This window comes from Rhamphochromis sp. 'chilingali' (genome assembly GCF_963969265.1).
Source record: "Rhamphochromis sp. 'chilingali' genome assembly, chromosome: 2".
Classification (NCBI taxonomy): domain Eukaryota; kingdom Metazoa; phylum Chordata; class Actinopteri; order Cichliformes; family Cichlidae; genus Rhamphochromis; species Rhamphochromis sp. 'chilingali'.
The window spans coordinates 67428942-67717299 of NC_137930.1; the positions used below are offsets into that span (position 1 = coordinate 67428942).

At 41.6% G+C, this 288358-nt stretch overlaps 6 protein-coding genes across 14 annotated transcripts; 2 read left to right on the forward strand and 4 right to left on the reverse strand.

The window, feature by feature from the left end:
- Positions 1 to 1663: 1663 nt before the first annotated feature.
- kcng4a (potassium voltage-gated channel, subfamily G, member 4a) lies at positions 1664 to 27719 on the reverse strand. 2 transcript variants are annotated; one of them, XM_080862389.1, is made up of 4 exons: positions 24762 to 27719; positions 22236 to 22838; positions 21490 to 22131; positions 1664 to 3212 (listed from the first exon to the last, which is right to left on the reverse strand). In XM_080862389.1, the coding sequence occupies exons 2-4, from the start codon at positions 22341 to 22343 to the stop codon at positions 2337 to 2339; spliced, it is 1626 nt and encodes a 541-aa protein (XP_080718515.1). In that variant the 5' UTR covers positions 22344 to 22838; positions 24762 to 27719; the 3' UTR covers positions 1664 to 2336. The 2 variants fall into 2 exon arrangements, with proteins under 2 accessions (XP_080718515.1, XP_080718516.1); XM_080862390.1 differs by having other exon boundaries at positions 24757 to 27719.
- Positions 27720 to 77993: 50274 nt separating this feature from the next.
- Positions 77994 to 140013, reverse strand: LOC308392363 (solute carrier family 66 member 2). 2 transcript variants are annotated; one of them, XM_080875352.1, is made up of 5 exons: positions 139755 to 140013; positions 137099 to 137380; positions 136763 to 136896; positions 105852 to 106068; positions 77994 to 81640 (listed from the first exon to the last, which is right to left on the reverse strand). In XM_080875352.1, the coding sequence occupies exons 2-5, from the start codon at positions 137305 to 137307 to the stop codon at positions 81466 to 81468; spliced, it is 735 nt and encodes a 244-aa protein (XP_080731478.1). In that variant the 5' UTR covers positions 137308 to 137380; positions 139755 to 140013; the 3' UTR covers positions 77994 to 81465. The 2 variants fall into 2 exon arrangements, with proteins under 2 accessions (XP_080731478.1, XP_080731479.1); XM_080875353.1 differs by lacking the exon at positions 77994 to 81640 and adding an exon at positions 103133 to 103420.
- Positions 140014 to 140177: 164 nt separating this feature from the next.
- Positions 140178 to 142149, forward strand: hsbp1b (heat shock factor binding protein 1b). The gene is made up of 4 exons (XM_080875354.1): positions 140178 to 140345; positions 141225 to 141291; positions 141427 to 141553; positions 141652 to 142149. Exons 1-3 carry the CDS (start codon positions 140301 to 140303, stop codon positions 141546 to 141548), a joined length of 234 nt encoding a protein of 77 aa, XP_080731480.1. The 5' UTR covers positions 140178 to 140300; the 3' UTR covers positions 141549 to 141553; positions 141652 to 142149.
- Positions 142150 to 144185: 2036 nt separating this feature from the next.
- On the reverse strand, positions 144186 to 197190 carry LOC308392359 (DNA topoisomerase I, mitochondrial). Of its 4 annotated transcripts, none has more exons than XM_080875338.1 (20): positions 197028 to 197147; positions 196730 to 196857; positions 195541 to 195595; positions 193860 to 193906; positions 190725 to 190844; positions 190480 to 190567; positions 190256 to 190383; positions 190024 to 190139; positions 188036 to 188157; positions 160556 to 160678; positions 160232 to 160419; positions 159784 to 159928; positions 155968 to 156111; positions 155225 to 155410; positions 150872 to 150940; positions 147176 to 147290; positions 146376 to 146503; positions 145521 to 145621; positions 144771 to 144920; positions 144188 to 144583 (listed from the first exon to the last, which is right to left on the reverse strand). In XM_080875338.1, exons 2-20 carry the CDS (start codon positions 196843 to 196845, stop codon positions 144481 to 144483), a joined length of 2244 nt encoding a protein of 747 aa, XP_080731464.1. In that variant the 5' UTR covers positions 196846 to 196857; positions 197028 to 197147; the 3' UTR covers positions 144188 to 144480. The 4 variants fall into 4 exon arrangements, with proteins under 4 accessions (XP_080731467.1, XP_080731464.1, XP_080731465.1 ...); XM_080875339.1 differs by having other exon boundaries at positions 197077 to 197091; XM_080875340.1 differs by having other exon boundaries at positions 144515 to 144649; positions 197028 to 197190.
- A 5718-nt stretch (positions 197191 to 202908) lies between these two features.
- On the forward strand, positions 202909 to 225749 carry mlycd (malonyl-CoA decarboxylase). Its single transcript, XM_080868633.1, has 5 exons — positions 202909 to 203857; positions 209943 to 210055; positions 212417 to 212573; positions 213019 to 213171; positions 224797 to 225749. The coding sequence occupies exons 1-5, from the start codon at positions 203312 to 203314 to the stop codon at positions 225340 to 225342; spliced, it is 1515 nt and encodes a 504-aa protein (XP_080724759.1). The 5' UTR covers positions 202909 to 203311; the 3' UTR covers positions 225343 to 225749.
- A 50223-nt stretch (positions 225750 to 275972) lies between these two features.
- LOC308392925 (histone H1-like) lies at positions 275973 to 283956 on the reverse strand. Of its 4 annotated transcripts, XM_080876293.1 has the most exons (3): positions 280501 to 283956; positions 278357 to 278437; positions 275973 to 277979 (listed from the first exon to the last, which is right to left on the reverse strand). In XM_080876293.1, exons 1-3 carry the CDS (start codon positions 281035 to 281037, stop codon positions 277941 to 277943), a joined length of 657 nt encoding a protein of 218 aa, XP_080732419.1. In that variant the 5' UTR covers positions 281038 to 283956; the 3' UTR covers positions 275973 to 277940. The 4 variants fall into 4 exon arrangements, 3 of the variants coding, with proteins under 3 accessions (XP_080732419.1, XP_080732420.1, XP_080732421.1); XR_013970880.1 differs by having other exon boundaries at positions 275973 to 278669; positions 278769 to 283956; XM_080876294.1 differs by lacking the exon at positions 278357 to 278437.
- Positions 283957 to 288358: the final 4402 nt, after the last annotated feature.

A 288358-nucleotide genomic window follows, 5' to 3' on the forward strand; every position in this document is an offset into this window, starting at 1 on the left:
GATTTCTTTATTTGAATAACTCGTAGCATTGCTTTGTCCAAAATTATATAATTGAGACATTTTTGTTATTGTTACCAATGCTAATCAAAACCTGTTAAGATTGATACATAAGAATGATACAGTGTGAGCAGATAATTGCGCTGAGCACTGTCCTTTTTGGAAAATGCACTGGATGCTCGTTCTTATTTTCTTATCTAACCATGTGAGTTAGGTAAGAGGATTATTGCTGCTGTTATGTTTGTATGGAGACAGAGCCAGGATGTAATTAGCTTAGCTTACCATGATGATTTGAAACTGCATTAAACACCTGCACGTGACCACCGGCTAGCTAAGTAACAGTCGTTTTTTGTTCTACACAGACTGTCTAAATATACTTTTTTTTTCATGGCCTTCTCGCCTCCGTGTCTGCGTGTCTTCTTCTACATATATTTGCCTTATTAATGCAAAAACGGTGATGTGTTGACTGGAAAGGTCAAATAAAAATGTAAAACACAAAGATATTTTTTGAGGGTTGACCCCACACAACCTTCATAAAACAATGGGCTGATTCCTGTACAAAAAATTAAAGGGCTTAGCTTTATTTAGCAAACACCCTGCTGGCTCCAACATCCTAAATGATATTACTTTTTTAATGCAACTTTCTGCAAAGAGAAAATATTAGAACATTTTCAAGTTAGAATAAAATGTTTTAGTCGTTTAAAAAGTGCCGCTCAAAAGCGAAAGTCCTTGAAAAGGTCTTTATCAAACATTCATCTTTCTTGTCTTTGACGTGTAAGTGACTTTTTGGACTGAACTTTACTTTTGAGCATCAGTAATGATTTGTGACGATGAGCTACACAGACATATGAGAATACTTGATCCCCCGTAGCTGCTTTTAGAATAATGGTCCATACGAGTTATGATCAGTGTTGCAAAACCCCATTATATACTGTTTATAATATCAATGTGTCTTTACCTACTGAGTATACAGATGGATAAAAAACTTTGTAAAATACATTATATTTCATCATGTGCATGTAAATCTTAATTCTAAGGCATGAAAACCACAATAAAGCAAAAGAAATTGCCACTGAATTAATAGAGAAAAAAAAAGATAAATCTTATTTGAAGCAACTGGATGAAGTTGAGTTTCAGGCAGTAACCCGTTTCCCTGTGGGGGTTTTAATCCCAACTTTAATCTAGATTACATCCACATCTGTCATGTCCCTGCGTGCCTCCACAACCTTCTTGGACCCCACGGTGCTGCAGGCAACTCTTCTCAGTAAAAGAACTCTGAGAGGTCCAAAGGCCACAGCGGGATTAAACAGAGTAGATGAGGACAGATTTGTTCCAGACACGAAGATCAACAATAACCAGAGACCGCTGTCTTAAAAACATTAGATTAGACATTAGAGAGACGCTCTTCCACAGTGCTGTAATTGTGCGCATGAAAACGAGAAGGTGATGTAAGAAGCGGATTGCCACAGAATTCACAGAATACTGCTCTGTCTGGCAGCGGCAGCTGTTTCTGTTTCTTCTTCTCAGAGTAAATGTTCAGCAGTAGGACTCTGATTGAGCATCCCAGATGAGCAGAGATTAGACCATCGCACCAAGGAAAAAAAATACAGACCAGAAAACGGATTTCTCTCAGATTACTAGGAGAGCTTTTATTTGGAGCGTTGCAAAGTACATTTCATGGTTTTAGTGCTCACTCTCTCTCACTCACGCTCGTCTTCATTCAAATAAAAACACCTTTTTTTCCTCCATGTCCGTTTCTTTTGTCACTGATTTAGAAACATTTGGAATAATTATGCAATTTCTTAATCGTTTACCTGGAGTTTATATTTGAGAATGGAGAAACCATTTCAGTCCAAGCATAGAAATATACACAAGAGAGATGAATCGTATCATATATGAGACAATCAATTTGCTATAGCATGGCTTCAAGCTAGTATACAGTACGAAACACACTGAGGTCATACTGTAGGCAACAGATTAAAAAGTAATGAGAATGAAACTAAAAGTTACAGTCAGTATTTTCACAGTGGGAGGAAAAGCAACTTTGGATTGAATATTGCATGTTTATGGACGCAGCCGTTTACTAATATTGCTGCAGAGGCTTTCTGGTCGGACAAAATCATCCGATTTAAAGGGTTGTGTGTCTCTCAGCGCGGACACTTTTACTCCTTATGAAATCCTTGAAGAGCAAAAGAAATGCGTAATGTTTGCTTAATCTCTTTTTATCCAAACAATGCAGATGCCCTCAGAGCTGTGTAGATAGTGAGGCCTTTTGGAAACAGTACTTTCATCGTATACTGCACAGTCACATCTTAGAGGTCAGTCTGTGCAAATGCAGCTCAGAAAGCTGCTGCCGGAAGGCTGTGATTATTATTTCCAGCAGCTTCGCCACCTTTCCCTAACAGAGCCAGAGATTCCAGCGAGTGCACATTATCATTGTCTAGATGCATTTTAGGTGGAGCCGAGTTCTCACCGCCTCCTTCACCTCCCGCCTCCTGTGGCTCCCCACTGGCAGCAGCAGCTGCAGCGGCAGCCACGCACTCCTCTTTGAACAATCGGTCATGCTCCATCTTGAGCTCTTGGTAGGAGCGGGAGAACATGTGGAAGATGGAAGTAGCAGGGAAGGCCATGATGAGAATGCCACTGAGGATGCTGCTCAGTGCTACCACCTGTCCCGGAATGGATCTGGGCACCATATCGCCATATCCCACTGTCGTCATGGAGATAATGGCCCACCAGTAGGAGGCGGGAATGCTGGTGAAGTCATGGGTACCTGTGAGCTCGCTCTCAGCCAAGTGTACCAGCGGGGAGAAGAGGGTGACAGCGACGCAGAGAAAAAGCAACAGAAGGCCAAACTCCCGGGTGCTGCGTCGCACCGTCAGCCCCAGCGTCTGCAGGCCGAGAGAGTGGCGAGCCAGCCTCATCACGTAGAGAATTCTCAGCGCTCGCAGGATCCTCAAAACCAGGCCTAGCTTGTCCAGGTAGCCCTTACCTCCTCCCGGCCTCTCGTGTTCCAGCTCTGGGTCTTTCTCTGTCACCACCAAGGAAACGTAGTAGGGCAGGATGGCCATAGCGTCAATGATGTTGAGCGGCCCGCGGAGAAAGTCCAGCTTGCTCTGAGCTTGAATGAACCGCAAGATGAACTCCAGGGAGAACCAGGCCACACACACCGTCTCTATGATGAACATGTTGTAGCACTTAGATGAACACTCGCCCTGAGGTGGAAGAGAAGGCAAAGCAGAGAAATCGAGGATAAGAGAAGCGAGAATTGACAGGGAGTAAGACAGATGGTGAGAAAAGCACAGGGAGAAGATTCAGAGGTCAGATAATCGTCTTTGGTATTCATTAATTAATCATAAGTTACATTCGGTCAGCATACTAAAGCTACTGCAGCTGCACTGGTGGGTTATAAAGTGACGTGATCGATCAATTATTGCATTTGGGAAGACCTCAAGGATTAATCCTCCATGGGAGTGGCGACAAAACGCAATCAAACTTGTGTGCCCTCCAACGACAGTGTCAACGAAGAGCAATGCAATAATAAAAAACTCCTCTAAAAGAATAGTGGGAGTGGGGTGTGTGTGTGTACATGACACTGCTGCTGACTGACCCTCGTTTTCACACACTTGTGCCATCACGCAGATATATTCCTCGCAGCCAGGACAGCTCTTTGTCATGTGACTTTGAATATATGTTGTTCTGAGTATTTGCTACAATGTTTCTCTTAGAAGCGCAGTTTCTTCAGGCAACACTTTGTTGTCGGTTTCTGACTGTAGTAAGTGAGAAATATGCTAAAGTATCCCCTCTGTGAAGAGGAGACTTTGCGCCCCGATGATGGGGAATCATCAGTTTTTCATAATGTTATGAGTTATTTGGTTTTTACACAGGCTGAATGTGAGACCGCATTATTAAGACAGACGCTGTTTATGTCTTCTCTGTGACACTCCTTTCATCAGCCTCCCCCCCATTTCTCCCCACGTTTCCCATTGCTCACTCTCTGCTTTTATCTGCACTGTCTCATTCATTTCCCTTCTATCTCACAACTTTTTTTATCCTCCTGCAAGCCTCTCCTTCATCCCTCTGCCTCCATCTCCACCTTCTCATCATTTATTCTTCTTTCCTCCTGTATCGCCCTCTTCGAACTCCCTCCCCTCTCATTCTTCATTCTGTGCTCGCCCCTCACACTGCTCTCCTTCTGCATTAAAGCCTGCATTCATTCATTCATTCATTCATTCATTCATTCAGCGTTCCACTAAGTGAAGTTTCTCTATGCGTTGTATCCGTCATACACACATACATCTGTTTACTTCGTGTTGCATTATCACTTGTGTCCTCTCTGCCTTTTTCACTCTTTTTAATCCCACTGTGATGTTTTGCCTTTTTGCTTCATTCCTGCAGAGTGGCTCTGCATATTTTGTAATGCTGGTGCAGGAATATGTGTGCTAAGATATTGTGACTTTCAAAGATGTTCCTTTGTGCAGGTTGCATCATGCAGTGATGCTAGCAGTGATAATAGCAGCGTTTATCCAGTCTATAAAGGAGGACAGTCTCTCAGCTCTCTGGCATGAATCTTAGTTCTTCAGAGTTCAGGACAAATTTGTCTTGGTGAGACACTTTTTAGGTTTTATGCTCTACAATCTACATTTGAACAGGTCTTAATATTAACTGTTTAAATGCTTTTGAAAAGGATTAATTTTATTTGATTGTATTGTGTTAATGTTTTATATATAAGGCCTTTCATGGCAGATGTAGTTCTTTTGATCATTATTTTTAATGGACAAATATTCATTAAGTAACTTCATGTTGCTTTAGATTTACATCCAGTACGACTTGCATACTGTAGCATAATGCAGCATCAGCTTCTTTCAAGGCTTCGCTGAGTTTTATGGTGTTTACACCCAGTAAAATATTCAAACCCAAGATTCCACATCTTTCACTTGCTGCATGGAAATAAAATTAAGCCTGACCTCTTTGCTATCTTATGGTAGGAACTGACCCCCACTGTGATGAAACTGTAAGCCTAAAACAATATGTATGAGGCTTCATGTCTCCCAGGTGGCTTAAAGTCTCTATGTGACTATAAGAAGTAAAAAAAAGCTCTCTGTTAACTGAAGACATCGATTAAAATCGATCAGTCTTTTGTTTTCCAATTTTAGACTAGTAATTAAAGATTTCAGTCACTGTCTCAGTTTAGCTTTTGATATTTGCTAATTGCACCAAACGGCTTTCTAAATGTGAGGATTTCTAGGAAAGAAATGATGTAAAAGTTGCTGAACATGATTCAAAAACAGATGAATAAACTTTAGTCCCGACAATCGTGATAAACATGAACCTTTAATGGTTCCTAGAAGGAGGAGCAGGGCAGAAACACATTTAGTGTATCATTAACATCAGTGTGGTTAATATGTTAGCCAAGACATCCTAGTTTCCACATGCAGCAGGCAACATGATGGCTTACAGCTTTCTTTTGGTTTCTCAGCAAAATCACAAAAACTCTTTGTTTTATTTTGGCCTTTGAGTCGACAGCGACATCGCTCTTAAGCTGGTCATTGCATCATAATGTTTCTGAGAATTTATGATGTATTTAACATCTCATGTTAAAATGTATTCAATAAAGCTGCAGCCCGCACAGTTAAAAGTAGAACCACGATGGCTATATATGATTTCTCCAGAGGTCTGAAGGACTCATTGCTTGATATTTTTGTTGAACTAAAGGAAAAGACACACCACAGCAAATCATTACCTAAATATTAACTGAATATAAACCTTTAAATTTCTCAGTTTCAGGACATTCATCGTGTTTTTTCTGTCTGATGTCTAACTCTGTGGTCTCCCTGCATGAATCTTTAAGGCACTTTCTGTCACAGTGTAGATGTTCTGTCTGACACAAGCACCATCCTCTCCTCGCGGCTCTTTCTTTCTCAGGCCTATCGCAGCTTTGTGCTCTCGCTCTCTGCAGAATAGACCATTTGTTAGAGCTCCAAGCCTTCTACTTCTGTTTCTCTGCCTTTCAACTACAGACACAATTGTGCACACAATAACCTCCCACAATACTAACTATCTCCCTGACCTTATCTCCTCCGAATGACTCTGTGGAACTAATGCCAGCAACAGCACATTTCAGCACAGACACCATTCACCCCACAGCTGTCTCATAGGGGGTCTCGTTTTATCATCTGCATTAACACATCCCAATGTCAAATTAAGACAAAGACTGCAGTGGGGGCAACGAACACTGAGGCATTCTCATGGCAAGGACATTTAAAATGAGCAAAGAGGAAAATACATTATTATTATTAGTATTATTGCAGCTTTCCTTATATTTCGGAGATAAAAATGGTATTTCTACAGAATCCCGCAGATATGTGGGGCATAAATCAACTCGAAGTAAATGAATAAAAAGAACTCAATGACAAAATGAACAATATGTATGACGCAAAAAAATTCTACCCAAAGGTCGAGCTGATCTGAACTGAGTTGCTATTTTGCACTAGATGTGTGTTTTACAAAATAAACACATGCATGACAATATTGATCATTATATTTTGGCTGAAGTGCCCTAAAAGCAGCCCTGCACTCAGCCAGAGCTCATTATATGTGATCACATCCACACCTTACAGTTTAAGTATTAACTAAAATGTTTAATACTTATGTATGATGACACTATTTTGAAAACGTAAAGTATGCATCTTAGGCAACTTGAGATACTACACTTGCTATGTAATACATTATTTTGGTATTACAATGTGAACACAGTGTGGAGAAAAAGGTTTCAGCTGAAAATGTCTGTGTGACCTTGACAATTGTCCTTGTTTTGAATACGGCAATAACAAGGAGAAGCCAGATGCTACAATATTAATATATATAAGCATAAAACTATCACAGCATTACAACCTATACAAGCTAAAGAGAGCAGCCCAGAACAGAGTCCGTTGGCATGGTGTTGTTGCAGACCTATGCTCCCCCAGGAGTCAACAGGAAAATTGATTGAACCTATACAAAGTGATCCAAGCTAATGTCTGCTGACCCTTCAGCATAGCTGCTTTTCTGCATGACGGTTTTTCTGTCGTCTCTCTAAATAAACATCTGGCTTTAACTGCGTAATTTTGACGACTTGCAATGTGCTACACGGTGTTTGTGTTCATGGTTAAGCAGACGGTCAGAAACATTCAATCAGCTCGTGATGGTGTTTTTCTCGTTCTGACCCCCGCACTGGTTCATCGCCATCATACTGTTACTGTTGTGTCAGCATCAGTTGAGCTTTATATTAATGTTGGCAGCTTAGCATCTACCCTGTGCAGTCAGACAGCTACTGGCTGTGGGGTCGCTCCGTGTACCGTGGGTTTGAGGTGTAAATGTGTGTCTCTATTGTTGGACAAGAGAAAGCTTCTATATCTCTGAATTATGAATGTTTTTTTTCACGTGTGGATCAAATAAAGCTGCACATTTTCACTGTGTTCAAAAGATAATTAGGACAACTCTTCGCAACTGTCATGCTGCTACAGCAACTCAGGAATGTTTGCTTTTCTAACCACTGCATGATTATAAACTGTGGTTCATTCTCTGACTCCTTCACAGTATGTCCGTATAACTCTTCATTCCTCTTTCTTCTACATCTCTTGGGGCTCCTTCTCCCACGATGATTCTGCAGTCCTGCATATCAAGAGGTACAGTTGGAAATGGGAGCAAAAGCAAAGATTCTGCCCATCAGTCAGCTTTACTGTGCAGCAGACCTTGAACAAACTTTGCACCACTAAACACTTTTCCTCTATGCTGCTTTACTGACCTTGCCCTCACTTTGAACGCTCTAAAGAAAAGCTGAATAAAGGAGTGTGTGGATGGACAGCGAGGACAACCACAAAAGACACGCAGCTGTCCTTAACCTGGAACTGCCAACATCGAGCAATGTGTTCACTAGTCATATGGACACGCACGCATGCACACTGGGTAGAATATGCCGTGTGGACTATATGCACCCATTGAATTACAAGAATCCTTGAGATATATTGTAATAAATAAGAGCCTCAAACAGCGAGCTATTCTCTATAGAGTACGACTCCTTACACTGAGCACCTTACCACGGACATTTGTGTCAGCATAGAGTTGCACGGTTTTATCTTCATATGAAGTAGCTGTAAAGCCTTCAGAGTTATCCATCACTGATAAAGACCAAGAGATTGTTCATGCATGAAAACCCCAATAGAGAAAAATGAAAGTGAGAAGGTGGCTCGGAGAGATACGGGAGAGAAAAAAGAAGAATAGATGAAAGGAAAGTGGGTGGCTAAGTGGTGCAGAGGGAGAGAGGAGAAAGGGATTACAAGCAAAGTTGATGAGGAAAAGAAGAGGTGACATCTGAACCATGGGGACCATTTGCAACTCTGCATCTCTATTCTCTCTCTGTCTGTCTGTCCGTGCAGCACATGGACACACAAACATCCACAAATGCAGAGATGACAAATTTTAACAAAGGTTTTTGCTTGTTAGACTCTCTCTTTCATGCCTGCATGCACACAAACAGACACACACTAGTAAAGTCTGTCTGTAGCCTCCAGTTTCAGTGCAAACTGCTATAAAAGCAATTTAATGTGATGTCAGTTCCTCATCCAGTATTTTAAATTGTTTAGTGTCCCATCAAACTATAGGCACATCGGGCGCACACAGACACACACACGCCTTCAGTAGACGAACATCAACTTTTATGATCACAAAAACATTTTGTGCAAGCGTTTTATTTTTTATCTGTAAGAAAATTATAAAAATGTCTCGTCAGAACGTGGAGCTGAAAAGAAAAAAGCAAACTATTGGCTGCAGTGTGCACCGGCTCACTCTGAGTGTGTGGGGGAATGCAGCGTGACACAAAGAGTGACTGCTGTTACGACACGACTGAGCTGTCTTGTGAAAAGGGAGTTGGCAAATGTCATGTATGTAACCTCAGGAAATTAAGCATCTGCTGCTTGTTTGTGTGTCACTGTCACAACTGGTTTTCTACCACATCCTACTCTGTCTACTTTTAATTGATCTTTTGGGCCGGCTGGTTTTTCTGGGGAGTTTTCCCTCACCGGTGTTATTCCACACCTGTCCACCAGGTGTCAGCTGTGTGGGCTCCTGTTACACAACCGCATAACTGTGCCAATGTGCTTCCTGCCTCCACAGCTGTCCCACATCACAAATTACTTTCTACATGCATAAGTAGAGCTGTTTTCTCAGTTACAAGGTTGTTTGCAGTGCATCTGTTAATTATGCTGAGCTTTCGTTCGTGGAATTAAGTCTTACCATTTGGCAGCCATCTTGGCATCGTAGACATGTGGGTAGTTTTTTTTTTCCTTGTATACCTTATTAATCCCCTGTGGGGAAATTACTCTCTGCATTTAACGCATTCACTCAGTGAAGCAGTGGGCAGCCACCGATCCAGCATCAGGGGAGCAGTGTGTAGGGACGGTACCTTGCTGAGGGTTTCCTCAGGGTAGTCGTTCGATGGATTTGAACCCCCGACCTTCCGATTATGGGGCAAACACTCTACCTGCTGATATGAGTTATGCACACATGTGCAGTTTCACAATATTGTGGCTTCATTAGCATGCGCAAATATGATCATCATATCTGTAGGTCTGGTAAATCCTATCAAACACTCACCAAAAATCATGTTCTAGATAAGGTCAAGCAAAAAGAACCTTTACCTACAGTTATGGGAAAAAAGAAAGAATTCAAAGGGCTCTGTGCAGTCCTGTGAAAGCTAAGGGGAAGTAGCAGCCAGGTGCTGCTGATCAAATGCCCTTGGTTAATTAATCATCAGTGCGTGTAAACACCTTTATGAAAACTACATGTTGGCAATAAATGTGTCTCAACAAAATGTCATTCAAGGTCAGAGTGTGCAAAAAAATAATAAAAACCCAAGAGCCACATCTCAGACTCTACAGGCCCAGTTAGCATGCTAAAAGTTAACATTCGTGACAGTGCAATTAGAAAAAGAATGAACAAGTACTGCTTGTTTGGAAGGGTTGTCAGGAGAAGGCTTCTCCTCTCTAAAGACAATATATAGAACTATAGCAGAGGTTCCATCTGATCAAACCACAGAGATGTTCTTTACACAGACGGGAACTAAGTGGAGATATTTGGCCATAAAGCACAGACACTGTGCTGCACGTTTAAGACCAACTTCCTTTTGCTTACAGTTGTAGGCTGTGCTATGTCCTGTTATTTACAAACCATTTAAAATACTGTTGTAAAGAAGGTGATACCAAGTTGCCAAATCACTTTAAAACCGAATTATTGAAAACTCAAATGAAGCAAAATCACTCAGGGGAAAGAAATTTGAAGCATTTAAGGTCATTATTCTGTTTTTGTATTTGGGAAAATAAGCTTCTATTCACAAGATTTAAAGTCATATTTGAGACTCTGCTAATAAATAGATTTTTAGCTTTTTATATTGAAATGATCTGTGAAAATTACTAAATATTTTCAGACTAATTTTCTAGCTCAATAGTTTGAAAGCTCAACACACTGCAGCTGAAGAAAAGCTGACAAATTCTTTTAAACAGACAAAACACAAGCAAATATTTTGCATTTTCATTAATCAGCTTTTGCTGCATTTAGACAAAAGCAGGCATATTCAGAAGAAAATGCACCGGACAAAAATTTAAAATAGAAAGCAAAGATGGAGGCGGGCTCATGGCAGATATTAGATATTTGGAACATATGAAACGGGGAAAATACTCTTTCTCTAATTACCACTTTAATCTTTGAATAGTCAGCTTATTTTTTTATGCAGCTTGCTCTTATATTTGTATTACCAGATCACACTCAGGGACTCTGTGCATCTTTACCTGTTGCTATAAGTATGTATACAGTTTACAGAGATTCATATGATGCAACTCTCAAATGCATTTTAACTTGTAGATGTCAAAATATTAATTTATAGGAGGAAGTTCATGTCCAGTATGTTCTATATTTGTTCTCATTCACCTTTTGAGCACAGCACGAATGTGAAGGCTACTTGACATTTATGGAAGTGTGTGTGATGCATCTTTGTTGCATGTCTTTCATTTCTTTTTAAAGGTCATCACAAAAGCATCAAGTGATTTTAAAATTCATAAACTGGCAACATCGGGTGAGACACTTTGAATTAAAAAGCAGAATTTGAATTTAAAATGTGTTACAGGAGACAAAGGTTGAGGAATGGCTCCCGTGCTTTGCTGTACTTATCTATGCTGTGCGATCCCACTCTGGCATGGACAGGATAAACACCTCATGCTTTGCTGTTCTCTCAATAATCCCACTTGGCAGCCATGCGGCACATCCGACGGAGGGAATGCAGCTCATAAGCAGATAGGCCGTAACAGGCGTGGAATCTGCTTGGAACTGATACGTTCAGAGTACATACATGCCCGGGGAAACAAACAAGGAAATGCATATGCATGCTAACTCAAAGTGTTGCTACAATTATTCCAGCTGCAGTGGAATCTGATTATTAGCATGTACTGTAACTGCAGACCTTCTTGTGGTCTGAAGGTCTGCAAGTTTAGAAAAGATCTAATGTCTGCCATTTTAAAAGGACAGTGCGTGTACACAAACCGCCGACTTAGCCACCTCTTTTTCCTACTTCTCCGGCCTCTATTTCATTCCCTCTAATCTGCAGCCACCTGCTTCTCTAAAGTCTTACTTAGTTACTTAAGTATAGTAACCCTGAGTAACTGGCAGACTCGCATCCTGCTGAGGCAACCAACTTTACACACCAGCACCTATTTATGCTCTCTTTGTGTGAATTTAATGAAGGGGGGGAATCATCACACACAAAGCACGCATGCTTAATTTTGTGCCTCTGTTGTTAAACACACAAACAAGCTTATGACTGATGACAGTGCTTTGTCTTCTGAATTTGGCCAATGACAGAGAGAGTACACACACACACACGTGTGCACACACATGCACACTAGCCTTCGTGTTAATTCTGTGCATCTATTACATTATGTTTCACATCTCAGGTGTGCAAGTAAATCATCTTAAGCTAAATTACATGCAGGGGGAGCCTTTAGTTACATTATGCTCACACAAAACTTATCAGATCGCTGTCACTGCTGCTCTGAGCTGCAGGGGGAATTCATTCATGCTTCCGAGTCCAGATAGTCAAAAATGTTGGTCTCCAAATCACAACTCCCCCCTCACAGACAAAAAATGTCTTTGTTGATTCACATAATGGAATTTAGCACAGAAGCAGGAGGCCAGTAATTCTTCTGAGATGTAATCACAGCCAATACTGGTTTTCAGTGAAGCTGGACATAAAATGCCAGATAAGGATCCAGACTCAGGCAAAAGCGTGTTTTTGGTTTCAGACGCTTGGATCTCTGACAACCAGTAAATGTTATACTCTTTCCTGGCCAATCGTTTCTTATTTCTATTGTTTTATTTACTATATTATATGTAAACCTGTCTCATAGATTACATAAGATGCTACCTGTTCCATAGCAGGTCAGCGCTACAATATGTACCCATTCATATCACAACACACCGGTCCACTGTGTCCATTTCACAGATGCAGACGTTGCAGTAAGTTTCGGTAATCTGCAGTATCAAGCCAACATGAAAATAATCATGCATTAAACAGACATTATACATATTAGCCACCTAGCTTACTCGATTCTAACGATTAAGGATCCTGGAATTAAAACACTAACTTTAAGTATATCATCTCCCCCTGCTGGTAATGCAATTTCTGCATGCGTGTCCATTTCAGATTTGGAGAGGCAAAGCGTGAAAAGGACACGGTGGACTCGCGTGTCTATTACACGTTTTGCTGTGATACTGGGTTGACCCATCACCTGTCAAACATGAGATGCCATTCTTAAAGGCAGCTATGTGATCGTATTATTAATGAATGATCTTCAGTGCTGCCCATAATTTAGATGTGGAAGGATTACTGACAGTAATTGCTTTTAGGTTATTATGCCATCACTGAGGCTCTGTTGAAGATGACATGAATAGAAGGTCATTTAATGGACTCCAAGAGTGATTACACACCATTACATAAACTAACTTTATCTTAATGACCTTAGAGTTCAGCATATCAAATGCAACATGCTACGCTATTAAGAATTGATGTCTAAAAATAGATTTTTGACTGTGCTGCAAATGCACAGTCAGTGTCAAGGACGTGTGCTTCGTATGACGCTCACCGGCGGGCGGGGAGGGGTGGGGGGGCTAAAAATGCTAGCAAAATAATATGAAATGAGTTAGGTTTGCTGTGCCGAGAATGTGTGCGCACACATGTGTGTCTCCTCTTTCTTATTTACCACTTTGTCTGAGACAGCCTCTAAATACTGAACAGCTCCTTTGAGAAAACAGAAATTGGAATGCAGATGTTTTAATATTTACCACTCGTCTCTTACTCCTCTATTACCTTCTTCTCTCAAATACATAAAGTGATACTTTATCTTCCTTCAGACATCACAAGACTCATTATGTCAGTTTTGTATCTCCTAATAAAATAAGAAATCCTTCTCGTCCGCAATCAACAGCCCAGCTCTGTAACTCAGTGGGACTATTGACCAGTCTCTGTTTGAGAAGATGTGGATGAATCAGAACGCTCAGTGTGGCGCTTGAGCCACGTAGTCTGTCCCTCAGTCTCAAGATATTTGTGATTGATGTCCTGGGACGTAACTATTGAACAGCAAATCCCACTCCAATTTATGGCATTAAGAACATAAAATGACTCCCCAGGCCAGAAAGCATCTGAATTAGGCAAAGGAGAGCAGATCTGTCGAGGCTGTCTGAAAATGCTCCATCAAACAGACTTAATTCCAAGCAACACTTAATGACAGGAACGTATTTCTGTGATAGACGGATGAAAATGAATACAGACAGGTTTTACTTTGAAAGCACAAATAAAGTGCGTCTTTGTTTCATTTGTGACATTTGAGCAATAACATGTAATTTCAAGAAGGTTATCGATATATACTGAGACCTGCTGCTCTTTCTGAGTGTTGCTACCATAGATTTGACTCAAGAAGATTACTGGTGTCTAAAAACGTTTTCATGAATAAGCAAGCGTCAAAAATAACGAGCGATTCACTGAGATCGTCGTGTCTTTTAGCTCAATATGTGACACTGATGGAAGAAAGTGCTTCCACTCCAGAGGGATTACATTTGTCACAGGCTGGGTCTCCGACCCAGCACTCTGAGTTTTCTTTGTATTTGTCTCATTTTGTTATGTGATCAGTTTTGTGTTATTTCCTATTTTTCTTTAGTTTAGGCAGTTATTATTCTTGGTTTTCTATGTTTTGGGGTTTTGTAATTATTCATCACGTATTAGGTCTGTTAAGTTGTGTTGTCATGTTTTAGTATTTCCTGTTTTATTCTGGCAATGTCATGTGTTCTTTGTTTATTGCTTTCCTCTCCTGGTCCTGTCATTAGGTTTATGTCTGTCAGCTGTTTTCCCCCATGTGTCGCCACTTCCCCTGATCACCTCATGTCTGTATTTAAGCCTTTTGTTTTCTCCACGCCATTGTCGGTTCGTCTGTTTACATCACCGCAGTCATGGTTATAGTTTTCGTCTGTTTAATCTCACCTCAGTCATAGTTATAGTTTTTTGGTCTTGGTACCTTTAGTGTTTTGTTTCTTAGTGTCTTGCCAGTTTAGTGTTTTTTTTGTTTCTTAGTGTTTTTGCCAGCTTGTTTCGGTCTCTTGGTTTATTTCCTGCCGGCATCGCAATAAAGCTTCACCTTCTGTTAAAACCTTACTACTCCTCATCGTCATCTGCTTTTGGGTCCTCTTTCCACACACACACCGGCGCACCCCGCCGTGACAACATTAGGGGGCCACAACCAGAACGTGAAGGTTAATCCAAAACAGTAAAAGTAAAGACACAAGCAAGAAGTAAAGGCAACATCACAGCATCCTGTAGCTGCGAGCCATAAGGTACAGATGAGTTTTGTTACTTTGTTATTTATTAGAATAAATAACACCAAAAATATCACCTAAAAAATAACGTGAATCGAGTTTTTTCTCAATCTACACTTGATTATAATCTCAAACAGGATTACCTGAGAGTGATAATCAGAGGAAATGATTATTTTGTCCTTTCAGCCTCTCGACAGCAGCGACAGATCTTTTGTGAATAGCTAGTTAGTGAGATGATGCTACAACTTTTTAGTTCTGTCAACGTTTGAGCAAGAGCACTGCATCAAACATCCCATGAACTTTATTTAACTAAATCTATACTATAGTTTGAAATACTTTCTGTAAATAAACACTGGTATCCATCTGTGCGTACAGTAAGTTCATTTGGAGAGCCATTAGCAGTTTGGTAGCCCAGTCTCACTTTAAAGAGTCACTGACAGTTCACTTCAACTCATTGCATTTATATTGCACTAAACCATTACAACAGTGACCTCTAGGTGCTTTACATCGTTAGGTAAAGACTCTACAACAATACAGAGAAAACCCAACCATCAGATGTCCCCTATGAGCAAACACCTGGTGACAGTGGGGAAGAAAAACACCGTTTTAACAGGAAGAAACCTCCAGCAGAACCAGGTGAGCCAGAGATTAACAGTAACAAATGATTAAATGCAAAAATACAAATAAATAAACATGAAGAGATCAAAAGTAGGTAAGTGCAGAAGAAATGCTCAGTGAATCTTGGGAACCCCCCAAACTTAGGCCTATAGCGGCATAACTAAGGGAGGGTTCAGAGTCACCTGCTTCAGCCCTAACTGTAACCTTTCTCAAAACGTTTTCAGTTTTAATAGTAAAAGTTTGGGGTCTGTCTCTCCAAGCCAAACTGAGAGCTGGTTCCACAGAAGAGGGGCCTGAAAACTCTGCCTCTCATTCTACTTTTAATATCCCAGGAACCACAGTTATGTTACTATAAGTGATCTCAGGAACACTATTACATGCTTAGTCTAATAACAGCCCTGAAATAGTATGGATCTTGGGTACTATTAGGTAGGTACAGGAGCCTTTGATGTATTAAACAAATCACTTTCATTTCAACTTACTATAAGGTATTTCACACACAAGCATCTTTAGACTTTAATGGGCCAAGAAAAGAAATGGGTCAAAGAAAATGTATTATAATCCAGGACCACTTACTAATATAGATATTAGGTGGCTGACTAATCACTAATCATATATTGATAGTAATTTTTTTAATCTTTGAATGATCATCTTCATATGAATCCTTTTGATTTTCTTTGTTAAAGACTTAAAAAAAACGTGTTAATTGTGTAATGTGCACAAGTTATATAACAGAGAAAGACCTAGTTTGGTATTAATGTTATAACACTTCTTGTTACTCCTTGGCAAAATATGCAAAATTATAAAATTCTGAAACTGACAAAAAGATATTTCATTTAAATTTGGATGATCTGCCCTTCAAAGAGTCTCCTTGGGGAAGGGCGATCGTGGCTCAAGAGTTGGGAGTTCGCCTTGTAGTCGGAAGGTTGCCGGTTCGAGCTCCGGCTTGGACAGTCTTGGTCGTTGTGTCCATGGGCAAGACACTTCACCTGTTGCCTACTGGTGGTGGTCAGAGGGCCCAGTGGCGCCAGTGTCCGGCAGCCTCACCTCTGTCAGTGCGCCCCAGAGCAGCTGTGGCTACAATGTAGCTGCCATCACCAGTGTGTGGGTGACTGGATGTGTAAAGCGCTTTGGGGTCCTTAGGGACTAGAAAAGCGCTATATAAATACAGGCCATTTACCATAACTGTGCAACTCTTATGGTGCAAATGCTATTTTTAGATCGCTCCATGTTCGGGTACAAGCACTTGTGCATTTATGACAGGCTTGGATCTCCTCTGATGTGTTACAGCACTGACCCTTTGGGAGAGGAGAAAGTCATAAGGACTCAGATCTGGTAATTAGGGTTTGAGGAGTGGCCACAAGAGCAGTCATCACAGTTCAGGCTGTTTCTCTGTCTCTCTGTGCAAGTTTAAGGTCCACGGTGACTTTGCGAACACACAAGAGCAAGCTCACAAGGTCGAAAGGAAGACCTCCACAGAGCAATCAAAAAATACCAGCTGCACGGGGAGCAGTGCTTCAAATCACACCTTGCCTTTATGTACCTACAATAAGTGTTGGGGAGTAACGGAGTACATGTACCGCCGTTACGTATTTAAAATACAAAATATGAGTAACTGTATTCCGTTACAGTTACCGTTTAAAAAGGTGGTATTCAGAATACAGTTACTTTGTTGATATAAATGGATTACACAGTGGTACTTTCCTGTTTCATATTGTCGCGGGTCAGGACTGTTTGGGTTTTGTTTATTCTGTTGTTCCAGGCGGCAGCGTTACGGTTGCCATGGTTACAGGGTAACGCTCTCTTTGTGTGTTTCCTGGTGAGCGAGCGCCTTTTTGTTGTTTTTGTTGTGCTAAGCTAATAGGCAGAATGCTACAGGCATAGCCCTAAAGCATGTAGCCTGATGGGCAGTGTAGTCCGTGCTGCAGGGGGAATGGACTGCCATACACGTTATGGGTCTGTGAGCGCGAGGAGGGAGAAGAAGGAGAGTGGAAAAGCTGTCACCGAGCAGAAACGGGAGCTGGAAGCATGTAAATATAATAATAACCACTTCAGCCAAGAAGAGTGCCTGACGAGCCCAGTTGTAAGTAAGCTATTAAGACTCGACTGTACACTGTGTTCATGTTTTCCTCCGAAACAATAAGTTCCATTGAAGCAGCCTTTCAACGCCTCTCTCTGTCTAAAACTTGACCCAGACAACAAAGTAAAGCTAGTTTTCGGCTACGAGCCCGACACGAACCCGACATATTAGCCAGAGGTCCCTTTACTACGGTTCGGCGCCGCGGACCTTCAGTAATCGTAATAAATCACACAGCAATAGTACATTCATGTAGTTGTAAACAGCATGATAATATATTAAGTAATCCAAAGTATTCAGAATACGTTACTCTCATTGAGTAACGTAACAGAATACGTTACAAAATAAATTTTGGGGCATGTAATCTGTAATCTGTAGTGGAATACATTTTAAAACTAATCTTCCCAACACTGCCTACAATATGTTCTTTGATAAAAGATCAATTTATTATCTTTAGTCCAAAAGCTGCTGTTGGCATCATTTGTATACGAGGCATGAAGCTCAACTCTTGTTCGGTGTTTTTCGACATGATCAAAGATGCATTGTTGAATCATATGAAGGTTTCTTGCATCCACTTGCGTTTTTGTGCTTTCTGTCAAAGTGTCACAATTACAAACATCCTGCAGAAATGACATTGATTTCAGAATCACATTGAAAGTTTTTACATAATACAAAGCAGAGATACATGCACACCCACAGCAGGAGACAGAAGGATGAAAGAGTGGTTATCAGTGGGACTGGAGCTGAGCTGTTAGCTCCTAGTGGTATACTGCTTGATAGACGAGATCAGCTGAGGACAGAGAGAAACACATTACACGGACAAAGGGGAGCAATCAGAGGAGAAAAATTAAGTAATGTTTCTTGCCGGGTTTTTTCTACCAGAAACTTCCTCTCTTATCTCCCTAAAGCACATTCTTTCTCTGTCTCTCCTTTTCTCCTTCACTCTATTCAGCCACCTAGTCCACAATCCATCTTTACTTTACGCTATCTCTCCTTCACATGCCTTAGCCAAACAGAAACAGGCAGAGAAGGTGGATGAATTATGAGTGGACGAGGGAATTTCAGCCCACTCCGGCACATAACAGAACAGAGAGACAAACGGCAGGACTACGTGAATTAAAGATGACAGGAACCCTGCCGCTGCTTGCTAGCTGGACGCTGCAGATGGAGTTCAATGCAGCTGAATAGTCTGAACCTCCGGAGCATGCAGAGGGAAAAACATGAAAGCGGCAGATGGATTTGTTTACTTGTAGATGGAACTGCCATCCTCTTTCTAGGAATGAGCGCAGACATGCAAACACATGCCTGAGTGAACGCATACACCTAAATGTCCTTACGTCCCACAACATCCTCCCAAAGGTGTGAGATGTCAGACACAATCATACAAATCTCAGATGACCTGATAACCCACACTGCTGCCTCAGGGCATCGAGACAAACACTCCTAGTTACACTAACTCCTAGAAAGAGTTTCACAAAACTTTGCACTGGCTGGAAACACTGTTACACCAGGAATCAATACGGCGTGGTAATTGCAAGTGCGTGTGTACGAGGGAAGGCTGCGTGCAGCCTTTCAATGTCTCCGTCAGTGCAGCTGTGCTTACCTGAGGTGAATATCAAGCAGGAAAACTTCATTTACCATTTACGTAAAAATGCTACTGTAATACTACACATCAGAAATGTTATGCTATTCAATCTCTGCTTGCTTTTAAATCCTGCTGCATTTCTCATTCGTTTCTGCTGGACCTTTCACTGTCATCACTGCATAGAAAATAAAGCTACAGCAGCAACTGAAGCCACTGCATATTTCCACTTAGGACAATAGTAATAGGTTTGATCTATCACATGCTCTAAAAGGTCCATATCGAATGCATAGCAGCAGACCAGGAGACTCGATCCACTCCCGAGCCAAAGCTCTTGTCCATCTGTGTTCCTATGACTCTCACTAACTACTGGACTCCTCTTGGCAGGACTCTCAAAATCCTCTCTTCAGCCTTTACAACTCATCAAGTATTCTGCTGTCGGCCTTCTCCAGTAACACCACCCCCTCCCTGCACTCGATCTTTTGGCTGCCTGTGACTGCTCGTATCAAAATCAATACAGAGATGCTGCTGTACACTTCTTGAGGAGTTTCCATTGAACAGGTGTGTCAACTTACATACATACGTACATATGTACTGTCTTGAGCCTGATACTCGGTTAAAGTTGCTTTATTGTACACCTGAACCTGATATGCAGGGATTATTTTGAACTGTAATTGGACTGGTACTCATGTAGTGCCATAGTGGAGCTTTCTATTACAAGTCTCATTCACCCAGTCACACATACATCCATGCAGAACTTTGCCTAAGAACTTTCTAACACAAGGGGCAACTCTGATTTCACCAACTTGCCCAAGGATACTTTGGATGTGGGCTGGAAGAGCCAGAGATCGATGCACTGTCCTTCTAATTGGTAGGCAACCTGCCCTACCACCTGAGCCACAGCTGCCCAGTTGTGAATTGTACTGAGCTGCTCTAGAATAAGAATGTGGAGCTGGGAACGAGCCTGACAGGTCTACTTCAAGGACACCCGGCGTATGAAAAATGATCAAGTCCTGAATGGGGGACATGCTGCTGTCAGACGTTAGTCATGAGCCAACATGAGACAAAAGAGTAAATGTGTGCATAATTCAGAGAGCGCTGTATCAGTTTCAGTGGATGGGCTATTCTGTGTGCAGTGGTAGTGCATATATGTGTTTTTTACAGCGTGTCTGTTGATGCACGCGTGTGTGAGTCCGTCTACGTTGTCACATACAGCACGCTCATTTCATTATTCAGATACTGGACAGGCCTCAGTGAGCAGCTCCGGCTTAATTATTCTGTGCTGCTACGGGTAGACAGATCACACACCGACACTGCAGCGTCCCCCCAGAATATTGAGGAGGATAAGATGACAGCGAGTTTTATAGTTTAGAATTTTCACTTTTGCAACATCAGCATTTGTCTAAGATGTTCTCGCTCTTGTTTTTTGTTGTCCTTCAATCCAGAGTGGAGTGATATAAAAACAGTTAAAAGCAATTATTCATAAACATGCAATTATGTGTGCACAGACCCCGACTTGCAAAGGGCCAGCGTATAGCCTGGGTTTGGGGATCATCTGGACTTTATAATGGAATCTATCACCACCACTAATCTCCACACCTGAGCTGCAGCAATGGCAAAATGTTTATTAACCAAATATCTCCATTAAACACATTTAATGTTAGTTTCCAGGAAATAAAGGAAGTGCTAGTGATTATGTCTTGATGAGCCTTCATTCTAAGCAGTCACGATCACTCACATGATAAATCGCTTTAGGACTCTCTCTACAAAATTGTCATTTATGGCTCTTTTGTACTAATCTGACTTGGTTTCTGAATCTTCTGCTGCTAATAGCTACGCTTGCAGCAGGCCAACACACGCTTGGTCACCAGTGTTGATTTCACTGGCCAGTCATTTTCCTCAACGACCAAAAATAACAGGCTGAAATGTACTGACCCTTTTGTGAGTGAATAAAAATGAGATGAAAATATTCTGGAGAGACGAGATCCAATCAGAACTAATTAAGTTCTGCAGGAGACAGGAACTAGCATCCATGCTCCCTGTCTCACGACAACGTGATAAAATATCAATGCATGGGAGGAAGAGTGGAAATATGGGCACATTTCACATTCAATGTCAAGGAAAAACACAAGAAACCTTTACACTTTCCATTTTTGTCAGCTGATTCAACTTTAGATCTGGTGTACTGTACTCTTACCATATTTAGTTGACTAAAACTACACTAAAACTAAAAGAATTTAGATGCCTACATCATGACTAAAACCCAAAGACTATGACTGAACCTAAATCAAAATGGTCACAATCAGCACTGTTGGCCACTCACCCTGTCCTCTTCCTCTCTGAGGTCTGGCATCGTGCTGATACATAAACTGACAACAGTCACGGCAACCATGATCACCGACAGGCAGGCAAAGATCTTCCCAGGTAAGCCTGACTGTGGGTTTTCTACCATATCTCTTAGCCAGTTCATCACTTTTCTGTATTGTGTTTCCTCCACTGTCTCCCGCTGCATGGCGTTTTTCTGCCTGCGCTCCTGCCGACGCCTCTCTTTCTCGTGCACTTCCTCGATGCGCGTGTACATCTTCCTCTTGCAGCAGCGCTCCATGTACGCCATCTCCACGCCCCAGTAGGTCAGCTCATCGTGCAGGGAGAGGATGCACATCTCTCGTAGCAGTCGGAGTTTCCCTGCAGCCAAGAAGTTGAGGATAACCCTAAAGGCGGATGGTGAGCGGTCGAAGAAGAACTCCTTGCGGGCTTCATCGTAGTCGTCACAGATGCTGGCGATGTCCTCAGGTGACCTGCAGCCACAGAGGCGGCCAAGTCGTGTGAGGGGAAATTGCTCCAGTGTGCTCCAGGGGAAGGTGTAGCGGTTTCCCCCGACATTGATCACTGCCAAGGAAGCATGGTCGATGGACAAGAGGTCCTCTGGCCGACGGATGAACTGAGCTCTTTGGTAGTACACACCCTATAGCACGAAGAATGAAACGGTGATCATTGTTATACGATTTGAGAACTTGTTTAATATAAATCTTCCCTAACCATTAAATTTACCAGCAATCGTGTTCATACCTTGATAGTCTCAGTCTCTGGGATCTCAGTGAATATGTGGTCGAGACTGCTGTCATCACTGACGGACAGATTGCTGAAGTCATGGTTGGCATTGCTGATGATGGGCATGGCAGCATTCACAGAGCACTGTGCTTCGATTGGAGAGTGGACAGCTCAGACCAGATAGCAAATACAGAGAGAGTCTGCAGACAGTGCCCTCTGAAACTTTTCAGTCTCAATAAACATCAGTTTTTCTGATTTACAGATCTGAAAAAGTTTTCCTGCTACCGTAGGAAAACAGAAGAAAGAAAAGGTGCAGTGCTGTTTTCCTTTTTTTGGTCCCCAACCAACAGAGCGTCATGAGGTAAGAGGTCCACAGCAGACTGAGTCTGTGTACCAGACTTCAACATCAAATCAGTGGGTAATCCTGTTCTGAAGCCAGTCTAGCAAAGGCAAGCCTGAATAAGAGGACTGATCACTGGCTGATAGCTGCAGAGAATGAGCTGCATGAGGTAAGGAGCCAAATTTGCAGTGCTGGGGTGTTTGGGGAACTGAGGAAGATCCTCTGTGTCACCACAACAGGATTAGGGAGGGTCTAAACCCGTGGTGGCATCATGCAGGCAACTGAAAGAGAGACAGAGAGAGAACTGTTAGAACGAAGCAAGGATGGACTGAGATTAAGGCATATACGACAACACAGAGCAAGAATAGGAAAGACTGAGAACAGACCCAAGACTGAGAAACCTAAAGGAGACTGCAGTGCTAGAAGCTCCTCCCTCCTCTTTCACTTCTTTTCAATGAGAAAGAAGACAGTCACACTTGCTGTACTGCTATAAATGGCCCGTTGCTGAATGCATAGGCGAGGAATTTTTTGCTCATGTTCACATTGAGAGAAAAATGATCTGTTAAAAATGAAAGACTAACAGAAGAAAAGAACGTTCAGGTTCACGGTATGATTCACACTCAGAGTACGTTACTGGCCGTGTGCTTCAGTGTCTGTTGCACAGCGCAAGGTCCAAAATGTTTGCCGTTGGCAAAACAACTTCCCTGAAACTTACTGGCACTGTTAGCTGTTAAAGTTGCCCAGAATGGTGAGTTGTGTCAGAGCTTTAAAGAGTTATAGTTAATACTCTGATTTCAATGTGAGCCCTCTTATTGTGTTATTTGACATTTAATTGAATTCAACAAACACTCAGATAATCCTCTGTAGTTTGTTTTTGTATCCTGTTACTAACAATACAGCTGCCTTATATTTGGCTGTCCTCCACTTTTCTCTTGGCAGCTTTTGGTGTGAATAAAATGCTACAGTGACATTTCTTCAAATGTCCCAACAGTTTGGATAATCCTAATTTAAATTTCACAGTTTTCTACCCAGGACCACCAACACTAACACTGCAGTATTGTCATTGTTCTGCTTAGTATTCATGTAAAGTACATACAGGCTTATTGAATGTGTGAATGACACTTGGACGAACTGGATCGTACCCAAGTGCTTCGGTGCTTCAGATGCAGGAGGATAAGATCCTGTTATTGAGGAACCAATAAATCAGTTCTGTCAAGGTGCTGGTATTTCATTTCCACCGCACAGGAAGAGGAGAGAATGATAAACTGTAGTTAACTGATCTGTAGTCCTAATGGAAGTTCCCTCTTTTTTCCTACTGTAAAGTTAATTGAAGGAAGCGCTTACACTGTTACTATCAGCTAATTTTGGTACAACAATAGACACAAATCCAATAGGTTAGATGGTCAGTCAGTTAAAATGAAATTCCTATTGTTGTGCATTTTCTTTAGAATTCAGTAAGCGGAGTTTTATTGAACATTGTGACATTTAGGAATCCTCCAATTAACTTATGAAACTGACTAAAAGTTAAAGTTGTATTAAAATGAGAATACGTACAATTCTGTTTTGTTTTTTAGATTCTTGACTCTGGGAGTTTTCTATTAAGTGGCTGTGCTGCATGCAGCATTCATTCAGGGAGCTTATGTTATATTCATAGTCAGTCAGCAGTGACTGCGTTTGTCAGGAGCTGCTGGAGAGGCAGGGATGCTTTATGTTCAGCAGGAAAATCTCTCTCTCCCCAACTTGCAAAAGCACACACTGGGAAACATTTTTACGCCCTTATCTCGAATAGATATCCAATTAAACTCGGTTAAATCTGTCGCGTAATTACGATCATATAACCAACTCTCGTTTGGAGGATTTTTGCAGAAAAGAAAATAATAATAATAATAATAATAATAATAATAATAATAATAATAATAATAATAATAATAATAATAATAATAATACGACCCCGAAAGTCAAATGTGGTTTGAAGGACATTTTAAAGACCGTAATCTTACAATTGATTCGAAACAACTTCATATTTTGGATACACTTAGTTCCAAATAAAACTCTCAAACACAAAGTGTGATCATTTGTCCTCCTCTGTGTTACAGTGTTGGCGAGATAAAAAGAGACTTGTATTTCATTACAACTTCAGACAAATATAAAAACTACAAACAAAACCCCTGCAGACGTCGATACAACTTATGAGCACACCTTACCGTCCTCAGCCCCGCGCTCATTTCAGACGGCCGGATCGATTTTGAGTAAAATCCCTCAATGTCCCCTCTCAATTCCTCCGATCATTCAACGCCACGTCAGGGAGTCAGCGGTCATCACCAGCCACCACATGTCACAATCACAGGGACGCCTTTCCGGCGTCATCCACTCCGATGGAAGGCGCGCAGACAGTCTGAACATACCGTTGATGGGAAGCGAGTAAAGGTTTGGAGCACTGAAAGTGTCCCGTTACAGCTCACGGAGCGGTGCTGCAGGAGGAGGAGGAGGAGGAGGAAGAGCACGGGAGGAGGGAGTCGGCGCTGTGGTGCGCAACAGAGAAGACCGTGGATAGCTTACCCAAGTTCAAGTGTGCGTAAAGGTGACAGCAGGTACACAAGTGACCGGGAAAAGGCGACTGTGTGCAAGTTCCAGAATACACAAAGGGGGCATTTCAGCAGAAATGCGGGCATCGGGTGGCTTTTGTTGTCCGCTACCTTTTACACAGTGTGTAATTCAAGGACACTGAGGAGATGCTATCCTCCATGTTTCCTACCCTGACCGCTTCACGCGCAACAGGGGGCGCGGTTCTCCCCGGAATTACCTTCACCAACACATCTGAACTCGAGCTCCAATTCAGACTCAAATTTTGCAGTCAGCTTGTGTTTTATGTGTAAATAAGACCAAACTAGTGGCTTTAAAGAAAACACAGCAAGACAGAATATTTCACGTTACCTGATTTATCAAAAAACACAAACATCTCTGTGCTGTTCTGATGAGGTGAGCCTGTTTGCGCTGCAAATTGGACGGTCGACGAAGAAGGTGCTGTCAGAATGAAATTGATTTTTTATAAATATTTTACTTGAACTAATCTTATAATTCAATAACTGATGGTCTTATTGCTTCCTATAGTTTACTGCTGTTTACTACTGGAAGATATGGGCTATGTAAAAAAGAAGAGTCATTGTAGGTTGAACCAGATGTTTGAATTACTATTTAAAGCCACACATAAAAGAGGAAAACTCGCCGGTGGGAAGGACAGTAATAAATCTTACACTGAACAGCTGGACAAACTTTGGACTGCGTCACAAGTACATAAATAGATGTGAGAGTTTAAAACTGCCTTTGAAAAGTGTAACTGTTCCAACAAAACTCATGCAGTATAATTCAGACAAGGTGAGAGTTCAGAGAATAAAATATCATCAGGCTTGTTTGCATCTCCAGCCTCAAAGTTTGTCCTTGAGAAGCAGCTCATTGGGTTGTGTGTGCCTGAGGGAGCTGCTAAAACAAGCAAACACTTTGGCCAGTCCTTTATGCCATCTAACAGAGCAGACAACACATTAGTGAGGCAAGAGATGGAAACTGACGAGGTAGGCAGGTGGTGCTCTGTGTGTGTGTGAGAGACATTCAGCTTATTTAATCCCTCCATCACTACTCATTAACCTACAGCACAGGAGGGCTGGTTAGTGTATGCAACATGACACTGATCACACATGCTGGGCTAATAGTTCTGTGTTTTCTGTTTTGGTTGTTTTTATTCCTGCACAGCTGAACAGATTAGGCACCGCACTGTGACTGTAATGCAATATAACCTTTTAATGCTGTGTGTCACTTTCTTTTGCTTTATCACACACGTGAAGACAGAGAGAGAGAATCACTCGCACACCCACATGGACATATGGAGTGTTTTCAGTCTCAATTTTAGCACAGGTGGTAGACAGGGAACACCCAAGCCTCTAACATTAAACCAGCTAACATCTTTATCTGCTGCACTACCCCCTTGTATCAACTCATTCTTCCCTCAGGTCACTGTTATTTTTTTAATCTCTCACACACACACACCTGCAGCTGTCCACCATCCGTCTCACAAACGCCGCAGTGCTAACACAGACATGCACACATGCATGAGAAAACACAATGAATACCACAGCCCTGCTGGTACTAATAGCAAGCTTCAGTCTGGCGGATTAAGACTTTAATCCTTCACAGGCAAGCAGGGTTGAGATGAGATCGCTGCAGCCAGCATCCAGGGGTCTGATCAGCAACGGCATGAGGTGCGTGCAGGAGAGAAGCAATGAGTCACTGGGCTATTTCAAAAATAAATAAATAAATGTTTGAACAGATGCTTTCACACTGATGGCTACCTGGAGGTCCCACACGATGGAGTTGTCAAACTTTTCCACCCTAAAAGCTGTCTCTGTTCTCTGTCTCTGCTCTGATTTTACAGTCTTTCTTCTCTTTCTTCTCTCGGTGATTCTCCAACCAACTTCCCCCGCTGATATTTGTTTGATCTCAGTTCTACCGAGTTTTGATCAGGTTAACTGAAGGTGGGAAAAGACAGAATGCCTCTATGCACACAGGATAAAGACCAGTGAGGGGGGGCTAAGAGAACTGAGAGTAAAAATAGTCTCAAAATGATTAAATAAAGGAGAAGCATGAAGGAAGCCATTTGGTGGAGATGTCATCTGAATTTCAGGAGCGGGACCACTCCTCCTCCACGCCCCCTCTGGCCTCAGCCTATAAATCGCAACCTCGCGTTACGATTTGGCGGCAGCGTATTCTGCCAGTACCTCATTCAGTTTGCTTCTCAGGCAGCTGCTCGCCTTCGGCAATTTAACCAAGACACCTTCCGGGGCAGTCCCGATCAGGAAATCTACTGCCATCTTCGCCGCCCGTCTTCTCTCTCCTGCAAGTTGTGTGGCGCCCTGTCATGTCCCACTTCCACCTGCATAGTCTCAGCCCAAAACGATTCAGCCCTCATGCCGTCCCTCTGTTCTCTCCCGCTTGACCCCAGCTCCCGTACCAGAACCTCTAAGCCCACAATCTCCACCCCAGCATGCCTTCGCCTCACGGTTCAGACAGGCGGGGCAGGCCCATCACGCACCTCGGAGGCCGCACCATTTGCCACGACTTCTACGAGTCCAGCTGTTCCTTGCCTCAATGCCGCTATATTCACTGCTGCTCCTTTTGTGGCGGCGGCCATTCCCGCCCCGAATGCCCCCTCAACCCCACCAGCCTCCCCCCCATCCACATTCCAGCACTAGAAGTTGCCTCATTTAAAAAATAAATAAATAGGTGCTTCACCCCTTGATGGCTCCCAGTCATACCCCCTCCCACGTCACCACCAGCTCACGGATTATCCTCTCCGAGGTCAGTCTTCTCCGAACTCAGCGCTCCTTAGTCGGAAGAGAAAACGCGGGACCTTTAACATCCCCGGAGTTCCTCGGGATAACCCTCGACACTGAACGTTTCCAGGCTGTCCTGCCCATCAAAAAGCTCAATCGCATCACCCTTGTCCTCCAAAACTTCCTCCTCGCTCTCTCTTGCTTCAAACAACGGCTGCTCTTCCCGTTGGGATGCTTAAACTTAACCCTCACTTGCTTTCACCCGCTACATCCAAACCAAAGCCACTCCTCGACTCCGCCATGCTGCATAGCTCTCCCAGGGCCGAATCGCGTCTCTGGCAACTTCTGCTCGTTAACTAGAACGGCATCGCCTTCTTCTCCAACGATCAGCTGCCCCACCCCGACGACGTCCTGCTCTTCACAGATGCCGCCCCTTCTGCCGGCTTTGGGGGCTACTACGGCCGAAGACATTCAGAGCCTTGGCGCCCTACGCAGAGGCAGCTCCGACCCCAGGTCCTCCATTTTCAGCCACGTCTTTCGAGATCTAAACCCCAGCATCGCAGAACTCATCAGCATCTCCCAGAGAGCGATCATAAAATAGCCTTGCAGCAAGCACATTGTTCTCCTATTGGACCGCTCGGAACACGTTCTATTCATCACATCACAACTTCAACCTGCCCTTTCCGTCACTTGACATCGCAACAGTATCCAGCTTCATATCTCATGAGCATCAAAATTCCCTCCATAAAGACGTACTTCAGCGGCATCAATCCCAACTTCAGATCTACAACATCGCTGCATCTCTACCCTCCAGCTGAAGCATAGCAATTACTTCCTGGCGTGCACACTGGAGGCCACGTTCCTACTCGCCTTCTTTGGCGTACGCTGTTCCGAATTTTAACTCCTCATCCTCAAAGTTCCATCCGACTCTTCACCCATGCATGAGTGTCATCCACCCAGCCTCCAAAGACCGCTTTATTTTCATCCTCAAACGAAGCAAACCAATCAATCGGGCAGCACCACGCCTACATACTACTTCAAAATAAGACCCTCCGAATCACTAACCCTTTACCTCGACCTCAGAAAATCTCAGGACACCTTACCTTCAGATCCTCTGTTCATCACCGAATCTGGCCACGCCCCAATCAGGACATGGCTCCTCTCAAACTTTCGCCAAGCGCCCTCGTCTTCCGGGATTCCTCCAAATCACTTCCCTGGCCTTCCCTTCCTCACCGGCGTTGCGACTTCTGCCTCCCGCAAAGGAATCCCTGACCACTTAATCGAGCTCCTGGGTCGATGGTCATCACAAGCCTACCTGGTATACATTCACAACATTCTCCAAAACCTCTGTTATGCCCAGTCTTTGCTCCTGCAGGGGATGCTGTCTTTGGGGGTTCTGCCCGGCCCGAGAGCCGTTTCCAGTCCCCTTCAAGGCCTTCCCCAAACCGCAGCACTAATCACACTTCCTCATCCCTCGTTGCTCATCGTTGCCAAGGGAGTGGTCCCTGCTAGTGAAATTCAGAAAACAGAGGTAAAGCACTGACAATGCAAAATATGTTTGCAAGAGGGCAAGGAAAGGACCGGCTGATGAAACCTATGGCTGATGTAGGTAGACAGCATTTACATAAGGTCCATTTCAATTAGTGTCTCTAACATCTGAGTTTGTGTGATACAAAGATAATCTTGTTGGTTTCTTTTCCTATGAATTAAACATATACGCAGCGTTTGATCCACCATGTTTTGCCTGAAACTGTCACTGTGGACCAAAAATTTAAGAGCAAAAACAAATCCTTTGGTTTGCACTTGTCTTGTACACTCTCAGGCAAAAAGAAAAAGAAACCACAACAAAGAAAAAATAACAAGCAGGCTCGTGTATATTTGAAGATGGAGACATGAGGAATCACAGCAACAGCAGAACACTCTTTAACAGCGTTTAGGCCCATTGACCTTATTAGCTCTGACATTGCACCACGCGTGGTTTGCAGCTTGTAAGACTATTGGTGTCCGACCCACAACAAGAAAACATGTGATTTTATTCTTATAGCCTTTTAACATTGTTGGTCTTTAATTGTAATATTTGAGAGCAGCAATAACATATTTATTTCACACAGTGTTTTATCAAAGAACCTCCAAACATCCCAGAGCACAACTGACAGATGACGTTATTTTTGGCATAAAAACCAAGGTGTATCAACAACATGCATGTTTGTTCGTGTAATTCTTGTTTATATATTAAACACACACACAGACACACACACACAGAGTGGGTGGAGAAGAGCTGTGTTTCATAGAGTCAGAGTGCTCGAAAGAAAAAAACATGACATTAGATGAAATCCCCGATTTCAGGGTCTGGTCATTGTTGTCTTTAGATTAGATTAAGCTGGACTCATCTTTTTTTTTTTTTTTTTTTTTTTTTGCCTGTCCCGTTTGGCTCTTTTGCCATCAGAATTGTTGTCTAAAGGCAAAGAAAGATGCCCAACGGATTTACTTTACCAAACTGACCATCCCAGCCTTGCCGTAATGGTCCATTTGATTCACCTTTTATTGTTTATTTTATTTTCACTTACTGAATACGGGACAGACTTGACTGGGGGAAAGAAGGGGAGAAAGAAAGAGGGAAAGAGAAACAGCTGAGAAGAGGGACGGGGGAGAAGGGCAAAAGACAAAAACCAACAGAACGGGCAGAGAAAAAAAATGCATATATCAATCACCTGGATCACCTGCTGAGAAAGAAAAAAGAAAGCAAGCAGAAGAGAACAAGAGTAATAGAATAAACAACATCACAATGATATATGGGAATATGACAGTAAATACTAAATGTTAAACATTATTGTGCAGCACATAAGATCAACAGAACACAGTGTGCTTTGAGGTAGGAGCCAAAAAGGGTGTAGTTTGTGGGTGTGATCACCCGTGTGTACACCTGTGAGCATGGACGCGCTTGTTTTTTAAAAGGTTCCTTCATGTAATGATCTGCTAGAGGGTGTGGGGGGGCCACAGCCCCGTCCTCCAGGGCGTGAAGCAGGTGGACTCATCATTAATACTGTAATCATTACTAACTTCAGCCTCGTTAATAATAAGTGAAGGCGGATTTGCAGAATTCAAATGCATATTCCTAATGTAAAAATATTCAGACCTGCACACCCTCCAGTGGGCGAAATCACTCGAAATGAGCCAGTGTTGTGTTCGCTTCTCGGGATCATTTATATTCAAAACAGGTTCATAGCTTATCAACAAGGCTCCCTACTGACTTCCAAATCCTATTCAGCATAAAAGAAAATCCTATACAGCGGACCGCGTGGTAGGCAAAGCTCACCGCTGTCTCTGTTTTCGCCGTGTGTCCATCCCTGACATTAATTTAAATTTCTTCTTTTCATCCCACTTCAATCACATCCAGTTAAAGATTCCAGTTTGGTCTGTCTTCTTCTGGATCCAGCCCACATCACTAATTTACTTTTAAGTAATTAAAGTCAGCATTGGAGGAATATTAAGGTAGGTCAAGTAGTTAATATTCAGGTTAACTGCAGGGCCCTCTGAGGGGCTTATTTCAATTACAATCACTAAGCAAAGTTGAAAGGGCACTTTGTTACTCTGCCAACTTTTGAATGAATTTTGGTAGTAGTAGTTTTTGCGTAATCAGCACTGACCTCGCCAAGGTGAGAGCCTGAGGATTTAAAATAAGCAACCCATCGGAAACCTCCACCCTCATCTTTTCTTCCCTTCTTTTCACAGGGAAGCTATCTTTAAAAAGACTGCTCCAAAACTATCAAGCAACCACTGGAAAAACACTCAACACTCAATTTGTGTCTCAGCTGCTGGCTGAAAGCTTTGCTTCTGCATATTGTAAGAGCCCAGAGATGCAAGAAGCTGCCATCACCCAAAAGAGGAGATGTAAAAATGCAGAGATGTTGCTGTTCTTGGCCCAGAGAGATGAATGATCTCATTCTGGAGCGATTTCTCAGCTAAAAAAGGCAAAGCTTTGAAATTACTTTTGACCTGTTCCTCAATCTTGGCTCATATATTCCCACTGCTACATTCCAGATTTTAGAGATGATAACAAATCAAGTAAAAGCACTCGGGGAGTCTAGTTTTTATGTCCTTAATGACGGTGTAACCTGCAAAATAAATAATTGCCACATAAAGTTTGCAAGAGTTATCTGAGAGAAGTTACTGAGGTGTAGCCTGTTTCATCAGAGCTTTGGTCAGAGGTCGCCAGCGGTGTTTTTCCACCCCCCATGAGTTCATCCCTGAAGTTTCCTTTCTAAAAGGTAACCAACGAAACAGTATCTGGATGGTTGGAAACACAGCGACTCTCATTACACTCTCAAGCTTTTACGTGGGTATTCTTCCCTCTTATATCTTGTTACAGGAAACACAATACACAGTAACCTGGGATCAAAACAGAGCTCTTAATACAGTGATAGCATCTCTGGCAAGAAGAAGAAGAACCTAATCTAGCCAGGTTATTACCTGGCTAGATTAGGTTAATTAAATAGATACTGATTCTTTGAGAGATGGAGTTAGTTGGTTTCACAACTCATGTCGTGCCTTTAACATTCCCACACATTAGATTCTTTCTGTGTTCATCAGTATTATGAAGTTGCTACTTGAGGAGTATGAAGAAGCAAGAAAGCTTCTCAATGTACGCATGCACACACACACACACACACACACACACACACACACACACACACACACACACACACACACACACACACACACACACACACAAAAAAAAAAAATAGTAGAAAACATGGGCTTCTTGCTAGTTTCTTGCTTCATTTCTGAGGTCAGCGCGACTCTTGAATGGATTTTCAAACTCTGGCAGTGGTGCACGGATTCACACATCCCTGAAAATAAATCCACACATGGCTGCAGGGATCGGATGCTCGTGCAAAAGTTACTTTTCATGTTCCTTGTTTCTTGCTTCAGCCTATAACACCATTACATATTACATATTCTGAGGACATCATACCCGACAGCGTGGGCATAATTGTCATGCACCAATCTGCATATCTCTGACGTCATTATGCAGCTACTATTTACATTCATGATTTAATAAAGTGGAAGAAAAAATATGGATGTCAAATGAATTCATATCAAGCTGAACTATACAGAATAGACTCAATAAACATAAAACTGTGCAAAAGTCTTGAGCCACCCCTTCCCTCTGTCAGGGAGTCAGACTTTAGTGGTCATCAGCAAAAGTTCTCACAGTTTTCTGAAGGTCTTCCATTGTTTTCATTTAGACACCTAAAGGCAACTAACTCAGAGAACAAACCAGTGTTGTGTCTACAAAAAGCAGACAACTTTTTAAACAACTACAGGAAATAAAGTGTTCATTTTAAAATATTGTATGTAAATAATTTTGTTTGACATTGTGACTCAAGCACCATGAACAGAGAGTCTAGTTAAACAACCTGAAGAAGAGGTTTCTTTGACAAACAGCTGCTGTCATGGTTCTGGGTCCTTTTGATGCAGCATTTTCAGTCTCTGGTGCTTTGGTGACATTTTTTATTATGTTTATTAACTCGCTGGGCCCACGCTCTCATTTTAGGTTTGGTTAGGTTTTTAGTGGTAAAGGTGAAGGGCTTGGTCATGCATTGAGCTGCGGTTTGGGGAAGGCCTCGAAGGGGACTGGTGGCGGCTCCCGGGCCTGGCAGGTCCTCGTGTACGAAATAGAAGTGAAGAAGTTAAAGAACTGAAAAGGGGAGGGAGAGTGGGGCACGTGAACGCAAATGAACGGCTTGTAGAACTGCGGGAACATGTATAGATGAGAACTGGAAGGAGTGCGTTTGGAGGCGTGGCCCCGCTCCTGAAACTGCGATAAACATACAATTCTTGGTTACAATCCTGTTACATTTAGTTTCCAATTAAATCATCTCCAATTATTTAAGGCTCATGTAGTTAGTCCTGAGTTTCTTCCATGTTAGTTTCTTATACATTTAGGTTCCCGTTGTGTCTTTGTCCTCTGTGTCCCCTCCGTGTGTCTGAGTTTGTGTGGGTCTTTGTGTCTTGTTTCCCTTCCATGTGTTCATTCCCATGTTTCCCCAGCCCATCATGTCTACCTCCTGCGCTCCCTTTTTTCCTTCTTTTTCTTGTTCTGTTGTATGTTCCTGTGCCATGTTGGGAGTTTGTGTCTTTATGTTCCTGTTTTATTTTGACAGTCTTGTGGTTCATGTTCAGTGTGTTTAGTTTTTCTTCCTCTGTCTCGTTTTGTTCATTTGTCTCAGCTGTGTTTCCCATGTGTTTCCTGTTCCCTCGTCATTGTATTGTGTATTTAAGCCTGTTTCCCTCAGCCCACTGTCGCGTTCTCTCTCATTCCTGCTGTGTATTGTTAAGAAATATATATATATTTTAATGCTTATTTTCTGATTATATTGTTTTATGTATTTTAATTAGAGATGGCACGATACCACTTTTTTATGTCCGATACCGATACCGATATCATAAATTTGGATATCTGCCGATACCGATATGAATCCGATATAGTGTTTTTTAATCAACAAAACTGTTTTTTAAATATCTTGCTGCATTTTGTATAAGTTCATACTCAAGTTTAAAACAACAACTACACTAAAGCTATTCTGTTATACCTGTATGCAAAAAAAAATATTTCATAGTTCAGCAATACTGATCAATCTAATAAACTTGAACCTACACCATCCTCCCTATTCTGGTATTTTAAAGAGTACTTAGCATAAATATTAAGCAACCTAACTAATAGGGTTCCAACTCCCAGCAACAACAAAAATAAATAAATAAAAATAGGGAACCACCCCTCACGCTCCACCTCATGATGCTTAATCAACGTAATCAACCTTAATTTGATGCAGTGTGAAAAAAAATGCACAGAAATCAATTATTTTTCAAGAAATATTAAATAGATTCAACATCTTTCTTCAACAAAATTGCAGACTGCACAGATGGTACCCTCCCAAAGGAAAAAGTACTATAGCTTACTAGGGTATATATATTAGACTTAATAGTCACTATATACAGTAAATGACTTCTATTCATTTTGCATCAAATTAAAACTTTGGGTGTCAGATAATTATTTATTAAAAGCTAGACATTTTAAATGAGAATAAGAAAGAAAAGTATGTCTTTGTGCCCCCTTTTCCCTGTTAATGCCCTATCGGCCCCCCTGGCTAAACTTTGCTAGATCCGCCCCTGCACAGTTACCAGCCGTCAGCTACGTAGAAAAAGATCCTGGTGTAGAAAGTAATATTAAATAAATTCTAACAACAGCTGATCAAGCTTAAACGTGCTGCTGTTGTTCAGCCGCTGGTTTCCTCTTTCTGGTGCAAAGTGGGCCAAAAACAAACCAGAGAGACGGACTCGCAACAGAAAAGCCGATCAGCTGATCGTTAAGCAGTTTCATGATTGAAGTAGCAGCAAGAAGACGCAGTCGCTTGTTAAGCTTAACGCAGGAATGCTTTACAAACATTCAGAGATGGACTTACACACTTGCTTTACTTCTCTCGGGGATAACTTTGTCGGAGATGAAATGCCGGGTTGCTAGCGAAGCTCCACATGCTATCCAGACCACCACAGGTCCCGCATGCCACAGCCGCTCTATCACGTGATGCATACTGCTCCGACGTGCTAACGTTCTGAGGTGAGTTACGGCGTGTTGCAAGTTTTGTGAGGTGCTTTCGTGATATTTAATGGATCGGATTACATTTTTTATTTTTCTCCGATATCCGATCCAGTAATTTAGGTCAGTATCGGACCGATACCGATACGTAATATCGGATCGGTCCATCTCTAATTTTAATATGAGAGGCCTTTAAAAACTGAGCTCAGAGGAGACAAGACTAGGTTAAGGGTGACAGGTTGCCCTGGCAACAGACCTCAGAAAGGGGAAGTTATTGCAAGCTGTACAGGAAGCTAAACAGAAAAAGAGGAAGCTACTGACATATAAAGAGCTGTTTGTATCGAAACTGAAACTGTGTGTGACGTCTGAAGTACAGAAATAACACCTATATGAGACTCATGTTGAGCTTCTAATGTTAGAGTTTCTGTAACAGGCTTTGGGCTGTGCAGGGCTCTCTCTCCCGGAAGATGATTGAATAAAGAATTATAAATGTTTTGACCACTCTGAGTCGGGTTTTCTCTGTTCTATCATGGGGATCAAAGAATCAGCGTTAATAGTTTCTCCCCGTGTGTTTGTTGTATGTTTAGGTTCCAGAATTCCAGTTTAGTTTAGTATCATTTTGAAACACCTGCACACCAGCAATAAAGCTGTATTTTTGAGTTTCAGTCGTGCCTGTGAGTCGGGCATACTGCACAGCCAGGATATGACATATGTGCAAACACCTGCTAAATCACATTTCTCTCTGGTTACCTATTAGCTTACTGGAGGTGTTGCTGCTGCTCTGTGAACAGGGTCTGCCTGAACACAACCCTAAAAGAGGCATGTCTAACTGACATAAAAAAAAGGCCAGAAGTTTTCCTCGAGAAGGTCATCTGATGATTTATGCCACTGCCACTAGAGACGGCTCCAGATACAGGGGATTATTTTGCCCTTTTAAAGTGGAAAAAACTTGAAGTGAGCTCTTAATTTTGGTTCAGCAACACAGTACCACCACCATAAAATAGCAGGCTCAGGATACCCAGGGAGCATATGGAGAGGGCTGCTTGCTGGTATTACGACAGCGACAGTAACTGATAACAGCGATTTAACAGGCTGATAACCTTTGAAACAGGGGTTGGCTTTGAGGGAGGTAGTAGGTTCCAGCTTTTACAATATATACTTTTCTTTGCAAACTAGGAGGCACTTACAAGTTGAAAAATCTAGCAAAGAATAGTTGCTTTTCTACTCAGTTCTTCTCCTTTGTAACAACAAAATCTTCAGTATATTGAAGAACTGGTTCGTGCACCAGTGAAGATCATATTTTCTGTTTGCTTGGTTACAATCCTGTTACATTTAGTTTGGGCTTTGCATGTAAGAATACCCACATGACTCATGTAACTTTGTTATCAGAAACACAGTTAGGTGAAGAACATTTTAATACTAATGAGGTTCACTGGAAGTTCAGCAACGTGATTGGGTATAATGTGGCACTGCATTACAAACAAGCATGATTCTCTTGTGGAAATCACTTCACGGGCTCAGGGACACGTTCAGGAGTCATGGTCTGTGTCACCATGCCATCCACAAATACAGGTTAAAGCTCCGTCATGCAAAGAAGAAGAAGCCATTTGTGAAAACGATCCAGATGCCACTGTCTCTTCTGGGCCAAAGCTCATTTAAATTGGACTGAGGCAAAGTGGAAACTGTTCTGCGGTCAGATAAATCACAATCTGAAATTAGTTTTGGAAAGCCTGGATCCACGTCCTCTGGATTAAAGAGGAGAGAGATCATCTGTTTAGTTATCAGGTCTCAGAAGCCTGTATGTCTGATGGTATGGAGGTGCCTACAGAACTGGCAGTTTGTACATCTGGAAATACTGGAAGGTATACGCAGGTTTTAGAGCAACACATACATCACCTGCTGGTATTATACAGTTCATGTACTGCTAATACTACAATTCCCAGAATGCTCTGTTGGTGTTTTGGCTGCAAATACAATTTTTATTTAAGAAATGAATTCCACTGATGTGTTATTTAATTGGAATTTCGATTTTGCATGTGTGCAATATTAAGTTATATATACACGTTTATATAAGTTATATATATTGTTTAGTATTAAGCTTTGCTTGTTCCATACTCAGTTTTTCAGCAAAACTTGAGTCCATAAGAAAAGATTCCTTGTTATATTTGGAGGAAGATTTTTTTCAATGAATATTAATGTTAGCCCGCGACTTTGATCCAGTTTTGAATTTTGGCCCACTGTGTATTTGAGTTTGACACCCCTGTTTTAGAGCAACACATACATCAGGTCTTTTTGCATGGCTCAGCAACACCATGCTAATCGTCATACTGCACTGAAGAGGCTTGACTCTGATCCTGACCTTTCACCTGCAGAAAATAATGAGACAAAAATACAACAAACTGTTAAACAGCTAGAATGTTGTATCAGATAAGAAAGTTCAAAATGACCTGTTTTTCTTAAAATGGCACATTTTCTTTGTTTAAATAAGTGATGTGTTTTCTATGTTGTTGTCATGGTCCTGAGTCTGAGGACTCAGTGTTTTGTGTTTCCTTATGCTTTTGTTCATTCCGAGTGTGTATTCTGTTGTGATTTTGCCATTTGTTAGGTTTCTGTTCTTTGCCTGCCTGCTCCCACTTCTCTGTGTTCCCTCTGTCTGTCCATGGTGTTATTGTGTCTGCTCATGAGTCTGCCTGTCATGTTCAGTGTCCTGTCTGATTCTCTGTGTCAGTTTCCTGTTTTATTCTGAAAGTTCATGTCTCATGTCAGTGTGTTCAGTTTTACCTCTCCCCTGTCTCGTTAGCCTTATTGCTCCCAGCTGTGTCTCCCTCCTGTGGCCCATTCCCTGATTACTCCCCGTGTACTTAAGCCCTGTGTTTTCCTGTGCTCTCTGTCGCGTCGTACCCTCAACTAGCTGTGTGTTCTGCTTCTATGTTCCCAGTGTTTGGTCTCCTGCTCCAGTTTAGTGTTTCTTTCCAGTGTTTCAGTCCTTGGTTCCTCTGTTCTGACTTTTGGTTTTCTTTTGGTGAGTTTAGTTTGTACGAGGTTTTTTCCAGCAATAAAGCTGCGCCTTAAGTTTCACTTCCGTGTCTGAGTTCTGCATTTTGGGTCCACCACTCCTGCTTGCCTGCCACACAGCGATTCATGACAGATGTATTATAAATAAAATACAGATTTATTTGCAATTCAATTTTATTCATACAGCGCCAAATAACAACAACAATCACCTCAAGGTGCTTTATATTGTAAGGTAGACCCTACAATAAAGCAAATGTTACGTTCCCCGGGGGGGGGCTAGGCAGGGAGGTAAAACAGTTAAATAAAACAGTTTTATTGAAGTAATTCAACTAAAAGAAACAAACAAAACTCAGGCGTCGGTCAGTAAGGCAAAAAGTCAAAAGGAAAGCGCAGCTCACTAGCTGGAAACACCACAAGACACTCAGCTCACTAGCTGGAAACACCACAAGACACTCAGCTCACTAGCTGGAAACACCACAAGACACTCAGCTCACTAGCTGGAAACCGCGTAGCAACGGTTAGGCATTGCCCGCGGAAGCTGCCAACCCCATCTCAATGGGTTCAAAATACTTACCGAGGGTGGCCGCAGACCCTCAAAACAATGTCTCATGTGATAGCCAGGGCTTTTTTGAGCCATCACATGTGGAGAACACAGCAGGAAGTCAGAAGACCTTACTGCAACAGTTTTCAGACGATTGCTCAGGTCACGGGTACAGGCATGTTTGTTAGTCAGGGGTGCAGGTCTGAGTGGTGGTGTTATACATGATCTGTCCACCTGCAGGTCATTTTGAGGAACTGGGACATTGTCAACCAGCAGCAGCTCAGGGTTAGGTGACCTCTCACACTGACTACATGACACGATTGAGCAATTATGCTCCAAGTGTAGCCTTTTACTAGGCCTGGCAACCTTGTCGGTTTGAGAACCACGACTAACTTTTCTCAAAGCAGGCCCTTTTTGCTTTGAGTCGGCGTTCCGTTTGAGTTTCAATTTCAAACAGTTAGCAATGAGGTGTCCAGGTTTCTGGCAGAAGAAACAAAGCTTCATTTTGGGTCTTGAAACCACAACTTTTTCAGCCTTGTTAGCTGGCTCCCTCCTAGCTCTCCAAGATGTGTTACCGTGAGAAGGGATGTCACATTCCACCGCGTTTGTTTTATGAGTTAGGGTAAACCCATCCGCCAGTATGGCAGCCTGCTGTAGAGTGGAAACCCTTTGCTCACTTAAATAACAAGAAATAGACTCAGGAACAGAGTTTTTAAAATCCTCCACAAGCATGAGCTCACGTAACGACCCCAAACTGTTAACCTGGCTTGCAGAGCACCACCTACCAAAAAGCTTTGCCTTCTCCCGAGCAAAGTCAAGGTAGGACTGACCCTGTGCCAACTCCAAACCTCGAAAGTTCTGCCTATAGGCCTCAGGCACAAGTTCATAGGCTTGGAGGACGGCACTTTTAATCTTTTCATAAACTAGGCTGTCCTGCCTAGACAGACCAGAGCAAGCTTCCTGAGCCTTACCTGTGAATTTACACAGCAACATCACCCCCCACACATCTTCAGGCCACTGTAATGCAGTTGCTATGCTTTCAAACACACTGAAGAAGCTCTCAACACTGGATTCACAGAAAACGGGAACCAGGTGGATGTTATTGCTTACAAACGAGCTTCTAGACACCTGTGCACTGATGGCTTCATCAGCCATTTTGGGGGCCGGAGAAGGGTTAGAAAACACCCTAATTAGGACACTACCACACCTGTCTGCCAACTCACACAGACTACCCAAAAATTAACCGATTAATGGAAAACTACACAACTTACTTTAACTGACCAACTTACCTCTTGCAGTATACACTAAACAAACACAACTACCCAGTTCCTAAGCACAACAACCTTTACCTACCTATCTTCTGGAGCGTGCTGGGCTCGAGGCGACTTGAAAGGCAGAACTTCAGCGACCGGGGCCCTGAATTGCCTACCCCCAACAGGGAACTAATCCCCGCCCAGGATTAGTCCGAAAATAAAAAAGGCAAAATAACAAAATAGTGCCCGAAGGAAGAACTTAATAAGCTCAGCTGGACACTCACCTAACTTAACTGGGAAGTTGAATGTCTAAAGGTGAAAAAAAGCAAGATAATCAAAAACCAATTCCAACTCAAAACTCCCTTTTCAACGATCCCGGACGAGCCCCCACTTGTTACGTTCCCCTGGGGGGGGGGGTCTAGGCGGGGAGGGGGAAGTAACAAAAGTGACCGGGTCAGAAAAAGGAGTCAGGGAGGCAAAACAGTTAAATAAAAACAGTTTTATTGAAGTAATTCAACTAAAAGAGACGGACAAGCCGTTATCACCATAAAAGAAACAAACAAAACTCAGGCGTCGGTCAGTAAGGCAAAAAGTCAAAAGGAAAGCTCAGCTCACCAGCTGGAAACACCACAAGACACTCAGCTCACCAGCTGGAAACACCACAAGACACTCAGCTCACCAGCTGGAAACACCACAAGACACTCAGCTCACCAGCTGGAAACACCACAAGACACTCAGCTCACCAGCTGGAAACACCACAAGACACTCAGCTCACCAGCTGGAAACACCACAAGACACTCAGCTCACCAGCTGGAAACACCACAAGACACTCAGCTCACCAGCTGGAAACACCACAAGACACTCAGCTCACTAGCTGGAAACACCACAAGACACTCAGCTCACTAGCTGGAAACACCACAAGACACTCAGCTCACTAGCTGGAAACACCACAAGACACTCAGCTCACTAGCTGGACCCACACAAAATGGCACTCTGGCCCAGAGCTCCCCCTGCTCTGGGCTTAAATACCCTTAATTGCTGATGGGAGTCAGCTGTACAGGAGGGAAAGGTGACATCTCAGGCAGGGCAGGTAGTGGGACACGCCCACACAGGCACCCTCAGGAGAGAGAGAGAGGCTAGGGCCGTAACACAAACAAAAAAGAGAGAAACCCAACAATCATATGACCCCCTATGAGCAGCACTTTGACAACAGTGGGAAGGAAAAACTCCCTTTTAACAGGAAGAAACCTCCGACACAACCAGGCTAGGGAGGGGCGGGACCATCTGCTGTGATTGGTTGGGGTGAGAGAAGGAAGACAAATCATTGCACTCTGATAAATTCTGATTATAATAGGGTTATTATTTTATTGTACTTGATTTATTGTGTGCATTTGTGCTTTAATGGTTCAGACAAAATTTTGGAGAAGCATGGATCAGGCCTGTCGTGAGAGCTTGCAGACTCAATGTTATCACAGACTCAGAATAGTAACTAACACCTTAATTTATTATGCAGCTTTTAAAGTTAATAGTAAGGTGAAAAGTACATGTTCAACCATAACTTTTCAGCTTTTGATTATCATTAAAATCATATCACCAACCATGCATTTCTTAACTGCTTATCCAACTGTGGTGGTGGAGGGGTTAGATCCTATCACATCTGGACAGGTTGCAAGTCCATGACACTGCAAGCTTATCTCTAATCTAATAAGCAGACATATGGTGTGAAATGTTACATAAACATTCTTCTGTCATGTTTGGCCATGTTTGCCTTTGGCTGCAGTGCGTGCCGCTGTCTTTCCAGTCATGTGTTTGCACTTTTCTCTGTTTATTCTGGGCAGCATGGTGTGTGAGCATTAGCTGCCCTCATTGTTAATCAGAGTGTCCCCTCTAAACATGTCAGCATTTTATAACACAGCTTGAGAAGTCATATTTTAAACTAACTGCACCTGGGTTTGGAAAGGTGAGGAAATACAGACAAGTGAAATCAGTCTCCGTGACAGAGAGGAGAAAAAGAGAAGACAGAGTGCCGAGAAGGTGCTGGTAGAAGGTGAGGACTCAGACGAGTTTGGGTTATTGAACACCTCCATCACAGCACAGCGTCCAACAGTACAGCATACGCTCATGTTGGGTTAATGTGCGACTTATCACAGGCCCCAGCTTCTTACTGTAGGTCTCACTCATTTGGATGGAAATGCATTAAGTGTAGCTGGCCTGCAGTCTGGCTCACTGTGACAACAGCGTGTGTGTTATTATTACAGCCTTATCAGTTTGGTACTCTGCTGCTGCCTTCTCTGTCCCGTTTGCTCTAATGGGATGCAAACGGGACGGGATGCAAAATTCAGTATTTTGCCGTGACTGAAAAGCCTGTTTCTAACACTTCTTGAGCATTTTGATTTGATAGTGTTAAACGCCTACATCATCTGTGGACACAACAAACATAAAGCGAGTGAGTCACCAGACAGACCATCAGCATCATCATGAAAGTGATGAGTCTCAGTTAGCGCTAGTGTCATTATCCTACGATTCGACTTTAGCTTTTGAGGTGTTTTTGAGCCTTTTGTGCAAATATACTTTGTGAAGATCTTCAAGGCTGTCCGACTCCTGTTTGAATCAGTGACCTTTATTGTCATTATACAAAGTAAAATGAAATTCAGTTCGGCTTTCTCTAAGGATAAAAGTAACAATAAATAGAATGAATAAATAAAAATAGGCGAGTTATTACAGATAAAAATAGACTTAGCTGGAAACTTAAGCCACACAAACAGAGAAAAACAGCAACATTGTAGAGTGTTTATTTGAACAGTGTAATGTGTCAATAACAAGGTCAAATGTCTACAGTGCCACATTGTGCGTTTGCATTGAAGTTTCTATCTGTGTCATATATACAGTCAATTGTGTAGCGTGATGAAAACTGGGGTGGTGAAAGTTTGAAGTTTGTATTATTTTTTGGATTCAGTCTTAGCTTCACACCAGCACACGGCTGCAGGGATCAGCACACAGTGCCGCTCCTCATTTCTTCATCTTTTGTTGGGAAAGCAAGACATTGGTGCAATGATTAGTTGGAAATGTGAGACGGTACATCGGAAAACAGTTTGTAAGGCAAAAGCACAGTTTGTACGCTTCTAACAAGCTTGAAAGTCAATGTCTGGCATGACCATCTTCCCCTTAAGTAAGAGTACTTGTCATTTATTTAAGAGTCTTCTAAAACAGTTCTCCAGGCTGCTTAAAGGACATTCGGTGTTTTTCGATGCTGGGACCATTCAGGTGTACATTTACTGCAGTGGCAGTGTGTCTGGGATCACTGTCATGCTGAGAAATTAAGCCATTGCTAATCAGACACTTTCCAGATGGCATTACATGATAGATTAACATCTGGCTGGTACTTTTCTGTCTTCACTAATTCCACCAATTCTGACAAGATCTCCAACACGTGACCTGTCGACATTGACTTTCACTCTAGTTCTGTATATTATAATGCAGCTTTTATTCAAAACACATTATAATTATACAACAACAACAGCCATTTTCACTGTTTTCCTTCCATCCTAAAAAAAAGACGATATCTAAATAAAAACTAATGCATGAGGATAAAAAACGATGCGCTGTATAGAAAAATAAGAAACTTTGCTATGTGGAGCAACTGTCACTGGTAAAAACATAACAGTCTTTTACACTTTATATTTAGTCAGTTTTAGGTTTCGTCTGCTACGACAATGATATTTGGTACATATGATCGACTAAAACTAAAATAATTTAGATGCCTTAATTATCGCCACGTTGAAGCGACTGTTGTTGTGATTTGGAGCTGTATAAATAAAACTGAATTGAATTGGAATATAAAGGTTAACAAGCAGTCAGTGTGTTTTGTCGCCATTATTATTTCACTTTGCTTTGTGGTATAACGTGCCCTGAGTTGTGAAAATATAGTTCCTCTGTTTTTATCCCTTGATAAGATCAACAGGAAATGTAATCTTAATGGCCTCTCTCTTTGACGAGATCCACTCTCCCAGTACGAGAGAGTGCTTCCCATAATGTTATCGACTGTTCAGGTTCCACATTATACCTGGGACAGTGCTGCTTATTAACCTGCTGATTATTACGCACCAGTATCAGCAAAACCCAGTAAGAAACAAGTTTCTAAAGTTATAAATTAAACTGAAATTTACGTAAAGATTTACAGTTTTAAAGCTAAGCTTTGTGCAAAGGTGCTAAGCCGAGCCCATCAAAAATGCAAAACACATACATGATGGAAGTCTGCCTCCTTTAAGCACTGACAGTCTGACTGTGGGGAATGTTGAAGGAATCAAGGACCTCGCTCTTGGTCGCATCCCATTACTTCTACGCTTTCCTGAGCCGTGAGGACATCAAGATTGATCTCTGTAAGGTTGGTGGTTTAACAGCAGACGTTCACATGAAAGTGGTGAAAAAGGCTTACAGAGGTAAAGGTGATCCAGAGGTGCACAAGATGACGACGTTAAGGGGGACAACTACCTTTGAATCAGGCCTCACAATATTTCCAAGCACACCTTGTGTTTGTGGATTTGAGATTTGTGGGACGCTTCAGTCAGCAGTCACTAAATTCCTGATGAAACCAGATCGCTTTGTGAGTTTCTGAGGCCTTGAGACTTCAGAGTGTGTTTGCGTGTGTTCACCAGTAAAAGGACATGCACACGTGTCCTCATCAATACATTCATGACTCTAGCTCTGAGCCGAAACTGAAACACTAGTTAATCTAAGAAGAGCAGAGTGGAACAGGCAGAGGCAGACACGTCAGCCGCAAACAGAATAACAACACAAGTCAAAGGTGGTGAAAAATAAAGACGTCTTCCTCTCAGTCGTCTCTCACCTTTCTTTGTGACTCTTTCAACCAAACAGTACGATCAACTGCAGCTTCAACACCAATTGGGACAACAATCAATATAATTCAAAAACTCATTCAGCTCAGTGGGTTTCTGCTTGAGTGAAATGTTTGTTTTGAGGCCCAGCCATCAATAATGTATCATACCTTACATATAGTCCTGTTTTAAAATTGATTGCGATTAATGGTCCAAACAGAAAGCCTTGACAGGAAACAGGAGAGTGGAAACGATTGATTCGAGTTTTGCCTTTCTTTTGGCTTTCTTTGAGTGCTTTTGTGAAGTGTTCGTTCTTTGTCCTAAGTTGACTCCAGCATCATAGATCAGGGTCCTGACCAAGAGTTCAGATGTGTAGACCTATCTTACTATTTGCATAACCTGATGCACAACACCTGTCACCATTTGACACCCTGGGAGTAAGAATGGGATCGTCCTCTTTTTGCATGCATGACAGCAGCTTTTGAGCGTGGGAACAATACGTGTAATTTTGCCTGTTTGAAGTTTGCTCTTTCAAACTCTGGCACTGGAACTCATCAAGGAAACAATGTTCAATGCCTGCAGAGTTTATGAGGAAAACAGCTGTGCATGCATGTGTGAGAAGAAGAGCTCGAGTGATAAAACAGTCCCCTCAAATGTACACGAGGTCGCTCACGCTCCTTTAATCAGTCTTTCCAGGTTTCCTTTTACTCACTGCTTTTGTTCTCATTTACTCAAATTACACTGTGCACACATCAAGCAAGGGCATATTTAATTAGTATTTAGTATTTAGTATTTATTTATTTATTGTCATTGTCAAGAACAATGAAATTGCGTTTGGGGCTTCCATACAACCCAAAAAAAAAAGAAGAAAATAATAAATACCCCTTAAAACCCAAGTGTACATATTTAACCCAGTGTGACTCCAATGCAATAAGACAATCCTTAGCAATAATGTTCGTAGAAATTCAGACAAAGACCTGAGAAACATGACAAAATACAACAATGCAACCCATTCAATATTATTGTACTGTGAGATATGATATGAGATATGAATTATAATTAACCTATGATTATTGTTCACTGTTGAATGGTACAAAAATGCTGCACAGTGCATCAACATATGGATGGGCAGAGCTATTCTAGGGAGGCAGCTGTTCTGCCACAAGACTCCAAAGAAGGAGCCACGGGCAAACTCGATGGTTCAGCAGAGAACCTACTGTTCACAACGAGAGTCAGAAAGCAAGAAAAGAAGAAGAGGAAAAAGAGAATTTTAACAACTTTTAATGATGTCCTGGTATTTTTTCAACAAATGTCTATAATTTCTATTCCTTTTATCCTTATTTACAAAACAAACGAGGTCTTGTTCCTTTTCCAAAGTAAACAATATCTTCAATTTTATAGGATGCAGTAATTGGCTCATTTGTAACCTTCTGGTTTACATCTGCAGTTTCTGATTGTTCGCATAGACAATCAAAAGATGCAAATGCAGAATAATGCATCATGTTGCTCTAGTTTAATCAGTGGACTTTTTATTTTTCTCTGTGGATATTATATGAAGAAATAAACAAGCTGGCTGAACGTCATGTTCAAATGCCAGCGGAGTTCCTTTCAGCGTGTGATTCACAACTTTTCACTTTGAAGAGGGAATTATATACATATATACATATTTATGTCTATACTATATATAATCCTGCCCTCCTCCCACTCAGAAGCTTCTGCCCCAACATTTGTCACTCATCATGATAAGCTGTCTACATTCAATAAATGTCTAAAATGAGGCAAAAATAACAAACTAAACCAAAAATACAGCGAAAGAACAAAAGTAAAAAGACCTGATCTCCTACATACTTATCAGCATATACAGTGCTGTGTCCCTGAGTTCCTATTTTTTGCATATTTGTCTTACATGTTTCAGATCATCCCCTTCAATGTTAGATATTGATAACCCAGGTAAAGAAAATGTTTTATTTCATTATGAAGGCAAAAAGGTGATCCAAACAGTCCCGACCTGCGTGACAACAAAAGAATCGTCAGTAATCAAAATAACAATAGGTGGAGCAGGTCATCTGCTCACTGACAGGTTGGTGGTTTGATTCCTGGCTGCTCCAGTCTGCATGGTAACACATCCTTGGACAAAGATACTGAACCTTACATTGCTTTCTGATGTTTTCATTGGACGGCGAATGTCAGATAGAAAACATCAACCTGTGAATGAGGCATGTTGAATAAAGCACTTTGAGTGACTGAGTACAAAAATGCTTTATGTGAATCAGTCTGTTTAAAACTGATAAGCTCAAATCAGTGTTTTGTGATAACAGGCAACAAGCTTTTCACGTTGCTGTGGAGGAATTTTGGCCAAATCGTCTTTGCAGAATTGCTTTAAGAGCACAAACGGCCTGTTTAACATCACACCAAAGAATTTCAATCAGTCTAGGCATTTAGTGGACCACTCCAAAACCATCATCTTGTTAGGGTGCCTGGGGCGTCGACCCAGTGTTTTGTGTTTTTGGTTCTTTGATTTAGTTTATTTCTTTAGATTCTAGCTTTCTTTGTTTTATAGGTTATTGGATTATTCTAAGTGGAGGTTCTTTGTGTGGGTTTTGTTACAGTTTTAGTCTTCTGGTTTTCTGTCTGTGATCCATAGTTGCTGTCTCCTCTCGTCAAGTCAGCGTCTCTGTGTTATGTTTCCTGTTTTGCTTCCCCTGTCTCGTTAGGCCTGATTTGTCCCTGCTGTGTTTCCCTCCTGTCTCGCATTCACTGATTGCTCCCTTTGTGTACTTAAGCCCTGTGTTTTCATCTGTCTGTGTTGCGATCTACCCTCATTCATGCTGTGTGTTCTGCTGCCTGAGTTTATTCATTGTATTTTGAGTTTGTTACTTTGAGTTCAGCATTAAAGCTGTTTTTGTCTCCGGAGTCTGCACTCTGGGTCCAGCGTTCCTGCCTGCACACAGCCTCAACATGACAGATTTTGGTTTTTAAAGACATTCAGAGGTGGACTTGCTGGTGAGTTACGGTCATTGTTCTGCTTCATATCTTGAGTGCAGTTGAGAGAGCAAATTTCATGGCCACCCGGGTTCTGAACCGGAAAGAAGCCCCAAACCATCACCCTACCACCGCCGTGTCTGACTGTTGGTGTGGTGTTCTGCATTAGTTTTATGCCAGATGAAAACATGAAACCAGCCTCCCTCCTTCATCTTTGGTCTTCTTAGTCCACAGAATATTTTCCCAAAAGTCTTGGGGATCATTAAGATGTTTTGGGTTTTGGTTTTTTTTGTTTGTTTTGCACATGTCAGATGAGTCTTTGTGCACTTTTTGGTCAGCAGTGGTTTTTGCCTTGGGACTCTCACATGGATGCCATTTTAGCCCACTGTTGTCCTTATTGATGAACACTGAGCTGAGGTAGATCCTAATAAATAAAATTATATTTCAACAACTCCATTTCATATTTACACGAGTTAGTTTTGATCTGAAACAGCGTGACAAATATGCAAAAAAGAAAAGAAAAATTCAAAATACGACTAAAAAAAAAATACTGAAAAAAGAAATCAGCAAGGAGGGAAAAGGTTTGTGACAGCGCTGTATACCAAACTGTGTGCACAAATGTAAAATATAGAAATACGTTCTTTTTTTATTGTGATAACTGAATTTAATATAATTTCTATTTTGTATTGATGTTAATAAATTTTTGAAAAGTTTAAAAACTTCACACAGCCTTTGAAGTCCGTCCAAATAGAGAAACAATAATTTTATCAATAAATTTAGTTAACAAGTGGTTCCAGTATGAGTCCTTTATATTAAGGGCAGAAAATCATTCAATCTATTACAGTTTCATAAACTCTGCCACTGCCAGATATTCATGTTTATATCTGAAATATGGCAAATAATGATAAATTCTTTTTGCCAATGGTGAAATTTCTATACAACGTTAACTAAGCGTGAAGGATAATTCTGGTTTATTTCACTTTCCTGTGGCTCAACCAGCTCAGATTGAAAGACCACTCAGCAGAGCAGTAGTTACTCCGTTTTCCCAGCTTTTGTAAAAACCCAGTATAATTTACCAGTAAAGATAAGTGTGCCTCTCTGTCCTTTGAGTCACATCTTGCTGCTACAGTGAAAAAGGCCCAACAAAGACTGTACTTTTTAAGGAGGTTGAGAGGTTTTAATGTTTCATCTGAAATGATGACTCTCTTTTATAAAAGTTTTATTGAATCTGTTTTAACTTTCTGTATCATTGCTTGGTACGGTAGTATGTCCATGGATCATAAGACCAGACTTAACAATCTGGTTAAAGTGGCGGGCAAGATTTCAGGGAGGTCTCAGGTCCAGCTTGTGGACTTTTATAACAGGCAGGTGCTGAGGAAGGCAACTTCTGTCCTGTTGTGCTCAGATCATCCTCTCTCTAACGATTTTCAACTGCTTCCATCAGGTCGTCGTTATAAAATGACTGCAGTGAAGACAAAGCGACACAAATTGTCGTTTGTACCTAGTGCTATTATCTTAATTAACAACACTAAATTGTAAGTGTTGTTGCCATCGCACATTGCACTTTTTTCGATGGAATATCTAGGTTGTTTTATCAGGCTTATATTATATTATAGAATTTTTTTAATGAGTGTACGTGATGTGTTGGTTGTATGTTTGTTGTTTGTTTTGACATACTGCGAATCAATTTCCCATCAGGGACAATAAAGTTACCATTGACCATTGATTGACCATTGGCCTCTGACAGTTCTGCATTGTAGTGAGTTCTTCACTTATTTTGGCTTCCCTGTGAAGGAATTCAGAAATAGTGGTTTCAGTTTTCTGCCAATGCAGGAGAGAGGGAGTTTAAAGAGAAGTATTAATTATTTCCACAATACCAATAGAGTCAAACACACTAATGAAAATTGTCACGGGGTCCCCTTCCAGACCTCTCCCGGACAAACACAGGCGTAGTCGGTAAGGTATTAGTGTGGATACTTTATTTGAAACGGCCTCCCCAGTGCATAAAAAGATGGTTACAAAGACATAAAACTGAGATCCGCGCTACACAGCCTGTATGTTACAACACACTCCCCTTCATATCCGGCTCGCCGTCTCTTATATCCCGTAACCCCTCCCCCTTGGCGTCACCACCAATTCTTTATTCTAACTTTAATCCCCGTCTCCCTCCCCCAGAATTTCTTTTTCATTATACACTCACAAAACATATACATTGATACAGGCTCTCAACTATTTCCCGGAAGTCTACCCGACTTCATATACACATTAACGGCCCACGTAATGAGGCCATTCTCATGACGGTCCAGACACACGTGAACTCATTATTTAAACCCCACACCCCCATACCATCGGCTTGCGTCACCCTGCACGATTGGCGATCCCCCGCACGTCTCCCCGACCGACGCCCTTAACAAGTAAGTGGGAACCAAAATCTAGCCACCCCCGATGCGGCTCACAACTTGCTCCTCACCCCTTTTATTCCTCTACTCGGTCGACAGGAAGATACGCCGCCCCTGGTGCCAAATCGAACTAATGGTGGCGATCTAATGGTGGCGGTGCAATACTCAGCGGACTCTGCCTTGAGACGGGTCACTCCGTCACATCATCCCCTTCCCCCCGGAGGTTGGCGATGTGCGGCAACCTAGAGAGGTAATCCGCCACCACATTGAGTGTACCTGGTCTGTGCCGGATGGCGAACCTGAAAGGTTGCAGTGAGAGGTACCAGCGTGTAAGTCGGCTATTATGATCCTTCATGGACTGGATCCAGGTAAGCGCCCGATGATCAGTCTCCAACACAAACTCTCTTCCCAGTAAGTAATACCGGAGTTTCTCCAGCGCCCACTTAATCGCCAGATCCTCCTTCTCCACCGTCGAGTAATTGGTCTCCCGCGGCAGCAGCTTGCGGCTCAGATATAGGATCGGGTGCTCCTCGCCCGGGACCCCTTGAACCAACACGGCTCCCAGGCCGCTCTTGGAGGCATCCACCTGGACCAAAAACTGCTTCTTAAAGTCCGGACTCCAGAGCACGGGGGTCGAACACAGGCAAGTTTTCAGTCCCTGGAACGCCTGTTCACATGCTGCGGTCCATATGACCGGATTTCGTTGGTTCTTCCCCAGTAATGTCGTCAGCGGCGCCGCCATTGTTGCAAACTGGGGCACAAACCTTCGGTACCAACCAACCAGTCCCAGGAAAGCCCGCACCTCCTTCTTGGTGCGAGGCCGAGGACAATTCTGGATAGCTTCCACCTTATCCAGCTGCGGTCGCACCTCTCCTCGTCCCACCTGGTAGCCCAAGTAGCGAGTCTCCTGCCGCGCCCATTCACACTTCGAGGGGTTCAGAGTCAGCCCGGCCTTATGAATTCTTCCCAAGACCTCCGACAGATGCTGCATATGCTCCTCCCACGTGTGGCTGAAGATGACGACATCATCCAGGTAGGCGGCGCTATAACCGTCACAGCCCTGTAACAACTTGTCCATCAGCCTTTGGAAGGTAGCCGGTGCCCCATGTAGGCCAAAGGGCATCACGGTAAACTGGAAGAGCCCGGCAGGGGTCCTGAAAGCAGTGTACGGCCTCGACGTCTCCTCCAGTGGCACCTGCCAGTAGCCTTTGCACAAGTCCAAAGTGGTGATATACAATCTTCTCCAGTAAATCCTCAATTCGCGGCATGGGGTACGCATCAAACTCGGAGATGGCATTTAGCTTTCGAAAGTCGATGCAGATGCGTAAAGAGCCATCCTTTTTGAAGATAATGACCACTGGGCTGCACCATTCGGAGCAGGACGGCTCGATCACTCCAAGCTCCAGCATCTTCTCCACCTCCTGTCGCAGCTTCTCCACCAAGTGTTGCGGAACCCGAAAGGGCCGTTGCCGGATGGGCTGTCCCTCTTTTAGCCGGATCACGTGTTCAACCAAGGTAGTCTGACCTGGGTTAACGGAACACAGCGAAGGCGTCTCCTGCAGAATTTTCAGTAGCTCCGCAGCCTGCTGTGAGGTCAGATGAGTCAATACCGGAGACCTTGGATCCGTAGCCTGCTCAGGTTCACTCTGTCCTCCTCCTTGCACCACCCTGGCCATCAGTGCCTCCCTCGGAGCCGGACGGGGCTGCTCCACCCATTCCTTCAGGAGGTTCACAAGGTAGGTTTGTTTCGGTTTCTTTTTTCCCGGATGATGGATCTCATACGTCACTGGTCCCATTCGGCGAAGCACGATATAGGGCCCTTGCCATTTCGCCAGCAGTTTACTGTTGGAAGAAGGGAGAAGTAACAGCACCTTTTGTCCGGGCTGAAACTCACGTTGCCGGGCCTGTTGGTCATACCAGATCTTCTGGCTTCGTTGAGCATCCCGCAGATTGGCTTCGGCCTCGGCCTGGTACCGCTCCAACCGCTCTCTCATCTCCAGCACAAACTGCACCACCCCTTTCTCATTTGGAGCCACGGTCGAAGACTCCCACCCCTTTCGAACGAGATCAAGCGGCCCCTGTACCTCCCACCCATAGAGTAACTCAAAGGGGGAGAACCCCGTGGACGCCTGTGGAACCTCTCTATACGCGAACAAAAGAAAGGGTAACCACTGGTCCCAATCTTTTCCCGTGTCTGACACAAACTTCTGTAACATCCGTTTGAGAGTCTGATTAAACCTCTCCACCAACCCATCTGTTTGTGGATGGTACGGTGACGTCTTGATGGCCGAAACGCCTAACTGAGTGTGGAAGAGCTGCATTAACTTCGACGTAAAGTTAGTCCCTTGGTCGGTCAAAATCTCATCAGGTATCCCCACCCGAGAAAACAACTGTATCAGTGCGCGCAGAACATTAGGGGCTGTGATCGCTCGCAACGGAAACGCCTCTGGGAAACGGGTCGCGTAATCACACACCACCAATATGTACTGATAACCCCGACCACTTTTTACTAACGGACCCACAATGTCCATAGCTACCCTACGGAAGGGGATAGAGATGACCGGCAAGGGTTGTAGCAGAGCCCGATCCGATTTGCGCGCTGGGCAAGTTTTCTGACACACAGGGCATGCACGACAGTACTTCTGTACATCCGTATACATTGACGGCCAAAAGAAACGCGTACTAACCCGTAAATAGGTTTTTTGGCGACCCAAATGGCCTGCCCAGGGGAGGGTATGAGCTAAATGCAGAATGAGAGGTCTACAACTAGCAGGGATCACAAGCCGCTGGTGGTCCCCATCAACTGCATACAACACATTTTTCTCAACCACAAACTTCTCTTTTCCTCCCCATTTCCCTGTTCCCCCTTCAGGCACATTAGCAAACAACACTTCCAACGTCTCATCCTCCCTTTGCAACACAGAAATATTTTCAGGTACATCCCATTTCATGTTCTTATTGCCCGGTCCCTGGGACCATAGCTGCTTCTCAAAGCGGCGTTGGCGAGGAGATTTTCTCGGCCCTTTCGTGCCACCCTCGCACAGACTACTGTCCAAGTCTGGCAGGGGTTGGCATCCCGCCTTCGCCTGGGCCCTAGTGACCACTGGGCCTAACACCTTCATTTGAACATTCTCCGTTTCCCTCCCTTTTGTCTCTGTGTCCCGCTCTTCTTTTTCTTGCAACAAATCCATAAGCACAGGCACATCCGTCCCCAGAATAACCTCTACCGGCAAATTCTGTACCACCCCAACAGACAATAAATATGGCTGGTCATTAATAGTCACTGTTATTTCCACCTTTGGGTAGGGATGTTTGTCACCATGCACACATAACACTTCTTCTTGTCGACTATAGTCCACACAGTTCACTGGTACCAAGCTTTGCTTAATTAATGACATAAAACTACCAGTGTCCAGCAAAGCAGTAACCCGCTGCCCATTTACCATTACAGTTTTATAGCGTTGCCCCTCAGCTGGCTGGACCTTTGTTGGTTCCGCCTCCAGCCGAGGTGCATAGCAGGCCCCAGTGACTTTGGCCTTCCGGATGGGGCACACCGAGGCTTTATGGCCTGGCTGCTGGCAGTAATAACAAAGAAAGTCCTTACCCGCTCCTCGTAGAGTGGATACCTTGGGGGCCCCGGATGGCTCGGGGTTACTCTCCCGCTTCGGCAGACCCGCGGATTGCGGGGACGATCGCTGTGGCGTCCCAGCTGAGCGGACCGGGGCCGCTCCTCTCCGCGCATTCAAATACTGCGTCACCAACTTGGCTGCGGCCAGTCCGTCCGCGGGCTCATGCTCCCTCACCCAGGTCCTCACCTCCCCTGGAAGAACTCGAATTAGCTGCTCCAAAATTAGCTGCCCCTGCTAAGACGGTACGGTGTTATCCTAATAACAAACCGTGGGTAACACAGGAAGTCAAAGCTGTCCTCAACATGAAGAAGAAGGCTTTCAGGAACAAAGTGAAGGAGGAGATGAAAGCAGCACAGCGGGAGGTGAAACGCTGCCTGAGGGAAGCAAAGGACACCTACAGGAGGAAGGTGGAGCAGAAGTTGGAGAGGAACAATATGAGGGAGGTCTGGAATGGTGTGAAAACCATCACAGGCCACAACACCAAGAAAAGCACAGTGGGGGGGACTGTGGAGAAGGCAAACGAACTCAACAACTTCTTCAACAGGTTTGACCAGCCCACAACCCCCCCACCCTCACCCTCACCTTCACTACAGAGTCCTCTCCCCACTCTCCTGCCTCCCTCGCTTCCCCCCCTTCCTGACACCATGACACCCCCCTCCTCCAATCCCTCTCTCAGCAGCAAGACATCTCCCCCCCTCCCCTCCTCCCAAACATCTCCCAGTGTCACAGTGGATCAGGTCAGGAGGCAACTGAGGAAGCTTCGCCCCAGAAAGGCAGCAGGCCCAGACAAGGTGTGTCCTAGGATGCTAAAGGCGTGTGCTGCTGAACTTGGGGAGCCGCTACAACGAGTCTTCAACCTCAGTCTGCGACTGGGGAGAGTGCCCGCCCTATGGAAGACATCCTGCATCGTCCCGGTCCCCAAAAAGAACCGGCCCAATGAGCTGAATGACTTCCGACCGGTGGCACTGACGTCACATCTTATGAAGACTCTAGAGCGGCTCTTCCTCAACTTCCTCCGACCACAGGCACAACATGCCCAGGACCCACTACAGTTTGCATACAAGGCGGGTGTCGGAGTGGAGGATGCCATCCTGTACCTCCTACACAGAGCCCACTCACACCTGGATGGGGGAAAAGGCACGGTCAGGATACTGTTTCTTGACTTTTCCAGTGCCTTTAATACCATCCGGCCCTGTATGCTTCAGGAAAAACTGAACAGGATGGAGGTGGACCTCTGCCTGGTGGCCTGGATCTCCGACTACCTCACCGACAGACCACAGTACGCCAGGCTGAAGGACATCACGTCTGACACTGTGGTCAGCAGCACAGGAGCACCACAGGGAACTGTGCTGTCCCCTCTTCTCTTCACCCTGTACACCTCTGACTTCTGCTACAACTCTGAATTATGCCATATTCAGAAGTTTGCAGATGACACGGCCATCATGGGGTGTATCTGGGATGATCAGGAAGAGGAGTACAGAAGTCTGGTGAGGAACTTTGTCGCATGGAGTCACACAAACCACCTGCAACTCAACACCTCAAAGACTAAGGAACTGGTTGTGGACTTCGGGAGGTCCAGAGAAGGTCCACTGCCGGTTCAGATAGAGGTGGAGGAGGTGGAGGTGGTCAACAAGTACAAGTACCTCGGGCTGTGGGTGGACAATAAACTGGACTGGTCATGCAACACAGAGCACCTGTATAAAAAAGCCCAAAGCCGACTGTACTTCCTCAGGAGGCTGAGGTCTTTTAACATCTGCAGGAAGCTCCTGAGGATGTTTTACCAGTCGGTGGTTGCTGGAGTACTTTTCTATGCTGTGGTGTGCTGGGGGAGCAGCACAGCAAAGAGGGACTCATCCAGGCTGGAGAAACTGATCAGGAAGGCTGGCTCTGTGGTCGGCATGAAGCTGGACACTCTGGTGACAGTGGCAGAGAAAAGGACATTAAAGAAACTGATGGACATTATGAACAATGCTGGGCATCCTCTGCACACGGCCATAAACAATCAGAAGAGTCTGTTCAGTGACAGGTTGCTTCTCCCCAAGACAAGAACTAACAGACTTAAAAACTCCTTTGTCCCACACGCCATCAGACTGTTTAACTCCTCTCTGGAGGGGAGAGGGAGGGGAAACAGGAGGACAAAGGAGGGGGGAACAACTAAGCTGTAGTGCCTCTTCACCTCACTGTACAATACCTTGTGCAATACTTTTTGGAAATAGTCAACAGTGCAATAGACTCAATACTTGAAATGTGCAATTCACTTGTATTTTTATTTTTTATTCCTATTTATTCTATTTATCCCCTTTGTATATTTTATTTATATTTGTCTCTGTATTTATATATGTGTGTGTGTGTGTGTGTGTGTGTGTGTGTGTGTGTGTGTGTGTGTGTGTATATATATATATATATATATATATATATATATATATATATATATATAACAATTCTGTAACTGTAACTTCGGTCGTTGCTGTGCTTTTTGGAAGTCGAATTTCCCAGAGGAACCCACCCGAGGGATTAATAAAGTTCTATCTTATCTTATCTTATCTTATCTTAAAATAATCGCTTCTCCCATCTCGTCCTTCGTATGCTGCTCTGGTCGAAGCCAGCGCCGGTACAGTCCTTTCAGCCGGTAGTAAGTCTCGGTGGGGCTCTCCCCAGGTGGAATAATATTAGAGCGAAACCGCTGCCGATACGTCTCCGGGGAAATGTCAAATTTAACTAACAAGGCAGCTTTTAAATCCTCATAACAGTGGGCTCTTTCTTCATCCATTGCGGTATAGGCCTCCAACGCCTTCCCCGCTAGCAACGGAACTAGCCGACAGGCCCATTCATTCTCCGGCCATCTCCAGGTTCTGGCCACCTGCTCAAAGCGCAACAAATAGTTCTCAATATCTTCCCCCATCTGGTACGGTGGAATCTTTGGCCCCTCCAATCGCCTCCACTCTCCGCCCGTCTGGTCGAGGCTGCTGGTCGTTGCCAGGGACTGGCGAGCCGGTTCCTCCAGTAACGACGGCCGGTATTCTCGCTGCCGGGCCGGGGTAGGCAGCACCATCCTGGGGCTACTCGCTGTTACCGTGCTCGGTGTAGCCGTAGCGGCCGTAGTGCTAGCTCCCGCTAACACTTGCCCTGAGCTTTGCTGACTAGCTGAATCCGCAGGCAACAGCGCATTAGGAGAGGGAACGGTCCTCAGCCCCCTGAGTTCAGCCAGGAAATCCACCTCTCTCCTTTGCTGTCCCGCCAGGAAGTCCCTCATCATCTGAAGCAGCTCCCCATTAGGGTCCCGTGCCGCGGTCGACCCCGTGGCCACCTCGGGGCCACCCCGGACGGAAACCACCTCCTCCTCCGCTGACGACGACGACGCCGGCACCGTTTCCCAAGCCTCCTCCTCTACTGTCCGCTCCGTCAGAACCTCAGGCTGCTGGGACCGCAGCCCTGTGCGCTTAGCGGGGAGACGCGATTTCTTCTTCCGACTAGCCATCCCACTTCTGACACCATATGTCACGGGGTCCCCTTCCAGACCTCTCCCGGACAAACACAGGCGTAGTCGGTAAGGTATTAGTGTGGATACTTTATTTGAAACGGCCTCCCCAGTGCATAAAAAGATGGTTACAAAGACATAAAACTGAGATCCGCGCTACACAGCCTGTATGTTACAACACACTCCCCTTCATATCCGGCTCGCCGTCTCTTATATCCCGTAACCCCTCCCCCTTGGCGTCACCACCAATTCTTTATTCTAACTTTAATCCCCGTCTCCCTCCCCCAGAATTTCTTTTTCATTATACACTCACAAAACATATACATTGATACAGGCTCTCAACTATTTCCCGGAAGTCTACCCGACTTCATATACGCATTAACGGCCCACGTAATGAGGCCATTCTCATGACGGTCCAGACACACGTGAACTCATTATTTAAACCCCACACCCCCATACCATCGGCTTGCGTCACCCTGCACGATTGGCGATCCCCCGCACGTCTCCCCGACCGACGCCCTTAACAAGTAAGTGGGAACCAAAATCTAGCCACCCCCGATGCGGCTCACAACTTGCTCCTCACCCCTTTTATTCCTCTACTCGGTCGACAGGAAGATACGCCGCCCCTGGTGCCAAATCGAACTAATGGTGGCGATCTAATGGTGGCGGTGCAATACTCAGCGGACTCTGCCTTGAGACGGGTCACTCCGTCACAAAAATTGAAGGAGAAAGTACATGAAGGTGGCTTGAAGTCAGTTTCATATGCCCGAGCAGAGCACTGATGGTAAGGTAACAGGAGCAAAAGAGGTCCAGGTATCAGAAGTAAGCAAAGTGTCAGCGTGATGAGAGGATGATGGGGAAATATTAGACCTGATGGCAGCGACCTTATTTACAAAATAGTTCAAAAATTCATTACAATCAGATTTAGTCGAAACTGGTACACGAGGAATATCAGACAATATTCTTATCAAACAACATTTTAGGATTGTTCTTTTTTGAAGCTACAGTGGGGCAAAAAAGTATTTAGTCAGCCACCGATTGTGCAAGTTCCCCCACCTAAAATGATGACAGAGGTCAGTAATTTGCACCAGAGGTACACTTCAACTGTGAGAGACAGAATGTGAAAAAAAAATCCATGAATCCACATGGTAGGATTTGTAAAGAATTTATTCGTAAATCAGGGTGGAAAATAAGTATTTGGTCAATAACAAAAATACAACTCAATACTTTGTAACATAACCTTTGTTGGCAATAACAGAGGTCAAACGTTTACTATAGGTCTTTACCAGGTTTGCACACACAGTAGCTGGTATTTTGGCCCATTCCTCCATGCAGATCTTCTCGAGAGCAGTGATGTTTTGGGGCTGTCGCCGAGCAACACGGACTTTCAACTCCCGCCACAGATTTTCTATGGGGTTGAGGTCTGGAGACTGGCTAGGCCACTCCAGGACTTTCAAATGCTTCTTACGGAGCCACTCCTTTGTTGCCCGGGCGGTGTGTTTTGGATCATTGTCATGTTGGAAGACCCAGCCTCGTTTCATCTTCAAAGTTCTCACTGATGGAAGGAGGTTTTGGCTCAAAATCTCACGATACATGGCCCCATTCATTCTGTCCTTAACACGGATCAGTGGTCCTGTCCCCTTGGCAGAAAAACAGCCCCATAGCATGATGTTTCCACCCCCATGCTTCACAGTAGGTATGGTGTTCTTGGGATGCAACTCAGTATTATTCTTCCTCCAAACACGACGAGTTGAGTTTATACCAAAAAGTTCTACTTTGGTTTCATCTGACCACATGACATTCTCCCAATCCTCTGCTGTATCATCCATGTGCTCTCTGGCAAACTTCAGACGGGCCTGGACATACACTGGCTTCAGCAGCGGAACACGTCTGGCACTGCGGGATTTGATTCCCTGCCGTTGTAGTGTGTTACTGATGGTGACCTTTGTTACTTTGGTCCCAGCTCTCTGCAGGTCATTCACCAGGTCCCCCCGTGTGGTTCTGGGATCTTTGCTCACCGTTCTCATGATCATTTTGACCCCACGGGATGAGATCTTGCGTGGAGCCCCAGATCGAGGGAGATTATCAGTGGTCTTGTATGTCTTCCATTTTCTGATGATTGCTCCCACAGTTGATTTTTTCACACCAAGCTGCTTGCCTATTGTAGATTCACTCTTCCCAGTCTGGTGCAGCTCTACAATACTTTTCCTGGTGTCCTTCGAAAGCTCTTTGGTCTTGGCCATGGCGGAGTTTGGAGTCTGACTGTTTGAGGCTGTGGACAGGTGTCTTTTATACAGATGATGAGTTCAAACAGGTGCCATTCATACAGGTAACGAGTGGGGGACAGAAAAGCTTCTTACAGAGACGTTACAGGTCTGTGAGAGCCAGAGATTTTCCTTGTTTGAGGTGACCAAATACTTATTTTCCACCCTGATTTACGAATAAATTCTTTACAAATCCTACCATGTGAATTCATGGATTTTTTTTCACATTCTGTCTCTCACAGTTGAAGTGTACCTCTGGTGCAAATTACTGACCTCTGTCATCATTTTAGGTGGGGGAACTTACACAATCGGTGGCTGACTAAATACTTTTTTGCCCCACTGTATAAGATTTGCTAAATATTCAGTTCTGGCATTTTTTATCATGTCGCTAAGTGAGAAAATTGATTCCTTGAGATGAACCTGATGAACCTCAAGCTTGGAAGCCTTCCATAAACATTCTAACTTGCAACAATATCGCCTAAAAGTTTGATTAGTTTCATTTATTCAAGGACAGAAATTTGAAGAATGGACAACACTTTGTTTCAGAGGTGCCACTGTATCTAAAATAGATTTGCATTGATTGTTAAAAGACAAAATAAGTGAGTTGATGACACTATGAGCCATGCCCGAGTCAAACAGCAGAGCCTTTGGATCATTAGTTTAGGAGGTGAAGGATCCAGGTCAAACGACAAACCAAAAAATATGGAGAGATGGTCACCCACATGCACATGTGTTTAAATTCAGTGTGTGGCTCGTTGCACATACAGTACTACCAGCAGGATGATTTTTAAAAAACTGATGATTTAAAAGTCCAAACAGCCAAGTTACCAATTCTTGCACGGAAGAGGCCACCAGTGGATAGAAGAACAGTCAAACATCACATGCTGCAAAGAACAAGGGATCCATAATAATCAGATAATGAAAGGATTTCCACTCTCTGAATAAGTGTCTCACTGTAACATACAGCAAATGCATAATTTATGGTTTTGACCATGACTCCCAACATGCAGCTCAGCACACTGACCGTTGGAGCTGTCATTTACTTGCATGGATGTCCCATTAAATGTTTTCCATTTCAGGGATTTATTCAAACTACCGTATATCATAAGCATTTTTAATGAGAATAATGCCTGAATTGGTGTGTGTGCTAATCACCTTGTGGTTACCCCTGCTGTCAGTCCTTTGACTCAGACCGCGCCATTAGTAAGTCAGGTTTCCACTGTCGTGCAGAGAGCAGCGAGGAAGATCACAAACCCATTCAGCCTTTTCCTCAGTACGATCAGACTCTGGCTGGAGAAGCTTAATGAAATCAGAGCCTGATGCTTTAAAGCAGAGTAGCAGTAAAAGGATAATCCCTAATGCTCCAATGCTCCACACACACACACACAAATATACATGAGAACACACACTCACCTGTGGTATCTCTCATTGATTTCCATCTTCTCAATTGCCCAGCATTAGATTTCTCTTTTGGCTCAACGTTCATAAGAGACAAAGCAAAGGAAGCAGCACGACAAAAGGCCACGTAAATGTAAATGTGTCTCATGATCGAGCACGATGACTACCCCACTTCACCAAAACACCCTGCGCATTTCATTGTGTTTGCATGACTTGTTGGAAAGTGAGAGCGAAAAGTGCAGCAAAAAAAACAAAAGAAGTTCTCTGCTTTTAAGCCGAGTGTTTGAGAAATGCTCTCTTCTCCTCTCACTCGCCTGTCTGGGCTTGTAGAGCCAGTTAATGATTCACACTGGGAACAAGAGGTCCACAAAGGCTTGCAGTGATACAGCAGAGGAGACTGTTATAGAAAGCTAGGTGTGTGGGAGGGAGAAGTCCACTCTGTCCGTTTCACTCAGCCGCTCGTTCTTTCTCTGCTGCACGTCGCTGACATCAGTGGAGAGCGAGAGAAAAGAAAGACAGTAAGTGTGCAATTGTGCGTGTCTGACCTCATGATGCTTCCATGCAAGCTGTTCATGTGGGCAGGTAAATCACACAGAGGATTTGAGACTGGAAAAAGGTTGAGGAGTTGTTTACAGCAGCAGATAGGAGTGTGTGTGTGTGGGGGGGGGCTTTGTAATGGTGACTAAGTGTGCTTTTGTGTGTCCGTGTATAAATAACATTGTACAAGCACATGTATGTGTACAGTATGTGATCTGTAAAGAAGCTTTTTTTGCATTTTTGGTCATTTTTGTGTTTTCAAACACTGAATTTATTTTGGATTTTCTCTCTTCCACACACAAAGTAAATATCCAAACAGGCCCAAACAGACACAAGCAAACTGTACTTTGAATAGATGATGCTGGTAACACCAACAAGCTTGTGGAATACTTCTGGTTGGATATTTGACCACTCTTCTTGGCAGAACTGGCTTTTAAGCATAGTTAGAAATGTTGAGTGGTTTGCGATCGGTGCTTTGGGAAGGCTGTCCAAGAAACTTAACGTTAGCCAAACTCAGCTTTTACATGTGTTTGGGATTATTGTCCTGTTGTGTTGTTTTAACCATCGAGCTTTTGTTTTCATGTGAAGTTCAAGAACTGGGAGGTAGAGTCCTCCATCATCACTATTCCAGCTGGCAGCAAAACAACCCCAGAGTGTGATGCTACCACCACCATGCTCGACAGTGTTTTGAGGTTTAAAGTCTCACCTTCACTCCTCCAAACATACAGGTTGTCATTGTGACCAAATATCTCAATCATAAAACATTTTGTTCCTCCCTGTGGGCAGGTTCTTTTTTTCTATAAAAGAAGCGTTAAGAGTCCAAAATGACCATGAGACCATGAAACGACCACAACTGAATGTCTCTAAGGCCCGTTTTCTCAACACTTACATGCAGGAACATTTTCAGTTTTACGAAACAAAAGTTTATGAATGTCATTATAGTGGGACTTCTGTCAACACCTGATTCATAGAGCATTATATGGATGGACTCTTTGTGCCAGTTCAGAGTATTGAGTGTAAAAAAAAAAAAGGTTCCTCTGTGAAATCACAATGTCACCAAAACCAAACAAGGATTTAAAACCAGGAATTATTATTATGTTCTTGGATATTAATGAAAACCTCCTAATACACAGGAAATAACTGTCTTAGTGTGAGGAGTTAACTGGGAAAGTTTCATGATGACATCTTACATTTAAAATTCACTTTCAGTAGCTGGAATCACATCCTCTGAACGATGAGCGGAGGCATGAGGGAGTATGAACTGGTGCTGCCGTTTTGGGGAAGGCCTTGAAGGGGACTGGCGAAGGCTCCCGGGCCGGGCAGAACCCCATGTACTAATGAGAGGTGAATGAAGGAAGGTAGGAGGAGAGAAGAGGAGAAGAGAGGGGAAAGGGGGGGGGGGGGGGGGGGCATGAAAATGACAACAGCAGGTATTGGAGAAGGAGGCATACATAGTCTGAGGTTGGAAGGGGCGTGAAGGAGGAGTGGTCCCGCTCCTGTAATTCAGACAATATCTCCACTTAAAATGTTGTGAAATTATGAAATTGACTGTTTTTTGTCTTGTTTTGTTTTTTCAGTAATTATCCTGTTCCATCCTACTTCATTTTACCGTGTATATTACCACATGGTCATTTAAAAGTATATTTTGTCCGTGGAGCCATTTCTCTGGGTGCTTGTGTTTTTTCCACATCTTTTCTTTTGCTTTTCCCCGTTCCTATTTGCCTTCATTCCTCTTTTCCCAGGTTTCACCTTCAGATTGGTTGCCTCTCTTCCAGCTCTCGTATTGATGACACAAAAAGAAACATTGTAACCTTACCTTGTCATTCTTTGCCACATTTCAGGGATAACAAGCAATGTAACGGGAAAAATAAATATGGGTTTTGTGTAATAATGTATTTGATTCAGTCCGTCTCAAATAACAGTAAAGTAAGATGTTTTTGAGCGTTTCTTTCTATTTTAATATTCAGGCATACTCTTGTCTCCTGGTGCATTAAGTCTAATCTTCCCTCTCTTATTGATGTATTTTTGGTTTCCTCTACATTTCACATTTTTATTTGACCCACTAGAAATGTAAAAATAATAATTAGAGTCGACTTAATTTCTTTACATTTCTAATCTGATGTTATCTGATGTATCTAATCCAAGATGCATCAGTTAACATCTGGCCTTTTAGAAAGCTCTACAGGCGTTATACAGAGTATACACAGAAATAGTTTTGAACACACGTGCATTAGATTTACATTACAGGAAATACAGACTGTGGCACATGTTGCTGTAAAATCAGTTTCCCGACAGCATCAAACATGACAGCCGTGCATACGTCTGTGGAGGACAGTGTTTGAAAGAAAGGTGTGAAAGAGGTAATTGTTATTTTATTGTGTCAGAATAAAGGTTTACTGTGATGGAGAGGCCAAAAGATTTTCATCACCTGAGCCGTGCACGCTAAATATCCTCACAGCCTTTTAACGCTTTATTTCATCTTTATGTTATTTTCCTCCGTCTTTGTCTTGTTGCTTTTCTTCCGAGCCACTTTCTGCACATTCATCCTTACTGCTCCTTGATCCCCTCGACTCTCCCTCCCCCTCCTTCACATCTCCTACTCTGTTTTCTCATCCTCCAACCATCAGGTTTCTCTCTCGGGGTGAAGCAGGGGAGCACACCTTTGGATTTCTGAAGGACTGACAAAATTTGTGTAAAAATGTCACTCACCCCTTGCCACATACTGTAAACTCACTACACTGTGAAGCATCACATATGCACACCAACCACCTTCAGAAACATATCCTATCCTAAAATGCTTTAATGGCTCCAGAGTTGAATAGTTTGGTAAGGAAAGATAAACTACACATCTCTGTTGGTTTGCCTCACAGAACATTACATTTAGCAAATTTGAGCGCTAGTACTACGCTTGTAGTTTGTCTCCCTTTAATAGACTCACCAGCTTTCTTGGCAGTGATACTTACCTTATTGCCTCTCTGGTGGTTTGATGCCAGGCGGCGGTTTTTCAGCCTTATTCATTGTATGGCTACATTAGAATACATCGAAGCCAAAATAATGTGTTTATGAATGCCAATGTATCATCAGTGAGTACAGTAATTTTACACAGCCAGAAAGATAATAAATAGAATTTAAGCCATTGAAAAATTTCTAATAATCTCATGTTTAATACTTTCATAAGTGTGATTAGAGATCAAGTGCAAACACTGTCACAGCAGCACAGGTGGGTTTCTGTCTTTTTACAACGCCTTTGTTTATTTAACTCTCCAAGTATCCAGTGACAGTGGCTTGGCTTTCACAATGACCCTGCTGAAGCAGCAATCATTGTTAGTCCCATTAATCATGAAAATGTCTTTATATGACATGTATAAAAGTTTGCATTCAAAAAGCATCATCTTGATGACACAAAGGCAACTTGTATCTGTTTATTTGTATTTTGTTTGGTATGTTTTCCTGCCAACATAACAACAAACAAACAGCTGATTCAAAATATTTTTTTTGACATTTATTCAAAAAAGAAAATGTATTTGTATTTTCAAATATTTCAAATAGATTTTAGAATTGAAAGTCTCAGTAGGCAGAAATCTAGAGATGTTTGAACATGAGCGCGTTTTGAATGCATATAAAAACGTGGTATTCAAACCTCATGCATCACTCTTTACAACAATCACCTCATCTGGCAATTGGACAAAGTCTCCCATCACATGCCAGGTTTTCCAAGGCCTGAGTACAGAGCATAGAGGAGGCCACTCTCAGACCTTACAGTATTCTGATCACTGCTGCCAAAAACATGCTAAACCACTACTGGAAAAAAATCAGTTGCAATAAAGCTGTATGATATGATAAAGATAGAAAGGTACTGGCAGCACACAGTTAGCTGGCTTCGAGAACAGAGGACAACGTTATAGGAATGCCTACACTGCTGCTTTATTTTACTTCACTTTACAATGTCAAAACAAAGCCACAGCATTACAGGCAGCAGAGAGCAGCAGGACACAGTTATCATAACCTACTTCAACCTGTTACTAAAGGAAAGCAGTCTGGAGATTCTCTAATGCCATCATATCATAACAGGAAGCCGCTACCTCGCAGTGCCATACTGTGCTATAACTGAACCACAGGGTCCTTGACATTTATTGAGGTAAGTGTGTAGCAACCATATTGTTTTGTAAAAGCAGAGATACTGAAAACAAAGACACTGGGATAAGAATCTCAATGATTTCTGTTAGTATTTATTGTTAGTTTAGACTAGGCCAAAGTAAAGAGTCATGCCTTATGTGATTATTTCAGTTATTTCATTATTGATGGGTTTATAACAAGGTCAATTGTTTCTGGAACTAATGTATTTTAAACAAAGCAGATTAATATCACATACTCAGCTGTCTCGATGAATTAATATTCTGTAAATTTGATGTTTTCTGTTGAACACTTTGAGTGACATTGAACATCTCTCCTCATTATCCAGGGAGAACCTTTTAATTTATGAAATTAAAAACAAGAGTAGTTTAATGAACTTGTGTATCTGCTCTGACTTCCAGCACGTGACTAATGATTATCGGTGACTTAATGTCGGGAAGCTCTGCAGAAGTTGATGTTATCTTGGCGTGCACATCACACAGATGACCTCTGGATAAATCCTCATCAGCCACATGCTCTGCGATGTGCTATAAAGCTTGAGGTCATCACACTAATGCAGTATCATAACATGCAAATGAGTTCAATACCCACCAGTGAGAGTCAGTAATGGTGTGTAAAACCTATGGACTGTAAAGTATTGCAGACAGCCACTCTGCCTCCTTCAAAAGTAACGGTGGGAGGAAATCAGTTTGTTGCTGATGGTCATGAGGGTTTTGACCCATATCATCATCATCATCATCATCATCATCATCACCTTCAGCACTGTCACATCTAGCACTGTCCTCCTCATCATCATCATCATCATCCTCCTTTCTATTCTGGCTTAAATCACCTATTCAAAAGAGAGTTTGGGGGCTAATAATGATGTTCAGTGGTACAGTACACGCGGCCCCTTTGTTTCATGTCTTTCAGCATAAAAAGACAATGTAACGACCTCACCTGAGAGCAGAAAATAATGTTCTGCTTAACTGCCAGATTAGATGAGGTTTCATTTGAATCTCAATTGAGGCATAAAAACAGAGGGAGGGAGGTGAAAAAGAAAGTTGATTTGTGTGTAGAGGGGCTGGATTGATTAAAATGTTCCACAAAGAGGGACTGCAACGAAGGTGAAGGTATTGACCTCAATCTAATCCTGAGCTAATTGCTCAGGGAATGGAGGAACTGAGTGTGAATGCACAAAGCCCTGCTGTCTTCATCTGACCCTAAAACACTGAGCAAGTCTGAGAGGTCTTTGGGTTAAAAACACATTTGAAAGTTTGAGGAAATCTTCCCCCGTCTGCTGCTTTTTCTCTCGCAGTTTGTCTTAGAGAGGAGAAAACAGCTGGCGTGAATGTATCTGTGTGTGTGTGTTTGTATGAGCGTGCTGCATGCGTGACCTTCCATGCCGATTGCAAATAGAGGAGAGAAAGCAGTAGAGTGCTGCCGAAGCAATCATGAGGCAAAAGAGCTTGTGGAACTGCAAACACACCCGTACAATCACAAGCACGCACACACACTCCTCTGAGCCAGAGAACATATGGGCAAACAACACGAAATGCTAGCTATTCAGTCCTAAATTGAGGGCCAGCTGTGGCACACTGACAAGGTGGATATTTCACTGTGGGCCTGCACTCCTCTCTATTAAACTAACTTATGGAGTCATTTAATGTGGCTCAGAAGTGGCTCGGGGTGCTGGTGCTGGTGGAAGAGGGGGAAGCAGCCACAATGGCTTTCTGAAAGCATAGCATAGCATGCATTCCTGATTGCAGTGAACTAAAAGTATTTTGTTATTATTATTACTTGTTCATTTTTTATTGAATTATTTCTATAAGCCCAGCTTATCCTCAACACAAGAAATGCAATTTAGAGAGTTTACACAAACACCGTTACAACAAATGTTGGGTGCTTGATAATTTAAATACCGCTTGAAGTCAGTTATGTTTTCTAATCACTTATTTTTACTAATAACCATCCAATCCAATATGTAACAGACTGGCCACCTGTCCAGGGTGCATCCCGCTTATTGCCCTATGGTAGTTGGGATAGGCTCCAGACCCACCACCATCTCAACGGCGAATGGATGGATGGATGGACGAATGGATGTATAGATGGATGGATGGAAAGATGGATAGACGAATAATGGATGGATGGATGCATGGATGGAGGACCAGATGGACGGATGGATAGACAGATGAATGGACAAATGGATGGATGGACGAATGGATGGATTGATGGACAAATGGATGGATGGATGGACAGATGGATGGATCGATGGACGGATGGAGATTGGATGGATGGACGGACTGTCTGTCCTAGTCTCAGTTCTGATCGAGGATGATTTAGCATAACCCAACAATTTAATGACGATGGGGGATTTTATGCAATGGTAAAGTTGCAGAGTCAGTGATGTTTTGCTTTCTGTCATATCTGTGCATGCCCATTACAAAGTCAGAGAGAGACTTTTACTAAAAAACTCAATTATGTTACAATATACCAGTAGAGCAGAACTACTGCAGAGCTTAAATCTCATTTTCTTCTTCAGAAATGTGTTTTTAATAGTCCTGAAAAGTAATGAAGGAAAAAAGTGGCATGGCTTGTCAAAAGCGGTGTCGTTAGATATATATTTTACTGCGGCGTGACCTTCTCAACGCTCTGCCTACTCTATGTGAGTAAAAGGAAGTTGACGTTTATGTAAAAGTCTTTTTATTCTCATGTATTGTCCTGTCCTTGTATAAGCTGTTATTTAGTTGCCGTTTTGTTTAGTAGTCATTTGGGTTTCAGTGAAGTGCATCCATCAACATGACAGGAAATACTGGAAACATGAACAAAGGTCTCTGACAATCACTTTCCATCAATTTCACCCATTTTGATCCCATTATTTACTGTATTGTTTCCTCTTTGTGGGGGTAATTTTCTTCATATCACACAAGAATCTGTATATCTGTTGGTGACCTGCAATTTTCCACTTTGACAGGCGTCAAAAAACTGTACCATAACTATAACTGTATTGATATAGACAGTAAAAGCCAGTAAGAAATCTCTTATACTACTGACTTAAAAAATAGATGTCACGGCCAGCGGGGCGAGCCGTGTGTAATTTATTAAAGGACCCAAGACGCAGGCACTAGTGATGTGAGTGGACTTTTATTGAGGAGGATGACGTACAACAAAAGGCAAAGGATGGCGAGAACAGAATTGAAAAAACCTAACTGGGAAAACTAAGAATAAAACACCTGGAGACACAAACGGAGATGCAGGGAGACGTAGACAGATGCAGGGGGAAACACAGGATGACAGAGGGAGATTACACACAGGTGGGGAACACAGCTGGAAGTAATTGACGAGACGAGACAAGGGAAGCAAAACTGAATATACTCACATAAGACACGGACCTTCACAATAAAACAGAAAACAGGAAACAAGAAACAACTACACAAAGACGCAGAGTAGACACAGAACTAAACCTACACTAAACATGAGACACCAAACCTAAGAACGAATCCCTTAACAAGAAGAAACAGAAACATAGAATTCTAATAATAATCAACAAAGCACAAGAATCAGAATACAATCCAAAATTAAACCAAAACATAGGAACTCAAAATGCTGGGTCAAAATGACCCAGAACCGTGAGAATAGAGCCAATTATCTAGATATGAAACAACCAATAAGTCAGCGAGTTTTCAATAATGAACAACTGACTTCTTCTTAGCACTGATATGATATGCCATCTTCCTTAAAACTCATTGTTACTGATTATTCATTGCTTTAAGCCGAGCATTTAGTTCTTTGCTTTTGACTGCGAGTTCTACGTTTGCCCTTTATTCTGTTGGAAGCTGCTGCTGCTCTGTTTAGCTGCCTTAATTCATGTCTTTTGGGATGTGTGAAAAAAAATCTGAACAATCTGAGTCACACATTTTAAAGCCAGTGTCAAAAACTTTTGTCTGAGGAAAACAACTTTCCGCTTGACATTCTCCAGCTCTTGTGCATCGAAATTGTGTGTTTGCTGAATACTTCACTTTCTTCTGTTATCGTCCCTTTCATGAAGTATCTGTTTATCGTCTGGCTCCACTGTAACTAATGTCCTCGTTCTACTAACATGACACTTGCTATACTGCATTCTCCATCATGATAGACAGCACACACCCACATGAGTGCACACTCGTGCGATGTGTAGCTTGCAGGCATCAAAACACCATATGAAGGAAAAAAACTGGCGTCACCAGCAAAAAGAACCTGCCCCCTATGCTGGGCTCATGATTCCAAAATAAATCTGAGTGAGAAGGAGATGATGCAAAAAAGAGCTATTTGGCCATCTGTGGACTCGATCTTCAGATGTTGAAATGTCAGTGAGAGCAAAGAAAAACATGAACTCCACAGGGGAACAGTTGGTGAGCAAGGGCAATGTTTATCCCGAAGGAGACTTTGATAAAAATAAGCCTTTCTATTACGAAACAGACTGCAGCATCCCGTCTCATATAGAGATCAGTGCATAAAGCATCCATCAGAGTGTTTTCAAGATTTACTGTGTGACCTGCACTTTGGTCTGTTTGGTTCTGACCTCCAGGCTGCTGTAATTGACCCTGTGCACGAGAAAATGCTAACTTCCTGGTTTGAGACCGGATGTGGGGTTGTACATTTCCGGTAGCTTTACTTTGCGGTCAATCGCTACTGTGAAGATATATCCTCCAAAATCATGTCCAAAACTCGAAAAAAGGAAAGATGGCGTTAAGTTACAAAGAGCAGAAGGTGGGAACACTCACCGCTGTTGTATCACAAAAAATCTAATGATCAATTTTGACGTTTAAAGCGTTTAGATCGATCAGTTGTTTACATCACTCAACACAAGCAGAACTGCATCACTGCAGCAGAAGACACCTCGTCCACATTCAGAAGCACATCTCTGTATAATGACTGGTCTCATGATTTAAACAGGCAAATGTTCAGCGTTCAAACTACAGCTGAAGAACAGTCAAACCAGATGTTTCCCGTTATGTCGATATCAGCTAGTCAAGTACACACCTACACAGCATGTTAACAAACCGTGAAAAAAGCCACACAAAAAATGAATGATTGCTGGTAACGGTTTCTATACATTAGTATGTACGAAGGGTATGTTGTGACTTACCTTCAAAATTACAGCGGTCCCTCGCTATAACGCGGTTCACCTTTCACCTCGCTGTTTCACAGATTTTTTTTTAGTGCAAGTTTGCATGCTTATTTTTTTTTACATCACATTGTGTCCTGCGTCCTGATCGCTGCAGACGATCTCCTCCGTGACGTCTCTCCTGTACAGTACAGAATCGCTGCATCGATGCTAGCAGTGTGACTCTGAGGTGCAGCGCTGTATGTCCACGATGTCCACCAAACGTTTTGCACCATCAAAAAATAAAATCGGCTACTTGATTTCACCTCTCGCTGGTTATTTTTAGAACATAACACCCGCGATAAACGAGGGACAGCTGAGAAACCTAACATTTGAATCCCTTTTCTCTTTTGCTCTGAGGCGCGGGGAAAAATATCGACAAGTCGATGAACATCATTTACAGATATATTGGGTAAATGCCCGACACATCTATAGAAATGTAAATCGCCGCTTGATTCATTCATTTGCAAAACTTGTTTTGGACCGTAAACAAGGCGCGAATTGGACACCGGAAACAAAGCTCCCCACAGGAGTTTCCGCACCAGAAGTAGCATATGCTAACGTGCACATAGTCAATACTCCACACAAGTCCATGAGATCAGGACTTTGAGCTTCAGTCTTTCGGGTCATTTCTTCCTGGTCGTGCTGAGCTGAGTGGCACTTGGCATTTTATGCCCGTCAAACTCTTTGATCGTTGGAATTTTTCATAAATTTTACTAAAGAAATGGAAACAAACCCTATGATTTTGTGACAAAGTGCCTAAGCATGCAATTTAAAATAGTTTATTTGCTAAGGTGCTACAGACACCGTTTCATCCTATAAGTTTGACTCCTCTTTATGCTTAAATGATTCACAGATCAGTGATATTAACAAAGGAAGGAACACAAAAGAGCTGAACTGAAAATGAGTCGAAAACCAGCCAGTGTCCAAAGAAAAACTGCAGAAAACCTAGCAAACCTTTGCTCAAGACCACTTTAACAAACTAATCCATAGTCTGGCTCCTTGGAAAATATGAAAAAGCAGTGGTTCAAGACTTTTGAGCAGCACTGTTCAAAACAGTCAAAATAAGCAGCAGCAACTAGTTTTGCACTGAAAATCTGATGTGATGATTTTGTTGATTAATAGATTGTTTGCACTGCAAACTGTTTAAATGTGTTAATATTAAAAATTCCCAGAGTTATTACATAGAATTTAAGTGTACTAAATCATTTCCTGCTTATTTTATTTCGATCAGCCACCAAAAGAGTAACCACAATCTGGATTACATGGTAGAGTCTTACCAAACTGATGCTGTCTCCATATCTAATCTGCACAGAAGTTGGGATACAGTGTTCAGTATGATCATCATTTTGAGGATCTCCTACTTCTTTTTCAGCGATGTTGTTCTGCCATATCAGGAGACACGATTCACTCGATCCGTGATGATCCACGAGATGCCTCCACCGTCAAACATAAACACAAGGTCGATACTTCCAATCTGTCACGGAGTACAAGTTTAAACCTCACGTGGACGTTTCAGATGATTTTTTAATCTTTTTAAACGAAGGGTGGAAGAAGGTCAGCTTTTGATTTCATTAAATTCTCCAACACCTGAATTTTTAAAGATTCCTGAGTGTTTTTTTCACTTTGTCCTTCTCTTTTCCCCCCTACACCTCCTCTGTTCTCCACAGTCTGTGACCTTTGAACAACCTCCTCCATCTTGAGGGTTTGATCCTGTCCCGGCCTGTCATTACATACCTGGGGGGTTGACTGTCCCGTACTGCAGGAACATGAGGCGGCCCTAAACCCAAGCCATCTGGATATGCTGCATTTCCCAAAAGTATACAGTTTGACTCGTGCTTTGTCTTTTCCTCAGGTGCCTCATACATCGTGCACTTTACTCTTGTGTTTTCAATGTCATCAGCTCTGTGAGTGATGACAGGGCAGCCAGCAGAGAATCGTTCTCTTCCTCTTTTCCATTTTACTCTGATTTTTTCCTCCAATTTATTGCTCAATCTCCAGGCTATAGAGCATCCCAGACTGGACGACCATCTGCTTATTAAATTCTACAAAATACAGAAAGATTTTTTTCTGTCTGTCCATCTGTCATTGAAGACTCTTGTCTTGGTGCATTATCCTCCACTCTTTGACCAAAGAAGTGCCAAGGGTCATTTTCAGAAATTGTTTGTACAGGAAACGAGCAGTGAAATGCTTTTATTAGTCTTGATAACAGGATAAGAAGCTGAATTTTTTTTGTCATTCTCAAATGGAAGAGCTCTCAAAACTCCTGTGTCACATACCTGGGCTTATTATTATGAGCCCATCAGCCTGCTTTGAGCTTGAATTTTCAGAAGCGAGTTGTATCCCTTTCTCTCTCCTGCTCTGCTTTTTTTGGCCTAATTTATGTCGTAAGAAAAGGTAAAAGATGAAGAAAACGTCCTATGAATCCTCTGTAGTAATCAGTGGGGAACCTTCACATGGATGTTGTCCATTTTCCAACATGTCCTTTTAGGGATTATGCTGAGCTGATGTAAGACAGGCTTTTCAAAACAAACACATCTGGCTGCTGCTGATTAAAGTGCACACCGTTATCCAAATAAGGGATAACTTTGGAAAGGAGACGCTCACTGCAGCTGCTGATGGTAGTTTGGATCGTGCATTACATCAAACTATTGGCTACGGTCGAGGAAGCATTTAAGTGTTATGATGAACAGTCGAACCTGTAGGTTATTTTAAGCCAAATCATTAGGCTACATTATACATCAAAATGTGACAAGAAATAAAGATTTAGGATCTATCAAACTTTAATTTCAGAATGAGAACTATGGGAGAGAACTGTACAACTGCATCTTTATGCTGCTCAACCAATATAGACATACAGTAAAACAGCGGTCCCCAACCCCCGGGCCTCGGACTGGTACCGGTCCGTGAGTCGTTTGGTACCGGGCCGCGAGAGTTGAGGCTCAGGTGTGAAATGTATAGTTTTCAGGGTTTTTATCGGTTTTCAGCGTTATTTTGTTATCGTTTTTATCGTTTACTCGGTTTTCCTGGGTCTTTTCACGTGTGTTATGAATAAATTTTCTTTTTTTTGGTACCGGTACTAGTTTTATTTTGTTGTATTTATCCGCGACCAGTGTTGGTCAAGTTACTTGGAAAAAGTAATCAGTAACTAATTACTAATTACTTCCCCAAAAAAGTAATCCCGTTACTTTACTGATTACTTATTTTCAAAAGTAATTAATTACTTAATTACTTTAGTTACTTTTTAAAAACATGATTTACAACCTGAAGAGGTGATAAAGTGATAGATCTTTCAGCCCAATTCTACTTTTTCTACATAATCCATCATACAAAATGTAATCAGATGGAAAAGTCTCTTTTTAAAACTTGTTTTATTAGTTTTAACCTTTTAACTTTATGCATCAAGCAAAAATGTAATTATCTGCAACATTCTCTGACTGGAAGAAATTAGTTTAACATTTAAACCTATTTTCTGCAGATTCCAGCACATAAAATAAAATATTTTTTGTGTTTACACTCAGTCTTTCAAATAGATGCAAGTGAAACACAGCAGAAAATAAATAAAGTCAAAGACTCAGCGGTCCTGTTGCTCTATTTTCACCTGTAAAGCAGGAGTGGGGTAGGCGGAGGTTTACCCTGGTGCAGGTGTGCTGCGGTCAGTGGAAGAATCCGCGAGTTTCTCTGTGAGTTTCCCATCACGTCGTAGCTACTCGGTGCTTGTTGGAAGTTTAGGGGTTTTTTCGCTGTAAAAAGAAGTTTTCTTCCCACGCACAGCGGACACTAATGTTTTTGTCTCTTTTTATGGAATCAAACTCAAAGTAAGGTCAGTACTTCCACGCTTTAAACGCTGCACGCTCATACTCTCTCTGCACTCCATATATGATCCATTGTTGATCTGCACACAGCTGTTGTCACGAACGTCGCACTCGCTTACGTCACTGTCGTGAGACATTCTCGCAAAAAAATCACGGTTTTAGTAACGCAGTAACGCAGCGTTCCTACGGGAAAGTAACAGTAATCTAATTACCGTTTTTGCAATAGTAATCCCTTACTTTACTCGTTACTTGAAAAAAGTAATCGGATTACAGTAACGCCCATCTCTGACACGTTAAAGGCTGGTCCGTGAAAATATTGTTGGGCATAAACCGGTCCGTGGTGCAAAAAAGGTTGGGGACCGCTGCAGTAAAACACAGCTACACAAGGGTTGATAGCGCAGCAAGAAGGTCAAATCCACTGATTGGCTGAAAAGGCTGTGGAGTTTGTGCTTTCCTGCGTGTGCGTGCTACTACAGTCCAAAGACATGCATGTGGCTCCAGCCCTGCTGCAACCCTAAACTGGATAAGTGGAAGGAAAGATGTCAGAAATATGAAGAAATATTGAGACCTGGTGATTATGGAGTCCATTTGAGATCTATGGAGGCCATTGTCATATTCAAAAAACCAGTTTGCGATGATTTGAGCTTCGTGTTATTCTGCTGGAAGCAGCCATCAGAGGATGGGTACACTGTGGTCATGAAAGGATGGACATGTTCAGCAGTAATACTCAGCAGGCTGTGGTGTTTAGAAAATGATCAGTTTGTACTAAAGAGTCCGAGGTGTGGCGAGAAAATATCCCCAACACACTTACGCCAACAACCATTGCTACAAGGCAGAGTTGTTTACATCAGATTCTGACTCTAACATGTGAATGTTGCAACAGAAATTGCGACTGATCAGACCAGGCAGATTTTTTCTGCTCTTCTTTTGTCCAACTTTGGTGAGCCTGTGCCAGTCTCAGTTTCCCGTTCTGGCTAGAATGGTTACTGTTACTCTTGCCTTCCTTCCTCCTGCCTTCATGTTGAAGCACCAATTGTGGTCTGCTGGTGTAGACCATCTCCTTGAAGGTTTTTAACAGAGCCCTGCCGCTCACTGGATAGTTTCCTTTTTCAGATCATTCTCTGTAAACCGTAGAGATGGTTGCATGGGAAAATCCCTGCAGATCAGCAGTTTCTGAAATACTCAGACCAATCCGTCTGGCACCAAAAACCATGCCACGTTTAAAGTCACAGCCATGTAATTGGCTAATTAGATATTAAACAAGCAATTAACCAGGTGTATGGCTAATTAAGCGGCTGATGTGTTTAAATAGAAACTGAATGACTAGCACAAGACACATGAAACTAACCTCAGCAGAGAACTAGGACAAAGACAGGAAGTAAAACAATAGAAGAAAAGCAAAGAAAATAATTACCAAAATAAAGCAGGAACTCTGTGTAACAGCCAGGAGAAGCATATGTAAAGAACTAGAGGATGAACATGAGGGTAGAAACAATAAGGACAGTTATCCTGGAACACATAAACAAGAATCAGTGTTTTAAGAAACATGGTGTATTCATTATTATTCAATATTCGTCACCTATGCTGCCAATAACTTCTGTGCCTAGTAGATGAAATCTGGAACACTTGATGGGGATGAAAAGTGCACTTCCTTTTACTGCATGACGACACGCCATCATTAATAAATGGAGCAGACCGGAGCAGAGCAGACCTCGTGGACATGGGGTGCAGGTGAACTATTTCAGCCCACCTCATCCATCATTAAAACAAGCCACTGTAAAGACAGACATGTTGGAATTATCAGCTGATGGATGGGTGGATGGAAAGACGTAGCTGATGGCAGGTGGTCAGATAGATCCATTATGAGATTTATGATGAAACATTTTAAAACCCATAGACAAAGTCATGACTGCCATCATGCTATGTGATACCAATGAGACACACGTTACAGGTATCAGGATCAGATACAGCGTTCAAGTTCAAGCCTGCATTCCAGTTTATCTATTATTAATGGATGTACAAGCCAGGCCAAAACATGAATCCACTGAAAGCACAGCTGTTTTACACGTGAGCTGTGGGGCGTAGCCGGGTGTGCCGGAGTGTCTTAAAGAAATATCCACACGTCACGACCAAGGGGGTCGTACCCCGTGCATATGGAACATGTAACGTGTGGAGAGATAGTCTCGATATGCTAGAGACCGACAGGTGCAGCACACATTCTGTCCTTGTCCAACACTCAAACTATAGCCAGCTTCCTTAATATTTTACTATCCACGCTGCAGCGCTCCTCTTTATTGCTGTGAGTTATCTTGAACCAAGCGATGCCGCAACCATCTTCGTGTGTGATGTTGAATTAGGTAGAGGGGATTAAAGCCTTGGAGGGACACGAGTCTTAATTAACCCGCAGATCTTCAATTCCGTACGTTCAGCAACAGAAAAGTCTGAACTCTACCTCAGTCTTTTTCATTATTTATTTGGTGCTCAATCCTTTTAAATAAAAGAATTCAAGGTTTTCCCTCTGCACTTTATCTCACTGCAAGACAGCTCGACTGGGACCTGTTCTGTAGAAAAGATATATCTACTGTACGGGAATGTAGAGAACATATATGTGGTTCACGTCTGGTGTTTCTAGCTAAGCTGTTGGAAATGTTATATGTTAGATCTTAGCCATGTTAAAGCTAATCACTCAGACTACCAGGCTTCTATTCTGTCTGTCAAACTCTTTCTTCTTCACATGCTTCACATTCACAGAGTTCACAGAGACAGAAAGCACACAGCACTACACCATGGACTCAAAATAGTTTATATTTGATGATGATAAATATTTCACATACATACATAGAGCTGCCATAAGACAGTAAAACGTTCAGACATTAACATTTTTGCAGTATTTTTACATACCTGATGTCACAAACTCTTACATTTTACATCACAGTTACATTATATTCATTATATTCCAGTGAAAAGTTACTTTGTTTGTACTTTTGGTTCAACAGAAAGGATCTTTTGGCTTATTATTGTTACACAGCATATCCTCCCTCTGCATGCAGAAAGGCAACAAGTAGATTTACCATCATATGAACTTCACTGATTATCACACCTGAGGCGCATGTGTGTGTGTGTGTGTGTGTGTGTGTGTGTGTGTGTGTGTGTGTGTGTGTGTGTGTGTGTGTGTGTGTGTGTGTGTGTGTGTTCATTTGTCCTGCTGTCCTTGAGAGGAAAAGGCTACAGAGCAGGCAAATGTTAAACTAAAGTCGGTGTGGGTGCTATTCTGAGCCTCTGCAGAGGAAAAACAATATAAAAATACACATCTGATGATAAGAGCATACATGACACAGAACTGGAACAAAATACAACTGTGGTGTGCAGGATAGAGGCGATAAGCCACATGCAGCTTACAACATGGCAAACAGATCTGAGATATGTGGATTTAAAGAATGCATGCAAACTTGGTCTGTTTCCAAAGCAGACCAAACAATATTTTTTTATTATTGAGCTAATGGTACCGACATGCTGGCTGCTGCAGGCTGCTGCTGCTGCCTTCATTATAAAAACCATAACAGCAAAAGCGGGTAATTTAAATATGATGTTCACTGAGATAAACAGGTGTAGATCAACTAATGGAAACTGGTGAGGTAAAAGTGTGGAAGATTTAATCAGCTTGAAACTTCATTACTTAATTAAATCATGCAAGTGGAAAACTAAAAAGAAACCTGTTCCGAGTACTGATCAGCTGCTGGGACTGATGTATTTGACCCTGCAGTGTTTTTGTAGGAGGAAACTATCAAGCAGTAGGTAACAGAACCAAAACTAACCTTAAGGCTCTATTTTTAAATTGCTGTTTCAATTATAGACAGAGCCTCTGAATAAAGTACATGTGAACTGTTTTGCATATTATAAGCTGCAGAGAATGCAGAGTTTAACTGCTTCTGTTATGGCTGCAAGGTTTCCCCAAAACCTATTAAACAGAGAGCGCATTCAAACTGAAGATGTGAAAACGTGAACCTCGTGGAAAACACTCCAGCCGCTGCTGCCTCTAAAGCCGAGCTCATCGGAGCTTTTACACGGAAGCATGAAGGAACTAAACCAAAGGTTAGCACGTTTTCCGTGCATTACATAACCTTTGCCCCATCCAGCAGCACATTTCTATGTGAGTGGAGACACTAAAGTGGGTCTGACTTTCTGAGAGACAATAGGGAGTCGTTCTATTTTATTGACTTCTTTGTAGCCATTAGTTGATGTACAGTTTTATATAAAAGTCGGGGCATCCCTGAGAGATGTCGTCAGCTACAAGTCATCCTTCACACATGAATTGTCAGCCCGTCTTCTTGCAGATCATTTTGTGAGACAGGGCTCACACGGCATGTTGTTCAGGTTGAGAGACTGCAGGGCTGTTCCAGAGGTTTCAGCTGATGTTCCTCCTGTGAGTCGAACTTCACTGCAAGACATCTGCATTCAGAATCTGCTGATTTTTGGCAGAATCCATTGTTAACTTTGGATTTCTGAATCACTGGCCCGAATCCACTTAAATAAGGGCAAACCAGTCTTAAATTAAGCTTTACTAAGAAGCAAATCATTCATTAACCTCCTAGAACCTGGTGTCCACATATGTGGACATCACATTTTGGGTCGTCTAGACCAAAATACTAGATTTTGCTCTACAAGGGCCTGAAATCCACTTACGAAGACATTATACTGCCACTGTTCTATCGAAATTTAAAACAAATGTCCTCATATGTGGATCTCATTTTATTCAGAACCAAAAGTCAGGTTTAAAAAAATAATAATAAAATTTTACATTCATCAGGTCCCAATCAGCCCAAATAGCAAAGAGAAATTAAAAATGCTGCTGTGGAAGAGTTCAGGTCTTAGGAGGTTAAATATTGCTAGAATTTGCTTTTCTAATATTTTAAAAACTGACCCTAGATTAAATGAAAATGAAATATTAAGCTGTCTGAAAGGGGTCTTTGTTTTTGATTTTGATTTCTATGGTTTCGCTTAAATGTCATTCAGACTGTGGAAATGATCAGCTGGAAGCATTTTCGGTTCTTTTCACAGCATCCGCCTGTTTTCAGTGCATCGGCTAACTTCAGTTTTAGACCCTCAGTTAGTATCTTAGACACGATTTTAATGAGCTATTTTTAAGTGTTTTACAGGTAAATCAGTGCATATAAGCCTGATTATGTTTTAAAATGAGGAAACAAAATTTGAAAGACACATAATTGATCTGGAACAACGAGACCGGAAGAAAAAATAATAATTTTTGCACCACTTCACCTCTTGGACTAAAGCGAAGAATCAGCCACCTGCAGTTAGACTGAGTGACCTATTAAAATCACAGCGAGTGTATTAATGAGCCAATCAGAAAAGGAAATGATTGTTAAAAGAAAAGTTATTTCCTGTTGCTGAAAATAAAATCACCTTTGATTTTAACGATGGGCTTGATAATGAAGGGATTTGACTTAATGATGAAGTTTAAGAAAACTGAACACGAACAATTGACCTTTTTTAAATATCTGTTAGCAGCACACTTATTATTTACTGGGTGTGGACACCATCTAGTCAATAACCAAGGTAAATATATATATATATATATATATATATATATATATATATATAAATCTTTCCTCCTTTTGAATGAGGAAAAGATGAGCAAAAAACAGCTTAACCTAAATACACTGGCAGAAATTGCAATAGCACAAAGATTCAGTAACACTGTCCCCTCGAGAAGTTTAGTTGCCCTGAAGTCTGCTGTGTTTCCGATGCCCGCAACACATTTTGCAGCTGAGGAAAAGTGCAAACCATCACTGCCCACATTTTTCATATTTCTATGTATACTGTGTGGAGACATGTACTGCACGTCAATCAAACCACCATACATAACACACAGATTGATGGCCTGTGTAGATTACTCCATGTACATTCTGAAGCTTTGGCTTGGCTCTCGATGCCAACGGCGAAAATCAATTTTAGCTGTGCTAACACACCAGAGAGAACGACAACCTCGCACACATGCAAAGGCACAGACAAGCTCACATATTATGTATCATGAGAAACAGTCCAGTGAAGTGAGGAGTTTGAAGTGGGAGAGCCATCAGTCAGGCAGCAGGGTCCAGTGGAGGCCTACCAGTGCAGGACTGGTTGTTACGGTTGTTACAGAAGCACATATTTGTCGTTAGTGAGCTGCCAATATGAGTAATGCATCCTCCTTACAATTTCCATGCCCACTACACTTCAGGAGACACGTAGCAAAATAAGGACAAATGTACAGGCAAATGCATTTAGGTGCTAGGGCATGATTAAAGATGCTAATGCATGAATTTTGGCTTTACGGCGTTTACAGGTCACTCGGTTGGGTCTCTTTGACACTAGGATAGTATGAACAGTAAAAGAAGTGAACAAACACACCAAAGAAAAACAAAACAAACACACTATTTGACTTTGATTTGTCCTTACTCTGGCACTAAACATTAAACGTTATCAACACTGCAGCATGTTGTAAAGGGCGTGAAGTCATCAGAGTCCTCGAAACTTACTCAAACACTCGGGCTTTTGTGTTAGTCACTGTAACAGCCATGCTCAGCCCAGCTTGGCTCTTGTGTCTTGGCTGTAAAACAGGACCTGGAGGAGGATGGCGACATCAATCAGGATCTGGACTGAACCGCACACCCAGAACTGCGCCGGGCTTTCATTCATCACAAAATAGGTGGTCTTGAAGACGTCACCAGCTGTCCACAGCAGCACCATTTTCACACTGGAGCAATGGAAACACAAAGAGACAAGTGTGAGCTTTCCTCAAAGCACTGACATTTTGCAAACTGGCTTTCTTGCTCAGCATTAGACAGAAGATAGATGCTAGTGTGCTAGCATAACTGGAGCCAGTTAGCATAACTTAGCATAAAGCTAAACGTCAAACCGAGAACAGTTAGTCTGGTTCTGCTGGATTGTACCTACCCGCTTATTAACTCATCACTCATAAACATGATATAAATCATTTGTTAAATTTGTACTGAAAACAACAAGTGTAAAAATTACAACTCCACGTTAGGAAGGGTTATGAGTGAGAAATGTATTGACTGGCAACCAATGAAGACTCCAGGAAGCACCAGTATACCCTCCAACATGCCCGCTGTTAAGGTGCAGGAAACTGCTGCAATGAGTATTGCGCAGTCTGATGTTGGGGTGATTTTGCTGGGACATCCACTCCAGGGAAGATTGTGGCATTGTATTATTAACACACAGCTTAATATTCCAGACCAGCAAACTGCCTAACCCTCTGCTTTATAGAGGTGGTCACATCAGCTCATGATTAATTAATCCAGTGCATTTGATTAGTAGCATCTAGCTGCTACACAGCCTCTTAACAAGACAACACAGAATTTAATGAAAAATTCTTTTCACGTGACTCTAACCTAAAATCATGCATGTCAGTTTCACAGTTCAGCTGTACAGATGCAGCAGATGATTATTCTGTCAGTTGGCCTTGGAGTTGCTTATTATCACTAACTAATTTGCTGACTTCAGGTGAATATTTATCGCACATGCATAAAAGGAGGGAATGCTTTTTCAAGCAAACAAGTTTTTATTTCCCAAAATGTTAAATTATTACCTTAAAATGCTTTCTTTCATACAGCACACAAACAATCCTCCTGTTGATTAGGCCTCCCAAAGAGTCCAAAATAACAGCACTATCAGCCAAAAGTAGCTTTTTGTTTTCATTTGAAAAGTTTAAACTGATTTTTTTATTTTCTTGATTAAGTTCCCGTTGTCTAAGAAGCAGCAGGAGAGGCAGTGAAAAATCATTAGTCAGAGTGAAGTTTAGTCTAAGCTTCTGATTGATCAGAGCAAGTTAGAGAAAGCAAAGGAAAGACTGTCGGAGACACGGGGCTGAAAAGAAAGACTCGAGTCATCAGCCAAGCTGGCAGCCTGCTCCTAACACGGGACCTTGAAGAAGTCATCTGAAAATTTGCAAAAAGCACAGTACAGAAATCACCGTCTCATCACTGCTTATTGCACTCTTCCATCAGTTATTCACACTGCCTTCTCAAGTTTTTGCCTCCTTCCCACCCTTTTCTCCTTTTTGTTGCAGTCTTGACTCATTTACTGTCAAGCTCCTTCAACTCTTACCCTTCATGCTCTATGCTCTTACAGCACCTCACTCCCACTCCACCTACTCTCTGCTCTCTCCTCTATTTTTTATTCTTTCTTTGTGAACAGCAAAGACCCATAGGCATGAATGTAATATGAGTTTATTCTTTTTATTAGAGCTGGCTGGGCCTGGCCAGGACAATCAGTCATCAGTGAGACATACAGTAAAAGGGTCACACGGGAGGGGGTGAGGGAGTGCAGAGAGACAGAGACAGAGAGGCTGCGGAAAACAGAATTCATCCAGCATGCAGCAAGAAAGAGACGGGGCTAAGACGAGTCAAACCACCAGAGAGAAAGTGAGGGATCTCTGCGAGCGGGACGGAGACCTCTGCGAGATCGCTATGGATGATGAGTGTGTGTCAAGCACAGGCAGCCTAATGACCGTGGGGACGGCAGTCCTGCACTATCCTTCAGCTACCCTTGCAGAGCGGCATCAAACTCTCCCCTGGGCTCCCTTCAGGCTGATGAGGAACACAAACAAGCTCACCCTGCCATAGAAATTATTCAAGATATGTGTAACTGTACCAAATGTAGATGGTTCAGGTTATATGTCTTTGTGACTCTTCTGCACAGTGACGCATTTTAATGATTCAATTTGAGCACCTTTTAAATAATAGCTTCATTTAAAGGTGACTTCCTTTAAACCAAGTGTTCTTATTTTGACAAACAGGCCAGAGGAAGTGAAAATGATCTCAGCCATTTCTAATATAAGAACCGGAAGAATGCACGAGTCTACTGTACACAGATGACAGCTTCAGTTCACTACGCTACCAATGACACACGAATGGTTAAACTTTCTCATTTTTAATTCGTCACAGATCAGCTGCAGATGACAGTCTCGCTCCTATGCATGCTCGTAAGATCACAAAGGATCCTACCAAAGGTCTATTGTTACAATGAACTCAGATGACTCACTCATATTAGAGCGGTGATAATCCAACCGCGACTCGATTCCTTTGGACACTTTTATGTCTGGAGAAATATGTGACTCTTTTTATGCTCTGATATAGCCCGAGTCCCTCTGGAAACTGTTTCCAACTTCATTACTCTATAGGCAGCTTTTTTGAAACCCCTAACTTATCTGAATGGAGAGAGTAATAGCTGTAATTTAAATCATCAGCAGGACATAAAAATTGCACATATAGGTACTGATTAAAAAAAATGCTTTAAAAGTTTGGGAATTTTCTGTCTAAAATAAATTTTAGAAGGTTACACTTTTACTATGCATATGTAAAGTTACGCAAAATCTATGGCACAATCCAGCATTCAGTCAGTAACGAGAAGTCTGCCAGCCATGCATCAGTGCAACAACGTGCTCTTCTAAAAGGTTTGTCATTCAGGCTGTTGACTGGATCTGAAGGATTCTTCACATTTCTATTGAGTTTTTTTTCTCAGCAAAGTTTCAAAGTCACAAAATGTATTTTATTACCAACTTCACTCTGAAAGCTTTAAAAACATTCCAGTGTCCAGCTGACTTGGCTTCATCCAGTTTAACCAGCTCAGGCTCATAAGAACCAGGCTATTCCCACTGCTCCCACAGGCTGATCAGGGAGTGTCAGCGGTGTGTTACGCTCCCCTAACAATTTAAACTTTCGGTTTGATTGAACTGCTCCAAAAATAGGCAAGCTAAGGAATTTTAAATCATTGTGCTTTTACTTCACTCTCTCTCTCAGAGACGCCAGTATTCCTCAGGGAAAATACTTGGTTTTTGTTCAGCTGAAGTTCTTTTTCTTCAAAGAAGGCTCTTAAGTGACGCTGAGATTTCTTTTGCTGTTTTATCTCTGCTGTTTTTTTCCTTTCACTGAGCCACTTTTTCCCTTTTCTCCATTGTCCTGCACAACTGCCATCTTTGTTTTTACTGACTCTGTCTTTCCCTTTACTCTGCTCCTCTCCATAGCATAAAAAGGAACAAAGTGTTATCTCATTATTAGTATTTAAAAAGACTTAAAAGACTTATTAGCTGCTACTCTGAACCATTTGCACTGCCTGGTCCAGGTTTGGCCCAGAGCTGGTATTTAGCCAGCACTGCTACCTGACTTCTGGCATGGTGAGTGGTATGTCATCCAGATATAGCCAGGCCTGGCATAGATGGCACTGTCTATGTGATGGCATGCCACATCTGGCTCGATTGTGGTTTGGTTTATGTGGCCAGGCTCATAGGAAACGGGTCTGGCCCAGATCTGGCATCAAGCTGGTACTTCTGACTGACTGGTGTCATGTATCTCAATGATGGCACTGTTTATGTTCCTATTTTCCTATTTTTGTTAGAAGACCCAAATGCCATGTTGCAATTCTATACTGCTATGGTAGCCAACGTTTCAAATGCAGGTTTGTGAGTGTACACTTTATTATGTACTATTATGTTCTGGCACATGTTGTTATTACATGGCTTGATTAAGGTACACATTAGGCTGACATCTGGGGCCAGAACTGAAACTGTTCTGGGCCAGCACAGGGCCAGCAGTGTGTCTGCAACTGGCCTTGTGCTGGCCCATGTGTAGGCCACCTCTGTTAAACCAGATCTGGGCCACCAAAGGGCCGTCATTCTTTGCGGTATGTGGGCCATGTGTAAGCACATTGTGTGGGCCAGATCTAGGCCATACCAATTTTGCTATCTGGGAATGTGTAGCCATGTTCAGAAGGATAATATGCCATGTCACACGGCTCAAATCATATCAAACTGGTTTTCTGAAGAAGAAAACGAGTTCACTTCACTCAAATGACTTTCACAGATCTCAATCCAATAGAGCACCTTTGGGATGTGGTGGAATGGAAGACTTACATGATGGAGTTGTAACTGAAAAATCTGCAGCAAGTGTGTGAGGCGATTATGTCAGTGTGAACCAAAATCTCTGAGAAATGATTCCAGCACCAGTGTTGGTCAAGTTACTTGAAAAAAGTAATCAGTAACTAATTACTGATTACTTCCCCAAAAAAGTAATCCCGTTACTTTACTGATTACTTATTTTCAAAAGTAATTAATTACTTAGTTACTTAGTTACTTTTAAAAACATGATTTACAACCTGAATAGGTGATAAAGTGATAGATCTTTCAGCCCAATTCTACTTTTTCTACATAATCCATCATACAAAATGTAATCAGATGGAAAAGTCTTTTTTTTAAAACTTGTTTTATTAGTTTTAATCTTTTAACTTTATGCATCAAGCAAAAATTTAATTATCTGCAACATTCTCTGACTGGAAGAAATTAGTTTAACATGTAAACCTATTTTCTGCACATTCCAGCTCATAAAATAAAATATTTTTTGTGTTTACACTCAGTCTTTCAAATAGATGCAAGTAAAACACAGCAGAACATAAATAAAATCAAAGACTCAGCGGTCCTGTTGCTCTATTTTCACCTGTAAAGCAGGAGTGGGGCAGGCGGAGGTGTGCTCTAGTGCAGGTGTGCCGCAGCGGTCAGTGGAAGAATCCGCGAGTTTCTCTGTGAGTTTCCCATTACGTCGTAGCTACTCGGTGCTTGTTGGAGGTTTAGGGGTTTTTTTGCTGTAAAAAGAAGTTTTCTTCCCACGCACAGCGGACACTAATGTTTTTGTCACTTTGTATGGAATCAAACTCAAAGTAAGGTCAGTACTTCCACGCTTTAAACGCTGCACGCTCATACTCTCTCCCGCACTCGATATATGATCCATTGTTGATCTGCACACAGCTGTTGTCACGAACGTCGCACTCGCTTACGTCACTGTCATGAGACATTCTCGCAAAAAATCACGGTTTTAGTAACGCAGTAACGCAGCGTTCCTACGGGAAAGTAACGGTAATCTAATTACCGTTTTTGCAATAGTAATCCCTTACTTTACTCGTTACTTGAAAAAAGTATCTCTGTCCAGCACCTTGATGAATTAATGCTACAAAGAATTAAGGAAGTACTTAAGGTAAGAGGGGCCCTAACCCCATACTAGATATAACTAACGAAGTGGCCAGTGAGTGTATATGGTCATGTGGATATGCTCAATGGGACTCTGCACCCAAATTTGGGTATAGGTCAAGACAAGTGAGCAGCTCATGGTGAAGAAGAGGAAAAAAGAAGAGTAAAAAAGTTGAAAACTACACCCACGAGAGCTCTTAGAGGTCAAAATAATTTTACATAAAAACGTCACCTGCTGCATCTCTGACGACAAACTATTCTTGGTTTATTTCACTAAATGTCTATTTCTGTCCTCGTTTATTCTTATCACAGCTTCGGTTTTTCCGGCAAGCCTCTCTGCCGGAGCCTAAACCTCACCCTGCCGAATACTCCAAGCCCCGCTTTGACTCATTTCTTTGCTCAGGAGACAGCAAACATCATTAATGAGGAAGAGTCATTAACAATGTAATTAAGCAGAGTGGGTCATCTGTACAGAAGAAGTCTGCACAACAGAGTGGGAAAATGAAGACAAAACACCAATTTGAGGTCGTTTGTGTCTCGCAGGCACGCGCACAAACTCACAAACATGCTTCCCACGTGTTACTGTTTGTCATGCTACTCTCATGTTGGTCCATCTGGCAGAGACGCCGTTTGTGGCTCACTCGACAGTTGATGAAAGACCTACAGAACAATTGAACTTGGTCCTGATTAAGGCTTTGAGTGCCCGCAGGGAAAAGGCGTGATTATGCTATTGATTGAGAATACTAAGTGAGTGAGTAGCTTTGTCACACGCACACACGCACAACTCAACATCACCACTTTGTGTTAAATTGTACTAAAAGGGAAACAGAAACAGGGTGTGCTAAAATGCACATTTTCTCTCACATTCTCACCAAAACACACACACACGCATGCACGCACGCAAACACACACACATTGTTTACATAAACAAATAGCAACTCCAGCATCGGTTGCAGCACCCACCTGAGTAATGAAGGCTTTTAAAAAGCCAAGCGGTTGGCAGCTTCATTCAACGACCAAACACCTTCATCTGAGCTAAGAGGCTAGAAACGGGAGAGGAAAGGGTGAAATCTTGAACTGTGTGTTTCAGGTGTGGACGTGGACACAGGAGGATACGGGAGACAAAATGAAGAAAATTCCCAGAGATGGATGACGACGTAACCAGGCAGAGGAATGATAAATCTGAAGAGGTGTGAGAAGCGAAGCCACCCTGATGGTGATGGAAGCGACAGGAGAGGGGAGAGAGATGGAGAAACAGAGAGGGGGTCTGATTGCACTTTGCTGTGGCAGTGCGGTATGTGAGCCTCGCAGTAATGGGACTGTGTATTGAACGAGCGCTGCCAGGCCACCTATTAACTCCTCTAAGCACCCAGAGTGGACAAGTGGAACGCTACTACAGGAAGCAGGGCTGAGTGACATTTAGAAAGAGAGACAGAGAGAGAAGGATGAAAGGAGAGAGAATGAAAAGGACAACGACTCAGTTTGTGCTATTTTCTAATTTCACGTCCCAAATATTTACAAAGACGCCTGGTGCATCTTTAAATGTCACTCTGTGAAACAGAATCTCAGCATTTCATTTCTGAATTCCTTTGCAACTGCTAAAATCAATTACAAACTGTAACGTCGCCTCAAAGCTGGCGGCAAACAGTTTTATCTGTGACAACTCAATGACGATGTTTAAGACAGAGAAATAAACCTTACAGTGAAAACTGAAGCTGACTCCAGGCCCTGTGTTAACCAAAACATTCCCACCAGTCTGGGTTTCAATTCATGCAGGTGTTAAATGCCCAAAGCAAATATGTGGCAAGGTGAATTTTAAGGTGAGGACATTGGACAACACTTGCAACGACCACAAAAACAGTGTCAATCAAGTTATTTCAACTCATTTAGTTGAAGACTCCAAACATGCAAAACCGCAAATATTTTGTTCATCAAACTGCAAGTGAGTACACCCATTACTAATGTCACTGTTACAGAGGAAAGTAATGGTTGTGTTATGGAACGTGCCTAAAATAGTGTTTAATATTGTATTTGCAGCAGCTGATGGTAGTGGAGGAATGAAGAAAATAACCATGATTAAATGAGTTACTACCTATACATGGGCAGCCATTAACATCTAAATAAGGACTATTTGAAGGAAATACTGTGTCATAAAACTTCAGTCTAAACCAGCTTCAGTGTAGAAGCCAAAAACCGACAGACTCCACTTCTACAAAACATCCTGTATTGGGACAGGCAGTTGTGCCCTGCAACAATGGCATTTTTTAATTACATGCAATGAAAACATCCCATCTTCTGAGTCTGATGGATGTTTTAAAGATAATAAGTAATCAGACATCAGAATGTATATGGAGCCAATAGAACCTGACTACTTTTAGGTTTTAGCCAAACCAAAGGGGAAGCTAAGGGAGAGGAGGAGGACGAGAGGAGAAAAGTGCGACCGCCTTCGTCAAGAGCAGAAAAAAAATCCGGCTACAACCAGGTTTCTGTAAGGCAGAGTAAATCGATTTGTTGATCAATTATTAAGTCATGTACCAACAGAGACTTGGAGGAGAGAGACCTAATATTTAATAATCCACATTTCACTGTTTTACTCTTTGGTAAAATAGGCCCCTGCACGGTATGTACCACCGGCAGATAGCTACGGTGGCTGATATCCAGAAATCCTACCAGTGGCTGGACAAAGCCGGACTGAAAGACAGCACAGAGGCACTAATCATGGCAACACAGGAACAAGCTCTGAGCACAAGATTAGGGATGGGTACCGGTATCTGACATAAACGGTAGTAACCAGACCGAAAAGCAGCGCACATTTCGGTGCTTTTTTTTTTTTTTTTCAATCGTTTTACGTTTTACATTTCTGAGGATAGTAGGCGGGCCCAGGTACGTACGTTCTTTTAGAACAGAGCTACAGATTAAAAATGCCCAAGGCAAAGCGTTCAAAAGTCTGGCTGTACTTCACAGCAAAAGATGCAAACTCAGCAGCAACAAGTGCTTTAAGCTGATACTGTGATACTGTCAAAGGAGGTAACACCTCAAATCAGATGAAACACCTGGCGACGCATAGCGTTTTTTTTCAAAGCTGAGAAATGCGCCGTATTTGATAGCTTGCTGTGAGACCTCACACCGAGCACATCTACTGCAGGTGTGGTGCCTGTTATCGGACCCGGAGCAACATCCCCCAAGAACCCGAAGAGGAGAGTCCTGGCCCCTAGCCCTGCCAGTGTAGCAGAAATGATGAGGATGATGATGCAGCAGCAGCCGTTCTTCTCTGCGTGAGTCGCTTAATGTTGTTCGTGTGTAATTTACGTTGAGTAGGCTAACCACGTTATTAAATTAATGCATGTAAGGTGAACTAGCAAACATCATCATAGCTACATGCGGCTGTCTTCTTGTTTGATGGCAGATACTCCCTTCACCCTGGCCAAAAAGGCTAAAATGACCAAAGAAAAAGTGGGAAACAGCTGAACGTGAGAGGTTTTTGGATAAAGTTTGTGTTTTTTCCATTGTTTAAGCACTGCTTCCAGCCAAGAGTGATACCATATATGCCCCATAGCTGCAGAAAAGGCTAACATTGTTATCTTTTTACAAAAAAACAGCTGAACATGAGAGGTTTTTGGACCAATTTTGTGTTCTCCATTTTTTAAGCACCGGTTTGAGCACCGTTTGAGCACCAGCACCGTTTCAAAAGTACCGGTTTTGTACTGGTATCGGATAAAACCTAAACAATACCCATCCCTACACAAGATCCATAGAGGCTGGGGTCTATCACACCAGGCAAGACCCCAGGTGCAGGATGTGTAAAGATGCCCCTGAGACAATCCAGCACATAACAGCAGGGTGCAAGATGCTAGCAAGCAGGGCATACATGGAATGCTATAACCAAGTGGCCGGCATAGTGTACAGGAACATCTGTGCTGAATATGGCCTGGAAGTCCCGGGGTCAAAATGGGAGATGCCCCCAAGGGTGGTGGAGAATGACCGAGCTAAGATCCTGTGGGACTTCCAGATATAGACGGACAAAACGGTGGTGGCTAAATAACCGGACATAGTGATGGTAGAAGAAGATGGCCGTAGTGATCGATGTAGCGGTTCCGAATGACAGCAACATCAGGAAGAAGGAACACGAGAAGCTCGAGAAATACCAAGGGCTCAGAGAAGAGCTCGAGAAGATGTGGAGGGTGAAGGTAACTGTGATCCCAGTGGTAATCGGAGTACTCGGTGCGGTGACTCCCAAGCTAGGCGAGTGGCTCCAGCAGATCCAGGAACAACATTGGAGATCTCTGTCCAGAAGAGCGCAGTCCTGGGAACAGCTAAGATACTGCGCAGGACCCTCAAGCTCCCAGGCCTCTGGTAGAGGACCCAAGCTAGAAGGATAGACCGCCCACAGGGGCGAGGGGGGAATATATATTTATATGTATACCTCCTGCCCTTCTTCTAAATGCTGGTAAAGCTGGTGTATAACAGTGAAGATAATAGTAGAGTCATTGGCAAAGTGCCACGTGACTTGTAATAGAAACTGAGTCACACTTAATAGTTGCCTTCACAGTTGTTTCTCCGCTAACTGTCCTTGATTTAGATAGATTTGTCTGTAGATTTTTCCACAACGAAGAGCCAAAATCTTGCCCTCAGTATCTCAGTAGAAAAACAGCACATTTCCACTGCTGCTGCCACTGAGATAAATAAGCAGCTGATCCAACCCACAACAGCTTTAAGCTTTGAGCTGGGAATCACACTTTGCATCTGAGACCTAAAAAAAAGTCTCAATGGGAGGGGGGTTCAGAAGGTCCCAGAAACTGCTGATCCAGTACAAAGCTCTGTGGGAAAAGGCCCACTGGAGAAACAGGGGCTGATGCTTAAAAGCTTTGAAGAGCTTCAGATCCCCTTTTCCATCTTTATTTTTTAAAGCAAACATGCATGTGTGCATTGGGTTAAAATGTGTGTCCACACATGCTGTTTTAAGTGCGTGTTCACATGTGCACCCACACATGCTGGTGAGGTGATTTAGCAGCGGGGCTGCAGATCTCCCCGAGGGGGGCAGATAGAGACGAAAATCAAAGGGCCCAGTGAGAGAGGAGCCTAGCTGCTCTTAACGCACTAACTATGAATTATGCATGTTGATCGATCGCACACAGGCAAACACCGAAAAGTTCCCAACCTGCCAGAAAAAGATGGATTCTGCTAAACAAAATGAAGCAGAAGGGAGGAAAGGAGAAGAAGGGGTGTTACACAGAGTTTGCCTACGGATATTTTATATCCCTCATTGGAGTATGTCAACAGGACAGAATAGATGGGGAAGCTTTTTGGTGCTGGCTATTTAAATATATTTATTACATGTGTAATCTTGTGTAATCTGAAAGGATGCTGTAGCGTTGCTTTTCAAATACCACCTGATTCAAAGCTAAACAAACGTATTTCATGCAAGGCTGTCAAGACACTGCACACTGCATTCAGATTAAACACAGTGACTAAACCTTGGTGTGGCACACACACATTATTAATGAATGAGAAACATCTCATTCATTAATAATTATAAATGCAAGTATGTTTTTCAAAATCGGTCAACACGGTTTGAAAATAATTAAATAATATTTGAAAAAACAAGATGTGCCAGAATATTAAACCACGTCATGCTGCTAAAACAGCTTTGACTTGTAGATGTCATAGAGCGGTTTCAGACACACACAGAAGAGACTTTAAATTTTATAAAGTGCGAGGCTGAAATTCAGACTAAATGTTATGGTCCACACAAGCTTTGAGATCTGGGGAATTCAAAGGCCCTGCATCAAATCCTCTGCTACCAACTGTGGGTTTATTTTTAACTTTGACTCTCACAATCTCTCAAAGCTCATCCAGTCTCGAGGTGACTGCGTCTTTGAAGCTGTAGCTGCTAAATGTTGGAACAGCCTTGTTCAACCCTCAACCCTTTATCTCTCGCTATAACGCGGTTCACCTTTCGCAGCCTCGCTGTTTCGCAGATTTTTTATTTTTTTTGCAGCGCATTGTCTCCTGCGTCCTGATTGGCTGTAGACCATTGTCAATCAATCTCGCGCCGTGTCTCCTGTACAGTACAGGATGCGTTCAGCTTGTCATATTTACATAAATCTTCAATCTCTAGCAGTGTGACTCTGAAGTGCTGCTCTGTATGTTTGTAAGTTTTCTCCCCAACAAACACAACAATGTCGACGAAACGTTTTGCACCGTCAGAGGCTCCTGCGCTGGCACCCAAAAGCCAGAGGAAGATGCTAACCATCGCACAAAAAGTTGGACTTCTGGACATCCTAAAGGAAGGTAGAAGTTACTGTATTTTTTGGATTTTAAGGCACATAACGCGAAACAAAAGAGTCAGATGAGTCAAATTTTACTCAACTCATTCTTCTTGAAATCAAACCTGAAAACAGGGTTTGATCTTTGGTTTCTTTCTATAATACTGGACGTATTTTTTTACGAAGGTTTGAACTTTGAGAGTTTAAACAAGTGAGAAAAGTGTGAAAATGTTCCTGCCTGTCTGAGAAAAGTGTATAAAGTGCGTAGTGCGGGGTTTTACAGCCTTAAAACATCTAGAATAATTGTAAAAAACATAAAGTTGGCTACTTTTATCTATCGTGGGTTATTTTTAGAACGCAACTCCTGCGATAAACGAAGGACCACTGTATCTCTAAAAAACTTCACCAGAATTTCTCCATTTTATTGTTGTTTTATTTTTACCTTGATAATAAATTCTTCTCTGTCACTATGATAACAGCATCGACGGCATAGAAGAGCAGAGAAAGTGAAGGCTGAGGAGCCCGGTGAGAAAAATGCTTTTATTTATTAAAAATGAGAAACTTTTATTGTCATCACAGTAATTAAAACTTTATTCACAGTACTGGAAAGTTTACAAATCAGCTTAAAAGTTTCTCACAGAAATTTCCCTTTCTAAGGCACATTTTTAATTTAGCATCTAACTGATAAAGAATGTTATAAATAATCATTAATTAATAACAAAATCTCTATTTATTATAAAACATTTATGTTTTTAAATGGAATATCTGAATAGGTGTACAGAAGCACAGCAATCATTCCAATGGTAAATTGCATTACCCAGTGCAGGTTTATCACGTAAAGAGGCTAATTGATCATTAAGAATAATTCTCGTAATTATGCTGGCACAGCTGAAAACTGTTTGTGGTAGGGGGCCTGATCAGAGCCCAGCAGCAAGAGGAACAGATAGTGGGAACTGCTGACAGGCGCAGAGTGAGACACAGGTGTTGTGCGTTGGTTGAGTACCATCTTTTCTTTCTTTCCATCTGCAGTAGTGTGCTGGCACTCGGGGCTACGAATATACACCACAGGAGAATAGTGAGAGTGCGACGGCTCATATTCATCACCGTTTAAGTTAAACTGTTGCTAAAGGAAATCTGTGTGAGAGGACAAAACATGTCCTAAGAACAAGCCAAGCTGCTATAACAGGAGCCCCCATCTTTTTATTTCAATTGTGGTGTGTGCCTGTGTGAACATTGGCATCCTCAAAGAATGACCTTTGACCTTTAGATGCAGATGGACAGTCGAGTCTTGTCCCGTGGAGGTGGCTCTTCTATGCTGTGCCATACGTTCATGAAGTGGCTGTTTGGTCTCTCCAATGTAGAGGTCTGGGCATTCCTTGCTGCACTGCACATGGTTAGACTACGATGAGCTGGATGACTGAGAACCTTCGCTGACAGTTTTAACACAGTTGCTTTCGGACATTGAAATGATGCGTACAAAAGAAAGAGCAATAACAACAAAGGGCAGGCTGAATCTCCTAAATCACTCTTCTCCAAATACAAATAAGTAAAGTAAAATGTGTCCAGGTAAAAATAAAGATAATTAAAAGCTAGAATTACCGTCATATCGGGCTTATTAGCGTCGCTCATCGGGCTGCTGGACCAATTATCTTATGTCATGGAGAGACATCGGTCATTTATTCACAATAATCGCTATTTCCCTTAGATCACAGGTAAGAATTTATTCAAATAACAGACCACGATCACCTAATGGGTCTTCAAACTGTGCTCAAGCTCAGGGTTAAGGTGTCATTTGTTTTAGAGGCAATAACCTGTGAATTTAGATTGATTGTGAGGTAGATGAGCATTCTGCTTCTATTAAATCTTCCATCACAAGGTAGCAACAGCATAGAAGCAGGACACAGAGTGACAACATTACACTCGTTGGTTCCTCTGGGATATAGCTCTAATACACAGGTCACAAATTGCTTAGAGGTCTTAGCGCTGCCCCCGAGGGCCAGACTGTAAAGGTAAAGGTACTGGTTGAAATGGCCTACAGGTAATGGCCACGGTCCCATTACCATCCCCAGTAGGAGCGTTATTAACGCCTGAAGAGTGTTAACCTGAGCTGAGAGCAAGAAACAAGGTGTTAGAGTGTATGTGTAAGAGTGTGTGATAAAAATGGGGAATAAGGGACGGATCGTTATGTACGTGTTATATAATAGCTCACATTCATGACAATAAAGAAAATTTAACTAAGAGAGAAAAAGAGTAGAAGAAAGCCCAGCACTGTATTTGTCTGCATACTGTCAGTGAGAGAGACGGCCAGCGTCAGCGTTCCCTTTACTGTCACAGAGTGACATTGTGAAGGTTGGAGGCTTTGGTGCAGAGCTAGCAAAGGAGAATGGGACAGGAAGCAAAAGTGATAAACTTTAATGAGACGAAAGAAAAAAACAGACACACTCCCCAGGCAGCTGAGCAATCACACACACACACACACACACACACACACACACACACACACACACACACACACACACACACACACACACACACACACACACACACACACACACACGTTGTTTACATAAACAAATAGCAACTCCAGCACCGGTTGCAGCATCCACCTGAGTAATGAAGGCTTTTAAAAAGCCGAGCGGTTGGCAGCTTCATTCAACGACCAAACACCATCAGATCTAAACCTGAGAACATTACATAGTCAGTGTTTACTAAACAGCAAGAAACCAGTTTATTCTTAGACATCAACAGCACATAAAACTGATGATTATGCAATTTCTACTTATTTGAAAGATGCAAAATAGTAAATTCATTAAATATTTAAGACTGCTTTCATACCTGTGTAGGAACGACAGTCGTAGCCACTTATTAGTTTGAAGCTGTTGGTTTGGCATTTGTCTGTTGCTGTCTTGGTTTTTTGGAACTGTGCTTTAAGTGTTTAAGGTGCTAACTAAAAATAAAGACAAGATGATAGTTTATTAAATTTTAATGAAATCTGCAGATTGTTTCGGTGAAGTTTAATAAACTCCTTGCTATCTAAAATATAACAGGACACCGGAGTAAATTCTCGAGCATCTCACACTTCTGATAATCAGCTGTCTGCTCGACGTTTATTCAGCTGTGTAAAAACTATAACTTTAATCTCAGACAAACCGATTTACTACAAATAAAATACTACAAAAAAAAATCCAAAAATAACATGTTTAAGTTATCTAAGTGACTTATATATCATGTTTAACCTGAGTAGCAAAAGACGGCGGTGGGTTTGAAAACGATTTGCCGGGAGTCAGACGTCTCCGAAAACGTCGGAGCGCTTTTGAAAATATGTGGTGTCCTGATAAACTGAGCCGATATTTGAGGTTTACACAGCTACATTCTCGCCTGAAAATATGTTAAACGTTTATTTTGTGACCCAGAAAGAATAATAAGAGTAATATTAAAACTAACTAGCTGCCGCCATTGTTGGAAACTAAGCTGGGCCGCGCTATGAATTCTGGGACACAGCTTCTTCTTCGGGGTTTAACGGCAGCTGGCATCCTTGTACATGCAGTGCTGCCATCTTCTGTTTCAGTCCGTTATTACACTCTTAAATCCTATTACTTCTGCGGCTTTTGTGATCTTACAAAGCTTCAAACGAGGCGTCGACTATTAAATCAGTCGTCGACGATTTTGATAGTCGACGTAATCGTGACTAGTCGACTAATCGTGGCAGCCCTACTAACAGATGAGGACTGCCATCTGGATTATGATGTTTGCAGAGGACACTGTGATCTGTACTGAGAGTAGGGAGCAGGTGGAAGAGAGCCTGGAGAGGTAGAGGTATGCTCTGGAGAAAATAGGAATGAAAGGACAGAATACATGTGCAAGGAGTAGAGGTGGTGAAGGTAGATGAGTTTAAACACTTAAGGGTCAACTTGACATTACCAGAAAGCAATAGCCAGCAGTCAAGAGAGGTGAAGACACGGGTGCAGGTAGGGTGGAGTGGGTGTCAGAGGTGATTTGTGATAGAAGGACAGCAGCAAGAGTGAAAGGGGAGGATGACAAGATGCTAGTGAGACCTGCTGTGAGGTATGGTTTGGGAGATGGTGGAACTGACAAAAAGACAGAGCACGGAGCTAGCAGTTACAGAGTTCTGATACTCAGACAGTCACCAGCCAGATTAATAATGACTATTTCAGAGTGACAGCTCAGGTTGAGCAATTTGGAGACAAAGAGAGGTGAGATGAGATGGCTGGGACACGTGCAGAGGAGGGACGGTGTATATGATGGGCGAAGGATGCTGAAGATGGAGCTACCAGGCAGAAGAAAAGAAGATTCATGGATGTATTGAAGGAGGACGTGCAGAGGGTTGGTGTGACAGTAGATGTCACTAAGGATAGGATGAGATGGAGGCAAATGATTCAATGTGGCAACCCTTAAAGGGACCAGCTGAAAGGAGGAGGAGGAAGAAAAGGAGAAGACGACGAAAGCAAAAAAAACGGGTTTCATTTGATTGTTGGACCCCAGAGACAAACAACAGTTTACACATTAAATTCAAGGTGCAGACCAGGGTCTCTTGGGGGACGCCATGAAGTACAACATGGATTTCTTTTTAATCATCAATTCCTCTCACGTTTCTCCTCTTTTTAACAAGTGTCTCTAACCTGTGCTTTCAGTTCATCCTCATTGATTTGGAGCTTCCACCTTGTCTCTTGATACCTGACACTAATTAGATTTTGCTAATGACATTAACCCTTTGGATTAATACTTTTTCAAACCTACACCTAATTTTCCTTGCCAATCACGTCAGTCAGGCTCATCCAGTCTTTTGCTTTTTTTGTTGGATTTTTTCTTCACTGAACTGTCACCTCTTTAATTTTCCTAGTATTAGTAGTAGTAGAATGAGTGTGCACACATATGCACAAATGAAAAAATGTTGCCTGGAAACATATTAAACAAACTGTCAAATATACTCCATGCTTCTTTCACATCCTTTACTTGACTTTTCCATGCATCTCATGGAAAGTCATTATTTGGGTGACCTGGAAAAGGTGCGTAGTCCTTCATGAAACAGATCCATACACTCAGCATCACACCTCTGTAATAGGGCTCAGGGGAATGTGAGTGCACAAAAACAAGCTACTGTTACACCTGGGATAGCATTAGAGCAAGTGTTGATTGTGTGCCACACCGTCGTGTGGAAAACAGTGTTTAATATCTAGAAACTGGAAAATCCTCACGTATGCATCGCGAGGGATCATCTGTGCCGTTTCCAACCGTCAGCAACATTTGTGCCATAAAGCCAATATCTATACTGAAATTATGAAATATTCCTGTTGAAAATGCATAATCTTGTGGAATGAGTCATCCAATACTCAGAGGTGTGGACTCGAGTCACATGACTTGGACTCGAGTCAGACTCGAGTCATTAATTTTATGACTTTAGACTTGACTTGAAAAAATGTTCTAAGACTTGTGACTTGACTTGGACTTTTACACCAATGACTTGGGACTTGAATTGGACTTGAACCGGTTTACTTGAAAAGACTTGATATTTTACCCCAAATATAAAATTTAACATGCATATTATATAGAGATTGAAAATGTGACGTCATTCACGGGTAGAACCGCAAAGGATTCTGGGAACTCGTGGCAAGCGGTACTAGCGCACGCAGGCTTTCAATTAAAATCAGTTATACAGCAATAAAAAGAAACACAAAAATGTCAAGAAGCTGTTGTATTATTAACTGCAATAGCCGGTCGCATGACAGCCACGGGAAGCCGACGGGTAAAGAGATCGGTTGTTATCGGATTACATCGTTGAAGAGAAATTGTTCGAGCCAAGTTTCCGAAGTAACAAAGACGCGACGGATGGCCTGGATTGCAGCCATTCAAAGACCAATTATAACGTCCCAGAACCCTCCAGCTCACAGGTTAGTCTGCTCCAAGCATTTACACGAAGGTCAGTGTTTTTTAGTAGTTAATACGTCATTTTCATAACATAATTGGTGATATAGGTTACAAGCAAGTCTGGCGCTGAACAGAAATTGTCGCGCTATGCTCCTTTATTTATTGTGCATAAATAGTAAATTATCCTGACACAATATTGCGTTTCGCTTCTGTTATTATGGTACATTGACAAAAACATATACTTTTATTCACAGGATAAAACAGGTTTTTTGTATCACTAATTGTCCAGTACGATTACAGCATACAATATTATTGTCACTGCTACATTTCTGTAACGCGTACCAGAAATTATTTCCACTACTAATTAATTACCGTTGAGCTCAAAGGTTATATTAATAAACGGTTAACGAATCTGTATTTATGACGACGATTTGTGAGACTGGTAAACTTATGATACGTACGATGGTCTTTCGTTCTACACGGTGCATTTCAAGGTCCTGCACCCATCCGTCGGTAAACTGTACCTGGGCTTGTTGCAGTGACCGGAAGTTACTAAACTTCACGAGTGTATGCGCTCACTCCAAGAACCGTATTATTATAAATATGCATATAAATATGCTACAATGAGATAGCTGACTTCATCTAACTAGCAAATGTTGTCCAGGCTACGTTGGTGATACAGTTTTTTTTAATGTGTATGATATTTTTGTCATGCGATTTTAAAGCCGGTCCTACAACCGCATCCAAGAATAACATGCAGCTTATCTCAGAACTGTCGGTGAAAATTATTCTTGGAGCTAGGTTTAATTGAGCTGCATTTTAAAGAGGTGCAATTTCACAATTTGTGTATATTTTCTAAGTTCACTATTTTGTCATGTGTTGAGAAAAACACAGATTTTAAAATTACATGGTCTAATATTTACATTTAGCATAACTGCAACATTATTTTTTTCGTTTTTTTTTTTAAAGACTCGAAAGGACTTGAAATTCAAAGTTTCAGACTTGTGACTTGACTCGGACTTTTACACCAGTGACTTGAGACTCGACTCTGACTTGCCTGACATTACTTGAGACTTGACTTGAGGATAAAGACTTGAGACTTACTTGAGACTTGCAAAACAATGACTTGGTCCCACCTCTGCCAATACTGTGCAGTATTACTCTATGATTAACTCATACCTCCTACACAAACACAGCTGACTTCCTTTTTTATTTTTGGGGACTTTCACATATCTGAGTTTAAGGATTTGATGTTCCCAACTTCAAAGACCTTTTGTGTTGCCAATCTTTGTGTGATGTTCAGGTTCAAGCCTAGATCCTGAGGACATGTGAAATGGTAAATAACTGCGAGAGAACAGTAAATCATAAAACAGCAACTTGAAGATAAAAATGCAATCAGAGATGCAGGTGGTGTAACACAGTATGTGCAGGTAGTTACAGAAAGCATGGATGGCAATCTGAAGTGGAAGTGGGGACATACTGAAGATATAAAGATATACGGTACACACCGGTCACTCTGCTGCTCAGTGCAGACAAAGCAAACGTCTCTAATAGGAAAACATTGACAGTATATCACGGGTCCCCTCTCACCTCACAACACACTAAAAATAGCTCCATAATTCTTCATGTTGGAAAATATAATGCAAATATTTACACAGCAAAACCAATCAGTTCATGATATTTGAAATATTAATTCATTTTTATAGTAAGTGCACATGGATCAAAACATCAGTTATAAGTCTACTGCTATAGCTAACAATCTGCACACACACACACACGTACGCACACACACACAGACACACACACACACGTTATGTATCCATTGTGCATTTTTACAAAAAGGAATCTCGACTAAAGGAAAACAAACCCCGCGCCGAGGAGAGTTGCTACTTCCAGCTGACGTCACTGTAATTTCCTAATTTTAGCTCTTCTTTCTTCACCACGCTCCCCTGGTATGAATGTTAACCAACTTCAGTAACTTCCTGAAAACCTCTTGAAAAGATGCCAGTTGTTTCCTAGAGATTAAAAGTATTTTTTTATAAATGCATATTAATAAACACACAGATTTTATACTGACGACAGACATAATAAGGAAATAATGATCATAATTAGCATGAGGTTCTGTGCCATTAGGAGTGTAATTGATCTCACAGTCATTTACCTGAGAGGCTAATAAGCATGCTCACTGACCTTAACTCACTCTGACACAATCTTAACTGGGAAAGCATTCATAACGTAAGCTGAGGGTTTTGTTTGCCTCCCGTTTCCACCTTCTGCTTTCTCTTCTCATTCAAGGTGACCTTGAAACCTTGAATTTTAAGTGGGGGGTGACCCAAACCTAAGGGATCCCTTTTAAATGTTGCTTTTAAAAATAATTCTATACTATATTTTCTAAGGGATCTGTGGACTCCTGTTCATTAGTGGTAATGTTAATGCTAATACTAATAACTGTCACTCATATTTCAAATTCAAATTCAAATTTTATTTGTCACGTACACAGTCATACACAGTACGATATGTAGTGAAATGCTTGGACAACTGCTCGTGACCTAAAGAAAACAAAAAAGGAAAAGGCTATGAATAAGATAGGAAATAAATATGAAAAATTAAAAAGGGTAAATTTAACTAGGAAGGAATAAAATATAAATTAAGGTTAAAAATGAAATAACTGTACAACACAAATTAGAATGAAGGGTAAATTTAACTGGGAAGAATAAGATAAAGATAAATATATAAATTAAAGTTGAAAATAAAATAACTGTACAACAAAATACACAATACACAATATAGAACTATATAAGAATGTATGAAGAAATCTAAATATAAATAAATATATACACAATAACAGCAGCTGTACAAGTATTAACCGGAAATGAAGAATATAGTGACCAGTGTTGTGCAAAACCAAAGTCCAGAAAGTCCAGTGTGTGTGTAAGAACCGTATGTGTGGGTCAGTACTGTGTGGTGGTGTGATTGAGAGACCGTATCGCCTGCGGGAAGAAGCTCCTCCTCAGTCTCTCTGTGTTGGTCTTCAGGGAGCGGAATCGCTTTCCTGACCTCAACAGAGAGAACAGTCTGTTGTTGGGATGGCTGAGGTCCTTCACCATCTTCCTGGCCTTGGTCCAGCACCGCCTGCTGTAGATTGAGTGCAGGTCAGGGAGCTCGGAGCGGATGGTGCGCTCAGCTGACCGCACAACCCTCTGTAGAGCTCGTCTGTCCTGCATGGTGCTGTTCCCGAACCAGGTTAAGATGTTTCCCGCCAGGATGCTCTCTATGGTGCACGAGTAAAAGTTCCTGAGCACCTTGGAGGGCAGTTGGAAGTCTCTCAAGCGTCTGAGGTGGTAGAGACGCTGTCGGGCCTTTTTCACCACGGTGTTGATGTGACAGGACCATGACAGGTCCTGCGTGATGTGAACTCCGAGGTATTTGAAGCTGTCCACTCTCTCCACTGGGCACTCGTTGATGACAGGGGTCTGGTAGTTCCTCTCCTGCTTAGTGCTGAAGTCCACTATCAGCTCCTTTGTCTTACTGACGTTTAGAAGGAGGTTGTTCCTCTGGCACCAGTTCTCCAGATTCCTAATCTCCTTCAGGTAGGCCGTCTCGTTGTTATCAGAGATCAGGCCCACCACGACGGTGTCGTCAGCAAACTTGATGATGGTGGTGGAGCTGGTAGTGGCCACACAGTCATATGTGTACAAAGAGTACAGCAGGGGGCTCAGAACACACCCCTGGGGGGCTCCAGTGCTGAGAGTGGTGGAGGCTGAGACATGTCCGCCCATCCTTACTGCCTGTGGTCTGCCAGTTAGGAAGTTGGAGATCCACTGACACATAGATGAGCTGAGTCCCAGATGCTCCAGCTTGGTGGTGAGTGTGGAGGGAATTATGGTGTTAAATGCAGAGCTGTAGTCTATGAAGAGCATTTTAACATAATTCCCCCTTCTAGTGTCCAAGCGAGTGAGTGATGTGTGGAGGAGATGAGAGATGGCATCGTCTGTGGAACGATTTGGACGGTAAGCGAACTGTAGTGGGTCCAGTGTGTCTGGTAGTGAAGAAATGATGAAGTCTCTGACCAGGCGTTCAAAGCACTTCATCACTACTGAGGTGAGGGCTACAGGGCGATAGTCATTGAGAGAAGCAGGGTGGGGTTTCTTCGGGACAGGAACAATGATGGACTCTTTGAAGCATGTGGGGATCACCGACTGATATAAAGAGATGTTGAATATCTCAGTGAACACAGGAGCTAGCTGGTATGCGCAGTCTCTTAGGATACGACCTGGGATGCCGTCTGGTCCTGCTGCTTTCCTGGTGTTCACTCTTTTGAAGGCTCTATTTTGGTGTTTCCTGTCTTTAAACAGACAGTCGATTTTGGCATGAGACTGATTTAGTTTTAGTCTTTTGAAGAAAACCTGCATTTGCTCTGGTCACATACTAAAAGCATCTAGGCTAGCTTTCTCTGTGACGTTTTAGATATCTGACAGAAACTAATGCTAAAGCTGAATCCCCTTTACTTGCAATATACTTTAAATATTAGAGCAACATTGGATTTTTAAATTCTTCATTGTTAGGGATGTGAATTGATAGAATTTAGAGATTCCAGTTCCATTATCGATATTGCTTATTCAATTCAATTCAATTTTATTTATACAGCACTAAATCACAACAACAGTCGCCTCAAGGTGCTTTATATTGTAAGGTAGACCCTACAATAATACATACAGAGAAGAACCCAACAATCATATGACCCCCTATGAGCAGCACTTTGGCAACAGTGGGAAGGAAAAACTCCCTTTTAACAGGAAGAAACCTCCGGCAGAACCAGGCTCAGGGAGGGGCGGGGCCATCTGCTGTGATTGGTTGGGGTGAGAGAAGGAAGACAGGATAGCAGACAATCAATCTGATTGGTTCTCACTGGCTCCACTTTGAGAGTCACCACCATCGCTAGGCAACATATCAAATACAGAAAGTAATTCATCACAAATCTCATTTCATTACTTTCCCATTTCTCCATAAAACGACTTGAACACATTGTCTCAAAATTACCATTTAACAATATAAACCTTTAAGCTACAGATACACACAACACAAATCCCTAATGACACACATATGATCTTTCTCTTAGTATTGAGGTATGAAGACAAAGTTGACACCAGAAACCAAAGATAAAAACCAGCGCAGCGAGAGTTTGATGTGATCATCACGGTGATTCTAGAAGCAGAGCCTGGAGCCTGAGAGCTCATGTTGAAGTTCAGGGTCTGGCTACTGAGCTGGGATCAGCAGACACTCAGTCTTGGCTAGCTTAGCATTAGCATGTTGTGTTAGCAGCATAACCCAGTTGTTTCTATCCGTGATGCGACTTCGTGCTCTCGTCCTTTCGTGCAATAAGAATCAAAGTGACGTCCCGGTACACGCTGTAGACTGTGACACTATTTTCAGCCTCTGGCACACAAACTGAAATCAACAAGTGCAAGTGGAACTGAGTATATATGTTAAACAGATCTTTGATCTTTCACTGAAACCTTTACTAATCAGAAGCTGTAGTGTGCAGCTCTGCAGATGTTGTAGGACACTAAGGACCAGATTTCATTAGTGGAGCAAATTAAGTGAGGTTGCAATCACAAAAATGCTCTGATGGGAGTAAAAAGTTCTGCAGATGATCTACTAACAATATGCTAATTTACAAAGACTCAGACAGTCCATTTAAATAATGCCAGCATTCTACCGAGAGCACCGCAAATTAGCAGATCCCCAAATCAGCAAGTTGAAGAGGGTGCAAGTAGCCCACTAACCAAAATAATGGAAAACATGGTAACTCAGATCAATGAGAGGCAGCTGAATGACAATAAGTTTTTGATAATCTTCCAGATCGTGGCAACAGTTCTCTGTACAAGCAGACACATTCTGCTATACATCGCGTATCAGGACTCTCCTTCTGCCTCAGCTCAGACAGTCGGTTTAGTTAAGATCTGCTCTGTTTTCATCCAAATACTAGTGTTCTTGAAGACTGGAAATATGTCGTGCACGGCTCTAAAAATGCAGGGTGAAGAGCTACAACGCACAGCCAGAGCTTGGGCACGATCCTCACACCTTTGAGTGATCCACCAGCGCTGATTACACACTTGTTTTTAAAAGCCTCTCATTCCAAGTAAATTTACACTCCTAAGCAGCAACTATCACAACCAAGTGGGACACAAAATAACACATGCTTCTTCTTTTTACCCTAAATTCAGGACAATTTTCACAAACTTGTGTGCTGCGAACCAAAATAAAGCACATTTGCATGATCTGATCTGAAACTCTTACAAAGCAAACACGATAAGTCCAACTACAAACAATACATCACAAACATGATGCTGGCATTAACCTTTTAAAGCCATGAGATAGTTTTGTGCTGACACATACTGTTAGTAAGCAGTTCACAGTCCTAAGACTAGTAGGGAAAAAAATTATTAATTTTTTAATTTGTAGGTTTTGAATTTTTCTGTTTGGCTTTGAATTGTTAAATAAAATAAATTAAAACAATTTTGTTATAATTATTGTCTTAAAAGAATTCAAACATTTAAAAAATGATTTCATTAGTGAAATTAAGATGCATGTGACTCTCCATTTTCTTTTCATGGAGACTTCAGTAGCTATAAATGACCTTATTAGCATAATGTGTTCATGAGAATATAAATCACTGCTGAGACTCCCTGACAGGAGTGAAGTCTGACTGTGCCTCTGTATGCCAGTGTGAGGGCAGTGAGCAGAGCTCTGTTTGACCTTGGAGCACACTGTACCTCATGCCTTTTGTGGAGCGATTATGGAAATTCTGCAGCAGCTGCGGGACGCCCAGCATGGCCTCGAACATCACGGCCAGCGAACCCAAAGTCTCCACAAACACCACAGAGTCCAGCAGCAGCAGGGTGATGACTGCACACACGACGGTGAAGCCGAAGCAGAAGAGGAGGTAGTCCTCAAAGGCGCTCCACTTCCAGAAGTAATGCAAGTTCAGGTCTATAATCGGGAGATAGAAACGCAGACAAACATTTACTGGTAATCGACGGTTTTTGGACTCTAGTCAAAAATGAAAGAAATGGTGACGAGAGCAGAACAGAGAAAATGAAAGATTCTGAAAAAGAGTCAGAAACAGAAAGCAGAGATGATGAAACAGAGATAAATGTAAGCGCGTGTGTGGCTGCTGAGGGGTAACGACATGCTTACGCTATGTGAGGATGGGAAAAGAGGAGTGATTGAGACAGGTGCAAAAAAGAAGGACCAATGAGCACATTTCATTACAGGATGCATAGAATTCTGCAAAGACGGCACTAAAATCACTGAGCACATGCATACGTGAATGTAACAAAGAAAAACGAGATTTTTAACATTTCTATGACTTTGTAATAAATTGAACTTTAGCGAGGCTGAGCTATACATTTACGTTTATTACCTTTAAACCTTTTCATTGACACAAGCGTATTTATCACGTGTGCCGTTACAATTCAGAGGAAAATTAAAAGACCACAGCGTTTGTTAGCTTGCAGAAACATTAAAGAAAAAGTGAGTCAGTGTGACTGTGAAGTAAAATTGAACACGAGAACAGCCACACTGTGGTCTAGCAGTTTCTGTCCTGCCATCTTCAGTAACAGCGGCGACTCCACGTGCTTCAGAAGGAAATCTTATGAGCGGGAACATTAGGCTCACTACAGCTGAATTCCCATCAACCATCAGTATTGTACCAGTGGACCATTATATGAGATGATGGACAATCTCTCATTGTGTATGTATGACCGTGGAAAACCGGCTGACATCAGCTAGAGGGGATTGATGACTAAATAAGAGCGCATTAGTTAGTGTAGAGACTGGAGCACGCCGTGTGCTGTGAAGCACCTGACCTCTCCACCTGAGGTAGATACTTTTCAGACGTCCAAGTACGCTCGCTTCATGAGCAAAAATAGGGGCGTGTAGGTGTGTAGATGTAGGTGATTTTAAGCTCACAAACTGACGTTTCTGTGTCAGCTGATGTTTTTTACTTGTATGGTTTGAATGATGCTTCTGTGCTCTATCCTGGTGTCTACTGTGATCTACTCGATGAACAGAAAACAGTCATTAAGAAGACGTCAGACACACAGATGTCTTCAAATTGCATTTTGGTTCAACCAAGACGGTAAAATACAGATACTGCATTCAAAATGACACAAACGAAAAAGAAGAATCTATTTCATTCCAAATTAATCAATTCATCTTTTAAGAATGAATTAATCCAGACTAAGACTTAAGGTGGAATTAACCATTTAGTTTGCTGTCAGCTAAACTAAAAATGAATCATTTCAATTCAGTTTCATTTGTATAAGCAAACATCCCAGCATTCACACTCCGACCCCAGACTATCAAATCAAATAAGAGAAAACAACGGAAGAAATCTGAGGAAGATCAACAGACATCAGTCCTGATTCCAGTTAAAATAATCGAAGTATAAGAATTAGAGACAGCAATGCTATAAGAAAAGAAATGATCGCAGACTCACAACATTCATTAGAAACTTATTAAAGGTATTAAACTGCATTTTCTTTACTTGTGTCAGATGAATAGATCAGACATGCTGAGAGTCAAACTTATTGTTACGATTCAAACACAGCAAGTTTCTGTTACTACTGTATATACATTTGACTCCACTTGTACTGCCTGATTAAGGACACAGTAAGAGTACAAATATCAGCTTATACATGTAGAAAAGTTATATGATAACTTTCTTCTGAAATATTAAACAACACAAGTCTATTAGTGGCTTTTATTTCTTCATAGTTTATTAAAAATCTCATCCTGACGTGTTTCCATCTCACATTCAGTGGAAACACTTCACACTGCGGTGGCTCATTTCAGACAAGCTGAACTGTTTTGTGGGGTTTTTGGCTGGACCATCACTACCTTCCTCACCAAGTTTCACACATGCCACATCTGCTGAATGTCCTCGTTCCAAAACGGAAATTCAGTGCACACTGCAGATGCATGAGTGGTCAGAATGGGACTTCCAGGAAATGAGCTAATGAGAACCAAAATACTGGAAGTTGGATTTTTATGTGTGGAATCGCAGAACTTTCTGATCGCATCCTGACGACGGTTTTGCACGACTCTTGCTTTTCTTGGCGGTGGTGACAAAGATACACGAGTCAATGTTTCTGTGTCACTCAGAGAGAAATGTTTCCAGCTCCTCCGTCTGAACAAGGACTTTTCCATTTCTAACCGTACACGCGATACATACGTGTGGTTGCGCAGAATAAGCGCGCACATGCATCAAACACCTGACTGGGACATTTTTGATTTCACTCTTGTACGCTGCATCTGCTGCGCTGTCTTGGGACACACAGAATGAGACGTGTTGCAACAAGTGCTGCATGTTTGCAGCAAACAGCAAATGTGATTAATGGCTTTATTAGAACATACTGCAGCAGACACATCACCCCCACACAGGGTTCGCAGCTTTCTTACACACATGCGACAGGACAAATATCGCCTCTCTGGACAGACTTGTGTCGTTCATCACAAACTATGAGATGAACAGAAATTAGAAAGCTTTTAACAAAGCAGATCGTTATAATTAACACCATTAAATCTGTCAATAATATCTTTAAGAACGCCAGCGGGCTCATTTCCCTGTTAGCTTTAACTAAGCTGAAACCCCCAACGTAAGACTAAAATATCTCTTTCCTCCGTAACTGGACCGTGAAATAAATAAATCAAGTTGAGAGGGGAGAAGTAAACAGTCCATCCGCTCCTAAAGAAGACTAATCTAATATAACAATATAATAATATAATAATAGCGTATGTGCTGGTTTTGGACCTTATTGTTGTGTCTGATTTTCATCTGAAGGACTTCTCTAAACCGGCTGAATATCCTCAATGTGCTTGGCTCCAAGGTTATTATCGTTAACGAAAACTAACAAAATAACAAAAACTAGAAGTGAAAAAACATTTTCGTTAACGGAAATAAAAATAAAAACAAAAAAAGGAAAACTAACTAAAACTGTAATGAGTGTTCACAAAACTAACTAAAATTAACTGAATTTATAGCAAAAATGTGTTTAGTTTCATTGATGTGTGCGTGTCCTACAATAGTCAAGGGTGAAAATGAAGTTTAGTTTCCAGATTTTTCTTGCTGTCTCATTATGCCAGCAGGTGGCAGCACGTTAGTCGAGTCGTCTGTGTTGCTGCTCCGTCCACGCGCAGAATCATGTCAGGAAAAGTCGGGAGAAAGCGCCAGAGTCCAATTTGGGATTACTTTGAATATGACTGTGTTTTGGATGAAGCAAGTGTCTTGTAGTGGAAAGAGACAAATTATGAGGGACATTTCTAAAGGGAAAAAAATCCCACAAACCTTAAAGTGCACTTGAAAAGCTCACACAAGAAGGCTAACCTAGCTTACCTTGAGAAGGGAGCACACTCAACCCTCATCCCCAGAAACAGACGCTAACCCCAGACAAGGCAGCGTGATGCATCCCGAGACAACAGGACGGGGACATCTACATAACTGTGAGTCAATTGCCTTCAAAAAGTATCAATTCACTTGAACCAAAATTACGAACACCCGGTGCTGCAAGAGCTAATAGTCTCATTGGGGCCAAGATATACATTTTATAGTTGCCTGGTATCAATGGTTGTTCATCTGGCTTTATTTATTTATTTATGTATTTATTTATTTATTTAAAGAACCCATAGGTGGGAATGTGAGTTGTCTGTCTCTGCGTGATATGATGAAACTGGGATTTTGTTGCACTTAATTATTGCAAACACGACTAAAACTATAACTGAAACTAATCAAAACTAAACTGAAACTAAGGATTTTCAAAAAAATTAAAACTAAACTAAACTAGCAAACAATCGGTAAAAACTAATCAAAACTGATATAAAATTGAAAATCTGAAGTCAAAACTAAATAAAAATAAAAACTAATGAAAATTGCAAAACTATTAAAACCCTGCTTGGCTCTCACAAAACTCTGTCAACCTGAAAATAAACCAACTTGATAAAGTTGGGCATCATGCTGAAAACCACGGGTAAGACATAAATTAGACCTGCAGGTTAAATCTGCCGTCACAGACTTCAGGTCAAGGTCAACGTAAACTGTTCCTTTCTTCAATCACTGACTGAGTGACTCAGATTTCTATTACGCTCAACGTGAACTATCTGCGGTATGGGCTAGAAGAAGCTGGAGTGACTGAAGAACAGTCTTCAGTCACTCCAGCTTCCCCCTCACCTGAAAAACCTCCTTTACTCTCAGATTAGTCCCAGCTTCAAGCTTATCTTTTGTTTACAATATTAAAGACCCCTGTCGACTGGCAAATAGCGTCTTAATTGTTTTAACTGGGTTAATTTGTTGTTTTAATTACTTCTTAATAGCTTAATTTCTTTGGGCTGTTGTCTGATTTTGTGCAGCCCCTCAGACAGCATTTGTTGTGTTTCATGCTCCGCACGAATAAACAGACCTGACTTGAGCTACTGCAGCCACCGGCGCTTGGCAGAGGGAGGGAAGTGCCAGGAGAGGTTGGCCTTTATCACAAAATTAAAAGCTGCTTCATTTCCTTAAGAATGAGGCCGAGGTGGTGAAGTATCGAGGCGCTGCACCAATGAGAGTAGTGAAAATCAGTGTCACCTCTCTGTGTAGCACTCCTTTCTGAGCCTCTCACATGTTACATTTTCAATTTTTGAGCTCAGCTTAACCTTCCTTCTGCTTATCTGCAGCACACACGCCAAGATGCCAAAAAATGTTCTTCTCTTGTTCTCTTCCTGAGAGCTGCAATCTATTTTCATACATTAAGCAACACGCCGACTTCCCCTTCTTTATCCCTGCACCCCCCTCTCTCTTTTGTAAAGCCTTTAAAAAGTACAACCAAAAGAGAAGACGACGTCTTTTATGGAGTCGCTTCTATTATCCTCCTGCACCGTTCTCTGACCACTTCACCTTTTCTCTCACGATATTGGAATCCTTTCGTCGGGAAGGGCAAGTGACCACCTTTCTCAAAGAGCTCCCTCCTTGTCTGGTGGGCCTGAAGACCAGAGGCGCACTTCAAAGACCCCAGAGACTCCGAAGTGCCAGGAGGTGAGGAAGCACTCTTCCTTGACACAGAGTCTTTGTTTACACAAAGGTCATTGGAGATAAGACAATTTAATGAGTAAAAGACATGTCGATACCTGCGTGTGACGTTATTCTGGGAGGAAGTGTCTCGGCAGGAGGAGCTACAGCGTACAACTCCAGACATTATTTCAATGGCTGTTTGATGCAGGCTGCACAGAGGCTGGAAAAGATGATTAGAGATGGAAGCATATATATAACTGGAGAAGGTGCCTGAGTCAAAGAGTAGTCCTGAGATATACAGCAGAGAAGCTAAACTAATTTCCCATCAGGCTTAGCAGAGAGAGAGAGCAGCGTGGAACCAAGAGCAGAGACAGAGATGGGAATTGACACTGACAGCTAGAGAGCTTTGAGATGTGCCGACTCAGCACTGTCAGTCTGCGTGTACAACGACTTAGCTCTGTGGAGTCTGCTCTGTGTATTTTAAGATGTGTGAAAGTTGCTGTTTGACATCTCTTGTAGGCTGTCTCGTTCACCGCTCGGCTCGCTGGCCTAATCTGCGGATGGATGGGACTTCTTGTTGTGTTGGATGGAGTGGACTTTTGAGATCGCTGTAATGGGTAATAATGGATTGGATTTATACAGCGCTTTTCAAGGCACCCAAAGCGCTTTACAATTCCACTATCCACTAATTCACTCTCACATTCACACACTGGTGGAGGCAGCTAAGGTTGTAGCCACAGCTGACTGACAGAAGCGAGGCTGCCATATCGCGCCATCGGCCCCTCTGGTCATCACCAGTAGGTGGTAGGGTAAAGTGTCAGGGACACAACGACCAGGACAGAGAGCCCGGGGATCGAACCGGCGACCTTCCGGTGCGCTTCCCAACCCGCTGAGCCACGGTCGCCCGGGTAAAGACGGTTTAGATAACGCAGGCAATGCGAGCAACTAACTTCCTCACCGTATTCTAATCCAATCCAGGAGCTGTGGTCGGCGGTCGTGTCAGAATCCGCGAACTGAGCCGCAGTTTGGTTTTGTCTCCTCAACACAGCTCCACAGAATACTGACAGCACGAGGAACAGACACGCCTCCTTCATAGGTTTTAATGGGGACGCTGCAGGAGCTCTGCAATCATTTGGATGGGCAGAAATACCACATAAAGGGGGGTGGGATGGGGGGGGGGGGGGGGGGGGGGTCTTGTTTTCCCAGCTTGGTTCACTAACTGAACAGGACTGAGAGAAGACAGACAGGAAAGGGTCCACTGCTCTGCAAGCTCTCTGAATAATGCAAATGTCCACTCATTAGGATATAGTGAGAATGTAAAACACACTGGGCCTCTCCCTTTCTCTCTCTCTCTCACACACACACACACACACACACACACACACACACACACACACACACACACACACATACACACACTGCTTGTGCCTATGCTACGACAACTTTTCTCCGTGCCCCTGGTACACCGCTCAGAAACACTTTGCCACACACACACACACACACACACACACACACACACACACACACACACACACACACACACACACAAATCTACAAACATAAATAAATAAATAAATAAATAAATAAATAAATAAACTGCCTTCCCGGCAGATTAATGTCTTGAACTAGTTTAGATTTTGCTCGCGATGGATGAACACACAGCCTGTGGTCAAACTTTTACTATATTTGAGTCGAGTCATGCTGACTGAGATGAAGATCACAGATTATAAAATCTATTTAAAATTCATTTTCACTTGAGCACAGAACAATTCAGTCAAAAAAAGTAATAAAAAGCAGAATATAAAAAGGAAGCAGCGATCACCATTATTTGAAATGACTCTAGATATTACCAGTAATGTTTCATATGGACCCTCATCCACATCAACAGCTTCATTTCACCGTCCTTTTTTAACACACTTGAAACTCTTCTTAGTGAAGAACAATTCTGAGATGCAACAGTACAGAAGAGCGGGCAACTGGACGCTCTGAAGTAGCTATGCATTACAAGAGTTATCTGTGGTAATAAAAGGGGCTATTTCTGTGAAATATGAGGTGATTTTCTGAAGAACGTTACCATCCGTGCTCAGTCGTTCAAGACAGAAAACATTCGACCCTTTAGGATGGCTCCTTAATTGACGTTTCCAGTTGCCAGGAAAGCTCCAAGTAAACATGTTTTTGTTCCGAGTATGTGGGACACGTAAAAAATATAATAAACAACGAAACAGCGTAAGTTGTGAAAATGCCATTTAGGTCGTTTTCAGCATGATTACTTAACAGACTGCTTCAGGCTGGTCCTTTAAAGGAAAAGAGGTTAAATCTCATCATCGTACATCACCGAGGGAATTCTCAATGTCCACTGCAATTAATGCAATCTTTTTAATTTCCATTAGCTTCTGTCTGTTTGCGCGATACCTTAACAATGTTTTGTTTTAATTTCAATTTGTGTTCTGTTGCAGCATCTTTTCAATTTTCATTTTAATACAGTTTTCTATTTGTTGCTTCAGTGCCCAATTTACTGTAAGTATGTCTTCTATTTTAATCTTTTATGTCCAGCACATTAATAAAATAACTTGTTCTATAATCCCACGGAGCACAGCGGTAAAGTCTCTCATCCCCGCATGGCCACATCTGGCAAAGCTAAAAAGCCTGCGTGCATCTTTTTATAAATATCTACTCACAGAAAGAACACAAATTTGCATAATGTTCTGTGTATCATCAAAGTCATTCATGCAAAAACATCCAAGTAATGCATTCAGCAGTCGATAGTTCTCAGTGGCTTGCCTGAATGCCTAAGGCTAAGGCATTGTGAGCCTTTTAACAGAGGCTTTATGAAGGAAAACGTTTTTAAAAAGGTGCCGTAAGCTGAAAGGCTGCAAGGTAAGAGAGTCACTTGGGTTCACACTTTTGAATCTCTCCAATTCTCTGGGTTTAGAGCGTCATCTGGCACTCTTACTTGAAACTGAGATTACTTGGCTGGAAAAGCAATCAGTCAAGGGAAAGCCATAAGATGGCTAATGATAGCCAATCAAATCTATGGGCTGGAATATCAATGCCCCCGAGCTGTCGTCAAAATGTGAACACTGGCATTAAGCAACTGGTTTCAGAAAATTGAATCTCTTCCCTCATGGAAATCGTCATAGTGGAATATCTAAACCGAGTGGAACAAACAGCCGATTCTTCCTGAAATAAAGCAACATAAGGACAACAGCTGACTTACCACATGTGAGTCCGCGTCTCTACCTCTGTGTTAGGTGAGGGTGCTGCCTTAAGCATGCAGGATACAAAATATACCCACCAACAATCAGTGAACACCCCACACTGTGACGTGGTGCATTCTCAAATCAGGCATCACTAGACCTGGAAGGATAAAGAGCTCTTAACGTCTGATGGGATGTGTTGGACTTTTCAGTTTCCAAATCAACCACCAAACAGCTGTTCCTGTGTGTGCAAAAGATAATACAACAAGTTGTACTCCGGGGGTGAAGGGTCAAAGGGCAAAGGTCAGACTTTTTCTTTGTACAACAGAGATTAGCAATGCTAATGTTAGCAGCCAGTGCAACAAAGGGCAAACAGCCGACGCAGCAAGAGCTGATTCTGTCGCCTTAACAGCACACTCAGGAGGTATTACATGAAAGATTATGATGTGATACAACGGGAGACTTAATAAAATGATTTCCTAAAAATGAATAAACAGTGAGTGCAATACACCGCGACGTTACTATTACCATTTAAATGAGTTATTCAGCTTTACAGTCCTTTTGGCTACTACAAGAGAAAGACACATTCTGAAACATACTTAAGAAAATAAGGAGCTGAAAGTCTTTTCTTTGTGGTTTTTAGCAAACAGTCATTTGTCAACAGCATTTTTGCTGCAGTAGCACTTTTTTGAAGGTGGGAGGCTTTGACCTTCCTGTGATCCATGACTGATTTCTCCACTAGTGATTGTTTTTACACCCCGTGTGTGTGTGTGTGTGTGTGTGTGTGTGTGTGTGTGCGTGCGTGCGTGCGTGCGTGTGTGTGTGTGTGTGTGCGCGCGTGTGCGTGTGTGAGTGAGTGCGTGTGAGAGTGAGAGAGAGTGTTGTACATCTGTGAGGGTGTGTGGGTACCAGATTGTGTGTGTGTGTTATGTCAGTGAAGACCTCCATCTATCAGTCCAGGTAGATGCTAACTGAAGATGAAGGCGTGTGTGTGTGTGTGTGTGTGTGTGTGTGTGTGTGTGTGTGTGTGTGTGTGTGTGTGTGTGTGTGTGTGTGTGTGTGCATGTGTGTGTGTGTGTGTGTGTGTGTGTGTGTGTGTGTGTGTGCATGTGTTCTCTTTAACCTTTGACTGAGATGAGGACTAACTAACGAGCTGTATTAGCATTAATAACTCACAGCAACATAGAAGAGTAATTGTAAGAGCTTCATATCACAGCATGTGCTCCTTCACTACTTATGCAAAGAGTCGCTTCGACCTGCAACTTCTATTTCAGCTTCAGGGCCGCTCACAGTTTTAACGTACTTTCAAACTCTCACATCCTCGCCACAATCCAGTTTACTTTTCATTCTTACACTAGTTCCTTTGTCAGTCTCCCTCCCTGAAAGTCGGCGGACGGCTTCCACCTGCAGCTGTGAGATAAACAAGAGTGAGTCAGTCAGCTGTGCATGCTGTGCTCAAAAACGATGACCCGTCTGCACAGGCCACCACAGTCAGGCTCTCGCAAGACTCAGTGCAATCTTTGTGTTTGTGCGATTATTTCATTGTATTCAGTTCAACATAACGAGCCTTAGAACAATAAGTACGAGTACATTTAAAATGAAATGAAACAAAATTATATACAGTCGGCTCGGATAAAGTGAGATATCCTTGATATCTCACTTTATCCGATAGAAGCAGTACAACACAGCTAAACTGTGCAACCAACCTCAAGTCACAAGGAGCACTTGGCACATGTTTCCATGACTCTTATCCTCCCTCAGTCCTTCTGTGTTTCTCTTACACTGTAAAATCCGTTAAGCAGAGAAAATCAAAATTTAAAAGCTTTTTTTGCTGCCACTGTCCTTCATTTGCCCCAACAGCAGCTGCATAATCCTCTATCTTACCTTGCATGCCCGTTCAATCCGTAAATGTCTTCAACCTTTTTGAAATTCCCAAATTTGGGTAAGTCTGAAGGTAGTTTGGCCTCAAGACACTTCAGCAAGTTCTTTTTTAAGTTGTTTTTTTGCTTAGAATTTGCTGTCTGCAGCAAAATGAAAGCAGAACATTGGTTCAAATTAAGTGCTGTTGTTCTTGTGTTTCACATGTTTTTCAGATACAGGCTGAGTGAGCAGCTGTGCTTTGTTACTGATGCCAGTTGATAAGCCGTCACCCTCTAATCCCAAACACCGAAGCCCGTTTCTAACACACTGACATAAAAGACAAGAAGTCCTCAGTTTCTCCAAAGTAGTCATTTTTTATTCATTCTTTTCTTCTCAGAAACTTTAAAGATAATAACAGACGGATCGGAGTCTGTTTTCAGCAGGAGCAACTTCAGGTGATTCAGATGAAGCAAAACATCCGTGGCCTCGCTTCTACTTTTTTGCAGACTGGCACTTTCAGCCAGTGTTGGCAGCTCATGCTGTCAGAGTAGCACGAGCCTGAGCTGTGAGGACTTGTTTGATACGTCAGAGCACAGAGCTGACGCTGAGCTGCAAAGTCCAGCAAAGTTGACTGTGCTAATGTCCCTTCATGCACCAGGATAAGTATAATAATAGGATAATAGGATAGGATAATAATAACAATGTTTCTGTTGCTCTCGCTGCACTCAGCACATTGCATGAGAAACACATCTGTGAGTCTATGATTGTGTGATGTTCACATACACCTGCTCCCAGACAGAGTCGGCCGTGTAACGTCAGCTTTGTAGCTTACGATAAAAAACAGTTCCTAATGCTGATGTTTGACAGGAATTCATTTGGACCAGACACGCCGATGGGCTTATATGGTGAAGATTTTAGAGTTATGATACCTGTCTCAAACAGTACTACACAATTATTACTATTAATATATCTTCTATCACAGCGGTCCCCAACCCCCTGGCGACGGCCCGGTACCGGTCCGTGAGTCGTTTGGCGCCGGGCCGCGAGACTTGAGGCTCGGGTGTGACATTTATGGTTTTCAGGGTCTTTTCCTGTGTTGTAATTGTGTGTCTCATTTTGAAAGAAATGTTTACACATGACCATAGCGACCAGAGAGCATTATGGGGCAGAGCGGAGGATGTTACTCAGTGTTGTAGGCGCATTTCAGGAGGACGCTGCTAATAAAGTTACACAGTGAATTCATGTTTATTATTATATTTACAAAATACCACATTTTTTGTCTTGGTCGGATCATTTTATTTTGTTGTATTTATCCGCAACACCTTAAAGGCCGGTCCGTGAAAATACTGCCTGGCATCAAACCGGTCCGTGGCTGGGGACAGGCGGGGGACCGCTGAGCTATCAGTTAAAATATTCAGGAGCTGCATTTTAGCAAATTATGTGGCATTTAGTAAGCGTCTGCCCTCTTTACCCATTTCTGTCATTACACGTTACACCAAATATCTCTGCTTAAAAACTCTTCAGATTAAGGCAAAGCTATTAGACATTTTGAAGTGGATGTAGGCAGACAACAACATCCAAATGTCCTGGATCACTCAGGCTCCTTCCATTAGCTCCACAGCTCTAAAGCAGCTCCGTTCTGTGTCCACACAGCAGATTCAAAAGGGCTGTGAAAGACTGAACAGTTGGAATTGTCCAGGATGGAGAGTGTCTGATGGATGACAACCAGCATTGAGGCCGAAGCACTGAAATGCTGTGACCTTGGTGCTGAGGATGAAGGAGTGGAGTGAACAGAAGCGAGGAGGTGTGGTGTCAGCGGAGCACTCTACCCACTCTAATCCACACTGCGAGAGCATGACAGACACAGAGAAGCATGAGATCAAATTAACTACACTTTGGCTCTGTTGTTCTCTCGTCCTGTCTTGACGGTCTCTCGCAGACACACAAACACACACATGATGTGCATGCACATACACGGTGCACACATATGTAGAACACAACCTGTTTCCTCTTTTCTCTCCCAACTTTCCGCTTAATGCAGATTCACTCACACACAGACGCTCTAATGCAGTCAAAGCTAAGCGTGTGTGTGAAGGTGATCTGTTCTGATAATAATCAGCTGTTGACCAGATGGAAGAATCAGGAGGTCCAGATAAGGAAAAAGGTACACACTGTTTATTAAAGCTTTACTTCGGCAGATACATTATCAATGGGAGGCTTTCTTTCTGTTCAGATAAGCAGGTGTTAATCAAAGATAAGCAGCAGTACTGTTCTTTGCTGCAGACCACTGGGTGTGACAAAAGCTCTCTTGACCAAACAACATGACCTTCATGGCAGAGATGTGCTACGTGGGCCGTGTCTGTGTATTAGTCTAAGGGTTATGTTGGAAGAAGACCTCTTAATGCTTTAATGCTGTGCTTTATTAATATGTGCAGATTCCTGGAGGGGAATAAAGCCTTAAGTGAACATATGATATACACAGACCAGCATTACAGGGCAAAGACTTCACAGCACTTGCAAAAATAGAATGTATTGACATTACAACATTATGTAATGTCATGTAATGTTAAGCAACAGAATTAGGAGCGTTCATAAACCACGTTCAACCCTCCCACATGTCTAAAAACTCTGTTCACATTAAATAACTGGACTTTCCTTTGAAATACTGGAAAATATCAGACATGCAGCTACACAAAAGCATTAAGGCTGCAGGACGACTTTTAGCTGATCTATGCAAATCTGTACCAATGACGCATGTAAACATGTTGGGATTCACATGCCTGCAAACTCAGGAAGCTGATACAGCGTGGTTAACGCCGTAGATGTTTGAACAGCCCTGCACATTCCCCGCTCGGTCACAGAGCTAGGAGTGAGGTCGTGCACGCCGTGACTGCGTGGATCACATGACATAAGCAACAGCGGCGAGAGCTCCATCTACGTCACCGCCGCGACCCCCCTGCAGCAGGAACACAGACCTGATGCATGAAAATGTAATCAGGCATGTTTTGCAATAGGCTGACAAATGCAGCGTTATATTTGTACAGCTGCACTTTTGTCAGAAGTACTTGAAGCGTGCAGATGGAGAATGCAATAAAAATGTTATCATTTTATAAATGAATCCAAATGCTCTCACAGCTCGTACAAAGATGTAAAGGAATAAGAAGAATCGTACCTGACAGTGTGATCTTCTGCCAGATGTGCATTCATGTTCAAAAGCAAAGAAATTAAAAAAAAAATGTTTCCGTAGATCCAGACAACAAAGACAACAAAGACAACAATAACAACGACGTGCGTCGACTGGAAGTGATACACGAGTTGGCAACTTTAGCGAGATACACAGGACGTCTGTATCCACAGTGTTACACACACACACACACACACCTACACACACACACACACACACACAGGTATAATTATCACATTACTCAGTCAGAGAGCACAATTACAAGCACAGCAGCAACATTAAGTCATTATTTCGCTGAGAAACATTGTTCAAAGTTAGCGCCCACAGCAATTTAATGAGCGTTTATCAGCAGCTCTTGATACCAGGTGTCCACAGAGCAGATGTTCTGCTACTGCAGCAAACAACAGCAGATATGCCAAGTACATAACAAATACACACTTATAAGCATGAAATTGTGTTATGTTCTTGTGTTTGCAGCCCTGATGTTGTCAATCAGAGGGAGGTTATCTGCTTCAGCTGGCTTTTTTAACATTTCTACACAGCGGAGAAAAACATGGGCGACTACTGACTGCCAAAGGCTAATAAGCTGAATCTGGGCTTATCTTTAGGTGCAAACATAGCGCTTCATACGAACCCTAAAGGACCTCAGCCGACGGCGAAAAGATTTCCGCAAAAAAATCTTCTCAAAAGTCATCACTCAACACTCTGTCAGACACTGATCTAAATAACAGGCGACGTGCATCGGTGCTCGTTGTCATACCGGTACGGACAGAAGCCTGAGCAGCAGCAGCCTGAGCAGCAGCAGCCGGGCAGTTGCTGCGAGATTGCATCAGTGTCCACTTGTTTCAACAGAGTAGATGAATGAAGAAAGATTTATAGGGTTGGAGAGATGAGCAGGAAGTAAGCCTATAGGCTTCTGGGACCAGCTCATAGGCCAGCAGGATAGCCCTTTTCAGCTTGTCATAGTCCAAGCTGTCCTCAGCTGACAACGAGGAACAAACTTCTTGAGCCTTACCCGCCAGCTTACATTGGAGCAAAATGGCCCATGAATCCCGTGGCCAGTGCAAGGCCGTGGCTATTCGTTCAAACGACTCGAAGTAGCTGTCGACCTCAGTGTCACGGAACATCGGAACCAGACGACTGTTTTTCCCTACGTCAAACGGGGTGTCCGCCTGACGAATGGAGGCGGTCGGAGGAAGGGAAACCTGCCGGAGTTCCAGCTGTCGCAACCTCACAGCTGTCTCTGCCTCCACCTCCACCTTCATCAGCTCAACCTCCCTAGCCCTAGCCAGTTCCGCGTCCAAACGCCTAAGCTCTAGCTCCCTTTTCAGCTGGAACTCTCTCTCACGCTGCTCCTTGAAAACTCTGATAAGGTTCTTTATCACTCCATGTCAAAAGGCTCACTATGATGGGAATCCTCCCGTGTGCTGGCGAAACTGTGGATACCAAGGAGCCCATCACACCCATATTATGTGGGACTGTCCTGTGCTACGGACTTACTGGAAAGACATTCATGGTATATTACAAGGCATTTTTAACTGTACATTCCCTCAGGATATGAAGACAATTTTTTTTGGCTGTATACCGCAGAACTGGTCCAAAAATGACATATGTCTGTTAAGAGCTTTATTGGTTGCAAGTAAGAAATGTATAACAAAGAAATGGTCCTCGCAAGACATACCGACCTTGTCATTATGGTGGGAAATTACGTTAGAGATATATAGGATGGAGGAAGTAACAGCTCATGTTAATGACAGGATGGCCTGGTTCCATCTGTGCTGGGATAAGTGGGTCCAATACGTTAATACCTATAAACCGAATTTTCTCTTTAAAGCTTGAAACCACCAATTTAGTTAATTGTTTACTCCCGACAGAGCTTTCTCCTTTTATTTTATATATATATAATTTTTTTTCCTTTTTTTTTTTCTTTCTCTTTCTCTCTATCTGTCTTTCTTTCTTCTCGTTTTGTTTCGTTTTTCTCTTGTAAACTGTGTTAATTAATGCCTGTAATCATCTTTATGAGGTAATATTGTAGAAATAAAGAATATAAAAAAATAAAAATAAAAAGTTCGTGCAAATAATGCAAAAAAGGATGTCGGGGAAAACAGACAGACGACTTACTGTAGAGAGAATATTTTACTTTTTCTGAGGAATCTCAGCTGATGATTGAATGTGTCGCCTGCTTACGACAGAGCGACTCTGACGTTAACTGCAGAGCCAAGTTACATATCCAAACATTCAAACAGCATTTTGGTTTCCAGACTCAAAACTTCTTTTTCTCCTAAATCTAAGAGAAGAAAATCAATCGTCTAAAAGCGGAACGGAAAACTCAATAACAGCACGGCGTAAAGTTCACAGCGTGAACTCGAAAAGATTTAAATCATGGCCGCACTGCACTTTGTGCCATGTGTTAAATGACTCGCGCGACATTCAAATAATAATTAAACATTGCCAATCGCTGCCTTATTAAGCATCAGTGTGTACTAACACTGTCTGTGCTTCCATCGCTTCTGATAAACCGGAGCTGTTTGTGGAGTGCCTGCTTTCAGAAAACTGTGGAAGCAGCAAGAGATTAAAAATTACTCATCCAAACAAGAACGAGCATAAACAAACAATAATGACACTCGCATCACCTGGTTGTCTGTTTTTGTCTCTGTGATATCCTGTTTCCTCAGTGGCATTGCAGTTTGTCTATCTTTCTATCACTGTCTTATGATATTAGTGGTGTGTGTGTGTGTGTGTGTGTGTGTGTGTGTGTGTGTGTGTGTGTGTGTGTGTGTGTGTGTGTGTGTGTGTGTGTGTTTGTTTCAGGGCAGTCCTCCAGGCACCGATGTTCTCAGGAAGCGCTGTGTGACATGCTGGAGACGAGTCTAGCATCTCGTAGATGGCAGAGTGCCCAGGGCGCAGCATCACCTCTCCAATTAGGACAGCAGGAAAGCTCCCTGCTACATCATCTACTACACACCACTGGAAGTTCCTGCTCCTGTGCAAAAATTATTATCTCTAAATTGTTGTAGAGTTAACACTGAAAACTTTGGCAGATTTGACTTTGTGGCAAGTTTGAGGTGGAGCTCAAACTGTTGTGACTCGTGTGGTTGACACGAGGACTACGCGTTAAATCGTGTCACAAACTTCAAAAACAGGCTAGAAATGACATATTTGGCCAAATATCCACATAAATGTGGATACTGATAAGGAAGAGTGAATATTCTCAGGACAAAACCCTCCTCACATGGAGACCACCGAACACTTTGTTCAAAACGACTCCATGTCCAGACATTTGCGTCCTCACACCCACAGTGGAATGTCAAAAAAAGTTCAGGGCTACAGTAAAAGCAGGTTCGGTCTTAGTGAGAGGCAGAAAGTTTTCTAATGAGAGAGCCTGAGGGCTTTTAAAATTTGACTCATATTCCCTCTGATCACGCCTGATCAGAGCGCAAAACCTGAGCGGTGAGAGCGCGAAGGAGGAACGGCTGAGGCCAACTGCATTTCAGCACAACTGGATGAGGAAATAATGAGCTTAAACCTCACAGCAATCAGTGTTTATTACGCAGCATCATTGTCTTTGGGAAGCAAATGACTAAAACACTAATACGGACCCACGAAGAACTGTGAGGTGTTTGTAGCAGCAGCATAGAAGGAATTCTTAGAGGTGCCAGCTGTCCATGATCAGCATTTTTAATGTACAGCGCTATGAAGACGCATTTCCCCCGTCATACGTTTTTGGGCGTATTTGCCACAATTACATGTTTCAGACCATCAAACAAATATCGTTCAACTAAAGACAAAAAATGAAGTTTTTAAATGACGATTTCACTGCTGCCTGACCAGTGTGCAAAAGTCATTTCCTCCCTTTTAAAATCATGAATTAACTGTTATTATAAAACTGAGTTCCAATTGGCTGGATCTGATTACTGTTAGACATGATGAATCAAGACATTACGTGTCTGACAAAGTGAAGGAGGAAAGATCTCGAAAAAGCAACACATCGTGCCACTAACTAAAAACAACTATCAGCATCATCTATCAGTCTGGAGTGGGTTACAAAGCCACATCTAAGGCTTTGGGACTCCATCAAACCACAGTGGGAGCCATTATCCACAATGGAGAGAAAGCCTCTGGAGGGACAGCGGTGAACCTTCACAGGAAGGGAAAATTACTCCAAGAGCACATCAATGACGGATCCAGGAGGCCAAAATAGAGCCAAGAACAAAAGAACTGCAGGCATCACCTTGCCTCAGTTAAGATCAGTCTTAAAGAAAGGTGGGAAAAAATGAGCCAAATGGCATCCACAGGAGAGTTCCAAGGCAAAAAGCACACCGATGACTGAAAAGGATACTTCACTCATTTCAGTTCACATGATCTCAGAATGGTAGCGTGGACACTGATGATAGTGTGATGTTTGCTTTCTGTTTCAGGACCTGAAAGTTCCCGTAACTGATGAAACCATGAATGTATTTTATACCAGGAGAATGAGCAGCGATCAGTTCATACCCTGGAAATTCGAAGGCACTCAGGTACTGCAGCGTGACAAAGTTTGGAAACACCTGAAAATCCACCTCTAAATGGCTAAAAAAGAAAAAATAACAACCAATGAAAACTTTGGAAAGGCCCAGTCAGAGTCAGACTTTCATGCTTGAAAAACCTCCAGTGTGGCTGAATTAAAACAAGTCTACAAAGAAGAGTGGGCCAAAATGTTTCCACAGTGATGCAAAAGACTCACTGCCAGTTATCACAAACACCACTGCTGTTGTTGCTGCCAAGGGTGGCAAAACCAGTTATCAGGTTTAGGGGGGAATTACTTACACAGAGCCAGGTAGACTCGGGTTGCTTTTTCCCTTAATTCATTCAGAAATGCATTCATTAATACATAAACCATAATTTTGAAACTTTTTATTTGGGATATCTTTGTTTCATAGTCAAATTTGCAAAAAAATAAGAAATCGAGTACAGAAAAATAATTTTCCAGCTAACTGTATTTGTGAGTCTGGTGTGTTTATATCTGTATAATCAGTTTGACTCAGACGAGCCACTAAAACAAATCTTTCTTTCCAGAAATCTCAGACAGACAGATGAGAGCGGAAAACGGATAGACACCGACAAGGAAGCCAGCTAATTATCAGCTATTGGCTGATCAGTATACACAGCATAGAGCGTATCAGGAGCTAGCACCATGACGGAAAACTGAGAAGGAAAAAGATGATAAAGAAAAGTGGTTTCAGTTCTTTCTTGAGTATAAATCAGAACAAACAACATTTACACGAGTGGTAATTTTATATTTCATTCTTTGTAATTCATAGAGCACCATCTCATTTACCTAACTTACATGGTATTGCCTTCATCTTCAGTTAGCATCTACCTGGACTGATAGATGGAGGTCGTCACTGACATAACACACACACACCCTCACAGATGTACAACACCCCCTGAGATTGTCCTTCTCTCACACACACACACACACACACACACACACACACACACACACACACACACACACACGTAGCAGACCACACTAACAGATGGGTAGATGTCCGAACCTCTCTTTAGGCACACACACCTGTCAGGTTATGTAGTGGAGACGGATGTGATGGATGCTATCTGTTTGTCAGGTCTTCTCCGTAGTGTTGGTCTAATGAGGCGACACCCTGTCCTGACTGACACAACCAGGTCAACAGGGTCAGAGACAACTCTGTGAATTACTAACCCACATCCATAAATAACCACAAGGTATCAGGACAGACCAGAGGGGTTTCTCTTCTGTTAGCAAAGCCCTGCAGAGCATCAGGTAGTTCAATTAAAACATGCATTCTGATTTAAACTTGATCCAAGTTTCAGAAAACGTCTCTAAAAGAAGACTGATGGAGCTGCTCCATGGGCAGAATCAAACCAGCTGACAAGCTGCTGTAAACTTTACACTGAGGCACAGCTATGGGCAGACATGTTGGTTTAGAACAGGGGTAGGCAACTCCAGGCCTCGAGTGCCGGTGTCCTGGAGGTTTTAGATGTGTCCATGATCCATCACAGCTGATTTAAATGGCTAAATGACTCCTCAGCATTTCTTGAAGTTCTCCAGAGGCCTGGTAATGAACTAATCATTTGATTCAGGTGTGTTAACCCAGGGTGCAATTTAAAACCTGCAGGACACTGGCACTCGAGGCCTGGAGTTGCCTACCCCTGGTTTAGAAGAACCAAATCCTCTCTTCGGAAGAAATTCAGAGTGGATGCCGCGTAAGACGTGTTGACAATTTGACCGGACAGCAGGCTAATGCGTGCGTACAACTGGAGTATAAAAGAGCTACAAAAACATTTTTTGCCTGTTGCAGCTGAAAAGTTTTACATGGGTGTGAAATAATCAGAAAAAGTCAGGTCCTGAGTGGTGAACCAATCCTTTTTTTCCCCCAGAGTATGAAAAAACTTCACACTGTCACAGACAATTTGCCAATATTGTAAATGGAATCATCTGAAGCCATATGAATGCATGATTATTCCCGACAGTGCCACCAGGCTCCATATCACAGCACTGATCTGAAAGAGCCACATTATCAAAGACTTTCTTATGTGCACATGTGACCCATGAAAAAGCCTGTTGCACCAGTACTGTTCCTGCTAGGTTTATGTGTTACATGGTACAAATCTAAAAAGCCCATAAACTTTGAAAAATGCTAGCTGCATGATTGGGAACAAACCGCCCCTGAGGGATGAACCGTCGCCTGGTCCATGAGACCAATGGAAGAGTCGCCAATGTTCTGGTTTTATTACCAACCAAAAACCTACTGCTCCTGTTGCAAATGCAATATATAAAAATAAATGAATAAAGCCTTATCAAATCCAAAACTAATTATAACACTTATCTCTCGTCTCAAAAATGTTTTCTCATTGCTACTTTCCTTTGAGCTTCCGGGAACAAAAATTATCACTGCAAATACCCCCCCCCTCTCGTTTTATTTGCATTTTTATCTATCCTGTTGGAGTAATCCAGTATGCCTGGCTGCTAATAAAACACCTCTCACCTAGCTGACTTCATTTGACTTGCTAATAAAACTCAGCTGTTATCGGGGCTTTAATTAAAATACATCACTTTGAAAGTGAGCAAAACACTTTTTTCCTGTTGCAGGATATGTAAATTCAATTTAGGCTGCACATAATCTCGGTCAATGTTTGTTACACCTGATTTGTGCCACTGCAGTGATGCAGATGTGCGTGAGCAGCGGTTTTCATTTAATGCACTGCTCTGTGAGTGTGTTACTGTTGTGGTATGTTGGGCAGAGCCTGAAACTGCAAGTTATTTGTTCAGCACATCATGTGAAGCACCTTTAATACTGAACGACACACAGAGTCCATCGTTGGACGGTGTCTGGTCGTTCAGCTTGTGTGCCCTTATAGGTGAATAAAAACGAACATAGGAAAATAAAGACAGTACACAGTAGAATTAGTCTTGAGACCACACAGTTTTTATCTGAAAAAAGATACTTTCTCAATATGATAATGAAAACAAGTTGAGGGTTTACACCAGAGAACAGTGAACAGAAGTCATTTACTGCAGGAGGAATAGGGCTGCCAACTTTTACCTGCAATAATTCAGTTGCACTGCTCTTGAACGGGCATCCAGATGAATCTCATGCACAGGCTAACATTGAGCCCACCCATACATGTGTCTACAGTCATGCTAAATAAATAAAGTATGCATTCTTTCAAATCCAGGATTTCACATATCAGTACATTAGAAAAACAAACAGAAAATTGGTCTGTAGCAGGTTTTACAGTTAGGTCACTGCAACAACATAAGACATACTAGATTGTGCTATTATTATCATTTTTATTATTATTATTGTTTATGCCAAAATATAGAATCAGTGTCTGTTTCTATAGCAATTAGGATGTTAAGTAGCAGCCAACTGCTGTTAACAGAACGTGCTTGCTAATGATTATCTGATCCTGAGCAAGTGTGAGCACCTTTTTTTAAAACGGACGTTTTGGCAGTTTGGTGGTCCGGAGCGTTCCGGCTGTGTGTTAACACAATGCAGTGATCTCACATGAGCAATTGTTGCTGCCCAACAGCCTGGGAAGGATTGCAAGTCAATTTCCAACCAATTTCCAGTCCATCATTCTACAGTCAGAAAGATTATTCACAGGTGGAAAACAGTTCCCAGTCTTCTCAGGAGTGAACATCATAACAATTCCCCCCCTAGGACAGAACATGCAATGCTCAGAGAAACTGCAAAAGAAAAAGAGCTGCGGACTGAGACTCTACAGGTCTCAGTTAGCATGTAAAAAGTAAAAGTTCATGACAGTACAACTAGAAAAAGCCTAAATGTGCATGGCTTGTGTGGAAGGGTTGTCAGGAGAAGTCTCCTTTTGTTCTAAAAAGAACGAGGCAGCGTGGTGAACGCTTGTAAAATTCCACCTAAACAAACCACAAGACCTCTGGAACAATGTCCTTTGGACACTGATAAAGTAGCAAAGTGAAGATATATGGCCATGATGTACGGAGCCAAGTTGGAGGAAAACTAAACACAGCATATTAGCACAAACACCTCACACCAACTGTCAAACATAGCGGTGGTGGAAAGGTGATGATTTGGCAGCCATACAGGACCTGGGCACTTTGCAGAGTTGACGCTGAACTCCTCTGCACACCAAAATGGGCCGAGCTTTAGCCGTCAAGCGACAGGTCAGTGAAACCAAGCACAGCATCAAATCTACAACAGATTGGCTGAAAGAGAAAATAATCAAGGAGCTGCAATGACCTAGTCAAAGTCCAAACTTCAAACTTATTAAAATGCTGTGCCAGACCTTAAAACTAGCGATTTATAAATGAATACCTGCAAACTTCAATAAACTAAAGCAACTTTGTAAAGGAAAGTGGCCCAAAATGCCTCCACAACAATGTGAGAGACTGTTGAAGTCATACAGAATACTTTACTCTAAGGAAATTATGTGGTTACAGTTGCTCCAACAGACTGAACTCAATTCAATTCGATTCACTTCAATTTTATTTTATTTACATAGCGCCAAATCACAACAACAGTCACCTCAAGGCGCTTTAAGGTAGACCCTGCAATAATACATACAGAGAAAACCCAACAATCATATGAGCCCCTATGAGCAAGCACTTTGGCGACAGTGGGAAGGAAAAACTCCCTTTTAACAGGAAGTAACCTCCAGCAGTACCAGGCTCAGGGAGGGGCGGGGCCATCTGCTGTGACCAGTTGGGGTAAATAATACAATATTTTACAAAGTTACAAAATATAAGAAATAGCTTTATCCAGAATACTACAGAGATTAAATATATATGATTTAAATTTTACTCTAAACTGTAAAACAACTTATCGCTGCTTAAGGTGGTTCTATAAGCTGCTTAAGCTGCTTAAGCTGCTTAAGGTGGTTCTATAAGCTCAACTTTCCCATACTGCTTCTGTATTTAGCCTTAGTTTTCAAATGTTGTTCATTTGGGTTTTTATTGAAATTATTTTAAGACACACTAAGGACCACATGATTCATCATTGTGTCCTGATACATAAAACATTGGTACCTTTACCTTGACTATATGTGTGGCTAGTTAAAAAAATAAAATAAAACCAAAGGTTTGATGTCACTTTAAAAAACTATTCAAGCTTACTCCTGATATCAAACACAACCTCAGCCCTCATTAGTCTCTTTCTTTGAGATAACCACCACAGTGATTCAGTTGTTGGACAGCTGATAATAACTACAGATAGCATCCACAGCGACTTCACATCAAGTGACAAATCTGCATATAGTTCAGAAAGAGCTGCACAGTATGAGCTGGATATGTAGCAGAGACATAAGACGGAGATTAGAAGAGCTTTGGACACAGACAGTGTACAACAAGCTGACGCTACACAGGCTTACTAGTACACTAAGGGCCCGTTCTTCGTACGTCGCTTACTACATCCAAGATCAAATCATCGCGCTAACTCTGAGCTCGCTATTCCGGTTCCCCGAACACACCTGTTGTTGACGATTAGTATAGCTGGATGAAGTAATGTGAGATCACTGGGTGGCCCAACAGGGGCTACGCATCGATAGTAGAAACATTGATCGGCAACCCTTTGATTGGTCGGCGAAAATGTCGAAGGAGCGCGCTCGGTATTCTTCGGCAGCAGAGCAAGAACTCTTGAGTGAGGGATTTTAGGAGTTTCAGAGTCTAATTAAAACGCAAGGGAACACTGCAAAGGCTGCAAAAGCAAGGAGAGAGGGCTGGCAGAAAGTTGCTGACAAATTAAACTCGTAAGTAATTTAATAATAACAATAATAATGGAGTGGATCTATATAGCGCTCTTCAAGGCACCCAAAGCGTTTTACAATGCCACTATTCAGTCACTCTCACATTCACACACTGGTAGCTGTCACAGCTGCCCTGGGACAGAAGCCAGGCTGCCATATCGCGCCATCGGCCCCTCTGGCCAACACCAGTAGGTGGTAGGGTAGATTTATCATATCACACTATATTATCCAATATTATATTACATTATATTATATTACATTATGTTATATTATATCCCCTTTCACATTAGAGCCACAACAGGACCCACTAGAACATGGGGACAAGTAAAAGTGAAATATAAGAATATTCTACAGAATGGTAATATTGATCACTTATATTGCTTTTCGTCTCTTGGACAGAGACCCTGAAATAATCTGTTTGTTTGTTTATAACAGCAACCAAGAAAAGGGGCAGCGCAAAAAAAGACAGGTGGTGGTCCTGCACCCCTCGTCAACAAGTTGGTTAAGTGAATAATACCCTCACGGGAAAATCGATATCTCTCAATGAGCACACTGTCGCGCTGAGCTAAAGGATCCTGTCTATCCCGCAATATACGCTGGATTCTGAGGACTCTCCTTATCAATCTTGCACCTTCCGCAATGGGTGGCTCGCGTATATGGACAGGATATGACTGCGACAGGCTTCCCAAATCCACCTTCGCTTTTATAGCCGTGGTCTCCCATCTTGATTACACGAAGTAAATTGCAATTGCTACTCTGAAATATGAATTACATCTGTAATAATCACATACATGTAATAGAATGTTAATAGTACATTTCCCTTTTTTAGGAAATGACCTGTATGTATCTGTGTGACATCAATAAAAGGATCAAGTGCTGCATTATCTTTAGTTACATTGATGTTATTTATTTATGGTACAACAGTGGTAAAATATCGCTGTTGCTTTCGTATGAATGACGCGGGCATACCTGCGTGGCCGCGATCTAATCCTGTTTACATAAAGTAAACCTGCTCCCCAGCAGGTTTACGCTTACGGCTCTGTTGCTATGACAGCAAGTCCCGGATGGGCTTCGAAGAACCGAACGATCCAGGATCACGCGAAATCGTCAACAGTCAAATCCGGCTAACTTACTTAGCGAGGTACGAAGAACGGGCCCTAAGTCTGACCTGTGTCTAACTGCTGTGACAGGATAACAGCTTTTGGCTAAAATACAAGGACCGCTCATCCAAATAATTTAAATTCAACAGTGCACTTCCTCGAGGGAACAGAAATATACACCCACCCAGCTCTACAGCAGACCTGATGAACAGATGCTAGAAAACAACAAAGACACACACACACACTTCATTTATTAGAGAGACAACAGTGCATCAGTCTCATTAACTGTGGCCTTCATCAATAACTTCATTAAAACCTTTGTCAGCAAAAGCTGAGCTGTTGGACTGTATGAAACTATGAGTATATGTTAAAGTTGTACTTGAATTAATATTAGTATGTTAACACGAGCAATTTAAGTACAACACGACCATAACTTTGATGTGGAAATTCAAAAATAAGTCAAATATTCAGCTTCCTTCACTTTTTATTTTGATGCGCTGAACCCACAGGTGTGTCTCGTGTCTAATTTCTATCTATTAATTCATTGAAATTGTTACATTCTAAAATCAAGTTAGCAGTATTGTTTCAAAGAACTGCGGCTGCATCTGGCAGCTATGATCTGAATTTATGAGGCAACAGAGGACAGAGTAGCAGTTCATTTTATCACATTAGAGACGGTGATTCGTGAACACTTCAACAATTCCTATCATGCTTCCACTGTCTTGAGTGATAATGCTTTTAGGGAAGACCACAGGGTCAACGCTAGTTATCAAGAGCCCCGCCTCTTCTGTTTATAGTGAGGTAAGGTAACAAACAGAATGTTAAACAGCAGCTGTTGCTAACTTTCAAACGCGCTTTCTTCACACAAACGTAAGCTGTAAGTACAACGTTAAATGTGTGTGCTTTACCCGTTTCAGCCAACAGAGGAGGATGTTGTTCAGCTTTTATGGTGTTCCACTTTCAGTGACCTCACAGTAGCTCAGTAATTACACTTCATTAGATATTCTTGACTTGTTTTAAATCAAGTTTTTTTTATCCAGCCCCAGAATTCTCTTCTTTCACATACTCAGAGTTACTGTCTGCACCAATCTGACACTTAGCCTGAGGTCACGTGTGTCTTTGAATATATTCAGACCCCTTACTTCTCTATCTGGCTTCAAACTCCTGCATTATAAGGCCAGGACTGCTAATGTGGCACCCTGGGGCAGGTACTGAAGACTTTGCAAAGTCATAACTCTGAGTGAGCACAGGCAGAGACTATGACAAAGACTCAAGAACACATTTTAACCACAAATATATGAAGTTTCACCTCTATGAACGATTATGCAAAGGGCATCAAAATGGGCAGAGTAACAATGCTGATGCAGACGAAAAACAGATTCTGTTTTCTGCTGACTTTTCATCCTGATATCACTGCATCATCAATGGATTAAGGAGACAGAAAGAGCTACTGTATAGGATGCAAACACACACACACACACACACACACACACACACACACACACACACACACACACACACACACACACACACACACACACACACACACACAGACACACCTTACACATCTAGTACAAAAACAATAAATAATAATGAAGGTGACCTGACGAGAAAATCCAGGCTGTGTAGTTGTGTTTGTTATCTCTTAGCTTGGCTTCACTTCTAAAGTCTGAGCACTCCTGGTGAGATAGTCTGAAGAAACTTCCAGACTGTGCTACAGTTTGTGCATAAAGCCAAAAACAGCACTTCCTTTTTCACATGCCATGATGTAGTTACTGGCACTCTTTGGTTGTTTATAAGAAAGCCGGAGTAAAAAAAGTGTGGGCATAAAACTTGCACAACAAGCTCATCCTTGAAAGAAGCGAGCTTGCTCATCTGACTGACATTTCTCTTTGTCGTGCCATTCTGGCAACAACTTTATACAATTACCTGTTTTCACGTATACAATACAAAAGCAGGAGGCACTGTTACCGGGCAACAATGGCTTTACACCTACCCTTTGAGGAGAAAACAATTACAAATTTTTACTATTAACCACATCTTAGTGACAGAAACACAAAAAGGAACTCCCAGTCACCAGTTTCAAACCTATTTGGAGAAGCCTAACTGTGATTCTCATAAGCAGTGGTACTTTCCTTAATTCAGTAATCACATGACAGGTGATGCGCTTGTAGGAGGAAGTTTGTTGGGCATCTTTCTTTGCCTTTAGACAATAATTCTGATGGCAAAAGAACCAAACGGGACAGGCGCAAGAAAAAAAAAAAGGAGGGGGTTCTGGTAATAATGCCGGGAGCAGAGTTTTGAACCAGTTGAAGCTTATGGAGGGATTTTTGGGGGAGACCATGCAAGAGAGAATTACAATAGTCAATGCAGGAGGTAACGAGACTATTAAACAAGAATGGACGCAGACTGGGTGGAAAGAGAAGGACGTAATCGGTTAATGTTGCATAGATGGAAATAAGCAGAACAGGTGAGATCACTGATGTGAGATTTATAGGACAGTGAACTGTCTAGGATGACACCAAGGCTCTTAACCTGAGGAGAAGGGAAAACTGTGGAGTTATCAACAGTGAGAGTGAAATGATTTGCCTTCAGTGGGTTGGATTTAGTGCCGACAAGAAGGAGTTCAGTTTTATCCTCATCGAGCTTTAGAAAATTAGGATTTTAATTCCGATAAACATTCTATAAGAGAAGGTGGGAGGGAGGAATCAGGCCAGCAGGAGAGATTTAACTGGGTGTCATCAGCAAAACAGTGAAAGGAAAGATGAAATTTATGGAAAATGGTACCAAGAGGGAGGATGTATGTTATGAAGAGAAGAGGGCCTAAGACTGTACGTTGGGGTACACCAGAACTGACCGGGAATAGACGAGAGCGGAATGATTTGAGTTTAAAAAACTGGAAGCGGTCAAGGAGATATGATTGGAACCAGGCTGGGGGTGTGTCGGAGACGCCAAGAGAGGAAAGTCTGTTTAGAAGGAGAGATCGTGTCGAAGGCTGAACTCAGATACAAAAGGACAGGAAGGCTGAGAAGACCAGAGTCAGCTCTGAGTAAAACATCATTAGTGAACCATAGCCTAAATGGCACAGTGGTCTACAGATCTTCAGGGGTGGAGATATGCACATTATGCTAATGTTTTGGACACAAGGTTGTGAAATCCAGAAGAAAAAACAAACCCATCTCCTGTGCACGATATCAAATCTCAGCATCCAGCTTCAATGGCAGCGTGCTAACACACGAAGCAGCTGTCGAGTGCTCTTTCACCAGCTGTTTTCAGCTTTGTGATAAGAACTAAATACTGAAAGGAGATCATTGATAAGTCTTCACTGTCAGGATATCCATATATACATGTAGATGGAAAGTTTCATATTATATAGGCAATTAAGTGACAGTGCTTCCTATGTGATGCTGAGGAGTAATGCAAAAAGTAATGTAATGAGCAATTCATAAATTACTTTCTATAAAGCGTAAAAAGGTAAGTAATACACTGGACTATGTAATATTGTAATAAGAGCAATGTTATAAAAGAAACATTTCACTATATCTTAATGTATTTAGGAACGCAACAACAATGTGTTGGTATAGCCAACAGAAAAGAAAGAAAAAAACTTTCAGCACTGCAAAATTTTAATCTTTTTTTTTAACTGTGGGAGAATGACACTCACAGGAGACATGCAGTTCTCTGTTTGGCCTCAGTCAGTCAGGTTATGTTCTGCTCGAGTGTGCTTTGAGGCAGTGGAAATGAGGTTAGTAGGCAGATGACAGAAGTTGGCATTAAAGCAAGTGGATCAGAGATGACCTCAGCATGGACTCTGGCAGTCTCAGATATCTGTTCATAAAAGTAGAAGTTAAGGAAAAGAAGTGGGAGCCCTTGAAACTGCAACAGAAGGATCGACAGGAGGAGGAGATGGGAGAGTAGAAGAACAGTGGAGGAAGGTGTGAGAAAAAGAAGAAGAGAAAAATAAAGAGCAGTCAGGACTTCTGAGCGAGGAGCTAAGAAATGAAGGAGCCACAAAAATAGCTCCGTGTTTGTAAACCACGCCGACATGCATCATGGTTAGAAGTAACTATTTTACATAGAGATGACCCTGATCTGTTGGAAAGACTTTGCACAAGAAACGTGGAGGGAAGAGCAGGCAGCTGGGGAGAAGAGCCGTTCTGATCTATTCTTGTCCCGACCCCACCATCCCCCATCGCAACTGGACCTCAGAGCTGCCCTTAAGAGAGAGCGAGGGGCTTAATGTGAAAGAGTGTTCATGATGTGTTTTATCTGATAGTGTGATTAAAAAATAAAGATCGCTTTAAATCAATCGCTCTGTTTCCTCTGATTAACAGTTTACGCCTCAGTGGCTTGCAGGCAGAATTGTTGTTCACTGCTACACGTTCACAAACAGCCTATATGGAAATCAGACGATCCACCTCCACTTACAATAAACTATTTTATTCACCACAAAAACTGTTTGGCGTAGGCTGAAATAATATAAACAGAGGGGGGAGGGGGCTGCTGATGAGTAATAGATCAGTTCTTTGTAAAGGCAAGAGAAGCACAGTCTAACATAAAGATGATCATTACTCTCCTGTCTAAACACACACACACTCAGTCTGTAGTTCCTCAATCAAAACTCATTTAGAGGGATTTGCCTCTGACAGCCTAACAAACAGACATGCTTTCTGCTCGTCTTTACAAAGAAATATTCTCCCTGTTTCATATCCATCAACCTAAAATCAGTTATCGTGATTTATGTCTTTAATAACACGTTGTGCTCTGCATGATCAGACTATTACAAGATTCCATTATTCAGTTTTACTTCGTTGTCTAATAAAACAAAAAAAGAAAAACTGCACTAAGATTGAATTTCTGTCAGGATATTTGGCAATCAACTCGAGCGTCTGTAAAAAACACAATTACCTATAAAAGACAGCAGCCTATAAAAATAGACCCTGTAAATAATCTTGGTTGGGTTCCCCGTCTTGGCATCACACACACACACACACACACAATTCAGAGGAGACACTGATATTGGTGCGCTTAATCTTAGCTCACATCATCTGCTCTCACTCTGTACCAATACGTCATCCACAGCCTCCTAAGAAACACATTCACATGCTTGTGTTTCCATCACATTTCTTATACTTCGTGCACACACACTCTAAGAAGAGATATCCTGTAATTCACAGGGTGGGATGGGCCGACATTCTGCAGACCTGCTGCCTGTGCACCTTAAATCAAATCTTTACCTTGCTGTACTCTATAATTCATGTTATGAAGACATATTTGTCACAATGCCACCATGTAACCCGGCTTATTTCCACACAAACTGACTAATGGCTGTTTTAGACGTCTGCGGTAGCGTCTACGACGTAACCTACGTTTAGTGGTCGACGTTGTTGCCGACATTTATACTTGTGCTGGTGCATATTCACCTTATGGTTGAGTCCTGGTGCTTTACATGCAGTGCCAGCAAATAGAAACAAATAAAGTGCCTTGTTCATCCCTTCACATCAATTTGGACAATTTCAGTGATCTCACTCCAGAATTTTGCTTTTATATTAGTTTCCATTTTTTTACATTGAGACAGTGATTATTGATAAATTAAAAACTAGTTGCAGGCTGCATGAACATGACATGTAGTTACATTTTGAGGGAGGTGCACTTCAGGTTATGCCATAAGGTTAAAGAAGGGTTTGCAGTTATAGTGGATGGTCTCTGTTTGGCTTTGCACTTCTTACACATTCTTTAACGTGATATTTTAATGATATTTCAAGCTTTACTGTGTTCAGTGTGTTTGCGTATTCGTCACACTGGAAACTGAAAAGAAGAATTCAATATACAGAGGACAAGTCAGAATATAAAAAAGTAGCTCTCATAGGTACGGTGTTTTGAGAACAGCAATCTTGCAATGTTAGCTTTTCCACTAGCTCCCTCTTTTGGAAAGAAGCAGGAGTTCTCGCCTAAAACTGCTGACACAGGGAAGCATTGAATGTTGGATGCGTCACTTGCTGTAATTGTAAATGCTCATGACAGTGATTGCATGGTAAGCTGCAGTTACCTGAAAGGCGATGCTGCTTGGTGCTTACTCTGTTGGCGTTTTGCACAGTGCAACAAAGGTGGAGCATGGCAAACATGGTGAGAATCATGACCACACTCTGAAGCAGCAGGGTCAGCTCAAACTGCTTCCCTATCCTGCAAGAACAAGACCAAGGCAACCAAAATCAATCAGGACTTTAGATACAGAGCTCTTATAGATCAGCATGTAGTCCGGTAGGATCAGCTGTATTTAAATACAGAGCCTCAAGGCTGACATGACAGGTTAGCACCTTTAAAAGGAATAAAACAGAAAAGCAAAAGGATAAAAATTATGAGTAAAGAACAAATGCTTTCTTACCAGAAAAATATACGCAAGATGTTAGCTATGAGCAGCACCAGACAGACTCTGGTGGAGAATCCCTCAGTGTTGCTGCTTTTCTGGATCTCCTGATATTGCGGCACATAAGGCAGGGCTCCCCCAAACACCATTACGAATGATGCCAGCCAGGAGAGCAGCGTCCACGAGCCCTCCATGTCCTCCTCCTGGAGAACCACCTCGGCATCCATCACAGCAAGGGAATATTACGAGTGTTCAGGAGGTGGATGAGTAGCAGTAGGAGATCTGACAGACAGCAGGCCACTGTCAGAGAGTCAAAGTAATGGGAGGTCAGCAGCGTTATCATTAATGGGCATTATGAGGCGCCCAGAGTCACTAACCAGAGATTAACATTGCCCGAGTGCAATTAAATGCCTCATTCTTATATCTCACATCACAATTTTCATGTTTATTTCCAGCACTAAATCTCTTACAGGAAAGTAGCCCGTGCATGATGACCAAAACAACCAAACTTACATAAAACATGAAGCAATATACTTTCATATTAGAGCCAAAATGATCTCAGTCAGCTGATTCTGGCCTATCAATGCACACATACAAGGCAGGCATAATACTGCTTTTAAGCTTCTTTATGCAGAACATAATGTTGAAGTAGACAACTATGTCATTGTTGCATAGTCTGTTACAGTTTCACATATTTGCTGGTTGATTAGTCAAAAACAGCTGTTAAATGTTTATCTTTTTATATTTTTTTTAAAGTACAAAAGGCTCATTATTGTCCAAATACAACTTCTAAATGTTGGCAGTTATCTTATTTTTCTAATCGTTTTACATCCATTTCCATCAATCAAAATCATTCAATAACACATCTTAGGCAAGCTCTGCTGTTACAGGCAGGCGTAGTAGTGATTCCAAACAGAGGTGCAGCAAAGAAAATGTTCATTTTTATTCAGGTTTCCCAACAGTTACAATAAATGGACCCATGACTGTCTGGAAATAGTATACTGTACTTTAATTCATTACATAAATAGGTCAAGGAGGACAGACAAGTAGCAAACTACTTTTCTATTATTTAAACTTCTTGTCTTTTATAGTGGCCACATATCAGAACAGGGATCACAAGTGGGAGTCAAAGGTCTGGGAATGTACAGCAACAGAGGACATGGACTGCCAGGAGAGGTTAAACAGTCACCGGCTGGTGAAGCTAGGGGCGTTACTAAGGTGACCAGTATGGGATCTACCACACTGTTTAAATAACAAGTCAAAATGCATATCTGCACCGACTTCTGTCAAACTGCATACACCAGCTTTTCTTTTTTCTTCTTAGCTTAAATGGTCAGTTAAACATATTCTATTACCAGGCTGTCTTCATAACAAAGGTCCTGGTAATTCAAAATGTTTTCTTAAATTAAATCTTCAAATTAATATTATTATTAGCAATGCAAAGTGACTACTGTGACTACTTGGCATGATAAGATAAGATAAGATAAGCTTTATTAGTCCCACACGTGGGAAATTTGTTTTGTCACAGCAGGAAGTGAATTTTATTTTACTTTATTACAAATGGTCACAGTAGTTCTCTTTTCCCTCCAAACAGTGTTACAATATGTTTCAGTGAATTTGATTTCATACAGTTCCCTAAAACTCCAGTTCCCTATTGTTGTTCTTCAGTAGAAACAAAACAAAAACAAACGTATTTTGTGTACACAAAACCCTGACCTACACATGCTGAACAACAGTGAGCAGTGGCATCATGCTTGTGGGTACTGTTGTGTTCCTGTTCAGTAATGACTGTGTAATATTTTCATTATCAAACCTTGAAACGCGCTAGAATGAATGTGCTCTTTTGATTGGTCACAAGGCTCAGCTGACGAATCAGTCAAACCTGGAAATCCAGTCAGCACTGGGTCAACACACTTTTGTCGTGATAACACAAAACCCTCACCAACAGGTTCTCTTCTTGTAAGACTGCTGCTGTTAACCTTTTCTCCTCAACGTAACAGCAGATGCATTGAGTGGAATCTCCTGTGTACAGCCTGATTAACATCAGAGGGCATTTATTTGTAATAAGGACATAACGGCTGTAAAAACACCAACATTGCAGAAAGCATTTTAAAGGTGTGATGATTAACAATGCAAAGTGAATGAAAACCTGCAGCAGACCTTTAACACATTCCATAAAAAGGTTTCTACGTGTTTTCCAAAGTTAAATATTATTCAGGAAATTTAACAATCCAAGGCGTCTCCAGCTACTTCCCTCCGCCTGCTGTAGAAGTTAACCATCACATGAGAGCAGCCCAAATGTGATGGACTACATCTGATAACACAACGAGCTTTGTTACGTAAGCAAAGCATAGCTTCTTTGGGTTGGGCTAACATGCCTGAACTTCCAGACATCAATTTTAGGCTACTGTGCCAGCCTCAGAGTAACAAGACACAGAGGCCCAGCATTCACAGCGAGTGGTTACATTGTTATAAACAGATGAAGGTTTCGTATAAGCCTGTGCAAATAAGAACTTTTAAGGGCAAAAATTAAATCACCAAAGAAAGTCTACCGTTTTCTATAATAGTAGAGCGAGCTCACTGGGGCTGATTCTGTATCGCCCCTTATAAGGATTTTATACCCCAGTAAGTTCCCTAATTTAAGAGTTAACTTAAAACTTCAAGCTTTACTTACCAAACCTCGTCGTTCACTTTCCGCCCGTTTGTAACATAAACAAAACCCGCACACGAATTCTTCGGCGTCAAAACACACCGGGCTCCCGGCAGCTCCAACTTTCAAATCCAACTCGTTCAGATGAGGAGAAACGTGCGCGCGCAGGCAGGCGCACACGCACTCGCAGGCAGGCGCACACGCACTCGCACGGATACATCGACTTCTATCTTTTGTTTTAGTTAATACAGATTTAACAAAGGCTTTTGTGTGCATGTTTCTATGACCCGGACGCCTAAATTAGGCAGACTACTGCACTGAACAAATATCTGAATGTCAGGAGTTTTATGAAGCTACGTGGGGTAAATAAAATCTACAACTCTGTACTGCCCATTCAAAACTCGCTGTACTTTGGAGCAGCTCTCGCGAGATTCTCTGTGCTTTGGAACAGCTGACTGTGCTGTGGGTGTTGTGCGAGATTGCTTACTTCGAGTAGATAGCAAAACAGTCGCTAGATAGCGGTTTGAATTTTTGTGCTGTTTAGGCGCTGATAATCATTTACATCACAACATGGCTGAGACGGACCCCAAATCGGTGCAGGACCTTACCAATGTGGTGAGTCGTGATCGCGAGGCAAGCTAGCTTTAGCCACAGTAGCTTAGCCTTAGCTAGCAAAGCCAATAACAATGCTAACGATAGCAAGCTATCTGAGCTAGCAAATTTTAGCACTTATGCGGTGTTTCGTGGATTTTGTTTGGTGTGTAAAACTCTAGATTCAAAGTGTGTGTTGAGCTTGTTGCATCCAAACCACAATCCCAGACTTTAGCTCCAGAATGTTATGTAATGGTCAACCGGTCATGTAAATGGCATCACCAAATTCCAACGAGTAAACTGCACAGAATTATGTAAAAGTTACCTGCAGTACATTTTCTATCCTTATTCACCTGGCACTTATATATAGTAGGTTTCCCTTATCAGTGTCTGACTACTGAATATCGCGCAGTTTCACACAGACCTTAAAATGTACAGATTATATGTTAATGATTCTTTTAGTGTTTCCTATACGACAAAGCCTGCGTAGGCAGTGTTTGAGTGTTGCCATAGAGATGGGGGTCAGTGAGAGACGTTCAGCTTCAGTAAACCTCGCAAACGTTTAAAAACCACCTCCGCTAGTTTGAGTCATTTGTTGTTATGCATTACCTAGTTTCCTACAGTCGTATTCACACAGATTTAAAGAAGCTGAGGATTAACTTGACTGTTATGTGAAGGAGATGCAGAATGAAGAGATGGGGGGGTGTGCGCTGCAGGTGTGCTTGTTACAGTAAATCATAGATCCATAGTCAAGCTTTTAAGTTGTTGGCATAGAAACAGATTCACAGACCATATGCTTAAGTGTTTGTATCTGGCAGTGTTATGACTTCACTTTATATCTCCATAAACTTTAACTACTAAGTGGCTCCAGTTTCATAATTTCTGCTCTTTTCCCCTCCACAGGTTCAGACTCTGCTGCAACAGATGCAGGACAAGTTCCAGACCATGTCAGACCAGATCATTGGAAGGAATATCCTAATAATCATCTAAAACATTGTATTGATTATATGCATCAAAGTTAATAATTGTAGGCTGGGTCATTTGTTCCGTGTTAGCTGACTTTGTGATTTCCAGTTGTAATTACCAGCCTTAACTAATTCTCCACTTGATGAAATGAGCACACGTATTGATGACTTGGAAAAAAACATTGCTGACCTGATGACCCAGGCTGGTGTCGAGGAGATCGAGGCAACACCAGAAAAAGCTAAAGAGGGTCAAGGATCATAATGAAGGTAATCAAGTAGTCGGCACATCTAGCTTTGTCAGTTTTCCTGTAAATATGTTGAATGTCAGCTTTAATAGTGAATGGTTTTCTAAATCTGTCCCACAGGTTCCTAAATCACAAGGCGTGAAGTCGGTCCTGTATTCAGGAGCAGCAGACTTTTTCCATTCTGAAAATGACTAATATTGATTTGGTGTGTCGTTGTGTGAAATGCTTTTTTATATATTGTGAAATGGTTATGTAATGACTTGAAAATTTGAACGTTACTTGTAAGCTAGAGTAGTGTGACATGCCCTTCAGCACCTCAAGTGCTCATGTGCAGGATTGCAGATTTAGCGTACTAACCTGGAGGTTATTTTCATATACATGTATATCAGTAGTTGAATTCCTTGACACGAAAGCAGACAGTGTTGGTTTTGCCCTAGCCTCTGACGAGGACTAAAACTTGCAGGCTAACAGGTTAGTACAAACCTCTAACCCAGTGTCCGCACCAACACGGTGCAGCGAATCTCTAAAGCTAGCAGTGTTTCACAGTGAGCACTGTTACAACCATTGTGTGGGATGCATTCCAATCCTGATAGTCTTCTATTAAAGCTATTTAATACACGGCTGTTTGTCATGTATGGTCAATACTTGGAAAGAGGGGTGCACTATGAAGTGAGATCAGTGAGTTATTGGAGTTGGTCAAACTTAAAATCAGTTTTCTGTAATGAAAACTGATTTTAAGATAAGCGGCTCTTTTAACCTAAGCCGCTCGGCCGCAGGTTATGTTCAGAGTTTGTTTTAAAAATCCATATTTTCAGAGTTTTTATTATTTTTTTTTATCCATCGCATTTTTAAAAAAAGTGTTATTTATACGCATGTTCGGGGAATAAGTTTTATGTGTCACAAGTTGTTAAGCTGCACTTTAGTGGAACCACTAAAATCATCGTCAGGAAATTGCATTATGTATGTGCATGTTTATTTTAGTGAAGCAAAAAAAAAAAAATGTATAAATGTTAAACTTCATTCCATCTCTTTCCTGCTTATCCAGTTAAGATGTGTGTGTGGGGGCAGGAGCCTATCCCAACTATTTAGTACAGCCGTGTCAAACTCCAGGCCTCGAGGGCCGGTGTCCTGCAGGTTTTAGATGCGTCCTTGATCCAAAACAGCTGATTTAAATGGCTAAATGACCTTCTCAGCATCTCTTGATGTTCTCCAGAGGCCTGGTAATGACCTCATCATCTCATTCAGGTGTGTTGACCCAGGGTGAGATCTGAGATCTAAAACCTGCAGGACACCAGCCCTCAAGGCCTGGAGTTAGACACCCCTGATTTAGTCCAGCATACAGAACCCACACAAAGAGTACTAATGTGAAATTCATTTCGCAATCTGCTGACAAATGAAAGCGATTTGTGCATTTCCTTTACATCAGGCACATTTAATGTATCCAGTCTAAAAGACTCAGAACTATTTCTAAGGTGACAGCACTGAAATTACACTCGGCAATAACATAATAAATTCTAATGTTTACCACTTTATGCACCAAATCCAGTTTTTACACCATCTGATAACGTCTGAGATTGGAGTAGATGGCACTTGGATCATTTTGCGTGGACACAGAGTCACGATGCATGAAACCCCTTTTTACACGAGCGCGCACTGAGCTGAAAACAAATCTCTTACTGGAGTTTTACGTTTTGTCAAGCCAGCTACAGCAAAGAGAGCCTGCCTGTGTTGAATGTTCTTCGTAGCATACCCCTCTGGTGCTGACAATTTTTAACAATACATCCAACTCCGAGGTGCTCTGCATTTTTCTGTAGTTTTGTTTTTTTAAACCAGAATCGTATTTTCAGATGCAAATTCTGTGGAACGTCTCAGTGTTGCATGGTTTTTAAATCTATATTGTTTATAATGTAATGAAATTATAATCAACCTCTTAGGTTAGGACAGTTTGTAAAATGTAAATAATAAAAACGAACCGGAATCATTTAAACCCTGCATGTTGAAACTTCATCATGAGCACCACAGGGACACCAAGGGTTTCAGAATTAATAAGGACAATGACACAGCAAATAAGTATGTGAGCCCATCATGGACAGTGCATAATATATTCAGATGTATGGAGTGACACGGCACAAAAATAAGAATCTTCAGTCACTGGGCTCAGAAGCACTTATTGTCATTAAAGACTCTGTCATCGCATCCACAGATGAAATTATCTACTGTAAACTTTAGTGTGCTATGAACTGGAAAATGCAACTTTTACTTTAAAAACTACAACATTTAGTCTCATCAGTTCAAGAAGAGGTCACGCAACACGCTGGAAAACACCGGTCATAAAAGTTTGTTTAAATGTATTTCTGCCCTTAAATAAAAATCAGCGCATGCATATATTTTCATTGATTTTTTCCAAAAAGCAAAATCTGTTGTCTTTGTACCATTTTAATTAAATATGGGGTTTAAAGGATTTTAAAGTTACTGCCTTTTTATTTGCATTCTAATCAGTGTTTCCCATTGTTAATTTTAAAGCACTGTGTTTAGAATGAACTGGCCCTCAGTCTTATACAAACTGTCTTTGTTAATGCAAACCGACACCAGCAGAATTATGCATTTGAAACAACACTTCCCCAAAAGTGGTGTTTAAGAACTCGTGACAGCTTCTTTGGCCCGTTACTGCCTAATGGGAACCTTTATTCAGATTAATGCAAACAAAAACATACAAACAGCAAATAACAGCAGTTTTTCCAAAGAAAGTGTTGAACAAAAACAAACACCACTAAGCAAAAGCACATTAAGCACAGCTCGATCGTACCACACAGTTATAAGTACAACATGGGCAGTCTTTGAAAATACAATAAATGCAGCATTGAAGTACTGTATGTAAAATTAACGGAGTGGTTCCTGAATTGCAGCTTATGTCACCTTTTAAGACGAGAGACTTGAACAAGTTTTAGGTTAGAACTCAAAGTCTGCCTCTGTCATGTCGATGGCCCAGGCAAACTTCTCCCGTTGGGTTTTATTGTAGATTTTCTCTATAGGTACCTCCATGTTTTTACACCTGAATAGATGGGAGGAATATTAAAAATGAGCCTAAACGTCTTTATTCAGGTTTAGATCTTTTCACCTAGAAACAGAGGTACACAGACGGTAAAGTTCAAACAAACCAGCTATCACTTCTGAGTCTGAGGGAAAATATCAGTATACATCTTGTGTTATATATTTAACAGCTGGTAGTGTTCACTCACCAGGCCACGGATATCCGCGGGTCTAAGTAGTTGAGCTTTGAGGTACCCAGAGCGATCTGTTTGTTCTCTTCCCTGTCGGTTGCCTGGACCTCCAGCTTCAGCAGCTGCTCTTCACAACGCTTCACTGCTGCCTTTTTCCGCTCCACCAGCCTGACAGAGAAGGAATCATCACTGGTACAGATATGTGTGGATGGAAGAACCTTTTTGTATCACTTCCTCTCACAGTGTAACAATTAAAGAGGAGTTTGTGTAAATATTTGAAAATAGTAGAAAAGACCCGAAAACAAACATTTTTACTGGGGGGGGGGGAAATAAATCTGATGCTGTCATTGCAAACGCATTCAAAGTTGTTCAGCGCTTTCCTATTTACCCTGTGATGAAAATATTAGATATCATGAAACCATTCATTGCCTGAGGGTCACTCGAATGAATGAATGAATTATATTCTAAAAATAGGAGGCATACAAGAAAAAGGAAAGAACGATGACGTAACTCCAGCAGTGCACCGTGGATTCCACCGCAACCATTTTAAAACCTTTATTCTGATCTCGGGTACACACCTGTAAAGTTTCATGCTCTTGTTTTTTTTGGTTGTATTAAAGAAAAAAAAAAGTTCAGGACAGAGGATATCAGGTATCTGCCAAAATGGTTAAAGCTACTTCGTGGTAGCCCTCAGTCCAACGCATGGACAGGACAAAATGTTACCAAAGCTTCTCTTTTGTCCCCCTCCGCACCACTACTGACACTCACGCTTGCAACTTCGGGTCCGAACTCCCCTTCGTCTTGGCCTCCTTCTTGGCCTGTTTCAGCTCCGTCTTGGCTAAGGCCAGCTGCTCCTTCCTGGCATCAATCTGGGTGGAGAACATATGGATACAAGCTCTCACACAGGCACCACATTTAAATTCAAAATGTGACAGGACAGGCTGTGGATCCAAATCTCTTTGGGCAAGATACTAACCCCGTGTTTGCCTACTGGTGGTGGTCAGAGGGCCCGGTGGCGCCAGTGTCCGGCAGCCTCACCTCTGTCAGTGCGCCCCAGGGCGGCTGTGGCTACAATGTAGCTGCCATCACCAGTGTGTGAATGGCTGGATGTGTAAAGCGCTTTGAGGTCCTTAGTAAAGCGCTATACAAATGCAGGCCATTTACCATTACCATTTACTGTCACTTGAATTCTCATCTGTTCTTCAGTCAATTAACAATGAGAAGAATACAAAAAAATAAATGGTAAATGGCCTGTATTTATATAGCGCTTTACTAGTCCCTAAGGACCCCAAAGCGCTTTACACATCCAGTCATCCACACGTTCACACACTGGTGATGGCAGCTACATTGTAGCCACAGCCACCCTGGGGCGCACTGACAGAGGCGAGGCTGCTGGCACCACCGGGCCCTCTGACCACCACCAGTAGGCAACGGGTGAAGTGTCTTGCACAAGGACACAACGACCGAACCGAGACTGTCCGAGCCGGGGCTCGAACCGGCAACCTTCCAATTACAAGGCGAACTCCCAACTCTTGAGCCACGATCGCCCCTTTCTAATCCAATTTAAATTACTGTGTCCAATAAAATATAAACTAAAGTAACTTTCAATCAAGCTGCCCTTACCTTTGCCTGAAGGTTAGCCATGGATTGCTCAAAGGTCTTTGGCGGCGCCCGCTGGTGGTTACACAGAATAGCAACTGCTCTGTTAGCTCGATTGTAGGACAACAGTTTCTCTGCCACATTGTCAGACTCTGAGGAATTTTTTAAAAAAAAAGTAATTTGTATTTAAACAAGGAAAAAAATCCAAGTGAGAACAGATATCAAACCAGAATTATGCACAGAAACTATTAAAGAGAAACTCACGCTGACACGCCTAATGCCATTACCTCACACAGCGACAAAACATCAAGCTTCAAGTCACATTCATACAATTACATTCTCCTATTTCATTTATACACGTGTATTAACTTAATCTATTCCTCCTGTGGTTCACACAACACTGCCTGCAACCACATGTCAGCCTGCATATTGGCTCTCAGTGGCAAGCCAGAAATGAGACGAGTATGACACTTCTATCTCTGAAAGGGAAAAATCATGGCCGAGGCAGCCAATGGGACTCTGATAAGAGCGAGACCGAGATGCACGGCTCTGGGTTTAGTGATAATGTACTCCTGTCATAACTGAGAAACCCGACTGACATCAAGATACCTTGAACTAAGCCGGCTAAATATAAAAGAGGGTCACTGCATTGTTTTCACTGGACCCTGTGACACAATGAGCTGAACTGATGGCAAGTTACATTATTAACCGCCCTGCACCAGCACCTGAGGAACACGAGCCACCGCTTTAAAATGCTCATGTGTGGTGCAGAGCATTTAAAGTCAATTTAGACTGTTACAGTGCAGCGAGCAGGTGTGACTGACTGTTTGTGAGCTCCTTAAGTTGCTGCTGCAGAGTGATGGAGGCGTTGTATGTCCTGAAGACTTTCGCAGTCAGACCGGGCATTAGAGAACTCAGGTGTTTGTTCAGAACGCTGGTCTGCAACGAGAAACAGGAACAAGAAAGAAAACACATAAATCAACACATGCCATCTACCACTAGGTGGCACTGTGGTAATGTGCCACTGCGGTGGCAAAGAATCTCCATCTTACAAATAAATCAAAATAGAATCTCTGACTTCATTATCATCATCCATTAGATCAGGGAGAATAAAACAGATCATAATTCTATGTCTCACTGACATTTCTGCAGGTGTTATAACAAGTTTAAGTTGTATATAGCTAGTTTACATTTCCATTAACACCTGAGAAACAGCAGTCTTTACAAAACAGATGAAACAGAGTTAACAGTGTGAGAGGACTCACTGGAGTTAGAGCAAAAACCATATGCTCATGCACACACGGCAGTTTCAGGTGCAAATATAGACTTGATGAGGAAGGCGTCACATGCATTTTGAATATGGATGAAAGCATTCAGATGTGAAGCAGAAGTAATTCTGATAGTCTATAATAATGATGCTGGTTTAATCATCAGGATCAGGACCTACTGGGGCCACAGGCCTGTATCACTGTGTCTCACTGCAAGCTGAGTGGGTGTTTTTCCATGTATACATATAGTGTATGTGTGCATGCGTGTGCTGGAGCACGAGCACGCAGGTAGAAGCATCTGCTGCTGTGGCTGCCTTGCTAACGAGCTACCTAACTCTGGCCCTACGATGCTAATGAAGGAGTTTGCAAGTCTATGGGGCGAGTACGATACCTCTCACACCCCCAACTCCCTCGGCATGGTGCGCTGTGTGTGTGTGTGTGTGTGTGTGTGTGTGTGTGTCATCCATGTCTTCTCCTAAGGCGTTATTAAAATGCGTCATTACCACAGTTCTAATTTCCTATCTATAATACAGGATGCAACATACTGGACTTTCTCATTAACATACTGCTATCCAATTTGTTGTGATGGCTACTAATGCCAGGGAAATATCGACTATTGCCTTTCTACACCGCCTATGATGAGGTGCTTTTCATTTCTCACTGGGTCTAATTTGCGTGCATCGGTTCCTCGGCCAAAAAACAAAACCGGTTCCTATAGATGGGTAAATGATACAAAAGAGTGGAGGGAAAATGTACCGAATAAAGGAGCTCGTAAGGACCACAACACACTGCTGGTTGTAATTTAATTCATCTTTGTAAGATGTAGTTATTACAGCTAACCTGAATGATGTGGAGTTCAGTAAAGAGGCTTCCAGAGAAGCTGAAAATACCTGCAATTTCAAAACAGATCAGACATCCAGACCTTAACATAATGTCTGTCTATGTGTGTGTTTATCTGTGTGCATGCTCATAAAACCCACAATCACCTTAGCGAGGCATTCTGCAATCATATTGATGAGCATCAACTCTCCTCGTCTTTCTCTAAAATGTTATTCACTAAGACACGACACTGAATGCTTAGAGATGTGAAATCTCACGGCCTACAAAGCAGCACCATAAGAAGGAGCAGGCCGATGAAAAAACCCGAAACACTCATCCTGTTCTCCTTCAGCTTCACCCTCCACAAAATTAACAGTGATTCCTTTAAGTGAATGCATTTAACTAAAACACTGAAATAAAGTATTTAAGTTCATCTGCCCAGGATGTTTTGTCCTATTTGAGACTCTAGCTCTTCTTTCACCATCAATATGTGCAGCTTTTAAACAAAATCTCCAAATAATGAAATAATGAATGTGCTTTGTCACCCACGACCAGTGTGCAAATGGTAAATGGCCTGCATTTGTATAGCGCTTTTCTAGTCCCTAAGGACCCCAAAGCGCTTCACACTACATTCAGTCATCCACCCATTCACACACAGGTGATGGCAGCTACACACACACTCCTTGAAATTCATCTTCACTGATGTCTAACTCATAAGCCTCGTCTCCTGATGTCTTTCCTCCAGTCTGTGTAGCTGAGTGCAGATGTAGAAAAATAAACTTTCTGCTTTTCTAAAATTGAAAAAAGCAGATAAAAACAAGTTTAAATTGTGCCTGCAGGCTTCAACTAAGGCACTTTCCAAGCACAAAAAAGTACTTGTCGTTATCACGATCTGCACCATTTCTGCCATAGAAATCTTTTCACCCAGCCATCTGCCGCAGCATTCAAAACAAACACTTTTACCTCGCCATGCGGCTGAACTACACAACATTAACTAGCTTGTTTTGGGGACGCTGACAACTCAGCACTCCTGAGTCTGTGTTTGAGAATACATCATTTAATCGACAAATGCAGCTGCTTCAATGCTCTTATTCTGCCCTTTTGTTTAGGCTGCGTGTTCTATAGAAGAAGAAAACTCGTGCTGGTATAATATCATCAGTGTTGCAATAATGAACAGCAAACTTATGAGCCAAGCTGATTTGGGTATATGTCAGAATCTCCCCCCCTCCTTACATTTCTACCCATCTTCCATCCCCACTCTCCCTTTCTTCTCAGCTGCCTGCCTGTCACCTCTCCAAATTGCCCTCCCACCACCTTCCCCATCCTTTTTTCTACCAATCATCCACCCTCTCTACTAAACCACCCCTCAACTGGACCATTTGGCACTTTTCTACTGCTTCATCTACTACTACACACCTCTTCTGCCTCTGCTCTCTCGGTGTCCTGGCCTTTCCAGGTGTCAATCAGGCCTGCCCTCTGCAGCCATTACCATTCCACCTCCAACAGACACTGACATTTCCTGACACACACAGGAGGGCAGAGAGCAGAAGCACTGTACTCCCTCCTTCAATTGCTCCATCTTTCTCATCTCTTCCTCACATTCCTGTCCTGTGTTGCAACATCCTTCTCCTGCCTGTCAGTCTTAATATGCCAAACACGTGACTGGCTCTCTAATCTTGCACATGAATATTAATCTGCATTTTCTTCTGTATGTTTTTATACAACACTGTTACTCTGAACATATCGCAAAGTCAGGTATTTTTCAGAAATCGGTTATTGTCTCAAACAGATGAGTGAGGTCGTTTTCGAGAAAGCCGAGCACTCTGTGAGGCTTTGCCGTCTGCCTGAAGCTAGAGGAGAAGGTTCAGAGGATGCCACATTTTGATGTGTGGAAATTCATCCGCCCAACATGTTCACTCTCAATTTTCACGCGCACAGTTTCATTTTTATCTGCCAGGGTCCATCCCCTCTCCCTTTTGAAACTCCCTTTCTGCTTTCAGTCTCCCCCCTGCTTCCAATATTCGAGCCCTTCTCTGCACCTCCCATTTCCTTAATTTAGCCCTTTCATCTCTCCACACCAACGGCTCATCCTCATTCAATCTCATCTCTTACACCTCACAATTTAGTCCCTACTTTTCCCCTCACTGCAGCTTTCTGTCCCTAGAAAATATAAAAAGTGTAATTCTACTTTGCTTCCACCATTTTTTTCTGTTTTCTTAAAATATTACTCGGGGGGGGGGGGTCCTCACCCTTTTTAAACAACCTCACACTCAAATCAAATCAGCTGCTTGCTTTTGACACCAACATTTGTGTAGCAGCTAAAAATGTGAACAAAAAAAACTCCCATAATGTCCCATGTTGTGACACATTAATAGCAATGATCATATAAAAGGTGCAACATGTTGGAGGAGATGCATGCTGAGACAGACTCACATTTAGGCGGTCAAAGAGTTCGTCTCCGGGCTGTTTATTCTCCAGAAAAAGTTTAAGACTCTTAAACACCTGAAAAGAGATGCAGGTAAAGTACATCAACATGTATAGAGAGAAATAAGAACATTTAATACATCTGCACAGGTGCTGCACTAGATTTTTCTTGGGTTTATGTTTCATTGGTGGATTCTGGCTGAAAAAAAACTGATGAAATTAAAAAAAACCAAACAGAAAATATTTTCTGACAGGTCTAAAAATACAGGTACACACACACACACACACACACACACACATCAGAGTGCAATTGTGGGGCACGTTTGGAGCCTCGCTTTATTTGTCCATCTCAAAGCCAGAGGATTAAAACTGGCACAATTAAATCTGACATTTCAAGTGACTCTGTGGGTTTCACAGATGCATCCTTTCCCCAAATAAACTACTAAAATATGCAAGACACCAATTACGAGCCACAGATGTGTTGCCTCATAAAACACGCTGACATATTCACCGGCTGATTTGTGTGTCAATTTTGTTTCCTTTGAAAGACGAGCTGCAAATATAAAAAGCAAAGCACCGATGCTTTGGGCGTGAGATGTAATGTATGTGTCTGTATTTACGCATCCACATGTGTCCTCACACTCTGGGTTCTTTGAAAAAGTCAGGCCGTCGTCCAAGTTGATACAGCGGTGGCCACGCACTGACAGCCTGATGCTAACGAACAACATACAGGACTTCCCTTTAAAATGATTCGGTTATTTATTCCAGTGCTTTTTTCTATGACTCGAAAAAATTGAGAAAAACTGTCAATGCAAAATGTACGGGATAAGTGAAATACATATGACAGCATTCAATGTGTTGGGATATCTCCAGATATTAGAACTAAACATTCCTCTCTTCCATTCTTGTTCCATTTTATTCCTGGTGACATTTAGCAGCAATCTTACTGATTTTCCATGGAATTGATGATGCTAAAATATGCAGGGACTAATTAATTCTAGCTCATGTGATGCTTTTGAATGCACTCATTTGAATAATTATACATTCTGCCAAGAAACAAAACACTTTGGCTGTCAGGTGCTAACATTTCTTTTCCCATCTCTGCAACAGATGATAGCACTGGCTGACACCAGAGGAGGAGTTAAAAATTTACATATGCATATATGCACGTGTGCGCACACAGACACACACATCCGCACGAGACAGCTGTTTGACAGACTCTAGACTTCTTTCTTTTGTCAAGTTTTCAGTCACATTTTGTTCTTCTGTTGTGATATTTGCTAACCTGCTCATTAAGTCTGCATTATCATTTAGTGCATCAGATACAGACACGTCAAGGTCCTGCAAGTCTGAGGCAGCCCCTCAATTCTCTGCACTAATGTCCAGCAAACAAACATCGAGACTAATTTCGCAATCATTTGTGACAAAACATGATGAACCTTCTTTTAACTGTAATCAATCAGAAGTGAGTTTCAGTTATTTTACTAAAGTGCTCTCTCACAAACGTTGCCTGTTATGTGTCAGGACAGCGAACTGGAAACAATCTGAGCAGGTTTCTTGTCGCTACATTGTAAAACGGCTCTCTGGTGACTTTGAAAGTAAGCTGTTTGATTTATCATCAAGGCGGCTCGAAAAAAAAAAAAAAAAGGACTTATAGTCATGTGAGGTGACATTAAAAATGAGGTCTGCTGACAGATCCTATTAAGCTACGTTGTAGCAAATGTAATACCAAGTGTTTTGAACTAGGAGCAAAAGTACAGGTTATCTGCTGCCTTCAGTTTCTATTTTCCCTCCTGAAAACAAAGCATTTGTATGTGTGCACAATAATAAATCGTTTGAATACACCTTTATCTGTAAATACATGGCAACACAAGCTTAAACTTGCAATATCTATTTCCCAGAACTACATGCGTATCAGTGCAGCGTCCAGATGACAGAAGCAGCACTTTATGTAAGCATCGTGCTGTGGTTCTGGATCCGAGAGCTGCAGACTGAACTACTCAAGCAGCCTGACAAATTAAACCAACACAGCGATCCAATCCACAACTGCATCCCTCGGACAAATCTCAGTTCCCTCTGCGCTTGGGGCTCTGCACACATCGACACGTGTGACCTTCTCCACAGTGAGTTGTGCCAAAAACCAAAGGGCAAAACCTTGATTATTATAATGATATAAACTGGACTCAGTGGCTTTTGCTGATGTCTTGTCTTACTGAGAATGGACAGATTTGCCTCACATGAACTACATTAGTAAAGACTTTTCCAAAATAGCGTTACTGTTTACAAACTGCAGATTCAGGGCGCTGCTCCAGGAAACATCTTCAACAAACTGAGTTTAAAAATAAACCGAGCTGAGTGACTAAGATAATCTCTGTAATAGTTTTCGGTTCCTGAGCAGCTGAGCAGAGTTAGAGTGAACAAACACAGTTAATTGAACCGAGCATGTGCACGAGTGGACGAAGGCAGTGATGAATCACCATGGCAACGGGTAAATAAAGAGCAGAGCCTCCGTTTTAATCAAGCAGATCAAAATATATGAACATGTCTCAGCGCTGAGGATTGTATTCATTTAAAATTTAGTTTCAAACATTATTTAGTAAACTTTAATGTACTGACAATCTTTAACAATCTCAAGTTCCTACAGAAGATTTCATTATCTTTGTCATTACTGGATGAAATGTTGGATGTTTTCCAGTATAACCACTTAATATTTAATAATATTTAACCATGTAATAGCAAACTTCATTGATAGCTGATTGGTAGGGCTGTAAGACAGCAGAACTGGGAGCCTGCGAGAGTTCAAAATGACTATTTCTCATTTAACTGGGGGGGGCAGAATGAACAAATAAATAATAAGAAGTGTCCGGGCTTTTAAAGAGCCATCGACACGTTGATCGGCTAGATTTTAGACATTTCAGCTCAGTTTTGGACGAAGGCTGAGCCGTTTTAAATAAGCCACTATGAATGGATCCTGATGGGATAAGACTTGGAAATGCCCGGAGCCAGACTGGATCCAGGTATGATCCAGTCTCAGTTTGTAATCTTGACCCATTTTGGAACAATCATGCATGTGGACTCCAAACTGGACAGTTAGCGGATCCAGTTCTGATTTAGAGTTTCAGTGGAAACTATGTTGAGTTTTCAGAAACTGTACAAGGACTAAATCTCAATCTGAACACATTTCAACATGAAATGTAATCAAATTACAATCAGACCTCCTGCATCGTGTATTTAAAAAGTGATTTTAAAATGTATTAAGTTCTGTTTTAAAGTGATTTCCTCCTCAACTTTTCTCAAATATTATATACTATTCATCATCTCCAGGATCCCAATAGTCATTTTTCTATCTGTGTGACGTCAGTGTTTGATTTTATGATTCGCCTACAACTTTACAGAGAAACGTTATTACGGGCAGTGATTCCAGTGCAGGAATTAGCTGTTAGCTGCATCACAGTCACACAATTAGAAACTTACAAAGTTTATTCTAAGCTGATCTCTGTCCTTGTATTGAGTACTGATAAACTATAAAAGCAGTCACACAAAAAAGACAAGGAAAAAGTGAACTAACAGCTAACAGGGGTTTTAAAACTTCTACAAATGAATTCGCTCTGCTGTGCCGTTTGATAGCAATTTTATGAATGACGAAATAAAACAGCTGGTTCAGGTGCAGTAGAAGCAGAGGTCAGAGGGGAGAAAACCTGAGTCTTTCCCCAGTAATTGACTCTCTCTGGAGGAGAAAACCCAGAGTTTCCAGGGTGTTAGCTACTGAAACAAACAGCACCTCTAATCAATATAATCATCACTGCAGGTGCACTTAACAAGTGCATGTACTTGTTAAGGTAATGATATTACTCATAAGCACCATAATTAGTGACCATATAAAGTATTAAAACAGTATCTGTCACAACATCTGGCTGGCTCTGTTTTGGCTCGGGTCTGTAGTCCAGTAAGTCATTCAGGCAGTTTGTTTGCTGTGTGTAAAGCGGCTCATCCGTCTCTCCTTCATTCAAAATTCCCTACACACAAGTTTATAAACTAAGATAGATTAAGCTCCAGTTTAAAATCAAATCAACAAAGATACCCTCCTGTTCCTCCTCCTGATGATGAGATTAGTGTAGCTGCTCCCCACACACATCCATGATTTCAAAGAGGAAAGAGCTGCCAACATTGTGTGGTTGTGTCTGTTACAAGTACAGGTTTATGCAAAGATGCTCACATGATTATCTTAATGAGAAACCAGGCTAAAAATTGCCTCCATTTGTGATCTTAGAGCGATCACGCTGACCACTGTGCACCCATGAGAACACTGTTTAGCATCCACCCGTTTAAGTGCCAACGTGTTTATGTCATTTCTTCCTTTACCTTTTTGATGACAGGAACCTTGTTGTAGTAACGAATGCAGTCTTTACCCAGGAAGTCAAATTCCACCACACATTCGTTGCCATCCAGCTGCTCATGCAGAGTGATGTGCTCAACACGAAGCGAGCAGCAACCCACCGTGTCCGCCGTCTCTCCCTCCTCTTTCTCATTGCCAGCTCTCAGGGCCAGCTTTTTGGGTCAGAGGATACAGAGATTACCACAGATGCAGAAGTACACGCCGAGCTTTTCCATCACAAGGTACACAGCACGCATGCGAGTCAGACAACCGTTAAAATATATATACACGCACTAATAAAAAGACCTTCGTGACAAACGAAAGACAAAAATGGCAACTGAAACAGTTTCTGGCATGAGCCAAAAGCAATCACGTCCTCAATCCATCATTTCACTTCATACAGACTGAGATAATTAGCTTGAAGTCTCTGGAAGAAAATGGCTACATGTAATCCATTTACTTTGCAAAAGATTTTCATCCAACTATGTTGGAAAACAGAAAAGGCAATCAAGACATACTGAATTGATTTCCAATATCTTCACTTTGCTCCAGCCTATTTACACGGCCACTGCAGTCGTCAGTTTTTCTCGACATTCATGCAAACATCACAAGCAAAGCTACGACAGAGGCCGTGTGGACAGATATCAGAGAAGCTCACGTGTGAAAGTTTCTTTCTAGTTCTGCTGTGTGAACATGTAACAATTTGTAATATCAGTTGTGCAACCCAAACCTTGTCTATGAAATACAGCGCCACAGCTCTCTGACGTGTAACCATCTGTTTGGACTTTAGATCCTGGAGGTACTGGTAACGGATGTCATCCACGCGTGATTTCAGTTTCCGAGCAACCTCATATTTCTCCCAATCCTTCTCTCCCTGCAAGAAAGAAAGGCAAGATAAGCAGGAAGAGAGAAAAGACTAAACATGAAACGGAAACACGAAGCAAAAGTGACAGGTGATGACAATTATAAAATAAAATGATGAAAAAGTGGTTTTCCTTTAAAAGCCCTGAAACAATCACTAACACAGGATCTTCCACTATAAGACAACATTCTGTGTCTGCTGTTTGCTTCTGGTTATTTATTGCTATCTACATACAATTAAACCCTCCATCAGTCAACGTGCCGATACAGTCACGGAGAACTGCGGAATAACTTAACCTTTATGCATGAAAGATGGAAAGGAAGACGAGTCAGCAAACAGAGCACAGAACAACAACATGTTGCAAAGGTTTACTCATATTGGATTATCAAATTCAATTCAATGTATTTACACAGCGCCAAATCACAACAACAGTCGCCTCAAGGCGCTTTATATTGTACAGTAGACCCTACAATAATACAGAGAAAACCCAACAATCATATGAGCCCCTATGAGCAGCACTTTGGCGACAGTGGGAAGGAAAAACTCCCTTTTAACAGGAAGAAACCTCCGGCTCAGGGAGGGGCGGGGCGAGAGAAGGAAGGCGGGATAAAAGACATGCTGTGCAAAAGTAATTACGAATTTTGTTTAAGAATATACATTTTATGCATTATAGCTCAACATAATGTGTAAAAGTGTCCAGGTTTGTGATTTGTTTGTAAATCTGTGCTGTGTTTATGCTAACGTTTCATTTAAATCAGCTCTGTGAATAATATCAGAAGCAGGACAACAACCATTTGTCAGTTGGCAGATCTGGAGCTGAACTGACAAAATGCAAACCATTCAAATTATTTATTTTATTATAACTTGGTTAAAATGTTATTTGCATTCCCCTGCATTCTTTCTGTAAGGTTTTGATTCTTGATTTACTTACTACACAACTCTGCAGCACAACAGTTCGTCTAATTTTACAGCCAGCCTCTAGCCTGGAGGAGGATGTTGCACGAGCAGCTAATTCTACAAACTTCTTTTTCATTTTTTCCCCAAACTTGCAGTCTGCAGAATCAAACTAGTTCAAATGAAGAAACTTATCAGTTCTACTCACTTTGAAGCCACAACTTATTTCACATGTAGTTCCACCCATGACTTGTAAACAGGTTCTTAGGAGTTTCACTTTAAATATTCTATATCAAACGTTTGGTGCACATGCAGTTTTTGGTGATGATGAAAATGGTGTTTTGAAGTTCTGCTTTTTTGCTTTTCCAGTCGGTTTGGTTTTGCTTCTTACGTTCAAGAGGGAAAGAAAAAGTAAATCCTTTGGAAACGGGACGCTTCTGTTACATTTCATATTTTTAAAGTGGGATTAAAGCATTCACAATGTTGGTTGAAGGAGTCCACAGAATGAATAGAGAGATGTTTGGTGACAGATCAAACAAAGCTTGAATGTTCTGAATGATGAATTCCAACATTTATCAAGTTATCTTTGAAGGACAGTGGCTAAGTGTTTGCTCACCACATGAACAACAGTAGAAGATGAGCGAAACACACAGCAAAATATCTTTATACTTATTTATTATTTTCTATTTAAAATGGCATAATGCGAGCTAGGACAATATCAGAACTGAAGCACTTTGACTAATGCATCTCAAAAATTTATTTATATCATGTCCATTACATGTAAAGTGAAATGATTCAAGCCTTTGTCATTTTAATCTGACTTACAGCTTGTGAAAAAAATTTCAAGTTTGAGAAAATGAAATATTATGTTGATCCTGCTTATCTCAGTTTAGTTTGATGCAGTGACACACCAGCGGTGTTACTGCTGTACTTGATAGACCAGATAACTCAGACGACCTGAGGCCGATAGAGAATTTATCATTTAGTCAGAAAAGAAAATGAGAAACAGGCAAGTTAAAGGCTGTTATCAAAGCAGCCAATAACAGTGAAGCAGCAAGCCGATCGGCTCCATGCGGCACACAATGAAGTCATTTATGGTAAAGAATCATCAACCAGTGACTGAACACATGCTTCAGAAGTTGGATGTTTCTGTATTTTAAATGTATGAATTGATCTTAATATATAAGTAAATATTTCTAAGCATAAATGACAATCAACAATACAAATCTAACATCCATCCATCCATCCATCCATCTTCATCCGCTTTGTCCGGGGCCGGGTCGCGGGGGCAGCAGCCTAAGCAAAGAGGCCCAGACCTCCCTCTCCCCAGCCACCTCCTCCAGCTTATCCGGGGGAACACCAAGGCGTTCCCAGGCCAGCCGAGAGATATAATCTCTCCAGCGTGTCCTGGGTCTGCCCCGGGGCCTCCTCCCGGTGGGACATGCCTGGAACACCTCACCCAGGAGGCGCCCAGGGGGCATCCTTGTCAGATGCCCGAACCACCTCAGCTGGCTCCTTTCGATGTGGAGCAGCAGCTGCTCTACTCTGAGCCCCTCCCGGATGGCCGAACTTCTCACCCTATCTCTAAGGGAGAGGCCAGCCACCCTTCGGAGGAAGCTCATTTCTGCCGCTTGTATCCGCGATCTCGTTCTTTCGGTCACTACCCACAGCTCGTGGCCATAGGTGAGGGTAGGGACGTAGATCGACCGGTAAATTGAGAGCTTCGCTTTTACACTCAGCTCCCTCTTCACCACGACGGACCGGTGCAGCGTCCGCATTACTGCAGCTGCAGCCCCAATCCGTCTGTCGATCTCCGGCTCCCTTCTCCCATCACTCGCGAACAAGACCCCGAGATACTTGAACTCCTCCACTTGTGGCAGGAACTCATCCCCGACCCGGAGTGGGCACTCCACCCTTTTCCGGCTGAGAACCATGGCCTCAGATTTGGAGGTGCTGATCCTCATTCCCGCTGCTTCACACTCGGCTGCGAACCGTTCCAGTGCGAGCTGGAGGCCCTCACCCGATGAAGCCAACAGAACCACATCATCTGCAAAAATCAGAGATGAGATTCTGAGGCCACCAAAGCGAAAGCCCTCCGCCACTTGGCTGCGCCTAGAAATCCTGTCCATAAAAATTATGAACAGAACCGGAGACAAAGGGCAGCCCTGGCGGAGCCCATCACCCACCGGGAACGAGTCCGACTTATTGCCGGCAATGCGAACCAAGCTCTTGCAACGGTTGTATAGGGATCGAATGGCCCGTAGCAATGGGCCAGACACCCCATATTCCCGCAACACCTCCCACAGGACACCCCGAGGGACACGGTCGAATGCCTTCTCCAAGTCCACAAAACACATGTAGACTGGTTGGGCAAACTCCCATGCACCCTCAAGTATCCTGGAGAGGATAAAGAGCTGGTCCAGTGTTCCGCGACCAGGACGAAAACCGCATTGTTCCTCCTGTATCCGAGGTTCGACTAACGGACGAACTCTCCTTTCCAGCACCCTGGCATAGACTTTCCCAGGGAGGCTGAGGAGTGTGATCCCCCTGTAGTTGGAACACACCCTCCGGTCCCCTTTCTTAAAGATGGGGACCACCACCTGTGGACTGGCAGACAAATCTAACAATATTCTAATAATCTGAGATACTAGTTTTTTCCAAAACCAGTTTGAGAACTGTGCTGCCAAAGTAGTCTGAACTTTGTTGAACCCAAAGTCTGCAGCTCTGACAGCATGTTTCTTTGTACCCACTTGTATGTGCATCCCCCCCATTATGCAACAGATAGCTCACCTTCAGTTTTGAGTTGGCATTAAGCATGATGTACTTATTGGAGCCCTGGATGTTTTCAGTCCAGCTGACGAGCCATGTCACGGTGTTATCGTGTCGAACTTCCTTCCAGTGGTGCCCAGCGGGTGGTGCGGGGATACGACATTCTCTGCCAGAGCAAGAACAAGTGCAATACAGTATGTAAATGACCAGCACTGATGCACAGCTCAAATACAGATTTAAGCCTAAAAAAAAAGTAACAAAAAAAATAATATTAGTCATGTTGATTTGAACACTGTCAGAAAAAACAAAACAAGCCTGTGATTCTACACATTTAAACAGTTTGTGTATTAAGAACTTGTTTCTTTGAGTGAAAATGTCACTGCTCTGCATTGAGCCACAAGGGCACATGGAGGGGACTGAAACTAAAGCTGTACTCAACTATACACTGATTTCACAATCACACTCTCACTTGCTGCAATTGATGATGACGTCCTCTGGTTGGATCCTCTTCTTCAGCATGCCTTGCTTGGGATGCTCGCCTCTACCTCGGAATAACCCCGGAGGCTCAATCTTAAAATTGCCAATGCGTTCTTTGTGGTGGTCCAGAAGGCAGTAGCCGTATTCATCCACTATCTTCTGGTTTGCCTCTTTCAAAGCCTACAAAAAGATTTCAGATACAGATCGCGTTACCTCAGAAACGGACAGGGTGCTCCTCTGGACTTACTCCAGTTATTACGCTACACATTATGAAGACAGCAGCATACAAATACAAAGAAGGGAACGCGAGCTTTACCTGTTTCTCCTCCTTGGACATATTTTTCCTTGCCTCTGTTTTGGCTTTATGCATGGCATGGATTTCTCCAAAGTCACACTTATCAAGATCTTGAATCAGTGACCTCTCCTCATGGGTCATTTCCTACACAAGCACAAAGTGTGTTGAGGCATACAGTCTCATTTCAAGTCTGAGAATATCAGCAGCAACAAAAAGAACACGCAAGCTATTAACCAAAACAATCTGGAAGTTGTAGTGAGCATTATTCTTTATTTTTATATTTACAGGAAAAAATTAACATGATGTAAATGGTTCCAATTAAAGTGATGATAGAATAACTGCAGAAACTGATCGTGTGTCTTCGCCTCCAGTGATGCAAACAGCAATTACACTGCTGTAAAAATTATAACAACCTCCATTTATCCATTTAGTTTCTCACACATTTCAGATCAAACAAATATCAGAGAAAGATAATCTGAGCAATTAAAAACTGCACTTTTTATATTATTTAGCTGATGAAAGGAGAAAAAAAAACTATCCACACCTACCCGTTTCTTGTGAAGACGAACACCCACCTGTTAAATCTGATTAACCACAATTTTGGAAAGCTGAGTTCAGTCTCACTGACCACACCCACTGCAGATTACTGCCAGACGTGTTTAAAAATACATAGCAACACATCATGCCCAAAACCAAAGACACAGTCAGCAGGACGATGATTGGAAACATAACAGCAAAACGGCTCAAAAATAAAATACTGAATGTTTTGAAGTGTCCTAGCCAAAGTCCGGACGTTAGGCTGGTTAGGATTCTCTTGGCACTCGTGCTCAAACACCTTCCACTGTGGCTGAATTAAAACAATTCTGCAAAAAAGAGCCAAAATTCCTCCACACCAAGACTGACAGTTAGACCCTTGATTGCAGTTCTCGCTGCCAACGGTGCCACAAGCAGTTTCAGATTAGGTTTGGGCTTTTCTGCCTTTAATAAATGAAATCATCACTAACTGTGTTATTAGGTTTAAGGGGCCGTAACTTAATCACATTAGGCCAGGCAGGTTGGGATAGTTTTTTCATCACCTGAATAGATGAACTCATTTAAAAGCTAAATTTTATATTTAGAATGTAGCTTTAATAAAAACAGAAACATGTCAGTGTGACAAATATGCAAAAAAAAATAAGAAATGAGGAAGGGGTCAAAGACGGTGTTGTGATAAAGTCAGCAGAAGAAGCTCTTAAGAGTTCTGTACAGAGCATTGCTTTGTTATATTCACTGACCAGTAGGGCTGCCACAAACGATTATTTTGAGTCGACCATTCACCGATTATTTTTGTGATTAGTCGACTAATCAGATCAGCATCCATTGGACGTAAAACGTACAGCTTATTGCACCAGCAGCATCTGCTCTTATATAACTATCATTAGCTTACAGCTTTAAGTGTTTACGGTATGTGCTAACTAAAAATAAAGACATGATAGTATATAGTCCAGCATCTCACACTTCTGATGATCAGCTGTCTGCTTGACATTTATTCAGCTGTGTAAAAACTATAACTTTAATCTCAGCCAAACCGATTTACTCAGGAACAAATAAAACACTGAAAAAAGCCAAACAATAACATTTTTAATTTATCTAAGTGACTCATATATCATGTTTAACCTGAGTAGCAAAAGACGGCGGTGGGTTTGAAAACGATTTGCTGGGAGTCCGGTGTTCTGACGGCTCTAGTGACCCTAGCCCCCGGCTAGCTATCGAGCTAGTGGGTAACAGACGTCTATGAAAACGTCGGAGCGCTTTTGAAAATATGTGGTGTCCTGATAAACTGAGCAGATATTTGAGGTTTACACAGCTACATTCTTACCTGAAAATATGTTAAACGTTTATTTTGTGACCCAGAAAGAATAATAAGAGTAATATTAAAACTAACTAGCTGCCGCCATTGTTGGAAACTGAGCTGGGCCGCGCTATGAATTCTGGGAAACTGCTTCTTCTTCTTCGGGGTTTAACGGTAGCTGGCATCCTTGTACATGCAATGCTGCCATCTTCTGTTTCAGTCCGTTATTACACTCTTAAATCCTGCTACTGATTCCTGCGTCTTTTGGGATCTTACAAAGCTTCAAACGACGCGTCGACTATTAAATCAGTCGTCGACGATTTTAATAGTCGACGTAATCGTGACAGCCCTACTGACCAGCTATGAAAACAGAGTGCATAACATTTGTCTATTCATATAACAAATTAACGCAATAATGCATCATTAAAAACAAACAAAAGAAAAACTAGATGAGGAGGATTCAAACAGATCACCGACCTTTCCTTTAATTACTCATTTTTACGGAGGTGAAGCAGAGTCGAAAAAAAAACAACTGGTGCTGTCATAAAAGGCTACAGTACTTTCTCCTAACAAGCCATTTAAAAAGTGGGGACAGTCAAAGCTGCAGTTTTGCATCACAGAAACATAAGAAAATGTTACAGCTTTCCAGTATTTAGCACTTTTAACAACACATCACTCCCAGAACTACAGTAGCTATGAGTGTGAACACTGTAAGGTCACTGCTAAGCAGGCTAAATAAAGAATCCTGACAGGCCAGGCGGAGCAGCTGAGTTTCAACTTTAATTGCCAAAAGTTGTTTCACAAGGGGTCACCAGAGGTCATATCAGAGGTGACCAACAGGGCAAAGCAACTCTGTTTCAGCTGCAGCTCTAAGCTGTTGTGATGCTGAAATATCATCAGTGGCTTTCAATGTGCTGTCTAGCTGTAGGGAAAGAATCTGTATTTCATGACATATTGCTAATAATAACTAGAAAAATTTGCATTTCCTGCGAAAATGCAGTGTGGATGCTTAAAGCTGAAGCTGTATGCAAAAAGTAGCTGAAAAAGCTGAAAAGTTGCAGAAATTGTAAAAACTTTGCAGAAGCAAAAGAAGTTTGCTAAAATGGAATAACTTAGCAGAACTGCCATATCTTAGAGGAAACATAATACTTGGCAGAAATACAATAGCATAGCAGAATTTAGCAGAAATATTGTAACTTACCAGAAACATGATAACTTCTCAAAAATACAAGAATTTAGGAGAAATAGTATAAGATAACAGAAAGAATATATTTAGCCAAAAATACTTAAACATTACAGAAACACTATGATTTAGAAAAATAGTACAACAGAGCAGAAATATTGTGATTTACCAGAGACACTGTGATGAACTATGAATATTGTAATTTTAAATTGAGACTATGTTTTAGCACAAATATTATAATTTGGCAGAAATACTATAATTTAGCAGAAATACTATATTAAGCACAAATCCTATAAAAAGCAGAAATGGTATGATTAAGCACAAATACTACATTTAGTAGAAATACTTTGTTTTAGCACAAATCCCATAAAAAGCAGAAATACTGTACTATGATTTAGTAGAAAAACTATAATTAATCAGAAATACTAAATTTAGCAGAAATACTATATTAAGCACAAATACTATGAAAAGCAGAAATAGTATGATTAAGCATAAATACTACATTTAGCAGAAATACTATATTAAGCACAAATCCTATAAAAGCAGAAATAGTATATTAAGCACAAATCTTATAAAATAGCAGAAACAGTATGATTTAGCACAATAGTAATAAGTTAAACAGAAAAATTGGAAAAGCAAAATGGACAGCTGAAAAAATGCTGAACATGCTGAGGGTCCCTCAAATATACTTGTTAAATGACAAAAATCTGCAAAAAAATTTATTACAGCCACACAATCACAAATATGTACACATGAGGAAACACACATGCACAGAGAGACCCACACACAAGATCCAATTCAGTCAACCAGTCTAAATATATTGAATTTAAATCTTAGAATGAGATCATCCCATTAAAAGCCTTTCTCTCTCTCTCTCTCTGTCACACACACACACACACACACACACACACACACACACACACACACACACACACACACACACGGAGAGAGAAGTAAGTTTCTAGGTCAGCCTGAGAGCTGGTGAATTTGAATCCACCAATCAGAGAGGCTGTGCACTTTTCCCCACCAAAACAGGTGCATCTGTTTACACACGCAGCAGCACAGAGAGACACAGGATTTTTGCAGTCTATTTCTCATAGTGACGACTCCCCTCAAACAAATGACCGTAATTTCCTAACCGTAGGGGCTAGAACGGTCATTCTTACACCGTTTTGTTCAGAAGAGATGGGGGAATCTTCAAGTGTTGACAATTTAATATTAAAATATGAATTTTTAGAGATATATGACATGGATGACTTGTTGACTTAGAAGCCACGAATTCCCCAATATGCAAATTTGAATGCCTGAGACCACATATGTGATTGGCTGGCTGGGAAGCCGTGCAGGCCCTGATTTGTGGATTTGAATTCCTCAGCCCTCAGATATGATTGGCTGGCTTAGAAGCCACGAAGGCCCCAATATGCAAATTTGAATGCCTCAGGACACTTATTTGATTGGCTGGGAAACTGTGCAGGCCCTGATTTGAAAATTTGAATGTCTCAGTCCTCACAGAGGATTGGCTGCCTGGGGACCTGGCAGAAATATATAGAAATACTATTATTAAGCATAAATACTACATTTAGTAGAAATACTATGTTTTAGCACAAATATTATAAAAAGAAGAAAAACTATAATTTAGCAGAAATACTATATTAAGCACAAATCCTATAAAAAGCAGAAATACTATAATTTATAACAAATAGTATAAAAAGCAGAAATACTATAATTTAGCAGAAATACTATGTTAGGCACAAATCCTATAAAAAGCAGAAATACTATAATTTAGCAGAAATACTATATTAGGCATAAATCCTATGAAAAGCAGAAATAGTATGATTTAGCAGAAATACTGTATTTAGCACAAGTACCGAAAAGTACCAGAAATACTATGATTTAGCAGAATAGTAATAACTTATTGAAACACAAATGCACAGAGGGACACACAAACACAGGCTCTAATCCAGTCAACCAGTCTAACTATGTTCAATTTAAATCCTACAATGACATGCTGTCAAATAAGGGCAGGATCCTCTCTCTCCCACTAAACACACACACACACACACACACACACACACACACACACACACACACACACACAGGGAGAGAGGACTAAGTTTCTAGGTCAGCCTGGGAGCTGCTGAATTTGAATCCACCAATCAGAGAGGCTGTTTACGTTTTCCCGCCAAAACAGGTGCCTCTTTTTACACACACAGCACAGAGACATAGACCTGCTTCTTTCAGTTTATTTCACATAGTGAGGATTCCCCTCAAACAAATGACCATAATTTCCTAACCATAGGGGCTAGAGCGGTCATTCTTACACCGTTTTGTTCAGAAGAGATGGGGGAATCTTCAAGTGTTGACAATTTATCATTAAAATATGAATTTTTAGAGATATATGACATGGATGACTTGTTGACTTAGAAACCACGAATTCCCCAATATGCAAATTTGAATACCTGGAGCCCACATACATGATTGGCTGGCTGGGAAGCTGTGCAGTTCCTGATTTGTGGATTTGAATTCCTCAGCCCTCAGATATGATTGGCTGGCTTAGAAGCCATGAAGGCCCCAATATGCAAATTTGAATGCCTCAGGACACATATATGATTGGCTGGGAAGCCGTGCAGGCCCTGATTTGAAAATTTGAATTTCTCAGTCCTCACAGAGGATTGGCTGCCTGGGGACCTGGCAGAAATATATAGAAATACTATGATTAAGCATAAATACTACATTTAGTAGAAATACTATGTTTTAGCACAAATACTATAAAAAGCAGAAATACTATAATTTAGCAGAAATACTATATTAAGCACAAATCCTATAAAAAGCAGAAATAGGATGATTAAGCATAAACACTACATTTAGTAGAAATACTATGTTTGAGCAAAAATCCTATAAAAAGCAGAAATACTATATTAGGCACAAATCCCATAAAAAGCAGAAATAGTATGATTAAGCATAAATACTACATTTAGTAGAAATACTATGTTTTAGCACAAATAGTATAAAAAGCAGAAATATTGTAATTTAGCAGAAATACTATATTAGGCACAAATCTTATAAAATAGCAGAAATAGTATTATTTAGCACAATAGTAATAAGTTAAACAGAAAAATTGGAAAAGCAAAATGGACAGCTGAAAAAATGCTGAACATGCTGAGGGTCCCTCAAATATACTTGTTAAATGAAAAAATCAGCAAAAAAATGCACAGGGAGAGAGAAGTAAGTTTCTAGGTCAGCCTGGGAGCTGCTGAATTTGAATCCACCAATCAGAGAGCCTGTGTACTTTTTCCCGCCAAAACATGTGCCTCTTTTTACACACGCAGCACAGAGAGGCACAGGATTATTGCAGCCTATTTCTCATAGTGAGGACTCCCCTCAAACAAATGACCATAATTTCCAAACCGTAGGGGCTAGAGCGGTCATTCTTACACCGTTTTGTTCAGAAGAGATGGGGGGATCTTCCAGTGTTTACAATTTATCATTAAAATATGAATTATTAAAGATATTTGACTTGTAATGCACCATAACGGAGTAGAGCGAAGCAAAAACTGCCTTGACTTGCCCTCAAACAACGCTTTCTAACTCGAAATCTATTTGGAGTATCGATATCATTCTTTCACCGTAAGAGACAGCAGGCTTTGGTGAACAATCATGGAAATTTTCAGGTCTCTGTGGAAATCCAACAAAAAGTTATGACGAGAGAAAAAAGTGGTTCATTTCCACAGTTTGAAATCTGAAGAAATCTGAGCGAAGGACGAATTTCCTACCCTCAAACAAGTCCAACTCATTTCAGAACGGTAATAGGTGAGAAAGAAATTCTTGAATTGTGAGCGTCAGGGGTGTCTGAAGATATTCGGGGACAAGCCTCATGTCTTAACTTTGCTTCGTTAAGGAGATATGACGATTCGAATATGCCTCTCATTACAGAAATCCAGCGGTGATTTTGAACAAGCTCTCCATTCACTTTATATGGAGAGTTTTCTGACCTTGTGTTAGTCTGAGGAGATTTGCAAAAATTCTATAAATCCCACAACAATGATGGTGACATTTTCTGAAAGCCAGCAAAAATACCTACGTTTTGATGTATAATTTGTGGAAGTTGAGTGAAAATTGAGCAAGTAGCAGGAAGTTGTTCGGACATGAAGTGAAAATTGCAAAACCTTCAGTGGCACACTGGAAGCCAAGAGCATAGCAACCATAACAACACATGTATTTTGTGAAAAATCACAATTTTGCAACTCAAAACTTTAAGAGGCATAAAAGTAAAACAGTAGAAGATTTGAAAAAGCTGAATCATACCTGAATAGCCAAATAATTTGTGAACATTTTAAAATTTGAATGGTTGTTCTAGGTGAAAATATGAGGAAGTAGTTAAGTTTCAAAAACAGGCAAAATTTAGCAGAATTGCAGAAGTTTCCCATTCATTTCAATGGGACAAATTAAAGGAAAAAAGCTTAATATTTTAAAAAGTATAATAGTTAAAAATAGCAAAAATCGTAGCAGGAATTAGCAAAAATAGCTGAATAGTTTAAAGTTTGAACGGTGAAAATAGCACAAAAATTGTGGAAGTAGTTAAACGGCGAAAAGTGTACGGAAACACCCGGAATAATAATAATAATAACTAGAAAAATTTGCATTTCCTGCGAAAATGCAGTGTGGATGCTTAAAGCTGAAGCTGTATGCAAAAAGTAGCTGAAAAAGTTGAAAAGTTGCAGAAATTGTAAAAACTTTGCAGAAGCAAAAGAAGTTTGCTAAAATGGAATAACTTAGCAGAACTGCAATATCTTAGAGGAAACATAATACTTGGCAGAAATACAATAGCATAGCAGAATTTAGCAGAAATATTGTAACTTACCAGAAACATGATAACTTCTCAAAAATACAAGAATTTAGGAGAAATAGTATAAGATAACAGAAAGAATATATTTAGCCAAAAATACTTAAACATTACAGAAACACTATGATTTAGAAAAATAGTACAACAGAGCAGAAATATTGTGATTTACCAGAGACACTGTGATGAACTATGAATATTGTAATTTTAAATTGAGACTATGTTTTAGCACAAATATTATAATTTGGCAGAAATACTATAATTTAGCAGAAATACTATATTAAGCACAAATCCTATAAAAAGCAGAAATGGTATGATTAAGCACAAATACTACATTTAGTAGAAATACTTTGTTTTAGCACAAATCCCATAAAAAGCAGAAATACTGTACTATGATTTAGTAGAAAAACTATAATTAATCAGAAATACTAAATTTAGCAGAAATACTATATTAAGCACAAATACTATAAAAAGCAGAAATAGTATGATTAAGCAGAAATACTACATTTAGCAGAAATACTATATTAAGCACAAATCCTATAAAAGCAGAAATAGTATATTAAGCACAAATCTTATAAAATAGCAGAAATAGTATTATTTAGCACAATAGTAATAAGTTAAACAGAAAAATTGGAAAAGCAAAATGGACAGCTGAAAAAATGCTGAACATGCTGAGGGTCCCTCAAATATACTTGTTAAATGACAAAAATCTGCAAAAAAATTTATTACAGCCACACAATCACAAATATGTACACATGAGGAAACACACATGCACAGAGAGACCCACACACAAGTTCCAATTCAGTCAACCAGTCTAAATATATTGAATTTAAATCTTAGAATGAGATCATCCCATTAAAAGCCTTTCTCTCTCTCTCTCTCTCTCTCTCTCTCTCTCTGTCTCACACACACACACACACACACACACACACACACACACACACACACAGGGAGAGAGAAGTAAGTTTCTAGGTCAGCCTGGGAGCTGGTGAATTTGAATCCACCAATCAGAGAGGCTGTGCACTTTTCCCCACCAAAACAGGTGCATCTGTTTACACACGCAGCAGCACAGAGAGAGACAGGATTTTTGCAGTCTATTTCTCATAGTGACGACTCCCCTCAAACAAATGACCGTAATTTCCTAACTGTAGGGGCTAGAACGGTCATTCTTACACCGTTTTGTTCAGAAGAGATGGGGGAATCTTCAAGTGTTGACAATTTAATATTAAAATATGAATTTTTAGAGATATATGACATGGATGACTTGTTGACTTAGAAGCCACGAATTCCCCAATATGCAAATTTGAATGCCTGAGACCACATATGTGATTGGCTGGCTGGGAAGCCGTGCAGGCCCTGATTTGTGGATTTGAATTCCTCAGCCCTCAGATATGATTGGCTGGCTTAGAAGCCACGAAGGCCCCAATATGCAAATTTGAATGCCTCAGGACACTTATTTGATTGGCTGGGAAACTGTGCAGGCCCTGATTTGAAAGTTTGAATGTCTCAGTCCTCACAGAGGATTGGCTGCCTGGGGACCTGGCAGAAATATATAGAAATACTATTATTAAGCATAAATACTACATTTAGTAGAAATACTATGTTTTAGCACAAATATTATAAAAAGAAGAAAAACTATAATTTAGCAGAAATACTATATTAAGCACAAATCCTATAAAAAGCAGAAATACTATAATTTAGAACAAATAGTATAAAAAGCAGAAATACTATAATTTAGCAGAAATACTATGTTAGGCACAAATCCTATAAAAAGCAGAAATACTATAATTTAGCAGAAATACTATGTTAGGCACAAATCCTATAAAAAGCAGAAATACTATAATTTAGCAGAAATACTATATTAGGCATAAATCCTATAAAAAGCAGAAATACTATAATTTAGCAGAAATACTATGTTAGGCACAAATCCTATGAAAAGCAGAAATAGTATGATTTAGCAGAAATACTATATTAAGCACAAATCCTATAAAAAGCAGAAATACTATAATTTAGCAGAAATACTATGTTAGGCACAAATCCTATAAAAAGCAGAAATACTATAATTTAGCAGAAATACTATATTAGGCATAAATCCTATAAAAAGCAGAAATACTATAATTTAGCAGAAATACTATGTTAGGCACAAATCCTATAAAAAGCAGAAATACTATAATTTAGCAGAAATACTATGTTAGGCACAAATCCTATAAAAAGCAGAAATACTATAATTTAGCAGAAATACTATATTAGGCATAAATCCTATAAAAAGCAGAAATACTATAATTTAGCAGAAATACTATGTTAGGCACAAATCCTATGAAAAGCAGAAATAGTATGATTTAGCAGAAATACTATATTAAGCACAAATCCTATAAAAAGCAGAAATACTATAATTTAGAACAAATAGTATAAAAAGCAGAAATACTATAATTTAGCAGAAATACTATGTTAGGCACAAATCCTATAAAAAGCAGAAATACTATAATTTAGCAGAAATACTATGTTAGGCACAAATCCTATGAAAAGCAGAAATAGTATGATTTAGCAGAAATACTGTATTTAGCACAAGTACCGAAAAGTACCAGAAATACTATGATTTAGCAGAATAGTAATAACTTATTGAAACACAAATGCACAGAGGGACACACAAACACAGGCTCTAATCCAGTCAACCAGTCTAACTATGTTCAATTTAAATCCTACAATGACATGCTGTCAAATAAGGGCAGGGTCCTCTCTCTCCCACTAAACACACACACACACACACACACACACACACACACACACACACACACACACACACACAGGGAGAGAGGACTAAGTTTCTAGGTCAGCCTGGGAGCTGCTGAATTTGAATCCACCAATCAGAGAGGCTGTTTACGTTTTCCCGCCAAAACAGGTGCATCTTTTTACACACGCAGCACAGAGACATAGACCTGCTTCTTTCAGTTTATTTCACATAGTGAGGATTCCCCTCAAACAAATGACCATAATTTCCTAAGCATAGGGGCTAGAGCGATCATTCTTACACCGTTTTGTTCAGAAGAGATGGGGGAATCTTCAAGTGTTGACAATTTATCATTAAAATATGAATTTTTAGAGATATATGACATGGATGACTTGTTGACTTAGAAGCCACGAATTCCCCAATATGCAAATTTGAATACCTGGAGCCCACATACATGATTGGCTGGCTGGGAAGCCGTGCAGGCCCTGATTTGTGGATTTGAATTCCTCAGCCCTCAGATATGATTGGCTGGCTTAGAAGCCATGAAGGCCCCAATATGCAAATTTGAATGCCTCAGGACACATATATGATTGGCTGGGAAGCCGTGCAGGCCCTGATTTGAAAATTTGAATTTCTCAGTCCTCACAGAGGATTGGCTGCCTGGGGACCTGGCAGAAATATATAGAAATACTATGATTAAGCATAAATACTACATTTAGTAGAAATACTATGTTTTAGCACAAATACTATAAAAAGCAGAAATACTATAATTTAGCAGAAATACTATATTAAGCACAAATCCTATAAAAAGCAGAAATAGGATGATTAAGCATAAACACTACATTTAGTAGAAATACTATGTTTGAGCAAAAATCCTATAAAAAGCAGAAATACTATATTAGGCACAAATCCCATAAAAAGCAGAAATAGTATGATTAAGCATAAATACTACATTTAGTAGAAATACTATGTTTTAGCACAAATAGTATAAAAAGCAGAAATACTGTAATTTAGCAGAAATACTATATTAGGCACAAATCTTATAAAATAGCAGAAATAGTATTATTTAGCACAATAGTAATAAGTTAAACAGAAAAATTGGAAAAGCAAAATGGACAGCTGAAAAAATGCTGAACATGCTGAGGGTCCCTCAAATATACTTGTTAAATGAAAAAAATCAGCAAAAAAATGCACAGGGAGAGAGAAGTAAGTTTCTAGGTCAGCCTGGGAGCTGCTGAATTTGAATCCACCAATCAGAGAGCCTGTGTACTTTTTCCCGCCAAAACATGTGCCTCTTTTTACACACGCAGCACAGAGAGGCACAGGATTATTGCAGCCTATTTCTCATAGTGAGGACTCCCCTCAAACAAATGACCATAATTTCCAAACCGTAGGGGCTAGAGCGGTCATTCTTACACCGTTTTGTTCAGAAGAGATGGGGGAATCTTCCAGTGTTTACAATTTATCATTAAAATATGAATTATTAAAGATATTTGACTTGTAATGCACCATAACTGAGTAGAGCGAAGCAAAAACTGCCTTGACTTGCCCTCAAACAACGCTTTCTAACTCGAAATCTATTTGGAGTATCGATATCATTCTTTCACCGTAAGAGACAGCAGGCTTTGGTGAACAATCATGGAAATTTTCAGGTCTCTGTGGAAATCCAACAAAAAGTTATGACGAGAGAAAAAAGTGGTTCATTTCCACAGTTTGAAATCTGAAGAAATCTGAGCGAAGGACGAATTTCCTACCCTCAAACAAGTCCAACTCATTTCAGAACGGTAATAGGTGAGAAAGAAATTCTTGAATTGTGAGCGTCAGGGGTGTCTGAAGATATTCGGGGACAAGCCTCATGTCTTAACTTTGCTTCGTTAAGGAGATATGACGATTCGAATATGCCTCTCATTACAGAAATCCAGCGGTGATTTTGAACAAGCTCTCCATTCACTTTATATGGAGAGTTTTCTGACCTTGTGTTAGTCTGAGGAGATTTGCAAAAATTCTATAAATCCCACAACAATGATGGTGACATTTTCTGAAAGCCAGCAAAAATACCTACGTTTTGATGTATAATTTGTGGAAGTTGAGTGAAAATTGAGCAAGTAGCAGGAAGTTGTTCGGACATGAAGTGAAAATTGCAAAACCTTCAGTGGCACACTGGAAGCCAAGAGCATAGCAACCATAACAACACATGTATTTTGTGAAAAATCACAATTTTGCAACTCAAAACTTTAAGAGGCATAAAAGTAAAACAGTAAAACATTTGAAAAAGCTGAATCATACCTGAATAGCCCAATAATTTGTGAACATTTTAAAGTTTGAATGGTTGTTCTAGGTGAAAATATGAGGAAGTAGTTAAGTTTCAAAAACAAGCAAATTTTAGCAGAATTGCTGAAGTTTCCCATTCATTTCAATGGGACAAATTAAAGGAAAAAAGCTTAATATTTTAAAAAGTATAATAGTTAAAAATAGCAAAAATCGTAGCAGGAATTAGCAAAAATAGCTGAATAGTTTAAAATTTGAACGGTGAAAATCGGCTGAAAATTGTGGAAGTAGTTTAACGGCGAAAAGTGTACGGAAGCAACTAGAATAATAATAATAACTAGAAAAATTTGCATTTCCTGCGAAAATGCAGTGTGGATGCTTAAAGCTGAAGCTGTATGCAAAAAGTAGCTGAAAAAGCTGAAAAGTTGCAGAAATTGTAAAAACTTTGCAGAAGCAAAAGAACTTTGCTAAAATGGAATAACTTAGCAGAACTGCAATATCTTAGAGGAAACATAATACTTGGCAGAGATACAATAGCATAGCAGAATTTAGCAGAAATATTGTAACTTACCAGAAACATGATAACTTCTCAAAAATACAAGAATTTAGGAGAAATAGTATAAGATAACAGAAAGAATATATTTAGCCAAAAATACTTAAACATTACAGAAACACTATGATTTAGAAAAATAGTACAACAGAGCAGAAATATTGTGATTTACCAGAGACACTGTGATGAACTATGAATATTGTAATTTTAAATTAAGACTATGTTTTAGCACAAATATTATAATTTGGCAGAAATACTATAATTTAGCAGAAATACTATATTAAGCACAAATCCTATAAAAAGCAGAAATGGTATGATTAAGCATAAATACTACATTTAGTAGAAATACTTTGTTTTAGCACAAATCCCATAAAAAGCAGAAATACTGTACTATGATTTAGTAGAAAAACTATAATTAATCAGAAATACTAAATTTAGCAGAAATACTATATTAAGCACAAATCCTATGAAAAGCAGAAATAATATGATTAAGCATAAATACTACATTTAGCAGAAATACTATATTAAGCACAAATCTTATAAAAAGCAGAAATACTATATTAAGCACAAATCCTATAAAAGCAGAAATAGTATATTAAGCACAAATCTTATAAAATAGCAGAAATAGTATGATTTAGCACAATAGTAATAAGTTAAACAGAAAAATTGGAAAAGCAAAATGGACAGCTGAAAAAATGCTGAACATGCTGAGGGTCCCTCAAATATACTTGTTAAATGACAAAAATCTGAAAAAAAATTTATGACAGCCACACAATTACAAATATGTACACATGAGGAAACACACATGCACAGAGAGACACACACACAAGATCCAATTCAGTCAACCAGTCTAACTATATTCAATTTAAATCCTACAATGACATGCTGCCAAATAAGGGCAGGGTCCTCTCTCTCCCACTAAACACACACACACACACAGACAGACACAGAGGGAGAGAGCTGCCGAATTTAAATCCACCAATCAGAGTGGCTGTTTACGTTTTCCCGCCAAAACAGGTGCATCTTTTTACACACGCAGCACAGAGAGGCACAGGATTATTGCAGTCTATTTCTCATAGTGAGGACTCCCCTCAAACAAATGACCATAATTTCCTAACTGTAGGGGCTAGAGCGGTCATTCTTACACCGTTTTGTTCAGAAGTGATTGGGGAATCTTCAAGTGTTGACAATTTATCATTAAAATATGAATTTTTAGAGATATATGACACGGATGACTTGTTGACTTAGAAGCCACGAATTCCCCAATATGCAAATTTGAATACCTGGAGCCCACATATATGATTGGCTGGCTGGGAAGCTGTGCAGGCCCTGATTTGTGGATTTGAATTCCTCAGCCCTGATATGATTGGCTGGCTTAGAAGCCATGAAGGCCCCAATATGCAAATTTGAATGCCTCAGGACACATATATGATTGGCTGGGAAGCCATGCAGGCCCTGATTTGAAAATTTGAATGTCTCAGTTCTCAGAGAGGATTGGCTGCCTGGGGACCTGGCAGATATATATATATAGAAATACTATGATTAAGCATAAATACTACATTTAGTAGAAATACTATGTTTTTGCACAAATACTATAAAAAGCAGAAATACTATAATTTAGCAGAAATACTATATTAGGCACAAATAGTATAAAAAGCAGAAATACTATATTAGGTACAAATCCTATAAAAAGCAGAAATACTATATTAGGCACAAATCCTATAAAAAGCAGAAATACTATATTAGGCACAAATCCTATAAAAAGCAGAAATACTATATTAAGCACAAATAGTATAAAAAGCAGAAATACTATAATTTAGCAGAAATACTATGTTAGGCACAAATCCTATAAAAAGAACAAATACTATAATTTAGCAGAAATACTATATTAGGCACAAATCTTATGAAAAGCAGAAATAGTATGATTTAGCAGAAATACTGTATTTAGCACAAGTACCGAAAAGTACCAGAAATACTATGATTTAGCAGAATAGTAATAACTTACAAAATTACAAATATGGAGGCATATTGAAACACAAATGCACAGAGGGACACACAAACACAGGCTCTAATCCAGTCAACCAGTCTAACTATATTCAATTTAAATCCTACAATGACATGCTGCCAAATAAGGGCAGGGTCCTCTCTCTCCCACTAAACACACACACACACACACACACACACACACACACACACACACAGAGGGAGAGAGCTGCCGAATTTAAATCCACCAATCAGAGTGGCTGTTTACGTTTTCCCGCCAAAACAGGTGCATCTTTTTACACACGCAGCACAGAGAGGCACAGGATTATTGCAGCCTATTTCTCATAGTGAGGACTCCCCACAAACAAATGACCATAATTTCCTAACCGTAGGGGCTAGAACGGTCATTCTTAAACCGTTTTGTTCAGAAGAGATGGGGGAATCTTCCAGTGTTAACAATTTATCATTAAAATATGAATTTTTAGAGATATACGACATGGATGACTTGTTGACTTAGAAGCCACGAATTCCCCAATATGCAAATTTGAATACCTGGAGCCCACATACATGATTGGCTGGCTGGGAAGCTGTGCAGGCCCTGATTTGTGGATTTGAATTCCTCAGCCCTCAGATATGATTGGCTGGCTTAGAAGCCATGAAGGCCCCAATATGCAAATTTGAATGCCTCAGGACACATATATGATTGGCTGGGAAACCGTGCAGGCCCTGATTTGAAAATTTGAATGTCTCAGTCCTCACAGAGGATTGGCTGCCTGGGGACCTGGCAGAAATATATAGAAATACTATTATTAAGCATAAATACTACATTTAGTAGAAATACTATGTTTTAGCACAAATATTATAAAAAGAAGAAAAACTATAATTTAGCAGAAATACTATATTAAGCACAAATCCTATAAAAAGCAGAAATACTATAATTTAGAACAAACAGTATAAAAAGCAGAAATACTATAATTTAGCAGAAATACTATGTTAGGCACAAATCCTATAAAAAGCAGAAATAGTATAATTTAGCAGAAATACTATGTTAGGCACAAATCCTATAAAAAGCAGAAATACTATAATTTAGCAGAAATACTATATTAGGCATAAATCCTATGAAAAGCAGAAATAGTATGATTTAGCAGAAATACTGTATTTAGCACAAGTACCGAAAAGTACCAGAAATACTATGATTTAGCAGAATAGTAATAACTTATTGAAACACAAATGCACAGAGGGACACACAAACACAGGCTCTAATCCAGTCAACCAGTCTAACTATGTTCAATTTAAATCCTACAATGACATGCTGTCAAATAAGGGCAGGGTCCTCTCTCTCCCACTAAACACACACACACACACACACACACACACACACACACACAGGGAGAGAGGACTAAGTTTCTAGGTCAGCCTGGGAGCTGCTGAATTTGAATCCACCAATCAGAGAGGCTGTTTACGTTTTCCCGCCAAAACAGGTGCATCTTTTTACACACGCAGCACAGAGACATAGACCTGCTTCTTTCAGTTTATTTCACATAGTGAGGATTCCCCTCAAACAAATGACCATAATTTCCTAACCATAGGGGCTAGAGCGGTCATTCTTACACCGTTTTGTTCAGAAGAGATGGGGGAATCTTCAAGTGTTGACAATTTATCATTAAAATATGAATTTTTAGAGATATATGACATGGATGACTTGTTGACTTAGAAGCCACGAATTCCCCAATATGCAAATTTGAATACCTGGAGCCCACATACATGATTGGCTGGCTGGGAAGCTGTGCAGGCCCTGATTTGTGGATTTGAATTCCTCAGCCCTCAGATATGATTGGCTGGCTTAGAAGCCATGAAGGCCCCAATATGCAAATTTGAATGCCTCAGGACACATATATGATTGGCTGGGAAGCCGTGCAGGCCCTGATTTGAAAATTTGAATTTCTCAGTCCTCACAGAGGATTGGCTGCCTGGGGACCTGGCAGAAATATATAGAAATACTATCATTAAGCATAAATACTACATTTAGTAGAAATACTATGTTTTAGCACAAATACTATAAAAAGCAGAAATACTATAATTTAGCAGAAATACTATATTAAGCACAAATCCTATAAAAAGCAGAAATAGGATGATTAAGCATAAACACTACATTTAGTAGAAATACTATGTTTGAGCAAAAATCCTATAAAAAGCAGAAATACTATATTAGGCACAAATCCCATAAAAAGCAGAAATAGTATGATTAAGCATAAATACTACATTTAGTAGAAATACTATGTTTTAGCACAAATAGTATAAAAAGCAGAAATATTGTAATTTAGCAGAAATACTATATTAGGCACAAATCTTATAAAATAGCAGAAATAGTATTATTTAGCACAATAGTAATAAGTTAAACAGAAAAATTGGAAAAGCAAAATGGACAGCTGAAAAAATGCTGAACATGCTGAGGGTCCCTCAAATATACTTGTTAAATGAAAAAATCAGCAAAAAAATGCACAGGGAGAGAGAAGTAAGTTTCTAGGTCAGCCTGGGAGCTGCTGAATTTGAATCCACCAATCAGAGAGCCTGTGTACTTTTTCCCGCCAAAACATGTGCCTCTTTTTACACACGCAGCACAGAGAGGCACAGGATTATTGCAGCCTATTTCTCATAGTGAGGACTCCCCTCAAACAAATGACCATAATTTCCAAACCGTAGGGGCTAGAGCGGTCATTCTTACACCGTTTTGTTCAGAAGAGATGGGGGAATCTTCCAGTGTTTACAATTTATCATTAAAATATGAATTATTAAAGATATTTGACTTCTAATGCACCATAACTGAGTAGAGCGAAGCAAAAACTGCCTTGACTTGCCCTCAAACAACGCTTTCTAACTCGAAATCTATTTGGAGTATCGATATCATTCTTTCACCGTAAGAGACAGCAGGCTTTGGTGAACAATCATGGAAATTTTCAGGTCTCTGTGGAAATCCAAAATAAAGTTATGACGAGAGAAAAAAGTGGTTCATTTCCACAGTTTGAAATCTGAAGAAATCTGAGCGAAGGACGAATTTCCTACCCTCAAACAAGTCCAACTCATTTCAGAACGGTAATAGGTGAGAAAGAAATTCTTGAATTGTGAGCGTCAGGGGTGTCTGAAGATATTCGGGGACAAGCCTCATGTCTTAACTTTGCTTCGTTAAGGAGATATGACGATTCGAATATGCCTCTCATTACAGAAATCCAGCGGTGATTTTGAACAAGCTCTCCATTCACTTTATATGGAGAGTTTTCTGACCTTGTGTTAGTCTGAGGAGATTTGCAAAAATTCTATAAATCCCACAACAATGATGGTGACATTTTCTGAAAGCCAGCAAAAATACCTACGTTTTGATGTATAATTTGTGGAAGTTGAGTGAAAATTGAGCAAGTAGCAGGAAGTTGTTCGGACATGAAGTGAAAATTGCAAAACCTTCAGTGGCACACTGGAAGCCAAGAGCATAGCAACCATAACAACACATGTATTTTGTGAAAAATCACAATTTTGCAACTCAAAACTTTAAGAGGCATAAAAGTAAAACAGTAAAAGATTTGAAAAAGCTGAATCATACCTGAATAGCCCAATAATTTGTGAACATTTTAAAGTTTGAATGGTTGTTCTAGGTGAAAATATGAGGAAGTAGTTAAGTTTCAAAAACAAGCAAATTTTAGCAGAATTGCTGAAGTTTCCCATTCATTTCAATGGGACAAATTAAAGGAAAAAAGTGGAATATTTTAAAAAGTATAATAGTTAAAAATAGCAAAAATCATAGCAGGAATTAGCAAAAATAGCTGAATAGTTTAAAATTTGAACGGTGAAAATCGGCTGAAAATTGTGGAAGTAGTTTAACGGCGAAAAGTGTACGGAAGCAACTAGAATAATAATAATAATAAAGAATAAAGAGAAACAGGAACTCAATAGTGTGGATGCTTAAAGCATCCACACAATAAAGAATAAAGAGAAACAGGAACTCAATAGTGTGGATGCTTAAAGCATCCACACAACTAGAAAAATTTGCATTTCCTGCGAAAATGCAGTGTGGATGCTTAAAGCTGAAGCTGTATGCAAAAACTAGCTGAAAAAGCTGAAAAGTTGCAGAAATTGTAAAAACTTTGCAGAAGCAAAAGAAGTTTGCTAAAATGGAATAACTTAGCAGAACTGCAATATCTTAGAGGAAACATAATACTTGGCAGAAATACAATAGCATAGCAGAATTTAGCAGAAATATTGTAACTTACCAGAAACATGATAACTTCTCAAAAATACAAGAATTTAGGAGAAATAGTATAAGATAACAGAAAGAATATATTTAGCCAAAAATACTTAAACATTACAGAAACACTATGATTTAGAAAAATAGTACAACAGAGCAGAAATATTGTGATTTACCAGAGACACTGTGATGAACTATGAATATTGTAATTTTAAATTGAGACTATGTTTTAGCACAAATATTATAATTTGGCAGAAATACTATAATTTAGCAGAAATACTATATTAAGCACAAATCCTATAAAAAGCAGAAATGGTATGATTAAGCACAAATACTACATTTAGTAGAAATACTTTGTTTTAGCACAAATCCCATAAAAAGCAGAAATACTGTACTATGATTTAGTAGAAAAACTATAATTAATCAGAAATACTAAATTTAGCAGAAATACTATATTAAGCACAAATCCTATAAAAAGCAGAAATACTATGATTAAGCATAAATACTACATTTAGTAGAAATACTATATTAAGCACAGATCTTATAAAAAGCAGAAATACTATATTAAGCACAAATCCTATAAAAGCAGAAATAGTATATTAAGCACAAATCTTATGAAATAGCAGAAACAGTATGATTTAGCACAATAGTAATAAGTTAAACAGAAAAATTGGAAAAGCAAAATGGACAGCTGAAAAAATGCTGAACATGCTGAGGGTCCCTCAAATATACTTGTTAAATGAAAAAATCAGCATAAAAATGCACAGGGAGAGAGAAGTAAGTTTCTAGGTCAGCCTGGGAGCTGCTGAATTTGAATCCACCAATCAGAGAGCCTGTGTACTTTTCCCCGCCAAAACAGGTGCATCTTTTTACACACGCAGCAGAGAGAGGCACAGGATTATTGCAGCCTATTTCTCATAGTGAGGACTCCCCTCAAACAAATGACCATAATTTCCAAACCGTAGGGGCTAGAGCGGTCATTCTTACACCGTTTTGTTCAGAAGAGATGGGGGAATCTTCCAGTGTTAACAATTTATCAATAAAATGTGAATTTTTAGAGATATACGACATGGATGACTTGTTGACTTAGAAGCCACGAATTCCCCCAATATGCAAATTTGAATGCCTGAGGCCACATATATGATTGGCTGGCTGGGAAGCTGTGCAGGCCCTGATTTGTGGATTTGAATTCCTCAGCCCTCAGATATGATTGGCTGGCTTAGAAGCCATGAAGGCCCCAATATGCAAATTTGAATGCCTCAGGACACTTATATGATTGGCTGGGAAACCGTGCAGGCCCTGATTTGAAAATTTGAATGTCTCAGTCCTCACAGAGGATTGGCTGCCTGGGGACCTGGCAGAAATATATAGAAATACTATGATTAAGCATAAATACTACATTTAGTAGAAATACTATGTTTTAGCACAAATACTATAAAAAGCAGAAATACTATAATTTAGCAGAAATACTATATTAAGCACAAATCCTATAAAAAGCAGAAATACTATATTAAGCACAAATTCTATAAAAAGCAGAAATACTATATTAAGCACAAATTCTATAAAAAGCAGAAATACTATATTAAGCACAAATCCTATTAAAAGCAGAAATACTATATTAAGCACAAATCTTATGAAATAGCAGAAACAGTATGATTTAGCACAATAGTAATAAGTTAAACAGAAAAATTAGAAAAGCAAAATGGACAGCTGAAAAAATGCTGAACATGCTGAGGGTCCCTCAAATATACTTGTTAAATGAAAAAATCAGCAAAAAAAATGCACAGGGAGAGAGAAGTAAGTTTCTAGGTCAGCCTGGGAGCTGCTGAATTTGAATCCACCAATCAGAGAGCCTGTGTACTTTTTCCCGCCAAAACAGGTGCATCTTTTTACACACGCAGCAGAGAGAGGCACAGGATTATTGCAGCCTATTTCTCATAGTGAGGACTCCCCTCAAACAAATGACCATAATTTCCTAACCGTAGGGGCTAGAGCGGTCATTCTTACACCGTTTTGTTCAGAAGAGATGGGGGAATCTTCCAGTGTTAACAATTTATCATTAAAATGTGAATTTTTAGAGATATACGACATGGATGACTTGTTGACTTAGAAGCCACGAATTCCCCCAATATGCAAATTTGAATGCCTGAGGCCACATATATGATTGGCTGCCTGGGAAGCCGTGCAGGCCCTGATTTGTGGATTTGAATTCCTCAGCCCTCAGATATGATTGGCTGGCTTAGAAGCCATGAAGGCCCCAATATGCAAATTTGAATGCCTCAGGACACATATATGATTGGCTGGGAAACCGTGCAGGCCCTGATTTGAAAATTTGAATGTCTAAGTCCTCACAGAGGATTGGCTGCCTGGGGACCTGGCAGAAATATATAGAAATACTATGATTAAGCATAAATACTACATTTAGTAGAAATACTATGTTTTAGCACAAATACTATAAAAAGCAGAAATACTATAATTTAGCAGAAATACTATATTAAGCACAAATCCTATAAAAAGCAGAAATACTATATTAGGCACAAATCCTATAAAAAGTAGAAATAGTATGATTAAGCATAAATACTACATTTAGTAGAAATACTATGTTTTAGCACAAATAGTATAAAAAGCAGAAATATTATAATTTAGCACAAATAGTATAAAAAGCAGAAATATTATAATTTAGCACAAATAGTATAAAAAGCAGAAATACTACATTTAGTAGAAATACTATGTTTTAGCACAAATAGTATAATAAAGCAGAAATACTATAATTTAGCAGAATAGCAATAACTTACAAAATTACAAATATGGAGGCATATTGAAACAGAAATGCAGAGAGGGACACACAAACACAGGCTCTAATCCAGTCAATCAGTCTAACTATATTCAATTTAAATCCTACAATGACATGCTGCCAAATAAGGGTAGGGTTCTTTCTCTCCCACTAAACACACACACACACACACACACACACACACACACACACACACACACACACACAGGGAGAGAGCTGCCGAATTTAAATCCACCAATCAGAGTGGCTGTTTACGTTTTCCCGCCAAAACAGGTGCATCTTTTTACACACGCAGCAGAGAGAGGCACAGGATTATTGCAGTCTATTTCTCATAGTGACGACTCCCCTCAAACAAATGACCATAATTTCCTAACCGTAGGGGCTAGAACGGTCATTCTTACACCGTTTTCTTCAGAAGACATGGGGGAATCTTCCAGTGTTTACAATTTATCATTAAAATATGAATTATTAAAGATATTTGACTTCTAATGCACCATAACTGAGTAGAGCGAAGCAAAAACTGCCTTGACTTGCCCTCAAACAACGCTTTGTAACTTGAAATCTGTTTGGAGTATCAATATCATTCTTTCACCATAAGAGACAGCAGGCTTTGGTGAACAATCATGGAAATTTTCAGGTCTCTGTGGAAATCCAACAAAAAGTTATGACGAGAGAAAAAAGTGGTTCATTTCCAGACTTTGAAATCTGAAGAAATCTGAGCGAAGGACGAATTTCCTACCCTCAAACAAGTCCAACTCATTTCAGAACGGTAATACGTGAGAAAGAAATTCTTGAATTGTGAGCGTCAGGGGTGTCTGAAGATATTCGGGGACAAGCCTCATGTCTTAAAGTCGCTTCGTTAAGGAGATATGACGATTCGAATATGCCTCTCATTACAGAAATCCAGCGATGATTTTGAACAAGCTCTCCATTGAGTTTATATGGAGAGTTTTGAGACCTTGTGTTGGTCTGAGGAGATTTGCCAAAATTCTATAAATCCCACAACAATGATAGTGACATTTTCTGAAAGCCAGCAAAAATACCTACGTTTTGATGTATAATTTGTGGAAGTTGAGTGAAAATTGAGCAAGTAGCAAGAAGTTGTTCGGACATGAAGTGAAAATTGCAAAACCTTCAGTGACACACTGGAAGCCAAGAGCATAGCAACCATAACAACGCATGTATTTTGTGAAAAATCATAATTTTGCAACTCAAAACTTTAAGGGGCATAAAAGTAAAACGGTAAAAGATTTGAAAAAGCTGATTTATACCTGAATAGCCCAATAATTTGAGAACATTTTAAAGTTTGAATGGTTGTTCTAGGTGAAAATATGAGGAAGTAGTTAAGTTTCAAAAACAAGCAAATTTTAGCAGAATTGCTGAAGTTTCCCATTCATTTCAATGGGACAAATTAAAGGAAAAAAGTGGAATATTTTAAAAAGTATAATAGTTAAAAATACCAAAAGATATAGCAGGAATTAGCAAAAATAGCTGAATAGTTTAAAGTTTGAACGGTGAAAATAGCACAAAAATTGTGGAAGTAGTTAAACGGCGAAAAGTGTACGGAAGTCCTAAGAATAATAATAACTAGAAAAATTTGCATTTCCTGCGAAAATGCAGTGTGGATGCTTAAAGCTGAAGCTGTATGCAAAAAGTAGCTGAAAAAGCTGAAAAGTTGCAGAAATTGTAAAAACTTTGCAGAAGCAAAAGAAGTTTGCTAAAATGGAATAACTTAGCAGAACTGCAATATCTTAGAGGAAACATAATACTTGGCAGAAATACAATAGCATAGCAGAATTTAGCAGAAATATTGTAACTTACCAGAAACATGATAACTTCTCAAAAATACAAGAATTTAGGAGAAATAGTATAAGATAACAGAAAGAATATATTTAGCCAAAAATACTTAAACATTACAGAAACACTATGATTTAGAAAAATAGTACAACAGAGCAGAAATATTGTGATTTACCAGAGACACTGTGATGAACTATGAATATTGTAATTTTAAATTAAGACTATGTTTTAGCACAAATATTATAATTTGGCAGAAATACTATATTAAGCACAAATTCTATAAAAAGCAGAAATACTATATTAAGCACAAATCCTATTAAAAGCAGAAATACTATATTAAGCACAAATCTTATGAAATAGCAGAAACAGTATGATTAAGCATAAATACTACATTTAGTAGAAATACTATGTTTTAGCACAAATAGTATAAAAAGCAGAAATACTGTAATTTAGCAGAAATACTATATTAGGCACAAATCTTATAAAATAGCAGAAATAGTATGATTTAGCACAATAGTAATAAGTTAAACAGAAAAATTGGAAAAGCAAAATGGACAGCTGAAAAAATGCTGAACATGCTGAGGGTCCCTCAAATATACTTGTTAAATGAAAAAATCAGCAAAAAAATGCACAGGGAGAGAGAAGTAAGTTTCTAGGTCAGCCTGGGAGCTGCTGAATTTGAATCCACCAATCAGAGTGCCTGTGTACTTTTTCCCGCCAAAACATGTGCCTCTTTTTACACACGCAGCACAGAGAGGCACAGGATTATTGCAGCCTATTTCTCATAGTGAGGACTCCCCTCAAACAAATGACCATAATTTCCTAACCGTAGGGGCTAGAGTGGTCATTCTTACATCGTTTTGTTCAGAAGAGATGGGGGAATCTTCCAGTGTTTACAATTTATCATTAAAATATGAATTATTAAAGATATTTGACTTCTAATGCACCATAACTGAGTAGAGCGAAGCAAAAACTGCCTTGACTTGCCCTCAAACAACGCTTTGTGACTTGAAATCTATTTGGAGTATCGATATCATTCTTTCACCGTAAGAGACAGCAGGCTTTGGTGAACAGTCATGGAAATTTTCAGGTCTCTGTGGAAATCCAACAAAAAGTTATGACGAGAGAAAAAAGTGGTTCATTTCCACAGTTTGAAATCTGAAGAAATCTGAGCGAAGGACGAATTTCCTACCCTCAAACAAGTCCAACTCATTTCAGAACGGTAATAGGTGAGAAAGAAATTCTTGAATTGTGAGCGTCAGGGGTGTCTGAAGATATTCGGGGACAAGCCTCATGTCTTAACTTTGCTTCGTTAAGGAGATATGACGATTCGAATATGCCTCTCATTACAGAAATCCAGCGGTGATTTTGAACAAGCTCTCCATTCACTTTATATGGAGAGTTTTCTGACATTGTGTTGGTCTGAGGAGATTTGCGAAAATTCTATAAATCCCACAACAATGATAGTGACATTTCCTGAAAGCCAGCAAAAATACCTACGTTTTGATGTATAATTTGTGGAAGTTGAGTGAAAATTGAGCAAGTAGCAAACAGTTGTTCGGACATGAAGAGAAGACTGCAAAACCTTCAGTGTCACACTGGAAGCCAAGAGCATAGCAACCATAACAACGCATGTATTTTGTGAAAAATCACAATTTTGCAACTCAAAACTTTAAGAGGCATAAAAGTAAAACAGTAGAAGATTTGAAAAAGCTGAATCATACCTGAATAGCCCAATAATTTGTGAATATTTTAAAATTTGAATGGTTGTTCTAGGTGAAAATATGAGGAAGTAGTTAAGTTTCAAAAACAAGCAAATTTTAGCAGAATTGCAGAAGTTTCCCATTCATTTCAATGGGACAAATTAAAGGAAAAAAGCTTAATATTTTAAAAAGTATAATAGTTAAAAATAGCAAAAGTCATAGCCGGAAAGAGCAAAAATAGCTGAATAGTTTAAAATTTGAACGGTGAAAATCGGCTGAAAATTGTGGAAGTAGTTTAACGGCAAAAAGTGTACGGAAGTCCTAAGAATAATAATAATAATAATAAAGAATAAAGAGAAACAGGAACTCTATAGTGTGGATGCTTAAGCATCCACACAATAAAGAATAAAGAGAAACAGGAACTCAATAGTGTGGATGCTTAAAGCATCCACACAATAAAGAATAAAGAGAAACAGGAACTCAATAGTGTGGATGCTTAAAGCATCCACACAATAAAGAGAAACAGGAACTCAATAGTGTGGATGCTTAAAGCATCCACACAATAAAGAATAAAGAGAAACAGGAACTCAATAGTGTGGATGCTTAAAGCATCCACACAATAAAGAATAAAGAGAAACAGGAACTCTATAGTGTGGATGCTTAAAGCATCCACACAATAATAAAGAATAAAGAGAAACAGGAACTCAATAGTGTGGATGCTTAAAGCATCCACACAATTAATGATCAAGTGTATTAATAAGTTGTCACTTACTGCCACAGAGGTGCTTTTTATAAACAGTGCAGTAATAATCACACAAAAATACTGACCGTAATTTGAAATGCACACAAAATAGTTAAATGTTTCACACACACACACACACACACACACACACACACACTCCATCATGGGCACAAACTTTAGGAATAAAGGAAATGACTCTCATCCATCAAACTGATACAGCCCAGTTTTGTTATCTACCGTCATAGAAGATGAGATGCAAATAGAGACCTACACATAACCACACACACACCTCCAGGAACACTGACAGCGTGGACAGGCAGTCAGCCTGCGTGTCTAAGCATGAATGACACCCGACAGTGGGCGGGCACTGAGGGCAGTGGACCGAGGAGAGTTTTTTCCGGCTATAATAAAACAGTTTAATTGGATTTGTTCATATGCAGGAGAGCTAGTTGTCTGGATTAGCATATCAATGCCTTCACATAAATCGTATTTTCAAGTGCATTGAGCACTAAGCAGCGCAAAATTAATTCTGCATGATATGCCTAGGGGCTTGGCACGGTGTTTTTTTCCATGCAGAGGACACCCTGACAGACACCAGCGAGCATGTACCAGTCACACTCGTCCTGTATTTACACACATACAATCTATTTATGATGCACTCACTCTAACAAAAGGCTTGAACATACGCAACTTTTGCAAAACTGTTACATGAAGACAAAGTTTGCAGATGTGGTGACACCAACCCCAGCTGGCTTTGGAGCCACCAGTCTACTGCAGCACATTTTAAACTCATAATCACACCTAAAGGTAACTTACTCCAACTTCCATGATGCATTTGGCTTTACCTTTCTCCAATCTTTAAAGAAATTCTCGCGGAACACCTTCTTGGTGGTGTACTCATGATCCAGCATCTGGGCAAAGAACACCGCCACCTCTTCTGCCGCCAGGCTCAGCTTTACCTTTTTACCTGCACACAAGCAGCATCACTTACACTGAGATCATTTTTAACAGCATTAAACCAACCAAGCCTTATTGTCAGAACTATACGTTTATCGAGCCGTACTAGTCAAGAACACAAGCCTTTGGGAGCTCGGGGTCCTCTGAAGATCCACCACCCAGTACCACCCCCACCTTAGCTCCTCCAGGCTGTCAGACTAGCCCGTGGATAGAGGGAGGTAGGATTAGAGGCAAGGACAGTGATCTACATTCAAGTCCACTGCTAGGACCAACCTTTAAAAACATGCACGTGCAGGAATTAACAGATCAAACCAAGTCCCCGTAGGACCCCGTTTGCAGCTGGACTGCTAAACAAAGCAAAAACAATTACAGCCATCAATCAGTATCCAGCTTCAAACACGTCTTGAATCCTAAAGGCCCAATAGCGTGCGGCTATGTCTTCTGTGTGAGCAAACAAAGTCAGGATGTGTGTACGCTAGCGTTCACAAGATTGTCTTAAAATTACAGTCCAAGCTCAGACCTCATCCCGAGCGAAACTGTGTGGCTGCACCTTTATGCCCAATGAGCTGAAGCGACTTTATAAAGTAACCTGAACAAACAAACACACACTTTAAACTTTTGCAATATAAATGGCTCATAAGAACCTATATAACACCCGTCAGGCTCCATCATATGTCCAATGACATTCTGGACATTTGTACGAAATACAGAAAAAGGAACTCTTCTCCATTGTCTATGGGAATGTCCTAAAATTCAGGAATTCTGGAAAGATGTCACCAAGTGTTTGTCTGAAGTGTTTAAGGTTAAAATCCCCTTAAAGGCTAAACTGTGTACTGATAAAGCAGACTAAATCACTGGACTATGGACTGCTTCGAGCCTGAGGAGCCACTGCACTATGCTGGACAAGTATGGATGCAGCCTCCATGGGACTCTGGAAGAAGGAAATCACAGATTCATACATTGCCATGGGCAAACAACGGCACTTTGTGAATATCTGGAAGCCATACATGGATATCACAGGCAGTGGAGGTTATTCATGAGCAGGGAGGGATTCCTTTTTTGTATCAGTGTGAGAGCCATGTTCATTTCTACACGTGATCTTGATGCAGGCCTGAAGTCTGGGTGTGTGAATGTGAGGGGTTTAAATATCTGTATTGCATAAAGAAAATTTCACAGGACTGCATGAATACCTTTCAGAACTGCAATGTAACATTTCATTATTTTTTTTTCCAACAGCAACTGATGATGTTTCTTGGAAAGGACTGCTCTTCTACAAAACTAAGCCGTGACCAGAGCAGCACTTAAACTAAAGAGGATGGAGCTTTGGCCTTGGCTCTGGAAGGACACTCATGAAGGTTTGATAATCAGTCTAAAATCTTTCTTAAAGAAAGTTTAATAAACCTTTTTAAAAGCTTCTGAAGAAACATTAACAGACTATCCATCACAGCCTCTTGAATCGACACTGAACCTTTTTTCTGTCTAAGATTGAACTCACTCTTACATTTTATTGATTTGATACATAACTGGTAATCCTAGATTAGGAATACAGACAATCATGACGTAAATTATTGGCATAAAATGAAATTCTTGTATAATTATTTATTCATAATTTTTCTAGGACAACTGTAACGCTCTCCATAAATGAGACCCACACAATGCTTTTCGTACATGAGCTGATTCTGGCTTTTAGAGTGAGGCAGACGTATCAGTAAATGATGTCGGTAATGTCTGACTGCGCTGTATAGAAGCAGAGAAGCCTACACTGAAGTGCATCTAACTTGTAAAATCATTTAACACTGTCTCAACAGTATCTGTAAGACACAAAAGTAGAGCTCCTGTACCCGTCACCCTTGTTTCAATCACACACTCAACTGACCATTATAGTAGAAGTGAACATTGTCAGGTAAAGGCTGGTACTCAGGGGGAAAGTAGGGTCCTTTGTGTTCCAAGAACTTCCATTTCACCCCATCTTCATACTTCTCTTCCTCCCACCTGACAAAAACCAAGATGATAAAAAAGTACAGACGCATCAGTGAAAGTTAAAATTGCACTTTGTGTTTGTATGTGTGGGTGGGAAGAGTGTCCAGATGAAAAGAGCACTCCACAACCATCTCCAGCGATTCTGCTCCTCCTCCTCCTTCTTTTTGATCTTCAGCTGTCTTGCTTCTTCAATCTCCTCCTTTGTCTTCTTACTTTTTTTTGACACAGCCTGCTCTTCTTCCTCCTTCTTTACCATCTGTGCAGAAGAGAGAAAAAAACTCACCATGAACCATGTTTCTCGTGCTGAACTTGTTGTAGGTGCAAGATTACCCCGATGGAGACAGAAGTTTACCTTTTGTGTTCTCTTCTTTGACGTCTTTGTCTGAGCCACTCCATCACCTTCTTCTTCGAGATGACGTTGCTTTTTCTTCTTCTTCAGGCTGCATGCAACATGGGAATGAAAGAAACTAATGGCTTGCATACAAAACTAAGTGAATTACTCATGAAAGGTACATTTTTCTGCAGCAGCTTTCAGTAAAAGTGATCCTACATGAAGAAGGACACACAAGGATTTTTTCTAGACCTGGTCAGACTTACGTGGGTGAATTGGCAGAATCACTGGTGCCTTCTTTGGGGTCATCTTTAATTCTTTTCCTTTTCACTCCTTTCTTCTTTGCTGTAAAAGCATCATCCTGTAGTTCCTGTTTCACAGATTCACTGAACGACAAAATGAACAGTTTTAGCTACAAATGTATCCACTCTGTAGCATCAGAGTTACACATTTCTGCTGACATATTAGCATAATTATTAAAATACTCATTCCAAAGTGCAGCTCTAGTCTTAACAGCAAGCCTTCAAAATTTAATTCACAATTTTTAATTTTAATTTTTTTGGACCCAAGTCGGACCTTATTTTAGTTTTTTAAGACTTAGACTAACACATTTCTGAATTCTTATCAAGTGTTCTATATTTTATTCATTTTTAATCTCACTTGAGTAGATGGTTTTGTATCAACTTAATAAAGTTAACATGCAGAATAAAAGCTTGATGCCTTATTTTTCACTGCTGCCCTCCTGTTTGGCGTAGAAAGAAAATCTTTAAGCACACCGTGATGACTCACTGACCATAAGAAATCAAGCATAATTGTGGTAATTGAGTAAAATTATCGACAGTAATGATAATGACATAATGACAGCGTTTAGAGATTTTAAAAAGGAGAGAAAAAAAAGGAGTAATTACACAAGTGCAAGCCTGGATTTCCCTGCAGAGTGAAGATTTGATGGGTAGAGAAATGGCCCAAATTAAGAAATCAACAAATTACAGTCACTGCTGCTAATAAAAATTTGTTTTCTCCTTTTCCTCCCACAACATTCTGGAAATGAACAAAATGTGGAAAATGTAAAGCAGCGTAGCACATAATTGCCAAATTGGCTTACTGATCCAAATTACAAGGCACTATAGTAGCAACTATTCACTGTGCATTTATCAGGATAATGTTCTTTCTGCTACAGCAGGACCCTGATGCTTTCAGATTGAAGGTAATGAGCTATTCCTGGGGTTCTCAGGTCTATGACTCCATCCGGTCACTGCACCCAATACTGTATGAACTCAGGCAGAAAAACAAAGATATCTGTTTTACAATACAATTAGAATAAAGTACCAGTATACCCCACAGAATAAAACAAATATAGAATCAATTAACCCAAGCTAACGTCTTTGGACTGTGGGAATGCCAAGTACTTGGAGAGAATCCACACAGCTCACAACATGTGACAGAAAAGTGGACTCTGTGCCTGACAACCTATCACACTGTTGTGAGTTTCAGAAACACTGAAACAGAACACAACCAGTAATTATCATCATTAGTATTAGTGAGTCTTACTATGATAAGTTGTGTTATTGTAGCTACTTTGACAAATCAGAAGCTACATCACTGGAACACTTTAGGCATATTTGCAAAGCTAATTTCTACAGTAACGTTTCAGTTGTGTGGGCAGCACGGTGGCACGGTGGTTAGCACTGTTGCCGCACAGCAAGAAGGTCCTGAGTTCAATTCCAACACCAGGCCGGGGTCTTTCTGTGTGGAGTTTGCATGTTCTCCCCGTGTTTGCGTGGGTTCCCTCCGGGTACTCCGGCTTAAATAATTTCCCCCAGGGATCAATAAAGTATTCTGATTCCTCCCACCGTCCAAAGACATGCAGCTTGTGGGGATAGGTTAATTGGATAATCCAAATTGTCACTAGGTGTGAATGTTCGAATGAATGTGAGTGTGAATGGTTGTCTGTCCCTGTGTGTTGGCCCTGCGACAGACTGGCGACCTGTCCAGGGTGTACCCCGCCTCTTGCCCTATGACAGCTGGGATAGGCTCCAGCGCCCCCTGCGACCCTGAAAAGGATAAGCGGAAGCGAATGGATGGATGGATGGATGGATGGACGTTTCAGTTGTTGTACACGCTGTAGACAATAAGACACCTTTATATGTCATTACTGACCTTTATGGTCCATCACGTCTTTAATCAGACACTACAGTCATTTTCATTGTTGCACTAAAAATTAGTGAATTTAATGATTGGCTATTATGAGTCAGAAGGAAGCCAGGCATTGAAGCAGAGATGATGTATGAGCTTTTCCTACATTTTAACAATATTAAAATCACAAAAATAAAAACAAGACATCATTCCCAAAGATTTTTTCCCACCTGCTCACAGCCGAAACATCGCTTAACATGAAGTCATGAGAAGGAAGAGAAGGATTTGAGCCAAATGCAGCCGAGCTGAATAGATTAGTTAGTGAAGGTTCACTCTGTGTAAGGCTTTATGGAGGAAGTGAGGGATTTTTAATGTAACGTGTAATATGCTCACTTTGGAAAAAGACGATGAAAGGAAAACGCTTTATCTGTCGTTCTGTTCTCTTTTCAGTCAAACTTTGCAAACGTAAGAGTACCGAGGTCAAGATGTTCAGTTCAACTGCTCAATGAAAGGAAAAAAACGTCGCGCTAGTAGAAACGGTTATATTTTTGTGGTATACTGCACTACTGAGCAAAATCCATAAAAAGCTATAAAAAGGAGGTTGGGTCACTGTGTGCACTGACATTTACGGTCTGTGGTTCTAATAGCCTTATGTTTCTTCACTAACTCTGCTGCAAGGCCTTAACTTTGCTCTCTGCACGAAACCCACTCAACTAGCACAGTTACCACCTGAGCCTTTGTGGGGGGAGAAAAAAAAACCCTAAAGGGAAACATTAAAAGCCAGAATTTCACAAAACGTTTTTCCATATGACATCTCCTTTGAAATGTCACTCAGAACATTGGGTTGGGCTAAATCCACATCTGGGAAATAATCCATTAACAACTCTATGGAAACACTGCTGTGAAACAGATTTGACGCAGCGGGCCTTCGGCCACAGCCTGCCATCCTGGCAACACCCCGCTGAGCATCCAACTACTCAAACTATGCAGTCTCATTTATTTCACTGCAGACAAGCCAAAGATATTTGTCGTCAGTGCACAGTAAAATTAATTTTCTGAAAGACAACATAACACACTGTAGAAAATGGGAATGCTTCTGTCCAGGAACCCTGAACATCAAAACACAAGAATTAATTTTTCATCACCTCGGGAGGGAGAAGGGAAAAAAAAGGAAAACTCTGGCACAGTTACACCAAAGCTTAGTGAGATTATTATCTCAGCATTTCAACAGTAATCCAGTGCTGGTAGCAGGACTTTTACCCTACCTGATGCTGCTGGATGATTCAACATTCTCCATCTTTGGTGTCTTGACCTAAGGGAATAACATAGATTAAAGCTCAAGGACAGACAGCTGGACCTTGATCTTACGCAAAGCACCAGAAGTGTTAAAAAAAAAAAAAAAAAAAGTGCGACTCATTTCTTTCACATCTCTGTAACAGTGCTGCACCTCAAGGTTACAAGCTTGTGCTTTTCTTAAATAGCAACTTTTTCCGAGAATAATCAAGATTCCTTACAATGAAACAATATCTACAGTCCTTAAATCTATCCGGTTGTTCAGTCTGACGTCACTAGCCGTGTCTGGGCCTAAACTCCGCTGCAGGTCCATATATCAAACGATCACTCAGCATTACTGAGAGTTGAAAAACTGTCTAAAGTCTTTCATCTTTAATAAAATGATCAGCGTTCTGCTCTACCAGGTGTAACAATTGAGTTTAACATCCAGGCATCCATGAAAACGGAATTTATGACATTTAACGGAGTTAGAAGTTAGCAGGAAGTTAGCTCGCTAGCTTCTATCTAAATACAATATAGCATGTCCTGACTGCGGGGTTTTGGAAACAAATTAAAACGTACAGCTCTGTTATCACTTCCAGCATAAATGAAGACAGAAAACTAAACAGCAGTGACGTTTGTAGGGTTACTGAAGTTGGGCTAGCTGGTATATAATGATGTGCTACGTGACCGCTAGCGACACAGCTATGTTAGCATAATATAAACAAGCTAACTTTTTTCCACTCGATAAAAGTTAACGTGAGTGTTCTCGGTGGTCAGGAACAAATGTAATCGCATGGCAGGATGCTGTAAAAGGACCAAACTTCAGCCAGGAGAACAACTGAGATAATCCATCCACAACACGAGGTTAGCCATTCATATACTGATGCATGGGCTGGGCTGTAGTTACATCCTAAGGTTTTAAAAACTGAGCTTAAATAAATGATTAGTGGTAATAAAAGCCGAGGGAGGTCAACAGGGATCACTGACTGTTTTAGGAGCTTTTTGAGATCAAATAGAAGAAAATACAAAACATTAAACATGTTAACAACACAAAAGCCATATTAAACGCAGACTACTTTAGACCCGGAAGTAGGATTCGTCACGTCATCACTTAACGACCGGATAGCATCGGGTTATGTTACACACTGTAATACAAAGTACTATTATTAATATGCAAACAGTTAGACCAGACCTTCCCAAAGTGTGGGGCCCACCCCCGTATGCCAAGGAGAAAAAAAACTAAACGCTTGGACACTGCTAGCACGGGGCGCCCACACAAACGCAAAGCAGGAGATGAAGCATCGCTGAATATGTTTCCAAACCAACTTCATTCTAAGCCAAAGTCTAGAAAATATGGTGAAGCAAATCTTCCCTTTGGCTTCACCTGCACAAGTGCCGAGGTAGGTCTCCCCTGCAGAATTGCTTTTCCCTTCGTCGGGAGCAGCGCTGGGCTGTTCAAATCACGGACAGTATCCCACATTCTTGATTCAATATTTTTCTTGTAAAACAAAGGGGGGCTCAGCAAAAAAAGTTTGGGAACCACTGAGTTAGACAATGGAGTGGGATTTGTTCATGTTCATGTGGAATATGCATGAGTTATAGGCGGACACGAATGATCCCTCCCCACTGGGTCACATTTCAGTGGCTGATAGGCCGCTTTTTAAAAATTACCTTTTTATGAGATTTTCTTTTATCCATGTTCTCCGTGGCTTTAGTTGGATTTGGGCTGTTCATCGGGATGCCATGACAGACGAAAGGAAAAGAAAAATGCTGTTAATGATGCCGTCTTTGAAACAAGACAAGTCAGAGAAGCACTGCATTAACAGACAGTTAGAGCTATGCTGTTATCAAGTGAAGGCTTGAGGGCATATTAGGATGATGTTAGACTCGTGTCCACGCCGAGATACGATTATTCTAGACAGACAACACTACAAAATGCCACCAATCAGACAAGCAGTGTCCCAGAGGAGCCTCCCACAGCCCTGAGCCTGCTTTTTTTTGAGTTGTGACCTTTCCAACCTTCAGAGCAGAATGCCAAATGAAACTGAGCTGTAATTACTCCTCTCTTTTTTAAATTACAAATCCTCAGCATCTGAATGAGGCAGTTCGCCAGTTAAAGCAGGAGCCACTTGCTCAGGAAAATTAGTTCCCCGAGTCTTGTACCTGAGAAGGATAAGTTGATCCTTTATCAGTAATTCAGTCAGTGTGCCATGAAATAACATGAGGCTAGCTGTCACAGAAAGCCGTCTGCTCTGCTGCCAGTGCCGCTTTCAGGTGTCTATTCATCTCTCTGCTCTCATCAATTACACAAGCCAATGACAGATCACTCCACATTCATTTGTCTGCTCACATATGCATGCTAATAAACGCATCAGATATCAAAGTAAATTAATTTATTCATATGAAGATGGAGTACCCACTGTACACAGTGAAATTAATGCATGCACTCAATGGCATCAGCCTGCGTGACAGCTCAGCCAGTACAGCAGTCTTCCAGTAACACTGTTTCCCCCCATTTAGCGGCACCCATACTGCCATATGGCTCAACTTATTCATTAACATTTTTTAATCCAAATTAATTTGTCTCCACATTCTACAACATGAAAGGCAAAGCTCCCTGCGAAAAACAGCTTTGATCTGGTCCCTGTGTCGACGCTGAACAGATGTTGGACGTGCTTCAGTCAGGTCACATGCATATATCATCAGGGAGCTGCAATCAGGACACGGTGGCTCGGGGAGCTGATTTGATAATGGCCCCTCAGTCTCTCATGATGGAATAATGATAAAGTGTTCGCTAAACTGTGCCTGTCATATACATGTGTGTATATATAGCTTTCCAGCAGACACGCGCAACACTCACCTCTTCTTGATGTTATCTCCCCCAGCTCCTGCGCGTTCACTGTCACTCAGTCTTTTCAGTTTCGTCGCTTTGTGCTTGGCCTTCTCGTCTTCTTTAGCGTCCTTCTCCCGCCCCATCTTTCACACGTTCTTTGGCAGAGTACAGAGAACATTAAATAGCATACTTGCAACAAATAGACCAGGAAAAAACATGCTTTACAACATTTAGTCGTTCTGTAAAAACGTGGCCTTGAAGTTAATCAGTTAGCTAGCAAGCTTCAGCAACGCCGGTGAACTTAAGAATACATTTGTTAGCTTACAGCGAATTTTCCCTTCAGAAACTAATAACAAGCCAGTAGAAGTTCGTACTATCAATAAACTTCCTCAGCACTTGTAGTTTTAGGAAATAACGGGTTGCTTTCCGTGTGCAGTAGGCTACAAACATTTTACGCGGTCTCAACAAACAGCGCTGAATCTCGCCTGGTTATTTCGCGTCACACCCAGCTGACTTCTGATTGGGTGACGAAGTTTGGTGACGCTACACCTGTGAACTCTCTTTACAGGGCAGCCTACCTTACCTGCTGGCAGAGGTAGAGGAGCCAAAAATTGTATTCTTTAGTAGCACTACCTCAACATAGTTTTGCTCAAGTAAAAGTAGAAAATGGCTCAAGTAAGAGTAAAGAAGTATTTAGTAAAAAAGGGCTGCTTGAGTACTGAGTAACTGATCATAACATCTGATTTAATGTTCAAAAATGAGACAATCAGACAGACAAAAATATAAAGTTTAGCCCAACTTCGCTACATATAAATAACATGATTACAAAATAATACATCTAAGCAGAAGAAACACTTTTCCAAATCAATTTTTGTTCAATATAAAACACACACACACACATATATTAAAATTGGGTAAAGTACTCCCAGTGACAATATATGGTGTTAATTGATTTGATCTCCAAATGGCACAACAGGCTCAGCAGATAGAATAGAATTAAATCAACAAACTTTATGTACAAACAACAAGTGTCGCTTTGAGACAAACTGTAGGTTTGTGTCTGTGTCTCATTCATTTTTGGTTTAAACTTGTTTATCATTCATTCAGTGAAGTTACTCACACTGACTAGAGTAGCCAGCAATTTTTCTCAAGTAAGAGTAGCGATTTATAATAATATTACTCAAGTAAAAGTAAAAAGTAAAACTACTCCTAAAAGTAATTGTTTTACAAAAGGTTACTCAAGTAAATGTAACTGAGGAAAGGTAATTAGTTACTACCCACCTCTGCCTGCTGGTAACATGTAACTATGGTTTTTGCTGTAGCTAAAATAGTCACAAGTTTAAGTGTTTGCAACTTTGTACAAACTTTGAACTTGGTATTGCCCCCTGCCCTTTCTTGCATTAAGGTAGCTTTGTATCTTTTTTTTGTTACTTAAAAGTCTTTGATAAGTGTTTTTGAAAAATGTTCCCATCCTGGAGTTAGAACATTGGGGTTCTTTGACATTATTTGATCTGACAACACTGGAAAGGATGGCACGAAGCATCAACAATCGAGATGATTAGAAAGTGATGAGTAACAGATGAATATGTAATATTTTAAAATGCTATATGCAAAGCCTTGTGACACTTGCCATGTGGCATGTTAATAATGAAATTCTTGGTGCTTTGCATTGAAAATAAAAGCATCCATGGTGCACTAAGCCTACCATATATTACTATGAACTGTATCTGAATAAACTACAAGAAAAAAGTTACACTCACTGAAGATTAAGCTTACTTAAACCTTAATGAGGCTGCACCTAATTAAGGTTTAAGTAAGTAAGGATCAAGCTACTTCACATTTAAATCTTCCAGTTTGGATGCCGTTTAACCTCTTGACACTTGGTTTTGTCACATGGTTGCAGCATCATTATATCTCAACTGTGAGTCTATTTTTCTATTCTGTCCAATCAATTTTCTTTGCTTTCTTAGCCCATCCTTTACTAACACAAGGATGTATTACTTTGTGTTAAACCCAGAAGCAAATAGCTAGAGTATATCATTTGTGTTTCCTGAACCTTTGTGGATATGATTTGAAATTTTTTTTTTTTTTTAAACATGTTTTCAGCTTGAATGAAGGATACAGTTACTGCAGGAAGACATGAATTTGCATTAAAATACTGTTGGAAAAAGCAATAATGGTATGTATCCACAGAAGTCGGTGAAAGCAGACAGCTGAAGGCTGTCGCTGCACTTTCTTGACAGGGCCACATATAGTCACAGCCAGGTGTTAGACACATACACACACACACACACACACATACACAATGTCAATAAAAATATTACATGATGGGGGCGAACCATTAGCCACACAAACACAAATACCTCAAAACAGCACAGTTCATGTGAAATTATACATTAATATGTGGCAAACCCCTCAAACATATATGAACCTTCTCTTTATTCATTTAATTTAACCCAAATATTGAGAGTACTGGTTAATTCTATTTTAAATGTTTAAAAATTAGTAAAATAAATAAATACAAATAAATACATTTTTGTAGATTGAATTTGCTTAGGAATGTGTGATGGATAAAGTCTGTGAAGGTTCTCAGTCATCCAGGTCATCGTAGTCAAAGGAGCTTGCAAAGAAAAGCGTCTGGACTTCTTTAAGTTGCTTGAAGACGTTTCACCTCTCATCCGAGAAGCTTCTTCAGTTCTAAGGTCAAATGGTGGAGAGTCCCAGATATAAACCTAGTGGGAGTTTCCCCCCACAGAGGGACAAAGGACCCCCTGATGATCCTCTAATCGCCTGAGCCAAGGTGTGAAACTGGGTGTGGGTCCCAATCAGCCAGAGTTTCGGGTGTGTTCATTGTGAAACCTGGCCCCACCTTATCATGCGAATTCCTGAGATCAGATAGCCCAGGATGTGAGTGGGCGTTAAGGCATCTGGGAAGGGATCTCAAAACTGGATTATAGATGGCAGAGAGTTGGTGTCGTAAACCCCGCCTCTGTTCAAAGATAGTCGCTCACAGTGGACATAGATGCTTCTTTCACTCCTCTTTCAAACCATCTGTCCTCTCTGTCCAAAATGTGAACATTGGCATCCTCGAAAGAGTGACCTTTGACCTTAAGATGCATCTTAAGGATAAAGGACACTCTTTTGACCCAGCAACACGCTCAGACAGAAACTGGTTCACCCGAAAGACAAAACGCCAAAACACAAACTTAACAATGTGGTGTACGCTGTACAGTGCAGCGAGGAATGCTCAGACCTCTACATTGGAGAGACCAAACAGCCACTTCACAAGCGCATGGCACAACACAGAAGAGCCACCTCCACAGGACAAGACTCAGCAGTCCATCTGCATCTTAAGGATAAAGGACACTCTTTCGAGGATGCCAATGTTCACATTTTGGACAGAGAGGACAGATGGTTTGAAAGAGGAGTGAAAGAAGCCATCTATGTCCACTGTGAGCGACCATCTTTGAACAGAGGCGGGGTTTACGACACCAACTGTCTGCCATCTATAATCCAGTTTTGAGATCCCTTTCCAGACGCCTTAACGCCCACTCACATTCTGGGCCATCTGACCTCAGGAATTCGCATGATAAGGTGGGGCCAGGTTTCACAATGAACTCACCCGAAACTCTGGCTGATTGGGACCCACGCCCAGTTTCACACCTTGGCTCAGGCGATTAGAGGATCATCAGGGGGTCCTTTTGTCCCTCTGTGGGGGGAAACTCCCACTAGGTTTATATCTGGGACTCTCCACCATTTGACCTTAGAACTGAAGAAGCTTCTCGGATGAGAGGTGAAACGTCTTCAAGCAACTTAAAGAAGTCCAGACGCTTTTCTTTGCAAGCTCCTTTGACTGTGATGGATAAAAGTAATTTTAAAATTAATCTTTTCACTTCTCAGTGGCTATGTTCTTTCCTGTGAATCCCCTTAATTGCCAAGTCTTGGACTCAAAGCAGTAAAGCAGAATCAGCTGTAGAATTTTTTACATGGGGGGACAAAGGAGGGGCAAGAGGTCTAGGCAGGGTGGCACATGCCTCTTCAGTGAAATATGTGAAAATCCCCTATATGTAAATGGAGTCGACAAAATACCCACAAAAACACAGTAAAACTTTTTATGGTATCATTATGTCTTCTAAGAAAACAAGGATAGTTTTTTGACACAGAAATGTCATTACAAGCTCAGTCATCCAGGTAAGGAAATCCCAGAACGCTGATTCTGTTCATCTGGACATTTTCAGTGGGAGAAACGTTTCGTCATCATCCAGGTGACGTCTTCAGGCTCAGATGACTGCAGGTTTCCCAACCTTATAAACAGGACATTTGCACAATGATTGAAAGCAGCACCACTGACAACAACAGGCTGTGAGGTCAGTTTCTTGATCATTATTGTCATGACTATTGATCAGCGACCACTGTTCGATGACTATTGATCAATGGCCATGAGCACCATTCACAGAGAGCTGGGGAGTGGCTGCAGTCAAAGCATTGTAAGATGGTGAAAGATGAACCCTTTGCAGCTCTAATCACTGCATCCAAAACACTTTGGATTTGTTGATAAGGTGAGAGATGTCATTATGGAGGCAGATGAAACAATGGTCTTGTATGATGTTACATCTCTCTTCACTTGTGTTCCAGTCACTGTGCTATAAATAACTTGTTGCTCTAAAACAGTGGCTCCCAAACTTTTTTTGCTGGGCCCCCCTTTGTTTTACAAGAAAAATATTGCCCCCCCCCCCAGTGCGCGCACGCACACGGACACGCACAAACACATCCTCCAGCCACACACACCCATCTTTTGCTCCATTGCGGTTTATTTCACACCTCAAACATTTAGTAAACAATTAAACAAATACAAGTAATCTGCAATAAATTACAGGTAGTAAGAGATTAAACTGCTAACTCTCTTACGCTACGTCCGCACGTACACCGGTGTTTTTGAAAACGCAGCTAGGTTCAAGGTTCAAGGATCTTTATTTGTCACATGCATATACAAGTATAACACACAGTGAAATGTAGCCTGACACGCTCCTCGACATGTGCAAAAATTTTGGGGGGGGGGGGTAGAGGAAGAACATTATATATATATATATAGTATATACATTGGGTGAATGTGCAGTAGTAGCAGCAAGCAGGTGAATTCTGTACATTAATATGAATAGACATCTGACTATTTTACAGGATAGACAATATAAACATATTTAAAATTAGAGGAATTTGAAATGTACATTGTGCCTTGGTTTAGTGTCTGGAAGAGTCCTGTCTCAGTCAATTATAGATGATGTGAGAGGGCGGGTGTGTGTGTTTAGGGCCCGGATGGCTTGGGGATAGAAGCTCCTCTTGAGTCTCTCTGTCCTTGCCCGGAAGATGCTGAACCTTCTACCAGATTGCAGAAGTTGGAACAGTTTGTTGCCTGGATGGGACGGGTCCTTCAGCTACACGTAAACGACGTTTAGAATCACTGAAAATGGAGATCTTTTAAAACTCCTTTTTTGTGTTTACGTGTGGACGAGGAATACAGAGTTCATCAGGCAAGTCAAAGGTATGTGCCTTTTTTCACGTCACGCTGTGCGCACGTTATTGTTTACATGAGATGAATTGCAAATAGAGACAAAATACTGTTACTGTTAATCTGACTATCTTCAGGTTTTACACACTTACATACACACAGTTACTCTCCCTCCATTAGAAAGGCAGAGGCGTCACGGTGTGATTATTGTACGTGTAGTTGTTTTTTTTTCCTGTGTAATAATATTCAACATTGCTATCAATACATTTTTCAAAAAATGTCTCTTTGTGCAAAATGGGTTTAAAAACAAAAACAGCTGTGGGATCCTGTTTGTCCGTGATTTGAACCGAGGGAACAAATCATGGCAGGATCAGCCTGATGTTATTTGTATCTCACTGTAACTTTACTGTATAAAGAGCTAATATCTCCACCCCCTAGGGGGCGGGCCCCACACTTTGGGAAGCTCTGCTCTAAAATATGTGAAACATATGTCAGATGTATCCCTCATGATATCAAGTCATCTTGAGTCACAAACAACATTCCTGTAAGAAGGTACAAGCCGCAATCAGTTTTTGGTAGTGACTTTTATATAGCCTTTATTTACGCAGTTAAAAAAAAATCTCGTTGACATTAAAAATGTCTTTTTAAAGAATAATCTGGGCAAGAGGACAGCAGACATTGCAACAAATATAATAATAGTTCTGTAAACATATTTAAAGTGGACAAAAAGGACCGGATTGGTTATAATGTAAGTACAATAACATAGAGTTACAAAGGTACTTGAAAAACAGGTAATTTATATATTTTATATATAACCCATTTGTAAACCCTGATTACCGAAGTCCACCGAATACCAACATAAGTAAAGATATTACACATATAACAAACACACGGAAACATATGACATCAGTTTTTGGCAGGCGTCACTATAGGCAGAACTTTGTGCCATCAGAAACTGAACTTCTGTCCATAGGATCACTTTTTGGCACAACACCGGGTTAGTGCGTTTTATTTGTTGTACTGTCTCTTTAAGAGACCCGGAAATGATTTCCTGTGTGTGGTAACTGGTCGTGGGTTCCAGACAGCTTAACCTCCCCCCGGTAATGACATCCCATCCCGTGATTTTGGCTTTCCGGAGCAGTGTAAGGTGCTGGCGACACCGGGCTCTTCTCAGAGTGGCTCTGGAGGCCTCAGACGTCCGCTGCAGGCGCCGGTACTCTACACATAGTCGCGGCGGTGTCTCCGGTATGGAGGAGATACTATCGAGGGTCGTTGCACCTTTACCTTCCTACGAAACGAGGGACAAATCCCCGCCCCCACCCGAAACTAACAGCCTGGAGTTCATGTACTTCTACAAAAGTCTCGATAAGGAAGATAAACTTTGTTTCCTAACGAAGCTATCACAAGACTTCGGGGTGGACCACAAAAGTGTTTCGGAGCTCGCACTGAAGCTACTGGACACTCAATTACGGGACTTGGCGACCATTTTGCTAGCTGAAGACAGACTCCGGTACACCTTGACTCCCCGTTATAAACAGCTGTTCAGTCATATAAGCAGAGTCGAGGGGGGAGTGAAGTTTCTTGTGGATCTGCGAGCGGATGTGCTCGAAATAATCTCGTCCAAAGCTAGCGACAGCCCGCACATCAGGGTAATATTCGTTCACATTTCTACGGGTGCTCGCTTTCGCGTTTATGTGTTTGACATTGCCAATATAGAGACACTGCATGTGACATAACCTGACAGCATCCAACGGTAGCTACAGTATAGCCGCCTGCACACTGCAGCCTGTGCGCTGCCCCCCCGGTTCATATTTCATCACGGGTTCAGTGCACCTTTGCCCCAGTTAACTCCCCCTTACTAACCATGTAATTAACGAGTCCTTTTTGATTCCTTCTTAGTGTATGATTGTTTAACATATTGATTAGACGGGGGCTTGTTTGGGACAAAAACACTGTCAAGCTCAATTTCAGAGCTTTCTTCAGACTTCCTGCGTGTTCTGGATGGACAGCTCAGCTGATCAGAGCTGTCTTCCACTGTTGTTGGAAATCTCTCGTGTTTAAAAAAGACTTTCAAATGTTTAATTCTATAGCTGAATAAGAACTTCTCTGCCGTAGCTACAAAGGGAAAGAACTGAATATTAATCAGGCATGTAATGAATATTTTGAATGCATCCTTTGAAGACAGTTAAAACGGACTTTAAAGAAAAGGCGGCGGAAAGAAACCCATAAAGATCCCATTACACCGATCCCATGTTCTTTGCCCACTTATAATGGTACATTTCTGGCAGCGCATTTAACCATAAAGGCAGTCTCACAGGCCTCATCATTCAGGCGTCAATATAATCACACCTTTCAGTTCACACTAGGGTGTAACAGTGCTTATGCACGCTGTAAGTGGTAACAGTGGAATATTTTTAAGTGGGTTTGTCAGCGTGTAGTTCGTGCACTTAGTTTGAGAGTACAGATATAAACACTGTAGAGGTATTCACATCTAAAGCCCCATATTTGATACTAATAGCAATAATAAAATTACCACAAGTGGTTTGATTCTGATATCTGTTCTGTCATTCAGTGTAATGTGCTAGAAAGTCTATCAACTGAACCTTAGTGCTATGTAAACAAATAAAGCAGTTGTGATTTTTTTAACTTACATTTTTTAGAATATTTACATTGTCAGAGTAACATATTCTTCATGATTTTTCCACAGTTACAACATCGGCTTTATCTTTTTCTTATTGTCTGGTCAGGTGTGGAAAAAGTAAAGATGGAAATTCTGATTACCAAGAAACTGAAACTAGAGAATGTTTGACATTTGTGATGACATTTTTATTTCAAACTACAACAATAATCGTATTTAAACATAGAAAATATCAACTTGATCAAAGAGCTTACACATGCTGCTGAACTAAACATAACAGAAACATAAAAAATGATTTTGTTAGTTACAAGTACTGGTAATTGCATACATGCATTGTTTATGTGGCAGTTCCTGCAACTGCAGTATGTTTACAGGATGACTTTTCTGTTGGTTTCATGTCAGCCTCTGACTTGCGTTCCGTTATGCCTGCTGGATCTCAATGTTGGACCCAGACTGATTAGATGTGAAAGTGGAGTTATAAATAACCCACTGGTGTTATGTAAGCATGCTATCATGCTCAAACTGCGTAAACCATGGATTTCATTTACAGGATTCCAAAGACAGAATGTCACATAAGTTTGTGCTCATTTTAAACTTGATGCCAGCAGCAGATTCCAAAACGTTGGGTCAGGCATACGTCTTCAATGAAGAAAGATATTGTCTTGAAGTAAACCTGCATATATCATTCAGCAGTAATGGTATAGATGTAGACCAGTGCCTGCCTATACAATCAGATAAAATTTCAGACCGCAGGCATGCATTTAACTTTAGTCTGTGTTAAACAAGCTCAGGCACAGCGTTTTTCTTTCCTGAGTTTGAACTGGTTTTTGTAGTCAGCCATCACAATTAATTGATAGTTTGCAACCCTATTTTTATTTGTTATATTCAGGTTTTGTACCAAACATGATGAAATCCGCAAATTCTTTGCAATTTTATGTTGAGAAAGGTTATTCTAAAATAGCTGAATTGTTTGCCTGTGCAGTCATTCGCAAAGTGGTAAACCTCTCCACATTTTCACTTATGAAAGACGGTCTCTCCGGGACGCCTTTTTAATCCAATCATGTTCCAACAGGTGCTTTTCTTCCTTTAAGATACAGCGTAGCAGTGCTCTCAACTCCAAGTCTTTGAAGGCGCACAAGGTGCTATTTTAAAGAAATCTAGATGGGAATGAAAGTACTGGCACTTTGTGAGTGTACTTCACTATATTTATTAAAGGGCTAAAAGACGGATGCCTTTCAGTAATAAGCCATCACGCTGAGGTACTTTCTTTCACTTCTACTTTTTCTTTATTAAGCATTGCACGTCTTTCCAGCCTTTATATAAGTTCCACTTTTTCTTTTATAAGTTTGGCTTGCTGGCATCAAGCTCAGAATGAGCAAATCTTTCTCAGTCTCAACATTTGATAAAACCTCATTAACATCTCTGTTTAGTTTTGTGTTAAAAACCCACATTTTTCTTTATGTAGCTCATGAAAATGATTTCCCCCCCGATTCTCCAACATACTACATAAAAAGGAAGCTGCTGATCTGTAAAATTCTTGTGCTGAAATATGTGAATCAAAATTAGAAAACCACAATCAAAAGCTATTATAGTTCAACTAAAATGTCTTTTTCTGGTATCATAAGCAGCTATTTTATGAAAGCCTACTTTAGTCATCTTCAGCTTCTACGTTTTGCTTTGGAAAGCACTGAAAGTGCATATGCCTTTGACCTTGCAATCATGTGTTTTCATGTGTTAAGTGCTACTGGCTGATATGTTTTTTAAAGACCCCGATTGCACCGTTCCTGCTCTAACGTGGTTCAGATGTGCTTAATCTCAATAACCCAGGACCACTGAGAGCCTGTGTAGCTTAAAAAGGTCTAAGTTGCCAACAGAGTACCGACTTCTTCTCAGCACTGTATCTGGTCTTGTTGGTGCCTCATAATCTTTGCTTGTTGTTACCGCCTGCATTGATTGAGCTAAAAAATGAGAAAAGGTCACAGCCTACGTGAAGCTTTTTGTACCTGCGTTGAAGGTATGTGCATACCAAGGGAGACCTTGCAATCAGAATATGGTAATGACTGTAGAACTACAGTACAGCATACAAGGCTTGGGTACATTCACTTTTTAAATGTACCCAAGACCGAGTCGCTGTGTTTCTCTTTCATTTAGATTAGTTGGATTTGCATATTGATTTTTGATGTTCCCTCTCACCTTTTTGCTTCAGGCCCTTTCATTTGTGTTGCCCCAAACTGCAACTGGAAGATGTTAGGACCAGTCATGGGAACAACGGCGTTACAAGTAATGGCGTTACTTTTTGCAGTAACGAGTAATCTAACTAATTACTGTTCCTATCGTTACAACGCCGTTACCGTTACTAACAAGAAAATGCGGTCGTGTTACTATTTTTCAACAAGCAGACGGGTGAAGCTGTGTTCAGCTTACTGCATCTTATATCAGCTGCAGGAAGTAGCTGTAAGTAATCTGGGCGCTGCAGCTTTAAGCAGCTTCGCGCTCCCGCGGACGGTGATCACTTTCTGCCCGACGATCACTTTTTGGCACAACACCTGGAGCTCAGGGGGCGAAACAATGGCATGAGTGCTGCTGTTTGACTGAGGAAGAATAAAGTAGTCGTGGTAAGCCAATCACATGGCCACTTAAAGACAAGGCAACAAGGTGCCTCTCGAGACCTCTCTGCTTATGAGCAACAAATAAAAAAACAAAACAAAAAACAGCCCTTTGGTGTTGGTGGAAAAATGCACCATGTCGACCAATCAAGAAATGATATGGAAACATGACGTTTGGTTGTTTAGGAAGAGGCGGAAGTTTTAGGAGTGACAGTGAGAGAGAGAGAGAGAGAGAGCGAGTTTTGAGATGTGAGAGATTTGTGACGTTTAGCGTGTTTGGAGTGTGTAGTTAATGTGTTGTCTTGTGTAGTTAGTGTGTTGTGGATAGTTTTGTGTTGTGTGTCAGAACAATGAGGCGACTGCTGTCTCCAGGAAGAAACAGGAGTGACACACCTGCTGCTGTCAGACCTGCAGGTATCAGGCTGTGATGTTTCCTTTATAGTGGACAGAAATTATGTTTTTGGAGTGGCACAAATAATTTGTGGCATCTTATTGAAAAAGGAATAAAAGGTAAATGGCTGCAAATAACTTTGTTATTTGCAAAACTTGTACATAGGTTGTACATAGATTTTAAAATTGACAATTTATATTTGCATTTAAAGTTATGAAATATGATTCATTAAACATGTTTGTGGTTGTTACAGTAAAAAATCCACCTTTTCTACTCGGATTTTATGTTTTTTGTCTGATTTTTAGATCAATACAGTCTGTCAAAATGAAAACATGACTGTAAATTCAGACACGTGAGGTTGTGCTGAAAACAATGATAAACAAGGCAAAGGAAATAGTTTTTAAAGGTGAAATGTGGAGGGAAAATCAAACGTAGTGAAAAATGGCCAATTATACCCTGGAGCCCAGGGGGTTAAACGTTTTTTTTAAAGTAACGTAATAGTTAATTTTCAAGTAATTAATGACTTTTTCAAAGTAACTTGCCCAACACTGGTTAGGACATGTCAAGGATATCGTGTTAGTTGGCTCCCTGGGGGTGCACGTGTCAGCGGGACTATTTTTTCCCCTTCAACGCACAAGCTTACAAATGGCACGCGCCCTGCTGGAGCAAAGGTACTGGCAGGCTCTGACTGACCTTTGAAACACTTGGACAGTCAGTGGTCATCTGGCCTTGTGCAGGCAGCTCATGCTGGCTCACTGTATAGTCACAAAATAACTCCAGCTCGAGGTAGAGAGGCTGCTTGTAGCAGAGGCTGTATCACCTTACAGCATCCGCGCTCGGCTGCATTGATACGGCTCCGGTGTCAAAAGTGTCGCTTCATTTTCTTTTTAATGGGTTGCAGGATTTTCTTTTTTACCCCTTCCCTTTCTTTCTGCCATCCCTCTCTCCCTCTCTCCTAACTCGAGGCCTTGAGTGATGCACTCTTCCATTTCTAAAGACTCCATCTTCTGCTGGGTCAATGGAATACACATCCCAGTTTGACCTCTCTTTTGTGTGGGTGAAAATTGGCCGCCCAAGCCAGCGGCTGCTATTCCCTCACGGCGTTGTTGATGTGCGTATCAGCTATCGTAGATTATTTCCCTTCTGGCAGCTTGTGAAGTCTGAGGAACACATATATACTATGAAATAAGTCGAAATTGAAGTTTTGCTAAAATTGTATTTCAGGGTTACTTTTGATTTGCTCTTTGCTCAACAGAATCTTCTAGTCTGAAACTTCTCAACCGTACAGCTGAATAATGCGGGGCATGATGCTTATATGTGGGGATGAATTTCAAATGCTGTTAGCTTTGGATTCGATCGCTGCTCGTGGAGAATTTCAGCCACTGGCTTTTACACCGTGACTGTAGTTGTGCTTGTTTGTATTAGCTTTTATTATGATTGACAAGCTGGCATTAAAGTAAGCCTGAAGAGAAGCCATCCTATGAAACAGCCAATATAAGCTCTATTTATGTGCCTGAGTATGTGCACCTTGTGAGCTTGTTTGTGTGTTTGCAAGAGATTTGCTTTAAATGAAGTCTGACCTTTGTTGGAGGACAGGCCTGCTTTCAAATGGCAAGTTGCTTATTGAAGTGCCCCTTCTACGCTTATTGCAAGCTCGAACAAATCACTATTCATAATGTGAAAACATTCAAACTGTATACCGACGCCCAAAGGAGCACACATCCAGGCACAGTGTCCAAGATGTGGCCATGAATTGTTCATCGCCACAGACAAACTTCAGCTGCTGCGCTGCTCTACTTTGTGAGTTCCTAATAAAACAGGTCACAGGGTTGTAAAGCCTGTATTTATCCAGTTCTTAATAGGAATAGAAAAGACAGTATTTTATTTTCCACTTCCAGCTTTTCACTGCAACAGTGAAATGACATTTAGTTAGTGCTTGCATTACTCAATATTGTGGATGACCTTCTTTTTCTTGTACTATATTTACTTGACAGAGCAGCTGCTGAGCTGCTCTCTGAAACAGAAAGAATGTGGCGAATGTTTCAATTATCAGCTGGATGTGGCTGTTACAGCTAAACGCTCCCCTTTTTCTCCCACAGGACCTGAATGGTGCGCTGAAGAGCTTGCTGTCTGAGTGGTTCTCTGTAGGTCTGCTGCGACTCGAGAGAATCACCTGGCAGTCCCCCTGCGAGATCCTGCAGAAGATCAGCCAGTAAGGGCATCACTGCGACCCAGTGTTGTTCCTCATCTTTAACTGTAGAATCGCATCGCAGGCTGTTTCTTCTTCTTCCCTGAAGCACATTAGACAGCACAGTTTTAAAAATGACTGTTTACTTAACCCCTCCTCTGTAACCATAGGGACAGCGGGCTTGTCCACGTGTTTAAATGAACTTCATGAGCATTTAAACACGTGGACAGGGCTGCTGTAGCATGACAGAGGGAGGTAAAAACACACACATGCACCTGCTTGCACACACAAGTTTGAAGTACTTGTTGGGAGAAGGTGCTACAGCTGATTAATGTATTTAAAGCAGCCCAACTAGCTGTGCATTTCTCTCTTTTATCTTTACCTAAAGATTCAGCTACAGGTTTTGGAAATGATTAGTATTAGAATATAACTGTAGCTTTACTCCAGGCTCTAGGGGGAGTCATTTCACTTCCTATTCCCACTGTACAGAAATCAGGTGCACTTTAGAAGGCGGGTAAACAAGGTAGCAGGTGAGACAGTCCTCAAAATATTGCAGTGAAATTAGCTAAATGGCCTGTATTTATATAGCGCTTTACTAGTCCCTAAGGACCCCAAAGCGCTTTACACAACCAGTCATCCACCCATTCACACACATTCACACACTGGTGATGGCAGCTACATTGTAGCCACCCTGGGGCGCACTGACAGAGGCGAGGCTGCCGGACACTGGCGCCACCGGGCCCTCTGACCACCACCAGTAGGCAACAGGTGAAGTGTCTTGCCCAAGGACACAACGACCGAGACTGTCCAAGCCGGGGCTCAAACCAGCAACCTTCTGACTACAAGGCGACCTCCCAACTCTTGAGCCACGATCGCAACATAGTTTATATAGAATAGAATAGAATTCAACTTTATTGTCATTGCACATGCACAGGTACAGGGCAACGAAATGCAGTTTGCATCCATCCAGAAGTGCTTAGTGATATAGATATATTACAATATATATTAGCAATAATATAGATATGTAAGTATATTACAGAAATGGGTCTATTATGTTATAATGTACACGGTATGAAGTATGTTGTGAATATTCTATAACTATAAGTTATAGAATATAACTTATAGTTATATTCTATGTGGGCTGTAGTGAGTACAAGCTATGTACAGGATATGAACAGGATATAAATATGAAAAACTATACAGAATATGAAATAAATAACTTTACAGAATCTGAGATATACAGTTATACAGAAATGGGAACTATGCAAGTTGTAAACAGTTGTAGGGTTAAAAATTATCGAATGTACAGAATGATTATTTACACAGAGCTATACAGTAGTGCAGTTAAGATAAGTGAGGGTGTAGATAGTTTCTACAGAGGCTATATAAAGTGCTAGTGGTTGTGAGTGGTGGTTCAGTCCATGTTATTATTGTATGTTTGAGGGTACAGTTGTCCATTGTGTGTGTGTGTATGTTCAGTCCATGAGTTTAACGTGGGTCAGATGTCAGGAGGCAGAGTTCAGGAGTCTGACAGCTGTGGGGAAGAAGCTGTTCCGGTACCTGGTGGTCTTAGTCCGGAGGCTCCTGTGGCGCCTCCCAGAGGGCAGGAGGGTGAAGAGTCCATGTGATGGGTGACTGGGGTCTTTGATGATTTTCCCAGCCCTTTTCAGACACCGCTTCCTGTAGATGTCTTTTATGGCAGGAAGTGGTGCTCCGGCGATGCGCTGGGCAGTTTTCACGACCCTCTGCAACGCCTTCCGGTCCGAGGCAGAGCAGTTCCCGTACCAGACTGTTATACAGTTGGTCAGGATGCTCTCGATGGTGCAACGATGGAAGTTCGATATAATCAACGATATACTCTAATATAATATAAATAGGAGCCCTATTAAGCGCCCCATGTGAAGCTATTGCTATGAAGATCTTTCACAGCAGCCAGTTTGATGTAAAAGTTTGCAAACACAAATGTTAGTAATCACTTTAATTAAAACTTTGTAACGCCTGTATTTAGCTTTATATTAATTTGGCTATTTTATGTTAGAATAGCAGAAAAAGAAGGTCTTTTGCAAACCGTTGCAATTAAAAACGTAATATTTGAAATTGAGTAACACAACACTTTTATCTTTGAATGAAAAATGAGGAAAATGTCATTCAAAGCTAACTGGCTCGACGCAGCTAATCAGACCCACTTGTGGTGGTTCTTTGAGCCGCCCGAATGAGACGCCGCTTTTGTCGACCTCCGTCTGAGCTGAAGGATCCTGTGCTGCAAAAAGGACACTGAGTTTTTTTAAGCTGCTGTGATTATTTAAGCTGGAGGCGTGTAACTAATAACATTTCATATCGGTAACCAAGGACTTTGGAGCTAACCATGAGCCTGCCTTCTCCCAGGTATGAGGCAGTGCACCCTGTAAGAAACTGGACCGACCTGAAGCGCAGAGTGGGACCGTACCGACGCTGCTATGCCTTCACCCATGCTGCCATGCCGGGAGAGCCCTTGGTTGTACTCCACGTGGCTCTGACTGAAGACATCTCTGATAACATACAGGTTAGACTCAGTAGCCGGAGGCTGCTGTAACGGTTTGTGTCCCTTTATTAAAGCGTAGAAGACAGTTACACGTCTGGGATTTACTGTGTCGGTCCTCCTGTCACGTGACCAGTATGAAGAAACATCACGGCCAAGGCCTTGTAACTGCACATTCCTGTTTAAACAAAGCTTTATGCTCAGCAATCGCTTCTTTTTGTTTTTGTGCGAGCTAAAGGCGGTTTTCACAACACTGAAATCCAAGAATATTTCACAGTGTAAAATTGTGCAATGATTTCCACAGTTCTGCCCCAGCGGCTCTCAAATAGTTGTAGTGAAACTTGCCCTGACAGCAGCTCAGCAGCTAAGAACACTGAAAATGGGTTTACAGCTGCATGAGTAGTGCAGGATTTGTCTTCCTTACTCCAGCCTAAAGAAAAAATGATCTTCTCTCTTTCTTTTTTCTCAGAGTATTGTTCGTGAGTTTGCCACCCTGGACTCAGACGAAGACGTGAATAAGATCAATTCAGCTATCTTCTACTCGATCTCTTCAACACAAGCTGGCCTGCAAGGGGTGGAACTGGGCAATGTCCTCATCAAGAGGGTGGTGCGTGAATTGCAGGTAAGCGAATGTGGGCTGCAGGTGCTTATTAGGGGTGCAACGATACTCGTATCGATATTGAACCGTTCGATACAGAGCTTTCGGTTCGGTACGCATATGTATCGAACAATACAACATTTGTAATTTATTTTTATCAACTTTCCTTCTGACGATGCTGTCTGTGTTGAGCGCTCAGTGGATCTGCGCTCGACAGTGCAGCCTAGGCAGAGTAGTCGAACGCAGATTCACTGAGCGCAGCGCAAGCTAGCGAGACAGAAGCTAAGCTCGTTGCAACATGGCAAACTGAACCTCCCCCACCCTCATTCAGATCTGGGCTTTGGAACTATTTTGGTTTTCATGTGACGTATGACCCTGAAGGTAAGCGCGTCATGGACTAAAGTAAAACAGTATGTCGGATGTGCCACGCAATGCTCAATTACATGGGTGGGAGCTAGTGTGTTAGCGCAGTTAGCTCGTTAACGTGTTGGCCGTCCAGCCCCACGCACGGGGCGATCCGCGGTAGCTCGTTAACGGAGATTTTCCGTGTTGTGGCGTTAACGTCATTTCAGATTAACGCTGACAGCACTAGTGGGAACACAACGAGTATGACTGCACGTTTACTCCGACAGCATCCTAGTGCAAAGACAAGTGGAAGCAGACAAAAACAACAAGCACGCATGCTACAAACTTTACCCGAGTCATTTAGACAGCCGTTAGCACAGGATTCTCCTTATGGGGACCTGATATGTTTAATATGCTGCTGAGAATATAGCCCAGAAGAAGCGTATAGTATAGCTTTTATTTTGGAAAGAGACGTTTCTCTGTAATAAACTCTCTTTTCCAAAGATGAGGGATTTCTCCATCAGATTAATTTTTTTATTACTTTGTTGTTTCAGCAACATTAAATTTAAAAACTGTACTTTTGAGTTAAAATATATATTTATAATTTTAATAAATGACAAATTAAAAAGGCATGAACATTTTTTTTGTATCGAAAAAAATATCGAACCGTGACACCAAAGTATCGAACCGAACCGTGAATTTTGTGTATCGTTGCACCCCTAGTGCTTATATACAACAAACAATCACATTTTCAAATTTTTAGCCTGACAGAGTTTACCTTGGCTCAGTTGCAGCTACTAGAACTTGAATTGTCTTTGAGGATATGATCGAATTATTTGGAAATGCCTCAGTGTTCCCGTTGATGGGATGAGAGCAAAACATTTTTGGTTAATTCTGCTAATTAAATTGCCGGTACCTGTTTAAAATACCGATGACATTCCAGATAAGTGTCAATGAAAGAGATGCAGCAAGGTTAAGTAAACATGTGTTATCTAAATATAACCAGGATGTAGCGAGGCACATCAGTGACGCTTCTCAACCTTTCCATTACAGCTAGATAATAATGCCTTATCGTGAACGCACACATGGCACAGAGCTCCTCCCTTTCTTCAGGTGTTGTCCAGCTGACCTACTTTCTTACATTTAGCATCCTTTTTTTTATTCTTAGTGCTGAATCATAAATCTCCCACTTGCAATAGCGCCTGAATGCATGTATACATAAAGAGAGAAGTACTCAGCTGACAGGCAGTACTAACATCTCATCCATCCCTCTCAATAAGCACAGAAGAGCTCTTTGTGTTGGACCACTCTAGCTCGCACTTGTTAAACGATTGGAACACTGAATGGAAGATCAAAAGCTTCTCTCATCAACAGCTGGGAAATAGCTTTTCATAGCGTATCCTCATAAAAAAAAGAAAATCAGGTTTAAAGTGTTTTCATTTTATTTATCCATACAAAGTGACTGTTTTGATGTCTGCAAGTGGTTTGCTTATTGTCATTGTTATTAATGGAAGCATACGGTTGAGTGAGCAGCGCAGATATGGTTTTGTGTTTTCTGCGTCGGCAGTAAGGCTTTGGGTGTCGCACGTCACCGATGTTATATTGCATTGTTTTGTAGAAGCCTTAAAGATGCGGATTCTGCATTCGTGAAGGCGTGTAAGAGAAATGAGACTTTAATAAAGTAAAGAAACAAAAGAAACGAAAGAAACAGGAACTGGAACAAAATAAATAACGGTACATCACAGACTCTTTCACTTCCTCTGACTTGTGCTGTTATAGCTCTTCCAGCCTCCTAATGCAGATTTCTGTCTCCTTTCTATCTGCAAAGAGAAAGTAGCTTAACAGTTGTGAGACACCTGTCTCTGTCCTTTCATCTCCTCTTGACCACTTTTCCTGCTGCTATTAGTTATAAATGTCTACCTGGAAGTGCTGGTCTGACTATTTGCACGCATGCATACGAGCAGATATGCAGGCCTTCAGGTCAGGAGGTGGTTTTTTGGTCTTCACAGGGTTGTGCACACGAAAGTTGATTAGCAAAATGATACTGCTTATTGACCTTCTACTGTAAATACGGGAGCTGAGATGGTGGCTGTGTGGTCTGTGTGGGGGCTTTTTTGACTCAGCACCCACCCTGGCAGTCGGATACAGTCCCTCCTCCTGGAGGAAAAATCTAAAGTTGACACGCTGAAGGATGTCCAGCCACTGTGGCAGAAGTGTAAGTGAAAGTGGTCTGAACGGGACTCACACTAAGCAATCTTAAAGATCTTGAGCTTTGGAATCGTTCCAGAGCAACGAAGCAACGTTGAAGAAGAGAGCTGGCAGTTTAAATGAGGAAATAACTGCTTGTATGTTTATAGCAGTGAACTACTATAGATGTATACATCTTTGCCTGCCTGTATACTCTATTAAACATACTGAACAATAACAGATCAAGCATTATTAGAAAGAACAGGTGGAAGTTAGCAGGTGGGTGTGAACTGTAACAGACAACAGATCAGACAGAGCGAAAAAAGTTCCAAATTATTTCTAAATCCATTTTCATGCAGACAGATAGGGGTTACAGTGACACTAGTTACAGTGTCACTGTAACTAGTTATCTCATAACTGTTCGATATAACGATATATATAAAAACGTCTATCGTTTGTTTCGTGGTGTCACAAAATAAACTGTTTATGGTAATATTTTTTCATGGTTTTGATGGTGACTGTAGTGGCTATATTCATTTATTAAAGTTCTCTCTTTCTCTTATATTTAATAGAACCACACTGCGGACAGACAAGCGCCTGATTTTATGCGTTGTCGTTAGCAACAACGACGGTTGATGAACCCTCATTCTTCCACGGTTTTTTTAGTGCACTCTCTGAACACCTTGATTGCACACTCATTCTTGGCGGTGACCTCAACCTTGGACTAAATGAAGAAATGGATAGGCTCAACACAACAGGAACTCAGCGTAATTGGCAGTCCACAAATATAATCAAACAGTATATGAACGACTTTGGTCTTTGCGATGCATGGCGCTCTCTTCACCCCACCAGTAAGGAATATACTTTTTTCTCGCATGTTCATCACTCTTACTCTCGTCTGGATTATTTTTTGGTCAGCAGCTCACTGCTGTGTGACATTTCAGACACTGAGATTCATCCTATAGCTGTCAGCGATCATGCTCCTGTATCTTTAACACTAATGCACAAGAATAATACTACGCCAAGTAAAAACTGGAGATTTAATATATCACTACTTAAAGATGAAGACTTTATTAAATACTTTAAAAAGGAATGGACTTCATATTTAGACTTTAATGACACTCCCGGAATATCTGCTTCTGTTCTATGGGAAGCAGGGAAAGCTGTGATGAGAGGTAAAATAATTTCTTTCTCATCACACAAAAAGAAAGAAGAAAACAAAAATATTCAAGAATTAGAAAAAAACATCAAATCACTAGAAGAAGCCTACGCGTCCCACCAAGATCAGGAAACATTGAACAAAATATGCAAAACAAAACTAGAATTAAATGAAACTATTAATAAAAAAACACAATTCCTTATACAAAGACTTCGCTTGCAGAATTTTGAACACAGTAACAAATCAGGTCGATTTCTAGCTAACCAGCTAAAAATAAATAAAGAAAAAACAACTATATGTGCTGCTAAAGATTTATCGGGGAACACAATATATGATCCTGGAAGAATAAACAACATTTTTAGGGATTTCTATGAAACTTTATACTCACCACAAATAAACCCATCTAAAAATGAAATTGATCTGTTTCTTGACAACGTAACTCTTCCAAAATTACTAGACAGTCAAGCAATGGAACTGGATTCGCCACTGACGCCAAGTGAACTCCAGGAAGCCCTGATAAGTATGCCCAATAATAAGGCTCCAGGTCCAGACGGCTTCCCTGCAGAATTCTACAAAGAATTCTGGACAATTCTGGCACCAGTATTCCACAGCATGTTGCAGGAAATCGAGGAAAAGGGCAGACTACCACCAAATATGAATTCTGCCAACATTAGTCTCCTGCTAAAACCAGGCAAAGACCCTTTATTTCCCTCAAGCTATCGTCCAATTTCTCTTTTAAATGTAGACCTTAAAATAATCTGCAAAGCTCTCTCAAAGAGATTAGAGAAAATGACCCCCCTCTTAATTCATCCTGACCAAACTGGTTTCATAAAAGGTCGGCACTCCTCAACAAACACTCGTAGATTACTTAATTTAATAGACTACTCATACGATAAAAACATCGAAACCATAATATTATCTCTAGATGCAGAAAAAGCATTTGACAGAGTTAATTGGAAATTTTTATTCGCAACTTTACACAAATTTGGTTTTGGAAACTCTTTCATAAACTGGATAAGAATATTATACAATTCCCCAACGGCTCGTATCAGAACAAATGACCAGACATCCTCCAGCTTCTGTCTCCTGAGGGGCACCAGACAGGGATGCCCACTCTCCCCCTCACTTTTTGCAATTTTTATCGAACCTCTAGCAGCAGCATTTAGACAGGCTACAACAATTAAGGGCATAAAATGTAAGAACATAGAACATAAAATCAGTCTCTATGCGGATGATGTGTTGCTTTTTCTGCAAAACACACAAACCAACCTCTCTGAGGTAATTACTTTAATAAACTGGTTTTCAAGAGTTTCAGATTATTCAATTAACTGGCCAAAATCTACAGTTCTCCCCATTAACTGCTCCTTCCATAATTCTTCCTCTGCCCCACTGCAATCCGGAAATATTAAATATTTAGGTATTAATATCTCTCCTAAGCTTTCAGACTTAACTAAACTAAACCACATCCCACTTCTAAAGAAAGTAGAAGGCGATCTGACTAGATGGAAATCTTTACCCATATCACTCATGGGAAGGGTCGCCACTATAAAAATGATGATCTTGCCAAAAATTAATTACTTATTTTTGATGATCCCTAACAAACCATCACAAGATTGGTTCAGATCTCTGGATTCATATATTTCCAAATTCCTTTGGAAAGATAAACCCCCGCGTATTAGCTTAAAAACGCTACAAAGAACCAAGGATAGAGGAGGATTAGATCTGCCTAATTTTCACCAATACTTCTTAGCCAACAGGCTTCAGTTCATCTCAGAATGGTTAAAACATACCTTCTTAGTTGAGCCCTGGCTAGATGTTGAACAAGCACTATGCAAGGATCTAGAGATTTCAGACCTACCATTTATTAGCTCAAACATCAAAAGACATCAGCTTTTCTCTGACAGCATGGTGGGAGTTTCTAAAAATAACGGAGTCTTCATTAATCCCATGCAAACGTACACCTATCTGGAATAACCCTGACATATTACAAAACAATAATATGATTAATTTCCCAGAATGGAGTTGTAAAGGAATTAAATACTTAGAACATATATTAGAGAGAACAGAATTTATTCCATTTGACAGACTAGTTGAACAATATGGGATCAACAAGACAAGGTTTTTAGAATATCAACAAATTAAATCCATAGTAAAAAAGAAATTTAACCTCAGTCAAGTTGAATTACAAACACCACTAAGTGCGGCACATTTTCTTACTCTTAAATCCCCCAAATTATTATCTAAAATATACAGAACACTTTCTAAATTAGATGAATCAATATCCCTTCCTACTGCAAAGTGGGAAGCAGATTTATCAGTCAACCTAGACCAAAACTTCTGGTCTCAGATTTGCTTAAAAACCTTTAAATTAATTAAAAATCCCAGTCTGCAATTAATACAATACAAAATACTTCATAGAGTGCACTATACAGGTCATCGGATGTTCAAGATGGGCTTTACATCTTCCAACAACTGCTCACACTGTCAAGGCAATACACCAGACAATTACATCCACGCTCTTTGGTTCTGTCCACCAGTGCAAAAGTTTTGGCGCGAGATATGTGAAGACTTATCAAAATGTCTGAAATGTAACATTCCAACCTCCCCCTTAGTGTGTTTGTTGGGCAGCTTAGATAATGTCACTTCAGAAAAGAATATAGCCCATATGATCTTCACTGCCCTATGCATAGCCAAGAAAACAGTCCTCATGAACTGGAAAAATAAAAATAATCTTAATTCTAACCAATATAGAAATTATCTATTAGATTACATTAGTCTTGACACAGCCTCTGCCACCACATTAGATCAATTGCTCTGGGCCCCTTTTATCAGCTCCATCACCTAGTGGGGGTGGGGGGTCATAGTTTGGTCCCGCCTTCACTGTTGTGATTGGTGAGGGGGTAGGGACAGGCTTAGGGCGTCGGGGGGTTCCCCGGAGGCATCTTCCTTGGGGGGCTCAACCCGGGGTAGCGGTCATGTCCGGTTAGGGGCTCTGTTGGCTCTCAGGTGACTGTTTCCTCGCGGCTGCGTGCAGCGGGGCTAGGGGAGGGTCTGTGCTGACGGACGTGGGTTACTGACCTGGCAACCTGGCTGCCCCTGGGTGGGTCCGGGATGGGCGTGAGGTTTTGGGGGCGCTCCGTCTCTGGGCTGGGGCCCGGGCCGGGCCTCGGGGGCTCGGGTCCTGGTTGGTGTGTTGCCGGGGTTGTGGGCGGGTGGGTGCATGGGGGCCCGGCCCTGGAGCAGGGTGCCGCCGGTGCATCGAGCCGCCTGGGGGGCTCTTCAACTGGTGGGGGGGATGGTCACATCTTGCAGGAGCTTTCTTCTCTCAGGAACTCTCTGCAGGAGGGGGAGATACAGGAGAGGTGGAGGAAGATCTCAGCCTGGGCGTTTACCGTCTTATGTAGTCTGGAAGATGTGTGGTTGGTGGGGTGGGTGCAGTTTTCTCTGTGGTGGGGTTGGGTGGACTGTCCAGGGCTCTGTGGAGCCGGGGGGCGCTACTGCACTGGGCCCCGGTCTGATGGGCCTGGGCCCCCCTTCCCTGGCGGGTCGCGGAGGGTGGGAGTGCCTACTGGGGTCAGCGGGGGAGCTGGCCCCAGGGAGGGGTTACCTGCCCCTCCCTTCCTTCCCTCCCCATCTCCAGCTGCCTCCCTCTTCCCGCTCCTCCACAACCACCCACACATGCAGGGCCTTGGAGTGGGGGTATGTCACCAGGGTGCAGAGGAGGCTACCCCCCCCCCCCCCGTCCCCTTCTGGCTGCCTCTGCCTCAATTTTATCCCACAACTTAGACATTCACATTATTCACACTCTCATTACACATACATATAGGATCTTGGGGGTGGGCACAATCACGGAGTCCAAATCACCATCAGGGTGTATACCTCACCCCTGACGTCGTTGCCCACCTCTCAATTTTAAATACACTTAGTCATTGAGGGTTAGCAGGAGGGACTATGCGCTTACCTGCTGCTCCTTGGCAGGTAGCTCCATGCCCTCCTGGGTTTTAATTGCACCTTAGAACACATATGCATCAACACTACAATGAGCGGGTGGAGGGAGGTTTGGAGTCTTCTCCCACCCCCATTCTCTGCGGCCTGCTGGAGCGGGAGGGCTAGTAGGAGGAGTTGGCCGTCCGACTGCGGTCTGGGGTGTGGGGCCTCCCTGCTGCTGCGGAGTCGGGGTGGTCTGCCTCTCCCCACCGCAGGGAAAAGGGTAACACCACCTGGGTCTGGGTGCAATTCCCCCCTCCAGGGGCAAGGGTACCTAGACCCGGTTTGTAGAGTACGCTTGGGGAGTGTGATTGTGTGTACAGCGTCTCTTTATGTCTGTCTCCACGTTGGTTGAGTGTGGAGTGAGTGCATATGAGAGCATGAGGGTGGGAATGGATGTTTGTGTCTGTGTGTGCCTGTATGTCTGTGTCTATATGTCAGGTTGGGTATCAGACGCCACCTCTCTGGGGACATCTCAGGCCCTCCAAGGTTTGGAGGCCTATCTCCACCCACCACCACTTCCCCTGCCGGTGGCGGACTCCCTCAGGTGTCGGTGTGTTGGTGGTTCTTTGTGTCTGGGGGTGGGCGTCCGGGTGCACACCGGCTCACTCCTTGGCGGCCGCTTGTCGGGGCCTGGGGCCTGGGGCTCGCTCGGGCCCCTTTGGAGGTGGGGTGCCCCCGGCCTCTCGGCCTAGGGCTCGGTCACTCAGGCGCAGCTGGGGGCCGGCGGAGCTCACGGGCGCGTCACTGCAACTCCCCCTGACTTCTGCTCCGCGGCTGCTGGGCGAGCCCTCATCTGGGACTCTCCTCAGCTCTTACTGGGACAGTGGCGCGGCTGCCCCTCTGTTGGTCTTCCATGGTCTCTTGTGTTCTGGGGGCCTCTGGATGTCTGGAGTTTTGATCTCCTCCATACCCGCTTCACACCCTGGAGGACGGGGCTGTGGCCCCCCCCACACTCCCTAGCAGATCATTACATGGAGAAACCTTTGGAATGCAAGCATGCTGATCCACACAGGTATGCACACATGGGTATTCACAGACGCGGACTAAAGCTTTCTTGGCTGCTGCCTCAAAGCACACTGTGCGCTGTCTATCTTGCGTGCTGCACAATATCGTTTATTACTTAGTAAATACTGATATCTATGACTAGCTAGTTTATTGTGATGGTGCTTTGTTTTCTCTATTATTATGTTGCTCTTTGTTGTTTGCTGTCTCCTCTGTTTGTTTTTGTTTGTTTGTTTTTTTTTTGTTTTTTTTTCTCCATACAGGTGACCCAGGAGTTTTTTTTTTTTTTCTCTCTCTTCCCCCCCCTTCTCACCGTCTCTTCTCCCCTTTGGTTTTCTTTCTTTCTCTCCCCCTCTCTCTCTCATTCATTCCCCCTGTCCTATTTATTAAAAAAAAAAAAAAAAAAAAAATGACAAAGGATGAACTGAAGCTCTGCCATCACGTAATGTCGCATACTGCTGTTTCTGATGTCATTTAAGAAAAAAAAAAAAAAAAAAAAAAAAAAAAAAAAAAGCAACAACGACGGTAACACCATCGCGTATCCGCTTGTTTATTTTCCACATAAACCTTTCACAATAAAGCTCAAGATCCTGTTGAGACTTTTCAAAATAAACTGAATCCCATGAACGAGTATGCAGAGTGTTTACGGATGAGAAGCAAAAAAAGGGCCTCAGGTGCTAAAAAATAAACCTTAGACTCAAACGTTAGAGCAGGCTTTTCCCCCAGCAGGCCGTGTAATAAATACTCACAAAGAAAACAGCGGCCGTTACAACTTATGTTTAAAAAATGTATCGTTTCATCCATCCATCCTTCCGCTTATCCTTGTCAGGGTCGTGGGTGGCACAATTGGCTAATTATGCTATTTATCTTGCTGTTTAATAATGTATACAGCAAGAATTATAATTAACTAAGTAAAATTTAATATCAGTACATACATACTGCCCTCCTGAGCTAATTTAAGCTTTTAGCTCTAGCTGTCTTTAGCTTTAGGGATTTTATTTATCATCATGATAATATCAACTGCTTCATATACCAAATACTTTATAAACTAAGTCTCTACAAAATGTATTTAAAAGTGATTTAAAAGAAGGCACAGATTCAGCACTCCTTATCTCCTCAGGCAGGTCATGAAAAAGCTGAGTAGCCCTGGTGGCAAAAGCACGGTTGGATTTAAGCCGCTGCCTTAAAACAGCCAGAAAAGCTCTAACTGAGGAGTTGAAAGCTGCAGACGGGCTCTTATGGGGTTAATATTTCTGCCACGTAGCTCGGGGCCAGACCTAGATGTGTTTTAGAAGTGCAAAGCAAAATCTCAAAATGAATTCTGAAAACTTGCGGAGGGCCGGCGGAGAGAAGCCCGAGTGAGGGTTTGTCAGGTCGTCTCCTAAAACTAGGAGGAGTCTTTACTCTGGTGTATTGAAATTTTTGCTTCATGGCAGAAAAGAGGGAGAAAAACCACAAACGTGTGTTTGCCTGTTCAGGGCAGAGCGTGAAAGCACTGGTTTCATCTGCACGTGGTTCCTCGACCAGAGTCGGTGTTTCCAACATGCTATAAAAGGCTTTAACATAGAATGATATTTCAGGGAGGCAGAATGTATTCTTCTGTTTGGTTCAAGAAATCTTCTGGACAGTTTTCCATGAATGGGAATCGTACCCGTGACCCTGACGAGTGACTGCAGTGCTTTACTTCAAAGCCAGCTGTGGCAGAGGTTTCTCAGCTTGGCTTCTTTAGCGTTTGTAAAGGTGAAGAGAGGAGCGGCGTAGCACAGAGGGAGCACTCTGATGACTGATAGATGACAGAGGGGAAAAGAAAAGGTCACCGTGGTGATTTAAGGTAAAGAGGACGCCCTGCTTGTCTTTGTAGATTGGACCCTGGAGCGTAGTTCTGGCACCGCTCCATCCTTTCTTCTATATTCTATCCTCCCAGTTTCTTTTTCCTCCTTTCTTACTGTTTCTGTCCTGATTCGGGTACCTTCCTGTTCTGTAAACACTGCCCACTCCTAACAGGCAGTAGTTAAAAGTAGAGGTTAGAATAAGGAAGTGCAAAGAAGTACAAAGGCAGCAGGACGCTGAGAGTGAGGAGGTTGGCTTTTAGTGTAAAAGGGGCCGAGGGGGTCGAGATCAAGGGAGGAATAGAAACAATGTTGCAGAACAAGGCACACAGACAGCGACGTGTCCCTCCAGGGTTTGTCTGACACTTTCATCGGCAGCCTTTCACTTCTCTGCCTGCCACATTTGCTCCGTCACTTATCAACCTAGACGCCGAAGCGCGAAGATGGGCCGGGGAGGGGAGGGGAGGGGGAGCGTTTTTGTGAAAGTAGAGAGGTAGTGGGGTGGAAGAGGACTTGTGAGATGGGTGAGTGGGTGGGTGACTGGTTCGTGTGTGGGCAGACAACAGGAGGCAGAGACACGCGGGGGCGGCTGTTGAAAGAAAAGGACAGGTATTAAAGGTGCAAGGGACAGAGGAGGTGGATGGAATAAGAGGGAGGTAAGGACAGAGAGGGTCATCCATCTCCATCAGGAGGGCAGGATCATGAAGCAGAGGAGCTGATTTGCAGTGCTGTCCCTCTCTGAGGAGCTAAAGGCCTGAGCAGCTGCCTGGGAACAAACATTTCTTTTGGTGGGTGTTTTGATGCTGAGGTGAGTGTTCATCACTCCTTTTTCCACTGCTGTAAAACTGGTGACCTTTACATTGTAGTAAAGATAAGATCTGTGCTGCCTCGTACGTGGTCTCTCTGTTTCCTCTTTGCATCCCCAGTTTGGATTTTCAAATGATCTTTTTTCTTCTTTCCGCCTGTTTGGAAAAGTTGAGGCTATTTTACGGCTTTTACTGCATTAATGCACATGATTGTACATACTGTAAAAACAGTGCTGCAGCCTGAAATGCACAGGCCTTTTTGAATGAATGAAATTCGACTGGATGTAAATAGGTCATGGGTATAACTCTGTGCCTCTCTTCTGCCTTCCAGAGCGAGTTCCCTGTCATGGCCCAGTTCTCCAGCCTGTCACCCATTCCAGGCTTCTCCGCTTGGCTTCAAGGCCTGCTCAGCCAGTGCAGGAAGGAGGGCCGTGCATTTGATCTGCTCTCTGAGGAAGAGTGGAAGGAGATACAACATGCCACCGATTCGACCCCGGGGACCCCGACCGTGGATTCCCTTCGCAAGCTCCTCAGCTCTAACGAGTGGATGCGTTCAGAGAGACTGTGCGGCGTCCTGGAGCCTGTTCTGATGCGTCTGTGCGCCTGGTACCTGTACGGGGAGAAGCGGCGCGGCTATGCTCTCAATCCAGTGGCTAACTTCCACCTGCAAAATGGCGCTACAATGTGGCGGCTCAACTGGCGTGCCGACACCAGCCCCAGGGGTGTGGCCAACTCCTGCGGCATCATGGTGAACTATCGTTACTTCCTGAACGAGACGTCTAAAAACAGCGCGCGTTACCTTCAGAATAAGGTCATCGCAGCGTCAGATCAGGTGCTCGGCTTCGTGTCCCAGTTTCAGAAGGCCAGCAAACTGTGATTAAGCGATGGGGACACGCCCACCCGTTCTGTTGTTCTGCTGTTTCGGTCGATTATATATTTGTGAGAATTTCATTTAAATCTGTCCTCGATACTTGGCGTGTTTAATAAATGTTCAAAGACCAGCAGCTCCAGAAGAACCGCTGAGCGGATGTTAGTCGATATTATGTTTTGAATTGAAATGAGAGCATTTCTCACGTGACGTAACTCTCGCCATCTGCTGTTTGCCTCATTAGATTTCTGGCCAAAGCTGTTTGATATTGTGTAAGTGATTCCCAGGACAGACTGCAGCTAATGAAGCACGAGGCATCCATCACTGCTGTAACATGTTCTTGGATAAGACTCTGTGTAAAGTGCGAGCAACGAGGGAGCGCAGCTACTGGAATAAATGATGTTTGGATTCTTTCATTTGGCTGAACTGTCGTGTTGCAAATATGTCAAAGGATGGGGTAGAAATAGATTTTGTCTCTTATTCTTCTTGCGCTTGGGTTTATCTACACCTGCTGCTTATTCCCACTACAGCTCAACACACAACGACATGAAATCACAGACTGGAAATATTATTTCACATTAAATAACACTAAAAAAATTAGATTTGTTTTGCGCGTTTGTTACAACTGCTTATATTTTCCAGTTGACTGTGCTCGCTTTAACCCAGTGGGCTGGACCCTCCTGGTAGCTCCATTCAGGTGATTTTTGGGGATAATTTAGCCCACGCCTACACACACACACACACACACACAATTACATATGACCAGCGTCTCCGGAGAACCATCGCTGATGTTCTAAGTGCTCTGTACAGGTGCCAAGCAGGGCTCATATCAGCCCACACCCCATTGTTGTGAAATAATATATCACAGTAAGTTGACTGTGAAATTACATTTTATCTCTCCAAGGAGCCAAACTTTCTTTTCATTTTTTTCACACTCTTCCTCCTCCAGCCCCCACCCCACCCTATTCTCTCTTTGTGCCGCTCTGTGTCCTAGAAACTAATGGAGTGAGAAATAAAGTTAAAGTAAATGGCTAGATTGATGGTGTTCGGTTGTGGGGGGGGGCTGGGGGGGATAAGGAAGCATAAAAAGGACAGTTGTTTAAGGGATGCCCTTGAGACACAGTGTCTCTGGAGGTATTTGTGGCAGTAGCAGACGCATACGTCTCTGTGTACAGATGTGCGTGGGGACCATCCCTCTGTCTCCCAATAGAGGAAATAGTGGTTGTTGCCACGGAAACAACAGCAACATACTCCACACCTGACACTGGAAGCTAAGGGGTTTTTTGAGTCACCTTTGCCCAGGAGTGGCCAATGGCACTGTGCACGCAGCAGTCCAAGTCCACTAGCTTTTAATTACGAACTTTATAAATGATGTCTTACAGTAATGACTTTTTAAAAGTAGTCAGTCAGGTATTTCCCCTTGGAGTAAGAGGACAAATTGCTCATGTGGCGAGCAGCTACAGCTCTGAAACCTGATTTGCGCACACGCCGGGTTGCCTCTAAATGAAATGATACAAACCTCGTCAGTGGAGGATGTTTCGAGGACGAGTCGGTTCACGCTGCGAGTCTATCTGAAGGCTTCTAATTGTTTGAAGAGGAGACGAGACGGTGGGGTTAAAACAACAGCTAATAGATATCACAGTAAAGCCCTAAAAGCGTATTACTTGCATTAAGATAATTATTTTTGTTTGACACATTTTCTGACAGCATATGTTTAATTATTACAACTGTAAGTGTGGACTAATCTGCATGCATGCTTTACCCCAACAGATCCTGGGAGAGAACTGCATCAAAATGAATGAAAACTCTGGTTTCAGATTGTTGATATTAGAGTTTTACACAAAGGATTCTGGGTAGACTTTCTTTTAAGGTTAACGGGTTGTGCTTGCACTGGGATTATGAGGCTTTCACCATACTTTTCAACCACTCAAAGCGCATTTACCCATTCCCACAGACGTCTTTTGGTGTCTTTACGTGCAGGCTGGAGGATCCCAGGATCAAACGAGTGACCTTCTGATAAGCGGAGACTCTTGCTCCTGGGTAAAGCTACAGCCTTACTCCAAAAACCCCAAACAACCAGCCAAAAAAATCAATGTTTTGCAAAAGTGCCAGGTTCTTGGGAATAAAATGTTCTATGAATGAAGCTATGAACAACATAAGCACACTCAGTCTGTAAAAACAGAATAAAACATTTTAAAAATTGGTTGATGTAACTCCACTGAAGTGAAGATTCCTGGCTCAAACAAAGCGTCTGTTTAGACAAAGTGCTGGAACAAAATGTCCAGCAAAGTGTTTATTTTGAAAAATTTCTTTCTGCTCCTGTTCCATGTTGTGGAGGCGACGTTCCAAAATCCCCACAAAAAACATTTTGTCTCTTAGTGTTTGACCTCAAAGTTAAGTAAACTGCAAAAAGGAAGCAAAGATTCGACTTTTCTTGTGCTCGCTTGTTTAGTTCTTGTGCGGCAGTCAAAATAAGTCAAATTAAACGCGATTTATTAAACATGTCATTGCAACAAAGTCAGAGAACGATGATGATGATGGGGTGAAGATCTGGCAGTAAAATTCCAGGTTAGAACTTTTTGAAGCCAAATGTAGCTCCGAGTATTCAGGTCACTGATGCGCTGTGTGCTCAGACCAGTCTTGATATTTGTCTAATCAGATTGCAGTTTTGTCACATTTCCAGCCCCTGCGCATGTTGATAATGGATTCACAGCCCAGTTCAATATTGCGCTGCTCCGTTGTCTGACACATCTTAGAGCCAATACCCCCCCCCCTCCAAAAAAAAAGCAGCAGAGAACCTAATTACGATTGATTACAAAACTGTCTGCTGTGGAAAGTCATGCCTCATCTAAAAATAATTCAGTAATTCAGAAGCTCCTTTTATTTTTTCATCCCTAGATGTGAAGTGTGCGTGTGCGCGCGCACGGCAGTGGGGCATTTCATTTCTTGTTCCTCGTTCGGAGGAAATTGCCTTACAAATGAAGCTAATCCATTTTTTACACATCGCAGTGACCAGGAAAGTCCGAGAGTGGCGGCTGTGGTATTTTCACGTTTTAATTCATTCTGATAAGGCCTGAGATTTAAAAGCCTTTTGTCCTTCTCTGTACAGGGAGTTAAAAGGGACAGCAGAGGAAATAAGTGCTGGGGCGTAGCACTTTTAAACTCTGATATGCTGCACTTTATTATAAATACATCAGAAAGCGTAAAACTAAATAGCAGCTTATGATTTTGAAAGGGTGTTAATCAGCATCTCCAGAACATCATCAAAACACTGCGTTGCGTCTCTCTCCTCCTCGAATGCTCTCGTGTCATTTCTTTTCACTGAAGTGCTCGATTAATTAAATGTTATGGACTATAGAGTATAAACATTGGCGCACAGCACGAACGAATCCATTCCAACTTGGTGCGGCCCAATATTTGTTGTGCTTTCTGTGCCACAGTGGAAAACACACAAAGATGCCAAGTAAGATTCAATCCACCAGTGACACCCTCAAAGGTAATTACAGCAGAGAAAATGCTATGAAAGAGAAGAAAATGCAAAAGTCATTATTTTTTGAAACACAAACACGATGAAATTCGTTTAACCTTCCGCTCGGCAGCCATTACGTTCCTGGGAACCACTGAAATTTTGGTCCAAACGGATGAACTCGAGTGCTGATAAACAGCTGTAACCAGTAAAACCTACTACACCCGAACCTTTGCTGTGACACATTACAGGCTGACTTTATCAAGCATTAAACACTCAAAAACTCATCCAAGCTGCTGCCTCGTGCCTGCATGATGTGTTTACACCTGCTTTGATTGACAGTGACACAGCAGCAGCTTTCCTAATGTCATCGGATTTCACTCAGTTTTGATCACCTTTTTCAAAATGGGATGTTTAAAACCTGCAATAAGAACACTGTTTAAAGAGCACCGGCTTTGTGCTCATGCAGCACTTCATTGTTCGTAGCATCACCCCGCTGAGACTGTTGGCACAGACAGCTGTTTATTTACCCTAAAAAAGGATTTTTTCCGTGCTTTTGAAGTTTATCTGCTCACTTTGAAAGATGTATCCTCTGGAATTTTGTACCGTTTTATTGCAACACTCACTCGTGACATTTGAGAGAAATCAATGCATCTCGCTTTTTGGGCTCGAGTCGCTTTTTATGATGAAGGCTTTTGCACACATGCTGTAAATGTCATTGTGCGGTCCATTCGCTGCTGCGTTTTCAGGTATGTGATGATGTGAGGGAAAGTGGGATTTTCAGTTGATACTGAACTGGCTTCACCTGCAGGCCACTGACTTTCCCGTGTATGTGTTGAAGTGTGTGTGGATGGGAGGGAGGGTTCATCCAAGTGTGTTAATCCATTCTTCCTGGTTGCTGTCCCTGGCCCTCCTTCATGCTTCTCACCTCACATCATCACCATTCTCTTCCTTCCCCACCCCCTGGTAACCCGACCCTGCACCCACAGCCCATCCAATCCCTTGGTCCGTCTTCAAAGGACTTCACGGTTTTACGAGCAATCGGGACACACGCGTGCACGCACCGCCATCGTGTGCGTGGCCACACACTCCTGCGGCACACACGGTGCCTTTCGAATCTGCCAGTATTTTGCAAGCTGGAGCCTTTAGAGGGCAGCAGAGTTTCACTTGGAGTGAATTTGCTTCTGGTTTGAACCGTGCTGCTCTGATGTGTTGGCCAAACGCCTTCATTCCCTCCTTTTAGAATTTACCGTAGCCTCTCTCTTTCATATCAAGTTCTTCCTTTCCTCTCTTTCTCTCACTTCTTCTCCTTTTGCTTTAAATTCAAACCAACCACTGCTTCTCTGCTCCGGTTGTGGAGTGAATTGGAGATTGACAGATATGCTATATCTGGTTATAAGCTGTAATTAAAACTCATTTGCCTTGCTGATGGCATTTTCCACCACCCTTCATTCAAACCAATTAGTTAGCATTAGTTGACCTGACGTCTTGTATCAGATTGAGTTATTGAATGAAAAGGAGGTAAACACGCAGAGGTAGCGGTGGCATCCCCCGAGGGTGAAGCCACTTTATGCCCTGATCCTGATGCCAGACAGATTGAAATGTGACGCACTCACATGCACGTGCAAACCTCAAAGAGACATCAGCAAGGTGCCTCGTTGACTCAAAGATATAACGAAGCAGACTCGATAAACAATACGTTAATACGCATGCATATAGCACACATGTACACACGAGGCTCTGTTACCGAGTTCGTTGATCGTTCACTGTCTGAAGACTCGCTCACCTCGAGCTCATCTCCCGCTTTCCTTTTCCCCTCAGTGCTGGGGCCACCTGGAAAAACCTGGAAACACCTTTCTGTCTCTCACGCTGCTAATTTAAATTGCCTCTCACTGTGCATGAGTGAAATTCCCCAAACTTTTGACAGTTGTGACGCAAACCAGATGTTAAGAAATTTAATGAAACCAGATGTCCTGAATATTTTATCTGCCCTCACCAGTCTTTCAGCAATGTTTAAGTACTGACAAAGCAAAATCTGAGCAACTGAGGAAGACGTAACTGTCAGTAGCAACAACTGCACTGTTCATAATTCTTCTATTTTTGGACTCTGACACTGTGTCCAACACTATTTTCAATCTAACTACATGATGGATGTGAACGCTTGACCAAAGTGCAAACTTTCAGCTTTAATCTGAGAGGTTGAACTGAAATTTTTCATTAAAGGAATTAACAGGAAATCTTACTTCCCAGTTTTAAGAGCCTAAAATACAACTGAACAGTCCAGTCGAACGCTGCTGTGTGGACACGTGTGGCCTTTTGCTCTTTGTTTCTACATATTAGAAACGTGTAAAAACCTGGACTATTTTAAATGGACCTCTTTGTTTTTGTGAAAACACAAAAAGCAGTGGAGGAACCTCTCAATGCAAGGCCATTCTTTCACTTAAGAAACTAATCAAATCCATCAGAAAGACAGCGAGAACATCACACTCTCATCAAAATCATTGAAAAATATTTTAGCACATTTTTAGGTGAGCTCAGCAAAGTTAGAAGGAAGGATGGCCACCAACAGTGCTGGACAATCACAGCATCCCCAAGGTTAGAAAAAGAAGAAGCATGGACTGGAATAGCTCGTGATCCAAACCATAAAACAAAAAAGAGACAGAGGCAGAGCAGTGTGATCTACGAGCACGCACGGTTCCCAGTGGCACTGGGTCACTGGTGTTTATTATTGATGGTGTTGCAGAAGAGAGGAGCCAGATGTATTTGTGTACAGACCTACATGTGTCATTTCTGCTCAGATTAAGGATAACGGGTCTTCGGTGTACTGTTAAGGGTTCAGTATTGAGGAGGAGAGTAAAAACAACCATGGTCCAGAAGAGCTTGGTCAAACAATTGATTTTAATGACCACACGCAGCGTGGGGAGATGTACACGCAAAACATCAGCTGTAGATCTCCACCCAAAAACACTCTTCAGATTGCTCTTGATTCATCAGGGTTAACGCCCCCTCATGCGTCATCAGATACAATACATGCATGCGTCAAATCAAAACCACAGTGACTTTTAACACAGGTTGAAAAGAACATTGTCTCCGTCTCCACGGCAGGTGCTTCCTGTCCATCTCTGACTCTCGCCTCTCCAAAACCTCGGGCCATGCTCTGCAACAAACTAGCAATTCTGCACGCACAAAAATGCAGTTGCAAGAAAATATATCTGAACTCTCACCTAACATAAGCCTACCTACAGTGTGTGCAGGTGTGTGTGTGTGTGTGTGTGTGGCTCGACCTCACACGAACTTTGTCTTATGAGAAGAGAGGCCAATTCTCATGTGCATAATAACCTAACTGAAACTATATCTGTAATATGTTGAATAAATGTTTTAATCAGGAACCTCTACTAAAAGCTTAATCAAAGAATATCAATGAATAAAAGACAATAATGAATAAGCTGGTTATTCAAATAGCATCCTCCCAACAGCTCCTCAAAGTAACTTTCACAAACACGCTCAAAAGCCTGCAGTTTCCTGTCTACTTTGCACAGAGTGTACTCAGAGTTAGGCCTTTCTTTTACGACCCAACAGAATCAGCACATGCACGTTTAAGATTATAGATTCAACTCAACAGTTTAAAGTGGTTATCACTGCACCTGTAATAAAGGCTAATTGGGTGCCAATATGTTTAAACATCTGAATACAATATCAATACTGCAGATTGTATTATTAATGCAACGGTAATGAGGATGATTATTAACAATAGCAGCAAAATATTTCCACAGTACATTTACAATTACAAAAATCAGAGTTTTTGAAAATAAAGAAGTGGAATATTTTGAACTTGCTCAGTTCATTTGTCCGGTTACATTTGACTGTAACTGCACTTCTGAAATGGTTAATGCAATAATTTCATTCAGCATTTGGAGTTAAATCCAAGGATCAATGTTTTTTGCCACCAGTATTGAGTAAAAACTTCAAATGGCACCTTTATTATGAAAAGGTTGGAACTGGGGATCGATTTCACTGAGCGCGGTTATGGTTGAAACATCCTCGTCTTAATTCCCAACTGGTCATAAATACTAAAGTGACACGACTCAAAGGCTAACATAGGTGATGTTGCTGTGGAAACTAAACAGGCGTATGAAATAATAGCATGCATGTACAGTGGTTTTTTTTAGCTTTTAATTCAAACGATTATAATCATCATCTTGCAGAGGCTTGAATATTTCGTGAGACAGGCAGTGCATCATAGTGAACGTGTGATTGCCTTCATTGTTTTGTCCAAGTTATGCTGTCATTTGCAAGAATGCAAATCCCTTCAACCTTCTGATGGTGTGCAGCATGAGAGTATGACCTCTGAGGGAGTAACTGAAAGGGTGTTACTATCTGAATGAAAGGGGAAAGTTTCTCCTGGATTCTTAAAGGAGAAGGTTCAGGCTTTCAGCAGGATGAATGTCCCCCCCATCCACCCACTGCCATCATCAAAATCCACCCTTCCAAAGACACAGCAAGGCCAATTAAACTCCCTCGTTCCCACCGCTACAGGCCTCCCTCTCCAAAGGAAATAACGACACGGGAAACCGGATGGAGGAGTGGCTGAGCTGCAGATGCGTGGCAATGCAATATGGGAAGGAATAAATTAGCAGAATGAAAAATAAGAAAACGCAATTTGTCACACCATTGTCGACTTCCTCTCTCCTATTGCAAGTAGATGTGAATTCACAAGGCGAGGCTTGTGTGTCAGCCCAGCTGCTGCATCTGTGTAAATGAGAGTCACAGCTTCATGAAGTGAGACTGCATATCCTTTCAATATGCAGCTCTGCAACCACTGTGTAGGTCTTGATGAGGGGAGGCAGACGCAGAGGCAAGTCAAGATGGAGAGGGTGCAGTGTGAGCTGATGTGTGGGAGAAAAAAAGAGTAAACCAATTTTTGAAGTGCGGAGGAGGCCTGTAGTCTTAATGGGTCGCAGGGATGCACGCAGCGACTAGAAAGACAAACCGCGTTGACAGGAAAAGCCAGACTCATTATTCAATTTGTCTGTGAGAAAAGGTACGAAGAAAAGTCTCTCGGTCGCTGCATATGTTTTCCATTTTACCAGATAAAGGATGATTTTGAAGATGCACACAGCGGTTCATCAGGAACGCTCGTATCTCACGCTATTATAGATTTTTAAAACTTTGCACTGAGCATGAATGATGCACCTGACGGCTTTTCATAAAATATTAATTACTTTATGCTTTATAAATGAGAACAAAATTGACTCTTATGAATATGGGATAATAAATAAATATTCAAGCAGCTTTTCTCATATCGTTTAATGGGATTCCAGTGGTTTTACATGTAAAGATCTCTGGGAGTAATTATGTAAAAGCAGTTGTATAATATCTTTTGAGGAAATAACTGTGATCAAATCATCCGAGTTATCCGGGCTCGAAGCTTCAGAGCAGGCTCACCAGAAAAATGCAAATATTAATGAAGGAATGTATTAACTGTAGGATTAAATAGTAACGTGTGATTACTGCCCCTGTTGGGGCATCTTTGTCAGAAGAAATATGGCAGCAGTTGTTTGGCTGATGTTCACTGTTCACAGTTTCTCTTGAGTTGAACCTCTGTGACCGCATACTTTTCCACTCGTGCTTCAACTGGTCAAAATTTCCAAAACTTTATTCTTGCAGAATTAATAATCTATTATTGCCTTCCACTTTTCATTGTTTTAGTGCCAATTAGCACGTTGTAGTGTTAGTGGACTTTACCACTGTGCTACTAAGTTGGCTTAAAGTTTTGGAGAAAAATGTTGAGACGATGGGTTAAAGGTTTGACTTCACTCAGCCAATGAGGAAGCTCTCTCTCTCTTCTGTTCCCCCATCGCAGAAACAAACTTCCTCAGAATCCAGGATTCATGATGAAAAGTCAGAAAGGTGAGGAAGCAACACAGCCGACACAACAAAGGACAAAAAGAAATATTGCATTGTGTACACACATGGAGAAACAAAGTTTTACACAATTAACAACAGGTGAAACCAATCATGGAGACATGAAGACAGACAGGAACCAAACTAATGAAAGACGGGAAAGTTTTAAGTTTGAAAGTCAAAAAGAGACAAAAGGGAGCAGACGGTGTAAACATGGAGCTAAAACACAGAGAAGCAGAGGCAGAAACACCAGGCAGACCTCTACTTCAATGAACAGTGATCTACACAAGAGCCCAAATGCAACATATCACAAAACTACATTTATCAATAGGATAAATAAAATAATGAATATCAGATCTATAACTTGAAATACACTAAAACTAACAAAGGTAACAAAACAGAAATCAGCAAGATACATCAACCACACAAATCTAAACTTTAAACACCAGATATCAGGACCTCAAACTAAGAATTTAAAACACTAATCAAGGAAAAACATTGGGACCGTAACAAATAAAGGTCCTTTAGTTGCATTTTTGTTTGGGGGATTTTCTGATTGGATTTAGATCAAGTTACTATCTATCTTTGTTTTTGCTGCAAAATAATCAGGTTATTTCAAGCCTGTTTTCCTCTTGTCCTTCTGGTTGAGGTTAGCTTCATCTATCCAAAGAATGCTGTTCCAGGAGGGTCTGGCGTTTTTAGGTGTATTATTTTAACAAACTCTGCCCCGACCCTTCTGTTTTCAAGACTCATCAAAAGTTTGCACCTTCAGGTAAACCTCTGGATTTGCTCTCTCTGTACACTTGGATAATGGCTGGATTTTTGTCAAGGTGTTTGTCTTGTCTTGTAATCGTCCATCAGCCTGGTCTTCTGTCCGGGCTTTTTTATGAATGTACTCGGCTGTTGGTTTGTCCGCTCGTAATGTTCCTCTGCCTCTCTCATGGACCTGGTTTGTTTTGCAGCCTGCTTCACTTGCACTGAGAGCAGCTCCAAACGCAAATGCTAGAACCTGAGTCTGTGAAGGTTCTCAGTCATCCAGGTCATCGTAGTCAAGAAGCTTCTCGGATGAGAGGTGAAACGTCTTCAAGCAACTTAAAGAAGTCCAGACGCTTTTCTTTGCAAGCTCCTTTGACTAGAACCTGAGTCATTTTTTTACTTGCTCGAGACTTATGAAGAAATAATAAGTAATAGTGTTTAATTTTAAAGATCCATCATTTGAGTAACGCTGTGCATAAAAAATGGCTGCAGTGCCTTAATGGTTAATGCAGCCATTAAGTTCAACTTGAATGTTTAAGTCGTGCACTAATATTTATCATAAAACTGTAAAGTGAACATGTTTTGTTAACCAGCTGAAACTGTGTTGTGTCCATGACAATCACTAAGCTAACTTTAGTTTTCATGGATCCATTTTTTGTGAATGTGTCAGTGTGACATCACCATGTTTCTGGGGATCATGATGTCATTTTTGTAGTTGTTATATTCAGCCTCAGTCGGCTTGTGATGTTTTAGCTATGCTGATCAATTTTACCCACTGAGGTTATGCTTTATGGAAGAATATGCAAGATTGCATATGGCTGAACACCAGGTACACTGCAAGGGAAAAGTTGAATAGCAAAAGTCTCCTTGGTGATGCTCACTGCCACTTTGTTAGGTGCCAGTAAAAGGCTGGACTTCTTTTGCCTTCAGAACTGCTGTAATTTGTTATTGCATAAATTCAACAAAGTAATGGAAACATCACACTTTGGATACATTTTGGTCCATATAGACATGAGAGAGTTACAAAGTCCTAAAGATTTGTCGACTGCACATCCATTATGTGAGTTTCTATTTCTTCACCTCTCAAAGGTGCTCTGCTGCACAGAGAGCTGGTGACTCACTGTCATGTTCAAAAACAGCTTAAGAAGATTTGAGCTGTGTGTTTAACTCATTTGGTACTAAGGTGCCCAAAGTGCACCAAGAAACAATTCCTCACGTCATCACAGACTAGAAGCCCGAACTGTTGATAGAAGCTTGATCCAGCTGTCATGTTGTTCATGGCAAATTCTGACTTCAGCAGAGATTTAGACTCATCAGTCAAAGCCATGTTTCTACAATCGTCTGTCGTCCAGTTTGTAGCCTCGATGAGGAATGGCACCTGCTAACACAAACCTTCAGGTTTCAATGTGCCGCATGGTGCTCGTCTGCATGCCTTGGTTGTAACAAGTAATCATTTGAGTTACTGTTGCCCTCCTATCAGCCTGAAGCAGTCACCTTTGACCTCTGGCAAATAAGACATTTTAGCCCAGAGAACTGGTGCTCACTGGATGTTTTTAGACCATTCACTGTAAACCCTGGAGATGGTTGCATGTGAAAGCAGTCGATAATAAAATACAATGCAGCACCAACAGCCGTGCCACGTACAAAGACACTTAAATAATCGTTATTCCTCGCTCTGATGCTCTGATTGAACGTCAGTATTGTCTCAAACATGTCCGTTTGCCTAAATCCACAACGTGAGATGGATGTGAATGATGGAGATAGACTTTTGTAACATTATGGCTTACAACCATAAGTATCTATGTATGTGAGTATTTCTGATGGAATCCAGCATATTGTATATAAGAAGCAGTCAAATAGGGAACATCCGACCCAAAAGGCATATTAATAGATTTAAAAATCCAACGGCACAATCGGAATTAATATTTGATAACATGCACACAAAGTCCCAGTGAAAGCTTTGTGTACCACATCGCCATGAAGTCAGACTTTGCATTTTATGAAATCCCTCTTTGTCCTTCTCCACACATGTGTACAAATTAGCTGTATCACACAAACATACACAAACACAGGCACGTAACGATGATGAATATTGGTGGGAACTTTGGATTCAGCAGACTGTATTCATGTGCTGTGCTCCACCACGATCATCATCAAGCATCTGTTACTTTTTCTTCTTGACTTTTTGCCCCCCAGCTGTCTCACTGTGCCTCGCTGCCTGTTTTTGTATGTAGCACTTATCAGTGATTTAAAGAAACCTTTGACTGTAGGGTGTTCAAATACTCAGGTACATCTTGAATAACTGATACAGTGACAAGATTCATTCATACAAAAGCCAGTAGCTCTGTACAAGCTATTGATGAGAGGCCGAGGCTCACAATCTCAACTATAATTTTGCTTTTACCTGTGTGGAGAAGAAAAGGACTGGAAACACACTTGACTATATTTTTATAATCTTAAAATAATTTTCTAAAGAGACTATCCTTGCTGAAGATGAATCTGCTGAAGAGCTCATCTTCCTCCATGAATAATCCACCTGTAGCTACCATCCTGCCAGCCTACAATAACTGAAAATCTCAATGTAAAATTTAAGGCAAATGTTGGCACTAATTAAATGGATTTCGAGTCTCTGCTAGTGGAGGATTTCAAAAACAAGAGCTGGAGGCTTGAGCGTCTAGTAGGGGTCCCCTGCTGAGTCCTAATATGCAGCTAAGGCAAAGACTGCAACACGTTTAGGCTTCTCCAGACCTTTATGGGCAAAAGGAAAAATCCAAGTCCTCTTCTTAATAAAACTGTTGGCCAACATAATTACACATTTTCAGTATTTAGAGTATGATTAAAAAATGATGCACTCCATCCTAAAAGTAGCAAAGTGCTCAAATATTAGCTGGAAAATGCACAGTGTTTAGTTAGCAGTTTATATACAAAGAGTGTGGGCAGTGCTTCCTATCCCAATCGTAGCCTTAAGCTCTAAGGTTTTCTAGCTCATCAACAAATTAAAAAATGTGCAATCATGTAATCAGTAAAGTAACGAGTTAATATATGTATTAAATAGGAGGCAGAGCCTTCAGTTTCCAGGCCCCCCTTTGTGGAACCAGCTTCCAGCTTGGATTCAGGAGACAGACACTATCTCTACTTTCAAGATTCAAACTTTCCTTTTTGCTAAAGCATATAGTTAGGGCTGGACCAGGTGACCCTGAATCCTCCCTTAGTTATGCTGCAATAGACGTAGGCTGCCGGGGGATTCCCATGATGCACTGGGTGTTTCTTCTTCACTCACTATGTGTTAACAGACCTCTCTGCATTAAATCATATCTGTTATTAATCTCTGTCTCTCTTCCACAGCATGTCTTTATCCTGTCTTCCTTCTCTCACCCCAACCAATCACAGCAGATGGCCCCGCCCCTCCCTGAGCCTGGTTCTGCCGGAGGTTTCTTCCTGTTAAAAGGGAGTTTTTCCTTCCCACTGTCACCAAAGTGCTGCTCATAGGGGGTCATATGATTGTTGGGTTTTCTCTGTATGTATTATTGTAGGATCTACTGTACAATATAAAGCGCATTGAGGCGACTGTTGTTGTGATTTGGCGCTGTGTAAATGAATAAAACTGAATTGAAAATAAAGGTAGAAAAGTAGAACATTTTTTAGTTGATTGATATTAAATGTAGAAACATACTTCAAATTTAAACTGATGATCTTTTGGGAAACAGCTTTTAGCCATGAATGTGTTCAAGATGGCGCCGAGTATGGCAGCCTCGTCGTGAGCTCCCCCAAGCAACGGCTTTCTTCTGTGTTTAATTTTACTTTTCCTTTATTTTTTCACGAGCAGCACTTGTCTCCTTGTGTACGACCGACAAACCTTACTGGACATAAAAGACGGTCTTTCTTATAACTTTCCGGAGTTCAAGTTTTGCAACACGGACGCTCCGTTTGCAGACCCCCCATTCATCTCACCTGAGACGCCTTTGTTCTCTGGCCCTGGAGGCCGCAAACGCCGACGCAGAGGGAGAAGATCTGGCGTTCTGGTTCGACTGAGACGGCGCACTTACAGACCACCGTTACCCAGTTTATTACTGGCTAATATGCAGTCTCTGGAGAACAAGCTGTGCGAGCTTCGGGCACGGATCTCATTCCAGCGAGAGATGCGGGACTGCTGCGTGGTCTGCCTCACAGAAACCTGGCTATCGGACAAGGTACCGGACTCCGCAATACAACTGCCGGGGTTCTCTGTGCACCGCGCGGACAGGTCACAGGATCTTACTGGGAAAAGCAGAGGCGGTGGTGTGTGTTTCATGATCAACAACAGCTGGTGTGATTATGCAAACGTGCACCCGGTCAAATCCTTCTGCTCACCGGACCTGGAGTACCTGATGATTAAGTGCCGGCCATTCTGGCTACCGAGGGAATTTACAGCAGTGATTATTACGGCTGTTTACATTCCCCCACAAGCCGACACTGACCGTGCACTCAGGGAACTGTACAGCGCGATCAGCAGCGAGGAAACCGCACACCCAGAGGCAGCGTTTATCACAGCCGGAGACTTTAATAAGGGAAACCTGAAGAAAGTCTCACCAAAACTCCATCAACACATCCTTTTCAACACACGTGGAGACCGGCTACTCGACCACTGTTACACCTCTTTCCGGGATGCGTACAAAGCCCTCCCCCGCGCCCCATTCGGCCAATCAGATCACTGCTCCATCCTGCTCCTGCCCGCCTACAGGCAGAAGCTGAAACAGGAAGCTCCAACCCGGAGGGCGGTGCACTGTTGGACGGACCAATCGGAGTCTGCGCTGCGGGACTGTTTTGATCACGCGGACTGGGAAATGTTTCACGTGGCCGCCAGAGACATTGATGAATACACAGACTCAGTCTGTGGATTTATCAGGAAATGCGTGGAAGATGTCGTCCCATCCAGAACAGTCAAATCCTTCCCAAATCAAAAACCCTGGATTAACGGAGATGTTCGCGCGGCACTGGCGGCACGGAACACCGCCTTTGCCTCCGCGAACACATCGGACTACAAACACGCACATTACCAACTCCGGAAGACGATCAAAGCAGCCAAACGTGAGTACAGGGACAGGGTGGAGCAACAGTTTGACAACCCTCGGAGTATGTGGCAGGGACTAAACACGATCACAGACTTTAGAGGGAAAACCAGCACACCGCAGACCACGGCCTCTCTGTGTGAGGATCTAAACGTATTCTACGCTAGATTCGACGCAGCGAACACCATGAGACCGGACAGTGTGCGCACCGCGGATGACGTCAGTGCGCACACTGTGTCTGAGGAGGATGTGCGGAGGTGCTTCAGGAAGGTGAACGCACGCAAAGCTACTGGTCCGGACGGGATTCCCGGCCGCGTCCTCAGGTCATGCGCGGCTCAGCTGGCTGGAGTGTTCACGCACATCTTCAACCTTTCCCTCTCTCTGTCTGTAGTCCCAGCCTGCTTCAAAATGGCCACCATCGTCCCTGTACCCAAATCCTCCACCATCTCCTCATTGAACGACTGGCGACCTGTAGCCCTGACCCCCATCGTAAGCAAATGCTTCGAGAAGCTGGTCAGGGACTTCATCTGCTCTGCACTACCCGACTCACTGGACCCTCTACAGTTTGCATACCGCCACAACAGGTCCACTGATGATGCCATAGCCCTGACACTACACACTGCCCTGTCACACCTGGAGAAGAGAGACACGTATGTGAGAATGCTGCTTGTAGATTACAGCTCAGCATTCAATACCATCGTTCCCTCGAAGCTGGACAGGAAACTGCAGGATCTAGGACTGAGCAGCTCCCTCTGCAGCTGGATCCTTAGCTTCCTGTCTGACAGACGCCAAGTGGTCAGACTGGGCAGCATCACCTCATCCCCCATCACACTGAACACTGGTGCTCCACAGGGGTGTGTACTGAGCCCTCTCCTGTACTCACTCTACACCTACGACTGCACAGCCACTAACAGCTCCAACATCATTGTGAAGTTTGCGGACGACACTACAGTGGTGGGTCTTATCACCAATGGTGATGAGACGGCTTATAGGGAGGAGGTCAGCGCCCTGACCCACTGGTGTCAAGACAACCATCTCACCCTCAACGTCGCAAAGACAAAGGAGTTGATAGTGGACTTCCGGAGGTGCAGAGAAGTACACACCCCCATCACCATCAACGGCGCTGCTGTGGAGAGAGTGAGCAGCTTCCGGTTCCTTGGAGTACATCTGGCTGAGGATCTTACGTGGTCAGTACACACAAACAAAACAGTGAAGAAGGCGCAGCAGCGCCTCTTCTTTCTCAGGAGACTGAAAAGATTCGGCATGAGCCCCCGCATCCTCAGGACCTTCTATCACTGTGCCATTGAGAGCATCCTCACTGGATGCATCACCACCTGGTATGGCAACAGCACCGCCTACAACTGCAAAGCTCTCCAGCGAGTAGTGCGGTGCTCTGAACGGATAATTGGAGGTGAGCTTCCCTCCCTCCAAGACATCTACAGGAAAGCGGGGAGGATCATCAAGGACTCCAGTCACCCCAGCCATAAACTGTTCAGACTGCTTCCATCAGGAAGGAGGTTCTGCAGCATCCGGTCCCGTACCAGCAGACTGAGAGACAGCTTTTTCCATCAGGCCATCAGACTGCTGAACACGTCATAGACACCTCAGCTTCACTACTGGAACTTCAACATTATGCACTACACACTGTATATAAATGCCACTTGTTTTGCACATATTCAACTCTGTATATTTTATATATTTTATTATTATTATTATTTTATTTTATTTTTTTACTATTTAATTTGTAAAAATGTGTACACACACACACACACACACACACACACACACACACACACACACACACACACACACACACGTAGGAAAATATTTAGTATACACATCCAGAAATGCATACACTATTATATATTGTACATATATTTATTAGTTTCAGGTTGGCCATTCTTGTATTTTGCTCGTTTGTGTTGTTGTGTTTGCACATCTCTGTTGCTTGTGGGGCTCGCACACAAGAATTTCACTCGCATGTGCTGTGCCAGTGTGCCTGCACATGTGATGTGACAATAAAAGTGATTTGATTTGATTTGATAAGGTGAGGACTAGTTCTTTTTCTCAGGCTAGATTAGTAAATAATGTTTACACAGATGGTCAGACAGCAGTGTGACACTGTGGCTAATACAGCTTTGGTTTACCGTTTGGTGTCCTGGATACAAACCATGGTAATGATGAAGGCGACCCTGCAGTCAGTCATGTTAAAAACTTTGTTTTTTAACATCAGTGCAGCCCACTGGAGAGCCAAGCAGCCCAGCTCCAAAAAAATATTTCGTCATGTTGTGAAGAATGTGCACAGCTTTGGCTTTCTGTTGGTCAGTGCAGTTTGAGGGAGTAAGTAACTGCTCAAGCTTTGGAAGTGTATAAAAATTAAAGCTCTGCATTGACATGAGACAGTTAGTGGCTTTTCTCGTTCTACTCCAGGTGCTATGCGGGTTTGAGAACTTGGACAAATATACTTACTACTGATGGTGAACAGTGCTGATTGCAGTTTGTTTTTTGGCACGATTTTAGTCATTTTATTTTGCTTTTGAGCTTTCTGCCTCCTTAAGAATTCAGATGGGTGGATAAGTCTAAAACTCTAAAGTCCAATTACAAAGTAATGTCTTCTTTGTTGTGTGTTTCTTGAGTTGGCCTTTACGCATACTGTAGTTTAGTCGTGAGCTAACAGTAAGTTAGAGTGCAGATTATCTGCTTTTTAACAAGTAGAACGTTCTGGATTTGGTCGTGGGATGATGCACAAATCCCATCAGCATAAAAAAAAATCTGCTTCATCAAACATGTGGAACTATTGTGAACAAGGAAGCTACTGAAAGTAATGAACATCACAACCACAGTTGCCGCAATCGTTTTATATTGTAAGGTAAAGAATAAAGAGAAAAACCCCTATGAGCAGCACTTTGGCGACAGTGAGAAGAAAAACTCCCTTTTAACAGGAAGAAACCTCCAATAGAACCAGGCTCAGGGATCTGCGACCAGTTAGGGGTGAGGGGAGGGAGATTAGACAAGAGAGCCAGAGATGAATAATAACTCACGATTAAATGCAAAGTGGTGTAAATGATGAATGGAATAGTTCTGATGTAGCAGTTTTCTACTCGAGCACACAGAGCCATATACCAGCACTTCTTTCTATATCCAAGTACTTTGTATGTGGCATTTACCTGATCCAGCTCTAATTATAAGCTTTATCAAAGCGGAAAGTTTTAAGCTTTAAATTAAAGTTTTAAGCAAAAGTAGAGAAAGCTGAAGGCTCTACCTCCCATTCTACTTTTAAATAATCCAGGAAGCACAAGTAGGCAGCAGTCTGAGAGTGAAGTGCTCTATTGCGATGATATGAGTAGCTTGTGTGTAATGCAGCTTTGCCCAGCTGTTGAAGTCAGTGTTCATGCCCCTGAATTCAGACGAAAAGTTTGGATGAGCGCTAAGTAAACGTTACTGACCAACCCCCCGCACTCTTCAGCTACCCAAATGCAGTTCTGTAAAGTGCACAAACTGACTGATTAGTGGAAAAAAACTTGTTAAAGTCAGTAAGCTGGTATTTTTTTCACTGACGACAGTCACCGCCACTGTGGGAGGTAGTGGGAGCTACTCTGCTAGATTCAGACGATACTAAAATCTAAAAGTTCATGTACTCTTATTCTTTATTTAGTTTAGTTTAGCTTCGACAACCAAACTCCAGGTTACTGCAAAACAGTCCAGACCTCCCAAAAGTCTGCCGCAGATGTCTCTCTGACTCTAAGTTGAACAGACAGAAACTTCAGGTAGCCCGATAGTCCACTGCTGTCAGAGCTGTCGAATTATTTATAAGACACCTGCCACACACTCGCTCAAGTACTTAAAAAAAGTTTGGAAACATTCCTGCCACGACTCTTGTCTCAGCAACACCATTAGAGATATACTGTACATTTATTCCCTTAACCCTTATGATGTAAACCTAAAGGTTTTTATCACAAAACATGACTCTGTAAACAGATTTACGTCCCCACAATGTGAGTAATACAGATCAACAGTGTCTTTTTACCCGTGATTCTGTTTTCTGAAAAGAAAACACACACACACACGTGGGCATTAGAGCACTTGTGCAGCCTTGAAATGGAAGACCAAAGGAACATTAATGGAGGTATCAAGCCTCTCACTATCATCCTTCCGACCATACAGACATCACAAACATCCCTGTTGCTACTCTGCCATGGAGAGCTGAACCAATCTGAAGCAAAGCAGAGGAGTAAACAAGTCTGTGGAGGAGATGAGAGCAGAGCCGCGCTGAGAGCAAAAGACCCGAGGAAGAAATAAGATACACAAATATGGAGACTGTTGAGGTTTTTGGGCAGCTTTGCTGTGTGTATGCAGTGTAATATTAGTTTTTCTATTTATCCTTAAAAAGACCCAGAACACTTGTTCCCTGCTTATCCCCCGTCTCACAGGACTGCACAGCAAGTCAGCTTGACCAAAACATAATTTGTATTTAATAAAGTTTTCACTAAACCGCTTTCCCCAAACAATCGCGCCCTTTCAAGTTCACTGTGGAGATCATAGACACACGGAGGCTTGGATTGTCCTCACAAAAGTGGCACTCATGGGTCACCGGTAACAGTTTCAAGAAAAGCAGTGTCTGTTTTTAAAAAGTGTAAGCGGTGGTTTCAAGTTTGCCCGAGTGTAGTCGCTCACCTATACGGTCATTTCAATAAAATGTCAAAAACCCAACATAGACAAATGACATCATAAAACATATATTTGTTTGTTTTTATTTCCTTGCAGACAGAAGTAACGAGGGTGTTTTCTAGAGAAGAACAGGAGCAGTCTGTCGTTGACTCCTGTGGATGGGTAATGCAGGGGGAGGCAGGTTCATCTACACTGCACTCTTCTCTTTCTTCATGTTTCTTGCATTTCTCCCCTCTGAGACTCCTAACAGCAGCTGGCGTCTGAGCAAAGGAAGCAAAGCTAAGTCCAAGCACAAACAAGAACCAGCTAATCACCAACGCTTTGGTACCACGTGCAGGGCAAAGATCTAGCATCAACGAGGGAGAACTGCATAGCTGGGGAGTAACCAGCTCAACTCTGCACAGGTGAGTAATCAACAATGAACTTCAGGTGTAGGCAGCCAGGGCGGAGACCCGGGAAACACTTCACCTCTGGAACACACAAGCAACAACACTCAACCGGCCACAATCACACCAGCAGAGGAAGAGCAAAAAGGGAAGAGACTAATAAAAAAGGCAAGTCACTCCAGGGGGACCAGGGGGGCCAGGGGGGGTGGTATCATGCCCCTAATAACAGCTTATGGAAGCATCCTGTCATTTTCATTTCAGAAGTACAATATTTCATTTATATCTATGGAAACTAAATTATACATCATATATTATAATGCTGACATGTTGCCTAGCAGCTACCGAGCCATAGGCTGAAATAACTCATGTTTTTGCAGCTACAACACTACATAAAAGCTTTGTGTCATTTTCATTTCAGGGTGCTGTGTGTATATGAAGGTGTTGATGCTTTCAAGAGCAAAATGAATTCAAAGCAAATACAATACGAGGAGGACTTTAGGAAGACAAACTAGAAGATGGTGAGAACAGCAGCGAGCCCTTAAACGAGTAGTAACGACTCTATTTCCAAATGTAAGCAGGCAGAGCGTCGTGTCAGTCAGAGCCCTGCCTGTGCTTGCCTCAGTCAGACATCCATGACATGAGGCAATGAGCTCACCTGTGATCCAGAGACGAGGATCCTCAGTGTGTGTGGATGCTCTGAATCTTAACTCACCTTCTTTGACTCTTGTTTCGTTGTCCCTGTCATTTTTCTGCCTGTTTCACCTGCTTTACATCACACAGCCACATACAGTACTGCCTTCTGTCTTTATCTCCGCTTCTCATGCTGAGTGTACCCCAGTGGCTTTGCATCTGATTGAAGCAGAAATCTCAGTTCTATTAGACGTAGATTGCGTCTGGCATTACATGAATATTGTTTGGAAAACAAAAAGGGTCTGAAGAAATCCCCTGTTAGCTGAAATGCTCCCTCCCTGTGTGTTTCTCACTTTCACATCAGCGTGCTGACACTGTGCTGCTAGATGCTAATGAAACAGATAGTTGTGGTTTATTTCCGATTATCGATCACTAGTTTCTTCTTTGAAAGCCTCACAGCAGAGCTGGACTGGGACAAAAAATCAGCCCGGGCACTTTGACCAGTGACCGGCCCTCCGTGGTATTAAAGCCATAAAGCCTTTATAATAAACTTAAACCTCACCATCCTCATGATTCTGCTATTCTAAACAGTACTTAGCAAAAATATAAAACAACCTAATTTATAATTACATATACCTATAACTAATAGGGTTGCCAACTCCCAGCAAAAAAAGAAAAAAAAAAAAAAAAAGGGAACCACTCCCCCCCCTGGCAACACTTTGCTAGACCCGCCCCTGCACAGTTACCAGCTGTCAGCTGCTTAGAAAAGGATCCTGGTGTTATTTGTCTCTCAGAAACAGTTCATAACTTCAACTCATCCATGTCACCTAAAGGTAAACCTGTTTCTCCATCACAGCTCTGATGATCCAGTAAGGACATCTCCTGGTTTCATCTTCATGTTTCCCTCTCACCACATATCCAAACTGACATCATGACCAGCAGCTTTACAGCTGTGGCTCCAGCAAACATCAGCTGATACTGGAAATTAATATTAAATACATTCTAACAACAGCTGATCAAGCTTAAACGTGCTGCTGTTGTTTAGCGCGACATCCACTGGTTTCCTTTTTCCGGCGCAGAGAGAAAAGCCGATCAGCTGATCATCGATCAGTTTCATGATTGAATTAGCAACTTTCTAGCTGAAGTAGTGCGGGACAAACCGTGTTCCTTTTCACCTCAACTTTAAAGTCCGACCTCCTCGGCTGTAATTGGTCCAGCCCAGAGTCGATCATGACCAACTGGCCAATCCACCAGCTTTCATTTATACCGTTGAAAAAAAGAAAAGAAATAAAACCCCATCGGCCCATAAAAACGAAAAATCACGAGCGGCCCTCCAGGCAAATGCCCGGTACGCCCGATGGCCAGTCCAGCCCTGCCTCACAGTCAATCCCAGCAGTCATTTTGTTATCCAGCTGCCACTTTAAAGCTAATTATGACGATATATTTGCATTGTGGTAAACTGTTTGTGCCATGTCCTTAAATTCTGCAGCCATACTTATAGTAGAGGACAGTAACGAACACCAGGAAAGCAGCAGATCTACCTTTTCTTGCTTCTTCCCTTTAGGCCACCACAGTGGATGATCTGCCTCCACCTCTCCGTGTCTATTACGAGCATCCCCCTCTGTCACACCAGCTCTCTGCATATCCTCCTTCACTACATTCATGAACCGTCCTTGTGCACTAGTTCTATTTTCTGTAGTGTATTGGTGCCAGTTAATATATTTACTCTGCTACTGACAGAGCAGACAGTACAGCCTGTGTACCTTCTGCAAGTATAAGCATTATTTTGAATTTGTATGTAAAAAGGGCAAAAGAAACGCCTCTGTGAAATGCAAATCGTAAATGTGTGTCAGCTGGAAAGAGCTCTACTTCAGCTTTCATCTAGGACACCTGCAGACTCACCTGCAAACTTGCTTTCTTTGCGCCACACGATATTGGTGTCATAGCTGTGAAACAGCAGTGGCTAACTTGTATTCACCTAAAGCTATTTCATCAACGGAAACTAAGGAGCTTGTTGCTACAGGTGATACAGCCAGTGTTAACTCACAGTAGAATAAGATAAAGCCAGTGAATTCAGCAATAGATGTTCAGTAGATTGTAACCATTTCAGAAAATATGACCAAGAGGAGTTTGTTTTTGGCAGCATAGAAACACTCGGAGTTTACATTGCCAGTATGTATGGCCTGCAGGAAACTCAAGTATGGACTATAATCATTGTGAGGATCATGCTAACATCCATTAGATGTGTGTGTCTGTTTCTGCACAATGTGCTGAGCAATGCATGAAGCTGGAGAGGCAAGATGCACGTTTTTGTATATGACTGCCCAGATTGCATGACATTTGCTGGGTGCATTCATGCCCCTAAGAAGCGCCCCTGTAAACTCAAATTACACCGCCACAGTTTCTCACAGGCACAAAAACCTCTGCCAAAACCACGATGTGTTGAGCCGAAGCAGAGAGCAATCAGCCACAGTGGTGTCCTAATAGAAGCTAATGATTAATGGAAGTATATCAGGCTGAAAGCTAATCAACTCTGTGATGCATTTGACTGCCTCGGATCTGAATCTGGCTCGAAATTATCGCACTTGGACACGGCACAGAGGTTTTTCTCCTTTTTCTTTTATTCCTTTTTTTAAAAACAGAAAAGACTGTCAGGTTCTACAAAATTGTCCACTCAAAGACGAAGTTAAAGAGCGACAATTTTGGATCTAAAGCCTTCGGGACAAGCTGTCAATTATAAATAATGATTTCATTCAACTCACTGTGGTTAAACTCATCTAGGCACTCACCCAGTCATACTTCATATCTGAATGTATTATTATTGCATTCAGTTGTATTTCTTAAAGCCAGAAGTACTGCCTTCCAGTGATTTCAAGTTTTTCTTATCCTCTTAACTAATTTTAATGGGCCACTTTCATCCAAATATGACTGAAGAAAGTATCACCGTCTTCAATTATTCATTAAAATCTCACACCGCTTCTCTCTTCATGTTTGCCTAATACCTCTGCAGTTTACCAGCCATACTTCATATCTGCATAAAATATAACATAAACAACATCTCATTTATTCAAGGTGACTCACAAATCCTGCTTTCAACTATTCGCTGTCCAAGGTTATAAAAATCTCTCTGCAGTGAGGGCTGTCTGTCACATTAACAGTTTACCTTGTCAGCTCGAAGTATGTGTCACCAAAAATGTCAAGTTCATACAAGGTCTTAAATAATCAGGCCCCATCTTATCTCAATGACCTTGTAGTACCATATCACCCTATTAGAGCACTTCGCTCTCGCTCTGCAGGCCTACTTGTTGTTCCTAGAGTATTTAAAAGTAGAATGGGAGGCAGAGCCTTCAGTTTTCAGGCCCCTCTTCTGTGGAACCAGCTTCCAGTTTGGATTCAGGAGACAGACACTATCTCTACTTTCAAGATTAGGCTTCAAACTTTCCTTTTTGCTAAAGCATATAGTTAGGGCTGGACCAGGTGACCCTGAATCCTCCCTTAGTTATGCTGCAATAGACTGCTGGGGGATTCCCATGATGCACTGGGTGTTTCCTTTCCAGTCACCTTTCTCACTCACTATGTGTTAACAGACCTCTCTGCACTGAATCATATCTGTTATTAACCTCTGTCTCTCTTCCACAGCATGTCTTTATCCTGTCTTCCTTCTCTCACCCCAACCAATCACAGCAGATGGCCCCGCCCCTCCCTGAGCCTGCTTCTGTCGGAGGTTTCTTCCTGTTAAAAGGGAGTTTTTCCTTCCCACTGTCACCAAAGTGCTGCTCATAGGGGGTCACATGATTGTTGGGTTTTTCTCTGTATCTATTATTGTAGGGTCTACTGTACAATATAAAGCGCCTTGAGGCAACTGTTGTCGTGATTTGGCGCTGTGTAAATAAAATTGAGTTGAATCGTCATCAGAATGTCATTATGACTTTCATACAAAGACTGTAGAAAGAAGTGCTTGTGTGACATTATCAGCATAAGGTATGTTTTCCTCCTCTGCTGCATCTCCACCCTCATCAGTAGTCAAACAATAAATAAATAAACAAATACTATTGTTGTAAACTGAAAAACTGGGAAAATGAGAAATTTATACATTGTTGTAAAATGTTTCTGGACTGCTAATCATATGGCAATGCCATAGAAACTCAAACTAAAGTTTTCTATTGTGTAACATTTATTTATTTAACAAATATGTTAGAAATGTAATATTCTTAAAGATACAACAGATTAACTGAGACCAGGGCTCTAAGGCTAAGAGAGCAGAACTGCACATTTCTTTCGTTCCGTGTTTTTACTGCGTGTTTCTGCAGACGTCAGGGATGATGCGCCTCGCCTTTAATTGAACTACACTGAACAGGTCCTCCTGACCTCTTACAGGTTTCCACAGTTCTTCTGGCAGTTTCCTCCACTTTGACAGTAGTTGGCCTCGTCTCTTGTGAACTCCCCTTTTCCCACTCTGCCGTGATTACTGTTAAGTCTTTTACGCAGACGGCTCTGATCTCGTCACCGTCCTCTTCCCAGGCAGCTGAGCCCATTGTTTATCTCCTACTGAGCAAAAAGAGCTCCCTAAAGCTTCTTTGTATTTGTCACTTGTCATATCCATGTTTGATGCCAAATGGGTCTTGTTTGGATTCTTTTATCACCATATTTTTGGCATTTGTTTCAGGTATAAACAACTTTTTCGCCATTGTTCTCAGTGGAGTCTCATCTGCATTCACCGGTTTTATTGTTTTATCCTCTCTGATGAGGTGCTCGACAGATAAGTTACCGCTCTCTTCCCTCGGGGTTTTGTACTTTACAAGTTCTCATAACTGAACGAAGGACTTGTCTACAGAGCTTGTAATTATTCGTTATTAAACTAGAACATATTTATGGAGATTTATACAATAATTATGTGGGTGGTTTTACAGAAGAGCCCCACACCTCTCACTGCTTCTCTCTCAGTTGTAAGAAATATTAATGCAGTTAAATAATGACAAATATGCCGAATTGTCCTAAAGTGTGTATGATAGACATATAAACTTCACAATCAGTGAGTCAGTTATTGAGTACATTTTAATGGTGACAACAACAGTAGGTAGAATAGTTTTAAAATGCATATAAACATCAGTGTTATTGTTCACTAATGCTGTTAATGACAAAATCAAACATGCATCCATTTGATTTTGTCATTCCCTTTATTACAAAACAAAACAAAATGATCACCGTGTGCAATCCAGCTGAGCACAGCTGGATAAGATGTGGATGGATATTTGTGTGTGAGCGATGTGATTTCTCCTTGTTGCTCATTGCGGTGGCGTAGGGGACTAGTTTGTGTATGGACGCACTCATCCTTAGAGAGCCAAAACAAAAAATGACGGAGAATCTGAGACAGGCAAAAAGTACACAAATCACGAAAGTAGTTGGTGGAAAATATATCTCGAAAGTGAATCCTCCAAGTTATCTCAGTGTTAGATATCGGCTTCGGTGATGTTCTGCATATGGTGGAAAGTGCAGCAGGGGCCTGTTGAGGGATAAACAGCTCAAACGGTCACTGGCTGCTTTATTTTGAAATACTGAAGATGGACATTATAAAACTATGACATTGCAGCGTTTTCTACCACCCTGCAGTGTGTGCACATCCTGAGTCTTTTGTGAATGCAAAATATTAAAAGGTAAACCGACTGAAAGAGTCCTTCTTATGATCTGTGAAGCTGCAGTTATTTCATGTATTCTATCTGATCACTGCAGAAAAGAGCAGGCCTGCTTTCTCAACATACCCACCATGCATTATGCAAACATTCTGTGCCTTCATGCATATTTCTACACAGGTTACGCACCCACATCTTTATGACAATTTTTAATTTCTTAATTTGAACCAAATAAAACTCCTCCTTAAATCTTGCTTAAATTAACCCTCAGACAGCCATTATTCAAAGTACGCCTAAACAATGCACCCACTGCCAAATGCTCGTTTGTAAAGTCTCTATATTTTTTGCCTTTGCTGACTTGTACCCTCCAGAGAGTGCTGGGCAAAACAAGAAAACAGAAGAAAGAGTCATAATGCACGCTCTACTATTCAAAGCAAGGACGAGCTCAGATGAGCCTTAAGGTGCTCAGACTGAACACAAAGGAAATTCTAAAAGGGTGATGTGACGGCATGTTAGTCAAAGGAAATATGAGAGTGTACGTGAGTTCACTGAGAACAGGGAATTCATGTTTGATCGGGAATTATTCTTCTGCAGGATTTTGTTCATTTATTTCACGGTCGCATTGTGGCTCCGCTCGTGGTTAGAAAGAACTGCTGTAGGTACTTTATGACATCAAAGAACTGGATACTGTTACACGCCAGAACAAAAAGAAACCCTGATTCAGTTATCGCAACAGGCTGCACTGGCAGCAGGTCAAAATCATCGAGGGTGCTTCTGAAAACTGCTCGAAGTCTTGGTGCAGATTGGCCGGCTGTGGTAGCCAAAAATATCGGCGCGTCATTAGATAAGATGTCGAGATGAAACAGTTCAAGATGAACCTTTTGTAATCTGCACTTCTAGGATAGACACACAAAGAGTAGGATAAGAACAGGTTTTAATTTATGATGCTAATCAGTTTCTCTTCATTTTAGTAACAATTTGTGTTTGAAAAGCGCTGCTGATAATGAAGAACTCAGAGAATCCCTCAGCTCTAAACAAACGCTCGATGTACAAAACTGCTTGTTTATCAGTTCAAACGGCATTAATAGATCATTATTGTCCCCACTGCTGCACAGCAGTACAGAGAGTGCTATCAGGTTTAAGGCAAAGTCAATAAAGGCTTAAAGTGAGTAATGGACTGGCAGGAGGACCATATAGTTTTAGAAAGTGCACGCCAGCGTGACTTCCCAAACACGTCTGTAAAAAGCTTTTAATTCATTATGTTTAATTAATTTATTGACAAGCTGACTCTAAACAAATAAACACAACAACAAAGCAGACAAACATAGAAAAGCAGCACTTACTTTCATGTCACAGCGGCATCACGGCCTGGTGCTGATATATGATGCTAGGAAATCTGTGTAAAAGTTGGCAGAGCCCTGGAAACTGTTTCTGTGTCATTGTGTGGCAGCCCTGTAACCTCTTTCTTAACTTCTGTTAACAACAGTTGCTTCATTTGTGTGTTATTTGCACATATCGCCACACCCTTTGGCACAAATGTATATACTTGTTTTCCCTTGTAAACAATATTTCCACTTAGTAGCCCAGAAGGCTTCGACACTAATCTTCCGAATGTCTGATGTGTTCAGTTCTTCATTCAAATTCCGTCCGAGGGCCGTCTGAAAGATTGGAACGAGTCACGACAAATTAGAGAAGTTAAATTGTTTTGTTTTATGCTCTGTCTTTGCAATCAGTGCGGTCATGGCGTTAGAAATAGGTCTGCAAAGAGCTGACCATTAAACAATTACATGCAAATTAGCAAACAAATAAACAACACGATTAATTAATGAATCCAAGAAGTGAAGTGGTCTCGAGAGAATGTCATCGCTCTCCATTGTCTCGCAGTGTACTCGCATGAATTCTTCACAAGAAGCAGACAGTTGATAACAAAATAATTCATTTTCAGCAGTCATTTTAAATTAAAATATGACTCGGTAATTAATTTAACTCAAGCTTCTTCATCACCAAGTAAGCTTTTTTTTATATCTTATATCTTCAAAATGTTAAACACGTGATAGTAAAAAATGAATACTCGACAGCTCGAGCTTCAGGTTGACTGATACCAGCAGGAAAACTCTTCAAACATCAAATTGAACCTAAATGTAGGGAACAGTAATAGATCGTACTGGTGTAACATCAAGAGTGGGGATGCACACAAAGACATAAAAGCTGGGACGATGCAGAACAGCGTTTACAGTGCAGAGCGTCCGCACATGAACCAACATAAAGGTAGTAATGGTTTTATACTGGCAGGTAATTTCAAATGCAACATCTCTAACAGGTCAGCAAATAACAGCAAACAGCCAAACTGATGGTGTGCAGTGTGTCACACAGCCTGCTGCTAGCTAAAGGTCCAGCTGCTGCATTTCCCAGGGAGAGAAGTCAATGTGAGATAACGTCACTCAGAGATGTAAGAAGCACAGAGCAGGACAGGACGAAGTGAGCTTATTGCAAGAGTAACCGTCACAGCGGGGTGCGCCGATAAGTTTAGTTTACAGGACCCAGAAGCAGACACTTGAGTTGCTGGCTGAACAGAAGGCGATCCTTTATTTGGATGTTGGCACATGAAAGAGCATGAAGCTATGAAAACTAAGAAAACTGTGAACACTCAGAAAACTAAAGGACTAAGAAACTATGAACACTGAGTAAACTATGACGAAACACTATGGAGACGCAAACAGACGACCTGACAATGAAACATAGAAAACAGAGGACTTAAATACACACATGAGGGGATCAGGGGAAGTCGAGACACACGAGGAAACAGCTGACAAGAATGAACATAACGATGCACAGGAAATGTAAAGTCAAACAATGACATGAAAACTGGACTTTCAAAATAAACAGAAAAACATGACAAGACAGGCATGACAGCATCAACCAGAGACATGACACAATAAACAACAATGGGAACATTAACACACGTGAACCTAATAACAAGGCAGGGGAAGGGAACCTAAATACAATGAACAAAGAACATACTGGACTCTTACAACATAACACAGGAAACATGATGAGGCAGACCAAACAACATGGGCTTCACACATGAGACATGAAACACAAAGGGCAGGTGAGACCAAAGCCCAGGGGAAAGGGGAAATGCAGGGATCAATAACAAAACTAAGGCTGAGCCACTCGGGGGTTTTACAGGAGCTAGATGAGCTTAACCCAAACGATAAATGACAAAACATGAAGCCTCAAGTTCTAACTAATACTACAAAACAAGAACCTAACATTTCCCCATACTAATAAAAGAAATACACAATATATCATGAACTCAGCCCACGACAAGTAACGACTGCTCTGTCAGATTTGATGAACTGGAAACATCCACGTTATGTCCTCAGTCGCTTTAGATTGTAATAAACTTCTGTTTACATTTATTTTCAAATACCTAAAGAGTAAACTCATCAGACAAATGAAATTGGAAGAATGAAGAATTAAATGCTGGATTTATAAATGATTAAGCATCTTATAAATATATCGTCTTCATTCTGTAAATATAAATTCAATGACAAACCATAAATCAATCAGACACTACAGGACCAAAGTAATGTAAGGATTACACCAAGTAAATCTTTGTCATTATTTTTCCCAAGTTACACCAAACAAATATCAACACAGTGCCTGGACAAAGCCTTGGAAATTAGTCTCACACGAGCGGGTTTTTAGTCAAATTTAACCAAACAAATAAAGAAATGAAGAATAAAATGCTTTGAATTGACCACATTAGGCTGTGTGGCCACGTGCATCAATTTGTCTCCCACTGGTTACCCATCCTCGAACAGAGACTTCACACCATCAAATATTCATTTTGCCATAAATAAGAATGCAAACGACGAGACTCGGGTCAGCCGTCACGCTTTTGTCTTTTCTTTTCTCCTTCCTGTAAAAAGGATTTCCCTGTAATCCAAAGAAATTAAACACACACCACAGCAATATATGTCAGTAACTGTGATGTGTCTGAAGGCCTGTTTGTTCTGAAAGACGTTTTCACTTCAGAAATCTCACCTGAATTCCAATTTGAGGAAGGAAGGCTGGAATTTTCTTATTTATTTCATTGCCAACTGAATAATTCACTCACACAGAAACTCAAAGAAATTCTGTCACGCTACCCGTTTGAAGAAGATATAGTTTCATCACATGAGTGATGAAAACAAACAGAAAATGTAGAGCCAAAGTAAATGATAACTCCTAAACCCGAATGCAAATTAAAATTAAATTCATTCGCTAATGAGAAAGGTATGAAATCACAGGAATACACTCACATTTTAAACTGACACGTTCAACGGGAATAATCTGATATTCCCTGTGTAGATACTCATGCGTCACTATAATTATTCTCACATCCCTGCCACATTTATTACTTTCCTCCCAATTTCTCATATGTACACATACAAAGAAGAAAAACAAAGAATGTGTTCATTTACAGCTGTATGGTTTCTATTCGCCTTCTCTTTATGACACATGTGCACACACATACTAAATATTCTAGTTTTTATGCCCTTTTCTGCTGTCATGTACTCAGCTCTTCTGGGGGAAAGCCCAAGGCCAATCACAAGCCAGATGGGGTCCTATGTAATCCTTCCAGAATGCTCCAGGTCTGCCTTGGGGTGCGCTCTTAGCTGGACAGGCCCAGAGTACGTCCCCGGGGAGGGGACCTGGAGGCATCCCGACGAGACTGAAACAACTCAAATGCTCCTCAGCTTTGAAGTTCTTCCAGTTACCAACACTCTGTGGCACAAGTTAAACCCTGATTGTGAAGACAAGCTTGTTCCTCTGCTCGTCTATAGTCTGTGAAACTGTTTGGACATTTGTTGCAAATCTTGTTGTTGGTTTAGTGAGTGACCTTGATCTTGACCAAATCCTAACCAGAGTTTAGGTGAACTTACATGTCAAATCTGAATTTTCCTTTAAGGCATTCAGCATTTGTTCATTTGCACACCCTGGATCCACACTGCCTGTGGCCATAACTGTTGCTTGAGGGAATCTATCAGAAATTCCCTAAAAACAGAACATTATAACCATAAGTAATCTCTGGACACACCATTAACAACGTGTTAGCACACGCAACTCAACGCTACCACTCAGAGACGTGACAGAATAAACGTAACCATAAAAACTGTGAAATGTCTGCAAACGGCTGTCATCGAGTGAATCATCAGCTCCTCCATCATACAGGTCTCACTGAGTATGCTGCTCCTCATCCGTCAGCATGTAGGATCTCCAAATAGCTCCGTAGGTCGAGTGGTCACCCTGTGATTGGAAGGTCGGGGGTTCAACTCCACTGAACAGCTACCCTGAGGCGCCGTCCCTGCACACTGCTCCCCAGTGCGCCTGCTTAGTGGCTGCACACTGAGTGAATGGGTCAAATGCAGAGAGAGTAATTCCCCACAGGGATCAATAATGTAAACGCTGAAAACGATGATCGTTGCATCTCGTTTGCTAAGACTTGGCTGAGGTGCTTCTAAATGTTCTTTGTTAAGTAAATGTTTGTTTTCTTTTGGTAACTTTTTAATAATAATAAAACCACGTGAAAGAAGAAGTTTCTCCAATTCAGGACGACGTCTTTCACCGCCTTGGGCAAGTTTCTGCTTCGCCTGATCGTGATGAAGCAAACGTTGGTGATGCTTGTGTCAGAGGACTAAATGTTTCTAAAGCAGACATCAGTTAGAGCCACATTAAATCTTGGTTGCAGTATCATACTGCAGTGATCCTGTAACGTACATCTTACTGTTGACAACTAAATTGCCTTTGATTTAGTGATTTTATGTTGGCCTTTAGCAACCTTTTTGATAAATCTGTGGACTGTAAGACTACACAGTCGTAACTTCCTGGCTACGGTTCACCTACGTTTCATCAGTGTGCGTCAGCCGAGGAGAGGAAGTAACACACTCTGCCTGTCTGGCTCTTTTGTGTTTTTTTCAGTAATTATTTTAATAGTAAAGAAAGTTGAAACTCTTAGATATGCTTTTGTGGTGCACATTATTTACAAACTAAACAGGAGAGAACACTAACAAAACAAAATACAGGAGCCTTTTTATCACTATTAGTAGCTTAGAGAACAAGAAAACGAGCACCTACCCCGCAGCCACTGGTACAGTACACAAAATGTCTGTTTCTCTTCTGTCTTTGTTCCTTTTGGCAGCAGGGATTTCTCTCTTTTTCATCCAGTTGTGCTTTGACTCACACCTAATCTGTGATTTCACGCTGTTTCCATCATTTTTAACTGCATGTCTCAGTGCCCATCAAAATAAAACTAATGAAAAGTGTGATGCAGCATAACAATTTTTGTCCATGAAGTCACACGGCGACGACGAGTCTGCGGGAGCATAATAACCTCAGCAGAGTGGTCACCGCGATCGCCATTCATCTCTCTGCGTGCTCCTCGCTAAAGGAACAGTCTGTGTTTTCAGCTGAACTTGAGGGGATTCAAAAAGCGGGAGGCTAAGCTGCTCGTGAACTCTCGGGCATTTATTCCATCTGTGTATACGTGGGTTGTGTGTGCTGATGGGCCACCTGGTAGGCCATCAGGCTGTTGTGGCTAATGTGCTCGAGGGGCATCCAGTGCCAAACGGACACGCCGTTTTACTGCTTCATTAGACACATTTACAGTAAACACATACACAACTGCTGATGTTACCTCCAAGTCCGCCTATACAAGCATTATGGCACCGATTAGCATTAAAACTCACTTGTTAAAGAGTCACTGCAGTGAACAGCAGCTATTTTAACTAAGAGCGTTACACAGAATGCTTTCTAATATGTGCTGCTTGGTAGAATGGTTCATTTCAACCTGTCAGCGGTTATCAGCGGACAGCTCTTCGATCCCCTGCGGTGCTCATTTTGTGTCTTTTGTTTTAGCCAGTCGACTGCGTTAGCCTTACCACGCTTCCTCTTCCCCCCACGCTCTCTTTCTTGCTTTGTCTCTCGTTCATTTTCTCTCAATGAAAGTACAAACACAAAGTCAAGCTGTTAAGAACAGTGGTGTCTCTTGATGAAAACCCAGGGGAAATGTCCTGGGAATTGCTTTCATTTTGTTAAAGACTAGGCCGCTCTTTTCTTTTGTTTTCAGCACGACCAGGCGCAGCTGTTTGCTCAATTCAGTGCCGACTCCCTTACAAATGGATTTTCCTCCCCTCTTCCTTCCTTACAGCTTTGCTGGGACTATGTGCTCAGCTGTAATTAGTTTGCACCCACTTATCAGATGAAATGGATTAAAAGTGTTCAAACTATAAATCGTCAGCACGAACACTGATGTGGCTCCTGTAAAAACAGAAGGAAACAAATTAGAGCTGTTTGAGTCCCTGGTATAACTCACACACATTCACATATAAAGTGGAGAGGAGATGGTGTCGCACTTATTTAGAAGATCTTGGTTTGGTCTGGAAAAAGAGTTGTGACTGATGTTGTGTCTTTGCTCTCCGTCTGTCTCCCAGCAGGCCAGACGAGCTGCTGTCCTCAGAATCTCCTCATCTGTTTTGTCAAGCTGGCTCAATCTTGGAAATACTCCTGTGCAACAGCTTCAGCTCCACCACCAGCCTGCCCTCACTTCTACGACCTCCCACGAGCAAACCAGCGTATCCCCCCTGGACCAAACTGCCCACTATGCACAAGAAGGCCTGAACATTCATTTCACCCACCAGCCTCTTCTGGATCCAACCCCCATGTCCTCTCACCCAGTGAGCTACCATCTGATGCTCAGGTTCTGCTTCTTGTGCTCACTAATAATTGTAAATTTGCACCATTCAGCCTCTGCTTGGTTGTGTATCAGCCTCTTAGGCACCTCAACTCTGTTGAGCCAAGTGTTCCTTTAACTTTAACCTGAATTTCTTCACAAATAATATTTTAATCATTAGAGGGGAAAAAATACACAATCGCACAAATGTCATTAAATAAGCAACTTTAATAACTGCTGATATTTACGATGACATTTACTCTCTCTCGGATCGATCTGAGTCAACTTCAATAATGTCTTCCTCTAAACCATCAATTTGCCATTTAGAGCCCATTCCTACAAGACGGCTCAAAGACATTTCACCAGTAATTAATTAATGCTTCAATTTTAAATTTGATTCATTTAACACGCTACAAACTGCAGACCTTTAAGGTGGGAGTAATTCAAATCAAGAAACCCTAACTTGACCCAGCTGTCCTAGCAAATGAGAGATTTCTCAACGTTAAACTTTTCTCTGCTTCCTTCTTGAAAGAGTGTTTGTCAAACAGCTGATCATTTACAAAGGAATGGTTTGAGAGCTTCAGTCTGCTAAAGGATTCGATCATGGCACCACTGGAGGTTACGAATGACCTTATGGCCTCTGACAGTATAAATGTCGCAGGCCAGTACGTGGGAGTGGATCCAGAAGCAGACTCAATGGAGGAGGCAAGCTGTTGCTTAACAAGGTTTTATTGTACACAGGGAAAATGCATACAAAGCGATGAGGGGAGTGAAGCAGGGGTCTCTGACATAGAGGAGAAGGTGATTAGATCCAGGCTACGTCCACACGTACCCGGGTATTTTTGAAAACGCAGATTGAACGGCGTTTTCCGTCACTGAAAACGGAGATTTTTAAAAACTCCGGCCAGGGTGGATATTTTTGAAAACTCCGTTGTTGCATTTACGTGTGGACGTAGCCCCAGAGTGGTGCAGGTGAGTAAGGTTAACAGGTGTTGGCTTACTTGCAGGTGGGAAGCAGGAAGTTTCGGTAACGGTAGCCGAGTGAGTGTCTGGCAGTATGGAGGAGTGTATGACAGCGTTAAGGTTTCAACCTTGAGATTCAGGAATCCAGGAGTGAAGGCAGACAGGTGAGTCAGAGGAGTAGTAACGTTTTTCTCAGAGAAAGATTTGCAAACAGGACTGAAGGATGTTACCAGGTGTGGCCAGCACACTTCTCCAGGGGAACAAACTGCAGGCATACAAGGTCCTAAACAGTCACAGCCCATCTTATCGTTAAGACCTCATAGCAGCGTATCCCTCTGTAGAGCACTCTGCTCTCAGACTGCTGGTTTACTTCTGGTTTTTAGGGTATTTAAAAGTAGATTCAGAGGCAGAGCTTTCAGCTTTCAGGCCTCTCCTTTGTGCAACCAGCTCCCAGTTTGTAATCAGGAGACATACACCCGCTCTGCTTTTAAGATAAAGCTTTAAACTTTCCTCTTTCATAGAGCATATAGTTCGGACGGGATCAAATGTCCCCAAAACATCTCTTAGTTGTGTTACGATTGGATTGGGTTGGGGACTTCCTGTGATGCAGTATTTCTTCTTCACTCATCTATTTTCGCTCTCTGTGCGTTTATATACCACTGTGGTATTTAGTCATTAGCAGTTATTAAACTCTTTCTCTCTCTGCATCTCTGCGCACTTCTCTTTCCACTCATCGCCGGCTGATCGTGGCGGATGGTTGCCCCTCCTCGAGCTTCGGTCTGTTTCTTCCTGTTCCTCCTATAAAGGGTCACCAAGTGCTTCCTCATAGGGGCTTTTGATTGCTGGACTAAGTCTTTACCTTACAATATAAAGCACCTTGAGGCGACTACTGTTGTGAACCACATAAATAAAACTGAACTGAACACTCACTGTGCTTTATGCTTTTGTCTTAGAAACAATAGCATTTCCACAAGTTATCAAATAATTAGCATTTGAAAAGCTGAACCCTTTTCAACTCTCCACTGCAAGCAATGCAAATCAGTGCTCCCACAAATGGTATTGCAGTACACCTCATTCAAAGTGACTGATAAGTGAGACCACTGGAGCCCGAGACACACAGTCTCACAGCAAACTTTGCTGCATTCCCCTTTTCAGATCTGGAGCTGGGAGATTGCTCTGGACTTCCCCAGTCTTTTCTTTTTGACCAGTGTGATCATGGGTTTTTATTTTCTTTGTTTTAGCCAGCAAACATCACAAGTCCTAATTATTCACACAGTATTATGCAATGGCTGATAATCATATATGCTGCATACTTTTAGGCATTTTTCAAATTTCAGAAGCAGTATTTGGTGTGTCTATATTTCTATGTGCATGACCTTCTCAGTGACGACCTGCATACAAACCTGAACAAAGGTTAAGGACAAAGTGTAATCACCTACACGAAAGCTGTTTGTAACTGCACTCTGCTATGTGGATAACTCAAAAACCGTAATGAAATATTCACCAAGGTAGTTCGCTGCCTGAACGTGGCAGCATGGACACTGCTCTGTAATTGAGAGCACAGGGAATCCAAGTTAGTGCAACCTGACAGAAGTGTGTGGGTCCCACCAGCAGTCAGTGACTTGTTTATGTGGAAAAACTTGGTTGTTTCAACAACTGCAGTGTTCCTTCTCAAGCAATTTGTTTAAAGCACAGTGAACATTGAAAAATGTATACCAGCTCCTGAAGAGACATCTGGCTGGAAGCACTGATACATGCTACGTGGAGAAGTTTGACATCTGCAAAGAAACCAGAAGATCGATTTTCACATTTGATGGCGCAGCTGTGTCGTTGGAACGATGAGACCAAAGTGGCCAAAACGCACAATGTTTGTGATGATACCAGCTGTCAAACATGGTTGCGAATGAGTGATTTCTGCTTGTTTTGCTCATTTTTGCAAAGTCACAGCAGCTCAAGCTTGGCCAAAAATAAGTCATCCAACTGGACAATGACAAGGACACCATGTGAAAGACTGATGAGGTCATGCTGTCAATGATTACTTCAGGGTCCCAGAAAGTTGTGGGAATTCTGATGTTAAGGAGAAACTTTTTTGTTGCTGGTTTTGGCTCATGGAGTGCTCTTAGTTTTGGACTCCTGGGAAGACTTTATTTTTCACATGACTGTACTGGTGTTTAAGGCACTGACGGGGCATTTTCTGACACATTGTTCAGTCTGCGTGTTTGTGATTATCTCTACAGGGACTATCAAGTATAAAACTGTATTTCCACCCAGTGATTAGAGGCAGTACACTGTTTTACCCCTTTTCTCATAAGAAATGTATTTTATAATGTAACAGAGTTTCAGCACACATGAGTAAACTATGATCTTTTCTCTCTCAAACATATCTCTCTCCTCCCTGATTGGGTAGAAGTAACATATAAACTGTATGCTTTGCTGTGCTGCTCCACCGGTGCTGCTTTCCTTTCAGAAGAATTCCCACCTTCTCTCTTTCTGAATTGACAAATTGCTGATTTGGCTCGGCTTTGAAAATTTCACAGACCATCAACTTGTCAGCCTCTTCAGTAATCACAGTTTTGGTTTGGTCGATGCTCATCAGGTCATCTGTGTTTAGGGTTGCCAACTCCCTGAAAAATAAATAAGGGACACCTCGTGGCCAGGGCCGGGCAACCTAGTTGTCTTCACCCTTCCCAGTGTGGTAGCTCTTTTTTGTGTGTGTGAAATTATTTTTTAACCATTTGACTTGAATTTGATTTAAGCAGATGCATATTCTTTGTGATATGACCATATAGGAAACAAATGATCATTTAGCCATTTATTTTTAGCTCAAAATGACAACATTAACACAGTAAAACAGGCCTCTTTCTTAAACAGAAGCCTGTCATGCTTAACTTTTGAGAATAAAAGTAAATCTTTCTTTAAAAGAACTCTGTCCTGCTTAACTTAAAATTATATAAATTAATAGAAAACAATAGAACAAAAATATTCTTGTAACAGTGCACATTTAGTGCATTTAGTACAACTGGCTTCAGTTGAGGTATTATTTCAGCTTTTCTAATGCTAATCAGCTGCTCCTGTTTGTAAACCCGCTTGTTCCCATGATTACACATCTTAACTCATCATCATTATTCATCTATGTATTACTTTTATGTATTATTCATCTATTTGTTGTAATCATCTATCCTTGCAGTTGTTTATTACACAAAATAAATTATATTATCACACTTCTGGCCACATAGCGCTGATATTCACTGCACATGCCCATATTAACCTTAACCAGAGGGTTTAAAAAACAAACCAGTGTTTACATACCATATCTGCTTCTGCCGTGGCCTGGTGGACAAGAAATTGGTTAAGGGTTCCCCGAGCTTTCACGCCCCTCATGTTCTTCATGTGCCCACCACTAGAAGCATGCCTATGGAAAAAGTGCGCCGGCACACAGTGCAGTGCGCTTTATAGGTGTTATGGTGACCTTTTCCAGCCAGGTGTTTCCCTTTTCCCATTCCTCCCTGTGCTTTTGCAGCCTTTTTTTCTTTCTATGAGCGAACAAACATTGCTGCTCTAATGCTGGGCTCACACTGTGCGATTTTTGGCCCATTTTGAGACGATTTTTGAGTCGTGCGACCGATTTGGTGATCGGCCCAATTTTGGCCTTCATCGTGCGTCGTGTAGTATACGTGGGGTAATGAGAAGCGATTAACACCTCACGACCAGCTCCCGATCATCAATCGCTCGTGAGCCGCTCACACTGCTCACGCGCAAACACGTAAACGTCGGTGAAAAAGACGGAGCAGCACGGCTGTGCAGCGTGTGATCTGGACACAAGCGATGGAGGCACAACTTGTAGAACTTCGGAAAGCTCATCCGAGCCTTTTCGATGTGGCATCACAAAATTATCACGACCACAACAACCGTGAAAATAGTTGGATTTACACTGCTGCTCATTCACAGCTGCCTGATCATGTTTTTCATTAGCAATTTAGCAAAGTTGATGGTGGTGGTGTGTCTGTGTGAGTGAAAGACAGAGAGGGAGAGCGCGACAGATTTTCTGTTATAACCTTCATGTTATGGAGGCACAGTGTGCGCACTCAGGTCGCATCAGAGCATCGGGCGGTATAGTGTGAGACCTGCATCGTGACCTACCAACTTCTAACCCCTGCGAGTCAATCGTGCAGTTTGAGCAGGAGCTGAATAACGCGACTGAAAAAATCACACAGTGTCTGCCCAGCTTTAGGTGTACTGTCGTCCGAGACCGCAGTGTCGGCGTTTGTTTCCCTGTTGGCCATGCTTCTTGTTGTGGTCATCTGTTGTCTTCCGGTATTTTCTCCGCAAGCGACCTTTCCTCGACCAATGAGATGAGCGGTAATCTGAATTGTCATACTCGAATTGTCATAAGTGTGCTGTCAGCTCATTGGTCACAAAGCAGGAGAGGGGCTGGGAGTTATGCTTTCAAACAAAGCGTTAATTCCATTAACATTTATAGACTACTTTTGATTCTCACTGTATTACGGGACAAAGTGCGTCCCTTATTAGCTCAATACGGGACGTGTACTTTTGTTTCTAAATACGGGACGATTCCGTTTTTTAAGGGACGGTTGGCAACCCTATCCGTGTTACTCCTTACTCGAGCTTTTTCCTGGCCTGACAGGAGCCACACATCTACCATCTGCCTTGCTCCAATCAGGAGGTCTTCAAAGGCTGCTTTAAGCAGCACTGGGGAGATGAAATATCCCACTGCTATTCACACTTACATCTGTTTCCATCCAGTTGTTAAATCTGTGAGTGAAGTACCTTGTGATTACTGCCTTCATGCAGCTGGAACATTGTGAAACAGATGAGCTTGTGCTGAAAAATCCCAGTGAGTATTCTTGGGAGAGTGTCATGTTGTACCTGGTCAAACATGGTTTTGTAGTGATGACAAAAATGACAATATGATACCGCGTGTGAATGTGAGAGTGAATGACTGAATGTAGTGTAAAGCGCTTTGGGGTTCTTACGGACTGAGTAAAGCGCTATACAAATGCAGGCCATTTACCATACAGACACATGTCTGTTAGTAATTTGCAGAGTTAATGAAATTACATACGTCCCATGTCTCACACACACACACAGAAATCTTAATCACATCTCTCCTTGCATGGCTGGAATCACAGACGCTGTCATTCTTCCGAGCACCAGCAGGTGATTAGTAAACAGTTTCATTGTTGTGTAGTTATGCTGTCCATGCAGACGCTGAACTTTCAGACTGACAAAGACATATGACTTCACTCATCATACAAAAGCAGCCTCCCAAACAAAGTCTTATTCCACACCACCCACTGAAATACTGGAGTGTCATTGAAATTTTCTTTCGCTACTTTTTAATCTAATTTTCCATTTTTGTCTTTCAAATGAGTTTAGATTAAATTATTATCTGTGCAGATATAAGACAAACACATAAAAACTTAAAGTTATGTTTATTTACAAACACTTTTTTTCTGAAGAACTAAAACTGATACAAATATAACAGATGTATCAAAGTCCAGTCACAGGAAGCAGCGCTTCAGGGTTCTTGGTGAAGCTGCTGTAACGTGGCGCAGCTGAGAAACTTTAAATAGTGTGAGGAGATCTATGTTTTCATTTTCAAAGATTTAACCTTATACATTAGAATTATATTAACCTTTAAAGCCGGTTGGAGTGGGCACGCTCTGTTTTGCGTAACTATTTTTAAATCAGGGTAGCACTGCAACCACGTGAGCTAGCACAATAATTTTATTTGCAAATAGGCAAGATTATTTGTATAATCTTTCCACCTAGTTAACACTTGGTGTGCGTTGGTACATTTTTATCCGTTATGCTTGTGAACTACTTTTATATCTTATGATTGTCAAGGTTTTTATAATTGATACGTGCCAGGTCCTTTCTCTTTAAATAAAGTTTATTATTATTATTATTATTATATGAAACTGGAGGAGTTGTACTCACATCTTATGCCATCAGCTTGTCCTCGGTCACAGTTTCCTTCCACATAAAGCTTTGCAAAAACTGCATAAAAAGCACTTGCAGCAGCAAAAACATAATATTCCAGAAACACGCTTTGCCGATCCGATCAGCTGTTTGTAACACTTCCTACGTCCATCAGCGCAAACTATCGCATGTCCTCCATGACCTGCCCGAAAGTGACGTCATTTTGCGGAAATGTAGTTTTTTACCATCAGGGCCTTATGAGCCTATACTGGTGTTTTTAAAAGTTATGTTTGACTTTATGACTTTCTGTGTCGTTTCTGGGATGCTTAGGACTTAGGTCCCCACCCCCTGACCGTGGCTCAGGGGGTTGGGACGCGTATCTGTAACCGGAAGGTCGCCGGTTCGATCCCCGGGCTCTCTGTCCTGGTCGTTGTGTCCTTGGGCAAGACACTTCACCTACTGGTGTTGGCCAGAGGGGCCGATGGCGCGATATGGCAGCCTCGCTTCGGTCAGTCTGCCCCAGGGCAGCTGTGGCTACAACCGTAGCTGCCTCCACCAGTGTGTGAATGTGAGAGTGAATGAATAGTGGCATTGTAAAGCGCTTTGGGTGCCTTGAAAAGCGCTATATAAATCCAATCCATTATTATATTGCACTGCTGGAAATAGTTTATTTTGATGTATATGCTGCTTTTTTTGCAAATTTGCATGATAATATTTATTTTCGTTTTTCCTGCAGTATATAAAAATTGGTGTATTTCAAAAATAAAACTATGAAGACACTTAAAATAAATTTCCTGTGGTGGGAAACTATTTTGTGCAACTTTTTTGTATTTACAGTTTTGAGGGATAAGCCTCTTAAATTTCTCTAGAAATATATGTTAAAAAACCCAAAACGATTTAAAAATTTTTTGTAGTGTATTGCACTTTTTTGCAATTTATGTAATTACTATGCACTTAATGCATACATATTATTAAAATTTGATGGTTGTATTGATGTATATAAACTTGAAATGCTCCCAAAAATGGCTCCACAGCATGTATATATATATAATATAATATAAGCTCTGGCGGACTTGGTTCTATGGTAGGTCTTAAAGGGTACATACATACATACACTATAATACAGCTTTTTCCACTGTGTGACTTGGTACTTGATCGACTGGCACAACAACAGCTGTGAAAGAAATGATAGATTTTTTTCAGTCAATATCGAGCTGACTTTAATTGGAAAACAGTAACAGTGAAGTATAAATGTACAAATAATCAATATATTAAAAAATCAACTTCTGATCAATGGCACCAGTTTTAGGTGATGAGGGTGTTTGATAAAATGTCTTGCTGACTATTTTTCAATGTGAAATTTCACTAATTTCTCTTCACATTTAGCAAAAGTATTCAAACATATAATGCACCATAGGAAGTTATGACAGTAGGTATGGATGCAAGAGCGCTGAAGTTTGAAATGCTCCACGCTAATGCTGATCGGTCACATGCGATCATGTAGCCTGATTGCCACTGATCCTATGTGGGAGAAAGCCATGTGCTTCCACAACCTCAGAGAGGACAGTTTTCATATCCACTGACTTTACTATATATGGTTTCGTGCCCTATGAAGGGTTAAAGCAGCAGTTTGTTTGTTTTCAAGCAATTATAAACACGATATGCTAATGAGTGCAATTATTGTGCCCGTACAAACACCGGTACATTTGTTATCTATAACTACAGAGTAAATAAAAGGAAGCATTTTTAGATAATTCTCCTGCAACTTGTTAAATTGTCTTAGTGTATATCAGATGTTTGCCGTATCCAGCAGCCCTCTCTCTTTCAGATAGGTTTACTACAGGAGACCAACTCAGCAGTCTGATCAAGGGCAACAAGAGGTTATTAAGTAAATCTACTCTACACAATTGTTGCCTTCTGCTCAGCTCCCCCTCAGTCTCTGCTAGGGGGCCCCTGTGTGATATGGATTGTTTTCAAGTAACAGGCGGTGAAAATGGCCATCTCATTATTTTTAATGGGTGTTTGTGTTCCATCGCAGTGGCGGGCTGTCATTTAGATGCCTGGGCAGCGAGCGGGATGAAAAGGAAAAAATGGATGAGGTGTGTGGGGAATAAACTCCTTCATTGTGGTGGAGGTGTGCTCCAACTATTTCTGCAGCTGCAAGAATGTCTTAATATGTGTTTACCTCGATCAGAGCAGTGGTGACACACAGGGATCGGGGAGGGGGCGGACAAAGCGTGCGTAAAAAGGAGGCAGCAGAAATGGTCTTGTTGCTATTGTCCGCCAAACGCACGTTTGCATCTGGCTGTAACCTTGGCCGTCACAGCACATGGTAATTGTGATAATTTTTCAATCAGCATTAGTAAGTTGGCTAGCGAGCACATCTTTAAACCCCCCTCCCGTCACAGCAACACTGTGATTAGGTACACATATGTTGTATAAAGCTGGAGCTGCCAGCAGGCTATACAAAATGGAATTTTTTCACAGTGTTTTCCATCTAGATGAGTTTTAATTAAGTTTCCTTGCTGTGATCCCCAGCGGCTGCTCTAATCAGACCACGGGAGCATTGCCTCTTGCTTGCTTGCATTGTAAGGTATCCCACAGCATCTGTCGGACCCCCTGCCTCACTGTAACACCCCAGTATCTGCTGTATACTGGGAGAGACACAAAAACACATGCACTGGGGCAAGCGCTTCGATACACCAAAAGACAATCAGTGGGTGGTTGTCACATCATTGATTAAGATTGGTGAGGTTATTAGGATATGCACAGATGCTCTCCGATGAAGACTAGGCTAAAGCATGCCGGACTGCTAATTTGTAAAAGTTTTGCATTTTTATATATTTTTATGTAATTATTTTTCAATGTGTTCCAGATTGAGATAGCAGGACAATCGACCTCTGATATGTTTTATTTAAGAGTTTGTAAGGTTGAATTTTTTTTTAATCACCAAAAATCAGATGAAAAGAAGAAAAAGGAAGTAAAGAAAGGATTAAGCTTTCCATTCTTTTCTGTCTGCAGTCATTAGTGTGCCTGAATTTCTAGCTCACAGTGTATACGTAGCAACACAAGCAAACTGATTTCATTATTGGGCTTCCAATTACATTAACAGAAGTCTGCCCTACGATAATTTTAGAGCGCTATCCTGGTCTTAGTGGAAGTTCAAACAATCTCCTGACTGAAGCTTGGTCCGCTTACAGCATCCTGCCATGCGACTGTATTTGTCCCTAACCATCAGGAACCCTCACGTTAACTTTTATCGAGTGGAAAAAAGTTAGCTTCACTGTATTTATGCTATGCTAACATAGCTGTGTCACTAGCGACCACGTAGCACATCGTTTTAAACCAGCTAGCCCAACTTCAGTAACCCTACAAACGTCACTGCTGTTTAGTTTTCTGTCTTCATTTATGTTGGAAGTGATAACAGAGCTGTACGATTGAATTCTTTCAGAAATCTCTCAGCCTGAACATGCAATATCATGTTTTCTAACTTCTAACTCTGTAATAAATTCTGTTTTCATGGATGCATGGATGTTAAACTTAATTGCTACACCTGGTAAAGCAGCAACGCTGATCATTTTATTAAAGATGAAAGAATTCAGACCGTTTTTAACTCTCAGTGATGCCGCAGTGTTCGTTGACTTTGGGACCTGAATCTGACGGAATTTAGGACCCAGATTACTCATCGAGGCTCCTGACTACGGTAGCCGTAATGCTCCAACAATCCATCAAGCGGTGCAGCTTCGTAGCTTAGCAAAGTCATACTAAAACATTGTTTGATAGATTCTTGAGCGGCGTGTAGCACATAAAATCGGTTTGAGGTCAGTAAGCACAACCAGAATTCATACATAAGGCGCACTGTCGATTTTTGAGAAAATTAGTGGATTTTAAGTGCACCTTATAGTGCAGAAAATACGGTAATTGTAAACTGTAAGTGATACGTCAGATGTTGTTGTTGATGTAAAATGCAGGTCTTCTTTTTTTAGCCTTTAGTGAACTGCAACATAGTCCATAAATGAGTCATTGGGTTGCAGCTAGCTCCAGTGTATCTGAGGAATTTGATATGTGACAATAAAGCTATAACTAAATGCAGTACTATTCAGTATCCTTAACATGCTGCACAAGACTGTGTATCAAAAGTTGTAGTCAGTGTTAAAACCAATATAAAATTATATATTCACCAACTTTACAGAACTAACAACATCACATTTTTTCTTTTTTCTTTGTATGAACACATCAACTGGGAAATTAATGATTTCCTTGCAGCTAGTAACTAATTTCTTGAGCTGGTTGTTTTTGTTTATTTATTAAAAATTTTTTGTACAATAACTTTATGAAAACTGGCCATTATGAGTCCTTTAAGCTTGCCGGTTGGCAATAGTTGACACTAGCTGTGGCCAGGTGAAACCAGCCACAGAGTGTCCTTTGCTTTGGTTGTTCAAAGTTTGCTGCAGTCGCCTGCATTTCACCTGACAGATACAATATAATATACTTTATTGTCCCTTTAGGGAAATGTGATGTGTGCTCAAGCGCGTTCATAGAAGCTGCCTTTGCAAAGAGTCAATAAACATAACAAAAAAAGACATGAATAAAACAGTGGTTTATATAAAAAATACATATCAACAAACACTCAACAAAAACTGTTGTTGAAATGCTTGGTTGATGTTGTGAAAAATTAATTTTTAAACTGAATCAGTCTGCATTCAAAGTAGTGGCCAAGCACTGGTGAAATTTGAAAACACCCCTTTAAATGGAGCATGTTTGCCTTTTAAAGTGAAAGTTTTGCCTTTCCACTGCAAGCAGTACAAAAAAAAGATGCAAACAGCTCAATTTCCACAGTTTCATTAACGTTCTGAGGGTAGTTCATAAGTCTGTGTAGACAAATCAGAGCAAAATATGAAGAACCACAGCAATCCGGTGCTTACCAAAGCCATTGCAAGAAGGTTGTTGACCAGTTTCATCTAGCGAGTACCTGCAGCCTCCAGTAACCACTTGCCAGCTGGTTGGAGAATACCTTTTTTCCCCAGCGACTACTTTGCAAGAGAGAAAATAGGTAATTAGGCAATCAAAATATTTGAAACTGGAGGTTGCTGACCAATCTTTAGGGCTGTATGACTCGGGGTTTAGAAGTCATTTATACTGACAAAGAGCAACGGTCACTAATCCACCAAGTTGGGGAATGGGGTCATGGACGTTTGTCTCTAGTGACTGGTGGTCGTCAGTGGATTGCAGACCGGTCTCTGTGCGACTAAGGCCTAAACTCTATGAAAAACTGCAAACAAATCAACTGTTGGATACAGGGTGTGTAGTTCATCACTACAATCAGAACAACAGTATAACTGATGGACCAGTCATGGAGAATTTCAATCCTTCTGTTTCAAGTTTCTGTGAGGTTGAGATCGTGAAACTGCAGATGCACATGTGCAAGAGTGAGAATGGGACGGGGAACCATCCAGTAATAATAATAATGGATACTTTATTGATCCCCATGGGGAAATTACTTGTTTTTCTCTGCATTTGACCCATTCACTCAGTGAAGCAGTGGGCAGCCCACTAAGCAGGCGCCCGGGGAGCAGTGTGTAGGGACGGTACCTTGCTCAGGGGTACCTCAGGGTAGCCGTTAAGTGGATTCGAACCACCGACCTTCCGATCATGGGGCGACCACTTTACCTACTGAGCTATCCCTGCCAGTAGTCAAGTGGACATCTGTCAGATTAAATTTAGCCATTCGTTTAATTTTCATTGGTGGAGAAATAGAATAGAATAGAATAGAATAGAAAAGAATAGCCCTTTATTGTTGTTGTTGCTGATCCACGCTCATAAGTTTTATAAGTACTTAATTAATATTGTGAGATCTCGACCCCATCATGTAAAGTGCCCTAAGATGACTTTGGCTGTGATTTGGTGCAATAAAAAACAAATAAATTGAACTGTGCACAAAACCAATTAAGTCGTTGTGTGTTTATGTATTTGTATGTGTTTCTTCATGCTTGTGAAAGGCTCAGTGAGTTTGGGATTTGTGTAGTCGTCAGAAAGAATGATTTGAGCAGGGCCAAACCAACATGCTGCTTTACTTTCAATTACATGGCTGTTTTGTTTGGAATTTTCAAAGTGAGAAAATGAAAGTTGGAATTGGAAGTGTTCAGTTTCTAGAAGAAAGAGCATTGTCTTTTCATAATTATGCTCTTTCTCCACATTCAAAAGGATTAAATGAAAAATCCAATTGGAGACAGTCGGTAGGTTTGACGCCTTATCTTTGCTCACTTCTCCGTGTGCAAATTTGCTGGTTCATATCTTCGGTGTTCTCACTTTATTTATGGGCTGGATCTAAATTAATTAATCCCTCCTCACCACCCTTTGCTTTGGCATTCAATGTGGAACAATAGACAGCAATGGAAATTAAAGCGTGATTAGAATTAGTCGCATTAGGTATCACTGTTTCTAGCACTACTAGTAATATTGACATACTACAGGCATCTGTGTGTCTGTGTGTGTGTGCATGAGAGACAGAGTGGGTGTAGGTTCAATGTTCTCCTGTTGAGTAGGAGGAAATAGATTGTTCCTTTTAAAATGTGAGACTGCTGCTTGTTTCTGTTGTCTGAAAACAACAAACCTTTGTTTATCTGTGCTTCTCCCCATGTGGCATCATTAGCAGCAGAGTAAGGTGATAAGATGAGATGACGAGGTCTGACTTTAAATCACATCAGTTTAAGAACAAATCCACAGAGATCTCAAGAAAGTCTTTTAGATTTCACCTGCTGTGCCGAGCAATACGAGCCTAACCCCGACGCACACGCACACGCACACGCACAAACACTGACACACGCAGCAACACATGCACTCGCACAAACACTGACGCACCCGCCAACACACGCATTCGCACAAACACTGACACACGCAGCAACACATGCACTCGCACAAACACTGACGCACCCGCCAACACACGCATTCGCACAAACACTGACACACGCGCCAACACACGCATTCGCACAAACACTGACACACGCGCCAACACACGCATTCGCACAAACACTGACACACGCAGCAACACATGCACTCGCACAAACACTGACGCACCCGCCAACACACGCATTCGCACAAACACTGACACACGCGCCAACACATGCACTCGCACAAACACTGACACACGCAGCAACACGTGCACTCGCACAAACACTGACGCACACGCCAACACACGCACTCACACAAACACTGACGCACACACCAACACACGCACTCACACAAACACTGACACACACACACACCAACACACGCACTCACACAAACACTGACACACACACACACCAACACATGCACTCACACAAACACTGACACACACACACACCAACACATGCACTCACACAAACACTGACGCACACGCCAACACACGCACTCACACAAACACTGACGCACACACCAACACACGCACTCACACAAACACTGACACACACACACACCAACACACGCACTCACACAAACACTGACACACACACACACCAACACACGCACTCACACAAACACTGACACACACACACACCAACACATGCACTCACACAAACACTGACGCACACGCCAACACACGCACTCACACAAACACTGACGCACACACCAACACACGCACTCACACAAACACTGACACACACACACACCAACACATGCACTCGCACAAACCCTGACGCACACTCCAACACGTGCATTCGCACAAACACTGACGCACACGCCAACACATACACTCGCACAAACACTGACGCACACACCAACACACGCACTCACACAAACACTGACACACACACACACCAACACATGCACTCGCACAAACACTGACGCACACACCAACACATGCACTCACACAAACACTGACACACACACACACCAACACATGCACTCACACAAACACTGACACACACACACACCAACACATGCACTCGCACAAACACTGACGCACACACCAACACACGCACTCACACAAACACTGACACACACACACACACACCAACACATGCACTCGCACAAACCCTGACACACACTCCAACACGTGCACTCGCACAAACACTGACACACGCACCAACACATGCACTCGCACAAACACACCATTCAACACATGCACTCGCACAAACACTGACGCCCACTGACGCACACCCACAAATGTTTGCAATAAATGCAGGATACAAAGACATGCTTTTCTTATAATAACAACAGTTACCACTAGGTTGTACTTGTCACTATCGTGCAGTAGTGTGGATGAACATTGGGTAGATTGGGTAGTACTGTGCAGAAGTCTTAAGCAGCCTCTCATTTCTTTGCATTTTGCTTCCAAATGGCCAGACATCCTCGTAATTTGTCTAAAGTGGTTCTGAACAACAGGTGTCGAGACTTTCTGAAGATCTTTTAAATTTTCAGAGGACTGTGTTTTTGTTTTTTGAGCCACTTAATCCTGACCTATGGGTTATTCAAGCGTGAAAAAAGGCATCTGACTCAGACAGCTTAGCAAAGGTTACATTTTAAATAGTATCTTCAGGCACTTTGTGCTAGCAGCCTGTTGCAAAAACACACGAGTTCAACACATTTATTTATGTGAATCTATGAAAAATATCAAAGATGTCAAAGACTGACAGACGTAAAATCCTTTTGTTGCATCAACAAGGTGATTCCCAAAGAGCTATTAAACGTGACATATCTCAGCATGTTGTGCAGCGTGTTTTTAAACAAGCTGAGAAAACTGGAGAAGAGGACACCCTGTCCAGGCTGTAGTCTGTCTCTTGTCCCATGACAGCTGGAATATGCCCAATGCCGGTGTCCTGCAGGTTTTAGATGTGTCCTTGATCCAACACAGCTGATTTAAATGGCTAAATGACCTCCTCAAAATGCGTTGAAGTTCTCCAGAGGCCTGGGAATGAACTAATCGTTTTATTCAGGTGTAATATCTGAGGGTAATATCTAAAACCTGCAGGACACTGGCCTTCAAGGCCTGGAGTTCCCCACCCCTGGATTAATGGATAGAAGACAAAAGAAGAATTTTTAAGTTTGCATGTTTCAAAGACAGTTCTGCAGATATTTCCAATTTTCCTAAAAAGAAAATTAAGGAAAGAGGAATGGCTCAGGACTTTTTCTTGTTTTTCTTCTAGCTGGGTCATATGTGGAGTATGCTCTGCTGAAGGATTTAGAAGTGTCTTTTTGCAAGTCCAGTAATATTTTGGTATTTGGTTGTGAACTTAAAAAATACAGATTTATGGAAGAGACCTGCTGTTTCCCAAAAACATGTTATGATGCAAAATCTGTGAATCAATCAAGTGAAACTGTATGTTGCGTTTTACCCACTAGGACGGGACCACTTTTATTCACTTTTTAGCACCAATTAATGTTAATGATTATTTTAATTGTATTTCAGGACATTCTTCATAGAAACGTTCTTTCAAACGGCAGTGAAGCAGTTTTTCTTAACATACACACAAAAATAACTCCCTAAAATGACATGTACATGCATGCAAATTAGAAAATGTGTGGTTCACAATAATTTGACCATCAGTGTTGTGATGCACCGAGCTGAAAAGCATTTTTCTTTATTTGACCCAAAAAGTTATATTTACAAAAAAGGATAAATGTCGAGCTCATAAAGGACACAAAGAAACAAGACTGAACAAACCAACTGACCCAAACAGGAAATGACACATAAAGGTGACACAACAGGGGTAGCTAAACACAACACAATCATGAACCACGACAGAACAACACAGTCCAGTTTGTTAATAAACTGAACACCAAAAAGAGAAAACCAAAAGAAATTGATAGGTTTGTAGCTTGAACCCATCCGCTGGAACGTTGAAGACAATATAATTACACTGCAAAGCAAGACACAAGTAGGCAAGCTTCTTCATGTTTCTCGTGCACGGGAGAGAACCGGACAGGCACCGTTCCTTCGCTTGACCCCAGTTGCTCTCGTCCGTCCTCCCGTAACACTGTCCTTTTATTGAGGTTACATGAATATGCATAGGTTCATTAACATACGACGTCTACATACAAACAAAGAGTACCTTGCCTGTGTGTGTGTGTGTGTGTGTGTGTGTGTGTGTGTGTGTGTGTGTGTGTGTGTGTGTGTGTGTGTGTGTGTGTTGCTGATCAAAGGGTCAAACATCCTTGGTCAGGAAGAGGGTAGACTAGACCCCCCCCCGGTGAGGAAGTCCAGCAGTTCATCTAAACAGAAAAGCACTTAGACTAGAACAGACGTAGCTACGTTAATCCTACCATAAAACAATTAAGACAAGATGCGACCTCTTCCCGTGCTCCCAGGATGTAGGTGTGCATTCTAGTGTGGAATACACACCAAGCCTCTGTAGCCTGTTAAAGATCACACAACTTATCACTACACAATTGATTATACACCTCTAAGCATATATGGTTAAATATTTCTAAGCATAAATGACAATCAACAATACAAACTCTAACATTCCCCCGTTTTTGACCTTTATGCTAGAAAAGTTCCCAGTTATGAATACCTCATGTCTGACAGTTTCAATGCAAACATTTTTATACTCAGCATATGTCAAATTACCCTAAATTATTGCAAAAGTACACAGTTTAACAAATGTATCAGCAGTTATCCCATTCCTCATTGAGCTCATCTCATGGCAAACTGCATCTTACGAGCAACCAAAGAAATTGTTAATTTAATAGTGAAACTAAGAAAGTAACATTTTCAAAAACATCTCAGCTTGGTGATGCTTCCTCCGGGTGTGCAAATCACATGTCTCTCTGCAGAGTGGTTTAAGCTCTGCAGGGCGTCATGAATGTCTCTTCCAGTTGTTTCCATCACTGTCCATAGGACCAGAGTCCAAATGTATGTAGAATAAACATTCAAACATACCAGTTAGTTTTGTTGTTCGTCAACATGGGTCTCAGCTATTTCCAAGCTGCAGACCTCTCAGCACTCCAGTTTTATGGCCTCTTACCAGCCCCCATCACCTGACTTCAGACCTTCGTCTTGTGAGGGGGATATTTATGACTCTGCCATTGTCCACGCTCTGCAGAAAAAGCTCTCTGTGGAAAGGGTGCTGGGTTCCGTCATCTTACTGCTGTTATGATCCCAGCAGCCTTCAGAGTGTCATCGTATGCACAATACAGTGGCACAGCGTTAGGTGATGTTCATAGGAAACTGCTGTTATCACCACCATAGCTTCTGGTTCCTGTGCTTTTCACAGAATCATGATGTCATCCTCGAACTGCTTCTACGCTGTCGATGGAGCCCTCATCCCTCGAGTTTTCATATCCCAACGCTGCTGAAGATTTAAGGCAGGGCACGTCGTACACCTTAATTGTCTTTCTCAGCGTCAATATTGAATCTTTCATTTTATTTAAAATCTTGCTGTGGGAAGTCTCCTCTTGATCTCCTGGAAGCTCAGTAGCACAGCTCTCTGTGTGATGTCTGCTGTGCTGAAGATGATCTCTGATCCTCCTGAAGCCTCTCTCCTGGCCTCAGCTCCCATCCTGTGGACGATCCTCTCAGGCACTCCCAGGGGCCTGCATACACACCATCATGGCCTGGAAAACAAGATCTGGAAGTAAAATCAAACTTCATACCTGTAAACAATTGTATCATAAGAACAAGAAGCATTCAACATCAGCAAGACACGTGTCATGTGCAGGTTTTCTCAAATCAGTAAACTACAATTCTTTTCATAAGTCGCCTCAGACATGGATCATCCCATGTACTCAGGCAACATTAATGTAATCGGTGACTGCTCTTAAGCAAAGTCACTCCACTCATATATTATTTATGGGCTCAAAAGTGGCCAGCTAATGAGCCCATATTAACTATTCCATAACACCGCATCTCTTATTTGTTTGTCTCATGTCACTTGTCCGCTTCTGCTGAATCTTGTACATGCAGTCTCAAAAAACAAACATTAGCAACACACATTGATTATCCTGGTGGGCAGGCGTCGGCCATCCACATTCCAGAGGTGCCATAAAAACACCATAAAGTTAGCCATCCCTAGCTGTGGAAAGAAGTAACACCAGTTCTCAACACAGGAAATTTCACACATGTTATTCACATTATCAAAGTAACCTTCACATTTTCCCATCAACACAATGCAACAGCATCACCACTCATAACCTGTAAACACAGTTTTCCTCACACATAAACCCAGAAATCCTGTAGTAGGAAAAAACATCAACCAGTTGTCCTGGTATAAATCGCATCATCAATTCACATGAAGAACTGGCATGCTGTAAGAAAAGAAAATGCAAATATTAGCGCTTGCGCAGGTGTATGCATACTTTGTCACAGTTATCTCTGTGAGCAACTCAAGCCTATGAATAACACACCTGATAAATGCACAGACACAGAAAATGGCATTTAAAAGGTTAAATCATCATGCAACCTCGAGTGTTGCTGTCATCTTCCTGCTCCTGTAAAAGGAAACACATGGGTTCATCTGCACCTTTGTCAGGTGGGGGTTAGCTTCACACAATCATGTTCAGTCAGTCAGTCAGATATTTTAAAATTCTTACTCATTCACTCAGTGGTTCCTTCTTTTGCTAATTGTGGAAATTATCATCGCATTCGTTTCCACGCTCAGCAAAACGACGTTATTTCAAAAAGAAAAATAATTTAGACTGGATTTCCTCGTTGAATCCTTTTTGGGGGGGACTCTCATTTCCTAATTGTCCCAAATAAGTGGCTTTCTCCTGAACCCATTTTAAATGTGGAGAAACTCACTTGCAACAATTTTCTTGACGACGTGTAACGCTTTTAATTCTCGACTTGCAGATCTGCTCAAAGAAAAGAAATTCACAAGCAAAAATCAGTGCTTGTTCAAAAATGAAAAATAAAAAATAACAGAGATTATCAAACCAAACTTTCAGTGCACTGTGAAAGTATCAAAATAAAAAGGCCTTGTTAAGTCATGACACAAACTCCTCATCATCTTCACAACAGGAGAAGAATCATCAGCTAGATTCACTCCAAACCAACCATCAACTGCGCAACACACAACATAACCCTAATGTCATATTAGCTATGAGTTTAATCACCCGGTCTGTGCTCTTCACTCGTTTAGGCCACAGATCTATTTTATTCAATTTTTCCTTTTTCCCTTCATCATAAAACATGTGACATGCTGTCATGCACTTCACAAAAGACGTTTGTTCTGATGTATTCAGAGTTGTGTATCTAAATACAGGATTCACTCGCACATCAAAACAGGAAACTCAGTGTTTTAGAGTCTCCACTCAACACACAACAACTCCAACACATCTCATTCACTCGTGCTAGAATTCAGTCACCTTTCATTAATCTAAGACCGATCAACTAATTTGAATCAGCTATTAACCCACTAGGATGACAGGACGACAGAAATGCATGTTCAAAATGTTATCACTAAAAGAGAATTTCCCTCATACAGTAAATTTAGTAGTAAACTTGTGCTGCATCAATCAAGCAGGAAGCTTCTCCCAATTTACTATATTAACAACTAAATTTATTGTCTGATCACTGGTTGGTCAAACCAGGATCTTTTTCCCCCACAAAAGTTAAACTGCTGTCCTGCAACCTGGAGAGTCAATTTTTTTTTATTGGATAAATTCAGTATTTGAGAACAAGTGTCTGCTAAATTGACACTATTTTAACACTGATGAAAGATAACAAGCTAATTTTCATTACATGTGTTTGTGTTATTAGGCAGGTTTAATGCATGTCTGTGGAGCTGCATATCCAGCAGAGCATGTTCTTAAAGCTGCCTTTCCTACACACTTCTCTGCTATTATTTAATCATTTCTTAACTAATGTGCTGTGAGTCCACTGGTCTTTGCATCACACGAGGTGACTTGGACAAGATGATAAACAGACTCACACGCTTAAGATGTTGTCTAATCTTCATAAGCTCTCTTGTGTTTGTGTTAGTAGGGTTAATGCATGTTTTGTGTGATTCTGTATATGTTTGTATATGTTTCAGACTCCTTCACAATTTTCCAACTTAAGCAGTCAGTTTTCTTTTCCCCAAGATTGCTAACCCAAATTTTGATTTCCCACATTTAATAACAAAATTTGTGTTCTCACCACTCTCACTATTGTCCTCTGCCACTTCAATAGTCCAATAGCAGGCAGTTTCTCCTTCAGCTTTGTCCTGTCCCTCCTCTGATGCGGTTGACTTTGTGCTAGTGTCTGAAGTGCTGCCGCTGCCTTCTTGGGCGACTTCTTAGCAGCTGCTGCCGGTTTCTTGGCTTTGGCCGCGGCGGGCTTCTTGGCTTTGCTCTCAGTAGCCTTGTTCATCTTGAAGGATCCGGAGGCCCCGGTGCCCTTGGTCTGCACCAGAGTGCCCTTCGCCACCAGGCTCTTGATGGCGGTCTTGACACGGGCCTTGTTCTTGTCCACATCGTAGCCTCCGGCAGCCAGAGCCTTCTTGAGAGCGGCCACGGACAGGCCGTTGCGCTCCTTGGAAGCGGCCACGGCTTTCACAATCAGCTCGCCCACGCTGAGGCTGACCTTCTTGGGCTTGGAAGTCATCGTCTTCTTCTTCTTGGCCTGAACCTCGGTGCAGGGCGTGTTTATGATGGAGCCTTTCCCACCACAGCGCTGGCACGTTGAACGCATCATGAAGGGTCCATTTCTTTCATGTCGCTAGCCAGCATGCTAGCCGCATGTGGCTTGCCCGAGTCACTCAGTCCTTTTTGAGCATTTCAACATGCTGCCACCGCCATCTTGCTCGCCCCTCCGTGGAATTCATCCAATCAGACAGGAAGATGGGTTTGCTTTCTTCTGCTGCTGCTGTTTGTCCACATTGCTGCTGCTTTGCTGGGACTTTTTGTGCTCAGGACTTGCTGCTGTCTCTTTATCATGTTATTGCTTTGGAGCTGCATTCCTTATCTTCAGGGAGGAGTGAGCTCGCTTGTGAGGTTGAGAAACACATGGCACTGTAAATAAGTCAGCCAGAAACTTGGCCTGCATGTTTCCAATGATGTTAAACTATAACTTTCTTCCGACCGCTGCATGTGGAAAATTGATTCAGGTCTGCTTTTCACCTGAAAGTGACAAACTAAGACATTTCATTATTATCATCACTGCTTAATCAACACACATCTCTCTGTGTGTGTGTGTGTTTGTGTGAACAATCCTTTCTTAAAAGCATAAAATGACATTGTAGTTGTTTTTCGGCTGATCAACACGAAACCTTTTTCCCATGATTATTTTTCTTCGTCTACAATGTAGTAATTTGTCTCTTTTTCACTCTTTTTTTCTTCTTCACAATAGCTGGTGGTCTGCAAAATCACCGCTCTCACTCACAATCAGAGGCAATCACTTTTGCACAGTGCACAAAAACACTGTGATGTCAGACACATTCACACTCACTTTTTCATCTGCATAAATAAACCATATGGCTGGAGATATGTGCCATGGTGATCCATAAGCATGATCACCAGTTTATTTAATTATTTTTAATCCAACAAAACAAATAAACAAAAACATGATGCTGATGCTACACACACACACGAGTCAAGGTGCAGAAAAACTGCTCATGGAAACGCTGCACACTCTCTGTTTCCCTCTCTTTGAGTAGTTCTCAGACAGCTCTTGATCTGATAATGTGTAGCTTGCTCATCAGCTCAAAAAACAAAAACAAAACTGCAACGCGACATCACACAGTAGTTGCATGCTCTGCCCACAGTGGCAAAGTCTTACACTTACATATTCAACACAGCTTCTCCATCATGTATTTTTAGATGTTTCATACAGGGTTGAGCATATTAGTTGTTTTCACAGGTGTGCTCCATATCTCAACAATGGCTCATAACAAGACGACAGTCTTTCACACAGGTCAAGTGCCTCTATGCACTTCATTAGTTTAAATATTTACCTATATCACTTCACCTCACATGTCATTGTACTGAATTTAAGCAACCACAAGCTTAATGTAGATTACTTTTAACAACTATCCACCTCAATTAAATCTATGGTCTGGCACACAGGCTGCTGTCGATCAGGGCAAGCTAAAGAATAAACATTGTGTCAGCAAGGGGTGGGGGGAAAGCCATTCACCAGAGCATATCTTAAGTGCTGCTGATGTGGGCTGGCCTTCTCCACAGCTCTCCAAGGCTGGTGTGTTTTCTGAAAACTTCTAACATTTGAATCTCTTCCATTTATAAGCCTGCGATTAACCGCACGGCTCAGGTCCGCGTGACCGCGCTCGCGTGAACCCGCGCAGCTGTGGAGCTGTCGCTCTCTCTCTTTTTTACATAAATACTTTGTGCTGCCAGGAGCAAAGTCCAGCACAAACGTCTGTCTCCCTCCGACTCACTCTTGGTTGCTTAGAAACCCATGATAACAACAACAGTCGGTGTCACAGACCACATGTTCTGCTCCGCACACACTCACACACAACAACAACAACAACGACGACGACAATGACAACAACACAAAATAGGCCTACTGTCCAGCACAATCTGGACCCCGCGGAACTTCTCAACACCCCACTGAGCGGTGGAGAACTCACTACAGTACCCCACACAGCGGTCTGTATTTCGCCCCACTAAGACGGCGAACCAAAAAAAGTTCGAACTGCGCAACTCTGCGACTTAATGCTTCTGTACAAAAAACCCCACTGAGCGGCTTTGTACATCGCCCCACTTAGACGGCGAATTTTAGCCCCACTGAGCAGCCACGGACAACGCCCCACTGAGCGGCGAAGACGTACAGTTATAGAGTTGGACTCTAAACTTACTCGGTGTTGCTTAGCGTGTAATATCAGCCTCGAATCCCGCCAATCGCCATTCATCGAGGAGAAAAGACATACAGCGAATCCACAGGAACTTCCTGGCTGACGTCAGTCTTTCAGCGTGCCTCTCCTCCCCTCGGTGAATGCGATTCCAGGGCTCCGGCATCGAAGGACCAATTAATGATAGGTTTGTAGCTTGAACCCATCCGCTGGAACGTTGAAGACAATATAATTACACTGCAAAGCAAGACACAAGTAGGCAAGCTTCTTCATGTTTCTCGTGCACGGGAGAGAACCGGACAGGCACCGTTCCTTCGCTTGACCCCAGTTGCTCTCGTCCGTCCTCCCGTAACACTGTCCTTTTATTGAGGTTACATGAATATGCATAGGTTCATTAACATACGACGTCTACATACAAACAAAGAGTACCTTGCCTGTGTGTGTGTGTGTGTGTGTGTGTGTGTGTGTGTGTGTGTGTGTGTGTGTGTTGCTGATCAAAGGGTCAAACATCCTTGGTCAGGAAGAGGGTAGACTAGACCCCCCCCCGGTGAGGAAGTCCAGCAGTTCATCTAAACAGAAAAGCACTTAGACTAGAACAGACGTAGCTACGTTAATCCTACCATAAAACAATTAAGACAAGATGCGACCTCTTCCCGTGCTCCCAGGATGTAGGTGTGCATTCTAGTGTGGAATACACACCAAGCCTCTGTAGCCTGTTAAAGATCACACAACTTATCACTACACAATTGATTATACACCTCTAAGCATATATGGTTAAATATTTCTAAGCATAAATGACAATCAACAATTCAAACTCTAACAGAAATACTAAACTTTGAATTTAAATATTTAGTTTAATACAAAAGCTAGTTTGACTAAAGAAAGTACTTCCTGTTCCCCGTTCAGCGGGAACTGGTGGTGCAGTCCAATCACCCCCACTGGAAACTCCCAGGGATGATGGCAGGAAAGGAACCGTAAAACAAACAAGGATTAGTCACAAACACAAATCAAAAGTAAGAAATGAATCGAGGTAAATGCATAGTTAGAGTAAATGTCTTCTCTAAAGGGAAACTCCAAATGTGTGTTTTCTTTTTTGACAACAGGGCTTCCATAACTGATTATCATGGCCATGTGTCATTAAAAGGAGATTTTTAAATTCACATGTAAAATATTGTAGTTATTGATAAAGTAAGAGATCGAACATTATCAACTTCACAGACAGCGAGCTTTTTATACATGATATTCTTTTTATGTGTTTTTGTATATTTTTAATATACTAATACTTCTATACTAATATACTAAAGTAATTATAATAATAATACATTTTATTTATAGGCGCCTTTCAGACCCTCAAGGTCAGCGGTCCCCAACCCCCGGGCCTCAGACCGGTACCGGGCCGTGAGTCGTTTGGTACCGGGCCGCGAGAGTTGAGGCTCAGGTGTGAAATGTATGGTTTTCAGGGTTTTTATCGGTTTTCAGCGTTATTTTGTTATCGTTTTTATCGTTTACTCGGTTTTCCTGGGTCTTTTCATGTGTGTTATGAATAAATCTTCTTTTTTTCGGTACCGGTACTAGTTTTATTTTGTTGTATTTATCCGCGGTCCGTGAAAATATTGTCGGGCATAAACAAGTATGGCGGTACTGTGTGGTGTGAGTGAGGGACGTATATTTTTAATATACAAATATACAATTCTTAAAATACTTTTGTATATTTTTAATATACTAATATTTCTATACTAATATAATCATGTATATTTTTAATATACAAAATGGGAAGGATGGGATGGGAAGCGTACAAATAAAAGAAGATTGAACTTTTGCTAAGCTTCATGTTTTGCCGCATGCAGTTTGAGTCTTTTCACTCCCAGCCAAAATAATTAGTGGATTACAGGGTCATGCTTGTCAACAGTGAATAGAACCATACTGCTCGCAAATGATGTTGGGGATTCCTAATTCTCTAATCACCTTAGAAACAGGAGCACTATCGATACAGCGGCACTGAAAATAATGCTGCAGTGCTTTTGCTAATGTCTGTGTGCATAAAAAACATAAAATAGCCATCATATTTTTATTGCTGTGCCAAAGAGAGGGAGGAAATTTGGGATAGTGGCCATCATGCGTTTTATAGCCAAATATATAAACATTAAAACAAAAGGACTTGTAATTTGTGCTAAAAAGAAAATGGGGGTAAAATCAGTGTTTTCTACAGTCTAAACTGGGATCAACTCAAACAGAAAGGTATTTTTCTGTTTTGCAATAACAGCACAAGTCATTTTTTTCAGTATTTTAAAAGACTATTTTAAATGTCACGCGTACAAATCTGTAATGACAATTGCAGTTAAACGAGGAAATGAGAGAGGCACAAAGACTCAGAAGAAGCTCAGCGAGAGCAGAAGCAAGGGAGGACTGCAGCTATGGATGAATAAGGATGATAAAGGACTGTCGCCATCAACCAAAGTTTATCCCCAGGGCTTGTAACATGGCTCTGTTGCTCCAGTCTGAAGGCCCCTTTAGGAGGTTAGGGTCAGGCAGCAGCCCAAATCGATGCGCTGAGAAGGGACTGTGGGGCTCCATGCTAATACCTGTTCGGTGATAATACCGCCTGCTGAATCCCTGCTGGGCAATGTCATCCATCACCCTGCTGATGCCACCAGCACAGACAGAGGCGGTGGAAGCAGGAGACGCAGAATTGTAAAGATAGATAGATGGCTTAGAAATTCTCCAGCGTCTTTGCTGTGTATCCCAGAGCTGATTTTAATAAAAGTGGTAATAGGGCAGGAGGAAGTCCCTGCAATGTGTCTCTGGCCATTCAGACAAAGAGATAAATGCCAGGTCTCGCAGGTCTCGTGGGACAGAAAGATGTTAATCCATATATTACTTGCCTCAGCCTCAGCATCACAGCGCTGATACATCATAGTAGTTATTGATTGGCCCCTGTCTCGACAAAGACTGCTAAATGAGATATTTCACCCTCAAGAGAAAAGCTCACTGCATTCATTTTGTAGGCCTACTGTCTGGCCAGTGTTGTTTCACTTCAAGTATAATTTAGTTTCATGCAGCGTCTGCTGGGCCTGAAGTTCTGCTCTATCACCAGCGCAGAATTTCTTAATATTTTTATCTTCATTTATTTTCCCGAGACTCACAGTGGAAACTTCATAGTTTTAGCTCTTTCGAGGATGCCAATGTTCACATCGTGGACAGAGAGGACAGATGGTTTGAAAGAGGAGTAAAAGAAGCCACCTATGTCCACTGTGAGCGACCATCTTTGAACGGAGGCGGGGCTTACAACACCAACTGTCTGCCATCTATAATCCAGCTTTGAGATCCTTCCCAGACGCCTTAACGCCCACTCACATCCTGGACCATCTGACCTCAGGAAATCACATGATAGGGTGGGGCCAGGTTTCACAGTGAGCTCACCCGAAACTCTGGCTGATTGGGACCCACGCCCAGTTTCACACCTTGGCTCGTGTCATTAGGAGGTCCATTGTTGCTTTTGGGGAGGGACACTCCCACAGGGCTTAAATCTGGAACTCTCCACCGTTTGACCCTAGAACTGAAGAAGCTTCTTGGATGAAACGTCTTCAAGAAACTTAAAGAAGTCCAGACGCTTTTCTTTCCAAGCTCCTTAGACTATGATGACCTGGATGACTGAGAACCTTCACAGACATATTTATCAAGCAAAGTCACATCTGACACCATTTAAAAAACTTTTTTAGATACTTTTCTGTACTTTTTGAAATGTTCCTATGATGTTTTCCTGTAGAATCAGATGACAGTTCAAAGTCAAAGTAACTTTATTGTCATCTCTGCTATATACAGTATACAGAGAGAGACGAGACAACGAGGCTCCAGTTTCATTCAGTGCAAAAGACAAACAATAAATATAAGAAGAAAAAATGTGATTTCCATAAATGAAACCTAAAAAAGGTGAGAGTGTCAGGTGTGTTTGGTCCAACCTGCTTATCACCTAATTTTGAATTTTGAATTTTTCCCAGTTTTGAAGTAAAAACACAGTCTGCGCTTTTTTCACACAGGTTATCTCAGAAAGGAGGAAAACCAAGTGACATGACCAAAAACGATTCATACAGTAGAAACTCGTTTCAGCAACAACTACTGAAACAAACATCACTGGAGTGCCCAAAAGCACAAGGTGTGCAATACTCAGAGACATGGCCAAGGTAAGAAAGGCTGAAAGACGACCACCACTGAACAAGACACACAGGCTGAAACGTCAAGACTGGGCCAAGAAACATCTCAAGACTGATTTTTCTAAGGTTTTATGGACTGATGAAATGAGAGTGAGTCTTGATGGGCCAGATGGATGGGCCCGTGGCTGGATTGCGTGCAGATCAACAAGATTGCAAAAACAAACCACAAAAACACAAAAGCTTAGACACAAAAAACTGCGCTGCTGCAGACCCGCATTGTTTTACCTTTTCAAGTCTGTGTCCTCTGTGTCGCCATCTCCACTGTGATGCATTGAAATGAACGAACAAGCATTAACACAGCAGGTCTGTCTGAACGTGTATTGAGTAACGAGCCCTTTAAAGCAGATATTTTGACATGTCACTGTAGGGAAGGCATCGGTGTAATTAATGAAATTAATGATCGCTGGATTTTATTTGGCTGCTTTTCCCCGTGTCATGCATTCACACTAACTGTCACACTGTCATGGCCTGCTGATGCCATTACTTTTAATGTGATTAGTAACAAAGTGGTTCTTTCCTGCTGTGACAAGTCAAGTTATTGGCTTTAATGGCCAGTTAATCATCAACAGTTTGACCATAATTCATGAGCAGCGATACATTTTGTGTTTTCCATCATCCGGATCATAAAGATTTGATCCTGTTTTGGGTTTTTTTTCAGATTCAGACAAAACTAATAATACTTATCAGGTCGCAGCACCACCTGCTTCATTATTCCTTTCGTGTCATAAAGGTTAATTCCTTGTAATAAGTCTATTCAGCTGTAACACATTAGCTATTCAAAGTATGTATTTTGAGTGAAGTAAGTCTATAACCTTTGGGTGAATTTCTTTACTTTGTTCATAGAGAGATAAGAGGATGCTGTAGGTGTCGGTATATTTACAGTCGCTATCTCCTCATAGTGAAGTGGTTTAACTGTTGCCTCTCTTATCACTAGTGTCCTCTTTCATGAATACACTGAACATTTAAACTGATCCGATGTGCCCATCTTATCGCT

Excerpts from the sequence above, each read along its gene's own strand:
- kcng4a (XM_080862389.1), bottom strand. The coding sequence starts at position 22,343 with ATGCCCATCATCAGCAATGCCAACCATGACTTCAGCAATCTGTCCGTC. Across the intron at positions 22,132-22,235 it reads CAGAGACTGAGACTATCAAG|GGTGTGTACTACCAAAGAGC; the intron begins GTATGAACACGA and ends TTCGTGCTATAG. Across the intron at positions 3,213-21,489 it reads TCAGAGAGGAAGAGGACAGG|GGCGAGTGTTCATCTAAGTG; the intron begins GTGAGTGGCCAA and ends CTTCCACCTCAG.
- LOC308392363 (XM_080875352.1), bottom strand. The coding sequence starts at position 137,307 with ATGGATGCCGAGGTGGTTCTCCAGGAGGAGGACATGGAGGGCTCGTGG. Across the intron at positions 136,897-137,098 it reads ATCTTGCGTATATTTTTCTG|GATAGGGAAGCAGTTTGAGC; the intron begins GTAAGAAAGCAT and ends TTGTTCTTGCAG. Across the intron at positions 106,069-136,762 it reads CAAGCAGCATCGCCTTTCAG|ACCTGAACTTGCATTACTTC; the intron begins GTAACTGCAGCT and ends TCCCGATTATAG.
- hsbp1b (XM_080875354.1), top strand. The coding sequence starts at position 140,301 with ATGGCTGAGACGGACCCCAAATCGGTGCAGGACCTTACCAATGTG. Across the intron at positions 140,346-141,224 it reads TGCAGGACCTTACCAATGTG|GTTCAGACTCTGCTGCAACA; the intron begins GTGAGTCGTGAT and ends TCCCCTCCACAG. Across the intron at positions 141,292-141,426 it reads AGACCAGATCATTGGAAGGA|TTGATGAAATGAGCACACGT; the intron begins ATATCCTAATAA and ends CTAATTCTCCAC.
- LOC308392359 (XM_080875338.1), bottom strand. The coding sequence starts at position 196,845 with ATGGGGCGGGAGAAGGACGCTAAAGAAGACGAGAAGGCCAAGCACAAA. Across the intron at positions 190,568-190,724 it reads GATTCTGCCAATTCACCCAC|CCTGAAGAAGAAGAAAAAGC; the intron begins GTAAGTCTGACC and ends TGTTGCATGCAG. Across the intron at positions 144,584-144,770 it reads CCGCGGATATCCGTGGCCTG|GTGTAAAAACATGGAGGTAC; the intron begins GTGAGTGAACAC and ends CCATCTATTCAG.
- mlycd (XM_080868633.1), top strand. The coding sequence starts at position 203,312 with ATGACATCCCATCCCGTGATTTTGGCTTTCCGGAGCAGTGTAAGGTGC. Across the intron at positions 212,574-213,018 it reads ACATCTCTGATAACATACAG|AGTATTGTTCGTGAGTTTGC; the intron begins GTTAGACTCAGT and ends CTTTTTTCTCAG. Across the intron at positions 213,172-224,796 it reads GGGTGGTGCGTGAATTGCAG|AGCGAGTTCCCTGTCATGGC; the intron begins GTAAGCGAATGT and ends TCTGCCTTCCAG.
- LOC308392925 (XM_080876293.1), bottom strand. The coding sequence starts at position 281,037 with ATGATGCGTTCAACGTGCCAGCGCTGTGGTGGGAAAGGCTCCATCATA. Across the intron at positions 278,438-280,500 it reads AGAGGACAATAGTGAGAGTG|CTAGGGATGGCTAACTTTAT; the intron begins GTGAGAACACAA and ends TTCTTTCCACAG. Across the intron at positions 277,980-278,356 it reads TGCCCACCAGGATAATCAAT|GCCATGATGGTGTGTATGCA; the intron begins GTGTGTTGCTAA and ends CTTGTTTTCCAG.